Raw genomic sequence first — 208,947 nt, 5'->3', positions numbered from 1 at the left:
AGGAGCCTACAGCCGGCTGCAGGCAGAGAAATGGAGATTGAAGAGAAGGGACAGTGAACCCTGAACTCATCTTTGCAGAAGAGTTTAATGACCATTTCTGAAGCCCCTATGCACAGTCAGGAGGGCCTAAGGTCACACCTAGTCCACACTCAAGCTCAGGTCCACCGACATCTAGGAAGGAAGGGAGAGAGGGAAGAAGCTGGGTTAAGGTCTGGTGTGACAGCCAGGGCTCCGGGATCATGCTCAGCTGCCAAGGCCCGAAGTACCCCCAAGGAAAGATGGCCTGGATCTAGAGAGAAAGTAGTGACCAGGTTTTGGCAAAGGGGTGAGATCCAGTTGGGCCCGAGTTTGGGGCATCGGGTTGGATGGCTGAGGTCTCTTGGCTGGGTTTGGAGAAGGAGGAGGAGGAGGACGTGAGGAGGGCTTGACTTGGAGAGCCGGAGTTCATAGGGCTGAGTCTTGATCTACAGACTAGGTACCCGGTGTGGGATCAGAACCGGAATTTGTGGGCCTGGGTGTAAATGGCCAGAAAGATGGGCTCCGTAGGTAGGTTCCGCTGGGGGAATGCACCAGGGGGTTAACAAGGACCAGCGCGGCGCCTGGGTTTGGAAGCTGGTAGGATGGAGGCAATAGACGTGCCCACGGTCTGTGAGCTGGGGCCTTCTTGGAGTGGGCCCAAAAGAGTTTTAGAGAAGCGGAACTTCGAGTTGGCAGGCTCGCTTTGTTTGTGGGTGCTTTGGGTGCGGCAGAGTAAAGTGGATCTTGAGGTTGAGGTTAGCCGCGTTTGTTAACTGGCTGTGGAGGCGGAGGCGGGATGGGAGGCGGGGTGGGGTGGTGCCCCGGTAACCGAGCCGCACTCACCGAGCTAAGGGCACTGCCGTCTATTCCCAGGGGGTCCAGGCTGGGCCCTGGGTCGAGCAGACGCAGCGCAAAGTGCACGCAGTTGCTGCGCTTGGGGTGGTAGGGGGGCGGGTCGGCGTCCATGGCCTCGCGCACACGGCGCTCCAGGGCCGCGCGGCCAACGCCGCCACGTCTACGCAGCACACGCCACAGCGAGCCGGAGCGCTGCAGCGGGCGCTGGCCCTGTTTGGATACAACGCCTTCGCAGGAGCCCAGAAACGCGTGAGGCCCTTGGCCGGCGACATTCCTCCCTACAGGGATGACCCAATGGCTGTAGATCAGAGCCGGGGCCCTAGCCCCGTGATCCTGCTCCCAAATATCCCAGGACTTGGGGGTCCTGAGCCTCATAGCCTGCGGGCCCAAGTACCCTTCTCCAGAGACCCGCGCCTCCAGCCTGGGACCTGCAGTTTTCATTCCCGCGGGCTCCGCCCACGGGTGGCGCAGGGCTGCGACCCGCAACCTCTCTTCCCAGACTGCGGCCGACGTCTCAGCCGGAGATGCTCACCTTCGAAGTGGATGATCTCCCCGCGGCCACAGTACACTCCTACGTGGGCCCCGCACCAGCGTCCCGTCGGGGACAAGAGCCTGAACAGGAAGAGGTCTCCCGGCTCGGGCTCCTTGCCTTCCAACTCCACCGCCTCGAAGTGCTGCCCCGGGAAGGCCTCAGACAGGAAGAACTTAATGGTGCTCACTGCCCCTGTCAGGGCCTGAGAGGAAACAGGGCCCCGACCACTGGGCGTTTGCACAGGCCGGGGTGCAGGGGGAGCCGGTTCCTTCCCCTGGGCGTCAGGTCCGCTGGGCCTCCCGGGGCTCAAGGAGACCGGGCCCAGGGCCAGGCCTCACTAACCCACCTGTGCCTCCATGTACTGAACTCCAGAGGCCTGGCCATCACGGGTAAATCCTGCCTGGAGCCACCACTAAGAACCCCTCAGTTCCCAGCAATGGCGACCGCCTCCTCATCCAACGTTTTCTTCTCATCCTAAATTGCAGCCTTTCCACTCCCCTCCCCCACCCCTAGCTCTCCCTTCCTCAACGACTCCCATCTTGCCATTCCCTGGAGGCAACGGGCGTGGACCCGAGTTGAGCAGAAGGCCTGAAGAAACAGAAACCTGAGTGACACGTGGACCTGAGACAGACATCTCCTCTGGGGACTAAGTGGACTAAGTCCCCTCCAACAGCCTTGGCCGCAGACGTCTATTGAGATGACCTCTATTGAGGTCATGTGATGCTTAATACCATTTTACAAGAGAGGTACAGTACCCCTGTTTGCAAGTTGAGGAAACTGAGGCTGAGGTTCTCCATTGCCTGAGCGCGCACAGCTCCCGTCGCCTTTACCTCCCTTTCCTCTCTAAGGAGGTAAGAAGGCCATTGAGCTCCGGTCTGTCCTATCTCCTGGGAACAGAGCACTCTGGGGACTTGGAAGGATGGCCCCCTGGCCGTGCCAGAGATGGGGTCTGAGACAGCGCCGGGGAAAGAAGGTGAAAAGAGGGCCCGTTGAGCACTGACGAATCCCAGGCTGGCAGACCTGGGGGAAGGTCCCAGGGCTCTGGGCATCTTTGTTGGAATGGAGGGGCTTGACTCCAGCAGATTCAACTGGGATGGGCGGGACCCACGAGAAAATGAGGGGTGGGGCGGCCCGGGCCCGAGCCGCAGAGTGCCAGCCACTGTGTGTCCAGGTTTCTCCCGTCCCTGACGCTCTCATTTCCTTCCTGGCCCTGTCTCCAGTCTCCTCTACTTATTCCTGGGCGAGTCTCATTTTCCCAGACTGGAAGCTGTGGGACACTCAGGTGAGCAACACATCCCCGTTTGCCTGGAACTTTCGAGGTTTTAAAATTGAAAGTTGTGGGGTCCCTGGGTGGCTCAGTGGTTAAGCGTCTGCCTTCAGCTCAGGTCATAATCCCAGGGTCCTGGGATCGAGCCCTGCACTGGGCTCCCTGCTCAGCAGGAGGCCTGTTTCTCCCTCTCCCACTCTCCTGCTTGTGTTCCCTCTCTCGCTGTCTCTCTGTCAAATAAATAAATAAAATCTTTAAAAAAATAAAAATAAAAAAGTAAAATTTAAAGTTGCACATCCCGAACCCAGGAAAACCTGGATGGTCACCCTAGATTCCGGTCTCTCCACATCCTTTGACTTCAGACCACAGTCACGGGCACAGCCCTTTGGCCTTTGGTCATGCTTTCTGGCAACACACCACGTAGGACGGGCACCTGGGTCTTGCTTCCCTCCCTCCGGCTTTATCATTAGGCCAAGTCGTGGTTACAGCTGTTCCCTGGGCCTTTTGAGGGAGCAGGCATCCCACCTGGGGAGAAAAGACAAGTTGAGGACTTCTTCTCTGGTTACCTGGGACGTGAAGCTCATCTAGAGAGAAAACAAAACAAAACAAAACAGCTACCACCACCTGACTGCTGAGGAGGGAGGGTTCCAGCCGCCGCCCCTCGCCCTGTATCCCCTAGGCTGTGCACGCTGCGTGTGGGGCTGTCCACGCACGGCTGTGCATTTCTTGTGCCCCTAAGTCCGCAGGCCTGGATGCAGGACGGGGAGACCGAATCCTGGCTGAGCCACTTCCCTCTATGGGACACCACATACACGACTTCCTCCCTGTGGGCCTCAACTTCTCCTTTGTGAACAGGGTCCGATAAGCTCGGAAGGCTGGGCATCACAGGCCCATTGTGAGACACTGAGAGCCCTTTGTGAGCTGGGCAAGGAGAGGCGGGCGGTGTTTGTTGATCTTTGGTCCGCTCCCGAGCAGAGTTAGAGAGGTGGGGGGGGGGGGGAGGCATCTTTCCCAGCTCAGAGAAGAACAATGGACCCTTAGAGGCTGGCTGCCTCCGTGACCCCTACCCCAGAGCTCTCGGAGAATTGCCCAGCTGGAAAGGCCCTGGCGGCCAGGGCCCCACCCGACTCTCCCTCTGAAAGTTCCCAGTGGTGGTGGGGTCATGGGGCACTTTGGCCACTGTCAGCCAGGCCCTGGAATTTGAGTCAGGGTCTGGACGAGGTGTCCCTTCAGATAGCGGATCTAGGGCTACATGCGGCGCTCCATCCATAACATCTATTGCCAAAAACTGAGTCCGAATGACAACTGTCATAAAGGAGACGCGGTTATTCTTCCCATCTTACAGACACGGGAACCACGGCTTGGAGAGATTACCAAGGTTACAAGCTCGTAGGTGGAGAAACCAGGATTCAACCCCAGACGGTCTGGTTCTAGTGCCCTTGACCTTAACCACTGCACAGTATTGCCTCTTTCATTTGCCAGCGCACGTGTCCCCCCTCCCCTAGACCTCACCACCAGGCACTAGTTAATGCCAAGTACTGACCCCTTGTATCCTTCCTGACCTGGAGAAACAGCCGCCCTTCCCTCTGACTTTCATTGAACCAAGCCTCCACTCTTTGGTGAGAAAGGAAAAGGACCAGGGCCCTGGAGCTGGGAGCGAGAGCCCAGCCCCGTCCTGACGATGCTGCCTACTCTACTCCACTGGGGCTTTGCTGGGGGCCCGAGCTCTTCCTCCCTTCACCCTGAGGGTTTCGGGGGCGAGAATGATGAGGGCAGCCCTGCACCAGGTGTCAGGCCCTCTCTCTGAGGCCCCTGCAGGACCTCAACCCAAACGGGGTCCTGTCACTGCCGTTGTGGGCCATTGTGGTGGCCCTTGGTTCTGTGACTATAGTCTGACCTGAACTTCCAGACCCTCCCATCCCCCTTCAGTCTAGTCCCAGACACTGTTCTTCTGTGGGAGGCAAGAGTTTGGGGTCACTGCCCTTGGCTGTCACCTTCAATCAGAACCAGGGTTGGGGCTCCCTATTGGGGCACAGCGGGTCCTTCCCTTGAGCCCCAACACCACCCTGCTCTGGCCCTTCCTGCTCTTACAAAGGGTTTGGTCACCTCCTCCCTCTTGGCACAGAGGAACCCCACTAGAATCCCAGCCCCTCCCCCAAGCAGCTTACCTTGCAGTGGCCGCACTCCACACCTTGCTGGGTGCTCTCCTTCTGTGGCCAGAGCAGGGAGGACAAGCCGCCTGTCCCTCAGGTCGACAAGGAAGCCAAGCAGGAAGCCCTGGGGCCCTGTCCTGAGCATTAAGGCCCCAGCCAGTTTGATAGCTGCACTCCAAGTGCCCTGTCCCCAACATATTGAGGTCTGAGAAACTCTGTATTCCCTTTAAATGTGTTGAGACTTGCTTTACTAACGTATGGTCTATTTTGGTGAATATACCAAGTGCATTTAAAAATATTTGCTTTGCTCATTTATAGTATTCTAGAAATATCAATTGGGTCAACATGGTTGATAATGTTCAGATCATCTATGTCTTTATCGATTTTTCGGTAGTTTTTCTATCAGTTGTTAAGAGAGGAACGTTAAAACTTCCAACAGTTGCAAGATGGTCTATTATTTCTCCCTTTAATTCTATGGAGCTCTGCTCTGTGGATTTTGAAACTTATTAGATACATAAACATTTTATGAGTGTGATGTCTTTCTGATGAGTTGACCTGGTATCGTTATGAAAATGTTCCTTATCTCTGCTACTACACTTTGCATTTAAGTCTATTTCATCTGATGTTATTATGCTCCCTGTTTGTGGAATTTCTTTTACCGTCCTATTACTTTCAATTTGTTCTCTTTAGATTTAAACTGCAGCTCTTGTAGACAGTTTTATTCATTTTGGCAATCTCTGCTTTTGAGTTAAACTGTTTAGCCCATATATACTTAATAAATGATATGGCTGGACTTAGGTCTACCATTTTTTTAGTTCTTTTCGATTTTTGTTCTTTTGTTCTCCCTTTCCTGTTTTGTTTCAACATATTCAAGTTTATCTTCATTTTATCTACTGTTAGCTCAACCTCTGGCTTAATTTTGAGTGTCTCTAAGTATTGCAATATACCTACTAAACTTTTTACAGTCTACTTAGAGATATTGTACTTCAGGTAAAATGTAGACTTGTAAACATGAGTCCATTTACCACTATCCCCTACTCTATTCTTTATGCTGTATTTATTATGTGTGTTTTAACTATATACTATAAAAACCAGAAGCTAATGTTATAATTTTTGCTTTAAAGAGTCCTATCTTGGGACATCTGGGTGGCTCAGTGGGTTAAAGCCTCTGCCTTCAGCTCAGGTCATGATCCCAGGGTCCTGGGACCGAGCCCCACATCGGGCTCTCTGCTCAGCAGGGAGCCTGCTTCCCCCTCTCTCTGCCTACTTGTGATCTCTGTCTGTCAAATAAATAAATAAAATCTTTTTTTTTTTTTTAAAGTGTCCTCTTAGAGGGAGTTGAGGGAAACTGGAAGGGGAGATGAACCATGAGAGACTATGGACTCTGAAAAACAACCAGAGGGTTATGAAGGGGTGGTGGGGGGGTGGGGGGGTGGGAGGTTGAGGAACCAGGTAGTGGGTAATAGGGAGGGCACGTACTGCATGGAGCACTGGGTGTGATGCCAAAACAATGAACACTGTTATGCTGTAAATAAACAAATAAAAATAAATAAATTTTTTAAAAAAAGTGTCCTCTTAGAGAAAGAAGACAAAAATAGTCTTTTGCATTTACCACTTCTGATCCTCTTCTGTTCTTTTTTTTTTTTTAATTGAAGTCTACTTAATATACAGTGCTCCGTAAGTTTCAGGTGTACAATAAAATGATTCAACAACTCTGTGCATTTCTCAGTGCTCATCAAGGTAAGTGTACTCTTGATCCCCTTTATCTACTTCACCGGTCCCTCCATCCCCCTCTTCTCTGGCAATACCGGTTTGTTGTATTTTTTTGTTTGGCCTCTTCATTCATTCGTGAAGGTCTAAGATTTTCTGGTGTAATTTCCCTTTAGTCTGAAGAATTTCATTCAGCATTCCTTGTGCAGGTCTGCTGGCAATAAATTCTCTTAGATGACTTCTTTATCTGAAAAATATCTATATATCATCTTCGTTCATCCTATTGGATGTAGAATTATTAATGATTTTTTTTTCAGCACTTTAAATAAAGACTCCCCTCTCCCCCACTATCTGACCTTCATGGTTTCAGGTGATAAGTCAATGAGAACTCCAACCGTTGTTCTCCAGGATGTCACGTGTTTATCATCTTTGGCCACTTTCAATATTTTCTCTGTATCACTCTTTTCAGAAGTCTGATTGTGATGTGTCTAAGAGTGGTTTTGTTCATATTTAATCTTCTTGTGGTTCCCTGAGATTTTGAATCTGAAAATTTTGTCTTTACAAAACGTAGGGATTTTTGTTGTTGTCATTAATTAATCACATTTTCCTACCCTGTTTTCTCTGAAAACTGGAACCCCAGTTAATGCCGTCACCTGAATATTGTTTGATAAGTCTTTTTTTTTTTTTTTTTCAGTATTTTTTTTCTCAGTCCCTTGACTGAGAGGTCTCTTGATACTTGATTTCACTGACCCTTTGTTTGGATTCTGTCAGTTTGCTATTAAGCTCACTCATTGAATTTTTTATTTTATTTTCAGCTCTAGGTCTTTTTTTTTTTATTTGTTTATTTTCAGCATAACAGTGTTCATTGTTTTTGCACCACACCCAGTGCTCCATGCAGTACGTGCCCTCCCTATTACCCACCACCTGGTTCCCCAACCTCCTACCCCCTGCCCCCGCCCCTTCAAAACCCTCTGGTTGTTTTTCAGAGTCCACAGTCTCTCATGGTTCATCTACCCCTCCAGTTTCCCTCAACTCCCTCTCCTCTCCATCTCCCCATGTCCTCCGTGTTCTTTGTTATGCTCCACAAATAAGTGAGACCATATGATACTTGACTCTCTCTGCTTGACTTATTTCGCTCAGCATAATCTCTTCCAGTCCCGTCCATGTTGCTACAAAAGTTGGGTATTTGTCCTTTCTGATGGAGGCATAATACTCCATTGTGTATATGGACCACATCTTCCTTATCCATTCATCCGTTGAAGGGCATCTTGGCTCTTTCCACAGTTTGGCGACCGTGGCCATTGCTGCAATAAACATTGGGGTACAGATGGCCCTTCTTTTCACTACAGCTGTACCTTTGGGGTAAATACCCAGCAGTGCAATTGCACGGTCATAGGGAAGCTCTATTCTTAATTTCTTGAGGAATCTCCACACTGTTCTCCAAAGTGGCTGCACTAACTTGCATTCCCACTAACAGTGTAAGAGGGTTCCCCTTTCTCCACATCCTCTCCAACACACGTTTTTTCCTGTCTTGCTAATTTTGGCCATTCTAACTGGTGTCAGGTGGTATCTCAATGTGGTTTTAATTTTAATCTCCCTGATGGCTAGTGATGATGAGCATTTTTTCATGTGTCTGATAGCCATTTGTATGTCTTCGTTGGAGAAGTGTCTGTTCATATCTTCTGCCCATTTTTTGATATGATTATCTGTTTTATGTGTGTTGAGTTTGAGAAGTTCTTTATAGATCCTGGATATCAACCTTTTGTCTGTACTGTCATTTGCAAATATCTTCTCCCATTCCGTGGGTTGCCTCTTTGTTTTGTTGCCTGTTTCCTTTGCTGTGCAGAAGCTTTTGATCTTGATGAAGTCCCAAAAGTTCATTTTTGCTTTTGTTTCCTTGGCCTTTGGAGACATATCTTGAAAGAAGTTGCTGTGGCTGATATCGAAGAGGTTACTGCCTATGTGCTCCTCTAGGATTCTGATGGATTCCTGTCTCACGTTGAGGTCTTTTATCCATTTCGAGTTTATCTTTGTGTACGGTGTAAGAGAATGGTCGAGTTTCATTCTTCTACATATCGCTGTCCAGTTTTCCCAGCACCATTTATTGAAGAGACTGTCTTTTTTCCATTGAATATTTTTTCCTGTTTTGTCGAAGATTATTTGACCATAGAGTTGAGGGTCCATATCTGGGCTCTCCACTCTGTTCCACTGGTCTATGTGTCTGTTTTTATGCCAGTTCTAGGTTTGTTTTTAAAAATAATTTTCTTGGGGCGCCTGGGTGGCTCAGTGGGTTAAAGCCTCTGCCTTTGGCTCAGGTCATGATCTCAGGGTCCTGGGATCGAGCCCCACATCAGGCTCTCTGCTCAGCAGGAAGCCTGCTTCCTCCTCTCTCTCTGCCTGCCTCTCTGCCTACTTGTGATCTCTGTCAAATAAATATCTAAAAAAATTTTTTTCTTTTCTCTTAAGATTTTTCATTCATATATCCATTATAACTCTTTCCCTTACACTCTCTTATAGATATTTATAATAGCTGCTTCAAATTCTGCTCACAACATTTGGGCGGTGTTGGTGTTTACTGCCATTCTATTAATTCTATTAATATTGAGTTACATTTGGAGGTGGGGCATCTCTAGGATTTTAAAAATTCGATAATGGACATTGGGTGGGGATGACACCTTATACAGATTCTGGATTTTTTTTATCTTCTGAAGAATGTTGATTTTTGTATTAGCAGGCAGTCAAGTTAATAGCTGGAAACTGACCTTGTATTTGTGTAGTTTGGGTTCAACATTTGTTATGGTGAGTTTAAGGTTCCTCATTATTATTAGAGTGAATGCCTTTGTCCTGGCAGAGTCTTCCAAGATGTGGCCCCTGTGGGATTTCAGTGGACAATCTAAGACATTTACACAAGCCCCTCTGAATTTGTGAAAATCAAACTATAAATCTTGTCTCTCTTGGAGCCGGCAGCAGCTGAAATACCTGCCCTTCTCTTCCTGCCTTCGAGCTGTTGCTTTCCGCTGGACTCCTTGGAGTTTCACCCAGTAGTTCTGCAGTATGGGGGTCACCCAAAGATTTGAGGGGATTTCATAAGCAGGCTTAGGGGATACCTCCTTTCTGGTTATTCTCCCTCAATATCCAGCTGCTCTGGCAGCTGGTCTGAACTTCATCCACTGATATCTTTTTTTTTTTTTTTTAAACTATAGTTACCATGATGTACATGACATTCCTGGGACCATCTATAACTGGGAATCTGTGCCTTTTGACCACCTTTACCCATTTTTCCCACTTCTCCACTGAAATCCACTGCTCTCTTAAGCCAAGAAGTCTGTGGCTTTCTGCAAGAGTTCTAGCCACCCACACTGCACAGACTGGGGAGTGTCCTAAGGAGAAAGCTTTGTAAGGACAGATCTCACCCAGTGCAGCTCGCTTCCTTCAAGGATCAAATCTCCAGGTTCTGTGGATTCTTGGTTACTCTCCAGTTCTTCCAAATCATTTAAGAATTTTATTTTAAATGAACATTTAAAGTAAACTATTTTTGTTGTACATTGCTATGAACTTTTTAACACATGTATAGATTAATCATGATCTAGATCAAGAACAGGTTCACCATCCCAAAGAACTAACTCTTTTAAACATATTTGTATGGTCCACCTGGGACAATTAATGAACCAAAATTGACACCTTTTTTTTTTTAAGATTTTACTTATTTGAGAGAGCAAGCAAGCACAAGTGGGGGACAGAAAGAGGCCGAGCAGACCCCCTGAGAAAGAGAGCCCAACATGGGGCTTGATCCCAGGACCCTGAGATCATGACCTGAGCTGAAGGCAGAGGCTTAACTGACTGAGCCACCCAGGTGCCCTGACACATTATTAACAACTAAGGTCTATTATTTCATTCAGATTTCCTTACTTTTTTAAAAAAAATATTTATTTATTTGACAGAGAGAGAGAGGTCACAAGTAGGCAGAGAGGCAGGCAGAGAGAGAGGGAGAAACAGGCTCCCCACTGAGCAGAGAGCCCGACGCGGGGCTCAATCCCAGGACCCTGAGATCATGACCTGAACCGAAGGCAGAGACTTAAACCACTGAGCCACCCAGGCACCCCTTCCTTACCTTTTTGCTAAGATCCTTTTCCTGTTTCAGGATTCCAACCCAGACACCATATAACATTTAGTCATCATATCTCTCTGGGCTCCTCTTCTCACAATGGTTTTAATTTGCATTTCATTCAGAGGTTGAACATACTGTCATGTGCACACTTCTCATCTGTAAAATCTCGTTGAAGTTCAACATTTTATAATATCCAATTTAGTGGATTTTAGATTGTTCATAAACATGCACAACAATCACCACTAATTGCAGAACATTTTCATCACCCTCAAAAAACACCCTGTATCCATGAAGCAGTCACTCCTGAATCCCCTTATCCCCCAGGCACTAGGAACCACTAATCTTTCTGTCTCAACAGATTAGCATATTCTGGACATTTCATATGAATGGAATTATATAATCCACAACCTTTTGTGCCTGACTTCTTTCACTTGGCACAATGTTTTCAAGATTCACCCATGTGTAGCCTTTGTTTTTATGGTCAAATAATATTGTGTTGTATGAATATACCATATTTTGTTTATTCATCCATCAGTTGATGGGCACTTGGGTTGTTCCCACTGAGTATTATGAGTAACTGTTATGAATATTCATGTACCAGTTTTCGTTGGAACTTATATTTTCAGTTCTCTTGGATAGATATCTAGGAGTGGAATTGCTGGGTCATATGGTAATTCTATGTTTAACTTGGTGAGGAACCAACCCAAATGCTTTCCAAAGCAAACAGCAAATTTGCAAATATCCAAAGCAAATTACATTCTTACCAGCAATTTTCCAAGTTTTCCACTTTCTTACTTATACTTGTTTTTTTTTTTACTATAGCAATCCTAGTAGGTGTGAAGTTGTATCTCATTGTGGTTTTGATTTGCATTTCCTTAATGACTAATGATGTTGAGTATCTTTGCATGTGGTTATTGGCCATTTGTATATTTTCACTGGAGAAATGCCTATTTAATACTTTTGTTGATTTTTAATAGGGTTGTTTTTATTTTTAGGTTATTAAGAATGCTTTATATATCCTGGCTACTAGACTTTATCAAATTATAGTCCATAAATAATTTCTCCCACTCTGTGGAGTGTGTCTTTTCACTCTTTTGATATATATAAAAGTTTGACACCTGAAAGTTTTCCACTTTGGTATAGTTCAAATTATTATTATTTTTTATTTTGTTGCTTGTACTTTTGGTGAAGAAAGTATTGCATAATACAGAGCCACAAATTAACAGCTGTGTTTTCAGACTCTTCTAATTTAAACTCTTGGGCCTTTTATCCACTTTGAGTTAATTCTTGCATATGGTGTAAGGCAAGGGTCCAACCTCATTCTTTCACATATGGATTTAGTTTTCCTAGCACAATTTGTGGAAATAGTCTTTTCCCCACTGAATAATCTTGGGACTTTTGTTGAAGATCAATTGGCCACAGTTGTATGAATTTATTTCTGGACTCTCAATTCGATTCCACTGATCTATATGGTTATCCTTATACTGGCACCACACCGTGTTTATTATACATTTGCAGTAGGCTTGACATAGGGAAATGGGAGTCCTCCACCTTTGTCCTTTTTTTTAAAAGACCGTTTTGGGTATTTAAAGTCTCTTGCAATCCTGTATGAATTTTAGAATCAGCTTGTCCATTCCTTTAAAAAAGAAAAAGGCAGTTGGGATTTTGATTGGGATTGTGCTGAACTTGTAGGTCCGTTTGGGAGAGTACTGCCATCTTGTCTTCCAATCTATGAAAATGGGATGTCTTTCTCTTTATTTAAGTCTTCCTTAGTTTCTTTCAACACTGTTTTGTGGTTTTCAGTGCACAAGTCATGCACTTCTCTGTAAAAAATAATTCCTAAGTATTCCTCTTGATACTATTGTAAATGAAACGGTTTTCTAAATTTCATTTTCTGTTCATTGTCAGTGTACAGAAATGCAACTGAGGGGCACCTGGGTGGCTCAGTGGGTTAAGCCTCTGCCTTCGGCTCAGGTTATGATCCCAGGGTCCTGGGATTGAGCCCCACATTGGGCTCTCTGCTCAGCAGGGAGCCTGCTTCCCCCTTTCTCTCTGCCTGCCTCTCTGCCTACTTGTGATCTCTGTCAAATAAGTAAATAAAATCTTTAAAAAAAAGAAATGCAACTGATTTTTATGCATTGATCTTATCTTCTGAAACCATCCTGCATTTATTAGCTCTATTAAGTTTGTGTGTATGTGTGTGTGTGTGTATTCTTTAGGATTTCCTATATATAAGATGTCATCTTTAAATAGAGGCAAATTTACTTTTTCTTTCTAATCTGGATACTTTTTATTCATTTTTTTTTCATAACTGCCCTGCCTAGAACCTCCTGTATAATACTGAATAGGGATGGCAAGAACAAACATCCTTGTTTTATTCCTAATCTTAGGAGGAAAGCTTTCAGTGTTTCATCATTAAGCATGATGTTACCTGTGGGTTTGGTTTCTGTGTGTGTGTGTGTGAGTTAAAACACACAAAACATAAAATTTACCATTTTAACCATCTTTAAGTGTATAGTTCAGTGGCAGTAAGTACAGTCATACTGTCATACAACCATCATCACTAACCACCTCCAAACATTTCCATCATCCTAAACTGAAAAACCCAGAATCTCTGTCACAGTTCCCACCTTCCTTTATGAGGCGATTGTAACAATATCAAAAGCAAAGATGGTCCAATAACAATAACAAACCATACAGGCCAATCTTTTTTATGAACAAAGATGCAGAAACTATCTTCTAAAATATTAGCAGACTGAATATAGGAATGTATTTAAAACTCACCATCAATTTGGGTTTATTCTGCGAATTCAGGCATGGACTAAAATGGAAAAGCTATTAGAATAAATCACCCACTATCAGATTAAAGAAGAAAAGCCATATATTATAATCTCATTAAGTACATAAAAACATTGAGTAAAGGTTAACATCAAAGATAACAGCTTTTAAGCAAGGTGGAAATGGGAAACAACTTACTTAATTAAGATTATCACGGCAAACACATTTAATACCAAAGTGTCAGAGCTGCTCATGAGTTGAATTGTGTCCCACAAATATTAGTATGTTGAAGTCCTCACCAGTATCTCAGAATGTGACCTTATTTGGAAATGGGGTCATTGCAGATGTACTTAGTTAATATGAGGCCATTAGGTGAGTCCCAATGCAACGTAACTGGTATCCTTACCGAAAGAGGAAATGTGGACACAGAAGCAGACACACAGAGAGAGAAAGTCATATGAACACGAAGGCAGAAGTCAGGGTGATGTCTTTACAGCCTAATAGACATTAAAGGTTGCCAGGAAACCACCAGAAGGTACAGGAGAGGCAGGGAGCAGTTTCCCCTACAACCTTCAAAGGAACCAATCCTGCTGACATGATGATCTTGGACTTTTAGCCTACAGAACTGTGAGACACTGACTTGCTACTATTTAAGCCGCCCAATTTGTAGTACTTTGTTACGGCAGCCGAGTGGATTAAGAGTTTCCTTTCAAAATTAGAACAAGACCAGGATGTCTGCTATCACTGCTTCTACTCAACACTGTACTGAAGATGTTAGTGTAAGGGAGGAAAAAAGCTCGTCCTCTACCCTCTCAGGGTCTCTGGCTGGACCGAAGAATGACGCTGATACAAGATTAGCAGGAGAAAAGCATAAAGATGTTACTAAATCTCTACGCGCTCATGGTGGGGGGAGGGGAGGATAGGGTTCACAAAAAAATGAAGACCTGAAAAAACGATCAGAGACGGAAGCTTTTATAACTTTTAGACAAATAATGTTTGCCAAGAATTAACAACACAGCGACTAGAGCTAAGTGTAGTAAATGGTGAATGTGAGGATAGGAAAGATATATATTGGTCTGGCCCCGGTTCCTGACTAGGCGCTCCTAAAATCCTTTTAAATTCCTAAATGATAAGAGCACTAGAAGCATCTTTAACATTTGGCCTTTGGCCCTGGTTTGAAACAGAGTTTCTAAATCCCTTGGATCTGATCATAGGTGATAGCAATATTTTCTGTTCTAACGAGGTGACTCTTGGTGGACTTTAGGGAGGCTGGTCACCAGAAAGACCAAGCCATGGTTAGAAGGTTAGAATTTTCGGTTCCATCTCTCATTCTCACGAAGAGGAAAGGGGCTAGAAATGGAGATAATTTTACATATATAAAAAAAGTTATATATAAAATTTATTTTATTTAAAATATTTATATTTAATATAATTTATATACGATCTCCATATTTATACTTATAATAACATTAATAATAATATACAAATCACTACACTAGATATATTGAATCCTATGTGTCAGGCATTATACAAACTTAGTGCTTATGACTACCTGAGAGGTAGAATGGAAGAAGCCTGATATACCATCGATCCATCTTGTAATCCCCTAAGGAGCCACTGGAATATGAATTTTGTAGTTAAATAAATTCTAGAGAGTAACTGGTGGCCAGTGTGAAGGATAATGGAAAATGGGAAAGCAGGTTTTCAGGGGTGGCTGAATGAGGACAAATGAATTAAGAGATGAATGTGTTAACTAAGGCCATGGCAGGACAATAAAAAGACAGGGACATAAAGGAGAGATTGAGGTGACTGACACTTGAGAATCCTTTCAACTGGGGTGTGCCCAAACCCCAAATCTCCCTTCCCAACCAAAATAGGTTAAGGGTTAAGGTTTCTTCCAGTTTTTGATTCATGTCCACTGGGAATTAATAGCACTTTCTACTCTTTCAAACCTAATCCTTTCAAAGTACAGACAAGCATGTTAGAGAAAATGATTTTAAAGGGTTTTTTTCAAGGTTCAAAGGACACAACCAGGACCAAAGAAAGCCCAGGTGTTCTGGCGGCTGAACCCCATGGGTAACAACGCAGAGCAACTATGGTCTATTCGGCTAATAGTGTTGTTGAGAGAGCAGAACCTACATCTTCGTGAGGTTTCAGTCCTGGCTTGTTATAGATAAAGCTTCATGTCCGTCTCTATTCAGAATCATTCCAAGAGAATACATTTAGAGGTTTTCAAATCAGGAAGATCACCAATATCTTTCTTGCTTTTCATAATTATGTCAATTTTGCTCAACAGAAGTCAGAGACTTAGAGCATCCAAACAAAACTGTAGGGTTTTTGTTTTTACCAACTGACCCTTCTCAGAGCCTAGCAGAAGCACCGAGGATCTGTCTCTCCCATGATCTTTGTTACACTCTCCTCACCCCACAGTTGGTTCCTGCCTCCAGTGCAATGCCAGGAACACCCCACTGGCCAGCTGAGGAACAGCCTAATGCAAGTAAGAACCATCGTTATCACAGGTAATTGCCATCATCTGGCCTCTTCAAAAGAGAATGAGTTTTTATATGTAACCATGAAAGTATGTTTATCTGAATAGACTGATTAATCTGTGTTGAACTTGGGAAAACCTTTGGGGTGCTTCTGTGGAATTCCTGCATTTGCTTGTACTTGCGGTTCTCAGGTCCCTGGAGGGTAGAGAACTCACCATCCTGGATCTTGCCTGCACATGTAGGAGAGCATCTGAAGGCTCCAATTTTGAATATTCAGGATTTGACTGAAAGGAGTATGGATCCTGGAGTCTGACAGGTACGTTTCTTATCTGTTTAGTAAGTTGGGTCTCATCTACTGAGAGCTCATTGACCATTTATTATCCACCAGGCTTTACTGGTCAGTCCACTGGAGGGAGAAACAACGGGAGGGGAGTGACCCACGGCAATCCCCAGAGGACAGAGTCAGCACGACTCGCTGATAAAGCAGACTCTGGCCATGTTTCACTGGAGACAGTTTCCACAGGGAACAGCCGGGTCTTACCTGAGCAAGTGCAGGTCACACCTGGGTGGTTCAATGCCTTACACAACCGTGCCACGCCGTCGCGCTCCAAGGTATTTTGGGCCACGTTTATATTTGTCAGATTGTTCTTTGGGATTAAGAACAGAGGCAAAACTGTCGCAACAACCAGAAGTGAAAAACATCCCTCAAACATACAGTGAAGACACAGGTGACAAGTGACCCAAACTAAAATTTCTGGGAGGAAAAAACAAAATAAAACCAAACCATGTGAACCTGAAATTGAGAACCCTGTGAAAATTTTGAAAGAGACAAGCTTAAGATAAAGCTTATAGAACACATATACTAATAATTTGCACTTAAGTAGTTTAAGCAGAAAAGTTTGCCCCCAATCTTATTTGAGGATTATACAACTCGTGAATCATATATTCATCTCTATTTTGCAGAAACTGTTAAGACTCTAAAATGCGGGGGCGCCTGGGTGGCTCAGTGGGTTAAAGCCTCTGCCTTTGGCTCGGGTCATGATCCCAGGATCCTGGGATCGAGCCCCACATCGGGCTCTCTGCTCAGCGGGGAGCCTGTTCCCTCCTCTCTCTCTCTCTCTCTGCCTGCCTCTCTGCCTGCCTGTGATCTCTGTCTGTCAAGTAAATAGGTGGAATCTTTAAAAAAAAAAAAAAAAGACTCTAAAATGTGTACAAGGGAGCAAAGGGCAGAGAAGACTAAGACAGCCTTGAAGAACAAGGTGGGAGGATGGGTCTTACCAGGTACCGAGTCTGACTGTAGAGCTGTAATAATTAAGACCATGTAGTCCGGTACAAGATGAGACAAAATGACTAACAGAACAGATTGGTGGTCCTGGAAACATTGGTGAACCAATACTTTAAAATTTGTATCTTGGAGTGAGGAGATGTGTCCATTTCATCAACACAGAAACAAGTTAGCTAAAACAACAAAAGAAGATTAAGAAGATAAATGTGCCTCCCACCACTATTTATCCTCCAGGTCCATGGAGGGGTGCATGTCACTAACAAACTGGTGGTGAAAGTCAAAGAAATGACTTTCTAGATGGTTCTGCTCTGTTAAGGAGGGGATGATACCACAAGAGGCAATGATCCTTATCTTATTCCAAGCAGAAACCAGGAAAAATCATATCTTAACTCTACTGGTTTTGTAGTGTCATAAGAATAGCCTGGCTCTTCTAAAAAATGACAGTTTCTGTTTGAGAAAAAAAGCACGTGTGGTTGTTGCTGCTGGTGCTCTTCATTTCTCTGGTACATTGAGGTTTCCATCTGGTGTCATCTTCCTTGTGCCTGAATGACTTCGTTTCATATTTCTTGTAAGGAGGGGATGCTGCTAATTAATTTTCAGCTTTAATATGTCTGAAAAAGTCTTTATTTCACCTTTAAAAAATTTTTTTTAAGATTTTTTAAGATTTTAAGACAGAGATCACAAGTAGGCAGAGAGGCAGGCAGATAGAGAGGAGGAAGCAGGCTCCCCGCTGAGCAGAGCGCCCGATGTGGGGCTCGATCCCAGGACCCTGGGATCATGACCTGAGCCGAAGGCAGAGGCTTAACGCACTGAACCACCCAGGCACCCCTCACCGTTGTTTTTGAAATCAGAGAATTGATATAGCATTCTAGCTCGACAGTTTGTTTTCGTTTTCTTTTTAGTGTTAAAGATGTTGCTGAGATACATACTTGCAACGTTTCCACCAAGTTACCCACCGTCATCTTTACTTTTGTTCTTCTGTAGGATCTAGTTCCTCATACTGCAATGCCCCCTGGTCCCACCACTGCTTTTAGACTTTTTTCACTAGCTTAAAAAATTTGGATTATGATGTGCTTGGTGTATTTTTTCCCATTTCCTGATCTTGGATGTTCGTTGAGCTTCAGGCTGTAGATTTATAGGATTCAGCTGTTTAGGAAAATCTTGGTCATTAGTTCTTCAAATGTATCCTCCCCTCTTATCTCTTTCAGGGATTCAAATTACAAGTATATTAGGCCACTTGAAGTTATTTAACAGGTCACTGATACTTTGTGTGCATCAAAATCTCAAAACAAAATTTCCTGTTTCGTGTTGGATAGTTTCTATTACTATGTTTCAAATTCAGTAAGCTTCTGCAATGTCCAATCTGCTATGAATCCGACCCAGTTTCTCATTTCAGATGCTGTATTTTTCATCTCAAAAAGTTAAATTGGGATTTTAGATCTTCCGTTATTCTACTTACCTTTTTGAATCTATGGCATACAGTTCTAATAACTTTTAATGTCCTTCTCTGCTAATTCTAGTATCTTTGTTCTGGGTTGGTTTCAATAATTATTCACCCCATTTGGATTGCATTTTTTTTTTCTCTTTTTTGCATGCCTGGTAATCATTGATTAGATGTTAGACATTGTGAATTTTACATTGTTAACTGCTGGATATTTTTGTATTCCTACAATATTTTTGGAGCATTGATATAGCTCTAAGATGTAATTATTGAATGTAGTCCTTTCTGGTCTTTAAGATCTGTCTGCTGGGACCAGAACTGTATGTAGGTTAAGGATAATTAGTCCCCACTAATGAAGCAAGACTTTTTCAGTACTCTCTCCAATGCCTAATGACTTATATATGAGCTTTTCCAGTCTTGGTGGTGGGAATAGGCACTACTTTTTCTGCATAATTCTTTCAGGTGGTTCTTTTTCTGGCATCACGTTTCCTCATGTAGGAGCTGATCAGTACTCTGGTAAATAGCCCATGTGAACCCACTTTTTATATCGACCTATCCAGGTCTCTCCTCAACCTACACTGTCCTGTAAACTCTAGCTGCCTTGGTCTCCCTGGACTCTCACCTCCATTATCTTCAACTGAGTGAGTCCACTGTAGTAAATATTTTACACTGCTTTCACTTCTCCTATCAATACTTTAGTTTGATGCAATAGTAGAGAGATCTATTGACTTTTTTTTTTTAAGATTTTATTTATTTATTTGACACAGAGACACAGAGATCACAAGCGGGCAGGTGGGGGTGGGGGGGAAGCAGGCTCCCTACCAAGCAGAGACCCTGATGAGAGGCTGGATCCCAGGACTCTGAGATCATAACCTGAGCCAAAGGCAGAGGCTTAACCCACTGAGCCACCTAGGCGCCCCTAGGTCTATTGCCTTTTAGATGAGGAAATTATCTCCCAACTTTTGTGCACCTCTTTTATCCTAATTGGTTACATTACTTTGAACTTTACACAGGTTAGTCATTTTTTCTGTATTTTAGAGACAGATTCTAAAATTTCACAATGAGTGTGTAGCACTTATGAAATCAGATTTCCATATCATTCACTGCCAAGACTAAGGAATAAGATTATATTCAAAGAGGAAGAAATGTTCTTAGCACCAGACTTGTGCCACTTCAAGGGTCAAGGTCAAATAAAATCTTTTTACACTCTAGTAGTCGCTTACAACCATACTACATTTTAGTTTCCGTATTTGGACTACCATGTTCTCATAAAACTTTGCTTTCCCTGGTGTTTCTAATAACTGCTTTTATTTGACAAAATGAAGCATACACCATTACCTCTTTTGGTGATGATCATCCAGCCTCTTAATCCTGTTTAAAAGGAAACTACCTTTTCTTTCAAAGAATTCTGATCCTTTGGCATCCTGTTCTAATGTCTAATGCAGACCCATTACTTTTCAGGCTTGCTGCATAGCTAACATCCTAGGATTTTTTTCTCATTGCATTCCTAGATTGCAATCCCCCCCCCCCCCACCTTTTAAAAAAGATTTTATTTATTCATTTGACAGACAGAGATCACAAGTAGACAGAGAGGCAGGCAGAGAGAGAGGAGGAAGCAGGCTCCCAGCCGAGCACAGAGCCCGATGCGGGGCTCGATCCCAGGACATGACCTGAGTCAAAAGCAGAGGTCTTAACCCACTGGGCCACCCAGACGCCCCCGATTGTAATCCTTTTTACTAGATGTTTTATTCTCTCCAAAGAATACTAAGTAATTTCATAAAAATGTAGATGTGAAGTACAAGTAAGTTCTTCCATAAGTGAAATATCTATTTCCATTTTCTATTTAATAGTTTGGATACAGAATTCTGTATTCAAAAACGTTTCTAGTCAGACCTCTGAAGGTCTGCTTCAGTATCTTCTAACATACATTTTTGCTGATGACGAAACAGATGCCAATCTAATTCTCATTCCTTCTTAGGTAACTTCTGTTATCCTCCTCTGGAAGCTTTTAGGCTCTTAGTATTCAAAAATCTTTCAAGAGTTTGTAGTGTGTGTGCGAGAAGAGAAACAGTTTAAATTCACTATGCTTAGTATTCTTTCAATAAAAAGACATGTACCTTTGAGATACCTAAACTACCATTCTTCTATTATTTCTTTTCCTCCATTTTTCCTGGTTTTCTTCCTTCTTAAAAAAATTTTTTTTAAGATTTTATTTATTTATTTGACAGAGAGATCACAAGGAGGCAGAGAGGCAGGCAGAGAGAGAGAGAGGTGGGGGAAGCAGGCTCCCTGCTGAGCAGAGAGCCTGATGTGGAGCTCGATCCCAGGACCCCGGGATCATGACCTGAGCTGAAGGCAGAGGCTTAACCCACTGAGCCACCCAGGCGCCCCTCCTTCTTAAATTCTTTCAGGTATTTAGATTTTTCTGGACTAACATTGTTGCTAATGATCTTTTTAGGGAAAATATATTTTTTATTCCAGTAGTATTGTATTTTTATTTTAACAATCACTTTAAGAACTTTCTCATTTTCTCATTCTTTTTCCATGGTAGCCAATTCTTTACTTATGATGCAGGATCTTCAAATCTTTCCATAGACACTAATTAAAGTTTTTAGTTACCCTCTCAGGCCACCTGTTTGCTCCTAAGGTCTTTTTCTTACCTGCTGTTGGTTTTCTTCACAAGGAATAAAACTTGAACATTTAAGAAAATTTACAATAAAACAAAGGAAAGGGTTTTGTTTCCTCTGCTTCTGGGAGTTTAAATTCTCCAGCTGGCTTCTTTGTGGAATGGAGGGACCATGTGAACTTTGCATACGCGAGGGCGTGTCAAGTGGGAGACTTCAGTTTAGGGTCCTGGTGCAGCGGGCAGGAAGGAGGACCCTTCCTAATGCCCAAGTGACAAGGGCTTTCCTACACTGCAAGTGGGAGCCCTCCCCAAGCAGAAACAGTGTCTCCAGCTTCTGCTTCCAGTTTAGGACATGTTCAGTGGTGGCAGCAGCTAAGCTGGTCACTTGCACGCGGGGTTGAGGAGAGCCACAGCATGAACCTGCACGGTCCTCGGTCCTGGCCTTCAGTTAATTCCTTTGATGTTAGTCTCATTTCCACTCTCTCCGCTTTCTGCTCTCAGTCTGCAGTCTCTTGGAGATCCTCTTGGGGAGAAAGACTCCAGGCCTGCTAAGTCCTCACTTGTTAAAATTCCAGGCCATTGTTTTCTTTACTCTGGTTTATCTGCCAGTAAGTTCCCGGCTCATTGCCACTGTGGGATTAAACAATCAGTCCAGGAGGTCGCTGAGAGTCCTGGTGAACATCTCGGGCAGCACGGGGAACACCTCCAGAGTCTCCGATCAACAGCTTTCATAATGCGTGTGTTTGGTTACTGCAGTTTTATGGCCTATGTTTAAAATCATCCAATTCCCTCCCTGTTATAAGTAAATGATCATCTAGTTACCCAAAGTCCCAGGTAGATTTTCCTTCCAGAAGAAAATGACTTATCAGAATATTCAAATATTTCTTCCAGAGGAAAATGACTTTAATAAAAAATCCCTACATACCAAATGCCAATTCCAAATCTCCTCTCCCTTCTATTTACATTCTAAAATTTTCATTCCTCTTTTGCCAGATTAATTCCTATCAATTTCCCAAATACCCTCTAAAGATTGTAAACCTTGAGCTCACTACCCTAAAAATGGAAGTCTGGACCTTACACTTTGGTGGACAAACCATACCCTCTTTTGGGCCCTGGTCTGAGTGGTCAGACTGGCATCCACTGGCCATACACACTGCATATTACCAACCCCCTATCAGAGATAATGTGGTTCTAAAGAATATTATATGGATATTTTAAACAAATAGCAATATTGAAATGAGTCACTGAAATAATATTAAGTGAATACACAAGTGTACAAAATTGCTCACATACAGAATAAACAAATAAACCTTAAAGTAGTTGGTATTAATTTAATGAAGTTGTGGACTGAAATCTTTTAACTCCTTTCACGATACCCTAATACCGATTTAGTAATGACAACAACAACAAAAAGCATTTTTTACACAAAAAGAAAACTCTAAAAATCAGTGGGTCTTTGGGGAAGAAAAGCTTGTATTATGATGATTATAACGATTATATGATTATTACATATATAAAATAACATATTATATTATTATATAATGACTTAATATATGATTACATATTATGATTATAAAGACTTATTCAGAACTCCACTAGAAAAAAAATATAAGTCATTTAGGACTCAACATTTTAACTGCTGGCTGCTCATGGTTCTGGAGTTTGTAAGTCTTAAGATCAGAGTGCCAACATAGTTGAATTTTACCGAAGGCTCTCTTCCTGGCTTGCAGACAGCTGTCCTCTGGCCAGAGGCAAGAAGGTGGGGAGGAGAGCGTTCTAGTGGCTCTTCTTATAAAGGCACTATCCCATCAACAGATCTCTGCTCTCCTAACCTCATTTAAACCTAAATAGCTCCCAAAGGTCCCATCTCCAAATACCAGCACATTGAGGGTTGGGGCTTAAAAATACAAGTTTTTAGACAACATACGTATTTTTTACAGAGGAAGTGAATCACTACGTCGTACACCCGAGGCCAATGTAGAACTGTCAACTATACTAAAAAAAAAAATGTTTTTTAAACATACGTATTTCCAGGGGAGAAGGCACATTTCACTCCACAGCATTGCAGAAGGGAGTGTCCCTTCTTATGATAGTAACGACTGAACTCATGAATAATTCGGGAGTGTATATGCCAGCCCCGTGTCACATGCTTATATGGGTAGCTTTGCTTATTATACATGTGAGGGAACCGGGTCGAGCTCATTAACTAGACTAGGGTTACAGCTGGTAAGCCGTTGCAGAGCTAAGATTTTTAGCTCAGGCAGCTTAACTGTAAAGTTCAAACTCCTAATTCTCTTCTTAAACTGCCTTAACTAGAGGAAAAGTCATTTTGAGATCTGAGGAACTGAGTTCAGGGATTCACTATTTTAGTTGTTACACTTTTGGAACTGGGTAGAGAAGAGCTTCAAATATAAAGCGTCTCTTTTGATAACTACTTATAAGAAAATAAACTAGACACAGGACACAGCATTTAAGTGACTTGCCAGAGCACTCTTGGCGCACTGGCAGCAAGCACCTGCTGTCAAACTGGGTCTCCTTTCTCTCATTCCCTAATGCCCCTATGTTTACACAAGTGTCTTGAATTCATTTAAAAACCATCTCCTCACACCGAGCATCCAGGCTCTGTCCCCAGTATTCCTCACACAGGAGCCCTGTTTGTACCTTTAATCATCCAGGTGTCACTCTTGTTCTGATTCAACTCAGCATTGAGAGAAATCAGAATCTGATTTCCTTCCGAGTTTAGTGGAATGTTTCTACTGTTTTATCATTAAGTATGAAATTTAGTATCAGTTTCTTTCAAGTGCCTTTTATCAAGCTATTTGTCTATTCCCATTTTGCTAAGTGTTTTCAATCAAAGGAGGTATTAATATTTTCAAAAAACACTTTATCAACTGAGATGATCATACAGATTTAAACCTCACACAGATTTAAACTACTAATACAGTGATTTATAGAAACAGGCTTTCCAATGTTGTATCATTTCCGGGATAAAACCTTTTTTGTTCCAGATGGAGGGAACAACGGAATCTGCTAATATTTTATTTTAGGGGTTTGTATTTACAGGAGTTTGGCAGTTTTTTCTTCCTGTGCTATGTTGGTCAGGTTTTGGCATTACTGGGTTGCAAACATAAAATGAGCTGAACAACTCTCCTTGATGGCAGCACTCCAGGAATAAGAGACAGCAGGAGCAGAGACACCAGGATGAAAAACAACAGGATATGCTCAGAGAATAAGATTTAAGACTTCTTAAATGGACTAAGTAACACAAAGCAGGTTTGACTAGGTTACTAATCTTCCAAACACAACTTCTCTGCCAAAACATTTTTACTCTCATTTTACAGAGAGAAGAGCGTCCCAACTCTTCAGCTTGTATTCAAGATCCTTCCTGCTTTAACCCAACTTACTTCACGTTCAACCTTGTCTGTGATGCTGGTTTGCCCAGAACGCTGGGTGTGAGCTATGACGGCACATCCAAGTCCTACCCACCTATCAAGGCAATAGCTCAAATGTCCACGAGAACTTCCTGGATCCAACTGAACTATGTTTGAATTCCTGCGCACTACAGCAAATTCTCAGCTTCTGGCTTGCCAACTTCTCAAGCTCTTTGGCAGCTACAGGGGGTTAGCCAGTGTTACCCCACCCCCCGCCCCCAATCATGTCCTTCCCAGAAACTTAGAATGTGACTTGACCTGCAAACTGTCACTGCAAATATAATTAGTTAAGATCAGGTTACACTAGGGGCGCCTGGGTGGCTCAGGAGTGTAAAGCCTCTGCCTTTGGCTCGGCTCGGGTCATGATCTCCGGGTTCGTGGGATCGAGCCCTGCATCCGGCTCTCTGCTCAGCGGGGAGCCTGCTCCTCCCCCCTCCCCCGGCCTGCCTCTCTGCCTGCTTGTGATCTCTCTGTCAAATAAATACATAAAATCTTAAAAAAAAAAAAAAAAAAGATTAGGTTACACTGGAGTAGATGGTCCTTTGTCCCAGAGGACTCTGTCCTTTTAGAGAAACAGACACAGAGAAAACATCTGTTGGAACAGTTGAGATACGAATGATGCAGCTACATCATTCCTAGGATGGCTGGACACCACCAGAAACTAGGAAGAGGCAAAAAAGCCTTTTTACCCACAGCTTCGGACGGAAGCATGATCCTGCTGACATCTTCATGCTGGGCTTCTTGGTTCCAGAACTGTAAGAGGATAAACGCGTTGTTTTAAGCCACCCAGTTCGTGATGCTTCGTTACGACAGCCCTCGGAAACTAAAACAAGGGCGATTTTAATCTGCAATTTGTCTTCCTAACCGCAACAGCGCTATGTCCCTAGTCCAGTTGAGAGCTACGGAGGTACTCAAGCCCTCCCATGAGTGGGCAACAGTCGTCGGCAGGAATTACCGACGCTTAGGAGCGCCTGCTCCGAGACGACGGACAGCTAATGCTCAGTAAGCGTAACCATCATGACTGCAGGCTACGCGGCTACGCAGACAAACGGAACGCAGAAACTGAGTCAAATACGGGGCAGCCGGCGAGGGAAGGGCCTCGATCCCCCGAAGGACGCTCAGGGAGGAAGGAGGGAGTTCTTGGGGAAACGGGAGTCTCCAAGCCGCTTTACCAGGCTCCGCTTAACTGCTTGCTCTGCCCTCTCCCCTCTCCCCACCGGTGACCCAGCAACTGCGACCTCAGTCCAGGAGTGCCTCAGCCCACCTACCCCGCCACTGACTCGCATCTGCGGGCGCATCTCTGTCGCGTCAGCGCGTCCCGCTCTGTTACGCTATTGCGCGCGGCGGGACTTCCTCCCCACGACCGGAAACAGGAAAGGGCTCCTTTCCACCGGAAGGAGAGAGGAGGCGTTGCCGCGATTAGCGCGGGAGTGGCGGTTTCGTCCGTGGCGTACGGTGAGGCTGCTCTCTGGCCACCCGCGCGGCGGGCGGTAACAGCGTCTTAGTAGGCAGGCTGGCTGGTGTGTCGGGCTTCAGGGGATACGGCGGGGAACCGGCGTAGAGGTGAGAGGTCGGCGTATCTGTCGCGAGGTCCGCGTCTCCAGTGAGCTGGGTCTCGTTCCGACCTCGCGCTCAGCTTTCTCGACCTCGTCTAAAAAAACCCAGCAGGGTGGTTCGCGGAGCTGCGGTGGGGATGTGTGTAGGAGGGAGAAAGACACGCCCGGAGGAAGGTTTAAGGAAAGATCATGCAGTGGGTGAGTTCCACATCAGTGGTGGCCTGTGTCGCTTAAGGGATGTGACGCGAGGGCCTGTACGGAAGCAGACGGTTTGAATCGGTGACTCCTGCTTGAGGCAGCGGCACCTGTTGCATGAATTTGAAGTAAACGCACGGCAGGTCGTTTTTAAGCTTCCTAAATCCGCCGGGAACGTCGTTTGGTGTCGGAGGAGGAACAGCCGTCTGGGTCGTCGCCCTTGGTTCACTTTAAATTGAAGCATAGTGAGAGGAGGCAGGCTGAAGGTCACCTAGCTCGTTAGTGGCAGAGCCAGGACCGGGGGCAAGATTTCTTCATCTCCAGGCCATCATTTTGTCCTCCACATCTTAACTGTTTTGTTTTTTTTTTTAACATTTTATTTATTTATTTGACAGACAGAGATCACAACTAGGCAGAGAGGCAGGCAGAGAGAGAGGAGGAAGCAGGCTCCCCGCTGAGCAGAGAGCCCGATGCGGGGCTCGATCCCAGGACCCTGAGATCACGACCTGAGCCGAAGGCAGCGGCTTAATCCACTGAGCCACTCAGGCGCCCCTTAACTGTTTTTTTGATTGCTAAGCTGTCTTTGTAAGGGAGTGAAGACGGGGATATACCTTTCCGTGCGGAATGAATCCAAGAAAGGCAAAGTCGGTATGTTTCAGGAGTTAGAACTGTGTCATTTATTTACTTTTTTTGGGGGGGGGGGTCTAGATTTATTTATTTATTTTAGAGGGTGTAGAGGGGGAGAGAGAAAAATCTCAAGCAGACTCCCTGCGGAGCCCCATGAGGGGCTCGATCTCATGACCCTGAGACCATGACCTGAGCTGAAATCAAGAGGAGGCTCAGCCGACTCAGCCACCCAGGCGCAGCCGTTTATTTACATTACAGATGCTGTGTAGATAGAGAGGAGTCTGTCGGGTCCCTTCTGTCATTTCCTAGAGGCCTGAGTTTCACGGATACGTGCCCACCCTGCAAGACTTCCAGCTAACTACTTATTGTCAGACTATCACTGTGAGAACTTGCTGTCTCGGCCCGTGGAAATGTTTACCTCGGAAGCTGTCTGAATCAAACCAGCCACAGTGAGTTCACCCCAAGTCCAGGTGAGACGCTGTAGGGTGCCCTGCAGTCAGGCCTCAGTCTTAGGTGACACTGCATTTGGTACTCGTGCTCTTTAAATGTACTGAGCATTGTCCGTCGTCTCGCTCATATTTTGAAATGGAAATGAAGAAAGTGTGTAAGCCTCAGAGTTCTGCAGAACAGCTTGTCCATTAGCAAGTACTGAAACACATGGGTGTACTCTTACTGCCGAGGAACTCACTCAACTAGACTTTCATTGTGGGGAAGCCATGAATGCTCTGTTTGAAGAACTTTTAAACGTTTTGGCCTCAGGACGCTCCTTTAAAATTACTGAAGAGGGACGCCTGGGTGGCTCAGTTGGTTGGACAACTGCCTTCGGCTCAGGTCATGATCCCCGAGTCCCAGGATTGAGTCCCGCATCGGGCTCCCAGCTCCACGGGGAGTCTGCTTCTCCCTCTGACCTTCTCCTTGCTCATGCTCTCTCTCTCTCTCAAATAAATAAATAAAATCTTTTAAAAAAAAATTACTGAAGATTCCAAAGAGATTTTGTTTATGTGGGACATACATACACACACACACATCTATATACACAAACACGCACGCATGCACACACACACACACACGTATATATATATAAAATTATTTTTAGTATTAGAGGTTAAAACTGAGAAACGTTTAATCACAAGAACATCCAAGCATATACTGTTGTGTGATGAATGTCCTCACATGGTGTAGCCTCTGGTAAAACTCTGCTCTGTGTGTTCATGGAATAAGAGTGAAAAGGGCAAATAATGTCTCAGTGTTAATGATGAAAGTAGTTTTGAGCTGACTGACCCTCTGAAAGGGTCTCGGGCCTCCACGAGAGCCAGGCCCTGAGAACAAGTGCTCTGCCTCAATGTTCCTAAGAAACTTGAGATGATGTAGACATGGTTGCTGTTGCACGTGATGGTGACATGGGCAGAAATACTACCTTAAAAATGCAGTAAGGAGCAGTCTTTTATTTCCAGGGCACATATAATTCCAGGCACAAGGAACACATCTTCCATTTCGTTTTCCTTTCCTCCTGTTGGTTTGCATAGCGCTTCAGACAGCGCTTCAGACTACTAGAGAGGACTGAGGAGAGAAGACCACCCCTTGAGTGGGTTTGGACGTGGACAGGCTGTTGGTGGTTTCTGTTCCACTCAGTCCCCCGGCCGTTCAACTCTTACCTTCCCCACCAGTGACCACAGCACATTACAGTCTGCACACTTCTCCCTTCTCTCACTTCCGGAACTTGAGACTTTTCAGTGGATTAGTAACTGCACAGAAATGTACCCACTGCTGAGTTCATAATGATTACCTAAGTAGGTAATTGGTGTTTAAAATGCCTTTGACTTTACAGAAATCCTTGGTAGAGTTATATGCAGTTATTTTGGGGAGATTGGCTTGAGATTCTTTGAAGGACTGGGAATTTAGTTTTCTGATTTAAAGATTTTTACTTATTTATTTCTGGAAAGAGTGAGAGAGAGCATAGAGGGAGAGGGAGCAGCAGATTCCCCACTGAGCAGGGAGTCTGACATGGGGCTTGATCCCACAACCCAGAAATCATGACCCGAGCCTAAGGCAGACCCTTAACCGACTGAGCCACCCACGCGTCCCCAGAGTTTTCCAGTTTAAAATAATGAAAGCTAGGGTCTGAAAATACCACCAACTTTTTAGGAAAGGATGAGATTACAAGAATAAGAGGCGCCTCCATATATTTGGATTTTCACCCTATGTCTCATAAATAAGTTTGGCCACAATTTTGGGGGAGGGGTGAGGAACTCTCTCCCATAAAATGATTTTTAAAAGACACTTGACATTTGAGAAGTTACCACCTGCGGTCTTTACACATCCCTGGGGTTGTCGTTAACCTTACAGCATGTCATTCCTCCGAGAAAGTCTTAGATTCTAGGCCCGGCAGAGAGTCGTGGTGTGGTGTGCCGTGCAATCGATCAGCCTCTGTCAGGCCTTCACTTCTCATCAGCCTCCAGGCATAAACACCGAATTGATGTTTCAGAGCATTTAAAATACGGGCTAAGAATAGTCAAAACCGCAGTAAATACTAAATGTGAGCGTTAGCAATGTCTTGTGGTGATGGGAAGGAAGCATTCTAAACCTCTTCCTCACGTGTCAGATCTTGTCAGCCCCTTCCCTCTCCTCCCAGGTCAGAAGTTGCTGTTACCAGTGGGATTCTGTGGTGGATCCTTAGGTATTTGGGGACTGCAGAAAGGCCGAGAATATTTTTTATCTCCCTCTCCTCACCCAGCACACATAATTTAAAAGTGCTTCGCTTTCTGATGAAGAGATTTAATTTGGGAGAGAGTTTGATGTCTCTTACCTCTTCCCAGGTACATGAGCTCTGCAGACATCATCGCGTCCGTGTTGATGGTTCGGAGGTGAGGAGCTACAGCTCCTGTCTCTGGTTTGCGTGAGCCGTGTGGAGCCGGCCCAGGTCACGGGTTGCAGTGTGCCACTCGAGAAGAGGTGAGTGTGTGGCACTGAACTCAGCCTGGGAGAGGGAGGACTCAGGAGGAAGTGCTTCGGGGAAGTGACCTTTGAGCCCCGTGGGGATTAGATGGGCAAGAACACGTCGGGCCATTCCAGGTGCCTAGGGATCTGTGGCTTATCAAGTATCTTCTACCTTTCTTCAGAGGTCTGGCCTTGCTTTTGGGTAGTTCTTCTCTTATTTTCCTTCTCTCTCCCTGTTTCCCCCTTCATCAGGTGGGGGTTTGGGATGTAAAAGAAAGCAGAGGGTAGGAAGCTTTCTGAGTGGCAGAATGAGATGACAGGTTTACCATGAAGCAGTGTAGGTACTCAGGAAATCCATCTCTTAAAAACAAAGTTCCTTAAAATGGGTAGCTAGGAGACCTAGGTTTTGTTGACTGAGTGCTTTCCTGGCAAATGGATTATATTCCTGTCTCCAGACCCGTCATTTTGAATGTAAGGGCCTCTCTTAAGCCCACATCTAGGCCTAGGAATGAGCATGACGGAGACCGCAAAAGGAGAATCCAAGGTCATGATACAAAAGCCTTTTTATGGGCTCCGTGTGCGTGACTGCATGTTGTCGGAGCTGCGTGCTGTTAGCTGAATTGTCACAATTCAGATCAATGACAGTTTAATTCCACCAGGATTTGAGTAGACAGAGCAGAGAACCTGATAGTGTCAAAGTCTGGGAAAATGAAGAAAAAGCAATCCATCGGTGACTGGGGCTCGATTGTTTCCTGGGGTTGGGAGTAGCAGAAAACAAGCAGGGCAGCCGTGGGACAGGATCGGTGTGACGAGCAGCGGCACCTGAGCCATAGCTACTGTGACGTCATTTCTGCCCCGGGGCGGAACTCATGGGCGGGGTTCCATGAGTTGGAACCCAACTCATCGTCACGTGCCTTCTAGGAGACTTGCTCACTGGCTGGAGTCTTCTTCCCAAGCCACCGGTTCTCATCTTGAATTTAGATTCCTTAACTGTGGATTGCAGTGAAGAAAAATCTCTGAAAACTTGAGAAGTCATCAGTTACCTGAAAGTGATCGATGACCATTCCTGTCGTGTCTTGACACGCTAGAGGACCGTGCTTTAAAAGCTGGACTTGGTCTTCTGGAGACTAAGAAAACAGAGTCCTTGAAGTCAAGCCGACTCTGCTGTTAGCCTCCTAAAGGAAAAGGTAGATAGAACAGGTCTTGTTTGCAAAATAAATTCAAGACCTACTTATCTACCAACAGCAACTACACACTTCGAGTCGTCTTACTGTAAAATAGGAACAGTAAATGATTAGATTAGAAAGGGTGGGAGAAGGTGGTGGATCCACGAAAACTCTTACTGTGCTGATAGGAAGGGGCTGGAAATTGGAGAAGTTGCTCAGGAAAGTGGAAGGAGGACCTCTCCCGTGGTGCAGCCTTCAGGGAGTCCACCAAGTTTTGTGGGAGCTGAGCCTCCTCGTATGGAGACCAGCAGAGTCTGAGACAGAGTGCTGTGTCACAGTGACTCGTGCTGCGGGCAGCTGCCAGCGTGCCAGCCACGGGAGCTTCTGCTTCTGACAAGTACTGGAGGGTGGGAAGTGGTGCAGAAAAGGCCTCGTTGTCCATGTAATCGCTCTGCTTGATACCGATCACCAAGCACATGCTTCTGAAATATTTTATTGAATGTGTATGTGATTGCATATCATTGTCTGAACCAGCAGGAAGTCGGTTATTAAATATACACATTTCCAAATAAAAGGCAAGTTAATTTTACCAGCAACCTGTGTCATTTTATATCCCAGGTCTCTCACCAACCTTCTAGTCCTATCTCAGGTGCCTTCAAAGCAGACTATCCTGAATTACTAAACCCATGTTAGTTACACTGAGATTCTGTGGTTGTTTTACATATTCTCACTCCCCTTTGTTGAGGGAAGCCAAAGCTTATGTTACTAACTTGCTTAAGGGTTATACAGTGAGGCAGGTGCACCTAGGGAAAGAACAGACCGACACGTTTTGTTTTAACTGCAGTCAGGGATCGTGGCCTCGGTGGTCTGACGTTCTAAAATCCTTTTTGTTTTGTTTTTTAACAGATTTATCAGCAGGTTGCAGGTGAACGTGGCCTTGAGGTAAATCCTGCCCCTTATTAAAGTTTAGTTTCAGCTGATTATTCGTGATATTTTAGGAACTAGGTTATTTTACAGAAAAAAAAATGTTTTGTTTGGTTCTGTTCTAGACTTACTCTTTCTTCTTGTAGAAGAAACATGTTTAAACACAAGTCCTTTATGCTGAGTAATTATGATGCTTTAAGTTGTTCATCGCCTTGAGTAGATTAAGTGGATTTTAAATGTCAATGCTCAGTGCCAATTCCAGTTGTGTTTTTCTTGATCAAATAAAAATTTCACTCAGACCTTATAGGTGTCGAGTTTTTATCATTTTATCCATGTTCGTATTACATGTGAAACATTCCATAAAGCCTGTTAGAATGCTGAGTTCAGACTTGCCTTATCTGTGATGTCCTACTTCCTACCGCAGTTTCTGTCTCTGGAGCTGAGAACAGGGTTGGATACACGCGTGTGTCTGTAACCGGAACCGTCTGCTTACACGGGCCGTACCTTCCTGATTTCAGGCCAGCGATGCAGCGCAGCAGGGCAGGTGTGTGTGTGTGTGTGTGTGTAAGGAGCTGGGATATCGACAAGGTGGGTTGTGAAGTCAGGAATCTGAGCTGCTGCTTACATCACAGACCGAGTTGGAGACAGGAGAGGTGTTCACTGTCGGACTTTGAGTGTGCCAGAAAACACGAAGATTCTAGAGCCATGGTGTTTTCAGTTCACAGAAAACCCGAAGTGATGAGGTGATGTCTGCTTAGGCCTCCACAGGGCAGGACACGGAACGGTCTCTGCGAATTGCCTCACAGACGGAGTCATGCTCTGCGTCTCGCATCTTAGCTCGCGACCTGGGAGGTGCTGTGCGCAGAGCTCTGAGAGACGGCCAGACTCCTGGGCTGGAGAACCGGGGATGCAGCCAGCGGGGCCGGGTCCCGTGGTCGCAGGATGGCATGAGAGCAGCCAGACCGGAAGTCCCAGACCTGCCGGCGGGGAGACCACCCACCAGAGCTCATCCTGGGTCTCGTTGGGCTGGTGTCTTCAGAAGCTGCTGTGCATTCGCTGTGCGCCCTGTACTGTCGTGCCCTCTCACGGTCGCTGTGAAATCTTCCAGTCCTATGAAACAAGTACTGTTTTTCCTTTGTTTAAAGGGAAACAGGAGCGCTTGAAGATAGTGGGACTTTTCTGGGGTTGAAGGCAAAGCAGCTACAGACGGGCGATCCAGCGTAAGTCTTCTGATTTCAAACCTGGTTCTCTTTATGGGCTGATCTCTTTATGGGACGGTTCCTAGGATCAGCGGCCACTCATGTCTGTGTGTTCCTGGTTCATTCCCCGGCCCCTCGTCGATGCAGTGAAAGTGCCGCATCTATGCGGTAGTATGGAGTGGTCCGTGTCCCCGTCTTGCCATCAAGCTGCAGGGGCCCTTCTGTGCCTTCCTACCGCCTCCCCTCCATGTGTCTTCCGGCCGTGCGTCCTGTGCTGGAGTTTTGAGGGGGCCCCACCGTCCCTCAGCCGAAGAGCAGGGAGAGCGCGCCCATGGGCCGTGGCTGGATGGAGAGGACACGGATTCATCCCACAGGCGGTGGGTACCTGTTCGTTACGGGCTAGCCCTGGGACTGGATGATGAACAAGACAGACCCCGACCCGCCTTCACGGAATCGAGCGTGGCAGAGGGCCCTGCAAAGCCTGAGCGGGTGGGTTCTGTGAAGGACAGGGATGGCGTCACATGGTGCTCGGGGAGACCCTCATCACAGCGCCGACAGTGCTGGGGAAACAGGAGAGGGGAAGGCGCGTGGCTTCCCTGCTTCTCTTTGTGGACGGCCCCCCGCCTTCGCAGGTCTGTTCCCAACCGCTGGCGACACAACACGGGTGTCGCTTCCCTCCCTCCCCTTCCCTTGCCCCTCAGCCCGAGCTCTGTAGGCCTGGGAGATTCAGATACTTTGCCTACTAACAAATAGACCGGTACGGCCTGACCACTTGAAGGACCTCTGGGTTCACACTGGCCGAGCCCTCACGTGACAGCCGGGCCTGGTGGGGACGCACCGAACATCACACGGGCGGCAGCGCAGGCCTAGAACGCAGGTCCGCCGAGACGAGCGTCAGCACACCCGTCTGCCAGAGGACAGCGGGAGCCGGACTGGGGCCGGGTGCGTGGTGCTTCAGTGCCCAGGCCCACGGGCTGAGGGCTGAGCGGCTGGCAGGGGAGGGACCACAAGAGCGACAGGAAGCCGGGCATCAGAACGGTCTAATAGAAAGTGACATGCGTGGGCATTGCGATGCCATTACGTATCCTCAGACGGCCAGGCTTTTCCAGGGAAAAACAGGGATGCACGAATCCGTAGAGCCGACAGCAGAACGTGTAAAGGTGCTGAGAAATGTCCACATTGAAAAAGGACAATTTTGAGTTTTCGTAGTCCAACAGAATGCCGATCTTCCTCGGGGACACCGTTATTCTTATATCTGGAGTCGCCTTGTTGTGCAGGAACTCGTACTCATGCCTGAAAATTAAGTGTTGATGTAACAAAGCTTCAGAAATTCTGTAGCGGAATTATTTACACAGCATTTCATATTAATTTTACTCGCATATTCCTGTGATCGTTTTATTTTTTATTAACTGACTACCCAAACAGGCCATTTCCAAACTCATATTACATCTTTCTAAAATTCGTCCTGAGACATATTTTAAAATTTCATTTGTTTTTGAACAATTTCTTGACCTAAAAACCTTACATATAGTAGCATACACTCCTATTGCATCAAAATTTGTGTAGAAATAGGTATTTTAAAAATGTGTGCGTTTTAAGGACCGGATGTATAAAGCCTTCCTAGTGAAGACGTTTGAACCGGGCAGCCTCCTGCTGGTTCATGTAATAAAATGGGCCTTTCGGGAGAGTCTGTGCACAAGTACTCAGGAACAGTTCTCAAACCTTCAGCCTTAGCACGGCCTCCCGGGGGCCTGTCACCCTTAGCTGCGACAACAGCCATGCTCTGTGGCCCGTGTGCTGTGAAAATGGCTGGCACCGAGACCAGACGCGGGGACTTCCTCTCCCTGCTACCCATAGACGCCTGCAGAGCTCAGGGCCAGCATGCTGGTCCACAGACCCGGGGTGGCACTCAGAATAGTCTCCGAGCGTGAGAGCAAGCCAGGCCGCCTCGCCTCATCTTCCCCTCGACTCCTTTTCTTAGCTGAGCAGCCACCAGAAGCTTTCCTTCCCTCTAGCTTCCTTCCAGCACAGCAGAGGCAAGACTAAAGCAGGAAATACGGGTCAGCTAGGACACCCAACCCTCATCCTCCACTGGTAACTCCGTCTCTCTCTCACACGTCCTTCCGGGGTGGGACCGCGTGCGACTCCTCTAGCTCAGGGCTTGGCTTCTGGCCTGCCTTTCCATGCTGTCTCATGCTCCATCCTCTTCTGTGTTCTGTCCTGCCCCCCCCCCCCCCAACTATACACAGACCCCTACACTTCCTTTATCCTCCCAGTGTCTTTCTCTGCCCTTCGTTCTTACCTTTTTAGGAGAGGACACTTTGATTTTTAGTCTTACTTGAGGCAGAATCCAAAGAAACCCTGTGGCCCGGTGCCTCGTACGTCTCGTATTCCCTGAACGGGGCCTGAGGTTTAGTGGGGTCTGTTCTAGTCCAGCCATCTTAGAGGGGGAAGCTGGTCTTCCCACCAATGGGTGGGCATGACAGACAGTGTCTGACCGTGACGGAGGCTCACAGGCAGAGAACACCGGATCAGATGTTAATAGGCTCAGCAAGCCAGTGAGGGTCAGAGGCCCCACAAAAAGGTGCTGGGAAAATGGTGGGAAGTTTTACAGTTTTTGAGGCGAAGGGAGGTTGCAAGAGTGGCTTTCCAAGTCTGACAATGTCCACTGGCCGGGGGGCCTCCTGGGATTTCCCCAGCTTTCTAGAACTAGTCCATGCCTACAGGACAGAGTGCTTAGCAGGAGAAGCAAACCAGAATGAGTCCTATTAAGCCTCTGCCCACTTACAAAGACAGACTTGGGGCTTCAAATCAAATGTGTATGCATTTAATAACACGAGTTGAACAGGGAAAACCAATCGCTTAGTGGTGAAGAATGCTGTCTTTGGAGCCGGATTGCCGGGATTTGACTCCAAGCTCTGAAAACCCATGTTAGATGGATTATTGAACCGCTGGGAGGCCTAGCTTTCTTGTTTTTAAAATGGGATAACAGATTTGAGAAGGAAATAGGATAAAACATCTCAGAGTGTGGAACAGTACTTGGCACAGAACAAGCTCTCCGTGAATTTTAGCTATTTTTATCTCAAAGAAAAGCACCCAAAGCTGCTCCTTCTCATCTGGACTTTAGGGAAAAGGACTAGAAAAGACCCCTGAGATACCCTAAAACATCCTCTGAAACACACTGTACGCCTTCATTATTACGACTAAGACCTTGGATCTGTTCTTGCAAAGCGAATGTTAACACTGGCTGTCCAGATGTTACTTTACCTCGATGATGCAAATCTGTGCCTCATGCACCAAGACAGGCAGTTTGCTCCCAGGTCCTCCTCTTTAGGGACGTCGTCAAAGGCCACGCCCACCGTGTAGTCGGCCCGCTCGTCCACCTCCACCTCCCAGTAGTGGCGCCCTCGGACTGGAATTAGATTCCCCATGACGGCAACACACCTGGGTTTAGAAAGGAGCACGTGTGATTTGGGGCGGTCCCGGCCTGGCCGTGCTGGGCAGTGGCGCCAGCTGTTGGGGCCGGTCGGCAGGTGGTCCGCACACGTGGAGGGCCGCGTTCTGAACGCCTCCGTGAAGCGGCAGCCACAGGCAGAAGACGGGGACTCGCGTCACAGAGGCAGGCCCCAGAAGAGCAGAGAGCAGATTCCTCACAGATGATCAGAATCTACCTCCAAGACGCCCCCAGGAACAATTACACTTAAAAAGGTCAGAGTTACGTTTTGTTTTACAACAAGGCAGCATTCTCCAGAGAAAGGTTCTTGTTGGAGATCCGGCCACATGAGTATCTCCAAAACGAAACTCTAGGTGGCTCCCCAAATCCCTAGCAGATTCGTTTAGCTGTCGTTAACGCATGATGTCTACTCTCGAACCTCAAGTTCTTAATTAATTAATTAATTAACCTATGAAAAGGCAGACGGCCACCTGCAGGGGCTCATTGGCTGTGTCTAGAGTCGTGGAAGCTTGACGGCCCTAAATTCTCCCGCAAACGGACCCTGAGAGCCTGTTCGGAGGTTCTGGCAGGGGAGCACAGCTACTCCTATACCCTTGACCGAAGAACGGTCCTCCTCTACCCGGGAAGGCCGTCCTCTTGGACCCCGCATGCAGCTTTGGGAGGGAGACGCATGGAGCAGCAAGTGTGGGAGGGGACCCCCGACCAGCCAGCCGGATCAGCCGCATCATCCCTGGTGATACAGCCAGATCGCCCTCACATCCCCCCGTTCTGAAGGCCACGGGAAGCTCTGGGAAGGTCATTCCTTCTCTGTAACATGAAGCCATCTCTACTCCAGGCTCCAGACCCACATCTCCAGCCACCTGCGGTCTCATTCAGAACGTCCCAGACAGAACTCAACCTTCCTACCCCTCCCGCCGGCCAGGCTGTGGGTTTTGCTTGTGGTGGGGTAGTTACCCCTCATGTCTTCTCCCTTCCGGGAAATAGACTCACCGTCTACCTAGTAACCTAAGGCAGCAAACTAAGACAGAAAAATAATGCAGTGGTTACAAGCTCGGCTTCTAGCTGAACTCTGACACCGACCCTTCCTTACCAGCAGTGTGCAGTGGGCAAATTCCCTTACTTCTCTGTGCCTCGATTTTCTCATCTGTCAAACTGGACTGATAACAGTTTGGACCTCACAGGCTGTTGTGATGATTCAGTGAGATCATCCACGTAAAGCACTTGGAACGTGTCCAGTACCTGATCAGCGCTCTGTAGATTACAGCCCCTGACCCAGCCCTCCCCTGCCCGCCCCTCAGCCAGCCGGCCACTCTCCTTGCCGGTGGTGTTATGGGCTAAGGATCTGCTGAGTCCATCTCCTCTCATTTGCCCTCCGACTGCTGATTATGTCAGGGCCTCCACGGCCTCCTCTCTGGTCTCCTTGTCCCCCTCACCCCCAGGCCTCTCCCCCACTTCCCCAGCTCACACTGTGATCCTTCTGAAATACGAATCTGATCCTGTCACTTCCCCTACTTTAATTCTCCGTGACCAGAAGGGTACGATCCAAACCTGTTTTGCACTAGAACGCGTCCATCTTTCCCGCCTCATCTCATCCTCCCGTTACGGACTCTGCACCCCTGACATGCTCAACGGCTCCTACTTCTCCAAACAGACGGCCTCTCTGCTTCTGCTGTGTAAGGTTCTGAACCTCCCTTGTTGGCCTGCAGGACTCCTGTTCATCCTTCCAGCCCTTCCCCCTGCACGAAACCTTCCTCCTTGGGGCTCCCACAATGCCTTGCCCAGACTCCCACCTTATCTCTCATAGGTGCGCCCCTGACACCTGCGTCTTCCCCACTTGCCTGTGAGTCAGGTGGGCAGGGACAGTACCTTCATCTCTACCCCAAGAACCCAGCATGGTGTTTCAGAAGGCACCAGAAAGACTGGTAACAGGTTACTGTGCTGGGACTAACTCGGCTTGGCTGAACCCCAAAAGGCCGCGAACAGAACCCCAGATGGGGAGCTCTCCCATATTTCCAGGGAAGGTGCTAGACCACCGGTGCAGGCCCCAGTGGCCAAAACCCATTTTGCATCTTTCAGTGCAACATCCAAGGGCTGGAGCCGGGGATGCTTGAGGCTCTGTCCCTCTGGGGAGCTTTCCTGGGGTGCACAAGTCAGGGGAGGGAGCAGAGGCGTGGTCAGAGGCGGGTGTTTTCAGGGGACCGGGTGCGGATGGAACCTACTACGGGAAAGTTGTCCCCGCATTGTTCTTGAGAGCACCTGTCCCAGAGAGGGGCCACCACGGGGAGGCCACGACCCGGGAGCTGTCCGAGAGAGGCACACGCATCACCCTGGTACCAGCCAGGTACCGAAAGGGTGGAAAACAGGACAACAGGCCCAAAATGGCTAAGCCCCCGTCCTGCTGAGCCCCACGTCCCCAAACCGGGACAACTCATCAGGTCAGTGCTCTCAGATCTGGAATCTTACACCAGTCAACCAGTCATCGTCTGATGAGCACCAGTGAGGTGACGTGCCTGAGGCCTTGCTGTCCCCCGAGAGAATTTAACCCGCCACAACCACCGGCTGCTCTGCCCACTGCAACGTCCTTGCGCCTCTCACTCGGCCCAAGTCTTTCATCTCGCACAGCTCCTCGGCGCTCCTTTCTGCCCGCGGGGCTGGACGCTGCCCAGTTCCGACAGCAGGGAATAAAGCCAATAAGATCTTCAAAATCTGCTTCGTTGAATTTTTTTTTTTTTTTAGACACAGGTAAGACGTTTATCTCTTCCTACCCTGCATGCCCCCTGACCTTGGGCTGAACGGGCAGAGGCGGGCAGGTAAAGTCGCTTTCCGCCGTACCTTGTGCACACCACCACGTGCACACGCACTAGCGCACTAGCGCACACAGCAGACAGGCCAGCAGGAGCCGGCGTCAGAGGAAGAGCCAGCCCCGGCAGAGTCGGGGCCCCGGGCACGGAGCCTGCATACCGTGTGCGGCGGTGGCCCTTGGGGACCCCGTAGGAGAGCCCCTTTTCCTTCTTTGAAGATCGCCCTGACTCTAAATCCAACCCACCATGACCTCGTCTCTTCCTGACGGCCGGGAAGCTGAGAGCCACGTTTCACGTGAATTCCTGGAAATGGAGTTTGCTCTTGAACATGACCTGTGTTCTTTCTCTCCCACTGCTTTGACTTTTCTGTTTCAGTAGTGTGTATTTGCCGAGTTCAAGTGTCCTCTAAGTATTCGGAAAGAAGTAAGGCATAAAGAAATGGTTTCAACAGGTCTGGGAACAGCTACAGAGCTAGACAGACGGCGCCCATCTTTGAGGGACCGGCCCCCGCCCACAGGTTAGCCACTCCCGAAATCCCCGTCTTCCCCATCGACCCTGGTTCAGGCTCCATCATGCGTTTCCACCAGGAGTTTTAAAACAAGGTTTCACGATGTAGGAGAGGGACCTCGGGGCCCAGCCCTGGGACCTACGTCCTCGTTTCTGCTCTCCCGTCGCCTGCTAGTGTGACCCTCGGCTGGCTTTGTGGTCGGACTCCTCCCGCCCAGGACCCGACCTCTGTGGCCACGTGTCTTCCGCCCACACCAGCTGGACCCTTTCCCTCCCCCTCCAGGCTCCCCTCCCCACCAGACCCCTCTGCCCTCATCTATCTCAGGGACTGCTTCCCCTCAAGATGGCACCTGTCATCACCCACTTGCACCTGAACAATAGCAAGTATGAGGGAGGTTCACAGAACGTTCCAGTGAGCGGCTGATGAGAAGTACCTGCTAAACCGGGTGTTGCTAGGCAGCGGCTCCTTCGGGGGGGGTTTCCTTTCGCTTCGCACGACCGTAAACCCGTCGTCAGCCACGGTCAGCCAGGGATGGCAGGTGTGCTGGTTCAGGGGAAAGCGGCTGCCTGCAAAGGTACCAAGAGCCCGTCACCGCTGACGCCGCCTCTTGCAGCCCGAGCTTTGTGGGGTCCCCCTGCCACCATTACCCCACACTAGGCTCCCTGTGCCCAGCTCCCAGCAGCGGTTTGCAAGTCTTCACTGCTTCAGTCTCACCAATCACCCTTAGAAACTGGTGCTTTTATTCTCCCTTGTAGAGGAGAACGCTGAGGCACGGGTGGTTAAAAAAGATCAATTGGCAATTGACAGATCTCCAGTTAGAACCCCCAAGCCCCTCCGATTCCAGAGGCTTGGCTCTGAGCCAGGAGGCGTGCAGGTAGGAACAGAACTGGGGAGATTGTTACTGACATGTCTGACACAGGGAAGTGAAATTCAACATTCCCACTAGGGCTGTTGGGGAGAGGGAGAGCCCTCCCCAAACCATGGTTAAAACAAAAATCTCATCACAAAGTGGTACGAATAGATTTAAGAACAAATTCGTAAAAAAAAAATGCATCGTTTGAGAGCACTGTAACTCATTGTCCACTCCTGTGTCTTAGCCAAGTTCTGTTCTTCTCCCCGAGTTCCTGTCCTGTCACTTCTCTTCATCTCAAACCTGGGTTCAGGCATTACCATCTCAGCTCAGGACCGTGAGATCGAGATCTGAGCTGAGATCGAGAGTCGGAGCTTAACTGACTGAGCCGCCCAGAGGCCCCATTCATAAATACACCCGTAAAAACTGTACAAACAAACTAATTCAGAGATGACTGAATAATCGGGGGCTGGCTGTCCCCTTCGCTCTGTTCCCTTCCACTGAAATAGCCAGACTTTGACATTTCAAAAGCACCGGGTCGGCCCAGCAAAGGAGGGGGACCAGCCAGGTTCAGGCAGGCTCAGGGCCAACCGAAGACAAAAACCTGAGTCCTAATCCAAGAACAAGCCCGAACCAGCTCTGGGGCCTTCGGTGGCCCCTCGGCTGGTTTTTCTCCATCTGTGTGGAAGCAACACGGGGAATCAATCACACAGCTCTCCTGGCGCTGGAAAGGAGGATGGAATGATACAACGTCCCTCAGGGAACGGCCCCAGTCAGAGCCCGGGCTCAGGCGCCCTGCTTCTCCTGGGAAGACAGTTAGGGAGGGCTGTGAGTGATGTCCCTGCTCGCTGGAGATCTGGCCTTGTAGGACGGGAGGATGGCAAGTGCGTAGGGCAGGGGGCTGGACTTGGGGGCGTGGCACCCCCTGCGCCCAGACGGCCTAGGGAGAGGCTGAGCGGCCATGGCCAAGCTGGGCCTGGGGGTGGCTGGGAGACTCTTGGGCAGACAGCAAAACAGGAGAGCGGCCACGGCCTACAGCTCCTGCTGGGAATAACGATGCCCTTCCAAGGGTGGTGCATGGCCTGTGTGAGCAATGAGGTGTCTGGCCACCGCGGTCCAGGGCGACAAGCCTCTAGCCTACTGGAGGGCATGGAGAAAACCCCTGAGCCGTCCCGTCTGCCTGCCACCAGACTGCTCTGTGACTCGGGCCTCCAGTCTCCTGTCTATAAAATGGGACCCCAGGGCCTTGATGTCCCCGGCCCCTTCCTGGCCTGGCTTGCCGTATTTTTCAGGGAAGTCACACAGCTCTGCTTCGCCACAGGGTGGCCCCCTTGGGTCCCCGAGGGCATGTGGCCCGGGAGCGTACCTGTGGTGTGGACTGTCACCGGGTCACTCCTGGCACTGGGGCCCCCCACGTTGAGGGCTCGCACGGACATCGTGTAGCTCTGCCTGGGCTGCAGCTGCACCAGGGACTCGCAGGCTGGGATGCCCACCACCGACCTGGGCAGAAAGGCAGAGCCGCAGTTACTGCACAGTGCGGCTGGCCAGCCAGCGCCAGGCCTCCGCTTTGAAGCTGGGAATTTAAACCCAGCCTCGCACCCCCGTCCTCCGACCACCAGCAGCACAGCCAAGAGCGTGTCCTCCCCACAGTCCACTTTCCTCGCTCCCTTGTGACTCCCGGTGTGTGCGGCCCTCTTCCCTCCCGGTTCCCCACCGTGGGGGCCTGGGCACCTAGCCCCACGCCTGGCGTCTAATGTCAGTGGAGGCAGGTGTGAGGTGGGATGCCATGGGCCCCCTGCTGTCTGCCGGGGGCTGAGGACCACCGACCCGAGCCCAGCCCCGGGCCCCCAGCAGGCCTCCGTCTGTGTTGGTGACAAACAGAAGCCCCCAGCCAATTTATTTAAATCCTACCAGACACGAATATGAGCCCATAACGGCCGCTGTCTAGTCCTGTAACTGCGAACCCTGCTTCAGTCCAGGGGAAAAGAGAAACCTCCGGGGTGATGCCCGTTTCCCGATACGACGCCCTCACCCGACGGGGTCTTGCTGTCCGGTCATGAAAGGCTGCGGCCCTGGGCCAGAGGGGCACCTTCCTACTTTGTTCAATAAACATGAACCAATTGGGGCGCCTGGGTGGCTCAGTGGGTTAAAGCCTCTGCCTTTGGCTCAGGTCATAGTCTCAGGGACCTGGGATCGAGCCCCACATCGGACTCTCTGCTCGGCAGGGAGCTTGCTTCCCCCTCTCTATCTGCCTGCCTCTCTCCCTACTTGTGATCTCTATCTGTCAAATAAATAAATAAAATCTTAAACAAACAAACAAACAAACATGAACCAAGCACCTCAGGTTCTGGGCGCCATAGACGGAGGCTCTGGGGAAAACTCACGTAGTCCCTGGCCTCACAGAGCTCACAGTCAGGCTGGGCAGAGGCACTCCTCAGGCCACCCCCGGGGGCAGTGGAAAGCGGTAACCATGACATGGTGACGGCGTACGACGGAGTGCCCGATGCCGCAGAGGGGACGCCCGAGCTGAGCTCCAAAGAATGACTTGGAAGTCACCGGATGAAACGGGGACGGGAGTCTCCACAGAAGAGCCACGTGGCAGGACGGAGCCCGGAAGCAGGAGAGCTAGAATACGACCCGGGGGCTGGAGCCACCCAGGGAAGAGAAGCTGGTGTGGGATGAGCTCGCAAGAAAGGGCTCGTCTGTGAGGGAATGCTGTCTTTTCTTCAAGATGACTCGTCTGTGCTGGGAGCGCGGGGACTACCCCACACCCCCCAGATCACCGACCCCCGCCTCGTCTGGGCTGGTGCGAGGTGTCAGGGGCTTCTAATGTATCAGCACAAACTGCAAAGGAAATCGGGATCATTCTGGTGGCCAGAGCCACAGGCTGCGCACTTTTGGGATCTACAGGACCCTGGGGCAGCTGACCCCAGCCTTCGCCCACCTGTGAGCACCTTCAGCTCTGGGGACCTGGGTTGGACGTGAGCCTCCCACAGCCTCCCAGGACGGGCACAGAGGTCTCTGTGCGCGCAACTCTAACCTCTATTGTTTTGGCTCAAGATGTCTTCCCTCCCCTTAAATTCCAGGTGGGGGAGGCTTTACGTTCCTCTAGCATCTTATGCATTTGTTAGTTTTCTTGTTTTCTATTTGCTCCCCCGATGGTCAGCGCCGCAGGGCAGGGGTTTGTCTGTCTAGTCTCCCAGAGCCCAGGCACCGGACCTGGCACCACTGAGGCCCACAGCATGTGCTGAGTGAATGAGAGGTAAAACGTCACTGGGTCGAGAAAGCCAACCCAAGGTTTAAAGCATTTATTCATGCATCAAGCACCTTCAAAGTACCATCTCAGCAACTTCTTTTTATTTTTGTTTTGTTTTTATGGTTTTATTTATTTGAGAGAGAAAGAGCATGAGCAGGGGTGGGAGGGGCAAGGCAGAAGCAGGCTCCCTACGGAGCAGAGAGCCGGACGTGGGGCTCGATCCCAGGACCCGGGGATCATGACCTGAGCCGAAGCAGACGCTTAACCAACTGAGCCAACCAGGTGCCCCTATGTTCCAGCAACTTCTCATGAAAACGAAACAGCCCCAGATTAAGGTTCCCCTGTGTCCCAAACTGACCTTCCCTCTGACCCCATGCACTTCCTGGGCTGTGTCACCGTGTCAGGCGTCAAGGCCTCTTGTGCCCAGCAAAGGCCCCCCGGGACTCACTCGGTCACGCCCGAGGCTTCGGGTGTTTCCACCTGGGTCAGCTCCACCGTGTACGAGTCCACGGGATTCAGGTTTCCAGACTCCCAGCAGATGAGTGCGGCCTCTTCGCAGCTCCGTATCTCTTTGCTTTTTATGATGGGAGGGGAAGGCGCTGGGTGCGGGACAAAGGGACAGAGGAGCAGCCGTGCTGCTCACACGCAGCCAGTGGGCCCAGAGCCCGGCCAGACAGCACGAGCACGGTCCTGGCACAAAAGAGATTTCCCCGCCTCCCCGCCTCCCGAACCCCCCTACCTCCTGACCCCCACCTCCCCGGATTCATGTATTGAAACCTATTCCCCAAAGTGATGGTCTATGGGGTCCCTGGGAGACGAGGAGGAGGAGGACATCTCTTATAAAAGAGAACCCGAAGAGCTCTGTGGCCCCTTTCTGCTGTGTGAGGACACAGTCGGGACTGAGCCCGCCGTCTCTGAACCCGCCGTCTCTGAACCAGGAAGGCTTCTCGGCAGACACTGAATATGCTGGCTCTGTGATCCCGGACCCTCCAGCCTCCGCAGCCCTGAGCAGTAATGTCTGTCGTGTATGAGCCCCTTGGTCCGTGCTGCTCTGTTGTGGCCACCCAGACGGACCGAGACGCAGGGCATCCCTTTCCCACATTCCAGGAGCAGACGGAGATTAGAAGGTTCTATGCCACTGTGGTTGCTTTTTGATATTTTGAGACCAACTCTGAGCAAATGTCCCTTCCACACTAGGAATACAGATTTGGTGCGTTCAGTGAAAGAAAAACACAGGTATTCCTGCCCTGCCAAACGAAGTCGAGGGCCCTGCCACAGCTAGAGAGCTGGGACTCCCGCGTCCCCTGGGGTCAAGGTCCTGCTGAAGGCACAAGTGGGCCCCGTTACCTGTCGTGTACACTGCGTGCTCACTGGCGGGGCTGGGGCCGGCGCTGTTCCGAGCTGTGACCCAAAATTCATACTGGGCGTTTGGTACAAGATTTGTCACCGAGCAGTACGTTTCCTTGACAGTCATTGTAAACGCTGAAAAGGAAAAAAAAGACAAGAATTCAACTCTAAAATCGGCCAGGTTAGTTGTGCTGAATCTCCCTACAGTAGATTACAGAATTGGCCGCAAACTCCCGCCATCCCTGCATGCGCACTCTTCCGCCGGGTGTTCGGTTTCCCCTGCCAGCCCTTGACAGGCTCAGCCATGGGACTTGCTGTGGCCAATGGGACAGCAGCAAGCAGGATGCTGGGAGAGGCTCGGGAAATGCCAGAGCACAGGGGCTTGTCTTCTTGCTGCTGGGAACACGTCCGTTTCCACGTGAACAAGCCCGAGCCAGCTTCCTGCACGATGAGACCGGGTGCCGTCCAAGTCACCCCATCCATCCCAGCCGCGTCCCCTGATCTGTAAGGGAGGCCATCCCAGACCATCTGGCCCTACCCAAGCTGGCCCAGACCAGAAGAATATCCAGTCAACTCACAGAACTACAAGAAATAATAAATGTTTGTCATTTTAAGCAACAGGTTGCGTGTATATGCATGGAGTAGGGTGGGATAGGGTATTGTTACACGGCGAAAGCTAACTGATACACCTCTGATCCTCCCCGGACTGGGAAGGCAGTGATAACGCATGACACCACCCGCTGATATCAGTTCATTACACGGCAGTCTGTCTACGAGATCTTCAGAGATTGTCGCGAACGCCCGGCACACTGGCTTCCTCCATGCTTCTGCCGTGAGTACCATTACGGAGGATTCACCACGAGAGCTGGGCTTAAACCAGGTCTGGCTTCTTGGTCCCTGATCTCCCTCCTAAAGTCTTCCTCTTTCCCTGCTCGCCCTCTCTGCTCAGACCACCCTCACCGTCTGCTCCCCTTAGTCTCACCTCCCTCAGCATCACTTAAACTCTCTTTTCTTAAGAATTCCCCTTCCTGGGATGATGCTAAGTGAGGTCGGTCAGAGAAAGACAATTATCATATGATCTCACTCATACGTGGAATTTAAGAAACAGAGGATCATTGGGGAAGAGAGGGAAAAATAAAACACCGTGAAATCAGGGAGGCAGACAGACTACAGGAGATTCTGTAGGAAACACACTGAGGATTGCAGGAGGGGACGGGGGTGGGGGGATAGGGTAGCCGGGTGATGGGCATTCAGGGCACATGATCAAACACTGAACTCTGCCTCTGGAACTAATGCACTCTACGTTAATTTATATTAACATATAATACATATAATATACTCTATGAATTTAAATTTTTAAAAAATTTCCCCTTCCTTCCTGGTCCCTGGGCAGAAAAACCATCCTTGCTTTCAGCACCTAGAACCCTCTACCAGCCTGGCCTGTACAGAACTCTGTGCGGGGAGCCTGCACTCTTGATTCTTATCCTGGTTCTGCCATCACCCAATGTGTCCCCACAGACGGCTCGTTTCTCCCGGGGTCTCAGTCTCCACGCCATAAACTGGAAATCCCCAAGGCCCTCTCCCCCAACCTTGCTCCAGCTCCATGCACACAGGATAGGCCCTTCCAGGCTAGCCGTGGTCCCCCGATTCCCCCAGGGGCTCAGCTGGGGCGGCTCTGATGTCTGACCGTCTCTTCTCAACAGGTAAACGGTTTATCTGTTACGTGGGGCGGGGGGCAGTGGCTACCCCAGGCTTAGCCCCACACCAGCCAGCTGCATTTCCCCGGGAAGAGGGTGGGCTGCCCACAGCGGAGGCGAGGGTCTGTTCCCAGGAGCCTGCTCGGTCTGAGAACACAGGTCTGAGCACCAGTGGCCCCCCTCACCTCTGTCACGGGTCTGGGGCTACCCTCTGGTCTCTACCAACTCAGGGCTGCTCTGAGAAGAGCCAGCCTACCCTAGCCTCGCACACTAAGCCCGTCCAGAACCCCGACAGCCCAGCTGGGCTCCTCCGGGAAGGGTGTCCCCACCCCTCATGCACACAGTGCAGCCCGGCCGTCATCCCGGGACAGCTGTGGCCCGACAGCTCTACCCACACTCCAGACGCCCTAGCCTGGCCTTGTGACTCGCCCCAGCCAACCTGCCTTTCTGGCCCTTTCTGCCATGCTCCCCCGCCTGCATCCCATTCTCTAGGTAGCCCCTAGATCACGACAGCCCCCATGAGCTGGATGCGTAGACTGCTCCCACCTCCGTCCTTCTGACTGCTCGGAGGGCAGGGCCTGGCCTCTGAGCGCCCTCAGCCGTTGCAGAGCACGGGCCTCACCTGCTTGGTCCTTCCCAGGCACGCTGTCCCTCACTGGCCGGTAGGACAGCTGATAGCTCTCCACGGTGTCGTCTGAGTATAAGCTCCAGCACACCCGGACGGAGGACCCCGTGGCGGAGTTGGGGGCCTGTGGGTTTATCACTGGAGCAGAAGGAGCTAGACAAGGACAAGGGAGGGAAACACACAAGTGAGAAGCCTTACGCAGAGGTGGGAGGGGAACGGCCCCCGTCAAGGGACAACTGGTCCCCCGGACTGATCTTTAGGCTTTAGAAGCGGAAGAAGCAGCCCAGACTGGACAAGGTCGGGAAGGTTGAACGTCCCAACCTTGAACTTGCGAGCAACGACCAGCATGTCCATTTCTGCTGACAAAGCCACACAAGCGTAGGGCAGAGGGGCCTGTGACAGGGACTCGGGCTGGAGTGCAGTTTGCCAGACTAGCCCTAGGCATGGGTCCTTTGACCCCTTCCACGCCATCCAACGAAGCAAGACAGCCAGGACCACAGTGGTGTGGCCGGAGCCCTGAAGTGAGCCACGGAGGGAGAGAATCCCTTCAACGGGGAAGCTCTGCTTTCTTTGGGGACGTGTCCAGCAGCCACGTATTTGTTACAGCCAGAGAGGACAGGGTTGGGTGCCGCTGTGCTTTGGAGCACCATCGTCTTTAGTCTACTGAGTCAATTTGTTCATTCTCTGTAGATTAGTACTTCTGCCTCCCTACTCCCCAGACTCACACACCACTAGGAAACGCTCCTGGTTTTTCCTCCATCATTCTGTCCCATGGCAGCACCTCCCTCCGACCCAGGCTTGGTACAACAATCTTCACTTCCGATGGTGACATTGCTCCGTCCAGGTAAGAGCACAACCAAACTCCAAGGAATTTACCTAGCCACAGCTCAGCCTTTCCTCTCTGCTCAGAGCCTGGAAGGTCCTAACATGGCAAAGGAGGGAGGAAGAGACAGAACCCGTATCCCCAACGGACAAAGTCCAGGATGGACAGCAGGGTCCTTCTACAGCCTGCCAGGAGCAGCCCCAGAGCAAGCACAGCAGGAGCTGCAGTGAGAAGAGGGACGGCCCAGGGGTTGGGAACCGCTCAGGAGACTGCAGATGTGGGCAGGAGGGGGACGGTCTGCACGGGACCTGGACTTAGGGGGGTGAGGTGTCCATGTGTCTCAAGCACTGACTGGGGTCAGTGACTGGGGTGATTGTGCCTCTCCTTCCACAGGGGCCCGATGATTTGAGCAGAACCATCCCTAGAAGGGATCATCCAATGGACATCACAGCTTGGTGAAATCACCCTTTGAGCCATGAGTCTAAAGATGGCCTCCAAGATTTATAATTAAGGATGTCCACTACAGTGTGGATTCTAATGGGGAAAAACCTAGAAACATCCCAGCATCCAATCTAGTTGAGGACTCAGTAAACAAAAGAAGGTTTATACCCATTAAAACAATGTTATAGGGGAACTTATCGGTACAAGAAAATGTTAGTCATAATTGTTTTGATAAAAAAAGCAGGTTACAAAAGAGAATAATTACCTTCTTATTTCAAAAAAATCTATGTAAAGGAAAAACCTAAAATGATACATATAACATTTTTATAGCATAGTTGAGTGTTGGGGAGAAATAGAAGGCAAGCAGTCAAAACAAAAAAGCTAAATTACAATATTATTCTTAGAAATAAGTAATTACAACAACATTCTTAACAGCAATCTGGTACCATGTGACGTGCCCTACACGTATTACCTCATGCAACCGTCACCAAAGGAAGCGGATACCATAACACCATACCATAATACCCAGGAGGTATTATGACGTCCATTTCCCAGACAAGGAAACCAAGACTCAGAGAAGGAAGGCAAGTTGCCCAGAGACACACAGCAAGGAAGTGGCAGGCCTGGGATTCTCACCGGCTCCATGGGATCCAAAAACTCATCTCCCAGTCACTGTGCTAGTTAAGTAAATAAAATTTGGGCTACTTACTTGGACTGACTCAGGCCGGCAAAGAGTCTGGGCAGACTACAGAGTAACAGTATGCCAGCGGTGCCTGGGGCCTGATGGTAGCTCCTTGGAAAGTGAGGCAGGCGCTTACCCTAGGGGAGGTCAGCCTCTGCTCCCCCCTTACACGCCATGAAGACGTGAAATGAGAATGGAAGAATACTTGTTTCTAAGTCTTGATTGTTTTTAGCCGTCAAAGGTCTAACTCAAAGCTCAGGGAGCGGAGCCCGCGGGAAGCGCGCACAGGGAGCGCGCACGGGGAGCGCGCACGGGGAGCACGCACGGGGAGCACGCATGGGGAGCGCGCACCCGGGAGGGCGTGAAGGGAGCACATGAGCTGCTCCACGTCGGAGAAGTCCAGAGTCTGGTCTTCAAAGTCGGGCTGTGCAGCGATCTCCACGTCTGTGTCCGTATTCAAGAACTTTCCAAGTCTGTGGGAACGAACGAGAACCAAGGGGCACCCCTCTTAGGGAGTGTCCACCGCACTGGGTCACCAGTGACACACAAGAAGGGCCTCTTTGCTGAATTCTTAAGTCTTTGTTTTAACATGCTGCCGGCTGCCTTCTGCCATCTGCTTTGGCGACTGACCCCGGGGGTCCCCAAAGGGGCCTCCAGGAGGGATAGGTTGGACTGATGTGTGCATCTGAGGGGAGGCGGGGGGCGCTCAGCTGAGGGCACGTGCAGGTGCCGACCTGGAAGCTTCCAGCCCCACACGCCACCCCAGGGCCCGCGGTGTGCAGACTCTGGGCTTTCTCCTCCATGGGGCCAAGCCTACTCAACCTGCTGTTGGTGGACGAAGGCCCCAAGCGTTCCTGCCTCCTAGCGGTCATGGGGTTTGTGAGGGGCCAGGGCAGAATCTGAAACCAGGTCTGTCCTTTGCTAGAACCTCTTCTCTTAACCCTTATGTGATCAAGCTTCACCATCCATGTTGCTTTACAGACAGTGTCTCATTTAATTCCCACAAAACTGTTCCTGCCTGCAGATAAGGACGGTGGGTCCTAGGCTGGCTGGACTCGCCCAGGGCCCTGGGGGGAGCAAGACGGGAACGCCTGTCTGACTCCACGCTGTGCACACTTCCTGCGGCGTGCAGCCTGGGTCCTGGCACAGTCGGGGATGCTGGGGACACTGGCCCCTGGTTCCTCCTGGTGAAAGGAGGGGCTCAGGGAGGAGACCCAACCACGGGCTTGCTGGCCGGGACTGGCCATCCACTCTCTTCCAGCCCTGGGGTCCTGAGATTCACAGCTAGTGAATCTTCCCTCCAAAGCCACTGCTATTTGACCTTGGGGCAGGAACTGGGCCCATACACCAAAGAGGAACTGAGTCTATCTGGGTAAGTAGAGGAGACAGGAACAGAACAAGAAAATACGTTTCAGAACAGAAGTATTACCTGTCAGCCATGGCCACAGCATCCTAAAAAGGAGGAGGAAAAGGAGAAAATGTCAAACTGATTTAGGAAAGAAATTTCTTTTTCGACTATATAATGATATAAACACATTTTAAAACTTGGAAATGAGGAGGGGCGCCTGGGTGGCTCAGGGGGTTAAAGCCTCTGCCTTTGGCTCAGGTCATGATCTCAGGGTCCTGGGATCGAGCCCCGCATCGGGCTCTCTGCTCAATGGGGAACCTGCTTCTCTTCCTCTCTCTCTGCCTGCCTCTCTGTCTACTTATAATCTCTGTCTGTCAAATAAATAAATAAAATCTTAAAAAAAAAAAAAACTTGGAAATGAGGAAAAAGAAAGGCAGCAGTCATACCCCCACTCCAAAGAGGCCACCCCGCCGAGGCCGTACTCTGACTCCGATGACTGGTGCTCCCGGTGCTCCCGGGGAGGCTGCGCACCCCCACCCCGGCCCCCCAGTCCCCTTAGAGATGCTCCTTTCTGCTCCGCCAAGACGGACCCACAGTCCGCGGAAGGGGAGCTCCATTGCCTGCTAATGGACGTCTCGGCTGCTTCTGAGGTTTCAGCGTCCCAGAGAGCAGCGAGAATGCTGTCGCGCGTGCCACGGCCTGCACGTTGGGGATTGTGTCTCTGAGATGCAGCGACGTTGTGGGACGAGTGGTTCGTGAGGTCTGCGTATCGGGGGCTCTCACGGAGCCTGCCAACGTGCTTTCCAGCTTCTGTCACGGGTCCCTTGTCCTGAGCAGGAGCACCAGCACCAGCACCAGCAGGAAGGAAGTACTTCTGGGCTTGGAGGGACTCCCACGGGGTCAGTGTGGAGGCCGCATTTGGCATTTGGGAAGCTTGGGTGGCTGAAGGCCCCCCTCCCCTGCCCCTCATCCCAGACACCACAACTGTCCCAGATTCCTGTGGGACCATGTGAAGAAAGGGGACCCCACCTCTGACCAAGATTGAAATTTCCACAGCCCAGCGGCATGGGGCCTTGAGGTCAGATTTAACTGGTTTCAAGGAAATAGAAAAGTTGATTGTGTGTGTGTGTGTGTGTGTGTGTGTGTGTGTGTTTGCGTTTATAAAGATTTAAAATTGGTGCCCTTGTAACTGGAGAGCTGGAGGTGCCTTTTTAGCCTGGACAACCTCCTCCCTGGGCCTCCAAGAGGCCACCTGAGCTGACGAGAAAACTCTCCGAGGCTGACGTCACCCAGCTCCCGGGCGAGGGGACTGGGCTCCAGGAGGGAGGAACTGAGGCTGGCGGAGGCCATAGTCACGGTGGCGGGAAGGGCTCGGCCGTGTTCGAGTCTGCTCAGCCTCTCACGGCAAAGCTGTGCAGAGACGTGGGCGACCGCCCGCCGTCATGAACATCCGGGAACCGAACGGAGGCTGGCCACGGTGGTCAACACCAACGCCTCCAGGCAGAGAGGAGACCCTCTAACCGGCCCCAGCCATGCCGTCCCTCGGGTTTGTGACCTCATGTCACCTCATGACTGACCTTGATGAAGTCAACCTTCTCCTCGTGGCACATCTCCTCAATGGTTTCCATGAGCTCCTTACAGGTGTCGAGGTTTTCCCCACAGCTGACCAGCTGTCCATACAAGGCTTCCAACTTGGCTTTCTTTTTCTCCCCCAGAGCTTGTATTTTTTCTTCGTATTTTTGAGCGAGTGTTTCCAAGATCTCATTGTAATGTGACTCAAAGTTTTGTTCTTGTCTCCCGAAGTTCTCCTGCAAGAGGGGAACGTCAGCCATCATCTCAGTGGCCGTGCCGCGTCCCTACAGAGCCACCGGGGCATGGAAACGTACCCACCCAGAGCAGTGGCAGTCACCCCCTCCCTGCCCCTGTCTGGTCGTGTCTGGCCGGGCTGCTGGGCAGGGGGCTTGGCAGGAACTAGGACCAGGAGCCGGCAGCTAGAGCCCCGGGGATAACCTCGGTGAGGAGCAGGGCGACCTCTCCTGGAAGCATCTCGCACCCCTCCCGCTGCGCCCTCACTCCAAGCCCCCCCCCCCCCCCACTGTGGCCACTGTGACCTTGGAAGGGGCGTCAGTGAGGTGTCAGCCTGCCGCTGCATCCTTGGACCTTAACACGGAGATGTTCACCCCGGGATATGCCCACCTAGCTTTCCCTCCTGAGCCCCCAGCGTCTCACGACAGTCACCTCCTTTCCCTGACGCTCTCATCACACAAATGCCAGGATCCCGCGGACCCTCACGTCAACTGAGAGAGGGCTGACAGGGAAGGGGAGGGAGGGCCGCGGCGGGACGGCGCTGTCCGGTAGGCGGGGGAGCCCAGGAGGGCAGTGCTGAGTCCGGGGGCACCGCAGAGGAGTCCCGTTCACACGTGCCCGTCAACGACCAGCCCTCCCGCTCGGGCTGGAAGGCCGAGAGTCCCGCGGCTTCTGATGGACGCCGGCCTCACCAGACAACAGAGACGTTTCCCAAGACGAGGCTCTCAGGACCGGCTCGGGGAGCACTTGCCGAGCGTCCTCCAGGAGCACAGCACTTGCTTACGATGGCCCCAGTGCTGGTGTGAGAAACTGTAGGACTCAGAGTCCCCGCTGGGGCGGACCGGCTTTGGTCTGACTGCGAGCGGCCGGCGCGAGTGTGAGGAGTCCGTCTAGGGGGTCGCACACGTCTCCCCCCACCACGACCTTACGCTCGAGCCTTGCTGTGCCCTGCGTGGGGGAGGAGTGCAAGGCCTCTTCCCTCTCACGAGCGAGCGAGCGAGCGAGCGAGCGGGGGAAGAAGTTCCAGCTTCACGGGAGAGGGGCCTGGGCTTGGCTAATCCACCCGAGGCGTGGGGGCTGCAGCCTGAGGCCGTGTTGTGAGCAGAAGCAGAGCTCAGCAGGAGGAGAGGGGGTGGAGAGTCTCCTCTCGGTCGTGGCGCGCCTTCCTTGGCTGGTGAGGCCGGGCGCTGGCGTCCCCGCAGTGTGGTAGATACCTAACGGGCTCACGCAGGGGACTGTGACACGTTTGGTGGCAGGCACGGAGGTGTATTCATCTTCCGAGACACAGATAAGAGTTGGGGACGCAAACGAGGAGGGAGGGGTGTCTTGCAACGCCCGGTCAAGGCTGGGCCACGGAAGAGCCCAACTGCCGAGCACGGCTGAGGCCAGACAGACAGAGGGGAGCGTGGGGTTCAGGAGGGGAGGTGGACAGGTAAGGGGTTCCATGAGGCACATCCCCAAGGTGCCCTGGGAGGGCAGGGCAGGAAGTTGGGGCAGATTCCCGGACTCGCAGGGGTCACAGCCGCTGACCCAGCCGCCTGCGGCACATGTGTCCGGGAGACCCGTTCCCCACACCCGCTCTTACCTCCACCGTGATGAAAACCTCCTCCAAGTGATTTGCAAAATTCTCCATCTCCAGAATCTGCTTTTCCAATTTGAACATGTTCTTGTGAATTTCATCCTGGCAAACAGAGGATGGCAAGGAGCCCTTCGCGCTCATCTCTCTCTTCCAGAGAAGGCCTTTTCCGTTCATACCCTGCCTGCCCGCTGGGGGTACGGGGTACAGAGGCCCGAGCCACGGAGCCACCGAGGCCACCCGCTTACCTTGGCGCTCTCCAGGGCCTTGTCGAGGGCGGTCACCTCGTGCTCCCCGTGCTCCTCGGAAACCTCCAGCGCCCTTACCGGAGCCTTGCAGGTGACGCAGAAGACCAGGGCGGCTTCGTCCTCGTCCTCCTCCTCGGGGATGACGTAGCACTCGTACTCCTCGCTGGCCCGGCCGTGCGCGTACCTGTAGGCCTCTCGCAGGTCCCGGCCTGGGCCAGCGGCGCCCCAGCCCGCGCAGCCGCGCTCGCCGGCCTCGGGCCCCCGTCGCCAGTCCCTCTGCGCCCCGTGCGGCCGCTGCTCGGCCATCTCCGTGCAGGGCGCGCTTCCGTCCGCCAGCTCGGCGCCCCACTCGGCCGCACCCCCGAGGCCGTACAGATGCACCAGCTCGTCCACCTCCTCCTCCAGGGCTCTCGGGGCCTTTCCCGGGGCCTCGCCGCCCGGCTCGCCAGCCCCCTCGGCCGTCTCGTAGACTTCCCTTCCTGTCCGCGTGGCCCCTTCTGGGAAGGGCTGCAGCCGGTCCTCGGGGTCATACAGATCCATGGGGTAGAAGTGGAAGTCCGGGGGAGCCCCCGCAGCCTTCCGGTCCATGGCGCTTCTGCACCTGTGGGCGCCTCCCGCGCGGCTCCTAGGACACGGGGAGAGGGAGGGAACCCGCTTACGAGAAGGCCATCCCAGTGAACGGCAGTTGGGTTGGGCTCCAATGTTTAAAACATCGCCGGAGCAGCTCAGCTGCAGTTTTACTTTGAATCATCCAGGAAGAGCGGTTGACCTTCTCCAGGAAGGAGAGGCTTTCTGAGCTTAAAGGGGCCAGAAATTACCAGAGAAAAGTCAATAGGTCCCTCTTGACTCACACAAACAGAGGCCAAATAATGGGCAGCGTCTCCGGCAAGAATTACTAAACATACGGTATAAATTGTGGGAAAAAATTAAGATCGCAATAAATTAGTGTGCAAGGACAATCCACGAAGTAATCACTTGGGCAAAACCATTTGGGAAATGGTCCGCCCTTATAAGTGACAGAGAAAGACTAAGTAAGATGCCATTTTGCCTTCCTAGTAAGCAAATATTTTAAAATACACGATTCCCCAAGGCTGAGTGGGGCCCAGCCGTGGTCCTGTGGGTAGGACTCACAGTAGCCCCGCCTTTCCGGAGGGCCAGCCGGGTAGCATGGACCAGGAGCCTTAACAATGTCCCCAGTCTTTGAGCTAGTAAGTCTCATCAGGATCCCGAAGGGAAATATCCAATACAAGGGGAAAATGTTTCTATAAAAAATACCCACCACAAATATTTTTAGAGGGAGGGGCAGAGGGAGAGGCCGAGAAAGCATCTTGTGCCGGCTCCACGCCCAGCGCCAAGCCCAACACGGGGCTCAATCTCCCAACCCTGAGATCGTGACCTGAGCCAAAATCAACAGTTGGACACTCACCTCACCGAGCCACCCGGGGGGCCATAAAAATTTTTATGACAGAAAAAAAAAGAAGTAAAACCCTAGTGATTAGGAGACCAGTTAACTCAACTAGGATATGCTTACTCTATAGAACACAACGCAGACTTTAAAATATTAGGGAGAGCAAACTTGGGAAAGACTTACGGTATGAATAAGTGAAATAAACAGAATACTCATTGTATTATACAGAGACTGTGATGTTTACCCTTTAATGGCGGCACGTAAAATCTAGAAAGAAATAATAAATGGTAGAAGTAGTAAATACAACATAGGGAGCGGCTACTGCTTACTGAGCGCTTACTGCGTGCTTTCTCCCAGCTCGGCCGGTTAAATACCCCCATGTGGTAGGCACTGCAATTACCCCCATTTCACGGATGACAAAACTGTGGCTCAGACAGGCTATCTGGAGCAAGGTCCTGTGCTGAGGAAGTTGTTAGGCTGGGATCTGAACCTTAGTCTGTGTGGTGGCCCTGAGACTGTGCCTGACGGAGGTCCGGCTACAGGGAGCTGAGGTGACTGGGTGTCCAGCTGCGCTCTGAAAACGTCATCTCACCGCACGAAGGACACACTTCGCATGGGCGTCTCCATCCAGTGACAGAGTGCAGCAGGGGCACTAAGGCAGATCGGTTTGACACGAAAACTCCTCTGAGGGCAGATTTTGGCCGGAGGACTCCTTGACAGCCTTGCTAAGCCTTTTTTAGGGTGCGCGGCAGACTGGGGTGACTGCTCCAAACCATCCTTCCCTCCCTCACACGGGGCCGGGCTGCATCACGGGCTGACGGCTCTTTCAGCCTCTCCCACCGCCCTCCCCATTTCCTCTTGGACACGGGCTTGCCCTACTCAAATCCTGGTGTATTAAGTCCCATCTGGTACCTGCCTCCTGGAGGACGTGGCTCACTCAGTCTGCTGGACTCCACAGTCCCTGCTTTCTTCTGGGCACACAACTGCCTTTATATCAGACTGTCCTTCATGACAGTTTTACGGACACAGGAGTCACACACCATACAATGCTCCTGGCAGAAATGCATACTTCAAGGGCTTTTGGTATATTCGCGAAAACGAGCACCAATGACCACAGTCCATTCTAGGCCATTTTCATCCCCTCACAAAGAAACACTGTTCTTCAGCTCTCACCAACCACATCCCCTCATTTCCACCAGCCCTAAGCAACTGCTAATCTACTTTGTCTCTATTGACTTATAAATGGAATCATACACTGGATTCGAAAAATGGAATCACATCAGTGGGATCATATAATATACTGTCCTTTGGGACTGGCTCTGTTCATAACAATGTTTTCAAGACTCACCCATGTTATAGCGTGTGTCAGTACTCACTGCTTTTTAGAGCTAGATAACGTTCTATTGTGTGGGTACATTGTGTTTTATTAACCCTTCATCAGCTCATTTGCACATTTCCCTGTTTTTTTTAAGATTTATTTATTTGAGAGAGAGAGGGAGAAGGGAGGGAGCACACAAGTGAGGGGAGGGGCAGAGGGAGAGAATCTTCAAGGAGACTCCCCGCTGATCATGGTGCCCAGTGTGGGGCTTGATCTCACGACACTGAGATTATGACCTGAGCCAAAAGCAAGAGAGAGTGTGTGGCAGGAAGGGGCAGAGGGAGAGAGAAATTTAAGCATACTCCCCACTGAGTGTGGAGCCCAATGCCGTGGATCTCATGACCCTGAGATCACTGTCTGAGCCAAAACCAAGAGTTGGATACTCAACCCACAGCACCGCCCAGGCACCCCTGTATGTTTCCCTTTTCATTTGGGTTGTTTTTACCCTTTCACTATCACAAGTAATGCTGCTAAAATGTTTGTGTACAGTTTTCGTGTGGCTATATGTTTTCATCTCTCTTGGGTAAATACTTAGAAGTGGGGTTGTTTGATCATAGGGTCACCCTACGTTTAACTGTCTGAGGAACTACCTGACCATTTTCCAAAGTGGCCGGGCCATTTTACATTCCTACGAGAGGTGTATGAAAGCTTGGATTCTACCACAGCCCTGTCAACACTTGCTATTATCTGACTTTTTGATTATAGCCATCCTGGAGGGTATGAAATAGTATGTCATCATGGTTTTGATTTGCATCTCCCTGATGAAGACTGATATCAGGTATTTTTTCATGTGTTTACTGGCCATTTGTATGTCTTCTTTGAAGAACTGTCTATTGAAATAGTCTGCCCATTTTTAACTGGGTTATTTGTAAGATTTCTTTATGTATTCTCGAGGTAGTCCATTATCAGACACATAATTTGCAAATATTTTCTCCCATCTTTTAGGTTGTCTTTCCACTTTATTATTATTATTTTTTAAAGATTTTATTTATTTGGGGCACCTGGGTGGCTCAGTCATTAAGTGTCTGCCTTCAGCTCAGGTCATGATCCCAGGATCTTTGGATCCAGCCCTTCACTGGGCTCCCTGCTCAGCGGGAAGCCTGCTTCTCCTTTTCCCACTCCCCTGCTTGTGTTTCCTCTCTCACTGTGTCTCTCTCTGTCAACTAAATAAACAAAATCTTAAAAAAAATGAAAATATTTTGGGGCGCCTGGGTGGCTCAGTGGGTTAAAGCCTGTGCCTTCGGCTCAGGTCATGATCTCAGGGTCCTGGGATTGAGCCCCGCATCGGGCTCTCTGCTTAGCAGGGAGCCTGCTTCCCTTCCTCTCTCTCTGCCTGCCTCTCTGCCTACTTGTGATCTCTGTCAAATAAATAAAATCTAAAAAAAAAAAAAAAAAAAAAATTATTTATTTGACACAGAGAGAGAGAGAGCAAAAACAGGTGGAACAGCAGGCTGAGGGAAAGGGAGAAGCAGACTCCCCACTGAGCAGGGAGCTTGATGTGGGGCTCAATCCCAGGACCCCGGGATCATGACCCAAGCTGAAGGCAAATGCTTAACCAACTCAGTGACCCACATGCCCCCATTTTTTTAATTTTTTAAAAAATACTTAGGCTCCACATTCAATCTGGGGCTCAAACTCATGATCCCAAGATCAAGAATCACATACTCTACCAAATGAGCCAGCCAGGCACTTCCCTCTTTATAGATGGTGTCCTCTGAAGCACAAAAATTTTTAAATTTGATGAAGTCTAATTAACTGTTTCTTTGGTTACTTGTGCTTTTGGTATCGTATCTAAGAACTTGCTGCCAACTCTGGGGTTAAGCCAACCTTGCATTCCTGGGATAAATCCCACTTGGTCATGATGTTTAATTTTTATACACACACACACACACACACACACACACACACACACACATATATTACTGGATTCAGTTTGCCAGTATTTTTGAGGAATTCTGCATTCATATTCCTAAGAAATATTAACCTGTAGTTTTCTCTACTTGTAATGTCTTTGCTTGGCTTTGATGTAAGGGAGATAATGGCCTCACAGAGTAAGCTGGGAAATATTCCTTCTCTTCTACTTTTTTTGGAAGAACTTCTGAAGACTTGGCATTAATTCTTCTTTAAATGTTTGGTAACTCACTAGTGAAGCTATCTGGGCTTTTCTTTGTGATTTTTTCCCCTTATTATTGATTCAGTCTATTTTACATAAGCCTATTCACATTGTCAATTTCTTCTTGAGTCTTTTGGTAGTTTGTGTCTTTCCAAGAATTTGTCCATTTATCTAATTTATTGGAAAACAACTGCTCATGGTATTCTATTTAATTACTTTTATTTCTGAAAGTTTGGTAATAATGTCCCCTCTTTCATTTCTGATTCTAGTGATGTGAGTCTTCTCTCTTTTTCTCTTGATCAGTCTAAGTAAAAGCTTGTCAGCTTTGCTGATCTCTTTAAGGAAGCAGCTTTTGGTTTTCTTGGATTTTTCTCATTTGTTTTTCTATTCCCCTCTTCATTAATTTTCACTATAATGTTTAATACTTCTTTCTACTTGCTTTGTTCAGTTTGCTGTTCTTTTCTCAGTGTTTTAAAGTGGCAAGTTAGGTTGTTGATTTAAGATCTTCTTTTTATTTATTTATTTTTAAATGTTTGTTTATTTATTTGACAGAGAGAGAGATCACAAGTAGGCAGAGAGGCAGGCAGAGAGAGAGGAGAAAGCAGGCTCCCTGCTGAGCAGAGAGCCCGAAGCGGGGCTCGATCCCAGGAACCTGGGACCATGACCTGAGCCGAAGGCAGAGGCTTTAACCCACTGAGCCACCCAGGCGCCCCAAGATCTTCTTTTTAAATACAGGTATTAATAACTATAAATTTCCCTCTAAGCACCACTTTTGCCACATCCCAATCATGTGGCAAAACTTTCGGTATGTTTTATTTTTACTTTTATTCATCTGGAATTATTTTCTAATTTCCCTTTTGCTTTTGTCTTTGATATGTTGGTTATTTAGGAGTGTATTTTTAATTTCCACATATTTGTGACTTCCCAAATTTCTCTGTTATTGACTTCTAATAGCATCTCCTTGTGGTCAGATAACATATTTTTGCATTATTTCTATCCTGTTAAACTTATGGATGTTTGTTTCAGCATTTGGTTTATCCTGGAGGATGTTCGATATGCCTAGAGAAGCATGGGCATTCCGCTGTTGTTGGGCGGAGTGTTCTCTAGACGTTTGTGACATCTGGCTGGTTTATAGTGTGATGTCCAGTTGGTTTATAGTGTTATTTGAGTCCCTGTTTCCTTATTTATTTTCTTCTTAGTCATCCTGTTATCAAAAGTGGAGTACTGAGGTCTCCAACTGATATTGCTGAGTTGTCTCTTTCTCCATTTATGTCACTTTTTGCTTCATGTATTTTGGTGCCCTGTTGTTAGGTGCATATACATTTATTTTTAAGACTCATTTATTTATTTTAGAGAGAGAGAGAGGTGGGGGAGAGGAGCAGACTCTGTGCTGAGCATGAAGCCTGACAAGGGGCTTGATCTCACGACCCAAGATCATGACCCGAGCTGAAACCAAGAGTCAGATGCTCAACCACCTGTGGCACCCAGGCTCCCTGCATGTACCTTTATAACTGCCGTATATTCTTGATGGATTGACCCCTTTTATTGTTGTAAAATGCTCCTCTTTATCTCTAGTAATACTGATATCAATACTTCAAATTGCCCTTCCACTCAGCCTGGAGGCTATTACTTATTTTATGTTTTTAAAGATTTATCTATTTATGAGAGAGAGAGAGAGAGAGAGAGAGAGAGAACCCATGAGTTGGGGGAGGAGCAGAAGGAGAGAGAGAATCCAAGCAGGCTCATGGGGGCTCGACCCCAGGACCCTGAGATCAGGACCTAAGCCAAAACCAAAAGTTGAACACTAGACCAACTGAGTCACCCAGATGCCCATGCCCCCCACTAGAGGTTTTTAAATTCCAAGGCCATGAAATCTTACAGGGCAATGTAATATTCAAAAGTGAGAGGGTGCAGTTTTACTTTTGTAACAAAGAGAGGAAGGGGTATTGTGAACACAGAACCTGCATGAAGCCTCAATGCCGGCTCATTTCAGGAGAGAGCAGCTCTGGGGAAGATTAAGTATTATGTGAAGCATCTGGAATCTAATACTGTTAAAATTATCCCCATCCACATATACCTTGGAAAGTCTTTATGCACAGATGTTGTGGTCTGAAGATCGATGGTGTAAATGCCACCCCTTGTAGGAACCGAAATGTGACAAAAGGAGTGGGAGGGAATGGCAGCAGGAGGGGATGGCCAGGTGGAGGGAAGGAACAGTGTATTATTTGCTCCACAACAAATAAAAACCATTTATCATCCTGCACAGTTTGTGTGAGTCAGGAGAGCAGCCAAGGGGAGGAAAAGAAACATTCTTTTGTAAGCTAAGTGGTTTCCAATTCTTTGCTTTCAACAGAACTGAAGGAGGATCTAATCAAGCGTCAGCTGACATACGACTAAAAATGATTTTTCACAATAGGTGACTATGTAATTTTTGGCACACATTTTGGAAAGAGTTCAAAGAGTTGAATGATAGTGCTATAATAATATAATTTGTAATTGCATATAATAATTCATACATGAAAATGTGAATTAACTTTTTTAAAAAAAGAAAAGCCCTACCCTGCTCACCAAGAGATGCATTTCCATTTCACGTTTGTTTTGTTTAATATTCGTCAAAATTAGTAATGTATGTTGTTTTGCTCATATGTGCCTACAAATTGTATTGATAAATTAATACAGAAAAGAGGTTACCATTTAGAGCCTTATTATTTCAGGAAAATAAAAAAAAATTTAAATCCCATGCATGTATTTTTTTTGTAGAGAAGTCTCATAGATGATCAATAAAAGACTTTCTAAATATAGAAAAACAACACATTAGGATAAAACTCTAAAACTTCTCTTCTGAAAAGTTAAATGTAAACACAAGCTCAAGAAGAAAAAAGAACAAGGTAAAATTTCTAATATTATAAAAGGTTATTTATTTATTTATTTATTTGAGAGAGAGATAGAGTGAGAGCAAGATCACAAGTAGGCAGAACAGCAGGCAGAGGGAGAGGGAGAAGCAGGCTCTCTGCTGTGCAGGAAGCCCGATGCAGGGTTTGATCCCAGGACCCGGGGATCACAACCTGAGCTGAAGGCAGCCACTTAACTGACTGAGCCACTCAGGCGCCCCTAAAAGAGGGTTTTGTTTTGTTTTTTTTTTTAAGATTTATACATTTGAGAGAGAGAGAGTGGAATGAGTGGGAGGGGAAGGGGGAGAGGGAAAGAGAATCCTAAGCAGACTCCATGCTGAGCGTAGAGCCCGACACGAGACTCAATCTCTTGACCCTGAGATCACGACCTGGGCTGAACCAAGAGTTGGATGCTCAACCAACGGAGCCACCCAGGTGCCCCATAAGAGCTTTTGTTGCATTTTTTTAGCACACTTGATGAAGGGCAGCAAACTGCAGTAGTATTTAAGAGTCCATTAAATAAATTTAAGAGTTATAAAATAGTTTTATTTGGAAATGTAAACATTTATAGCATGTCAGAAAGTGTATCTTTTAAAACTATTCATACCTTTAAAAATAATGGCTTAAGATATAATTTACACACCATAAGGTTCGACTTTTAAAGTGTACAATTTAGAGAAACCTGGATGGCTCAGTTGGTTAAGTCAGACTCTTGCTTTTGGCTCAGGCTTTGATCTCGGGGTCATGAGATCGAGGCCCCACACTGGGCTCCATGCTCAGTAGGGAGTCTGCTTGAAGATTCTCTCCCTCTGCCCCTCCCCCAACTTGCATGCTCCCTCCCCCAAATAAATAAATCTTTTTTTAAAAAAGTGTACAATTTAATATTTTAATAAACGTAGAGGTATGGCTCATCGCTGATATCCAATTCCAGAACACTCATCACCTCCCCAAACCACACACTCATTGGCAGTCACTCCCCAGCCCCTGATAATGACCATCTAATTTTTGTCTCTATTTGCCCATTCTGGACATTTCATATACATGGAATCATACAACGTGTGGTCTTAGGTGTTTAGCTTTTTGCCATTGAACATAGTATTTTCAAGGTTCATCCATGTGGTACGACACATCCTTTTTACAGCTGAATAATATTGCAGTGTAGGAATATAACATCCATTTATGTCACAGATAACGTATCCAACTGGTGGATACCCGGGTTGTTTCCATTTTTTGACTGTTATGAACAATGCTGCTGTGAATGTTCATGTTCAAGTTTCTGTGTGGACATATGTCCTCATTTGGGTGTACCTGATGAGTGAAATCGCTGGGCCATGTGGTAATTACATTTAACCTTGTGAGCAACGGGCAAACTCTCTTCTAAAGTGGCTGCGCCATTTTGCTTTCCCACTAGTTGAGTAGGAGGGCTCCAATTTCTCCATGTCCCACACAATACTGTTACTGTCCAGCTTTCTGATTGGAGCCACCCCAGTCGATGTGAAGTGACAGCTCACTGTGGTTTTGATTTGCATTTTGCATGTGCATAATGATGCAGGGCATCTTTTGGTGTGCTTATTGGTATTTGTATGTTAACTTTGAAGAAACGTTTATGCAAATCCTTTGTCCATTGTGATGGTTAATTTTATGGGTCCACTTGGCTGGGCCACAGTTTTCAAATATTTAGTCAAATATTATTTCGAATGTTTCTGTGAGGGGGTCATTTGGATGAGATTGACTTTTAAGTTGGTGGACTTGGGGTAGATCGGATTGCCCTCCGTAACGTCACTGGGTCCTTCCAATCAGTCGTAGAGCAGAAGAGAACACAGGTGGCTCTGCCTTAAGCAAGAAGGAATTCTACCAGCACGTGGCCTTCAGACTTGAACTGCAGTACTGGCTCTCGCCTAGGTCTCCGGAAGGCTGACCCACCCTGCAGGTTTTGCACTTGCCAGCGTCCATAACTGCATGAGCTCATTCCTTAAAATACATGTCTCCCTCATATTCTTTATACACATACATGTACCCCACTCCCCCTTACTGGATTCAGTTTCTCTGGAGAACTTTAATACATCCATTTTCAAATTGGGTTATCTGTCCATTTATTGTTGTTGTTTTTTTTTTTTTTTTTTTTTTTAATTTACTTGAAAGAGAGCACGAGCACACGCAGGGGAATGGCCAGACAGAGAGGGAGAAGCAGGCTCCCTGTTGAGCAGGGAGCCTGACTCAGGTCTTGATCCCAGGGCCCTGGACCACGATCTCAGCTGCAGGCAGATGTTTAACTGATGAGCCACCCAGGCGCCCCTATTTATTGTTGAATTGTCAGAGTTCTTTACATATTCTGGATACAAGTCCTTTATCAGATGTTTGATTTGCAAATATTTTCTCCCACTCTGTAAATTATCTTTTCACTTTCTTAAAGGTGTCCTTTAGAAGCACTGAAGTTTTTAATTTGGATGTAGTCCAATTTATCTATATTTTTTCTTTTAGCTTGTATTTCTGGTATCATGTCTGAGAAACTATCACTTAATACAATGTTATTTAAACTCGGTAAAATTTTTAGATAATATAAAGGTTCTAAGGGAGGTCATGAGCCAAAAAAATTGAAGACCACTAATCCATACACAAAAAAGGATGACCTTTTTTTTTGTTTTAAAGACTTATTTATTTATTAGAAAGAGAGCACGCTCAAGCAGGGGGAGGGGCAGACGGAGAAGGGGAGGGAGAGAATCTCAAGCAGACTCCCCACTGCGTGCAGAGCCCAATGCAGGCCTTGATTCCAGAACCGAGATCATGACCTAAGCTGAGATCAAGAATCAGTCATCCAATTGACTGATCCACCTAGGCGCCCCTTAGAATGACGTTTTTGGTTTAGAGAACCAGTTATTATTATTATTTTTTCATTTAACTGTACAAGTCAAAACAGGCGCAGTTGATGTCCAAATACTGACTGAAATTTCTACCCACTGAACTGTCATACTGTTCTAATTAATTAGCCTGCATAAGTACTTTATCAAAAACGCATTCCTACATAAAACCAGGAATTCTGTGAACTGCTTAGCTTACTCACTAATCTATTTTGAAAATAATTTTGAAATATAATTTACATACCATAAAATTCACCTGTTTTAAGTGCATGATTCGACAGTTTCTAGTAAATTTCTCAAGTTGTGTAAGCAACCCCACAATCCAGTTCCTAAGGCCCCCTTTAATAATAAATTGTGGTAAACCTTATGCTTTTTTAAAAAAACCACCATTACCGAGGCACCTGGAAAGCTTAGTCATTTAAAGCAACTGCCTTCGGTTCCGGTCATGATCCTGGGGTCCTGGGATCGAGCTGTGTATCATCAGCCTCCCTGCTCAGTGGGGAGTCTGCTTGTCCTTCTCCCTCTGCCTCTCCCCCTACCTGTATTCTCTTCTCTCTCAAATAAATAAATAAAATATTTTAAAAAGTAAAAATTGAAAACTACTATTACTAAACCATTCCAACATGGTACATATGTAATACATTTTGGAGGAAAATAACAACAAAAAAAAAAAATTGAAAGACCGAGTTTAGCACTCCCCCACCCCCCATCATAACGATCAGTAGGATCCAAACAGCCCCCCGCCTTAGTTTCCACTGTGGGATCGGAGCCAGCAGGCAGCTGTCTGTCTAAACCCTTGCAGTCAGGGGCAGCGCCTCCCTGACCCACAGTGCTGGTCCTTCTGCAGTGAGGGACTCCTCGTTGCGATAGACTAACCTTTCAATAACTACCCCAAAGCTATGTAAAAAATGCCATTCACGTTTCTTTCCATTTTCTCTGGTTTTGATTGCCTTTTAAAAAATATAGCGTTTTCTGCTGGCCTCATTGTGAAATCCACAGACACTGGCCCATGCTCTGCTGGCTGTTCTGTGACTTTTGATCCTGCTGCAGGGTCCCCACTAGGCTGCTCCTCACACCGGCCTTCCCCAGGCTTCCATTCCTGCCCCCTCCTCCCTCTCCACCTGCCCCAGGTGATCCCATCCACTCTCGTGGCTCCAGGGTCCCCTCTCTACCAGCGGCCCAAATCCTTGTCTCTGCCCTGACCTCTGCTCCAAGCACAGGCAGAAATTTAGAGAAGCCGCAGCCTTCCTGAACGTTCTCCTTCTCCCACATCTGACACCGCGGGATGGAGCTCAGTGCCTCTCACTTTCTCCACTCTGATGTGGGACGTGACGACACACACGCTATCTCCTGAGCCACGAGCCTGTGATCACCCCCACAGGCCACACCGGCAGAAGCCTGAAGTCCCAGGGACTTGGCACCCTTTTGGAGAACCCGCTTTCTCTGCGCTCTGCCTCTAACACCACTGATTGGGTCCTAAGCCCGTCCCTGCACATTTCTGCTATAGGCCTGCGGTTTCATATCTTCTCCTCTGCTCTATCTGCAGAGCCCAAGGATCACTCAGCTGTCCCACCTACGCTGTCAGGGAAAAGAACTCGGCCCATGTTCAGGGCTGGTCAGAGAGGGCCCTTTGCCCTTGTGGCCCAGCCCTCCCTTCTCACTCTCGGAGCTCAATGCCAGGCTCCTCTTGCTGCCTGACCCCCGCCCCCCAGTTCTGTCTTATGAGCACGGGGAGGGGGCAGTGAGGAGCACAGAGGACTGATCCCATCCCCCTTCTGGCCTTACTTCGGGAAGACTCATAGTAGATTCTGGGATTCCAGGGATGGAGACCCGCTCCACCTTTAACCTGGGGAAGCCCCCAGCCACCTCTCTTCACCTGGGCTCTGTCCCAAATGTCATCTTCCAACTTAATCGGGGCAATAACTCTCCTCGGGGGTCCCTCACACACCCCCCATGGGCTCACCTCAGCTCGTGCTGACGGCAAGACAAAACACAGCCACTGACTGGCCTTCTCTGCGCATGGGGGGGGCAATGGGAATGGACGACTCGGGATCTGCCCGGGGGAGTCCCTGGGACTCTTGCCTTTTCCCTGCGCCACTCTGAAGTCCGCACAGGATGCTCGTTTCACTTCCTCCGGCAGCACCAGCCAGAGCCGCAGACTCCCAGCAGCCAGGAGCGACAGAGACGACGCCCCCTCGCCCCATACCATGCATGCAGCCGGCTTCTGGGGTCTGGATCCATAAGGAAACTTTACTCCCCAGGCTCCAAGACAGGGCACATCACATCAGGGTTCAGGAACACTTCGGTCCCATTCTTGAAGGCTCCGAAACTTTCATAGACGACAGTGGTGCGAATCAGTAATGTGTGGCGAGGCTGAGTGCCATGGCCATGACCACGCAGGCTGAGGCTCAAGGTACTAGCTCCGTGTCCTGGTCCACCAGCAGGTCCATGGGGACCTGGTCTGTGCCCGGGGTGGGGGAGGGGATGAATAAAAGTTGCTCCCAGAGGCAGCATCACAAAGCAAGCAGCTTTGGGGTCTCCCTAGCACCTGTGATTTATGAAGATCCTAGAACTTGGATGTTCTTTTGTTCTTTGGGGTTACTTGCAAGAGCCCTGCCCACCGTTAGACTCTGGCTGGGGCAGTCCTGGCACCTCGTCACAGTGTAGCTTGTTTTAGGGATGCGGAAGCGTAGCTTCAGGTGAAGTAGCACACAGCTCCCTATGATGGGTCTGCATCCCAGCAAAACCAGCATTGAGATGGACCAAGAAGCCCTCCCTCTACAGCCCCACGCACGCACCAGACCCAAAGGATTGCAAAACACTCCTGAGTACATGTGCAACACCCCCGCCTCAGCTCATGTCTCTCTTCTGTGGTTCCCGAGGCCAAAGGGCCCACCCAGCCGGGAAATGCCACTTCGCCTTCTCCCCTGTCCTGATCCAGCCTATGACCCCCACATCCCTTACTGGTCGACAAAACGGTCAAAACCTTCCGTCCTCAGGGGCTCTGAGTACGGCCTTCGCTCTCCTGCAAGTGTGATCAGAACGACCTAATCAGAACGACCCTGTTGTGGGAAAGGACAGTCTCTTCATGACATAGTGCTGGGAAAACTGGATAATCACATGCAAAAAAGTAAAACCAGACCCCTATCTTATACCACTTCCCCAAATTAAGTCAAGATGTAAATTAAAGGCTTAAATGTAAGATATGAAACCATAAAACTCCTAGAAGAAAAGAAGGGAAAAGGTCCTCGACATCGGTCTTGGCAACAGCGCTCTGGATGTGACGCCAAGAACACAAGCCACAAGAGCAAAAATAAACGCGCGGGAGACCATCGGACTAAAAATAACTCCACTGCAGAAGAAACAATCAACAAATGAAAAGGCAACCGGGAGAAAATATTTGCAAACTATTTACATGATAGTTGATATCCAAAATATGTAAGGAACTTGGACAACTCAATAGCAAAAAACCCCCAATGATCTGATTAAAAATGGACAGAGGACATAACTAAACACTTTTCTGACATCCACACGGCCAACAGACACATGAAAAGACACTCAACATCACTCATGGTCAGGGAAATGCAAGTCAACACCACAGTGAGGGGATGGCTGGGTCACTCAGTCAGTTAAGCATTTGACTCTTGATCTCAGCTCAGGTTTTTGTGTTTTGTTTGTTTGTTTTTTTTAATTTGACAGGCAGAGTTCACAACTAGGCAGAGAGGCAGGCAGAGAGAGAGAGGAGGAAGCAGGCTCCCTGCGGAGCAGAGAGCCCAATGCGGGGCTCGATCCCGGGACCCTGGGATCATGACCTGAGCCGAAGGCAGAGGCTTTAACCCACTGAGCCACCCAGGCGCCCCTCAGCTCAGGTTTTGATCTCAGGGTCGTGAGTTCAAGCCCCAGGTTGGGCTCCATGCTGGGCATGGAGCTTACCTAAAAACAAACAACAAAACAAAACAAAACAAAAACCCTCAAAACGCACAATGACATAGCACTTCACACCTGTTAGAATGGCAGTCCCAGGGGCGCCTGTCTCAGCGAAGCGGCAGAAACATGGGGAACGTCTGCTGCTGCTGCAGGACACCGAGGTCTGGGGTGGGGGTGTGACCCGCAGCCTCACCAACGCAGACACGGAACCAGCGAAGGCCCAGCCCAGCTCCCAGCAGGGTTAGTGCTTAAAGGCAGGGACGGCTTTGCAGGCGCAAAGAAGAGGCTGGCTTCCGGGGTCAGTGACAGTCTCACTGCATGACCTTGACCACTATATGACCTTGACCACCTGTCTCAGTGACCCCGAGCCAGCTTCTTCATCTGAAAGTGACTTGTTACCAGGATTAAATAAGCTAATACGGCCCCAGCGCCCAGGGCCACACCTGTCTGACACCTTGCAGGCAGAGGTTTCTTAAAACCATCTTGTTTCTACCAGACGTCTGCTGGCCACAGACCCTGCATTCTGAGGCCTCCATGACTGGCAAGTCTCCACCAACTCTCGTGGACACCGCGGACACCCTTCTGCCCTAGCGCCACCCCCCCAAAGAGTCTCACCTTCTCCAGCGAACACCACTGTTCCTTCTGACTGAGCCCAGGGCTCTGTCCCATGCCAAGTCTCGCCTGAGGTCTTGGCCGGAGCTGCTTTTCCTGCTGAGAGCCGCCCACCGTTCCCCACCTCACCGCCCCTCCACCACGGCCGACGTCTGTCACATCCTCAAGAGGGCCACCGCGCTCCTAACATCCACTGATACATAGCACAACACCCCCTGCCCTCGGCACCCAAACCAGAGCCGGGAGCTCATCCTTGCCATCACCCATGTGACTGATGCCCGATTAGTGCTGATTCCGCGGTCAACTCAATCTCCAGATAACACCCCCCACGCCACCCTTCACCGTGGAGGCCACTGCCCTCTGGATGAGAAAGCTCTGTTTGCCTTTGGTTTCGGCTACTTCTTAGTGCTGTAGCCTTGGGAAAAACCACCTCTCTGGGCCTTGCTTTCATGAGCCCACGTGATGGGCTTTTTGCTCGTTCTTGCCTCACGAAGTTAGCATTTAGATGAAATAACACGATGTATGTGAAATTCTTTTGGGTGCAAGAATAGAACATTGTGTAAAATGCTTAGCACAGCACGTGGCTCAACGTGAGTCCTCAGGCCGCGTCCGGTGCTGTCATGAGTGTGGGGGTGGCTGCTAGAGTCACTGCCTGGACCTCAGCCTCTCCCTCTGCGGCGCTCATGAAGGGTGAGGACCAGGGTCGGAACGTGAAGACTCACAGTGGCCATCGCGAGGAGAAGCCACCCTTGGCCGCTGTGGGGTCACTTTCTCCCCTGAAAACAACTGAAGTCGGGAGAAGGCACCAGAGCAGAAGAGCCTCACAATCAAGCCCAGACGTCGGCTGGGAGGTCACTGGTCCTCAGGGGGGCCCCGAGGGGCCCGGGAAGAACTCTAGGGACAGAGGGGCCCTCGGAGAGCAGGCGAAGAGCTGGCCCTGGACACAGCTCTCCACGAAACCATATAACCTCTAGACCCCAGAGCAGCCTGCTAAAAAGAACACTTCTGTGTACTACCAAAAGGGAGAAATCCAGAATTCTGTATTACCAAGAAACCATGCTGACAAATTTTTCAACCGGAAGCTGGAGAGTGAAACACCAAATTGAACTGTTACACAATCAAGAAGGCTGGAAAACATCAAGAACAAATCTAACGAGCACAGATTCTTCCAGGCCTGCGTTTCCCCTTTGGACAGACAAACAAACTGGTCTGGGTACTCAGCACCGGGATGGGAGGTTTGCAACACCCCCGCATAGCGGCCGTGCCCGTTCCTCCTCAGTGTCTGGACTCCTTCAACGCCTTACCAAAACATTCAGAATTGGGGGAGAAAGGACGATTAACAAGAATTTGTCATTTTAGGGGCGCCTGGGTGGCTCAGCGGGTTAAACCTCTGCATTCGGCTCAGGTCATGATCTCAGGGTCCTGGGATCGAGCCCTACTTCGGGCTCTCTGCTCAGCGGGGAGCCTGCTTCCTCCTCTCTCTCTGCCTGCCTCTCTGCCTACTTGTGATCTCTCTGTCAAATAATACATAAAATCTTTAAAAAAAAAAGAATTTGTCATTTCATAAGTGATGAAACGGAGTCTTAGAGAAATACATAGGTCACAGCCTACAAAAAGTGTAGTAGCTAGACAGCTTCTACTCTAGGCCATAGGGCTGCAGTAAAAAAACAACAAAAAAGGCTTTTGCTGAAGTCTTATATGGGAGGTGCTTCCCAGGGCATTAATTAGAAAAGCACCCCCATAAAAATGATTTTTCACCTTCTGTGGGGCACGAGCGCCTCTGGGAATCTATTGAAAGCTGTGAATTCTCTCCCTAAAAGTGAACCCCTAAGGGCACCAACAGAATTTTGCCTGTAATTTCAGAAGCTCACCCAGGTAGCCCTTTGCAATTCTCGAGACACAGAAGGAAACTTGTTATCAAGCGTTGGCTGTACACGAATAGTTCAAATCAGCTCTCACAGGCAGAGTCCGAACCTGAAAACTTTCTGTGGGGAGAGGGGTATGTGTAACAGGTGAAAAATGATTGTCATTCGGTTTCTCCGTATTTCCATCAAAATACGGAATTACGATTTGTCAGGACGCACATGCCGATTAAAATGAGTCTATCAGCCTGCCACCGCAGCCAGAGGAGAACACTACACAAGGTTCCAAACTGTTCTAGCAAATGGGCCCCTGCACTAAAAATACCTTAAGGGCACACTGCAGGAATCAGCAGCCACAGAGGCTTTCACACCCCATACCCACACCACATTCAGTCAAGGAGAGCCCGTGCTCCAGGAGGGCACAGAAAGCATTCCCACTGTTGACTGCCATTCACACATCCGCAATTTAAGATGATATCTCTTTCCCAAAAGGAACGATATTGCGTTAACATTGCACCATTAAGTAACTGACTTCCTAGTAATACCCTTTGCATTAGAAGAATAGGATCAGGGGCGCCTGGGTGGCTCAGTGGGTTAAAGCCTCTGCCTTCGGCTCGGGTCATGATCCCAGGGTCCTGGGATGGAGCCCCACATCAGGCTCTCTGCTCCGCAGGGAGCCTGCTTCCTCCTCTCTCTCTGCCTGCCTCTCTGCCTAGTTGTGATTTCTCTCTGTCAAATAAATAAAATATTTTTAAAAAAAAGAAGAAGAATAGGATCACCCAGAAACTTGCCTGCTGATTTCAGGGTCCACGGGTTCTTCTTTGACCTCCGAGGCCTCTGGAGAAGGATTTCCCTCCAGGTCACCTGTTCGAGCCCCGCAGCCTGCCCCTGCCTGGCTTACAGCAAGGGCTGCAACTGGGGCATGGAAGGTGACAGGTGACGGTAACATGAGCCAGCTCGCGCTGCAAATAGCAACAGCCGTGTGTGAGAGCCCTAATATAGACCCGCCGCGGCTGTCTTGCACTTAGCGCTCAAGTGTCACCAGGAGGGGTCACATGCTGTCCCCGGAGTTCCTCCATTTACTGGGAGGATATGAGGTCTGTAGCTCCCCTGAGCTGCTCGGACGGTCGGTCGTGTGCAGAGGGCAGGGGGGCACCTGCGGGCCATGCAGAGAGGGAGGGAGGGCCTCTGAGAGTCCTCGAGCCGGTTGGCTTCCACTTGGCCTGATGGACTTTTCCCGAAGTGTTTTGAACTAGCACAGCTCTCCAGGGAATCAAATGCAACTTCATTTTATTTTCTTCCACCATTCCTTCCACATGTACTCACAATGGAAAGCATTCCCCTCTCTGGATTAACAAACAAACAAACAAAACAACACAGCAGACCGGTGACTTTCTGCTCCCTTAGGTGACATTCAGTCGTAGGGTCGTTTGAAGGCATAGTCTCCATTCAGTAACTGAGCGTACCGTCCAGGATACTAATGCAAAAGTCAAACTTCGCTTAGCCAGTACCAAAAATCTTCTCCCCTACCCAGCCTGGGCCTCTTTAGCTGGAAGTCTGCCCTGGGAAAGGAGGAATGATGTTGGCCTCTTCTCCCCACCCCTCCTCCCTGAGCTGCTGCTGGAACACCAGGGCAGGAGGCGCCAAGATGGTAAGATAGCCCCTCACGGAGCTGATGCCGCAGTGGGCGCTGGCTCCAGGCTCTCTAGGCTGGCAGGCACTTAGAGCTCTCCATTGCGCGCGCTCCTTTCCTCTTTGTCTCCCGCCTCTCTCCTGGGGAGCTTTTTATATCTCTGGAGTTTCCCATCATGGAGACCTCTCCCTCGAGCTCCCACAACCAGGCTGAGAACCCCTCTATCCAGGGGGTCCCTCGCATTCCCTGGTACACCATTTCCAAGATCTCTCAAATGAGGTTTCCTTACCTGTGCAGTTGGCTCTCTTAGGCAGGATCTGATGATTCCTTGCTGACTCTGTCTTCCCGCTGGCTCACATCTGGATCTTAGGAGGGAGGCCCATCCTTGGTCCCTGCAAACTCTGGGAGGCAGTCGGACCCAATCGGCCACTTCCTCGGACTCTGCCATCAAAGCAGCCAATGTGCTCACCTCAGGCCACCTGCAGGAGATACAGCAAGCTCCCTAAAGTGTCACTTTGAAGATCCCTCACTGGCCGTGGGGATAGAGGACAGGACTTCCAGCCCTCCCCGTAGCCCACCAACAGTGTTCTCCAGAGAAACCGCTCCACCAGTTTCCCTCCTGAGAGCATGAACGGAGTTCTGGACTGCTTCCTTGAAAAGTCTGCTTATGGTGATTGGATCTCAGAATTTTACATCTGTTGCTTTTTAAAATCTCAATCAAAATGTCATTTGAAAGATATCATTACTGCCAGGTATCTATAATGTAAAAATACTAGAAGCACACTAAAATATCAAAAGTAAAAAAAATTAAAGAGAAAAGTTATGCAAAGATGTATGCACAAGAATGTTCACCACCACTTTATGTATGTTCGCAGAAAATTGAGATTCACCTATGTCTGTCAATATAGAATTTGTTAAATCACTATGCAGTCAACTCAATATTGGCAAGTATTAATAATCATGTAGGTGCCTATATTGTAGGTGCAAAATACCCACAATATATCTGTAAGTAGAAAAAGGTTGTAAATAAAATATCATGACAGCATAATCATAGATATATTAGATGATATGTAGATATATGATAGATATGTAAGCATGCTGCAAATAACAAATATATACTACGTAGTATAATATGTACTATAGATATATAATAATATGATATTGTATATAATAGTACACTCAAAATGAAAGCAAGGTTTAACTCTTTTGATTTAGTTTACTTTTTTCTTTATATCTTTATACCTATTTTAATAACAATTATATATACACCTTTTATTAATTTTAAAAAATATTTTTACTGAAAAATAAGATATGATATTTGGCTTAGAAAAAGGTAAATATTACAGAAGGACTGTAAAGTGAACATAAAGCAGGCATGTATACTGGCAACAACAATTATTAGGTTTTGGCCTTATTTTTTTCTAGGAATGTACAAACATCCTTCCCTCACACAGAAATAGAAATGACTTTTATAATTTGAAAGCCTACTAGTGTCATTTTTGTAAAAAGATTTTATGCATTTATTTGTCAGAGAGAGAGAGCACAAGCAGGGGGAGTGGCAAGCAGGAGAATCAGGCTCCCCGCTGAGCAAGAAATCCCACTCAGGACTCCGTCCCAGGACCTTGATATCATGACCTGAGCTGAAGGCAGAGGCTTAACTGACTGAGCCACCCAGGTAGCCCTGCTAGTGTTATTTTGATAAAGTAAATAAATTAGAAAGTCTACTAGAAAGGATAAAATAGCATAAAACAAATACAGTAAAAAGACATACTGTAAAGAATATACAAAAAGATACTAAAACAGACTTAAAGAATTATCAGTAAATCATATTAGCTAAGATAATATATTAAAAAAATGGTTTGAGGAAAAAGAAATCCCTTTAACTAACAGGTTCTCTCGAAGAGGTCTGCCCAGCGCAGCAGTTCTGAGTCCAAGGCTCCATAGGGGTGGGGTGGGGTGGGGGGCTCAGACAAGCAACTTCAGACTTCAAGCTACATTCCACAGAAGTTTCTAGATACCTTGGGATCATCTTCCGCGGGGAGAGATGCCTTAACCATGGCCCTGGTTTCTGGTTGCTTCCTTTGGGTATGACAGCAAGAGCAAATCCGATGTCCGGATTTCCCAGCTCCAAAGCTTCAAAAGCTCTTCCCCGGGTTCCAGAATCTAAACCCTCAGGAGCCCAGCCTCAGAGAAGGGCTCCTCCTCGCGGCTTCCAGGGCCTCTGCCCCCACCTGCCTTCCCCGGACCCCACCCCCCGAGCCCTCCCAGGAGGAAGCCCACCTGCACGGTTTACCGGTGCGCACCGGCGCGCACTGTGCCTTTCCCGGACGCAGACCGGGCTGTCTTATTCCCTCCAAGTCACATCCCATCGCCACGTGCAAATGAGATTTCCCCATCTCCTCCAACAGGTCTTGGGGGGCCAGGTGGTCTTATTAGCCTTCGTGGGTCTGTTAGGACACGGTTCTTTGCCGGGTCTCCGTCTCGTTGGCTGTAAAAAGAAGGGGAGGAACGCACTGCACGCACACATGCGGTCTGGGAGCTGGGATGCTTTGAAGACCGAGAGGCATCTGTGTGCGCGCCGGAACCTGCACACAGTTGACACCCCACGAAAGCCTGCTGACTCGGTAACGGCAAATGTGTGGCTTTTACCCACTGGCTGGTGCTTCGAGGCCCTCAGCCAGTAACTCCTACGTTTGATTTAACGTTTGGTGTCCAAGTCTGCACCGTCCTCGGGCGCAGGAACCCTCGGGGACTCACAGCGCCCAGGCCGGTCCCCGTTCCCAAGAGGCTCGCAGTTCAGCGCAGGCGGCTAAGACGGTAGCTCGCTCAGGTGAGGAACACCCTTCCTACGTGAGCAGGTACAAAGGTGGAAAAGGTGAGGCAAGAGTGGAAGTTCCCGGCTCCGGGGCGGGATTGCGACGGGGACCTCTGCCCGAGACAACTTCTGAGTTTCTCATTGGCTGCCGAGAACCCGCCCTCGCGCTGGCAGCCAATCAGAAGCGCCGGGGGGCTGGGCCCGACGGGCGCTGACGCGAGCACGGACCAGCGAGAATGCCGCCCGGCCCCCGGGGGTGCAGGGAGGCCAGGCGCGCGCGAGCCCGGTCCTCCGGCCGCTGAGCCGCCGGCCATGGACGACGAGCAGCCCGACAGCTTGGAGGGTTGGGTGCCGGTGCGCGACGACCTCTTCGCCGAGCCCGAGCGGCACCAGCTGCGCTTCCTCGTGGCCTGGAACGACGCGGAGGGCAAGTTCGCGGTGACCTGTCACGACCGCACGGCGCAGCGGCGGCGGCGCGAGGGGAGCCGGCCCGAGCCCGAGCCGGCCGCTTCCGCCCCGAGCTGGGCGGGCCTGCTCTCGGCCGCCGGGCTCCGCGGCGCGCACCGGCAGCTGGCGGCGCTGTGGCCGCCGCTGGAGCGCTGCTTCCCGTCGCTGCCGCCGGAGCTGGACGCGCGCGCCGGCGGGGCCTGGGGCCTGGGGTTCGGGCTGTGGGCGCTGGTGTGGCCGGCGCGCGCGGGCCCCGGGGACGCGGCGCTGCAGGAGCTGTGCGGGCGCCTGGAGCGCTACCTGGGCGAGGCGGCGAGCGGCTGCGGCGGCGCGGCGGTGCGTGACGCGCTCTTCCCGGCCGACCGCGGCGCGCCCGACTGCGAGAGCCTGCGCGACTTCCGGGACAGGGCCCTGCGCGCGCGGTGGACGGCGGCGGGCGCGCGCCTGCGCCAGGTACGCCCGACCCCCTCCCGCCGGCTCGGTGGGGCCGCTGGGCTGCGCGCGCTGTGGGTGGGCGTGGGTGGGCGCGGGTGGGCGGGTAGCGTTCCCGAGAGCCCCGCGGCCGGCCGGCCAGGTGACGGTGGGCGGGGACGGGGCGGGGCGCGCGCAGGTGCACAGGTGCCTGACACCTGTTGCGGGGCGGGGGACGGCGTGCTCCGGCGGGTCACCGTGCCTCTGGCGGAGCCGGCTGTGCTCACAGGATTTGCCAGAGAATAGCGGAAACAGAACCGGAAACAGCCGTAGTGCGCGTGGGAACAACAACACGCACTAGATGTAAACACTTCCCGGTTCTGCGGGTGGGGGCACGGGAGCAAGGGAGACCGCGGCTCTAGACGCCGAAGGGGCCTCGGGGAGACGGTTCGGAGAGTAACGCAGACTGGGTCAGATGGAAAGCCGAAGGGGAGTGAGCTTTATTTACCGATTTGGACTAGCAACAGGAGTGCAATTTTAAGCTTAAAAGAGGTCGTTTGGGAAGCCGAACAATTCATTCTTAGAGTTACAAACTTATAGAATTTAAGGGGAGGAGGAACGCAAGTTCCCAAAAGGGTTTGGGCGTGCATATCCACAGTTTACTACGGCGACCAAGATTTAGTGATCTGACCCCCTGGACAGGTCCTCTTGCTTGCCCGTTCTCATCATACGTCGTTCTTAATCTGGATGATTTTTCTGTGCATCCTTTTGAGGAAGAAGGGTGTGGGAGAGGAATTCAGCCTCGTTGCAACCTCTTAATTACATCTCCTTCAGCTGCCTATGGAATGAGCTTTTTAAATTAAAATGGCTTTATAAAAGGAGCTTGTTAAGGGTGTCACGCCATTGAATGATTACAGCAATAACCTTCTACCATGGATACTGCATGATTTCATTAACCATTCTTGTTTTATGGGGCCTTTTGGTCGGAGGACAACAGCATCTTCATATTTAATCAGTATTTCAAATTTTAAAGTTCAGGGCATCGAAGTTTCTTTAGTTTTGTTTGTTTGGCTTGATCTTATAGACAACTGTCCTTCCTTGAGCTCTATTTACTTTGTCTTCTAGGTTCTTCAGGGGCACGAGAAAGCCCAGACCATGGTAGCACTGATGAAGGTCTACGGAGAGGAAGACGAAGCATACCAGGAATTTGTTACGGGGGCAACTATGTTCTTCCAGTATTTACTGAAGCCATTTAGGGATATGAGAGAAGTTGCAACTTTATGTAAGCTTAGTATTTTGGTACGTTTTCTTTATATTTTTTATTTTATCAAATTACTCTTTGTACATATTATTTCTTTAGTCCCATTTGACATTCAGTCTGTTTTTGTGCCTTGGGTTCACCGTTCTGTTTAGATGGTATGATATATACACTGAATTTATTTTGTAAAACTAAAATGAAGGCATTTTACATTGGTCCTCTGAATACATTAAGATTTCTGCAGCTCTTAAGGGTTAAACGCATTCTTTGCTGATGACTTGTTTTTGATGTGATGCATATTTACTTGAGCCTATTTTCAGACTCTAAGGACATATGCAGATTTCTAAGAAACAGGATGAAAATATAAATAGCAAGGCCCTGGGTCATGATTCAGTAATTTAAGCTTTAGTAAATGTCGCCATTGCTCTTATTTCCTGGACCTCTGGAACAATTCAGCGACCTTAGTTAGAACAGGCGTTCTCCTGTCCGTATTACAAAGGAACCTAGAGCCCAGAGGGGTTAATTAGCTTCCCCCTGGGTCTCAACCAGCTGGAGTCAGAAGACATCAGAGAGATCTCTTGATCTCTGCCCCCTGCACTGGGCCAGCCACACATGTTCTCATGGCCCCAGTCAAGCTTCGGGACTGTAGAAATGGTATCCTATTTAGAGAAAACTCATGCCCCTCAGATTTCCAGAGAAAGTTGTTCTGCTCATGACTCTTAAAGTTTATTATTGGGGTAGTCTTTTCTTCCTGTATATATTTTTTCTTTAATTAACAGCTTCCCTGAGATATAATTCACAGACCATACCATTCACCTGTTTAAGGTGTACAATTCAGTGGTTTTTAGTATATTCATTGAAGCGACTCTCACCACTGTCTAGCTCCAGAACATTTTCATCACCCCCCAAAGACACCCCATGCCCAGTAGCATCACTCCCCATTCCCTTCCCCCACCCCTGACCCTAGGCGGCCACCAGTCTACTTTCTACTTCTGGGCATTTCATCTTGTACGAGATCATGTAAGATGTGGTCCTTTGTGTCTAGCTCTTTTCATGTCACATAATGGTTTCAAGGTCCATCCACACTGGCGCACGTACCAGAACTTTCTCTCTCTGTCCCGTGGTATCACTACATGGATATCGCACATTTTACTTATCCACTTAGAAGCTGGTAGAGCTTTGGCTTGTTTGATGGACATTTGAACTTCCATTCAAAAAGTTAGTTTCCACTTTTTGAATATTGGGAATAAAGCTGTTGTGAACATCTGGTACAAGTGCCTATGCGGACATATGTGTTCGTTTCTCGGGTGTTTACCTAGCAGCAGAATTGCTGGGTCATATGGTAACTATATTTAGCCTTTCCAAAGAACTGTCAGACTTTTCCAATGCAAACGTACCATTTTACATTCCTGCCAGCGGTAAGTGAGGGCTCCAGTTTGTCCACATTATTGTCAACACTTGTCACTTTTGGTTTTAGCCATCCTGGTGGACGTGGAGTGGTGTCCTAGAGTTTTGATTTACATTTCCCTGATGGCCAGCCTGTATGTATTTCTTAGAGTAATAGTTTTGTGGAAGAATTGGCTGCCGAAAGACTGCTAGTATATGTTGTAATTATGAATGTTTAGATTTTATTATCTTTTAGGTTCTGTATTATCTTTGCACTTCAGAGAAGAATTATCATATTGAAAAAGCTTCCTGCCATATCCCTAAAAGAAACCATAGCGACAGCTAACACTTGCATGCTGTGTATCAGGCCCTGTGCGTAACAGCGCAGGTATCATTTAAACAATTGCGGGTTTTTCTAAATTTTTTAAATTTTTAACTTAATCTCTGCACCCAATGTGGGGCTCACGCTCAGAACCCCAAAATCAAGAGTCATATACTCCACCAACTGAGCCAGCCAGGAGCCCCGAAAGAATTGTGTATTAACAGAGAAACGTAACTTGAGAGCATTCCTGTCTGGAAAATGTTACTCTAGTAATGCAAAGTGAAAGTAGGTTTTTCTTTTTCTTCATACCCCAGAGGATCCCTTTGTCTTCCAGGTGGTGTCTAGTTTAGAGCCTCATTCATACTCAGTAAGGAGTTGCCGAATGAAGGAAATTAAATTAATTTAATTAAATTTTAAAAATTTAATTTATAAAAGTAGTTGGCATAATCTATGCAGCCAATTTCCTTTCAGTTTCCTCTGGCTCTGCATTACTCTTCTCTCTAATACGATTTTCCCGTCTTCTGTAGAAATCCTTGGATGAGGATAATTTGGGTCCTAAGCGGATAGTTGCCTTGGAGAAGGAAGCCAAAGAATGGACCAGACAGGCTGAAGAAGCCATAGTCTCTATTCAGGACATTACAGTGAATTATTTTAAAGAAACAGTCAAAGCGTTAGCAGGTAACAGTGTAAAATTCTATAGCAGGGTGTGTGTGTCATTTTCATTTGATTCAACAAACACTTGAGTGCCTCTTGAATACAAGGCCTGTGTTTCCTAGGAGCTGGGGATTCGGCGTAAGGATGAGTATAAACAGACACTGTACAGTCTGGTGAGGGGAGAGAGATCCTACTTACGTATTCCTTCCAGCACACGGAAGATGGCGGTAGCAGCCATCTTCTTCTGTGAAGAGAAGCATGGGGCTCTGAGAGCTGCCAGGAGGCACGAGCCTCCTTCACTAGGTCAGGGAAGGCCTCTGGGAAGTGGCGCCTGCCCCGATCTCTGAAGAGTCAGTGGGAGTTGAGAGAGCATCAAAGTGAGGGAAGAGTGTTCCAGAAGAAATGACAGTCACCAGGTTCTCTGGCTGAAGGGAGGCTGGCAAGTGTGAGGAACTTAAGGAAAGCCTGGGGGCTGGAGCAGAAACGGAAGGGAAAGGGCCGAGAGAATGCCGCAGATGGGTGGCTGGGGCAGACGAAGGACTTCTGATGGGGTAAGTCGTGGTAGCTGATGGCCCCAGACAGGAAACTAACGTGCCATTTCATTAAGTTCCATTCAACAAGGGAAATGTCATGTGGTCACGAAGTAGGATTCTCTGTATCTGTTTTTCTGAACGGTGAGAGTTCCACAGTATGTTAAATGAAATAATAAGCTTCAAAGAAGAATGGTGATCCTGTGGGTTTTTTTTTTTTTAATATTTTATTCATCTATTTGAGAGAGAGCACAAGCAGGGAGAGGGAGGGAGGGAGACGGAGAAGCAGAATCCCTGCTGAGCAGGGAGCCCGAAGCAGGGGTCCATCCCAGGACCCTGGGATCATAACTTGAGCCCAAAGCAGATTCTCAACCGACTGAGCCACCCAGGTGCCCCTTGTGGGGTTTTTATTTTTTGTTTTTGGTTCAAACTGTCTGTCTAGTTTGACGTAGAAACAGTATGGACATATATGCACCAAAATGTAAGAAAGATCGCCTCAGGTAGATGAGATTCATGATTTATAATTATTATTTTTAAATGAAGTATCTGAAATTCTTTGTAAAGATTTTAAGTAATCTCGACACCCAACATGGGGCTTGAACTCACAACCCTGAGATTAAGAGTCCCATGCTCAGGGCACCTGGGTAGCTCAGTGTGTTAAGCTTCTGCCTTCGGCTCAGGTCATGATCCCAGGGTCCTGGGATCAAGCCCCACATCGGGCTCTCTGCTCAGCGAGGAGCCTGCTTCCTCCTCCTCTCTCTCTCTCTGCCTGCCTCTCTGCCTACTTGTGATCTTGCTCTGTCAAATAAATAAATAAAATCTTAAAAAAAAAAAGAGTCCCATGCTCCACCAACTGAGCCAGCCAGTGCCCCAAAGTACCTAAAGATTTTATACTGATGTCCATGTATTATTTTTGGAACAATAAAAAAAAAATCACTAAAATAAAACAATTTTTCTCTTAGGATGTTTTGCAAGTAACATGGAAGGCAGTAAACAATTAGCTCAGGATACATTTTTCCCTTTCCAATGAGTTGTAATTATGTTTTATTTTGTTAATTATAATCCAACAGGAATGCAGAAACAAATGGAACAGGACAAGAAGAGATTTGGCCAGGCTGCCTGGGCCACGGCAACTCCCAGATTAGAAAAACTCAAGCTGATGTTAGCCCGAGAGACTCTGCAGCTCATGAGAGCGAGAGAGTTGTGTTTAAATCACAAAAGAGCTGAAATTCAGAGAAAGGTAAGACAAAGATAAATGAAACCTGGTTGGAAAAAAAACCCCACACTTTTGGGGCACCTGAGTGGTTCTGCTGGTTCAGTGTCTTGATTTTGGCTCAGGTTATGATCTTAGGGTCATGGGATCGAGCCCCTCGACAGTCTCCACACTGGTTGTGGACACTGCTTAAGATTCCCTCTCCCCACTGCCCCAGCTACCGCCTGACGCACATGCATTGTGCACACTCTATAGAAAGGAAGGAAGGAAGGAAAGGCAGAGAAAGGAAAGGAAGAAAAAAGAAAGGGAAAGAAAAGGAAAAGAAAGAAAGAGAAAAGAAAAAAAAGAAAAAAAAAAGAAAGCCCACACTTCTAGGTAGCACCTTTCTTTCCAAGCACTATTAACAGACCTTCCTTGCTTCACTCATTCCAATATCCTCTACTAGCAAAATTTAGACTGTGGAAGGTTGGCCGTACAGCTTCCTTTCGGTCAAGATGCTTTTGAAATACTCTAAGATGCTCCTGGTGATAACACTGAGCTCAGTACTGAAGTGGGTAACACACTTCCATCAGTGAAGCAGTGTTTCAGCACAACTTGAGAGTAATACAAAGGTCCTTCCTCCTAGGATCACAGCCACTTACACTTCTTCCAGTAACGATAAAAGTTTGAAGCAGGAAACAGTGCAGATGCCTCACTGCCATTGATTTTTCTCTAAACCTAAATGTTTTCGTATATTTCAAGGGTAAGTTAAAGTGTTTGTAATAAACATTGACTAAGGCATTTTTGTTTTGTTACTTGAAAGGGGAGAATGTTTCTTCTGTCTGTTTTCTGTTTGGTCTTAAGCGGAGAAGAGGAAACTGATCAAATGCATCTAACATTAGCTTTCTGTGAACTAATTATTTTAACCTGCTCTTACTTTGTCCATGAAAACAAGATGGAAGATCTTCCAGAACAAGAAAAAAATACAGACGTTGTAGATGAATTAGAAATACAGTATTATGAAGTCCAGTTAGAGCTGTATGAGGTCAAATTCGAGATATTAAAATATGAAGAAATACTGCTTGTAACACAGTTGGACTCAATTAAAAGGCTTATAAAAGGTAAGATTTAGACAAACCATAAATGACTTAATCTCACAAAACAAACTGGGGGTTGCTGGGGGGAGGTGGGGTTGGGAGAAGGGGAGGGGGTTATGGACATTGGGGAGGGTATGTGCTATGGTGAGTGCTGTGAAGTGTGTAAACCTGGCGATTCACAGACCTGTACCCCTGGGGATAAAAATACATTATATGTTTATAAAAAAAAAAAATTTGGAAGGGGAGGCGAACCATAAGAGACTATGGACTCTGAAAAACAACCTGAGGGTTTTGAAGGGTCAGGGGTGGGAGGTTGGGGGAACAGGTGGTGGGTTATAGGGAGGGCACGTTTTGCATGGAGCACTGGGTGTTGTGCAAAAACAATGAATACTGTTACGCTGAAAAAATAAATTAAAAAAAATGTCTATGTTAAAATGTTTATATCACACATCCAAGGAAATAGAGGCCACATTATTACTTCTTATAAGTTGGCTAAGACATCTACTGGAATTCCCTAAAGTTTCCTTTTAGCGTTTTTGTTATTCCAGTGATGCAGTCATAGTTAAACACACAGCAAAACAGAGAAAGGACTGGTTATCCCACAGGCCCATGACCTAGAGATACAGAGGGAGGACAGTGCTGGAGAGCCCTGTTTGTATACTGATGTACACAAGGAAATACCAATTTTTAAACCCAAACTGCATATCCTGTTTAGTAAGCTCTTCTCATTTAATACATAATAACCATCTTTCCGTTGCAGTAAGTAAGAAAAACATCAGACATTTTAATGGCTTCACAGTGTTTGATTATACGGATATACCAGTATTTCCAGCCTTTCACTACTGCAAACGGCAGTGTGGCAAAGAACCCTCCTTTACACATCCTTGCCTTTAAGAGAGATATATTTTTTTTTTTTTTGAGAGAGAGAGCATGAGAGAGACCACAAGCAAGGGGAGCAGCAGGCAGAGGGAGAAGGAGAAGACAACTCCGGCTGAGCAGGTAGACTGATCCCAGGTCCCCAAGATCATGACCTGAGCCGAAGGCAAGACACTTAACCGACTGAGCCACCCAGGCGCCCAAGATTATTTCCTGGAATAAATTTCCAAAGGTGGAATCGTTGGGTCAAGGACAGTGCAGACTTTGCACACAGACACACACTTGCTAACACTACAGTAATTGTCTGATTCACATTTTGTCCTCACTTCTGTTATCTTCTGATTTCCAGATTCCGTACTATATAATGGCCTTCTAGGTTGAGGTTGTGCAAAAAGACACTCCCAGTAGATTATGAAAATAGCGTTTCCCCACACTTACCATTCTTTTAAGTTTTGGCCTACTTGATCGAAGATGATGGCATCTTGTGCTTATCATGTGTTAATCACAAGCATGGCAGGCACGATTCTGCATGTTTACTGGCCATCTGTATTTCTTTTATTAACTGTCTATCCTTGGTCTTTGCCCATTTTTCTTTGGATCCACACTAAGGCTATGACTCTATTATCTGTCCTGTGTTGCAGACATTTGCTTTTTCGTACCTTGCAGAGCTAGTTCATTTGGGGCCGCTCTGTCTGCTCTTGGAGAAGTCTTCCTGCGCTTGTTGTTAGCCTGGCACAGTGCTCCTTATCCCCAAACTGTATCAATATTTTACCGACGTTTTCTTCTAGTGTGTTTGTGATTTAAAAAAAATTAGCTCTTTAATCCAGGTTAAATTAATTTTGATTTAATAAATTGCTTAATGAATTGCTAGGTCATCCCAGTTCCTGGTTTTTGAAAACATTTTCCCCAGGTGCTTTGACTGACTTTCGATCTCATGTCCAGAATTATTACATTTATTTTTAGCTAATTATGCATTATTATTTCCCTCTCACTGGTTTGTGAGCGGCTTCCGGTGCTGGTCCCGTATGTTCTCATCACTGTACTTGGATCTACATTTTAGTGTCTGGTACAGAAGCACCTCCCTCAGGACTCTGCTTTTCCCCGGGTTTTCTGACTCTGCTCATTCCTTTTTCTTCCAGACGAACTTTAGAATCATTTTGGCAAGTACCAAACTAACATGAACAAAAAGCCCCCCAAAACCAAAAAACCCATACTCTTTAGACTTTTTATTAGGACTGTGCTTAAAATTAGAGATTAATTTGGGAAGAATTATCATTCTTGTAATTTTGAATCTTCCCATCCAAGAACATGGTATATCTCTCCTTTTACTTACAAGTCTTTTTTCCCCTCAGTTTACCTCCAAGCATAATTATTTTCTTTGTACTGAATCTAAACATTTAATTTAATCCTAGTTTTCAAAAGACTTTATAGTAGTTTCAGGTTATAAGCATTTTACATATTTAGGGGAAAATCCTATTTAAAAAGTTATCCGGAAAAATGTATGCCAAATTGTTCATCATGTTTTCCTCTGGGAATGGGATTCCAAGGGAAGGAAGGAAGGAGAAAGGAAGAAGAAAATTTCACTTTCTATTTTATTCAGTTCTGTAGGGCTGGGATTTGTTATAAGTGGCACGCATTTTTAAAAAATACATATGTAATAATCAAATATCTTTAAGGCGCCTTAATGCCACACTGCTGGTCGAAGGTAGTTGCCTTCGTGGAGGGCGACTGAGTGCTGATTATCAAGGGCCCTGACTTCATCTTCTAAAGAAGTAATAAGGGGCGCCTTCAGCTCAGGTTGTGATCTCGGGGTCCTGGGATTGAGCCCCGCATCGGGCTCTTTGCTCGGCAGGGAGCCTGCTCCCCCCCCCCACCTGCTGCTCTGCCTACTTGTGCTCTCTGTCAAATAAATAAAATCTTTAAAATACATAAAGAAGTAACAAAAATGTACACAGATTTTATGTTCAGATATGCATCACTGTGAAATTGATAGTAAAGGGACCTGGAATATTCTAGTACAGAATGCTCAAATGAGCGCGCACTGCGTTGCCATTAAAATTCTATTTCCATCACATGGAAAACAGCCTCTTAGCCCTGTGTTGTTGATACGTGTGGCTGTGTGTGTGTGTTTACACACGTTAATAGTGGCTCTCCCTAGGTGGTGGGGTCACAAGTCATCTTTATCTTCTAACATGTAAAGTATTTTTGTGTGTTATTTTTTATACCCAACCATGTTTTAAAGATGTCATCAATATGTTTCTAGATAAAGAGGAGGAGGTTGTCTATTACGACCCGTGTGAAAGCCCAGAGGAGCTGGGAGCGCTCGCTGGCGTGGCAGGGCTGCCGGGGGACCCGAGCGCGGAGGTGAAGGAGCTGAGCCGGCAGTGCGGGCGCCTGGAATCGCAGCGGGGCAGGATCTGCGCCCGGAGAGCCCGTCTCAGGAACAGACAGGTAAGCGCGCGGGCGGCCGCTCTCTGCCCTCCCCTTCCGGGGCCTCCTTCTATGGAAAATAAAGAGGTGTTGCTTTCTGCCAACACGGTGATTAATTTCATGTGTTTACATAGCTATCAGTGGCTTCAAATAAAATATATTTACTTTTTTATTTTTTTAAAGATTCTGTTTCTTTTGGGGCCTAAGCATTTACTGTAATGTCTAGATTTTTGGTTAATCTGTTCAGCAACTGTGTTGAATGCCTGTTGCATAAACAGTTATTTTTAAAATAATGGTAGGAAGAAACTTCTAATAATCAGCTATAGTACATTCTAAAATTTATTTTAAATTACCGATTATAGAATATCAGAAATAACGGGGCACCTGGCTGGCTCAGTCAGTGCGGATCAAGTGTTGATCTTGGGGTTGTGAGTTTAAGGCCCACGTTGGGTGTAGACATGACTTAAATAATTTTTTTTTAATCTAAAAAAAGAAAATGCAGCTCATATCACTCCTTGTATTTGGTGAGTGATTTTTTTTCTTAATTTTTAAAAACTCCATGATTACATAAAAGTGATATATTAAGAATGGTTAAGCACAGTTAAAATAGTTTTTAATATAATTTTCCAGGTATTTGTGGATTGGCTATGGTTGTGTAGGTATGTCTGGAAATGTAGTTACTATTGTAACATTATGGGAAGATGTGTTTAAAACCGTAGCATGGAAACAGATTCTTAGGACACATGCTATTTCAGGACAGGGGACTGCCTGTGTGTCCCCTCATTTCCACTTGGGGGGTTTGCTTTTCCATCTTTCCCGGCACTAAATCAGCCATGGTCCTTACCACTGGGGGCCGCCAGTCCCCGTCGGAAGCCTGTCCACACGTGTCCCATGACCCAGGGGAGGCAGGACCACGGAGCCATGCCAGAAACCCCTGAGAACGATTGCCTCACAAACGTGGCGCCTCCTTCTGCCAGGCTTCTCTGCTAGCGGCCACGGTAACAATGCACACGTGCCGGTGACTTGTATCGTTTTCCCAGGATCAGTGCAAAGAGAACCACCGGCTCCGACTGCAGCTGGCGGAAGAGAGTGTGAAACATTTCCATCAGCATCATTGTATCCAGGTGGTGAGTGGCTGAAGCGAACACGTCTCCTGTTCGCATCGCGTGACACACTGGCTTAAATCTACGGAGAGGGGAACTCCCCTGGAGTGGGGTGTAGGCTTGATCCTGGGGAGCCCGCAGTCCAGCCCTGCAGCCTGGGGAGGGGGCCCGGGACTCGGGCTGGGTGAGGCACCTGCATTTGGTCACTGGTCCTTTCTTTCTCAAGACTTCTACTTGGAGAAATGTACAAACATATGTTTCTTTAAATATAGAAAAGAGACAAGATGAAAGAAGAAGAGCAAAAGAAAAAAGAATGGATAAACCAGGAACGCAAAAAAACACTCCAGCGGCTGAGAGCATTTAAAGAGGTAAGTTCTAGAAATAGTCCCCTCACCTGCATTTTCTGGAGAAATAAACGAAGATCACCCGTGCTGGGAGAAAAGTGTCAAGTATTATGAACAGATCACTGGGAACACAAAATGTTCCCCAAACACCATTATTTTTAGTGTAGAAGTAAAAAACAAAAATATTAGAATTTTTTTTTTTTAAGATTTTATTTATCCACTTGACAGACAGAGATCACAAGTAGGCAGAGAGGCAGGCAGAGAGAGAGGAGGAAGCAGGCTCCCCGCCGAGCAGAGAGCCTGATGCGGGGCTCGATCCCAGGAACCTGGGATCATGACCTGAGCCGAAGGCAGAGGCTTTAACCCACTGAGCCACCCAGGCGCCCCTAGAATATTTTTTAAAAAGATTTTATTTAGGGCACCTGGGTGGCTCAGTGGGTTAAGCCGCTGCCTTCGGCTCAGGTTATGATCTCGGGGTCCTGGGATCGAGTCCCACATCGGGCTCTCTGCTCAGCAGGGAGCCTGCTTCTGTCTCTCTCTCTCTCTGCCTCTCTGTCTACTTGTGATCTCTCTGTCAAATAAATAAATAAAATGTCAAAAAAAAAAAGATTTTATTTATGTATTTGAGAGAGCGCGAGCAAGCACACATGCATGATTGGGGGGAGAGGGAGAAGCAGGCTCCCTGCTGAGCAGGGAGCCCAACACGGGGCTCGATCCCAGGACCCTGAGATCATGACCTGAGCAGAAGGCAGATGCTTAACTGATTGAGCCAGCCGGGTGCCTGAAAATATTAGGAATATTAAATTTTTGACATTGCTGTACAGCAGGGTGCTTGCTCTCCCCTCCCGGCGCGCGGGGTGGACTCTGCCTGTTGTAGCGTTGCCCAGCCAGGAAAATGGAGGGCGGCTACACTGGCCTCAACCTTAGCTCGCATTTCCTCAGTTGTAATAAAGAATTCTCTAAAATGCAGGCAAGGGAGCAGAGTGACAGTGTATAGTGAAGTGCTCTGTGAAAAGTGAATAGGTTTAAAAAGAAGGTAAACAGCTACTTATTTAAAAACAATGTTAAACTAGTGCAGTATAAAACATCTGTTCTCATCACACACCTACAACACACACCTTCACAAAGACCCAAGTCCGTAGCCGCCCCGGCAAGGAGAGACCGCCGGCAGCCAGACAAAATTCTGGAATAAGGTATTGAGGTGTGCTGTGATGCCAACAAGAAAAGGGGCCACTGGACTGAGAAATCAGGACATCCTGACTTCACCTTGCTTTCTGATGTGCTCATTGCTCTGATCATAAATGAGCACCTACTGTATACTGGCCCGGTGCTAGACACGTACGTTCATTCTCATTTACCTCTTAACCCTGCGGCCCTGAGCAGCCACACTTAGTCCAGGCTTATATGCAGCCGCCTGTCTCGAACTCCAGAGCCACAACAGGCCCTCTCCTGCCCGGCAGCACAGCAGAATCACCTGGGGAGCTTGAGTCATGAATGGGGCACCTGGGTTAAGCCTCTGGTTTTGGTTCAGGTCATGATCTCAGGGTCCTGGGATCAAGACCTGCATCGGTCTCTCTGGTCAGCGGGGAGCCTGCTTCCCCCCTTCTCTCTGCCTGCCTCTCTGCCTATTTGTGACCTCTCTGTCAAATAAATAAAATCTTAAAAAAAAAATGAATATTGAAAGTCACAAATGCCCAGACCCACCGCTGGAATTGTTGGAGTTGGAGCACGAGGGAATCCCATGTTAGCCAAGAAGTGCCACCCTTGAAGGGGACAAAGCCAATTTGACCACATTTGAAAGGAAGGAAAGAAGCAGGAGAAGACAGGAAGTGAACCCTGATACGTGATAACTTGTTGAGCCGCGACAGGTTGTTTTTAAATTTCTGAGGGGCTGCTTGGAGGTCAAGGGCTTAATTTGTCTTGGGTGAGCCCTGGGGAGACAGACCTCCCAGCAACGTAAGGCAGAACTCAGCAGGCCAGGGTCACTGTGACTTGCAGCTGCGGGGATACTGAGGAGAAGGTTCTGGGGGGTTGGGCATCCCTGCTATCAGGATGGTTAGACGACCCCGGAGTCTGGCCCGGAGCTCCTGAGTCCAGTTCTGTGTCTGTGTGTCACACAGTCACTCCATGACTAGCAACTGCTGGTCATCGGTGAGGTCTGGGGCTTGCTGCCACCGCTCTGCTGTTTACTGTGGGAAGACTTGGAAAAGCATGGGAGGGAGACCGTGCAGGGGTCAGACCGCCCCAGTAAAGAGAGGCAGGTGAATTTTATGTTTATGCTATACTGTCGTCTGTTAATAGCACGAGCTCTCCAAAATGTACATACCTTCACTTAAAAATACTTTCTTGCTCAAAATGTGATCATCCGGGCCTCAGCCGGTTGCGGTCTTTCTGCTGGTGGAGGGTTTTGCCTCCATGTCACCGGCTGCTGGCGGGTCACGGTGGCCAGAGGTGGGCTGGCTGTGCAGTTTCCTGGAATAAGACAACGGTGACGTTGACGGTCTTACACGGTCACAGTTTGGGCACCCCAAAACACCTGTTTTTAAAGATTTTATTTATTTGGGGGAGAGAGAGCACGAGAACACAAGCACGGAGAGGGAGAAGCAGACTCCTCGCGGAGCAGAGAGCCCGACTCGGGCCTTGATCCCGGGACCCTGAGATCAGGACCTGAGCTGAAGGCAGACGCTTCACCGGCTGAGCCACCCAGGCGCCCCTCCCAAAACAACTGTCACAGTAGCATTAACGATCCCTGATCACAGATCACCGTAGCAACGCTAATGATGAAAACATGTGCAATGTTGCAAAAATGGTCAAAATGTGATGGAGAGACAGGAAGCGAGCAAAGGCTGGTGCAGCACAGCCCCAAGAGACCTGCCTGAGGCAGGGCTGCCACGGGCCTTCCGTTCATTCAAACAAAGATTTGCAGGGCAAGATAAAGCCAAGTGCAGTGAGGCGGGGTGTGCCTGTACTCTCTGTTTTGCGCTTTCGCTTTCGCTATCTTACTGCTAAGTCTACATTAGTATTATCACGTTACATACAGCCTCTGCCAGGTTTTTTTCCCACTTAAATTACATTTTTGAGACGTGTTCGTGTTTATATAGAGAGATCTAGTCGACTCTATTGGCCCCATATTTACGTGTTCTGTTGCACTGGCTAGTCAGTGCCTTCATTGGGGACCATGCTCCCACCACTCAAGTTTCATTTTTTTTTATAAGGTTATGTTTTCCTTTGTCAAAGTAGTACTCGAGAGATCAGAATGTTTTAAATTTACATTGTTAGGGGCGCCTGGGTGGCTCAGTGGGTTAAGCCTCTACCTTCAGCTCAGGTCATGATCTCAGGGTCCTGGAATCGAGCCCCGCATCAGGCTCTCTGCTCGGCAGGGCGCCTGCTCCCTTTGTCCTTCCCCCTTCTGTGCTCTCTCAATCTCTCAAATTAAAGTAAAATAATAAATTTACATTTTTAAGTTACAAAATTTACTCTAAACCTAAAAACGGGAGACGAGACATGATCCAGCTGTCACGTGGAGGTCCACTCTGGCGGAAGTTTCATGCTGCGGTGTTCGACACGGTGATTGTAACTGTAACCCTGCATCATCTCTGTGTTGGACCGTTTCGCCGACTTCGTGTCCCGTCGGATCTTCACTGCCACTTCATACGGATTCACCATCATTTTCTCAGCCCACAGTCTCTCGTTATTTCGAGTCTTATTTTTTATACTAAAACGGAATGTTTTCATCGACGTGTGTGCGTTCACGTATTTATTGCAGAGAAGGTGTTACACATCCAGGGAATCGATGCTTATTCCTTAGCAACAGATTTGGTAGCAAGGGCGGCTGTCCGGAGTGAGAGGGAGCCGCCGCGCACACGACACCATCCCTGCAGAGGCCGGTCCGCGTTGGTGCACTGAGCGCAGCTCCGCACTCCGACGGTTTGCACCGTGGCAAGCGCCTCACAGCCGTGTTTCCTTTCCAGAGATGTCCAGGTGGCTCTGTCCTAAAGACCCCTTGCTCAGAACCTGCAGCTCCACCCCTGCCAGCTGGGCCTTCCCCGCAGACCCCGCCGATGGCCTCCGGGAGCCACCTGTCCTCCGGGGAGGCTGGAGGCGCGCCTGTCTCTGAAGTTAGCAACACGCAAACCCCCGGGGATCCGCCCGGCTCTGGAAAGACCATCCAGAGCTCTGTTCCCGTTGGCGACCAAACACACTGCCCGTCCAGCGAGGACCTGTCACCGCCCCCCCCACCGCCCCCGCCTCCCCCACCACCACCCCCGCCGCCCCTCCCTGCTGGGCCCTTTCCGTATTCTCAGTCCACCAATCGCCAGAACTCACACGGGAGGACGTCAGTGACAGCGGATCAGCCGCTTCCCCTGGTGTGCGACTCGTCGGACTCATGGGAGCCGGGGGCTGCAGGAGCGCGTCACTCAGCCGGTTTTGGAGGCCCAGGTAACCCAGCCGTCTGTCCCTGCTCAGTCCCCCCGCGGCTGGCTGCAGCGTTCTCGCTGTGGGGGCGATCACCCTCAAATCAGACTCTTTTGGAGGAGTCTCTACAGTCTGAAAACTCTCCAGCATTGGCTGCCTTAAGGCACCACTCCCTTAATGTAAAGTTAGCACAGCCTGAACCGGAGTTCGCTAGACACATGCCAGCTCACCGCGAGGAAACCGTCTCCAGACATTCAATGGTCTCGTGACTTGGGGTTGCTCTTAAAGATTCCCGTTTCAGGTGCTTTAGACTTGAGTGTGCGTTTGATTTCTGCCCCTGGAATTTTTCTGTGTTGCATTGAGTTAAGCCTGCTGTTGAGTCTGCTCTGAGTCATTTCCAGGATTTAATTTTTATGACTTAAGCTGAATATGGGTTGGGAATTATGGTAGAGGGACATGAGAATGCAGAAGGCTGTTCTTACAGACTGGAGGGCTGAGAAGCCGTATTTTTTGGAGATCTTTCTAAAGTGAAGTGGTCAAAAAAACCAGTAGACCCCGTTTTGCCTTTGCAAGTACAATACAGTGAACACACGTGAATATTTTGTTGAACGAGGGCTGCCGCTCTGACTGGTAGTTCTCATTCCGGCTGATACATTGGCTGTTGAGGAGACGGGCTTAAATCCGTCTGCCAGACTCAGAGCTGCTGCTTTGCGGGGGGAGGCGGTTAGATAAATCCCAGCAGAATTCTGTGTGCATTTGGTGCAAAGACTCTGCCAGAGCCCCTCCACCTGGGACGGGCGAGGGTTCTGCAGGAGGTGACATGAACCGTATCAACAGAATCGTTCCACACTGCAGTTCCGCCGTACCCTGAAGCAGGTACAAACGAAAATGTCCACACTCTTAGATGGTGACCACCCGGCCCGTGAACAGGGGGTTCGCAGCGGCGTAGTGTGAACGCGGAGCAGGGGCGCGCCCGCCTGGGCCCGCAGTTCAGGTGTGGGCAGGCCTCTGGGCGTGGGGGGGGGGGGGCACTCATCCCAGCCGTCATGAGGACACGTGTGCGTGACCGTGTCTCTGAGCTGCTGCGGCTCCGAGGACGGGGTGGACAGGGAGTGGTGGGGGGAAACGAGTGACTCCCCTGCGCTCAGCGCACCTGGGGAGGACCTTTCCAGCAGGTAATGAGAGCGTCTGTGTAACAGAACGACGATGCGCTGAAATCATGTCACTAACCATCCTGGGCCCGGAGAGTATGGCCTGATCGTACCTGCTCTGTCTGCTTCATTTCAGGGTCTATGGATGAAGTCCTGGCCTCCCTAAGAAAGGGCAGAAGCCCTCTGCAGAGGCCAGACGTGCCTGCTCTGTCCCGTCCCCATGCCTCCTTCAACGAGCAGCTTTTGGCTGCCATAAGGCAGGGGGTCAAGCTGAAGAAGGTTCACTCCGGCTTCAGCCCAAGCCCCAGCAACAAGCCGGCCAGCGACCTGGAGAGAAGCATCAAGGCAGCGCTCCAGAGGATCCAGAGGGTGTCCGCTGACTCAGAGGAGGAGGACAGTGAGGAGCAGGGCCGCGGCGGCGAATGGGACCACTGAGCGCTCCCCGCTGCCGTCCCGGCCACCTGCATTCGCACGTGGTGACGCAGACCTGGCGCCTGGGCTGGAAACGCCCGTGACAGCCCGAGAGCCGAGGGGGCTTTGCGGGATGTCGGCAGCTCTTCTGAATGCTGCGGCTCTGAAAATCAGGGTGGGAAGTCGAGGGTGGTGACTTCCACACTGGAGCTGGGATCTTAGATCCCACCGTGTTACGGCGCAGGAGAATAGTATCTATTTTTTCACGAAGGATTATCGAGCATCATTCCCTTACTCGGGAAAGGAGCTGCTGCCCCTGGGGTAAAGCCGTGGCTCCTGCCGGGTCTTCCCGGTCGCAGACAGCAGTGGTCTCCTCGCCTCAAGGGTCTGGAACATGAACGCGATTTTAGCAAGAATCAGAGTAAGCGGCTTACAGCCAGGAACTATTTTAACTATTTTAAATGAAATCTATTTTGTGTATCAAGCACTATATAAACTCATAATAAAGAACTATTTATAATGCATCACTGTTACTCATGAGGACATGAAACGGCACGTCTGAACACAACTGTCCCAGCCTGGTGGGGGGCAGGGGGTGTTTAAAGCTCTAACGCGATGATTTCAGATGGACACCCACTTAAGCAGATTCTGAGGGCGAGGGGGTGATGTTCCCCGCAGGGACGAAAGTCTCCTGTTGGGATCTTCCCTCCTTACTTTGTGTGGAATTCAGGAAGGGGACAGGGGCCACACAGGCAGTCTGCTCACTTCTCAGACTGCCCAGAGTATCCCCACGGACCTCAGAAGCGTCCGCCTTGCCATGGCCACCCTGGGTTTCCACAGAACGAGACGCATCAACCTTCGTTTCCAGAGAAAAGTTATTTACCAAAACCCGCTCCCACTTCCAGAGCCTTCTTAACGAACTCCACCTCAGAGTCAGGACTGAGGGGCCCCGCTGGGAGGCATCGGGCCCTTCTTCCGCAGCTGCAGCCTGGACCCCCGTGTGTGGCCACTGGCAGGTCGCCCACGGGTCTGTCCCGCGTCCTGCCTTCCCCGACCTCGGGAGGTGCCAACCCGATGCCGGCTCCTGTGCGTGCACGTGGCCGCTCTGTCCTCCCAGCCCAGGCTCTGCTGCCCCCGCCCCGGCCCCACCTAGGTCCCTGGGGGCGCCACGTGGGGGGGACACTCGCCGCCAGCCACCTGCAGGCCCTCAGTCCCAAACCCCAGGCACGCTGAGGGCCGGTGCCTCAGGCCCCCTGGCCCAGCACACACAGGCCAAGCTTAGCACGTTTTTCTGGGAAGAATCTGGTGTTTAAAAAAAAAAAAACGGCAAAGTCAGAGGTTTGCTGGGCTTCCCTATGCCTACTTCGCGGTGTGGTATTGTTTTGAATTATTGTCATTTCAGTATCTTGAGACGTCCTCGAGCATGGCTAGGTCTCAGAATTTGTTTTGTAAGGGCTGCCAAAGTCAAGTGGCCTCCAGGGACAGGATCCTTTTCCAAAGAGAGTTCCCGCCATGAAAGCTCCTCACCCGACTGTGCTCTGTGCAGCAGAAAGTCCGCCTCTCCCTTGGTTCCCCCTTCGCCCCTTCTTCCAGCCAAGCCTTGAATTCAGCCCAGACTCTGGCCTCAGAGCTGAGGAGAGGGATAAGGGTTCCCTCCCACTGTCTGACTTCCAACCTCCCAACGTGCTCTCCTGAGGGCCCCGGTCCCTCTCGCACCCGCCTTCCCAGCTCCCCAGCCCCTCCGCAGCCCATCGGGGACGGGGGACAGAGTCCTCAACCCTTGGAGACCTCGCAGAAGTTCCCTGGGCGGTCCCGCCCCTCCTGCTGTGTGTCCTCGGGACCAAGCTGCCCCCGCTGAAACCTAAGTGCCTGGGATGTCCCCTGCCCCCACGTCCTGGCAAACCCACACGCATCCTTCAGGGTCCGCCCCGTGGCCTCCTGCCCCACCCCCTCCCCTCTGAGCACGGCGCCCACTGCCTCCCCACCTGCAGCCCTAGCCACAGGCGCAGCCCCCCGAGGCCACAGTTCCCACCGGGACCAGCCGTCCGGCCAAAGCTGGTCCAGGACAGCCGTCCGCAGGGGCAGCATTCCGGGGGTGCCCTGCAGTGGAGAAGGAGGAGCTGAGCCCATCGGACTTGCCTGCTCACGCGTTCTTTCGCCCTTCTCGGAACCTGAGCAGGCGGTCAACATGGGGCAGAAGCTGCTGGCATCATGCGGTTTCCCACTCGCGACCGCCCGCCAGGTGAGCCCGCGTAGGCGAATGAGTTTACACAGCAGAGCTTCGCGATGCTGAGGTCCGAAAGCTCACGGAAGGGGCGTGTGGTTTTCTGCTGCCGCCATAGCAACCCCCAGGTACCCGGACACTTCACACAGACCATCAGCTACGGTTCTGAAGGTGCGAAGTCCGCCGGACCTCAAGGTGTCAGCGGGGTCGTGTGCCTTTCCGAGGGCTCGAGAGGAGAGGCTGCTTCCCTGACTCTTCCCGTTCCTCGAGGCACCTGCGTTCCCCGGCGGTGGCGTTCCCCGGCGGTGGCCTCTGGTCCGCTCTGAAGCCATCAGCCGCTCACTCTCGGACTGTCCTGCCATCAGCCGGGAAAGTGCTCTGCGTTGAAGAACCCATGTGATTAGACGCCGCGCCCTCGACAATCCAGGATCGTCTCCCCACCTGGAGTTTCGTAACCTGAGTCACAGCTGCGAGGTTCCTGCTGCCACGAAAGGTCACAGCGTCCCAGGTTCCAGGGACTGGGCTGTGGACCCCTCTGGGCTGCTAATCCAGGAAGTTTCTCTGGGAGGGCCTGGAAACTCCAGGTAGCCCCGAAGCCTCTGGTCTGCAGACCACCCCCCAAAGACCGCCGGCACACACAGGCCACAAACTCGGGGCTGTGGCGAGGGAAGCGTGAGGCAGGCACAGAGTCACAGCTGGCTCCCTCCCAGGGCGGGGGCCCAGAAGCCCGAAGTCTCACAGGTCTGAGGCCCTTCGGAGTGGCCTGGGCTCCCCCGGTTCTGGAGAAGCCGGCTGTGCTCCGGCCCCCGTTCTGGGCTCCACAGACCCCTCTCCCAAATCAGCTGCGTTCCATGAGCACCAGAACATACCGTCTCACCTCACCCCTGCAGGTACCTACCTGGGGAAACTCGGGGACTCTCACCTCTGCGTTCCCAGGCTGGCAGAGCTTCCGGAAGGGTTCCAGGCAAGCGGAGGAAAAGCAGGAGGAGCACAGCGAGGCCGGCCAGGTGGGGAGCATGTCCCCTTGCAGGGGTGCGGCGTGGGCTGGAACCGGACGTCTCCAGCCTTGAGAAGAGGCCTCTGGGCAGCTTCACTTAAGAGGAACGAGAGGGTGGAGTAGCTCCGGGATGACGGAGGCCGGGAGCAGGCAGGTGTCCGTCTGCAGAGTGGGGCAGGGGTGAAGAGACGAGACAGCCCGAGGGAGGACCCCAACATCACGAGTCGCTGCACAGGCAGCAAAGGGGCCAGTGCAGAGGGGAGGGCGGCGGCACTGGAGGATGGGAGCTGATGGGGTGGGGGCGGGAGTGGCTGATGGAATCACCACGGAGGTGCTGAAGTGGCCGAGGAGAGAGTGTCAAGGGAAGGTGGCCCCGGGCCGGATGCTTGGAGACCCCAGCACTCCAAAGCAGGAGGAGGAGCGGAGGAAGGATGGTCGGAAGTGAGACAGGCCTGGGAAGGAAAACTTCAGCGTCATGGGAGGGTTATTTCAGAAGCCAGGTCAGCTTGGCCAGATGCCCCGAGAGGTAAAAGGCAGGGCCCGATGTGGTGTGGGGAGGCCCCCGAGGGAGGTGGCGCTCGCGGCAGGCAGGGCCACAGGCTAACCCAAAAGGTAGCTGAGGGCCTGCGGACGGGAGCTGTCAGCAAAGAGCCTGTGTCCGTGGCCACAGAAACACTTCCACTCGGCGCTGAGCTCCTACGCCAACGCATCTGGCCTATCCGGCAGTCCCTTCAGGTTAAATCACCCTCCACCTGAAACCTTTGCTGTCAAACTGGACAGCCGCCGAGAGATCTCCAGAGCACCGCAACATCTGAGAAATTCTCGTACTCCCAAGCACACGAGCAGGACCCAGAGGGAGTGTAGTGGGAGACAGAGTGGGCAGGGACAGAGGACACCTTGGCAGGCACTAGAATCCCTCCTCCCCAAACCTCGAAAGATATGTAAGCCCCCCCAGGACCTCTGAAGACTCACACTGAAGAAAAGGGGGTCCCAGAACTGACCAAGAGCAAATTGCATGGGCCTGGTAGAACGGGGACTCAAACCAGAAACGCTTGAATGAAGGGGGAAGAGAGATCTTATTTCTTCCACTCCTGAGCTGTGGGTTGAGAGCCACACCACCTACACGTGTTTGGGAAGAGTTGGTTCTCTGCCTGATGCAGACTTTGTCACGTGAATATCTGCTCAAACAGCTCTGGAAAAATCTTTTCTGGTAGAATGAGTCTTTGAGATTAACTTTCCCTGCATAGCCAGGAACACAAACATACAATACACTCGGCTGCCTTCCGCTCAGATCGCTAGACCTGCAGAAGAAACATGTCTGTTGGGTTGGGAAGAGCTCTGGTATTGGCCCCATCAAGGCAAAATGTCACCACCCGAAGGGCAGGTGTCCCCTAAGCATACTCAAGCATGGGGCTGTCCCAAGCAGGAACTGGAAATGTTGGCATACTCAAAAACTCTCAATCTGTTCCGCCAAAAGCGTATGGACCTCACCCCCACTGCCATCCTTGCTTTGGCTCAGGAACCGACCCCGCAGAATATCAAACTACCCTTGGGGAGACCAAGAGCTTCCAAAATACCTTTTTTTTTTTTTTTAAATTTTATTTATTTATTTGACGGACAGAGATCACAAGCAGGCAGAGAGGCAGGCAGAGAGAGAGGAAGGGAAGCAGGCTCCCTGCTGAGCAGAGAGACCGATTTGGGGCTCGATCCCAGGACCCTGGGATCATGACCTGAGCCAAAGGTGGAGGCTTTAACCCACTGAGCCACCCAGGCGCCCCATACCTTCTTAAGATACAAAGGATATTTGAAATCCTGAAAGATTTTTGTTGACTTAAAAACAGACACAAACATTTTACTGAACTATGTATTTCTACATAAACAACTCTGTTACAGTAAAATCAAATGAAATTCACAAAGGTATACAAGTCTTCAAAGGAACATATTTTGGCCTTAAATATAAAAAGAGAATTTGCCAAATACCGTCATACTGAAACACATTAAGCAAAAACCATTAGAAATAGAAGAGAAATAGAAATTCCACAGTAGTGGGAGGTGCACACACTTTTCTTAGTCTTTAATGGATCAAGTAAGTAAAAATTAACGGTCCATAATATGAAAATTCATAACGTCAAATTAATACAGAGAGACTGAATTATGTTCCCTTCAGAGAATATATCTTCTTTTCCAGTTTCCTGGGAATATTTACTAAAATTGACAAGTTGTTAGGTCCCAAGAAGATAGCAGTAGACTCCAATGCAGAAACTGTACAGGCCATACCCTCTTTGACAGCAAAGCAGTTAAACTCGAAATGTGTAACAAATGTTAAAAACAACAGCAAATATCAAAACACCTGGAAATTTGAAAGCATAATTTCAAATAGCTCTCCAGTGAAAAATGAAGTTAAATCTGAAATTACAAATTGTTTATAACTTAGAACATCCTACTTAAAAATTTGAGGGATATGGATGAAAAAGTATTCAGAAGAGAAGTCACAGCCTTACAATTGCTAGGAACCGCATCCATCATTAAATTAGACAAAGTTAAAATGGCATTCAACTAGAGAAAGTGAAAAAAATGAAGGAGATAACAAAAACTAACAAAAAAATCATAAAACGGTAAAAGAGTAAATTAGGATTTAAGTGCCTTGGAAAGACTGATAAAGTAAACTAATTCTGGAAAAACCACTCAGAATAAAGGGAAAGCACAGACACACAATGTTATGGATGAGAAAGGATAATACTCCACATGGGAAAATCTGAAAATCTTAATGTAATCTTTATTAACAAACTTAAATGGCCCAAAACTCACAGAATAGGAAGAAAGTCTGCAGAGACCAATGAGCCTGGAAAATATTTTAAAAAGGTGTCAAAGAATTATTTCCTAAAAAGGCACTAGATTTGGACAGTTTTACACAGATTATAAAAACATGAAGGAGCAAAAAATTATCAGTATTATTTAAACTGTTTCCAGGGCATAGAAAAAAGAGAGCAAGAGCTCCCCAAGTTCTTGTTTTGTTTTGTTTTTAAAGAAATTAACATAAATCCAACACCAGAACCTGACAAAGCAGGACCAAAAAAAATCACACAACTATCCATCTTAGCAACGAAAAATCTGAAGATACGAGCAAGCCAAATTCAGAATATTCTTCATACTTTAAAGCTCTTTTTATTATACAAGTAAGACATGAGATTTGTAGAAAAATCAGAAAATACAGACAAGAACACAAAATAAAAATCTACCATAAACTAACCCACCATAAATAACCACTGTTAACATTGGGTGGAGATCTATATTAAAAGAACACTATACTATGCCTATACCAGGTTTTTCTAGAAATGCAAAGAGAGCTTAGACATTAACAAGTCTATGAAAAAGATTTGTCTTAGGTCATGATAAAAACCATTTGATCATCTTGACAGATGTGAAAAAGAGGAATTTAATAAAATTCTAACATCCATTACTCATAAAGCTTTCAGCAAACTAGAAAGACATCATTTTAATATATAAATTCAAATGTTAAGAATATCTTACACTCAGAGTCAAATTTCTACTTCTAGAGAAACACTAGAAGTATTCTTGCTAAGTAAAAAATCCATTTATGAAGAAAGTGCAAGACCAGCACAATTATATACATGTTACTTAATGTTCTTTCAAAAGTGATCAATGTGATAAGGAAGGGAAATAAGATAATTAAAAATATGGAGGTAAAATTATCATCACCACAGAACCATTATCTACCTGAGAGAGGCAAAAGTATAACAACAAAACCATTAAAAGAAAAGAAGACTCAGTAATTGGCTGGTTACAAGATGAACCACCAACTGCCACATTAAATAAACCGGAACACACACTCACTGCTCTCTGTGCAGAGCTAAGAATGAGGTAGATTGACGTGTACTGACCCAGGAAGATACCCGAGATCTATTGCCAAGTAAGAAATGCAAGTAGCGGAAGAGTTGTAGCGTAGCATATGCTCAGAAGGATAAAGGAGAAAAACATTTTTAGAAAAAAAATCGGGGGACGATGCACCAACTGTTGACTATCTTAGGGCAGAGGGATTTTCGTTATGGGGCAATTTGAGTCTCTGTGTCTTCCCCTAATGTGGACATTTATACAGCTCTTATGCTTTAAATAAAAGTCAGTGAGTCTAATTTTCATTTTAAAAAAAAGTAGTGCTTTATATAAACAGTAAGCGGTTGGAAAATACAGTGAACAAGAGAGCTCGTTTACAATAGGAGCACAGCTTCAAAAATCACCCATGCTAGAAAAAATATACCGAGGTTACATAATACTTTATAAAGTTACTGAAATCAAAGTTGAAACATTATAAAGATGTTACTTCTCTCTGAAGAATTATAGGAGTAAGCTATAAATTTTTACATGATCCAACGTCCAATTCTTCTAAACATTACAAAATGATCCCAAATTTTTTAGAAATACTCACATACAAAAAGTACTAAAATTTTTTTGAAAAAATTTAATTCGTGGAGACATTTAGTCTAAACATGTGACGGCAAGCGGTGGGGGGTACCGGTGCCAGACGTGTCGCACACAAAGCTCGGAAGGACACTTAATGACATGGAAGGATTGGGGACACAGTAAAAAATGGAATTTCACATCTGTGGAGAAAGGACACATTTCCTAATTTGGAAAAAAAATTCCTGATGGATCATAGATTTAATTTTTTTTCATTTTATTTTTATTATTTATTGGCCTATTTTTTTTTTTAATTCCAGTATAGTGCATACACTAATATTAGTTTCGGGCATGCGATATAGTGATCAAACAAGCCTATCTCTCACTGCTCATCATTGTGCGTGTGCTCTTCATCTCCTTCCCTTTGTTCACCCATCCCCCCACCCACCATAGATTTAACTGCTTAAAAACAAAGAGAGTGGAAGAATAAAATCCTGGTGACTATTTATACAGTCTTGGAATTAGGATCCGAAAGATCTTCATAAGTCTAACAGCAAAGGTAGCAGGCATGAAGGAAAAGATGGGTTTGAATAAAAAGAAAGAGGTGCTTAAATGTCTAAACATTTTAAAAAGCCATACGTACTTTTTTTTTTTTAAAGAGATATTTATGGGGAAAGGAAGAACGTCTTAGAAATCACGAAGACAGCTACACATCTTATGAGAAAAGGGGCCGGAGGAGATGGATAAGTGAAGTACAAAAGAATGCTTTCCAATCGATAGTTTTGCGAGTGAGGGTCACACTTGAAGCAAACAATGCATACCGAAAGTAGTGCCCCCGCCCCACGGGAACACCAGTGTTAAAGGGGGAGCAGGACATTCTCACACATTGCTGGTGGGAGTATAATTTGGAATCATCTGTCAGGAAGGCAATTAGAGGCAATATATATTAAAGTCCTAAAAACATGTGTAGCCTTTTCTGTTAGTCTGGATAGGACATGTTACACTGCAGTGACAAATTAGCCCTGAAACCCCAGTGGCGTGACGCCCGAGGCTTACCGTTTACCCCACGCTCCATGTCCGTGCAGGCACGTGGGTGGGTGGCGTGAGGGGAGAAGGAGGTTCTTCTGCAGTCCCTCAAGGACCCCGGTTGACAGAGGCCCCAGGGCCAGGACATCACCCCGTGTGTAGGCAAGAGTGCACAGCCTGGAGAACGGGTCATGGGCATCTCACAGTCTCGGCCTGGGAGCTTCCCAGGTCTCTTCTGCTCGGGTCTCACTGACCAGAAGATCACAGGACCCTGCATGACTTCAGATGAGGGGGCTGGAGTGCAGTCTCCCGTGTGCCCAGCAAGGACAGGAGGAGACATGGAGCAGTGTGGGTGCTGCTCCCCACACTTCGGAACTACTGAGTCTGATTTTAGAAATGATCCTCAGTAAATCTGACAAGTTTACGAAGCTGTTAGACCAATGGATTTCATCATATCCTTGACCGTGACCATAAAAATTCAGGAACCACCCAAGTATCAGCGGGAAAACCCATATAGACATTAAAAATGGTGAAATTTACCTCTTGAGTGACATATAGTCATGATATAATGTCACAATTGAAAAAAGTTACCAAACAGTTATGTATAACATAATTGTATTTCATGAAAAAGAAATGAAATGAATACAGGCACATAAAAAAAAAGTCTGAAAAGAGATAGACTAAAATGTTAACAGTGGTTATAATCAGATGGTCTAACAGCAGGTGATTTTTTTTCTTTTCACTCCTCTGCAGTTTCTTTTGAAAAATGTATATATTATTTAGGTACCAAAATGCATTTAAGAAGGGAAAAAAACACGCCCCCATACTTCTGGGAGAGTCCACGTGACCACCTCATACTAATCATTAAATTCTTATATTTGATATAAGATATGCCCAATGGGCTGCTGTATCACAAAACATTGCTACAATTTATTTAAAGTCAGGACTTTACATTGAAAGCAGTACAACAGGGTAAAAATAGTAACACGTTCCCCACAGCTGCCCCTCATCAGACCTGTCAATCATCTGCCAAAATGTCCCGCAGTCTGGCCTTCTGCCAGGTGCGCCAGGGGTCTGTGTGGCCTGGGGGACCACTTTTCACAAGGCTCTGCATCACCAAAGAGAGTAGGGCTCTGTACAATTCGACCCGAAACAAAAGACCCACAAACTCTTCTCAGAAACAGATTCCAGAACATTCAGCATCACTACCAAGATTATCAAAGACCATTCTTAGGTGTATATATATATATTCTTATTTAAAACAGTTCCTTATAGTTTCTCCCACTTTTTCCAAACACACACACACGCGCGCACACGCATACGCACACACTCCTAAGTTCACTAGAACATTCCATCCAGCTGCCAAATTATTACCAAAGTCACCTTCTTGCCTGGCTGGTTTTTAAAGGGGAAAACCCCATACCCTTGAGACAGGTGTATGGAAAAGACATGTGAAGAACATACATTTCTGCACAGGATTCCCTCTCTGTGATGCCACCGCCCCCCCCCCAAATAGATGATGTTCCTTTTGAAGAAATCATGTACTCAGAATTAGGCTCCTTTTAAACCATGCACATCATTTAAAAATATACACGGACAATGATTTGCAAGCTTCTAGTTTAAATTGTCAGCACTTCAAAAATCCAGTGACATTTCAAGGAAATAAAAGAGTCATGACTTTTAGAAGGATCAATGGCACAAAAACCCACTTTCAGTGACGAGCAAAGGGCATGGCGGTCTCCATCTCAAAGGGCAGACTCTTTTGCACGCCTATTCTAAAATCCCATCACAGCTGCCCCCTTGTAAGGTACACCCCAGTACAACCCTGGCATGCCCTGTGGCTGGCTCTCATCCAACATTGGCTCGATTTCTAGACAAAAGCACTCCCTTAGAGTGGGCAGATGGCAGCGCTTCCAGGAAGCACATGAGCTCTGCTCTGTACTACCCCAGACTCGATGCTTCACGCCAAATACAGTATCTACCCACAGGGCACCCCCAATCCTCAAGGCGGAGCTCACGGGCTGCCTGAGTCTGGAGCAGTCCACGGGGAGCCTGCGGGCTGGAGACCACTGCCCACCTGGACAGTCCTCCTGGGGGTCAAGTCAGGTCCCGCTCACTCTGTTGTAACCATTGCCTGCTCCTTGCCCAGAGCTGGCTCCCGTCCGGGAAGGGGTGGGCAGCGGCTGGACAATCTCCCAGCCGGAACCCGGCTTACCACTCTGCCCTCTCAGGGCTCCCCACCTGTTCTGGACAATCCGCTCTACTACCACCAAAGCAAGCCAAAAACGAAGAACTTGCAATGTTTGTGTTCTGCAGATCTGGCCTCTCAGAGCACGGACATTGTTTGGACCAACACACTCTCAGAAAGATCCCTGCAGAGCCAGAGACATTCAAACATGGAACTTACGGTCTATAATGACTATAAATATAATTCTAGTTCACTCATTCGTAAATCATCACTTGCTGTGGACATATATTAAAATAACTTAACTGCAACGTGCCCTCATCAGGGTCCCAGAGAACTTTTTTCTTGGCATGAAAAGGTCACAGAAGGAGAGCAGTGGCCCAGAAAGACATCGGACCAAGGTCCGGAAGAGCTGGATGCGGAGCCTATGAGGCTGCTGGGTGACAGGCATGTCGCTGTCTGTCTCTGTTCCCCACCTGCAAAATGGGGAATGACACTGCCCAAAGCTCTCACCCACCTGCGGTCTAACAGCACGCAGGACAGCATGGGACAGATGGGCCACCCAAGCTCCAGGTCTCTGTGGATGCTGGCTCACTCTACCTTCGAGGCGTGACCGCACTGTCCCAACCTGTCATTTGGGGGTTACACTCCCTGGACACTAGTAAGACACTCCCCAGCCCCCTCCCTGTCCTTCTCGATTTTGATGCAACCAGTTGGGTCTTTACTTAGAAGGAAAATTATTATTAAAGATTTATATAATTGAGAGAGAGAGAGAGAGAGCATGAGCAGGGGAGGGGCAGAGGCAGAGGGAGAAGCAGACCCCCTGCTGAGTGGGGAGCCCCACACGGGGCTCAATCCCAGGACCCTGAGATCATGACCTGAGCCAAAATCGAGTCGGCCGCCTAACTGACTGAGCCACCCGGGCGCCTCAGGAGGAAAATTATTTTTAAGGCCCACGATGATGAAGGGCTTCCACGGTTCACCTCGTCTCCTTCAGGCCCCAGGTTTCAGAGATGCAGGAAAAAAACTAATCCCTGCTCAGGCGACCAGCCCCGGACACGTCAGCCTCAGGAGACGTGACCTGGCAAGGAAGCGGGGTCCTGGCTCGAGATAGCCGAGCAGCATGGCCTGGCCGGCGGGTGCACGAGTGGGAGGAGGGTGTGAGGCCCATGCTCGGCCTCGATGAGGACAACCGAAGGACATCTGTGTTGCTGGATGTCCCCGTAAGTGCAGGCATGGAACTGGCTCGGGCAGGAGGTGGGATACACGCAGCACCCATGGAATCCACCCTCGTGGTGCCAGGGCCTGTCTCTCCACAGACCCTCTGTGTTGCCCCCAGGGCCATCTTTTCTTAAATAAAGTCAGCGAAGAAGCACTAAGATCTTTAGAGAAAAGCAGAAGGGAGTGAACGGCCAGCACTCTCCTGTAGCTGGGGTGCCTTCCCCGCTGAACCTGACACACACCCCCCACCCGGGAGCCCCTCCTGCTCTTGGCTCCTGGGCTGCCACACACGAGGCCACAGTGCAGATCCTACCACCCGGAAGGCGCTGGCCACACTGCCCAGGGACTGGAGAGCAGGGACCACGGGTCCTGACCATGGAGGGTCACAGCAGCCCACCGCCACGGTGCTGTCCCCGCAGAGCTTCCCACTTGCCATCCTTGCCACCGCGGCAGGATGCACAGAGAGCTCTGGCAACCCTGTCTTCCCGTGACTGTGCCGCTCCCACACCCCCAGCAGGCTCCAGTCAGCTAAGATGGTCCAGCACTTCCAGATCTGTAAGTCACCGAGTAGATGGGGTGGCGGGCATTGTAGCCCCCAGCTGAGGTTTTGGGATCCCGGCATGCACTGCTCCCAGGCAGCTAGCTCCAGGCCCCGTCTGCTGACAGGTGGGCTGCCCTGTCCTGAGAAGAAGCCCCTGGAGCCAGTGCTGGGCCACGGGGCCGAATCATGGCCAGCCCAGCTCTCTGGGCTCCTGACCAGCAGGGAGCTGCTTGCTGCTCCCCTGAGAGCCATCTGGGACTCTGGGGAAAACGCAGGCCAGCACCAGCGTACGTCAGGTCACTAAGAGGTACCACCGGAGACGGTAATTTCCCCTTTGTCTGCCATGAGCCCAGTGTGTCCAAGCGGAGCTGCTCCCCAGCCTGCAGCTGCCCCCCATCCCTACTCCAGGGTGCGCCAGCCAGCTGGCCTGCCCTCCCTCATCTGGACAGGAGCTCTCTGCTCAGAGACATGGTCTCAACAGAGGGTTCATCCCAGGGCCCAGGTCACATCTGCGTGTGCCCACCTGCCTCCTCGGGCTGTTTCGTTGTTCATCCAGATCTACTAGGGGGACATTCTAGAAACTCTTTCTAGAAGGAGATGTTCTCTTGGTGGTTCCCAAAGCAGGCAAGGGGGTTAAGAAGGCATCAAAGACTCCATCACACAGAAAGGCATTTAGAAATGCCTGTGGCCAGGGATTCAAACCATCTCGCCACATGAAGGGAGCCCAGACATCCCTGGCCCCACTGAGAAACTCAGTAAGAGAGGAGGGCTTTATGGCTCTGGTCCTTTCCTCAGCAGGAACAGAGAGAAGACAGGGGCAGAGGCTCCTGTTGCTAAGGCCAAGGCTCAGCCAGTTTGAGCAGACTCTCTCTTGAGGACTCCTGTGATTTATTTCTTCGTTGTCCAGTCCTAACATGGGGTCCCAGCCTACATCCCCACCCTAGAGAAACAGGGTGGTCCCAGTTCAAAGGCACTGGGGGCAGAGCAGCATGGATGGGCTAGTGAGAGCCTGGGACCAGCTCCTGCTGCCTCCTCTGCCACCCCCCTGGTGGCTGGCCCACTCCAGGGGCACCCGGAGGCAATCCAGAAGCTTGACTGCACACCATCAGTTGAACTCCTGTCCAGCGCAGCAAGATGATGGATTGTCCAACAGGGTCCAACGGACTCCGCTGGGGGGTTGATTAAAACACTAAGTGCTGTTTAAATGTTTAGTGGAACAAATATTTATTAAGCACCTACTCTATGCCAGGCACCGTCACCGCGTGGGGCTCCCACCGCACAGCGATCTGCTCCGAAATTAAAACCCGGGAAAGGAACGTTGTGGCAACCCTACACCGGGAGGTGGGAGGAAGGGGGCGGGGTGGAGGCAGGCGGTCCCGCGCGCCCCCGACGCCTGCTCTTTCTCGACCAGCGCCTGCTAAGTGGCTGCTGGAAAGCATCTTGGTTCTGGCCCGGAGGACAGCGGCTCCCCGTGGCCCCCGCCCCGGCACCCAGCCGACGCTCAAACGCTCCAGTGAAGGGTGTGCGTATTTGGACTAGAAAACACCCTGCTCAGTTGGTGCGGTTGCAACAGCCCTTGAGAAAGATACAACCGCCCCCGCCCTGACCGCGTGACCGCGGACGGGGACCGGCGCGGGGTTCCTGAGTCAGCGGCTTCCCGGGGTCCGCAGCCTGGCCAGGCCGGAGAGGCTAGAGCGACGGCACCACCCACCACCCAAGCGCAAACGCGACCCCGCCCCCGCCGACACCCGCCCCGCGGGGCCAGAGGCACCGCCCATGGGAGGACGCCCCGCCTCCAGCCCCGCGGACGCTCCGCCCCGCGCTGGACAGAAGCACCGCCCATGGGAGGACGCCCCGCCTCCAGCCAGCGGACGCCCCGCCCCGCGCCGGAGAGAAGCACCGCCCATGGGGGGGACGCCCCGCCCACCCCGCCCCCGGCCCCGCCCCTAGTTGTCGGCCCCCAGCTTGGAGAGGCCGCGGCGGAAGTCGTGCAGGTCGTCGATCTTCCCGTCCAGCACCTCCAGGAAGCTCTTGAGCTCGACCTTGAGGTGGCGCTGGCGGTACTTACTCTCCTCGATGTCCGTCTTGAGGGACCGCACCTTGTCCTCTAGGTTCTGATTGTCTCTCTCTGCCGCCTGGAGCGAGACGAACGCGAGAAGGGCCTGGAGCGGAGCCAAGGGCGCCGGTCCGCCGAGGCCCCGCCCCAGCCCAGCTGTCCCCTCTCCCGGGCCTGTGACTGGGAACATCAGCGCAGAATGTGGGGCGTCCGGTGCGCCCCGCTCTCCTGCCTGTTCCCGGGCGGAGGTGCAGACAGCAGAGCGCAGGACCCACTCTGGCCTGGCAAAGGACGGCCCTACACGGTGCAGAGCTCGGGTCCTGCCTGGAGGAGCCGGCCGCAAGTGGGCCCTTTCACAAAGGCCGGCAGACGAAATCTGCAGGCCCTCCTCCCGGAAGGGTCCGCAGAGGCCACACGTGAGCTCCACTGCGGGAGAGAGAAACGGGACAAACCGGGCAGCGACTTGTTTCCTTGGTTCCACGGAGAGGCCAAGGCCTCCCTGTCCTCAGTGAGGCAGGACGGGCCATGCCAGACTCAGGGCCAGCAGTCTGGGCTCTGGGATCAGGTAGTGTGACCGGGGAGCCAGTTGGGCTCCTCCAAAGGGCAGGGTGGCTTTGAGGCCCTAAACGAGGCATAGGCCGGTGCCCCCCACACCCAGTGAGGGGCTGACTTTCTGGGTTTGCAGGAACCAGTGACTGATACTGGGGTTGTACACCGGAATAACGTGCTCCTGAAGTAGGGGGAGGTGAAAGAGGACGTGATCAGGAATCTGCGGTCAGTGAGAGGCACCGCTCAAGGTCATGTTCAAGGTCACTGGCTGGGGAGTAGAGAGGTGGCCCTGCTCTGGGTCTTACACTCTCTGCCCTGCACTCACCCCGCTCCTCACGGCCCTAAGGCTCCATGGAGACTTCTGGGGGTGGGACCCGGTCCCTGCACTATGGCTCTGCACAGGCGACCTTGACAGAAGCACAAAAAGGACAAGCCAGTCTGGTGGGGGGCGGGGGGGCAGGGACGGCAGGCTTCTCCTGACTAGAAAGTCACTCTTCTTTACCAGGGGAGCTGTGAGAGGGGAGGCCGCAGAGAAACGAGTAACACCATGGACGCCTTCTGGTCTGGGCTAAGGTGAAGGGAGGCGCCCCTCCTACCTCTAACTTCTCGGAGACGTATTCACACTCCGACATGAGCTGAGGTATGATTTCACTTTGTTTGCGGAGGTCTTTCAGTTCCTGCAGGGGACGAAATTTGAAAAAGGATGTGAAAGCAAGTCAGATAAAACGTCTTCTTGGAAACCTTAAAAACCCACGATCTGTGTGTACACTAGTGGAAGCAGCTCTTGGAGTCTCCACCGTCCTCGATAATAACCGAGGTGGTGGAGTCAGAACTCAGCACGCGGGTAACCCCGAGGGCTGAGTGTATCACGTGCATTACCGCGGGAAGCTTGTACACTGCCCCGAAGAGACAGGGATTCTCAGCATCCCCATCTTCCAGGCAAACTGAGGCTGGGAGGCTTGGTGCCTGGTCCACGGTCTCCAGCGTCTGTGCACTTAGCGGTCCTGCGCCCCCCTCCCCCAGAAAATAAACGCCCGCACAGTGGGGGCTCTCTCTGTCTGGACAGCACAACGCCACTTCTGAGGACACATCACGACAAACGTTTCCGACTGTTTTGTCACCATCTGGCTCCCCCTTGCGTCCCAGCCTTGGCGCAGGCCTTGGCTGGCCCCCGTGCTGCACACTGCCCCCCCCTCCCCTCGGGCTGATCACACACACCCCTAAGACACCTGCTGTGTCCAGGGAGCACAGGGCCGGCGGGCGCCTCCACTCACCGTCTCCTTCTCCCGCAGCTCCGACTCCAGCTCCTCGATTCTCCGCTTGAGCTGCGTGTTCCTCTCCTTCTCCCGGTTTATCTCGCTGCACTGCTCCTCCAGCTCGTCAATCTAGAACAGACCCACAGGCTGAGGCCGGGAGGCTCCCCTACTTCGGTCGTTGAGCTGTTCACTACGGCTGAAGTTCACCACGGCTGTTTACGCTCTCACAACGAACCGTGAACTAACCCACTTATGCGTTGTTCCCGGTGGCTACGAGCAGACCCCGTGTGGCTCCCCCGTGGGGCTGCCCGCTCTGCCCTGCGTGCACAAGACGCCCTGTCTAACGCCAGCAGAGCCACCGCAGTCATGAAACCTGGCCATGGGATGCTCCTGGCTTCCGGCTCCCACTCACCGCCACAGGGAGGAATGGCAGTTTGCTGTAAAGGATTTGTCTCAAGTAGGGACCAGGTGTCCAATGAATCTATCTGCTTCTCCCCATAATGACTTTTTACATCACTTGATCATGTCCTGAATTATTCTATTTCATCTGAAAGGTTTAAGACTGCAGGGACGAGAACTGATCAACGCTGTGGGCCACTGGCCACCAAATGAGATGCAATGACATTTCAAACATTTTAAACCCGGGTGACCTTTCCTTACTGACACACGTGGGAGGGGCCTGGCCTGGGGCGAGCCTCCTCCGGGAGAGCTGAGAGGTAGAGGCTGGACGGGCGAATCCCCAGAGGGTCTTCTCCTCCCAGGCCTGACTGCTCAGAAGGGGTTCAAAGGCCTCACAGCCTTGGCCTTGCGTTCCGATGCTGAGTGCTTCCCAGCGGCCAGAGCGTGGGTGCAGAGTACAAGGCAGAAGGGAACCAGCAATAACACAAAAGCCCCGCACTGGTGGGGTCCCACAAGCAGGCGGGAGTCTTCAAGGCCAAGGGCGCTGGGTGGTCACGATGACAACACTTTCAGAGGCAGCTGCACGCCAGCCCCCAGGGTCTGAACCCCCAGCCCCAGGAACCACTGGGGACTCCACCACCTTCTACCTGGTGCCCTGGAAATCAAGTTCCCAGTGCTTCCCGGTCAGGGAGCAAACTCTAAGGAGTGTACTTTCTCTCCTTCCCCGTCACACTCATGCAAAGGGACAGAGCCAGCTCCCTGCTTGGAAAGAAGACAGAGCACTCGATCCTGCTGGCAGCCAGATCGGCCGGGCCCCAGCAGGGAACGCACAGAGTCAGCACTTGGCCTGGTTCCCTCACGGTCAGCACTCGCAGCATGGAAGTGAAACAATGACACGAGGCAGTTTTATGTGCCATCTGCAGCAAAGATGCGCGAGCAGGGGAGTGGCCTCTGGTGGCTCCATTCAGGCTACACTCAGGGCAGCTTACAGACGGGGGGGGGGGGGGGGGGGGGGGGACGGCAGGGAGAGTGAAGACCTGTCTCAGGGTGATGTGTCCCCCTGCCACTTACACAGGAGCCGCTGCCCACGGCCTGCCAGACCAACGTGCTGAGTATCAAAGCACGGCCACACAGGGACCCCGGGTCTCCATGGGGGACTTTCTGGCCGCCGCGCAACCACCTCGTCGACTCAGCCCTACCACAGACGTGGTGAGTGACTAATTATAGGGAGGGCTGCCGGCGACGGGCTCGGATCAGCTCGTGCTCCAGGTGCCACGTTCCTTTGCCCGCGACCCAGTCCAGACTCACAGGCGCAGCGGTGGCGTGGCAGTTGGGCGGTGGAGGGAACGCTCCTCGTGGTTCCCTAAATCTCCTGTCCTCGCTCACCCTCTGGATCCCTGTCCTCTACCCAAGATGAACGCGCACCACGGAGCGAGCCACGGGAGGGCCACCCCAGACCAGCATCGGAGGGGCGAGGCCGGACGAAACCTGCTCCCTCCTTTGTGTTCCTGCTCGGGAAAGCGGGGAGACGCTTTGTCCCGCCGCGGGGAGGGGCGAGTGAGGGAGGCGGGGCGAGCGAGGCGGACAGGACCCCCGGCACCCGGGCACCCACCTTGTTCCGGAGCCGGTCGTTCTCATCGCGGCAGACGGAGAACTGCCTCTTCCACTGCTCCAGGCTGGCGGCCGACTCCTGCAGTGCCGAGGTCAGCCGGGCGTTGCTCTCCCGCAGGGTCTGCAGCTCCATCTCCCATTTCTTCACGTTGGCGGCACTGCGGGCGGGCCAGGCGGTGACCCGGACGCCGGGGGCCACCCGCCCCGCCTGACCCCAGGCCATACCCTGGCCCCCCGGCCGGCCACGGGGATCGGGTGCCACGAAGGGCTGGCGCCGTTCTAGTGCCAACAGGTCACCTTGCCGGGCTGCCTTCTTAAAGAACCGCTTCAGGAAAGCACAAAACTCTTGGAGAAGGAGCAGCTCGGAAGGAAGCCCTCACTCCCTGCTGAGCTCCTGACCCAGACGCCACTGTCCCGTCCCTTCCTGAAGCGAGCCCCAAGGTCACAGGCTCTGAAGCGGGCCCCCAAGGGTCGCAGGAATCCCTGACACCCAGGACCCTGGGGGTGACAGGCAGCCCAGCTCCGGGTGACAACCTGTGCCTCCTCCCAGCCTGCAGGGAATCCAGAGCCGACGCCCAGAGGGCAGAGGGGACAGTGACTGTGTGTCCCCCTGGCCGACCTCATGTCACCTCAGGGGTGGGGAAGTCCACAGGTCTGTGGGACGCCTCCATGTGACCAAAACCACCTCGCATTTGTCTTGATCCTATGGGCTCCACAGAGGAGTGGTTTCAAGAAACAAGCTGCAGTCGGGCTCCCCTCAGGGGCTGCTGACTTTCATGGTCCTTCTGCCTCCTGGCTTTGCAGCCACACCTGTGTGGCGCTGCAGGTGCCCCGAGGCCAGAGCTGCATAGGACACGCAGGACACGTGGGCATGTAGGACACACAGACACGCAGGACACGTGGGCACACAACATGCAGGACACATAAGACACACGGACAAGCAGGACCCGTAGGACCCACAAGACATGCAGGACACGCAGGACACACGGACACAGAGGACATGTAAGACACAAGGACACATAGGACCCGCAAGACACACAGGGCATACAGGACACATGGACACACAGATGTCCAGGACACGCAGGACACGCAGGATCCACAGGACACACAAGACACGTAGGACATGCAAGACACGTAAGACACAAGGACATGCGTGACCTGCAAGACATGCAGGCACACAGGACGTGGGCACACATATGGACACACAAGATCCACAGGACACACATGATACATGGACACGTAGGACATGTGGGCACGCAGGACACACAGGACCCACAGGACACACAGGACACGTGGGCACACAGGACACGCAGGACACACCCCGCTCAAAGTGTCCGGCTTCTAATCAGTCCAGCCTGGCTGACGTCACTTCTGTCTCTAAAGGCCTTTTTTTGGGGGGGGGGGGTAAGTAAATAGGAATGTTTCTCAATAACCTGTGTTCTCCTCCATCCCACAGCCTCAAGGACGGAGGAACGTGACTAGAAATACAAGCTTTCAGTTTCAAACACCACAGGCAAAAAATAGCAAGATGGAATCTGGTTAATCTCAGAATTCATGATTGAGAATTTAAGCTGCTTTAGGGAAATGGCTTCACACCCATTCCTAGAATGCCCGTGTTCATTAAGTTGGGATTTTAAAAACCTTTATTTTTAGGGGTGAAACTTTTTCATCCAACAGCATCTTGTGTCTTAAACGACAAAGAGTGAAAAGCAGACAGGACGGTGGGGAAATCGCCTTGACATGTGACCTTAGGCAAGGACTCATTTTACCACCAGGACTCAGTTTCCTCAGTTTACTCCTGTAAAATGGAGTTAATATGATCCAGCTTTTTAATGGGGCAAGTCTAGGGAGAGCAGCTTCTCAGCCCAGAAAGGCTGGAGGGAGCTGGCGCAAGCCCTGCCCGGGGTGAGGACAGGGTGATTCCCAAGGACAGCTGCTCTGAGCAGGCTCACGGGGCCAGCCCAGCCATCGGGAAATGGGCCACCCTCTCAAGACAGGAAAATGTAAGCACAGCCTGCGTAGTCATTAAAAATTAAAATCATGTTGATCTTATTATGGGGACTGTGTTAAATTTATGCATCCATTTATAGAAAATGGATTCTGTTTAAAATATGAAGACATTTCTACCACCTCCCAATAGAGTATATCTTTCTATTTGTTAAATTATTCATTCATGGCCCTCAAAATCATTTTAAAACTTTCTTCACAGAGATTCTGCGCCCTTAAGTTTTCTGTATTTATGTTTCTAGCTCATGGAATTGATGGTTTTAGTTCGTATCATAAAGGAATTTCTCATCTTCCAATACATATTTTATGTGATGCTTGTTTGTATCTAGAAAAACTTGATTTTTGTGAGAGGTTGTATCCTTAATAGTTAGTTTTTCATAGATTTTTCTTGGATGTTCAAGATTCCGTCTTATTCTGTACAAATCAATGATATATTTGTTTCCTCAAAAAAAAAAAAAAAAAACCAGAACAAAACAGAAGCACAGGGATCAGTCTCTCCCACACTTGTGTACACACACCCCTCTTTCACATGCTCGGAAATCTCACACACACACAGGCGGGCACACGCGCTCCTGGTCTGGGCGGGCAGACAGAGAACAGCCATGAAGCCAGCTGGCCTTCCTTTGGCCCGGAGACAAGAGCAGACACTCTGAGCGGGACCTGGTCTCCTCGTGAAACCCTGCCTGGCGGGAAAGGCCGCGGGAGGCACTGACCTTGGGAAAAGGCCGTGTGGATTGTAAACAGCCATACCTCTGTGTCAAGGCTATTTTCAGCTTGTCGTTCTCAGACTTGAGCTGTGCATCAGCAGGACCCACATGAGAGGCCTTTTCATCGTCTGTCCCGTTGACGCTGGACACCTGAGTAGAAGACGCGGTTTCACACCCAGGTTCCGGGCCACAGTGAGTCAGTCACCTTCACCCCGGATTTGCTCATAGTAGCAGCAGGTCAGGCATAATGAGAAAGTGTGTTCGTGAGCGGGGAACGACCAACTCATCCGACCAGAACGCGGCAAAGACTAGCACGAGAGGCTATTAATCATTAAATTCTACCTCGGAAACTTAATTTAAAAAGTCGGGGGGGGGGGCACCTGGGTGGGTCAGTCTGCTTTCAGCTCAGGTCACGATCTCAGGGTCCTGGGATCGAGCCCCGCATCAGGCTCCCTGCTCTGCGGGAAGCCTGCTTCTCCCTGTGCAGCTCCCTGCGCTCCTGTTCTCTCTCTCTGTATCTCTCTGTCTCAAATAAATAAAATCCTTAAAAAAAGTTGTTAAAAAAAAAAAAGAAAGACCCAAGGAAAAGGCCCGGAGGAGTCCAGGGAAGCTGAGAACGTGTGTGAACCATAGTGACCAGCACACTTCCGTCGCGGCTCCCCGCTCCACAGAGCCACCAGACTAGCCTGCCTGCCTGGTCTCCCTATTCAACACCGAAGCCACGGACGAGAGGGGGTGGGGTTGACAACAGGGAACAAGAAAGAGTGAGTGAGGAAAAGAGAGAAAAAGTATCAGAAATGGGGACGACCTAGAGCCCCTGGGGCCAGAGAGAGAGCAAGACGCGCGAAACCAGCAGGGATGAGCCGCGCGTGTGTGTGGCCTCCACGGCTCGTGAGCGTTATTATAAATATTCTGAAACATTTTCTGTAAGAAGTCTGCCACAGGGAGGGGAACTCTCATCTGCTCTTGGAGAAGATCTTAGATCTTGGCCTCCAGTGAGCATAAAGGCAAAGGAAAGAACCATGGAGGGAATGATGCCTACATTTGACTAACGCTGAATTTCTGCACTGGAAAAAAAAAAAAATGCCGTAAACAAAATTAAAAATGCACAAAAACCTGGGGAAAACATCAGCTGCCGAACATTTGCATATATGAAAAACAAGATGCTAATACCTTTCTTATCTGAAAAACGTTTAGAGCCACGTGCTGACGTAGTTATGGGTGAAATGATAAGATCTTTAAGATTTGCTTAAAACTCGGGGGGAGGGGGAAGAGGGGCACCAAGCAAACAATTGATCATAAATTCCTAATTGTTTAAAGCTGATCTGTGTGTCTCATGGAGGTTCATTATACAATTCTGCCTAGCTTTGAGTATGTTCAAAAAGAACCATGTTAAAAAATAAAACTCTTAGAAAGCAACACAAAAAGGGGGCTCCTGGGTGGCTCAGTCGGTTAAGCCTCTGCCTTTGGCTCAGGTCATGATCCCAGGGTCCTGGGATGGAGCCCCCACATCAGGCTCCCTGCTCAGCAGGGAGTCTGATTCTCCCTTTCTCTCTGCCTGCCTCTTCCCCACTCCTATCCCCTCTTGTGTTCATGCTCTCTCACTCTCTCTCAAATAAATAAAATCTCAAAAAGAAAGTCAACACAAAAAGATGAATACTTCGTTTTTTTTTTTAAAAGGAAAAATATACATAATTGACATTTACAGAAGAAGAAATGGATAGAATCAATCGACACAAAAAATATTTAATCTCACTGGTAAAGAAACGTGAAGTGAAAAAAGCCAACAGAATACATTTTCCTGCTGTGAAGTCAACAAAGCTTTGTTGGTGAGAGTGTGGGAGGAAAAAATTGTTCTTAGTCCCTGCTGGTGGGAGTCAGAATCATACATTTCTATAGGCTAAGTCTGCAGTATTTGTCAAAAGCTTTTAAAATGTCCCTACCTTTTAACCTAATACTTGCATTTCAAGAATTTATCCTGCAGAAATTACCAAATGCAGAGATGTACAAAGATGTTGATCACAGGTTCATTTATATTCCTGAAAATTAGAAATCACATCGATGTCCCAAAGTGTGGGTTAATGGAATATGTTGCTATACAGACAAATGCTAGCCATTAAGGTAGTTTTGAAAAGAGACATTTGAAAACACAGGGGAACGATCATGAAATATAAAGTAAAAAGGTTAGGGGCGCCTTGGGGGCTCCGTCAGTTAAGCGTCTGCTTTCGGCTCAGGTCATGATCCCAGCGTCCTAGGATCAAGCCCCGCATCGGGCTCCCTGCTCAGCAGGAAGCCTGCTTCTCCCTCTCCAGCTCCCCCTGCTTGTGCTCCCTTTCTCGCTATCTCCCTCGGTCAAATAAATACATAAAATCTTAAAAAAATAATAATAATAAAAAGGTTAAAAAGAAGATATAAAAATATATTACAAAAGTGTATCAGGAACACACCTAAACATGAACAGTGTCTTTGTGTGGTAAGAAAGCAGGTCGTTCCCGTTCTCCTGTTTAGACTACCCCAGGGTTTTGATTTCTATGGTAAATAGTATCGCTTTCACCTTCAGGATAAGACCCATGTAAGATGTTTTAAGATCTTTAAATATTTGGAAAACTTGCCCAAAGTGTTCATTCCCTAGGAGATTCAGGAAAGCAAGCAAATGTATGATTTCTAATAAAAATGCAAAGAAAAATGTACAATGATCTCCACATTTGGGGAAACATCAGGAAGATAAATGAAAACCAAAGCTTGGAGACAAAAAAAAAATGACATATAATTAATACATATATATAAAATAGCACCTTAGGGATATAGTTTTTTTTTAAGGTTTAAATGCTTTTGCGGGGGGGGTGGGGGGGGAACGCCTGGGTGGCTTAGTCGGTTAAGCAGCTGCCTTCAGCTCAGGTCCTGATCCTAGGATCCTGGGATTGAGCCCCGGATTGGGCTCCCCGCTCAGCCGGGAGCCTGCTTCTCCCTCTGCCTCTGTTTGCTGCTCCCTCTGCTGTGTACTCTGTGCCACGTAAATAACTGAAATCTTAAAAAAAAAAACAACCTTTTTTGGGGGGTGAACCTGGGTGGCTCCGTCAGTTAAACATCTCTCTTTTTTTTTAAGATTTTATTTATTTATTTGACAGACAGAGATCACAATCAGGCAGAGAGAGAGGAGGAAGCAGGCTCCCGGCTGAGCGGAGAGCCCGATGCGGGGCTTGATGCAGGGCTCGATCCCAGGACCCTGGGATCATGACCTGAGCCGAAGGCAGAGGCTTTAACCCACTGAGCCACCCAGGCGCCCCTAAGCATCTGATCTTGATTTCGCCTCAGGTCATGATCTCAGGGTCATGAGACAGAGCCACACAGCGGGCCCCACACAGCAGGGAGCGTGCTTAAGATTCTCCCTCTCCTTCTGTCCCTCCCTCCATGCCCAGGCTTTCTCTCAAATGGCTAAATAAAGCTTTAAAAATTTTTTTAAAAAAATACTTTTTTGGTAAAAACAAACATTAAAACAGAAACCTTACACAAAGAACTTCTGATTATGAAGTTCAAGGACACTTCTATAATACGTGGTATTCAGAAAAAGATCATGTATTAGAAACTCCTTAGGTTATGGACCATTGCCAGTATCCAATTTTATAGGTCCTCAGCGATTGACTCAGTACGGTAATTAGTCTATGAAATTAAGAGCATCATTCAGATCATATTAAAGATTCTTTAGAAAGATTCGGGAAAGTTCCTGTCCATCTGAAGCCTAATACACATTCCATAAATTCACACAGGGCATCTTTCACATGACGAGCCAGGACAGGCACTGGGAAATCCCAGGTCCTCAGGGCCAGCCCCGGCAGCAGACAGATGCAGAGGCCTGCCTGCGGAGCGTGCTCCTGCCTCGGGTTCGATGACCGGGAGAGGTCTCCTTCTCTGTGGTCTGTGGGGCACTCTTCCCACAGCTGGGTGCATTTCCCAAGGCTCTAGCTTTGCCCTCCTTTCCCCGCTGCTACTTCCTTTCTTTAGTGTTTTAGATTTTATTTATCTATTCGCCAGAGAGAAAGCACAAGCAGGGGGAGCAGCAGGCAGAGGGAGAAGCAGGCGCCCCGCAGAGCAGGAAGCCGGATATAGGACTGGATCCCAGGACCCAGGCATCATGACCTGAGCTGAAGGCAGATGCTTAACCGACTGAGCCCCCCAGGCACCAGCCCCCCACACTGCTTCTTGGTATACCCAAAGTTTCAGCTATTATTTCTTCAAAGCGGACGGTCAACTCGAAAATGTCCAACTTGACAGCCCAGTTCCCTGGCTGTCCCCAACCTCCACCCCCTCCTCTTTACCCCCGGGGCTGTGTCCTTGCCAGTCTGCCCGCTATCTGTCGCTCCAACTTCCTTCCCACCTGCAAGCAAGCCTCGTACCGATTCCAGAGAAACCATCACGCAACACCTCCAATGTCTGCCCAAACGACCCAATAACCATTAAGTAAATAATAATTAATAAACTAGAAACGAAGAATCTCCAAGCACAGCTCTAATTCCTCCCACAGCGCATCCCACTCCCGCCAGGCAGACTCCCAGCCGTCTTGCTGCTGCCCCATGCTTAGTCCTAACCCCGAACCTTCCCCCCAATGTCTCCTGTTCCCTTGGCTCTCTGCACAGAACCTTACCTCTCAGTCAGGCCTTCCGCCCAACACTACATACGCCAAACCAGACATCAAGAATGCAGGGATTTTTACTTTGGGGTAAAAGAGATTCCTTTTGGTCAATCATCACATTTTCAAGTAGACAGAACACTCAATTTCTGGCAAAGCCACATCTCCTTTGCTAAATCCAGAGCTACTGGAACACCATCTCCCATCCGACTTTATTAAAACATAAAGACAGACAGGCGCCTGGGTGGCTCAGTGCGTTAAGCCTCTGCCTTCGGCTCAGGTCATGATACCAGGATCCTGGGATTGAGCCCCGCATAGGGCTCTCTGCTCAGCGGAGAGCCTGCTTCCTCCTCTCTCTGCCTGCCTCTGTTTACTTGTGGTCTCTGTCTGTCAAATAAAAAAATAAAAATCTAAAAAAAAAAAAAAATTTACTTCTGCTTCCTCTGTTTACAAAAAAAACAAAACAGAGACCGGGGTTCTCTAGCATCAACCAAGTTCTCAGTGTCGGGGGCACAAGGCCCCCATATTTTTGATGCACACCTCCCGGCACAGGAGGGAAACACCCTGCTTCTCTCTGGTGAGGAAACACAGCAACAGAGAATGCCTCTGAGCAGCCAGGGGCGAGCAACGATTCTAACCGCATTAGCTGCTTTCTGCCAAAAATACACCAGCACAGCTGGAAAATCAGAGTCTCGTGCAAACACGTCTTATCCACCTCAGCGGGAGCGCGCGAGCTGCCAGAAGAGCCTGCAAAACGCCCGCCTGCCACAAGTCCCTACTTCTTGTCAAAAGTGACAAGTAACAAAGAGTCCCGCTGACCGATCCCACGCCAGATTTATTTTGTGCACAAATTACATACCTGGGAATGGTTGCTCGAGGTGTCGATTTTCTCCTGGGACTTGTCTCTGGCCAGCCTGGCAGCTTCTTTCACCTCCTGGAACTTCTCTGCAAACTGAGCGCGAACAGGAGTTACTGGGGTTGTTCTCGGCCCCGCGCGTGCCGGTTTTCAGAAAGCCCCCTTCGGTGCTTTGCACTCATTTTAAGTCAATAAACCGTGTAAATCCAGAAGATGATTTTATTTGAGATGAAAAGAAATGAACATAAGGAACGCTTCTTTCAGCAAACTACCAGCCGAGGTCAGATCCAAATCACTTTTTTAAAGATTTATTTATTTTAAAGAGAGAGCGCACATGGGCATGGGGGAGGGGCAGAAGCAGGGAGGGACATCAAGCTGATTCGCCGACTCCCTGAGGAGCACAGAGACTGACATGGGGCTCGATCGCAGGACCTTAGATCATGACCCGAGCTGAAACCAAGAGTGGGCTGTGTAACTGAGCGCCTGGGGCGCCCCTGATCTGATCACTTGCAGGCTGCTGAAGCTAGTTCAATCATGAAGTAGTCAAAATAAGCGCCTCCAATGGCAGGAACATAAGTGCAGCTGTATCACAGAAGGGATCCACGGTAAACTTCACCATCGCTATGGAAAGATCCAAGAACTCCTACAGTATGACGGAAACCAACAAGATCAAGAGTTGGGGAGAAGGCACCGTTCTAGATTTTAAAAGCGTAAGATATAAAATAGCAAAAGGCAAAACAGCAAAAGGCAACATGTAGCCTATGACTGTATCCTGTGCTGAACAGACCATCTGTAACTGGGGGGAAACTGGGGTGCTTGGGTGGCTCGGTCAGCTGAGTGTCAGGCTCTTGGTTCCGGCTCAGGTCAAGATCTCAGGGTCATGGGATCGAGTCCTGAATCAGGCTCTGTGTTCAGTGTGGAGTCGGCTTCAGATTCTCTCTCCCTCTGCCCCTCCCTACACATGCGCTCTCTTTCTCTCAAATGAATAAAAAAAAAAAAAATGCCAATGATGTCATGGTCCTTAGGGAAAAGGTCATTATTTTTTTAGAGACAGACACTGAAATCTCTTGCTGTCTGCAATGCCCTTGAAAGTACTTCAACAGGGGCACCTGGGTGGCTCAGTGGGTTAAGCCTCTGCCTTCGGCTCAGGTCATGATCTCAGGGTTCTGGGATCGAGCCCCGCATCGGGCTCTCTGCTCAGCGGGGAGCCTGCTTCCCCTTCACTTTTTCCCTGCCTCTCTGCCTACTTGTGATCTCTCTCTGTGTCAAATAAATAACTAAAATCTTAAAAAAAAAGAAAAGACTTCAAAAACAATAAAAGAGAGGACGAAATGTGGCAAATGTTAATAAGCACTGAGCCTAGTGATATGTATATGGGGGTTGATTATATGATGCTCTCTACCTTTAAAAAAATGTTTCTAATATTTCCATGCTAAAAAACATCCTGCAGATGCCAGGGCAATCAAATCAATCACGGGCTTATAGATACGGACAAGGCAACTGATTTTAATTAGCAAATACACAGTTGGAGCAGAGCACATCCTGGGAGGGAGGTGTCGGCATTACAAAGCAAGAGAGAGCGGCGTGCGGTTGCCGGGCACAGGGAGTTGGCAGGGAGCAAGGCTGCCGACAGTTCTAGGGTTTCTGCTGAGAACACATTAATTCCGGAGCGCGGGCTGCCCTCTGACTATCTGCACGGCGCAGGCGGCAGCGGTCTGCTTTGGGTAGCCTCGTCGGATGACAGACCCTGGGGAACGATGCGCCCTGGCTGGCGCGGGAGAGGTCAGCCCTTCTGTTCTGACCCGTGTTGCTCCTGCAGGACCAGAAATAAAGCTAGAGCCACAGGGTTTTGTATGTAGCCACCCACAGCTGTTGGAGGAAAACCACATGACTCGTGTAACACATGTGAGGTTCAGCAGGGATGGACAGAGCCCCTCCCTGGTCTGCTTCCTTTTGGAGGGCCCTTAAAGCGAACACGTCATGTAGAAACTCCTTGATGGTGGGCTCCAGGCCTTTCCCCTTGGCCTCCTCGCCAGCACCTGCAGGAACAGGTGCAAGTCGGTTTGTGGGATGAATGAAGGACTCTGGGTTCTGACCCACACCCCCTCCCCTGGCCACTTGAGAACAAATCATGTCAAAGGCACGGGTCTAGCCTAAGAAGGGCACAGCTCCTCCTTCGCTGGACAGATGAGAAAGCGCCAGTGAGGAACCGTGGTTCGGTGTCTGGGAGCACCCACCCCCTCCTCCTGCTTCCTCGGCGGACTGGATCCCCCCAAGAGCGAGGCCGGGCTTCCCTCGGAACATGAACACGAGCCCAGGAAAGGTTTATTGCAGGCACCATAAAGGCCTTTCAATTTTATTAAGACATTAAAAGACTGGATTTTGAAAGGTCTTATTTTCAGTGTTTTTGTGTCCAGTATCAATTAAAAGTCAAATGTGACTTGAAGGAAGCTGTAAGAGACCCCCTTGCTGACTGAGTCTTACCCACACTGTACGCGGTAAGGGGAGGGACGCCTCTCCCCGCACAAGCCTCTCCAACCAGAAGTGCTCTCTTTCTCTCAGATCCTTCTTGTCCCCGTCAGGGTCCCCTTCTCTCATGGGTCTTATTTGAAGTTACTTCTAGACTACATTGGAAACGTCACTAACCAGCATCATGCTCATTCAGTCATCAAACACGGTCCCAGCAGCACTCGCTCCTTCAGTGAACAAGTGTTTTCCACGGTCCCTGAGCCAGGCCGTGCACAAAGCCGGGTGCCGGGGCGAATACGCTGCGCAGCCAGATGCGGCTTGGCCTCCCCGGAAGCCAAGAGCTGAGAAGAAGACACTGGCAACCAAGTCCAGGTGTAAAATTCTGCCAGGCTTTGACAGAGCCAGTCACTTCTGGACAGAGCTTGGGGCCTCCATTCCCTCTCTCTCCTACTTCACCCTCACCATCCCTACCTGGTGAAGACCTGAAGACCCTGGTTCTCTTCTTGGAGACTCTAAGCCTAGGGTATCAACCTTCAGCTCCAATGGCTTCTTCCTTCTCCATCCCCGGCCACCCCTTTGTGGCCCCACCCTCCTCCCAGGCCCACAGGACAACCACATCTGTATGTTAACAAGTTTAATGGCTTCTTAACACACGTTCTCTTTTTTTTTTTTTAAGATTTTTATTTATTTATTTGACAGAGAGAGATCACAAGTAGACAGAGAGGCAGGCAGAGAGAGAGAGGGAAGCAGGCTCCCCGCTGAGCAGAGAGCCCGACGCGGGACTCGATCCCAGGACCCTGAGATCATGACCTGAGCCGAAGGCAGCGGCTTAACCCACTGAGCCACCCGGGCGCCCCAACACACGTTCTCTCTTGGGCTCCTCACCACTACTCTGTAGGACGAGAATTCTCATCTATCATTTCCGGATGAGAAAGGGCAGCCTTAGAGAGGTTGGTCAAGCCCACGGTCACACAGCTAATAAATGGTGAACCTGAACTTGGGCCAGATCTGTCTTCCACGCCTCCAGTTACCGTCTTGTGCCAACAAGGACACCGAGAGTCTTGCCCACAGCAGTTGCTAAGTATTTACAGATTAGATTTTCCATTTGCAAAGAGAAGCCCCGTTACCTTAAAATGTAAGATAGAATCGTACTTGCTCCCTCTTTCAAAGAAAATTACTTGTCAAAGCTTCCACTTGAAATAGGCCATGGGGACCTTGAAGGCCAAGACAGGCCTGAGGCAAAGAATAGCAGCATGGAGTGGGGGCCAACCAGCTCCATTCCTCTCCTCCGCTCCATCGAGCCACCATCCTTCTCAGTTGCAGAAGGGAGACTGCGAACAGCTGTCACACATACGTCTGTAACACACGTCCCCGCAGTACTGCGAAGTGATGGTGTCATTCCCAGTAATAACCGCCTCGAACATCGCAGCAGAGGGAAAAGGACACACTCTTGGCTCACAGGGATGAGCAGAGAAGAGCGGCCCGAGTGGCCGGTCACCGCCACGCGCGGGTGCTCGGGACACCGAGAAGGACGGCGTGGAGGGGGTCTCATAACCGCCAGCGTCACACAGGCCATCGGACACGGACACCGGACACTACGTGGGCTGAGATCTACCTGCTTCCTGGCTCACTCAGGCAAGCTGCTCAGCTCCGACCCTCACTGGCCTTTCAAACGCAGGCCACTGAGCCACGCCGAGCCCCCGCCTCCTCCTCTGTGCAACCGCCCAAGGACGCACCTCGGCACCAGCCGAGAGGGGATGTGGCTTGGCTGGGTGCGCAGCAGGGGCGCAGCAAAGGGAACTCAGGCGTCTCTGGCCTTCATTCGGTTCGTTTCTTCAAGTGAAAAATACAAGTGAAAAAGCCTGGAAACCACGACCTTTTAGTAAGAGAGCGCCATAAAATCCATTCATTCAAAAACAGGAACTCATATGGCTTCGTGCCAGGGGCTGTGCTGGGGACACCGAGACACGCAAGAAACTTCAGTTTCTGTCCCCAGAGAAACTCTGACTTTGTAGAGGGTTTGGTTTTACACTCAAATGGGCGAGATTCAGAAAGAACATTCCAGAAAATAAGTTTAAAATGCAATGAAGTCGGATAAACCCTCTCAGATAAATTTTAAATAAATCCTCGTTCTAAAAGATGGGCTATCAGCGGGCGCACGATGGAAACGGGCCCGACCATTTATATCAGCGTGAGCTGGTGACAAAGCAGGGCTCTTCCGCGGACGGGGAGAAATGACGCGATGCACGACGCGTGACACCACTTTAGTCAACAGAGGCAAGTGAGTTTAAATCCTTACTACAAACGCGTAGCAGGATACATTTTCAGTGAGGGAAAGGGGTAAGCAAGTTTTTTTAAAAATCTGGATGCGTGGGGCGCCTGGGTGGCTCAGTTGGCTAAGTGTTTGCCTTCCGCTCGGGTCATGATCCCAGGGTCCTGGGATCGAGCCCCGCATCAGGTTCCCTGCTCAGAGGGGGGCCTGCTTCTCCCTCTGCTTCTGCCGGCTGCTCCCCCCACATTCTCTTTCTCTCTGTGTCACATAAATAAATAAAATCGACTAAAAAAATAATAATAAAATAAAAATCTGAATGCAAACAGAATAGAACATTTATCAAACTCCTGCTTGAAGGGTGAGCGGGTAATTATCTAAACTTGGAAGAAATAAAGGAAAAATCACGGCAGTGACGCACTCGACTATACAACCATTTAAAGCTTTTGAACAGGAAAGGGGAAAAACATGAAATCAGAAGGGAAACAGCCACCCGAGGGGGGAATATCCGAAGCTAGGCCGGCACCCCGTTCTCTAGCAGAGAAACAGCTTGTGCACACGGAAAAAATGAAAAAACCCAACAGATAAACGGCAAAATTCACCAATTAAAAAAAAAACACAGTAAGTAAGCAACTGATAAAAAAGACTGTTCAGTCCCGCCGGAAATGCAAATCGAAATAATGAGGTACTATTCTTGCAAATCGAAATAATGAGGTACTATTCTTTGCTCGCTAAATTAGCAAACATTAAATACAATTAGAACACCCAGTGTGGACAAGATATTTCCAGGCCATTGTGTGGGCGGCACGGCCCCACCGAGAAGCAATTTAGAAATGGGGATCATCAGTGAAAAAAGCATTCATACCCACTGACCTAGTGATACCTCTTCTGGGAAACAATTCTATGGAAAAATTGAGAACATTAAAAAAAAAAAAAAAGCTTCAATACAAAGATGCTAATCCTAGCATTATGGATAATAATGGAAACCCGGCAGCAACCAAGGGCCCCCAGAGGATTGTCCTTCAGTGAAAAAATCCCGACTCCAAATCTACAGTTTTCTAATTTTCCCTCTTATTCTAAAATATCACATATGCTTGTGAATTTAGAAAGGGTGGCTTAGAAAAAAATATTTTTCAAAAGGTTTTTTTTTTTTTTAAAGATTTTATTTATTTATTTGGCAGAGAGAGATCACAAGTTGGCAGAGAGGCAGGCAGAGAGAGAGAGAGAGAGAGGGAAGCAAGCTCCCTGCTGAGCAGAGAGCCCGATGTGGGACTCGATCCCAGGACCCTGAGATCATGACCTGAGCCGAAGGCAGCGGCTTAACCCACTGAGCCACCCAGGCACCTGAAAAAAATATTTTTAAACCTATAGTCCTATCACTCAGCGATACACACTGACTACATATTGTCCTATAGCTTCCTATCTGTGTATATGCATCCATCACATATATATGTATATATATATATATATATATATATATATATATATAAAGATTTTATTTATTTATTTGACAGAGAGATCACAAGTAGGCAGAGAGGCAGGCAGAGTGGGGCGGGGAAGTAGGCTCCCTGCTGAGCAGAGAGCCCAATGTGGAGCTCCATCCCATGACCCAGAGATCACGACCTGAGCCAAAATCAAGAGTCAGACAGTCAACGGACTGAGCCCTTCAGGTCCCCATTACACGTATCTCTTTTCAAAACCAGAACGATGTCGTCCACCTCATTTTATAGCCGCTTTTGCAATTAATGGTGCAACATTAATATTTCCAAGTAATCATACAAAATTCTGTTACAGCTTCTGAACTGCCATATAGCACAGTACCCTGAAGGATATCCTGGAGTTCATTTAGCCTGGATTCTCACCGCTGGACATGTGGATGGTGTTTTTGCTTTCTTTGCTTTTGCTGTTACAAATGATGCTGCAAGGAAAATTCTTACAGCGAAATCTCTGCTCAGGTATAATTATTTCCTTAGAATAGATGCCAATAAATGAAACCAACAGATCAAAGGATATTCAAAGCATCCAGGTTTCTGAAATGTATTCCAAATTCTCACATCTTTACTTATTAGGATCATTTTCTGTAGTGTTTAAACTTGTACTAATAGTCTGTTAAAAAAAATTAAAATCATCATTTTTTTTTTCATCATTATCATGCCAGAAATGAAAGACCGTTGTTTCATTTGTGGCTTTTTTTTTTTTTTTTTTTTTGGCCTTGGCCATCGAAGACCCTGCGGCAGACACTACTTGCTTATTCAGAATCCATTTCTTGTTTTCTCTTGGCTTAATAACAACTCAAACTGGACCAGAGCAGCAAATTTCCCAGGTGGGAAAGAATGAGAACCAGTCTAAGCTGGTCTTAACAACCTAATTCTCTCCGCAGCCCCCAACCCCTGCTGTGGGAAGGTGGCCCAGGGACTGAAGACTGACTTTGGACCCAAGGAGCTGCCAAGGGAGCTCAAAAAGAATGCTTCTGCCTTCTCCCTCTTGCCATGAATGCAGATGTGATGGACAGAGCTTGAGAAGCCATCTTAGCACCATGAGGAAAAGGCCAATAAAAGAAACAGTCACGCACAGTCTTCACAGCCAACGTCATGGGGCCAAGGTATGGATGTTGGCAATGGCTTGCCTCAGGGCTTCTGTTTTGTATGAAAAGAATAACGCTATTTGCTTCAGCACTGTGACTCATTCCCTGTTACATGTAGCCCAAAGCATTCTCCCTACAACCTATCAAAAGAATGATTAATCTCCCCCACTCTAAAACAACGGCCCTTAAATCGGAAAGGTAGAAGACAGAGCAACATTCCTACAACTGCACGGACTTGATGAACCTAACAATACACATGTGAGTGACAGACGAAATCATTAAAATGGCTCAACAGCAAACGCCGCGCTGCGTGTGTATGTGTGTGTGTGTGACTTTAGACAAATCAGTCACAGAGCACTAGCAGCCCCATCCTGGATCAGCCCCTCTGTGGCAGGACGGGCTTCCTTCTATCTGTGATAAGTGACATGGAGCCAAACTTGGGACAGAGGCCCCTTGAGGTCGGCTGCCGGAGAGAACATTCCCCGCGACCACTGGTTCACTCTCAAGTTTGCATCGCCCTCCTTGGGCTTCTGTTCAACAGCTCGTCCTTTTATCAGCACGTGCGAGCCCCTTCCCAGGGTCTTCAGGAGGGCTGAGGTGGACCGACGAGCCCCCGTTTACCTCTGGGAACACGCAGCTGCTGTCGTTTCTGGAAAGCCTGTCTCCAGGGCAGACGGTGTCGCTGCAGTGCTCTGGGGACTGAGGTGTGAAGGGTCCTTACCACAGGAGCAGCGAAGACCAAGGAACCAATTTTCCTCCCGGGGGGTAGAGAGAGACGGAGTGTAAATTGTTCTTAAGCGAAAATAGCCACAGTTCCTTTTCCTCGCCTAGTCACAGGGTGTGATTACCGAGCCCTCTCTTCAGACCGCGGGGCGCTGCTCGGAGGCGTCAGGAACGTGCGGCCACAGCTGTCCCCTCAGGCCTGAGCTCCTCTCTGCCGGCTAATTGCCACTTGGCGAGACTGCCAGCCTCACTGGACGGTGATTTATCAGCGTGTGGCTAATCGTTCCCTTCACGGAGACGGGGACAAGGTTGACTTGAAACATTCTGAACAAAGGAGACACCCGAGAAGCCTTCGTGACAATGGCAGGTCCGACTGGTGTCGCCCGAGGCGGCGGAGGGACCCAGGGAGACGGGGCCCTCCTCCGTGATGACAGGACATTTCCCTCGGCCTGGGAAGTGAGGGGTGGCCGTGCGGGGACGCAGGCATGGCCTGAGGCCTCCCCAGGTCTCAGAGGCCCAGGGAGTGAACTTGAACAATTTGTTCTCATTTCTCTCTTGGGTTCTCGCTGCTTTCGATTCTTTTCATTAGAAACGTTCCCCGTTTATGCTTCCCAGCTCCTCTGATTCCTCCGAAGAGGGAAGAAATTCCTCCAGGCCCCTGAGAGCGATTCTGTCAGCCGTTGGCGCTTCTGGAAGGCCCGGAGCGTCGGGCGGGGTCAGGGGCGCGGGGGCCCTGCCTCCCACGGGAGCCTCTGCTTCTCCGCGGGCTTCCCCAGAGCCGTGAGGACACCAGCCGGTGAGGGGAGGGGACATGGGGGGCGGGGGGGCTGCTCCCAAGTGTCCCCCTCGCCCCTCGCCCCCACACCACGGCCACCTCCAGGTGCTCCTTCAGAGGGGACAGGCACCCAATCTGCTGGCCACTTCGGACGGGTGCTGGTATCATTTGTTCAACAAATCACCATCATACCTGCTCCCACGTCACATAAATTCTCGGATTCTCAAGCCCTGTTCTTCGTTTCAGAAAACGGCAGTTCCCTCTGTCAGTCCGGCCTCATCCCAGAGCCCCGGCTTCCCACGTCCACCCACCAGGTCCCACGGGTTCAGCAACTCCGTAGTCCCCAAGTCTCTCCGGCTCCTACTCAGGCCCTCGTCATCCCTGATCGGGACCAGAACAGCCCAGTCTGCCGGGAAAACCTGCCTACGACTCTAAGCCGCTTGTTTTCCTTCTCGGCTTGAAATCTCTCACAGGCCACGGTCTCGAGTCCCGGGCTGGGCTCTGGCCACAGCCTTGCCCACCCTTATACCCCCACATCCGGGTCACAGCCTCTCTCCCGGGGTGTCATGGGTTGGCTCATGCTGCTGCTGTTGTGCAGAGGATGATGGGAAAGGGAAGTCCTCCCCCGGGGACATGACTTGGAACGTCTCATTGTCCAGTGTGCACAGGGCAGGACAGGTGGCCTGGGGTCACGATCGGCACTGAACCCTGGGGCATTGGTCAGGGGCCTCACTGCCTGGGCAGGGACCGGGAAGAAACAAAGCAGGAAGGTTAGTGACAAAGAGATTTGGGAAGAGCGACATCAGTGGAACCCAAGGGGTCCCGTGGAACCGGAGTCTGGAAACATCACATCCCACAGGAGCGCCTGCAATTGGCTGGAAGTCTGTGACCCCCTCAAGTTCCTATGTTGAGAAACGAGGCTCCAGCGTGAGGGATCAGGAGGCAGGGCCACTGAGGGGTGATGCGGTCACCTCTCACCTCAGGAGGGTGAAGCCCGCGTAAATGGGACGGGTGCCCTCGTAAGAGACCCCACAGAGCCCCCCACTCTCTTTCCAGCACGGGAGAGCACCGTGAGAAGGTACCGGCAAGCCACCGGGCAGCAGGCCTTCCCCTGAAGAGGACGGTGCTGGCGCCCTGGTCTCAGCCTTCCGGCCCCCGAGCTCCGAGAGCGCAGCTCTGCTGTGCATGAGCTCCCCGGTGTGTGGCCCGGGGTCCTGACAGCCCGAATGGACTAGGACCATCTCCCCAGCTCCCTGCCTCCGCGCCAAAGGGAATCCTTAGGGCCGATCTGGGGACACCCAGACCTTCTGCTCCTGGCAGCCCAGGGCCTGCCCACAAGGCTCACAGACACACTGGCCTGGGCGCCAGGGAGACAGGCACCACGTGACCTTGACAACTCACTCCTGCTCTCCAGGCCGCCCCGACCTCTGGAGGGCTGCGCGCCCTCCGCCAACCACACTGATCCCGCCGCAGCCCCCGGTCCTGCCTCGTTCCCTGACGTGAGCGGCCGGCCGCCTGGTGAAGAGCTGCCTGCCTCATTCCCTCGTCCACAGCACACGGTGACTCGTCCTCACCTGACAGACACCGTCGGCTTCGCCGGCCCGGCGGCTCAGAGACCTGCCTGAGCTCGTCTACACCACACAGCACTGGCTCAAACCAGCAAACGCACTTCTCCACAGACAAAATGAAGCGAAGGATTCTCAGTCCACCCACCCTGCCGAACTCCGCGGGGCTGCCTGCCGCAACACACGCTTTCCAGACGCGTGGGACACGCTGCTTCCCCTCTGAGGCACAGCACACGAGTCCGGGGACCAAAGGACATCGTTTCCACAGTGACACCCGAAAACCTAGACTCAAGAATTTTGCTTCCTTCCCTGTGTCAGGGCCCTGATGAACTGGAAGGGAGGTTTATGATGATTTTTTTAAAGATTTTATGTATTTACCAGAGAGACAGTGAGAAAGCACGGACAGGGGGAGGGGCAGAGAGAGGGAGAAGCAGGATCCTCGCTGAGCAGGGAGCCCCACGCAGGACTTGATCCCAGGACTCTGGGCTCATGATCTGAGCTGAAGGCAGATGCTTAATGGACTGAGCTCCTCGGGCACCCCTGGAGGGGAGGTTTTGTTACCCAGGAAAGAATGCTTCTACAAACACACAGGCACAAGAGGGATGCTCAGAGGGCCACCAGGCCATTTCCGGTCTCCGGGGCTCCTAGGGAGTGGCATCCCCATGGAAGTACGTGGAGATGCCAGAGAGGACCGTCCGTGGGGCGTCCTCCATCAGGGGCTCCTTTCTGCTGGAGGTAGGATGGCTGCCTTGCGGGCCGCAGGCCTCCTTAGAAATATGCATGTGTGCATAAGTGTGTAGGTGCGTGTGTGCCCACAGCCCATGCTCGTGTGCTAGACAGACGCGAGGTACAAATCTGTGGGCCCCTGCATGGTGGCATCCCGACTTGTCTCTGCCGCCCTCCCCCGAAAGCTGTCTTCAGTATACACAGGGAGCCCAAGCAGCCAGGTCCACACCCAGCGACCCAGTCAAGTCCCCTGGAATCTGGGATTCTGTGAACGCCTCTGGGACGGACCACAGCTCTGTCTTCTCAGCACCCGGCACCGCGTGGGCCCGGCCACAGCTCAGGGAGTACGTTCACAGCAACGGTCTGGAGATAAGTCCTAAAGCCAAGCTTCCTGCAGCCAGCCCAGCTCTGGCCCTTCCCTTTCCACACTCCCTCAGATTCTCCGAGACCCTCTGACGGCCTTCCCGTAAGTTCTGTGTCCTGTAAACTGGCCAGGCTTGCTCTCAGGCGAGGCCTTCCCCGCACCCCGCATGGCTCTTCCAGCAGCCGACGAGGAGACCCCCTCACCCAGAGAAGCTCCGTCCCGCCATCCGAGGCGCTCAGCCTGTTCCCGCAGACCGTGGGGTTCTCCAGCTGGGGTCGGTCACCATCGGCTCCTCGACACCTTTCTGATTGTCTACAGAGTGTGTCCCAAGCCCCATCAGAGAATCAAATCAAAGCTATGAATCCTGTGCCCAGGGGGAAAAAAGTGACCTGCACCCCAAACACTGTGACCTTTTAAGGGGTATGGGGACCCCAGGGCAGGAGCTGCGTGCTGTCGGTATTCAGCAGCACCGCCCTCTGCTAACGGGTCACTGACGCGGACGGGACCCAGGGATTGGGGTGACCCCACGTGGGAAAAGAACCACAGGAAGAGCGGTTTGCTGGGGCCGCGACCTCAGGCTCTGCAGGGGCCGGTGGCACGTGAGCTTTCCTTCCCAACAACGGCTCCACTTCGGGGCACCTGGGGTCTCTAAAAGGTCACCGGGCTGGGCAGCCCTGCGGCGCCAGAGGGGCTATAATCAAAGCCTGGAGAGGAATCCTGTCCAGTGGCGGCATCCGGGGACCAAGGGACGGACCGTGCGACGGGACGACCGCCTTACCTTCGTCAGCTGCTGCTCCGAGGAGAAGCCCAGGCCAAACACGGTGTTGGCTCTGCTGTCCGCCCACTGCCCGAACTTCTGCGACGTCTTGGTGAAGGTCATGTTGGGCGTGATGGTGCTGTTTATGATCACCTGCAGGAAAGAGCCGGAAGAAAAGGGGCTGAGCGCCAGGTCTGACCCGGACGGAGCCCCCGGCGCGTGCACCCTTGCCCCATGGCACATGCCCCCGGGGCCGCCCAGCGCAGCCTCTGCCGAATCAGACACACACCCACGATCAGGGGTCCTTGCAGAGACCTAAAAATAGACCGTCGCTCTAAAATAAGATATTACAGTTGGCGGGAGAAAGTCTGTCCTAAGGAGAGACCAGTTTCCCAAACTACTGTTTATTTCCCCAAAGCTCCGGGGCACCAACAGCTCTCAGGGGCGAGCCAGCCACGCCCACACTCTCGGAGGAGCCCACGCTATGTCCCTTTTCAAGCACCCGGAGTCCCCGTGTGCAGCCTGAACAACTTTGAATCTCCATCGGCAACTGGGGCTCGCCGTTCCCCGACAAGAAGGAACAGCCATGCTCCGATCGGGATGATCGTGGACGGTTAATGCACAAAGAAAGCAATGGTAGCGGTACGAGCGGGGTGTAGAGAAGCTGTCGGCAGGGGTGCAGGGACTGGGCGCTCCGTGGTGTCCCCTCCGTGGCCTGAAAGGATGAGGGGAGGAAGAGGCCACAGGCTGCGGAAGGCCAGGGTCGTGGTTGGCAGCCACAGGCTCTCTTGACATACGGGTCCACACCCGGCATCTCCCTGGAAGGGAAGCCCACAGAACGGATGCCCTCGCTTCTGCCCTGTGGTCCCTGCCAGCGGCCGGCCCCAGCCAGAAGCCAGAGGCCCCTCGGACCCAGGGCTAGAGCCCGCAGATCAGCCTCTCGGAGACCCCGGCAGGGGAGCAAGGGCACCGAGTGAAGCGGGGGTAAAAGGAGGCTCTCCAGCCCGGGCGGGGTCCGGCCTTAGGCGTCTACCGAGCATCTACTCGCCCAGCGCCTGCTCACCGAGGACAAGGGGCAGAGGAGTCGGAGCGGCAGGAAGTAGGAAGAGGGGAGAGACGTGTAAACAATCACGGAACAACCCAGAAGTGTCAGTGAGTAATCAGCGGAGGCTCACCCCGGCAGAAGCCTTTCGAAGCCCTAAGCCTCCCAGGGACACTGGTGGGGAAAGCGGATGTCTGTGCCAGGCTGGAGGGCAGAACCCGCGGCTCACGCCACCCCACCCCGCGAAAGAGTCTGTGACCATCTGAGCAGAAACAGCGTTCTGAGTGCGGGCACACCTGGCTCCGCCGCTTCGCTTTGTCCCGCGCCCCATCACCGCACTTTCTACCAACTGAAGGTTCGCGGCAACAAGTCTGCGTCAAGCAAGTCTGCGGGCGCCGCCGTCCCAACAGCTCTCGCTCCGTTCGCGTCTCCGCGTCACATCTGGATTATTCTTGCAGCGTTTCAAACACTGTCAATTCCTGTCCTTGCGATGATGACCCGTGATCACTGACGGCAGCTCACCGAACGCTCAGGGGATCGTTAGCATTTTTTGCAACAAAACTGCATTTTTAAACTAAGGCATGGATTTTTCCCGAAGTCCTGCTGTGGCACGCTGAGCGGACGCAGCACACGTATGACGAGTCTGCGACCTCGGGAAACCACAAGGCTCGCGTGACGTGCTTTATCGTGACACTTGCTTTACTGCCCCGGTCTGGAACCGACCCCACGTATCTCTGCGGTGCGCCTGTAAGTACGCTAAAGGATGAATCTACTCGCAGTTTTCCTTATTAAGGAAATGTGCGTTCTCGACCGTCGACCCCACTTGTAACTGATAAAACAGGGAAGAGAAAACGCTGACGAGCACGGCCTCCCTTTCCATGGTGGGAACGTCAGCCGATTATTTCGCTGAAGGATGGACCTTCTGGACACAGATTCTTGCTTTAACTAATAAAGAGACCAAAACAGGGAGTCAGAGTCGCCTCTGGAAACAGAGGCATCATCGCTGTGTGTGTATGAAAATGCCTACTGAGCTTTCTTTTTTTAAGATTTTATTTATTTGAGAGAGAGAGCGAGCGTGGCAGAGTGAACATGAGCAGGGGGAGAGGCGGAGGGAGACGGAGAAGCAGGCTCCCTGCTGAGCAGGGAGTTGGGTACAGGATTCGATCCCAGGACCCCAAGATCATGACCTGAGCTGAAGGCAGACGCTGAACGACTGAGCTCCCTAGGAGCCCCCCGCTACTGAGTTTTCTAAGGAGGCATCAGCTCAAGTATAAACCTTGTTTATTTGCCAAAATAGCTTCTGGAAGTTAATACTAAGAACAACAATTACTATGTATTGAGCATGTCTTGAATGGTTTACTTCCATCAGCCCGTGTGAGCGTGAGCGGTGGACTATCCCCTCCACATCACAGGGGAAAATGACCTGGTAAGGAGCAGAGCCTAGAGAAGAGACTCAGAACCTGCATTTGGAATTTCTACACAACATGGTTCTCGTTTTGTACCATGGAGGCCTCCACTGCACTCCCGTCCTTTCCCTTTGACCGTGATAACTCCTAGAACACCACAGTCCATGTGAGCGAAGACACGTGATCAAGCATTTTTCAGATAACTGGATGCGAGCAGAGCAGATCCAGGGCTCTGCCTGCTGTCACCCGACACTATCAGAGATGGGGGCAGGGGAGTGGGGCATGGAAAACGCAGACCTACACCAGGGCCGAGCATAAAGGAATGCTTCTGGGACCTCAGAGGTTGACTGGGGTCTGGCTCAGCCCCAGGCGGGACTGATATGGTGGAATTAGAGCAGGCTGAGGGCAGGCGTGTGGCCGGCGCTGGATCAGAGTGACTGATCCCAGAAAGCCAACCCCAGTCACCTCCCAATTAGCAGAATTCTGGGAGGGCAAAGCAATCACCAGACCCATTCAGAAACCTGATTCTTTCTAGATCTTTGTGCTCCTATGCCTCAAAGTCAGCCTCCAGAACCCCTCCCCAAAGCCCGCCTGAAAGGCAGAGGACAGAGGCTGAGCAGAATACAGAACACACCTCTGGAGCTCACCCCAAACACGCGTCCCAGGGTCAGTCAGGCTGGAATAACAAAGGCGAGGATCCCTGGTATTTCTTCACAGTGTAATAATTCCCAAGGCACTTTTTCACAGTCTTCTATCTCATCCCCATTTTTGCAGATGGGAAAACTGAGGCTCAACAAAGTCAAATGACACGTTCAAGGTCACACAACCAGTAAGTGGTTAAAAGGAATATAAAGTATGTACTACTTACAGAGCAAGGACAAACAGGTTTCAAGAGCTGAATCTGTATTCTGCTGGGGGCTCATTCAGCTTCTCGAACCTGTAGACTCAATTTTCTTTCTTTCTTTTGGAAAATTCTCAATCATTCTATGAACACCGCTTCTGCTCCGTCTTCTCTGCTCTCCTCCGGGGCTCCAAGTACACATACGCTAGCCCTCCTGAGTGTGACCGATACAGTTCATGTTCCTACCGGTTCTTGTCACCCTGATTCTTGGTTCTCTCTGTTTCAGTCTGGGTATGTTCTCTCGGTCTGTCCTCTGGTTCACTAATCCTGGCTCCTGATAGAACCCATCTGCTGCTAAACTGAGTCACTGAACTCAATTTTAGACTCTGCATTTTTTTTAGTTCTAGAATGTTCATTCGATTCTTTAAAAAAATGTCTAAGTCTTTGGGGGATATCCTCCTTCCTGTCATCTACTCTGTCCATCGTCCCCTCTATTTCCTCGGAGATAATAATCCTAGTTCTTCAGAAACGCTCGATGCCGACTCTAACGTCTGGATTGTGCTGGAACCTGCTTCTACTATCTGGGTTTTGCTTCTCTTGATTCTCGCCTCTCTGGGTGTCCAGCCTTTTTCACTGTATGGTGGGAAATGGGTATGAACGGACTTGTTAGGGTTCCACGTGACATTATCATCTACAAAGAACACTTCCCCCCTTGTCTGCTGGGCAGGTAGGAATACAGGAAATCCCTATTTCGCTCTGGGATGGAGCTGGGTCAGGGCCCGGTTTCCGGTCTGGTGAGGCTCCCTCTGCCTCTGCCTCAGGGCAGGCCCTCTAGGGCTTTCCCCTGGGAGCCTGGCAGGTCTCTAACTCTACTTCCCCGAGATACTTCAGGAGATTCGGTTCTGTTTGTCAGACGTCCCCAGCTTTGCTCTGAGGCCTTCCAAATTTTAACTTCCAAATCTGGCAAACCTCTGCAGGAGGAACTGGCCATGTGTCTGGGCCGCTCACCCCCCAGTCTCTCATTCTAGCTCCCAACTCCCTGCTGCTCTGCCTTTTCCTAGCGGCCGAGTGTGGATTTTCAGCCTCTACCTCCTGCCGCACCGGCGAGTGCCCTCCCCAGGGGAGGAGGGTACAGAGATGCCCCTCGGCGATTCCCCTCCTCACCCCCCCCCACCCCCGCTCTCTCTGGGGCTCTTGTGCCATCCATCGCTGTTCCCTTCTAGACCCCTGGGGCAGGTCTTGGCTTTCTACGCACCGTAAACATGAGGGGGATTTCACTCGACCCGCAGAAACATTCAGCCCGTCCCTGCAGACACAGGTACCTGCCGTTCAGCCCATCTAGTGGGGAAGCCAGCCGTGGCCTGAAGCCCCTCCAGCCCCTACTGCGCCCTGCTCCGGGGGCTTCTCTCCTCCCCCAGCAGCGTCCACCTGCAGCCTGGCCTGGCGAAAGCGCACAGCAGCAAAGAGCTGCCAGCTGCCATCGCCAACTCTGCGAGGTCCTCGCCTCTCTGGAATTTTCGCCCCTTGTGTTCATGGTGTTTCTATGGTTTCCTTCCTTCCCCCCTTCCTGCAGTTTCCTGATGCCTTCCTTCCTTCCGTCCTTTTTTTTTTAAGATTTTGTTTATATGAGAGAGAGAGAGAGAGAGAGCACAAGCAGGGGGAGCAGCAGACAGAGCGAGAGGGAGAAACAGACTCCCCGCTGAGCAGGGAGCCCAAGGTGGGGCTCGATCCCAGGACTCTGGGATCCTCACCTGAGCTGAAGGCAGAGGCTAAACTGACTGAGCCGCCCAGGCGCCCCTCTCCAATGCCTTTCAATTGCCATTATCTGGGTTCTGCTTTCAGCTGCCAGAAGGACCACCGCGTGCCAGAATGTATATAATTCACTCAAAAGCACAGGAGCAGACTCTGGGAAAGTTGAGAGATGCGACATTTTCTGCTGTGGGAAGCATGTAACCCGCACAGGGTGCTGTTTATCTCAGGAGGCAAACCCGTACTGCGAGGCACCCATCGGGCTCGTTAGCAGGACGTCCAGTGGGTGGGTCCGATCGGCGGCAGACGCTCCTCCGATCCCCCCGTGCCCGCTCCGAGCAAGGATCCCAGACCCCCAACCAACTGCCCAGCTCACTGCTCCCTTTCTGTCACCCCTGCGCAAATGAGTCCGTGAGAAGGTGTCACCCAGCCTGTGATTTAGTTCCTGACGTGCCCCCCCTTATTTTCTTGTCTCACAAGGGAAGGGTCCATTCATCTGGCCAGAAGTCAGCCACCCTGTGCCCTAGGTACCTTCCTCACCCGACCTCCAGCGGCTCCTCCTACCCACGCATCTGCACTGGGCACTCACCACCGCAAACCACCTCTGAACTCCAGTGGCGTCCCATGGCCGGGTTCCCACTCTGCAAGTGACTCCCTAAACAGACAGGTCCCCCACACCGCCCCTGAGCTGGCTCTGTTCCGCAGCTCCGGGGTCAGCCCCGGGGTCAGCCCCCCGCCCCTGCACACGCACACCCCCATCTGACTTCCCTTAGCTGCCTCGTCTGGCTCGCACCGCACCACACCGCCGCCGCCTTCGGAAACTGCAGAGCCGGAGGACGGAGCGGCTGACACTTTGACAAATCACTAAAAGCCCAGCTAAGAGGACTAAAAGCACATTCTCAAAGCAAGTCATTTTATCTATATTTAAGCCCGATATATCCTCGGATAACTCAGCCGACACCAGTGCGAACCCAGCTCGAGGACAGCAGGTGAAGGGACAGTGTCCACAGATAAAAGAAAGTGGGTCAGCCTGGTTCACCAGCCCAGCAGAACACCCCGGCACGAGGCGCGGCGACTCCAGCTCCGAAGCCCAGAGAAGGGAAGAGGTAATTCAACTGCAGTATTGCCATGTCTCGGAAGAAAACAGTAATGATGATGATGATGATGATGATGCTGATGATGATAGTAATAAAGGCACCTTGCAGATGCTCACTCATCAAACACAAGCTGCCTACCTACTGGGTGCCAGGCACTGCCACGCGTGCTCAGCACTCAGCAGAACCCTGCCCCGTCTCCTCCTGCTTGCTTAGAGGAGAGAACCAGCCCCTGCCTATCTTTAGGCATCTTTGCCACACCAGCTACGGCTGCCCAAACTCGGAAGAAGACACGCGGCTCGAGTGACATCGTGTCGGGACGTGCCGCTCTACCGGCCAGGGGCCAGCCTGCTGCGACCCAAGTACCGGGCAGCTGGTGTCCCGGGGTCTGGCCACAGGCGCCGGCCTGCCAAGCCTCACTGGCCGTGGGAAACTAGGCTGGGTGACTGCCTGTCCTCGACCTCAAGCGTGAAATGAGGACTCCTGGGCTCCCTTCCTCAGTAGGAGGAAGGGTTGTGACAACCGGAAGGAAAAGACGCAGGATCGAGGCGCCCGGCCAACTTCGTCCGCAGTTTTCGCTCTGCTGAGAGAGCGCGGCTGAAAGGGGGCTTCTGTCTTAGCACAAGGAGCCTCGTCAAGAGAGCAGGAGGAGCACGAGGCCCTCCCAACGTCCTCCAAGGACATTCCAATGGCGGTTTCTCTGCTTTGGGGGCTCCGAGGAGCAAGAAGCGTCCAGCTGGGCCCCATTCCACTGCTCGAACCCCCAGTCCCCTGCTTCTGGGGGCTGCTGGCCTACAGGCAGAAGGTGGGACAGGCTTCAGCCAGGAGAGGGGAGCCGGTCAGAAGGCTACTAAAATTCTGAGCAAACGAAAGGTGCACAACATCCCTCCTCCTTAGCGAAATGCAAATTCAAACCACAGTGAGACCGCACCTCACACCTGTCACAACAGCCAGTACTGAAAAGACAAGAGGGGTGTCTGGGTGGCACAGTCCGTTAAGCTTCTGACTCTTGATTTCGGCTCGGGTTGTGATCTCAGGTTCATGGGATGGAGCCCCCCATCAGGCTCTGTGCTCAGCAGGGAGTCTGCTTGGGGTTCTCCCCCTCTGCTCGGACTTCTCTCGCTCTCAAATAAATCTTTTTAAGATTTTATTTATTTATGACAGAGAGAGAGAGAGGGAACCCAGCAAGGAGGAGAGGAGGGAGAAGCAGGCTCCCCACTGAGCAGGGAGCCCGATGTGGGGCTCGATCCCACAACTCTCGGATCATGACTTGAGCTGAAGGCAGACAATTAACGACTGAGCCACCGAGGTGCCCCTCAAATAAATAAGTCTTAAAAAAAAAAAAAAAAAAAAGACAAGAAATAACAGGTGTTGGCGAGGATGTGGAGAAAAAGGAACCCTCATGCACTGTTGGTGGGAACGTAAACTGGTGCAGCCCTTGTGGAAAACAGTATGGAGGTTCCTCAAAAAATCAAAAATAAAATTACCATACGACCTAGGCATCCACTGTTGGGTATTTACCCAAAGAAAATGAAAACACTAATTTAAAAAGATACGCACCCCTGTGTTTCCCGGGCATTATCTGCAGTAGCCAAAGACCGTGCGGGAGCAGCCCAGTGTTCGTCCCTGATGAGGGCAAAGGGCGCGGGGCATATGCGCCCAACGGAGCATCCCCCAGGCGTGAGAGAACGAGCTCTCCCCACCTGTGGCAGCGTGGATGGACCTAGAAGGAATCAGGCTATAGGAAGCAAGTCAAAGGCAAACGCCATGTGACTTCACTCATTTATGGAATCCGAAAAACAAACGGACCAACAAAAACCAGAACGCATTGATGGTTGTCAGAGGGGAGGCAGGTGGGAGGGAAGGAGGACATCTGTAAGGGCCACTGAGAGGTGTAAACTTCCGGTTATAAGATAAATTAATGAGTCGCGGGGACGAGAAGTATAGCATAGGGAACACAGTCAATAATCCTGTAAAAATGTTTGCTGGTGACCAAAGGTGACTACCCTTCTCGCGAGGAGCACGGCGCAAGGGATGGAACTGTCCAACGCACGGTGCGCCTGAAACCCAGACAACACTGCGGGCTAATTATACTCCAAATTAAAAAAAGACTTGGGGGTGCCTGGGTGGTTCAGTGCGTTAAGCCTCTGCCTTTGGCTCAGGGTCCTGGGATTGAGCCCCGAGTCGGGCTCTCTGCTCCGCGGGGAGCCTGCTTCCCGCCTCTCTCTGCCTGCCTCTCTGCCTACTTGTGATCTCTGTCAAATAAAGAAATAAAAAAATCTTAAAAAAAAAAAAAAAGACTTTCAGGACAAGTTATGGTCTTAAAACACTAGGCATAAATGTGAGGCCCTTCAAAAGCAGACTCACTGACCAACTAAAAAGGGAATGAATTTGTGCTTTTCTTCCTTTTCTTTCCCAGCCTAAATTGATAGGGAATGAAAACGAGGAGGTGGTTGAGAGGGCAAATAGGGGAATTCTGCTTCAAATACAGTGAATCTCATTTTCTTCTTTTATAAGTGACTTTGTTGATTTATCTAATTATTCTAAGGAAACTACTTCCAAAATGGGGCTTGAACTCACGATCCCAAGATCCAGAGTCGCACACTCCACTGACTGAGCTGCCTGGGTGCCCCAGATACACTGAGTTTAGGGTGACAGCAGATAATGGAAATTGTAAAACTGTCCAGTGGGATGAACACTGACTAAAGACGGAAAAGAAATTATAAAGCCTCGAATCTACTTTTTTTTGTTGTTAACTTGGCGATACTTCTGTTGCTATCCCTTCTTTACTCTGCCACCATAGCAACGTGGCAAAAATATCAAGGAAGACAGCAGAATAATACAAATACCTGGGAAAAAAAGGTATTTCAAGAAATTCTCCAAAATCTTTTAATCAAATTTGATCGCTAGGGATAATAACATAAAAACCACACTAGATACGGGGCGCTTGGGTGGCTCAGTGGGTTAATGCCTCTGCCTTCGGTTCAGGTCAAGATCCTAGGGTCCTGGGCGCCTGGGTGGCTCAGTGGTTTAAGCCGCTGCCTTCGGCTCAGGTCATGATCTCAGGGTCCTGGGATCGAGTCCCACGTCGGGCTCTCTGCACTGAAGGGAGCCTGCTTCCCTCTCACTCTCTCTGCCTGCCTCTCTGCCTACTTGTGATCTCTCTCTGTCAAAATTAATAAATAAAATCTTAAAAAAAAAAAAAAAAGATCCTAGGGTCCTGGGATCGAGCCCCATATCGGGCTTTCTGCTCAGCGGGGAGCCTGCTTCCCTTCCTCTCTCTCTGCCTGCCTGTCTGCCTACTTATGATCTGTCTGTCAAATAAATAAATAAAATCTTAAAAAAAAAAACCACACTAGATATAACACCTATCTAGTTATAATTGCTGGGACGTGTGCAATATGCCAGCATTCTCATGCACACTAGAAGAACGGATGCTGCAGAAAGCAATTTGGTAACAGTGGTCACATGCCATGAATCAATGGTTACTATCTCAGCCTACCGTATTCCTTCCAGGAATCGAGCCTAAGGAAATACCCAAAAGAAAGCAACAGGTACGTGATGAATGAGTGGGAGAATTTGTTGTATAAAGATGCTCATTAAGTAGACCAGGAAAAAACTGGAAGCCACGAACAGAGGCAACCATAAGGGGAGAGATTAAGAAGAGTGCAGGCCCTTGGTGGAACTGTTGCACAGGCATTAAAATGCTAGTTACGGGGGCACCTGGGTGGCTCAGTGGGTTGAGCCTCTGCCTTCGGCTCAGGTCATGATCTCAGGGTCCTGGGATCGGGCCCCGCATCGGGCTCTCTGCTCAGCGGGGAGCCTGCTTCCTCCCCTCTCTCTGCCTGCCTCTCTGCCTACTTGTGCTCTCTCTCTGTCAAATAAATAAATAAAATCTTAAAAAAAAAATGCTAGTTACGAAGACAACGTGGTAACAGGGAAATCTTTTTTTTTCTTTTCCTCATTTGCCATAATTTTAAATGGAAAAAAAAAAAAAGGCAGGGTGTGGATTAGACCAACGTCATGATTATAACAGGGACACCTGTGTAACGTGGCAGGATTTGGGTGCATCCTTTCCCCTCCACTTTGAAACACAGCGTACTGACCTTTTCTTCTAAGATTTTACTTATTTATTTGAGGGGGGCAGGCAGGGAGAAAGACTCTGAAGCAGACTCTGCACTGAGCACAGAGCCCAATGCGGGGCTCGAGTCCAGAACCCTGAGATCATGACATGAGCCAAAACCAAGAGTCGGACGCTTAACGGACTAAGTCCCTGGGGCGCCCCTGTATCATACGGTTCTTAATGACAAGGCAGGGACTGAGAATGGTGACATCAGTCTCCGGGTGGTACCTTGGCTCCGTCCACGCTGATGATGCGATAGCTGTTCCTGGTGACATCGTAGAAGTAGGAAACGGTGACGGCCTGCTTGCTCGCCGGCACCCAGTTCTTCTTGGTGCTGGGGTCGATCTGGAAGACGTGCGCCCGCGTGGTGAAGATGGGCTGTTCTCTGCGGGAAGAGAGGAGGGCGCGTGAGGGTCAGAGCAGGACTTTGGGCGTCATTTAGGACTTCGCACCCCACCTCCTGCGGGTCCCCAAAGTTCTCAACGGCTTATTGGGGGAAATGCATATACAGGAGGACAAGTAAAATAAGACAAGGAGGAAGGAGAGAGGCTGGCACAGGAGCCATGGAAACCCACCCCCCCGAGGGCTGCGGGCAACTGGCAAGGAGCGACTCGCTCCACACGCGGGTCCGAGTCCTCACTTCCTGCCGAGCATCCCCGTCCTGTCTGACATCCCGCTGGCGTGCTCGGGATGCTGCGATACATTTCTTTTGGAGAATCCTGCCACAACTTTAGGGTTTACAATTTGCAACTTTGTATTATATTTCTAATAAATACTTCTCAAATTCGCAGCATTTTACCCAAGACGCGTTCGCTCACAGTGGACGGAGCCTTAAAGTTTTATGTTCCCAACTTAGAAATCTTTGGAGGTTCAGGAGCTTAATTCAGGAAATCCTTCCCTTTTGCTATTCTTGCCTCTGTAGGGTTGTTGCTCTTTGGCTCCTGTAAATTCTTAACACGACTGTCAACCAGATGGACACAGGATCCAGCTTTCTTTCTGGAAAGTGGGGAATTGTTTTGATCTTGACAATAAAGCATCAAGAAATAAAGCAGATGGATAAAAATCTGAAACCGATTGATTCCACAGCATTTCATTCTGTAAGGTATCGACCTCACAAAGTAACATAAAAGGAGACACAAACTCATTACAAAATAGACTTAATTTTAAAGAAAGGGTTTTTGGGCAAACTGGCTCAAAAATCCTTTAAGTGTTCCAAATACGATCACACGGGGGCGGGGGGGGGGAGCAGCTCCCAGCAGGTAAAAGTGCCCCCACTGTTCATGAGATGCCTCAAATCTACTTTTTGTTGTTGTTGTTTTTGTTAACTTGGTGATACTTCTATTGAAGTATCATGTTCATGAGATTTAATGAGCATTTATTAGAGATAAAAACAAAACCAAAAAGTATCTCAAAAGTAACTTTTAACATCCTTACAGTGTCCAAAGGGGTAGCATAAAATATAGGACACTCAGTGGATACAAAAAAAAAAAAAAAAAATCAGAGGGAGAAAGTGAATTTCAAGGCTCCTGGTCTCCAGATGGAGTGGTTTAAGGCAAAGCAGTCTTTGAACCTGTTCTGCCTAGACGAGGCTCATGACTGGAAAGAAAGCTCTTTTAGAAGAGAAATGTCTTCCTAGAAGCAATTTACTATTTGAGCCTCCTGCAAAGAATACTATCGCCATAAACATCAGCATCCACCATCGGCTGTGGCTGCAGACCCGTTTCCATGACCGCTCTTCCAGGAGAACAAAAGCCAAGGGCTTTTGCTACTTGTGCTAACTCAATGCAGTGGGTTCAAGAGGCCAGCTTTCCAGAAGAACCGATGGAAGCATCCCGTCCCCGAAATCTCCCTTCTAGATTCCAGAGCAGGACAGGCGCCTCTGGGGACGTGGATCACTCCACGTCTGTCTTCCCTTAACTGTGGTTAGGTTTACCCACCCTCCCGAGCCTAAACTGACACCCTTCCAGCCGCAGGGTGACAGGACATAGAGATAAAAGGAACATTCCTGCTGCAATTTCCCGAATCTGTCGTCACCAGGGGGGCGAGCCCATGGGGGAGCCTGTGTGCCCATGACTGCCGGAGCTCTTCGTCAAGTCCCCGTGGGGAAGTCTGGCATCTGGGCCCCCCAGCTGTGTTACCACCAGCCCAGGCACCGTATTTTGCTAATCATCGAAGTACAGCACCAGAAAGGAAAACGCTTGCTCACACGGAATTCTGCAGATGCGAGAGGAGGCGACGGTTGAAAGGACAGGAACCACAGAAAAAAGAGTTCTAGAGGAATTCTGCAATGTATACAAATACCGAATCATGCTGTGTACTTAAAACTAACGTGATGTTATATGCTAATTATACCTCAATTAAAAAAATAATTGCGTTGTGCCTAAGTCTCTCTGCCTCCCTCCCAGCGAGCACTAACGAGCGGGGGAGGGGCACCCGGGTCAGGCAGGAGCCCCAGCTGGGGCAGGGGCCCGGCTCTCTCACCTGCGCTCACGTCCTCTGCACTGAGCAAGAGGGACTGGGTCTGGGCTTTAGGGCCTCTAGACCAGTGTTTCCTAAACCTCTGATAGAAAGTAGCTGAGCACTTCATAAAAATGCAAGTTTCTGGGCCCCAACCTTCTCCCCTCCCACCCCCCCGCCAGAACTTGGCTCTCCAGGGACCAGCATGGGGAGCTCCATTTTTTTTTTTTAAAGATTTTATTTATTTATTTGACAGAGAGAGAGATCACAAGTAGGCAGAGAGGCAGGCAGAGAGAGAGGAGGAAGCAGGCTCCCCGCTGAGCAGAGAGCCTGATGCGGGACTCGATCCCAGGACCCTGAGATCATGACCTGAGCCGAAGGCAGCGGCTTAATCCACTGAGCCACCCAGGCGCCCCGGGAGCTCCGTTTTTAAGAAGAGCTCCAGGTGACTCTGATCCTCAGAGAAGCTGGGGAGAAACCCACAATGAGACATTAACAGGTGATCTAGACAGAAGGCGGAAGAAGTGAGCCTATGGCCAGCATCTCTCCTCCAGAAAGACACAACGAGCTTTGAATGATGCCATGTCTTCCTCCCACAGCCTGAAGGGGACGACGGTGAAACCGAGGACAGGATTTTGGGGGTGCAAAGAGTGGGGAGGCAGAAGTACTCTGGGTAGAGATGGGGGGGCGGGAAGCCCATGTGGCCAAGCTGTCACCGACTTCAAGCACTCTGTGTCCCCAAGCCCGGCAGGAGAGAAGAAGTGAGGGAAGTGGGGAGACCAGAGACCAGGCAGGAAGGACAGGGAGGCTTCCTGGCCGGGGATAAGCCAAAGCCAAGAGTCACCTGCGAGGCGTGATTCGGGTCAAGTTGAGCACAGGGATATGAAGATGCCCCCATCTCCAGACCTGCTGGCTCGGTTCTGGGGATGGACCAAAGCTATGGTGGGCCACCCTGGGCACCCCGGCCAGAAATGCGAGGATGTCAGAAGACCACCGTGGACCCAGCTGGCCACACCGTCCGAGGCCGCAGCCCAAGTCTCCCGTGGTCAGGCCTCTGCAGGGGGAGAGGCATAGGGAGAGGCCCTAGAAGGGGAGCTGCAGGGAGTCCCGCACCCCTGCTGAGGACGAGCACGGGGGAGACCAGAGACCTGCATTCCTCAGGCCTGGGCAAGCCGGGTGGCCAGTCTGATCGCAGCCTCACACCCAGGAAACTGCTCACAGGACTGAGATTTCCACAGGAATAACCGCGTCCGAGGCCAGTGGGGAGTTCTAATGAATCCTTCTAAAATTCACAAATCTAATGGCGTTTAAAGAAAAGGGGAAAGAAAGGATAAAAAAAAGTCAGTATTTACTGACTCCTTCCACCTGCCATGTTTCACACGTGACCTCTCCTTTAGGATCATAAAGGTCCTTTGCGGGAGGTGGGCAGGTGGGGACATGGGGGCTCGGAGAGGCCAAGGACCTGCATTGGGTTACACAGTAAGTGACCGATCTGAGACGGGAAAGCAGGTCCAAGGGACATGGTCACCTTCCTCTTAATCATTACGCTCCACTCTTTCAGAAAGAATAGCTTTCTGCAAGACGCAGCTTTTGATGCGGTTCTCAGTGATCCCCGCCTCCTGGTAATTATGCCCTTATGGAAGCCCCTCCCTCCCCGCCCCGAGCTTGATGATGGTGGTGGTGTAGGGACCTGTGACTTGTTTTAACCAAAAGAGCACAGCAAAGGTGATGGGATGTCACTGTGCAAGGAAGCTACACGGGATTGCAATGTCTGTCTCCTAGCAGATTCCCTCGACTCTCTTGATGGCTTTGGTGAGGCGTGTTGCCATGCTGGGGAGACCCGCAGCTGCAGGAACAGAGAGTGACCTCCAGCCAACAGCCAGAGGGAAACTGAGGCCCTCCGCCCAACACCGCCTGGGGAACTGGAATTCTCCCAACCACCACTTGGAAACTCAGGGTTCGGATTTCTCCTGAGACCCCACCCCTCAGTGACACCTTAAAGACACTTCCTGAGAGACCCAGAAGCAAAGGACGCAGCTCAGCCAGGCCCAGACCCTGGACCCAGAGAGTCTTTTGTTTTAAGCTGCTAAGTTGGTGGCAATTTATTACCCAGCAAAAGAGAACGAATACCTTGACCTTCATCGAAAGTCTACTACAGATCACAAATCCTTACATCGCGATGGGCAAAATCAGAGAAGTCTAGAAACCTCGCCCCCAAATTCAGAAACGCAGCTTCCCAGCTCTGAGAGATCATCTCGCCTCACCTGAAAAAGCGCTGCAACTAGGACACAGGAGTCAGGTCCGGTTAAGTGTGCAAATCGGTATAAATAGAAGAATTCAAGAGAAGCAGAACTTTCCAACCCAGGAGGCCGCCTTTCCCTCCCAGTAGGGAAAAGCTGAAGAGAGTGTGTATCAGAGAACAGAAACTACCTTCAGACCCAATTTTATTCTCTTTTCTTTGGTGTTCGATGCTTAGGGAGTGGATTTCAAAAATACTCCCATTCCCTCTCCAGTGCTTTAAATAGAAAGCAGATGTTTCCGGATGGCGAAACGTTGCTTTGGGCAGACAATATAACCCACTGTTCCCTCGCACAGTCTTTTTGGAGCTGAATAAACACCAATTGCTGCTCACTGAACACATTGTGGAACCTGACAGTAATTGTCCCCGAGAATAATCAGACACTCTGTGCAACGTATGTGTGTTTGGAACGTGAAACCCACTCAGCAGAGACACCACTCCTGCTCTAAACGGCTTCTGGCTCCATGTAAGAGAATTCTGCAAGGAACTGGCAGGACTAATTTTTGCAGGGGAGAAAAAATAAAAAGAAAAATGATGTTTTAATTTATCATCATCCTCCACTTGCAACAGCAACGCTCAGCTCCGCGCTTTCTCGGATACGGGTCTGTGAAACCTCACCATTCTGATTATTCCTACTTCTGCTTTACTTGAATGGAAACCAAACCATCCAGACATTATTTTGCAGCTATTTAAACAGTGTTTCATGGTCTCATAGGAAGCCCTGGCTAGTTTACCTACCTCGGGTCTCGAACCCCTCCAAACATCGATCACTCGGCACCAAGAGAAATGCTCACCGCCAAGCTCGACAGATTAAGGTAAGGCACGGTCCCCCCCATCACAAAGGCCTTCCCTAGCTCTTGCCCCCATCGGACACGCTTCAGGGGCGTTTAGAATATCCCCCCAGCCTGGACCGCCTGACCCTGCTCCTCACCTGTCAGCATTTCCAGGTGCCCCTGCACATGCCCTGTCTTGAGCCTAAACATCCCACCCTCTTCGCAGGTCGGAAGACCTCCTCTTCGTCCTTCACGTGCTGTCACGGCCTCCCGTGATGTCCCATCTGCGCCCCAGGACACGGACCCTGGACTGAGTGTCTGTCACAGGTACCAGCAGTGTGGGCTCTCCTGGCTCCGAGCCAGGGTGGTTACTAACCTGGTTATTAACCAGGATGGTTAATAAGGCCCTTCGCAGGGACGCCTGGGTGGCTCAGTGGGTTAAGCCTCTGTCTTCGGCTCGGGTCATGATCCCAAGATCCTGGGATCGAGTCCCGCATCGGGCTCCTTGCTCAGCAGGGAGCCTGCTTCTCTCTCCGCCACTGCCTGCCACTCTGCCTGCTTGTGCGTGCCCTCGCACTCTCTCTCTCTGACAAATAAATAAATAAAATCTTTAAACAAACAAACAAAAAATAAGGCCCTTGGCAGACAGGGTCAAGCCTGCAAAGACGAGGACACAGAGTGGGTGGCAAAGGAAATAATGGGCAGAAGGTCCGTCCAGCGCATTCTCCATGCGAGGACTCAAACTCATGACTGCATTACGGCTCTCCTTTCATACCAACCCCGTAATACAGATAACAGAGTGAAGTTACTGTTATTTGCAGCTAACGCGACTGCACACCTGCAGTGCCCAGGAAAATCAGCTGAAAAAGTGAACATGAATAATAAAGTTCAGTAAGATGGCTAGTTACAAGACTAACAAAAAAATAGACTCAACTGCCTTCTTCTAGATGCGAACAACCTCGCAGGTGATGTAACAGTTTTTTTTTTTTTTTAAGATTTCATTTATACATTTGACAGACAGAGATCACAAGTAGGCAGAGAGGCAGGCAGAGAGAGAGAGGAAGCAGGCTCCCTGCCAAGCAGAGAGCCCGATGCGGGGCTCGATCCCAGGACCCTGGGATCATGACCTGAGCAAAAGGCAGAGGCTTTAACCCACTGAGCCACCCAGGCACCCCGATGTAACAGATTTTTAAAGATCCCTTCGAGAGCAGCAAACAGAAAGATACCATTTCTAGAAATCTACAGAAGTGTGCAAGATCTGCCTCAAAAACATCAAGGCAAGAATTTCTGAAGAGAATTTCTAAAGGCACAGAAAAGTAGACTTTGATAAATAAGACACATTCTGTTCTTAAATAGGAAAGTCAATATAAAGATATCAAATACTCTTGGGGGCACCTGGGTGGCTCAGTGGGTTAAGCCTCTGCCTTCAGCTCAGGTCATGATCTCAGGGTCCTGGGATCGAGCCCCGCATGGGGCTCCCTGCTCAGCAGGGAGTCTGCTTCTCCCTCTCACTTTCCTCTGTGTGTGCTCTCTCTCTCTCTCTTTCAAATAAATAAATTCAGTCTTTAAACGAAAAAAATGTCAAGTACCCCTACACTAATCCATACATTTGTCACAATGTCAACAGGAGTATCTTGAGAACCAGACAGGGCTATTTGTGTGGGAAACTCGCCCCACGAAGACACCCAGGAAAATTCTGAAAATGAAGAACAGTGAGATTCAGCCCTGTCGGATAATGAAATACTTAATTGTAGAGTTCCAGCACGTGAAACAGGGAGGTATCAAGCAAAGAAGTAAATGAATGGAACAGAACAACCAACTTAGAAACAGAAGCCCGAGGAATTGAGTACACGATGTAGGTGGTACGTCTCATCCATGGGGGGCACGGGAGTCGCCCCACATACCCCGTTACAACAAGGGGTTAACTCTCCGGGGAAAGCCTGCACCTGCTGGACCCTAGCCAGAAGTCTGTCTCCACACCTGGTCTGAGCCCTGCCAAGTGAGTCATGGAGGACACAGTCTCTCAAAGTTATTTCTGCCTGCGCCCAAACTGCCCAGATTAACACAAAGGATCAAGGAGAGAGCTCACGTAAGTCATATCTGTCACCAGCCCTCCACGGACTGGGGATTCCCTTTTCGGGTCACATTTACATCAGAGAACGGAATGAGGCAAGTGACCCTGATGAATGCTGATGGGCTTTGTTAATGACACTGCCTTAGGTCCCAGAAGGTGTGACAGTTTCTCGGGAGCCCTCCGCACACGTTCTCTGTGGGTCCTCCTGTGATGTGGGGCTGACCAAGTTCCGGGACGGGGTCACAGGCTGCAGGGATGCCCCGGAACAGATCCACTCCCATGTGCTCTGGGAAAGGGTCAGGAGTCTCCAACAGTGGGTGGGGATCCCGACAGTGAGGAGGGGAAGAGGCAGAGTTTCAGAAAATCAAAGCTGACACGGAAGGCAAATACTTACATGGGATACCGCGGGGGGCTCTTCTGAGGACGAAGAATAAGGAAACGGACTATGGGAGGACAAGACCAAGGGCAGGATCAAGAGAGAACATAAAACAAAACTCACCAGGGTGACAGGTGAAAGGGACATGAGGGAAGCTTCTGGGGTATCTATCTTCATCTGGGCGAGGCTTACATCACCGTGCTCACTTTGTAGAAACTCTCGGAGCTGTACGCGTATAATTTATGTACGCACTTTTCTGTGTATATGTTATAACTAAAACAATTTTCCTTAAAAATACATCTTATGCCAAACTGGCAAAAAGGATGATACACCAGAAAAAAATCTGGTTAAAGAACTGTGTAAAACAACCCACCTCTCTGAAAACGACAAAACACTGACGAAAGAAACTGAAGATATCACATGCACATTCCATGCTCGTGGATTAGAAAAACAAATATTGTTGAAACGTCAGATTATCCAAAGCAACCCGTGCGTTTAAGGCGATCCCTGTCAAAATCCGTTTCTCAACAGAACTAGAACAAACTATCCGAAAAGCTGTGTGGAACCACAGAAGACCCTGCAAAGCCAAAGCCATCGTGAAAAAGCACAGCAAAGCCGGCGGCATCACAAGGCTGTCGTCATGAAAGCGGGACGGTGCCAGCACAAAAACAGACACACGGATCTATGGAACAGAACAGAAAACCCAGAAATGGACCCTCGACCCTACGGTCAACTCATCTTCAACAAAGCAGGAAAGAATATCTAATGGGAAAAAGACAGTCTCTTCTACAAATGGTTTGGGGAAACTGGACAGCCTCATGCAGAAGAATGAAACCAGACCGTCACTCTCTTTTACCACGCACAAAAGTAAACTGAAAATGGATTAAAGGCCCAAATGTGAGACCTGAAACCATAAACATCGTAGAGGAGAGCACATGCATTAATTTCTGACTTCACCCACAGAAGTATGTTTCTAGGTCTGTCTCCCGAGGCAAGGGAAATAAAAACAAAAATGAACTGTTGGGACGATATCAAAATAAAAATCTCGGGCACAGCAAAGGACACAATCAACAAAATGAAAAGGCGACCCACCGGATGGGAGAAGATATTTGCACACAAAGTATCCAATAAATGGTTAGTATCTAAAATCTATAAAGAACTTATTAACTCAACACCCCAAAAATGAATAATCCAATTAAAAAACGGGCAGAAGACATGAACAGGCATTTCTTCAGAGGCGGCATCCAGATGGCCAACAGACTCAGGGAAAGACGCTCAACCTCACTCTTCATCAGGAAAATGTAAATCAAACGACAACGAGAACCACCTCACACCTGTCAGAACGGCTAACGTCAACGACACCAGAGACTAAAGGTGCTGGCGAGGATGCGGAGAAAGGGGACCCTCTTGTGCTGTGGGTGGGAGCGCAAACGGGTGCGGCCACCGTGGAAAACAGCACGGAGGTTCCTCCAAAAGTTAAAAATAGAGCTACCCTACGACCCAGCAATCACACTGCTGGGTATTTTACTCAAAGACACAAAAACACTAATTCAAAGGGATACATGCACCCCGATGTTTATAGCAACACACACACACACACTGGAATATTATTCAGCTCTTAAAAAAAGAATGGAGTTGTGCCATTTGCAATGACGTGGCTGGAGCTAGACAGTATTCTGCTGAGTGAGATAAGTCGGTCTGAGAAAGACAAATACCATATGATTTCACTCATATGTGGAACTGAAAAAACAAAGAAAAAAAGAGATGAACAAAGAAACAAACTGCTGGTGACCAGGGGGAGGGGGGCGGGGGGATGGGCAAAACAGGTGACGGGGACGCAGGAGGGCGCCGGTCCTGAGGAGCGCTGGGCAGTGTATGGAAGTGTTTAATCAGCGGATGCGGGAGCGGAGAGAGGAGACAAGGCCGGAGGGGGCCCCAGCTGGATACCCATGGACGCTAACCGCCACACTACAGAAATGAGTCTCCACCTTGGGGCCACCCTCTCCCACCTGGGCTCCACGGAAGGTTTATGTCAAGGCTGTTTTCTCTTCGAATACGTTCCAAGAAATACACGTGTAGGAAAACGTGAAGTGCATCTGGCTAGTTGTTTTCTTCACCATGTGGTGTCACCTTTAAGAAACGGTATCCTCAGGGCGCCTGGATGGCTCCGTCAGTTAAACTTCTGACCTCGGCTCTGGTCAGGACCTTGGGGTCCTGGAATGGCGCCCCATGTCAGGCTCTGAGCTCCACGGGGAGTCTGCTTCTCCCCCTCCCTCTGCCCCCTCGCTCTGCTTGCGCTCACTCTCTCTCTCTCCAATAAATAAATAAAATCTTTAAAAAAAATAAAAAAGAAAGAAAAGAAAGAAATGGCATTCTCTATCCAAGACCGCTGGAAGTCATCTGGGAGCTGTGTGCTTGCCACACGCACACTGACCGTCACCTCGATGGGCACCTTCTGCCCGTGTCTATCCTGCGGAAGGTATCCTGTCTTGGGGTTTTAGCTCGTATTCGTGATTTCATGCTGTGTGTGGCATACTGAGCATTTATGCTATCAAAACTCATTCCAGCTGAATCTATGGTGGAAAAAAAAAGGGAGTTTTAAACAAAAAAGCAGAGTTTTATGATTCATGGACTGTGAACACCAAGCCAAGAATCAGATCACCCAAGTGATGATTTCTGAAAAGCCAGGTGGCGAGCTGCCCAAGTCGTAACGATTAATGAGTCCTGGGATGGCTAATTCAGGGGAGCCCCAAATGCGGCTGGAGAAGCGGTCCGTGCTCTTCCTCGTGCTCTAATATGTCTGGGCACAGAGTTCCTTATCACACTGCCACAACAACAAAATACAGAAGACTCAATGCCAAACGTGAGATGAGAATGCGACTTGGCGACAGTACGCCCCATCACAGCAGACGCGATGTTCTTAAAGGACCGGAAAACACGTGCTCCTAACCTTAAATGCTGGGGACTGGTGTACCCGTCTGTAGTAAAAGTGGGGAGAACGCGGCGTGACTGCTAACGGGCTCTGGGTTTCTTGGAGGAGGGATCAGAATGTTCTAAAATTAGATTGTGCTGATGGTTGCCCCAGTTCTGAATATAAAAAAAAAAAAAAATCAGTGAATTGTATATTTTATAAAACTGACTTGTACTGTACTTGAGTTACGTCGCAATAAAATGGCTTTGGTGTGTGTTTGTTTGTTTTGTTTGAAGATCAACTGTGCGTGAGAACGGGAAGAGAGAAGACCCAGTGACTGAGTTTTCAGGCTGGGGCGGCTGAGAGGGACCTGCACGGTGCCGAGCCCGCCTGGCGGGCGGCCCACCCAGCAGAAACGCCGGAAGGCGGACAGGGTCCCTTTCCAGGGCAAGCACCTGGAGGAGCCCCCTGGGACGATGACCCCACAGAGAGCCCACAGAGAAAGGAGGGGACAGACGACCGAAGCAGGGACCCAGCACGGCACCCAGCACAGGGCGGGAAGAGGAGCAAGGAGCGGGTCCTGAAACTCAGGAAAGTCCTCGGGGCCACCCAGGCAGAAGACCAGGGGCTTCATGTCCTCTAGAAGGCTACCAGGCTGCTCTACCTTTTCTGAGAAAGGAAAACAAAGGGACAGAAACCCAAACGAGGGACTAACAAGATTTAAGAGTCCTCCTTGGTCTCAGGGCCATTACAGGACACTTTGTCCCCGTCAGGGACAAGGCTGAAGAAGTGGAGGGACTTCTTGATGAGTCAGGAGGAGCTGCATCAGGGCCCTGGGGCAGGGGACCTCGCCCTGCCTGTGCGACCTGGGGCCAGTCACCTCACTCTGAATCCCACCAGCCCAAGGGAGTGTGTGCGAAATGCTTGTCATGAACAGCAGCCTGGTAAAGGAAGGTTGTAAGACGCTAGTTACGGCAGAGATCCCGCTGCACGAAAGACCATCCCTTTCCCACCTTGGACAGCTCAAGTCGCCCGGACGGAATCGAGCATCTCTCCTAAAAGCATCAAATTAAATTAAAAAATCTTTAGGAAGAGTAACTGTGTGTGTTCATAATTTAAAAATTTTTTTTCTAAGTTTAAAAGATTTGGTAGTCCGAGAATTGTTTTCTCCTCTACTGATGCATCAGTACTGGTTGTGGCTCACTGCTTTCGTGGTTCACCCTTTTAGGTTCCTGCGTGGCCGCCGGGGGAGTCTAGTCCCAGTTCGAGAAGCCAAACCCTCGTTAAGTGCATGGCTACCGCTCTGAATTCGGGTTTTGGGGGGAGAGAAGCTGTTTTTGTTTTCGTAGGACTTACTCTTGTTCAGAACGAAAAACGCACGGTGTAAAGAGGCTGGAAACTTGCCAGGTCAAGCGCAGAAGATGTAAAACACGGAACCGGAGGTGCAGACACACCTCCAAAGGACGCCCTGATGCCTTCGTTTACGCCATCAGCTGGCCTCTCGGGCTATTCGATTTTTTACGTATCACAGAAAACTTCATTTACACAACTAGGTGGTAACTATAGAGTTGCCAGAGTGGGTGTGCGCGTGCGTGCGCGCGCACACACACACACACTACAGGATTTCTGGCTAAATTTAAATTTCATTTAACCATGGACGGTTTTTACATTATTGAGTTATAATTCAGACACCACACAACTCCCCCTTGTGAAGTACGCGATTCTGAGAGTTTTGGTTTGCTCACGTAAGTGTCTAACCTCAGAGCATTTTCAGCACCCCCCCCCCAATCCCGTGCTCGCTCCCCCTTCCCCTCCGTCCGCTCCAGTAACCACCGATGCACGCTCGGTCTCCATCGATCTGCCTTCCCCGGACACGTCCCATAAATGCGGTCACACAGGTTGTGCGGGCCGCGTCTGGCCGTCCTCACGGAGCACAGCGTCTTCAAGGGTCACGCGTGTTGGGCGTGTCTCACTACCTCACCGGGTTCTGTGGGGGACACCAGTCGGCTGCACGGACACACTACACTTCGTCTATCCGTCCTTCAGGAGACGGACATCTGTGTGGTTCCCGTCTTTCGGCTCTTGTGAAGAAGGCTGCTGTGAATTATTTGTGTCCTACCTTCACGTAGATGTGTGTTTTCTTGGCTTTTGGGTACGTCTGAAGGAGTGGAATTGCGGGGTCACAGGGCAGCTCTGGGGAGGGGCTGGAGCCTGGTTTCCGAGAGGCCGCACCAACCCTGGGTCTGGTGACCACACCCCACGGTGACGGACGGCGCGCCTCCTCTGTGTTCCCACCACCTGCCTTGGTGGCTGCTGCCGAAGGAGGGAACCGGATCGCTTATTTCCAAGTCTTTTATGAACAGAAGAATTTTTCCTTGCTTTGAGAAATACAGAAAACACAGAAAATCCCTTTCTTGCCTTAGAGAGAGGCGAGAAAGGGATTCGGGAAATGGTGCAGGCAGTGGTTTTTACTGAGGCAAATTCGGAAGACGCAGGCAAACCTGTAGACTGGGGTTGGGCCACATTTCAAGGCCAGGAAGACGTCCTTCTGGGTTCTGCCCTTCTGTTTTTCTAGAGTGACCTGGACAGCTATGGCTCTGCATCCCTGTGCCCTGGGGTGGGGGGGTGGCTTATAGGAGCCCGCAGTCCCCCGGGAGCACTGCCACTCTTCTCACAACTGCAAGAACCTTCTAGAACCTCTTTTGTGCAGCTGGGAAAGCCCTGGCTGCTCCTGGCCACTCCTGGCCAGTGGTGTCTACCTGCAGGGGCCCAACAGTCTGACCTGGTACCCCCAGCCCAGAGTCTGTGGCCCTCTTGTCCCCAGATCTCAGCCACTGTCCTCGCTTCCGGCATCTCATCCCAGCAAGGAGCGTGCGGGGCCACCCTCCCTACAGCCCACGGAAGCCACGTGCAGCAGTCATCTGTGGACAGCCAGTCGGCCACACCGTCAAGCTCTGCAGCCTTGGGAAACCACTCTTGCCCCAGCCGCTGCCCGGACCCTTGGTCCAGACCCCCAGGCGCAGGGTCCCCACACAGCACGGGTCCCGGAGGCCGCAGGGGACCATCTCTGTGTTGTCGCTTATCCGGAAAGCACGCGGGGCTTACGGGGAAAACGTTTGCTGCTCCCCCCAAGAGGTCAACACAGAATCATCCTAGGACCCGGCAACTCTAGGCACACACCCAAGAGAACGGAAGGCAGGGACTCGCGCAGAGGCTCGGACACTCCCGCTCACGGCTCGGTTCACCACAACAGGCAGGAGGCCGAAACAGCCCACGTGTCCCCCAACAGACGAGCGGGTGGACATGCAACGGAGCAGGATTAGGCACCCAAGGGATGACATTTTGATACGCGCCACAACCTAGGTGAACCTGAAAGTAAAGCTGAACGAGACGAGCCACCACTGGAGGACAGAAACCGTATGGTTCCGCTTCCGGACCCGAACAGCCGAATGCACGGAGACAGAAAGTAGAAGGTGATTATCAGGGACCTGGGGGGGGGGGGGCGTGTTGCGGCTCCGTGAGGACAGAGTTTCTGTTTGGGAGGATGAAGAGGATCTGGAGGTAGATGGTGGGGACAGGTGCGCAGCGCTGTGAATGTTCTCGATGCCGTTGAATTGCAAATGCATTTAGAAATCATTAAAATGGAGAACTTGATGTTGCGAATGTTTTACCACGAAAGCAGAGTGGCTGGAGAACTTGAACGTCTCTCAGAATCTCTTGCTTTGGAGAAAAGAAAACAAACAACAAGAAAAGAAGGAGAGGGGGAGAAAACCTTATACGTTTCAGAATTCCCACAAAACCTAGCCAGTACTAGGGCTGCCGATGTCAAGGACATAGCATTAAGAGAAAAGATAAGGTTACAGTACAGCATCCTGCTACGTTCGCGTTCTTACAAATACGTATACTAATATCGATACACACTTACTTAACAAACATTTACCAGCAGCTACACGAGAAGGCTGAGCTGGGCACTAAAAACACCCCAGGAAATAAGCCTAAGGTATTGCCTCAGGATCCAGGGAGCTCCCTTCCTGTCTGTGTCAGGGCCCATGTGTGTGCAAGGGGACAGGTGTGGAAAGGTGACCGTGCAGCCGGGGTGTTCTCTGGCAGGAGAGGGACCAGGCTCATCGAATGCATGCAAAGTGGACTGGTATAGGGGCAAGGGAGAGGCCCCTGTCTCTTGCTTCCCAAGCTTAAGGTCAAAGGCACAACCACGTGCACCAAACGAGACAGGCGTGAGAGGACCCCGACCCCACCATGGGCAGAGGGAGAGAGGCAGGTACTCCCAAGAACTTTCTACAGCATGGTATGAAACTTGCAAAGAGGGGGAATCTTGTAAGTGTTCCTAGAGTGCCTGTATGCGGGAGCGTGCGCGCGCGCAGACACACACACACACAAATGATGATGATGACGGGGGCAGAAGAAAGCTTCAGGGACAATGGAAATGTTTACAGCATCCACTGTAGTGACTGCTTCCTGGGTATGTATGTATCCCCAGACTCACTGAGCCGTATCCATTAAATACGTACCATTTCTTGTAGGTCAATTATACCTCAATAAAGTGATTTTAAATAGTTTAGACAGCCAGGGGACAGAGATGACAGAAGCTGGATGGGGGTGTGTCACCGAGGGACCTGAGCCCACGAGGGGCCCTCTGAGCGCGCAGGTGCTTGGCTGGAGATCTCTAAACCGGGGCTGCTCTGGAAAAAGCCAGAGCCCCCATCTTGAGTTACCATCCGGGTTTGATCCTACCTCGTGGTCAACCCGCTGGTTTCCAACCTCGGGACCAGGAAGTCATTTATTATTTGTGTCTTCCCTGTGGACCCCATTTATTGAGAGACTTGGGCCTTCTGGGTGGTATTTATGAAAGAATAATTTGTTTTCTCTTTTCTTGATTGATCAAAGTCACAGCGAACTGCCAAACAGCTTTCCACCCGGCAGGACTTCACCGAGGCGGCCCCAAGAACAGATAGGATTCCAGCCAAAGACGCAGGAAAGCTCACTGCCAGCCTTAGCCGTCTGGGCGCCCGACAACTTGCCCTTTGTCTCGGGGCAAGAGCGGAACAGCGGAGACACCTGCCCCTGCTCTCCCAGGCCCCTGGGTGGGGACAGCTGGAGAGCCATTTCCCTTTGTGCCCAAGGACAGTGCACGTGATACGGATGGCTTCTGTGGGAGGTACGAGCTCTGGGGGTCTGCCTATGGGGGAGGCAACAAGGCACGCACAGAAGGGAGAAGCGACACATTCAGGATTTAACGTTCAGGATTTCCTGTTACAAGGCCGAGGCAGTGGGTGTTTCGAGGAAGGAGACCTAGTAAGTAAAAATAAGCCCACAGAACCAGAGCCGCCTGAGTTCACTCAGACACGTGGAAACAGGGCACCTCCTGAGCTCTGTGCACACAGTAGGTCCAAAATATTTGCTAAACTGAATTATTTGGCTTTGACGTAATGTGGAAACCCCATCACTTGCGCCCAGCAAGGCAAAACAGCCGTTGTTTCCCACCACTGTCAAGGGGCAGAAGTGTAGACTGGCTTGTCTGGTGCAAACACAGAGGCCTCCAGACAGGACTCCTGCAGTCCCTGGGGGGCCCCCACGGGACAGCTGCCGACACCTGAGCCCTGCAGGAGAACCAGTCTGGTCCTGGGTGGGCCACACGCTCTGTGGGGCAGCTCAGAGCAGGGATCCTGGGGAGCCCCTGCAGGAAACCTGGGGCCGGGAGCTGGCAGGGCGCTGGCGCCCTGTGTCGCCCACAGTCCAACTCTGGCCTTCCGTCTGCGGTCCCCGGCGCCCTTCAAAAGTTAGACACCAGCCCCGGGGGCAGACAGATGGATGCGGTACCCACATCCCATCCCCCTACACACTGCACTTGCCAGCACTAACAGCGGGCGGTGCCTGAGGGTGCAGGTCTGGGGCTCCGGGAAGGCAGTCAGAGACCTCTGCTGGGATGGCCCAGGGCAACGCGATCCTGCTGGGACAGGACCCCACCGTATGCAGAATCCCCTCCAATGGAGTACCAGGCTCCCCCTTGGCAAGGGCTTGTTCGCGGTTCTCCTCCAGGAACCCTTTCTCCGCCTCACTTCCACAGTGTTGAGAACCATCTCTCCCTGGGGAGCCCCGGTGTATACCAACAGCCCAGGTTTCTGCGCTGAGCTCGGCGGCTGCAGCTTCCCTCCCTGCCGGCTCTCTCCGAAGCCCCAGCTCAGTGAGTCCCGCCTCAGCTCCAGCCGCGAGCCCGAAGCCCAAGAGCTCGTGCCCCTGGCCACCCGGGCCCTCAACCTCCTTGCACACAGCGTCCTTGAGTGGGCCACCGGCGAGCCGAGCCAGCCTGTGGCCGGCGGCACGGCACACAGTCTGAGGATGGCCGTCTCCGCGCTCCCAAAGATCTGTACTCTTCTGGCCAGTATCGAGCACGTGGCAGAGAGCCGGCAGGCACCGAGAGGAAGGGGGGCCTTTTTCTCAATGGCGCAGGAGTCCTTGGGCTGGGAGCAGGAGACGCTCCTCGAGCTTCTGGGTGCAGAGCTCAGCCTGGGGCACAACGGGAGTGCCCGGCGCGTCGCACGAGTGGGCTCGTCCATTTACCCGTGCGCTGTACAAAAATGTGCTCTGTGTCCGGGACATTAAAAAAGACTGGGAAACGCCAACCTTGATTATAATAGTCTCTTTCTGTGTCTGAATCCTTTGTCAGGACGTACACGAGCTCGGGTTTCTCCCATTTCGACCCAACCTTTGGGTCGGCCTGCCCGCCCCACCCAGCACCCCCTCCTGCTGCCGGCACCTGCTCAGGGAAGCACCACCATGCTGCTCGGGGGTACAGGAGCAGGGAAGCCCACAGGCCGGTCAGCCCATAACGGGGTCGGTTTAGACCAGCCACCTCCCTTCGGAACTGGGTCATCACTCCTGCACCTGAGGCCCCTGCCCCTCCACACATAAACACACATGACCGGGGTGACAATTCAGTTCTCCAGCCCTTCCAAAAAGGAGGCTTCATGGATCAGACGGACGTCAGATTCCAGCATGACTTACAGAAAGGTCAACCAGAATTTAAATGTAATGCCCAGCCCCAGGAAGAGTTAGATCAATAAGTTAACACAAGAGTACTGTGTAACCACCCAAGAAAGAGAACATTAATAGAACTAGACAAATATTGTTCCCTGCAGAGCCAAGAAATGGGCCGGGATCCTATTTCTTTCTGGACCTTTCCAATGCCAGAGCCAAGTACTCCTCAAAGACAAAAGCTCCTGGCATGGAGGTCAGAAGGAAGCTTCTCTTTAGCACTCTCCCAGCTGTTCAAAAAGCAGGAAATACAGGGGCGCCGGCTAGCTCAACGGTACAGCAGGTGATGCTTGATCTTGGAGCTGTGAGTTCAAGCCCCATGTTCGACACAGAGTTCACTTTAAAAAATAAAAATAAGAAATAAAAGCAGGTGGGATCCTAGTGCCTCTCACATTTGGAATAGGATGTGCTTGGGAATGTTCTTCTTTTTTTGTGTTTTTCTTTTGCCTTCTTTCTCTGACGGAGAAAAAGAAACGCAGCCCATCCCTCCACCACGCTGGTGTCTCCCAGCTTCTTGTTTGTTCTGTCCATCGTCTGGAATCCGATCCAGTTTCTGTCCTGAAGACATTATTCTTGGAACCAGTGACTCTCAGTTCTAATTGGCGCCGGGGGGCCGGCTCATGGCCGTCTGTCTGGGGCTCGTCTTGGAGAGAGCAGGACAGGCAGGTTGGCAGGGCCCAGACTTACAGCCCACCTGGTCCCACCCCCAATGCCCGAGGACCCCCCTTGTCCAAGCACCGCTGCTCAGGGCCCAGACCCGCGCGCGCGCCTGCTCGGGAAATGGCAAACTAAATGTGGGTTTCCTCTTTCCAGGATTTTGTTTAAAAGAGCAAAGGACTTCTGTGGCCTTCCCCAAAACGCCGATCGCCTGTGCTGAGGCAGTAAATGAAAAGCACAGACAACTTTACATTGAGAACACCTTTCGCCGGTTCCATCAGTCCGAGAGAACCTTTTTACTCAAAAGCAAAGCCTGCGTGATACCTCCCGGCTGTACAGAGGCTCCGGTTTAAAAATAAACACAGGCGTTTGAAGGACCACGAAAATAGCCCTGCGCCCACAGCACCCCGGAGCTGTACAACCTGGGGCACACGCTGGCTCAGAACGAGCGAGAGGCCATGGTCCATGGAAAGTTAGCCCTTGTGGACCTCAAATGGGTGACACGAGTTGAAGGGAGCCTTTTCTGTGCCTGATCCCCTGTACAACGCGAGTCAGCCGCACTCCGTTGAAACCAACCTCAGATGTCCACCTTGTCCAGCTATCCACACCCGGGCTCTGCAGACAGCCCCCCGACCCCGGGCTGAAGTGTGAGACCCTCGCCCAGCCTCTGTCTCCACCTGGATTCATGGTCTCCTCCCCAGCAATCCCTGTGCACAGCCCCCGGGCTTCACCGAACAGAAGTCCCTGCTCGCCCCATGCCGGTGCTTTCAGGAAAGCTGTGCCCTCGTCCTAGAAGGCCTCTTGCTCAGGCCCACCCTCCACCGCTCAGAGTCCTGAGGCATTCAAGGTGAAGGGCAGCCAAGGCTGCTCTTCCGTCCCAGGCACCAGGTTCCACCACCAGTCGGCATTCTCTCCCCGGAGCCTGGCAGTCCGTACTGCCTTCTTGGCCCTCCTCCTCTGCCTTGTCCTTGCGTACCTGGGAGAGTGCTGCACCCCCAGACTGGGGTGAAAGCCTCTTGGGGGCAGGGGTGAGTCTTCATCTCCAGAGCTCTCACGGGGCCTTGAAGTAGGAAGTGCTCCAAGCTGACACCAGCAGCTTTGACTGGAGAAGCAGAGAGCCCGGGGGACAAGGGGCCCGCTGGTGGGCTCTGCGCAGCTCCGCCGGGCGAGCGAGCGAGCAGACCCGTGTGAGAGCGTGGGGGAGACTCCGCTGCCGAGCTGCCCGGTGATGCTCCTCCCAGGGTGTGCACACATATGTGGGCCACCCAGACGTCCTGACCCTCCCGGCACCAAGGCGGCACCGGGACAGGGGAAGGCTTGGCTTCTGGCGTCCCCACTAGCCTCCTCCTCCCACTACCCCGCTGGGCTGCACAAGTGACCTTTCCCCACGAGCCCAACCCGGCCTGAAGGCACAACCCTGCACGGGGAGCTTGAGGGGAGCTTGAGGGCCACGCACTGGCTCTTCTGGGCCGTGCCACAGCCGCGGCAAACACGCCTCGGCAAAGGACAGAGAGAGTAGGTGCACGGGGACGGAGCAGCAGGGCATGGGCGCCAACACCGTCCCCAGGTTTGGGAGGACAAGGGACAGAGTACCGGCGGGTCTGCGATGGAGAAATAGAAGCCTCCGGAAGAGTGACACGTGTTCCCGTCCCTCCGTGGAAGGCTCTGCAGGCTGTGTGGGCTGCAGGGTCTGACGCGGCAGGCACGGACTACAGCGCTGGGTCTCCTGCCGTTCCCTCCCTCTTTCGGAGAAGGTCTGACGCTGGGCTTTCTGCGGAGCGAGGCAGCCGGCAGGTGCCAGACAGCTGGGGCCTGTGTGTGGGGCCCAGAGTCCGGCCCCGGAACAGCCCCAGCATGCTCCCCTGCACCAAGGACACGTCACCGCTCTCCTCCAAAGGGCCAGATGGCCGGGTGTGGACGGCTCCCCGCTCCGTTTGTGTCTTCTCCGAGATCTGCGGGTTTCTGCGCACACTTCCATCGCGGGCGACATTCACGCTCCCTTCTGCATCTGTTTTCTCCACGGGAAAGGCCTTTCCGTGCCAGCCGCCCCACCTGTCCCAGCAGTCCCTCCGAGAAGGTCCTTCCTGGAGGTTTTCGCACGAGCGGGTGCCGCCATCCTGCTGGCCCCGACATCCGGCTCTCACCTGATTTTCCCACCAACGTCGAGAGATCAGCATCCAAGTCTCCGTGTCACGGAGGAAAACAGAAAGGGGGAAAAAGATGAAGTGATGTGCCCAAGGTCACGGCCGTTAAGTGACAGTCACGGAAACCGCCTGAGCCCAACACACACTGCTTCGGGCGCCCTTCACGCGGGTCCATGCCGCAGGCCCCCAGAGATGTCCCGCGCCTGCGCTCTACCGCCCCCCAACAGCCTGCCTCGGCCGCTCTCCCCTCCCCCATCCCCAAGGGCAGGCCAAGGCTCTCCTGAGGAGTTTGTGGATCTCAGAGTAAACCAGCTCACCCGTACCAATCTCTCACACAGGCTGTCTCCCTGTAGCATCCCCACAGCTCTTCCCAAAGTCCCAACGGTCAGCGGAGAGTCTGGAAAATTCTACCCGAGTTCCCCAAACCTTCAAGCTCCTGGCCAAGGACTCATGGCTCTGAATGGTGCCTCTCAGCCCTGTTTGGACCGTGTTGATCCACCAACCACTAGGTCAGTAAGACGGGGCTCCGCCGGTGTTTCAACAGCCCGCCTCCTGGGTGGCCACAGAAAACCTCCCTCGGGCCCCCAGGATCTCTCTGCAGCCTCCAACTACCAAAACAGGTCTCCTCCTCCCACACACTAAACAAATACCCTGGGAAACCTCTTCTCCCAACTCCATGCCCCCACTGGCCCCCACACATGTGAAACAGGCCTGCTCCTGAGTGAAGCCCTAGAAACTTCCCGTTCCCTCCTGACCGCTCTGGACCACACACCCCCCCCGACCTGTCAGCCTCTCAAATGGCAGCCCCTCAGGGAAGCTAAGACGCTGCACCCAATTCTAATGTGCGGTTCCCCCCTCACACCACTGAGCGATTCTCTAAGACAACAGCGGGGTGTCCTATGATTCAACTCGGTCCTCACACCGTCGGCCTGGAGCCAGCGTCGGGTACAGGGATTGGCCAGCTCAGGGCCCCGTCCCCCAAGACCGCCCCCTCGCTCCTGCTTCTGACACCTGCTGCCAATGGGGGTTGTTCCCAGCTGGACACCCGAGGTTCCCTCCTTGGGCTCGATTCATCGACCAGAGCAGCTCACAGAGCTCAGAGAAACGCAGTATTTATGAGCTCCCCGGTTTATTATGAAAGGACGGAACTCAGGAACAGCCGGGCGGGGTATGGGGACGGGGTGTGGAGCTTCCACGCCCTCTGAGCGCGCTGTCCTCCCGGAATCTCCACGAGTTCACCGACCCAGAAGCTCTACAGCCTGTCCTTTTGGAGTTGTACGGAAACTTCAGTATGGAGGCATAATTGATTAAAACACTGGCCACTGGCAACTGATCCAAACTCCAGCCCCTCTCCCCTCCACAGAGGAGGCCGGGACTGAATGTTCCATCCTCCAAGTACAGGGCTGGAGTCCCAGGCAACCAGCCCCCTTCCTCAGGTGCCTTCCAATAGCCACCTCATTAACATAACAAAAGACAACTTTCTGGCTCTTACTCCAGAGGTTGAGGGAGCTCTGTGCAGGGAATGGCACGAGGACCGAATATGTATTGATTTTAAAATCCGGCACCCGGCAGCCATCCCCAGCCCGTCCATCCCAGGCTAATACCCCCTACCGGCCCAGTAACTCCCCTTCCGAGCCCTTCCTATGGCTGGACTACATACAAGTTCCTCCCCCGCCCCTCCAGACAACTCTCTTCCCTCCCCCGGCCCCAAACTCCCTAGCTTTCAATCACCTGTCATCAGACCATCACCCACTACCCCTCGCTGCTGCTATCAACCAGCAACCCCCATATCACGCCCCCTTATTTCTCGATGATTTTAGCTCCCGGGCCACAGTCCCTCCCTCCTACACGACTCCCGTCTTGATTCTCAGTCATTTCAATACACAACACGGATGATCCTCCCTCCGCCCCCAGGTGCTCAGACTTTTCTTTCTCCCTGCAGCCCCCCACCCTCTGTTATAACCTGCCATTGATTTTTTAACTCCAACCCTGCCATAATTTTCATGTCATGCGTCCCCCTCTGCAACGGACCCCCCATACTTCCGATCACCTTTACCTGCCTGTTTCCCACAGTACTTACCCCTTCCAGCATGCCACGGAGGGGGAGTGCAATATGCCCCCCAAAATACACCACTGCGGCACACTGATCGTTTTGCATTAAAGCTAGTTTAGAAACAGTAGGTGCGGGGCGCCTGGGTGGCTCAGTGGGTTAAAGCCTCTGCCTTCAGCTCAGGTCATGATCCCAGAGTCCTGGGATCGAGCCCCACATCAGGCTCTCTGCTCTGCAGGGAGCCTGCTTCCTCCTCTCTCTCTGACTGCCTCTCTGCCTAGTTGTGATTTCTCTCTGTCAAATAAATAAAAAAAAAAAAAAAAAAAAAAGAAACAGCAGGTGCAAGAATGAGACTCTGACTCCCCTCTGTCCCCCTGAAAGCAGGAGGTAAATCATTCCATGAGAAGCAATCTTTCCTGGACCAGGAGGGCAGAGGGCATGCTTATCACCAGAGACACAGAATCCAAGGCTGAGAAGGTTGTATAACCAACCCATTACCCCCTCACTAACGGAGCCTGCCAAGCCCAAACCTGTCTCTCCAATTCTTCGCAAGTTTATAGTTTCCTTGTCTAAAGGTGAAAAAGCTGCCGGCTTTGGTCACTTCCTTGAGCCTCCTATCTTGGGGGCTCCCCTAGCAATTAAACTTTTCTCTCACTTATCTGTTCAGTGTACATTTAATTATCAGACTGGCCAAAGAACCGAAAAGGGAGGAGAGAGAAAGTTTTCCTCCCCTACACTCTGAGAGTTACTTATTTGTTACATTTTAATTTGTTGTGTGTGTCATTTGCATGTAAGCTTCATGAAAGCCGCGGTTCTGATATCCCCAATACACGAACAGCTCCCAGTGCAAATACAGACGCTAAACACATACTTGTTGAACGAATGAGTGAATTAGAATCAACATCCAATTTCCCCTAAGCTCCACACGGACAGGGCGAGATGTGTCTTAGTCATCCCGGGTGCGCAGTAAATATGGCTTAGCGGAGGGCGTGGAGGAGCAAGGTAGGGCGTGAGATGCGCCCAGCTGGGCTCACTCTGTTTCAGGCAAGGTGACCTCCACCCCGACTCCAGTTCTTCCCCCCACCCCACCCCACCGGCTGCCACCTTGACGCAGGTGTTGACTCTGCTAAGCCCAAGCACACAACACCGGAAGCCCTTGGACATGGGCACGGGAGCACATCCAGGGGTTTCTGCCGCTGCCGTGCAAACATGTGATCCGACGGACGAGGGGGACTGACGTTACCTGTTAGCAACCACTTGGAAATACTCATTCCAAAAACAGATGACCTAGAAGACCCTCAACCGTGAACGTCTTCCAGCCAAAAACATGCAACAAGGTCCCATCCAGGTTTCTGATCATTCCAGCCTGTGACTTCCTCTTCTAGCCGCGCCCATCATTCACCAGGTTAGTTTAGCCGTTGGTGGGTAAGAGACTTGCTCCAGGGAAGGGGACATATAAATAACCCAAATAATTTTTATTTTTTTTTTAAGATTTTATTTATTTATTTGACAGACAGAGATCACAAGTATGCAGAGAGGCAGGCAGAGAGAGAGGAGGAAGCAGGCTCCCCGCTGAGCAGGGAGCCCGATGTGGGGCTCGATCCCAGGACCCTGGGATCATGACCTGAGCCGAAGGCAGAGGCTTAACCCACTGAGCCACCCAGGTGCCCCTAAACCAAACAATTTTTATAAGAGGCATGGAGAGCACCAAATTTCACTGCTTCAGTCTCGTCTGACCCCTTACCTAGGATGAAGGGGTTTGAAACCCCCACCTTCTACAGAGATAAAGTGTGGTTTGATCGGCAAAGCCCTCCTGAAAACCGCATCACAAAGGCACCTTCCCACGTTTCCACTCAGGTTGCTAAGGGGCAAGTCCTTCCGGGAGATCCCCAGCTACAACCATGTAGCCAGAACACACAATGGGACGGGGTGGGACGGGATAGGATGGGAAAGAAAAGGAAAAGAGGAAGGGAAGGGAAAAGAAAAAGAGCTCTCCAGCGTCTTTGAGGCAAACAGCACAGGCAACCACCTCGAGTGTGAAACGCTGACAAGCATGACCGGTTCTGAGTCGTTGCCAAGAAGAGGGAGGGGAGCCGGGGCTTTGGAGAGCTCACAGCCCAGCTCCTGTCAAGACTAATGTCGCTGTCACTGATCAGATGCAGACCCAGACCACCGGGCCTACTTATCGGAGATTTAGATCCCCACTGCGTGATCTGAGTAACGTCCCCGTAGTCGTGATCACAACGTACCGCTCGAGACTGAAGAACGGTGTCACTCTGAGACCCTCCACCGGGATCTGACAGAAAGGATCCTGGGAGAACCTGGAGACAGGGATGAGGAAGGAAAGACAGCAGGAGGTTCTGGGCAGAAGACATCTGTGGACGGCTCAGACAGATGTGTGAACAGCTGTGCGCACATCAGAGCAAATCCCTGCTTCGAACCCCTCTCTTTTAAAGGGGGGCTGACAGGACTCCCCGGCGGTGCGTCTTTCTCAATGACAGCTTAGACCGCAAGCTGTACCCTTGAAACAGAGGTCGTTTTTCTCAGGGAATTGTAGAAGCCTTGCGGAGTGTGAACCCCAGAGCGGGACATCGGTTACGGCCGCCAGCCCGTGTCCTGGACGCGTTACCCTAACCGAGGAACTCACCCTCTCGGAACCCCGCCCGTTCCTCCTCGGGAAATCAGAACGGTTAAAGGAAAGGGTACATATGCATAATCGATACACGGCCGTTCCCTCCCCCCGCTCAGCTCACCCTTCTGCAGAAACAGAGCAAGACCGCGTAACGACCATCTGGCACGACCCTCTGCCTGTCCGGCACCTGCAGTGCTGGGGCCTCGGGGATGAGGATCCCGGGTCATCGCAGAATGCGCGGCTGGGCAGGGGGCCGGGAAATGGTGGGTCTGGTCGGAGAGACCACCAGGGCTCTGGGCGGGAGGGTTTCTTGCCAGAAGATAAAGTAGCCTTCTCTTCCCTATACACGTTCTCCAGAAATTTCTACCAAGCACATACAGAAATCAGTGCCAATACTATAGTGGTTGCGAGGATACGGACTTGGCCTCAGGCCACTGTCATCACTCATGGGCAGTCACGTGGCCACAAGGGGACAAACGAGGCCAACTGTGAGTTTGCAGGGCTAATGCAAACACTGATGGAGGCAGCCTCCCAGAGGAAAGCTTGCATTCTAGCACATTCCACCTTTCTCCTCTTTCGTGACATTTCCGGGGTTGCGCCAATTTCACCAAGTGCTTGAAAGGCAGCTGAGGCCTCATGGATTTTCCTGAGGATAACCTCCTTGGGCACCCACCCAAGCTCTCCCCTTGCAGAAGAGGCCTCCAGAGGCTATGGTGTAACCCTACCGGGGTGAAGCCCCACTCTTGGTATACTCTACTTAATTATTGAAGGAATGAGACATTGTTTCCTTTGTGGGCAACATTTTCAGAACATTTAAAATTCATGGGAGAAGCCAAGGAGTGGCTTTTTTTAGCTCCCTCCCTTAAAGCAAGTGATATGGCTTTCAATCAGACTGTGGGATTCCAATTCTAGTCTTCCAGAATATTCCAACCTTGGTGAGGCATGCCTACTTTTAGAAAAAAAGACTGAGAGAAAACAAAACATTAAATACAAAAAAAAAAAAAAGAGGAAGTTCCAACAGAGCCAAACTGGATTAATCATCACTTTTTTCTCATGGGAGTCACTTTTAAATTTAGCGGATCTGACTCTGTTGGTGCCAAAGTAAGGTAGGAGTCCAACCGTCCCTCGAGCACACTGGGTGCGGGGGCCTACGGGAGCCCCCCCCCGGAGAGAAGGCTGTGCTCAACCCCAGCCCACGAGCTCCCCCAGCTCCACAGGGTGAAAGGGAGCCCAGTGCCACACACCATGGAGGAGGGCGACAAAGGGCCCATGACGGGGCTCACGGGCCCCGAATGAGATGTAGGGAGGAGCGAAGGAACCTCCTTCCGCCATCGCTGGAGGAGTCGGCTGAGGCCCCCAGACAGGTGGAGGGCCCGCTCCCCAAGACGGTATTTAATTCTCCAGAAGGGCAGGCAGGTTTCCCAGGATGCCTAGAGCCCAGAGCCGCACACCTGAGCACCTGCGCGGGCCTCATCTTGGAGCCGCTCTCCCTGAGAGCGTGAGGTTTATGCCTTCAAACAAGAGCACCCGGACAGAGGTCCTGACGGCGTCACAGGCCCCCCTGGTTCTGTCAGCTGCCCTGCGCGTACCCCACCTGCGACAGGTGCTTGCAGGATCCCTCAGATGCCCACAAAGCCAAACCCGGGCTCCCTGTGCCTCCCTCTCCCTGACTCGGGTTGGCCCGGGGGAGTCCACACACCACGAGCCCCCCCACACCCAATGACAGCTGGTGGCCTGCGTGGAAACCACTGTCCCCTCCCCCACCGACTCCTCCGGACCTCAGCTCCCCCTCCCCAGCTAAATGCACCCCAAGTCTTTCTAACAGTGGTGCAAATCCCATCTGGGTCAGAGACCCCTTTGAAGATCTGATAAAAACGATGGGTGTCTCCCCAAAAAAGCATCTGCACGGGGTGCCCCATGCAGTTGGGGGGAGGGACGTTCACAGACCCCTGCACGGCAGAGAAACCACTCTTTGAGACCCCCTCCTCCAAACCATCCTGCCAGAGTTGGGGGGAGATGCTCGGCTGGCTCAGTCGGGGGAGCTGCGACTCTTGATCTCAGGGTACCGAGTTCGAGCCGCATGTTGGAGGTAGAGATTAGTTCAATATTAAAAAAACAAAAACAGGGGCGCCTGGGTGGCTCAGTGGATTAAAGCCTCTGCATTCAGCTCAGGTCATGATGCCAGGGTCCTGGGATAGAGCCCCGCATCGGGGGTCTCTGCTCAGCAGGGAGCCTGCTTCCTCCTCTCTCTCTGCCTGCCTCTCTGCCTACCTGTGATCTCTGTCTGTCAAATAAAAAAAAAAACAAACAAACAAACAAAAAAAACCAAGACTAAACAAAGAAAAACCACGCCGCCCTCACAGAACGTGTCCAGACCCTCCCGCTCTGCTGCCCTCCTCCGACCCATCGCCTCCTTTATCGTAGCTGCTACAGGTTTCGACCAAGGTCTTCGACGTCTCTGTGGCCGCTTGGGACGGACACATCACCAGGGCTGACTCACCCGGAGCTCACCTTCAACTAGAAGGCCCCGAGTCTCTCACACGCCCGGAAAGATCTGCCCGTCAGCACACCCCAAGACGTGAACCCTTCCCACCCCTTCCTGGGAGGGACCACACCTTCCTGGTCCCGGGCCTCTCTCGGGCTCCAGGCTCCTCCCTACACTGTCCACCCCTCCAGGGACTCGCTGACACCCGTCGGAGACCCGCAGACACCAGCAGCCCCGCCGGGGTGTTCCCTTCATGGTCACACCTCCCCTGAAACCAGATCGGTCCGTGAGGACCACACACAGCTCTGCTCCCTTCCCCTTGCCTGTAGGCAGAGCCCCAGCGGAGACAGAGGATGGTGTCTCTGTGGCCCTGGCAGGTGGCTCTTGCCATGCCCGTGGAGGCGAGGCCATCCCAGGCCCCTGCCTTCTGCCCGTGTTACCTCTAAGTCATTTCCTGCCACTGATCAGGGGCTTCAGCTCCGGGCCTGGCTTCGCTCTCCACCCACCTCCTGTCACGGTCACCATGCACCTGGACCCCCCAACGCCCTGAACTGAGTTCTTGTCCTCCGCTGCAATGCCTTCTTCCCTGTACCCCTCAGGGGCACTCTCCCACAGCCATGCGCAGGACCCCTTGTCTCCAGAAAGCAGCCCCCCGGAATGTGACCTTCGGGTCCCTGACTTCCTGCCCACACGGCCCATCCTTCCAGCCTCCACTAACCTACTTGCTCTCCACCAGCCACCTCCTGGCTTCCCTCTTCTCCTCCGCGGCCCCTGCCCAGCCCATGGGACCCTCACTGCCGCCAGCCCCGTGTGAATACCCCACCTCTCCGGCCTGGGGAAACCCCAGCCGGCTGCACCCTGCCATCCGCCTGCCCTCAGGCCCACACCCAAGCCACTGGGCGACACCGCAAAACTGGGTGGACAAGTTTCGCTCTAAATGCATGTTCTCTGACCTCTGTCATTGCGCAGTGGCCCACAAGCTTGGGGCTCCCTACCAGGCTGGCCACCGACTCCCAGACAGTTCGTGCCTTCTTCTGCTCCGACTACCCGCACCTGCCCTCCACCTGGCTCTCTCGTGACCCTGCCCCCTACATCTTGGAGAAAACTGGAGCCACATCCAGAGCTCACGCACCCTTCACCACACCCAAACCTGCCTGTATCTGCCCCTGCTGGGGCCTCCTCCCATGACAGGTGCTTCCCTCCCCGCTCCAAGGGACAGCCCTTCCCCTGGGACTGAACCCCAGCTCTGGCATCCCCTGTGGGCCTCCACTCCTCCGCCATCCACCTCCTCTTAGGCGGCATCCGCGTCCGCACCCATGGGTGCTGGGGTCTTCCCATCTTGGATACATCTTCCCTTCACCAGCGGCTTCTCCCATTTTTGTCCTACCCCAGTCTCCCTGCATTTGTCAACCACGTGGCCCCCCGTTCCACCGCACCACTGACCCAGCTCAGGTGAGGGCCACCAGCAGGTGCCATGGCCCCCCGGTCGGAGGCTACCTCCCAGAAGTGCAACACGGATCCCCAAGCCCTCCCCCAAGACACTTCTCCTTCGGCCACCCTGATGCCATCAGCCCAGTTCCTCTGCCCTCCCCGCCACTCCTCTTTCCCCTTCTGGGCTGGCTCCTTGTCCTGTACCACGGTGGAGACAGGTGTTCCAGGCTCGACCCCCAGCCCTCTCCTCCTCTGCCCACCCTCTCTCCATCACCTCCCTGCCCCATCTCCAGTCGGACTTCTGCTGAGCCCCACATACACAGAATTAACTGTCACTCCATTCACTGCCTCAAGCTTGACACGCGGATCCTTGACCTTGACTCCCCAGCCCTGCTCCTGACCTGCAGCTTCCCCACATCTACTAGGCGCTTATGCCAGAAACCAAAGGAGTCCTCCTCTTTCCTCCCTTACCCCACATCTAGTCCCTCTGAGAGCCCTGGTGAACCCATCTCCAAGCTCCGTGAAATCTGCCCATTCACCTCCCTCTCCTCTGCGACCTTCTTAGCCTCAGACAGCATCCTCCGTCACCCGGAGCCCAGGAACCTTGCCCCTGCCCCAGTTCTGTCCCCTTCCTCTCCAGTTGCCACAGAGCACAGGAGTAATCTTCCTAAAAACTTAAGGAGGAGTGCGTCACGTCCCTGGTGAAACCTTCAATTTTCCTGATTTCAATTTCTCCAACATTCTAGGCAGCTCCTTCCCACTCTGTCTGTGCGTCTGCTCCTCCGTCTCCCTGGAATGTTCTGTTCATCCTTTACATGAGGTAGTGGCTTAAAGGTCCCATCGTCTGAGAGGCATCTCTGAGCTTCACATCCTCAAGTCCGTCTTGGGCTCTGCTTTGTTCCCTCACAGCACTGAGCATGACTCGCAGGTCATCTCGTTTGTGAATCCATTCACGATCGGGTGTAGGGCAGAGACACGTGGAATCTGTCTCCTTCGCTAAAACGTAAATTCCACAGTAAGAGGGACCGTGAGTGATTTACTCGCTAGGGATTACATATCGAAAACCATGATATCTTGGATATGCTGGCTTTGGATACATTAAAACTTGTTTCACCTGTTGCTTTTTGCTTTTTGAATGTGGACGTTAGAGCACGAAAAATTCCATATGTGGTACTGGTATTTCCATAGGACTGGCGGGTCCGGTTGTCAAGGATCGGGGAGAGGCAGATGACGACAGGTCGACAGAACATTGTGTTAGAACGAAAGGCTTTAGGTGATAAGCAATACACAGGGGCGTGGGCCAAGTCCTTGGGGTCCGCCAGAGGACAGGCGGGTCAGGCTAGGCGACGGCAGGCTTGAAATGCCACACGAATGAGGCTGAAGCCACAGATGGTTGCCATGAGCTGGACGCCTCACCCGTAGCTTCCATCGGCTGTTCGACACGTGTGCACACGTGAGGACCAACACTGGGAGGACGTGTTTCAACATGGTCAGACAGCAAGTGTCCTAACGCCCATGCGAACTGTAGCGGCTTCCCAGGCCGCTGTGAATGAACACGCAGTCTGGATATTCTTGTGTGTGTGATGCTCAACGCTCTTCTCTCCTCCTCCCCCTTCTTAAAGAATTAGGCTCATGTAGAGAGACAAGGCTTTGTTGTGACTCAGTCTCACTGGCCAGCTCGACTTTGGGCCGTCTGAGACTCCCTGAGTAGGGCTGAGTGGGGGGGGGGCGAAGTACAGCAGCAACCTGCCACCTTCCAGGAGACACCTGCTCAGCCCGACAGGGGCGGGGCCCCAGGGAGCGGCCACCACCCCGCCCCTGCCCTCCGGCATCCGGCTCACCCTGCAGGTCAGCACAGCCATGTTCATCCCTCCCAGAGATTATCTGCTCCTGTGGAGCAAGGAGATCCACTTCTCACAGAGGTTCATAAACTCACATATCTCACTACTCAAAGAGGGCATGTGGCAAGAATGTTAATGCACGTTTGAGACAGGGTCTGGAAGGATTATTACGACAGAACAATGACTCGCCACTCGGAGGAGCAAGGGCAAAAAGGGGACCAATGGGGACAAAGCAGACTCACTCTCCTCCCACACGGTGTCCCCCAGCTGCAGAGCGCACAGCACTCGGGGTCCAGCCGGCCGTCAGAATCTGGAACCGCCTGCCTTCTCCTGCCCCAGCTCACTGGGCATGCTGGTGACCTCTGAGCTGAGGCGACGGGCCCCCTCACAGACTCCTGCTCTTGGGGCTCCAGCTGGGCCCTCAAGGTTACTCGCAGGGTGTATCTGCCCCCGGCTAACTCCCTGCCCCCACCTCCACACGCAGATGCACCATTTCTTTCTTCCTGACCCACCCCTGGTCCTCCCATCAGTTCTTTAGCTCATGCTGAGAAGGAAAAGCCCAGCCCACCCAGCTCCTCACGCCCCTTCCTGCCACAGCCTCAGAACGCCTCCCTCCCTACGTTGCCCAACCACGTGTCCGTCTCTGAGGACTGCCCTTCAGCCCCTCTGGAGGCTCTGGCCTCTCACTCTCTCTAGTATCGTCAGTCTCCTCCTTTCCTTTGCCCTCAGCTCCCGACGCGCTCAATTTATGAGGTGAAGTCAACCCTCCTTCCCCCCTCACTCGCCTTCCTCTTCAGCCAGACTGTCTCCTCCTCGCCACGTACCTGCTCCCTGACAGGCCTTAAATGGGTTGGAGCTTTACCCTGGACTAGAGCTCCCCTTAAAATCCACCCATGCCCCAACACCTGCCCCACACTATGGTATTTGGGGTGTACCTTGGGTCCCCACCTTTCTCCAAGCTTTCTGAGGCCGTGGCTCCAGGAGCAGCCGTGCTCTCTGCCTCCCCTCTCTGGCCTCTGTCTCATCCACTGGCTTCTTCTCAATCCCTTCAACTGTCACCCAGAACTACACTGTCATCTTCCGGACCTGTCCTCTCCTTGGGAGACAGAATACAGAGGAGATGGCCCCCAAATCCTTTCCTCTAGCTCTCTCCTGACTGCTGAGTGCCAGAGCCGAATTTCCACGTACAGAGGCCACCCCATGCAAGATCCACCCCAGAAATTCATCATATCCACCCAAAACTAAGGTCTCCCAACTGACCCCCCAAAAAAACCTGCACCTCCCCTTATGATCCCAATCTCAGTCAATGGCACCAGCCACACAATCAAGAAACATCTCAACAGCTGGCCCTGGGCTCTTCCCTTCCCTCATCCCAGCAAGCAACACCTGTGGGTCCACTGGCCCCATGACCGGCACAGGGGATGTGGCCCCAGGAAGTGCATCTGAAGAACGTGGGCTTTGCTCCCAAACAGACTCAAGCTGGAGTCCCAAGCTCTGTCCCTCCCTGTGGGGACCTGCGCAGATCACAGAGTCTCCCCAGGGCCAGCTTCCCCCAACCATGAGAGTGGGGGCTGGGAGATTAAGTGAGATACAGATACAGTAAGTCTCGTGAGGCGACGGCTCCAGTTGTTTCCCAAAATAGGGATGTTTGAGGAAAGACTCTCCTGCCCTCCCATCGGGTGGGAGGCCCCAGCAAGATGCCAGACATATACGGTCCATTTCCTGGTATTTCCAGTATTCCCGGAGGCTTCCTCGGATCCCTTACTGAACTGGGCGAGCTTCACACCATGTACACCCGGGCTGTGTCTTCTCTCCCCTCCCTGCCTCTCTGCTCCCGGCACGGTCCACGGAATAACATCCTCGCTCCCGGTATTATTCTCATCTTCAAGCCCCAAAATGTTCCCTCCTGGCCTGCAGACTGAAGTCCAAACCCCCGGGGGACAGCATGCCTCCGCCTCCTCACCTGGTCCTCTCCCACTCCCGGAGCTCACTGCCTGCCGCTGCCTCCCCCCAGAACTAAGTCCCAGCACCCCCAGGACTAAGTCCCAGCACCGTGACACAGAGGCCTATACCTTCCCGACCTTCTGCACTCCCGAGCTGACTGTGCACCTCACGCTCTCCCTGGCCTCCCTGCCCACTGCTCCCAGCTAAGGCAGGGAGGCCAGGTGTCTTTCCTCAGCTCTTCACGATGACCCCATGACGTCAGTACTCCTACTGCTCCCAGTTCACAGATGAAGACACGGAGGTTCAAAGGAGGTCAGTGTCTCCCTCCAGGTCACGCAGCAGGTGAACAGGAAGCCAGGACTGAGTCCAGGGTCTGGTGGCTCAAGCTCCGTGCTCCGCCATTTCCCATGGGTCCCCGCAGAGCTCTGTGTCTCAATGTCTCGCACCCACCCCACCCAAACTCCTCCTCATCTGCCTGGGAAACTCCTATGCATCCTTCAAGACCCAGTTTGAAGGTCACCTCCTTCAAGGAGCCCTCTCACAGCTCTTGCAGAAGAAAGCACTTCAGTCTTGTTCCAATTACAATAGGGCCAGGCCCCTCCTGACCTGCTCACCATCGGTCTCCCGCAGGAGGGCAGGGAGCCCGTTCTACAACCTCTGTGTCCCTGCTGCCTGGCCCAGCGGTGGCGCTCAACGGCCGGCTGGTGGTCCCTGGGCAGAGGCTCCAGAAAGGTACAGGAGCGGACGAAGAGATGAGGGGTGATGAGAAAGGAGTTGGGACCCCTGGGAGCGGGTGAGGGCCACGAAACGCAGGGCCCTGAACAACACTGGTTCATAGTCTACACAGCCCCTGGCCCCGTATTCCCCGGGGCTGATCCATGAGGTAAAGTCCGTCCAGTGACCACCATCCCCTCCGACTAGAAGCCTCAGGGAGCCACACACGGACGGTCTCCTGGATGAAGGAGGGATATATGACTAAGTAAGCCAAGGGTTCTCCAACCAGCAACGCAAATCCTTAGTCTGAGGCCCAGAATGGGGAGAAACCCCTCATCTTCTCCTCCCCACGAAAGCAACTGGCTGGCAGACTGGCTTTCTGGCTGGCGTACGTGGGCTGGCGTACGTGGGTGGGCTCTCCTGAGCTTCCCCGTCCCCGGGCCAGTGACCGTCCTGCGGCTGCGCCCCCGAGTGCTCTCGTGCTGTGAGCGGGGCTTCCGAGGGCAGGCTTCGAGTTGTCCCGCCTGGTGACGGGAGCCGCCTCTGGCACTGCTCGGGCCTGGGAGCAGCCACCTGGGGGGGGGGGGGGCGGTGCACGAGAGGATCAAGATGAGGGATGGCACATCCATGACCACATATTCCAGAAGGTTCCTCAGGGCTCACCCACCAAAGCCCACCCAGCGCAGGAACGGTGGCCAGGCTGATAAAGCTGGCCACCAGGTGTGGGGACTTGCGTGCCGGACACCGTGCTCAACGCCTCACACCCTCTCCCCACCCCCTCCCCCGCTCAGTCACCTCGCTGTGCAGGTACAGAGGAGGACAGCGACCTCTGAGAGTGACCCGTTCAAGCACACAGCCTGGGGCACTGGGTTTGTACTTTACTTCACTGTCCTCTTGGTCCCCCTGACAGGGGGCCCTGTGTGACCCGAGGGGAGCCACTGGGTGAGAGTTCTGTCCGCGGTCACCCGGCGGCGGCAGGGAGCTGTCCCTGGAAGCCAGCTCTCCAGAAGCTCCTCCTCCAGCTCTCTGGAGCCTTCCAAAACAGGCTCCATTCCTCTTTCCCATGAGGACCTCCCGGGCCCTCCTCCCCCAGGGCAACAGGAGACAAAGCAGGTCTCTTCCCCTCCCTCCGTGAATCCCAATTAAAGATCCCAGAAGGAATCCATTGGCCAGACAGCAGCGTCTGCGCTCTTCCCCCACTAATTGGGTCCCCGCGGATACGCCCGACCCAATAACCCACAGACGGGAGTACCCCCCGGAGCCAGGGGACAAACAGCCTCAGCCGCCCTGACTTGGGACCTCCCCAGGGCGAGGCCTGCCAGATCCCCTCCCTCAGCGGGACGGCTCCGAGTGGGCAGGAGACACCTGCGCCCCGAGGCTCCGAGGCTCCGTCTGACCGCCCGGCTGTGGGTGATGCCGCCGTCCCCGGCCCCCAGAGCAATAACCACAGGACCATCAGCCGGGCTTGTGAATAAAAATCCTTCCCCCCCCCCCATTAAATCTCTCTAGTCGTTGACAAATGTCTAAATGTGTTCCCCACAAGCATATTTTTATTCTAACAAGCTAATTTGAAATATAATTTAAATAAATTCTCCCCGAACGATACCATATGACGAACGGCGCCCGGCGGCAGCAATGCTGAAGCTTCGGGTGGTTTAGCGGAGGCTCCCAACCTGCCACGTCCCACGCAGGCGCACCCCACTCGGAAACCGGCCCTGCCATGCCGGGGCTCACCTTCGAACCCAGAACCACCGCACCCCATCAAGAAATGCAGCACCTGGCGGGGGTTGGGAGGGAGTCTCACTCAAGATCTAGGAGGTCAGGACTTGGCACCTGAGAGTCCAAATCTTCTGAAAAATGCTTTTTCTCCATTGTAAATCTGTTTCGGGACTGCTGTTTACTTTTTTTTTTAAACTGTTAAAAGAAATTTTCAAAGCCTAATTGACATACAGTATCATAGGGGTCTCGTGCTCACTGCTTTTTTAAGAAAGGTGAAGTAAAGATTTTCTTTTCAAGTGCTTCCCATCCCGTTCCTTTGACCGAAGGGAAGTCTTTTTCCAAAGGTTTTAAATGCCTGTGCTGGCTGAGGTGAGAGGTTACAGGATTTATCCAGGTTTTGTGTGTGTTTTAATTGCCTTACAACGAAAGCAGGGACTATAATGTCCTTTCAGTATGTATGTCCCTGACAACCCTCTTGCCAAGGGAATTCTCCAAAGGAGGGGTGGTGGTGCCCCCCAGGCAAAGGGCTCTGAAGCCAAAGAGGCCCTCAGGGGTGGGTACAGATGCTTCCTGCTCGCAGAGAACCTTCTAGTCCAGGTCTGAAAGGGGAATCACTCTGCCCTGATATTTCCAAACAAGCAGAAAGAATTTGAGCAGCTGGGTCCTAGTCCACCAACCACCCTTAGCAACAACGATGAATCCTTGATGTTCTTACCAAGATTCACTAAGGAGCAGTGACTCACCCAAAATTACACAGTCGCTGCAAATTACCCAATCTTAATTGTGATGCTGGTTTCTCTACCATTTCTTCCCCTTGGTAATTCATTTAGAGCAACCGATTGCTTTAAGGAATTGTCAAAATGTCTCCCCCCCCCAAAAAAAAAATGCTTCCTGTTTTAGAGGGCATTCAAACAAATTTACAAAGATGTATAAAATTTAGCAAAATGACAACTTAGAAGTAGGTGTGGATTTAAAGACTGCTGTATTATTTATAGTTCCTGGCATGAAAAGATGTCCACTCGAGGTATTTTAAGTTGCAAAACTTATGCTACAAAACAGATGTAGGCTATGATTCCACTTTGTTAAAAATACATTTGTTCCAGGTAGACCTGCCTCTAGACACGGAGACGCAGATACACAGTCTGCAGAAGTCTGCAGAGGCCGACGTCTGCCTGCTGGCGAGGGTCAGGCCTGAGACGTGGGATGACAGGTAAATTTCACTTCCTTCTTTATGCTGTTATGTTTTGGTATGAGCATGTAGCATTTTTATAATTAGAAAAAAGCAAAGCTATTTTCATTTTGTTAAAAAAAAAAAAAAAGAAGAAGAAGAGGAAGAAGTAGTCGTCGCAGATGAGCCAGGAGGAAGGCGAACAAGGGCAGGGCGTATGATGGAGCAAGGAATACAGGTAGAGGACGAGGGCTGGTAAACGGGCTGTGAGTGACCGTGCATTTAACCCTAAGTTCCCCAGGAGCCGCTACAGAAAAGAAAACCCATGATTTACAGAAATCACAATGTGCACTTGACAGAAACAAACCCCCCACTGGGCCCTGAGACCCCTTCAAGGGACCGTGTGGGAGCCGCCAATGTGCCCTTGACTCCATCGTCAAACTCTCAAGGGTAAGGGGTTTAGGGGCTGTTTTCAACAGGAATGATGGCATCTCCCCAGATTAAAGTCAACCCGGTGAGTAGTCACTCATTCCCACGCATGCATTCATTCCTTCATCCATTCATTCATTCATGCCATATGTATCCATTTGGCGACTACCTCATTCCAAACACGCTGGTTTTTTCCCAGCTCCGGCACAGAAGGGAGCACTAAGGGCTGCCGACATCATGAGGGCGGTCCTAGGTGCTAACAGCCCCCTGCGCCCCCTCCAGCGAGCCGGCGCATCTGTCCTAAGTGCCCAAATAGGCTGGCATTGCCTCCGACACCCTTTGCAGGACAACATTTTGTTTCAACTCACACATAAAGCTGCTACTTCTTTCTGTGGCTTATCTCCGAGGCTAAAATACAAACTCCATAAGGACAGGAATGACCTAGCAGGTCTGCTCGTCCTGCACCCTCCAAATGCCTTCCATATGAACAGACTGAATGAGCCTTAGGGAGTGAAGTTTCGAAAGCCCAAGGCAGGACCAAGAAAGACAAGTTCCCTCAATGTATCGGAGAGACGATATCTGTTCTAGTCAACACGAACCCCAGAACAAAGCCTGTACTTTGCAGGAGGAATGGAAAGTCAGAGGGGAAGGAAGGAACAGCAACAGAAGGCTAACCAGTATAGATTACCGAACAGAGGCCCAAGGTGTCCGATGACCACGGCTGCGCCCGCCGCACATCGCAACGTAACCTTGGCTGGACAAAAGAAATGAGTGTGTAAACTGAAGCCAAACAGAACGCCAGTCGATCCTGCTTGTAAACACCAGCAGAATCAGCTAAAAGTCACAACAGCAGGCAAGCCGGTTTCTCTGTTACCTTTGCAGGCGGGTAAAAAGATAATTTACAGCCCCAATACTCGGGTGACAGCTGACAGCCCGAGAATTAACCCAAGTCATAATAAAAGCTAAATGGCTTGCTTTAGCATTAAAAGAAAATTGCACCCAAATGTGATTTCTTTCTCTCTTGGCCCTTGCAACCCTCAATTAAGCAAGCTATATAAAAGGTAATCCAGAAATTATCACACCTTCCAGGCCGGCATCCAAGCAAGGGCACCCGCCACAGTCAAGCATTAACTCAGTCAAGAAATCCTGGGGGCCTCCTAGGTGCCCATCACCGCACTAGGTTTTGAGAGACACTGGGGAAAAAGCGAAGACTCGATCCTTGTAGGATGCTATTGGGGAAGACAGGTTATAAACACGTAAACAAAGCCCAAGTGATCGCAGGTGTGCCGTGGTGAGCTCGTGCAGACAAAAAGGTGTGGCCACGTTAGCAAGCAATGGCCATGCTCAGGAGAGACTCTGCAGGTGCCCCTGATGTTGGAACTGGAAGCATGAGAAGGAGGAGGGTATCAGCAGAGGCGAGAGCAAGTTCAAAGGTCCCCAGGCAGAGCAAGGACAGAAATGAGGCTCACAGTAGCAGAAGGCAGTGAGGGACGGCCAGAGGGACCAGGAAGCTGGGGATGAGGCACAGGCCAGCCCCTTGTGGCCGAAGGGTGTTCAAGGAGGAGGGTGACGTGATCTGATCGGCAGTTTTAAAAGCCAGTCACTCGGGGTCCTGTGTGGAGAACGGACTGGAGATACCCAGGGTGGAAGCTGGGGGACCTGTTAGGATGCTGGTCCAGGAAGGAGGCAACAGTGGCCAGGACCAGAGTGGGAGCTCTGATCATGAGGACAGGGGGACACCAGATAACATCCTGGTGGCTGAACCATGGAACTCACAGATAGTGAAGATGTGGAGGGTGAGGGAGAGGAGAAGCAAGGACTGCTTTTAGCAAGTGGGTGGATGGTGGGGCCCCTGACTGAGACAGAGCAGGCGAAGGGAAGGAGAGAGCTGGACGGGGTATCAACAAGAGCTGGAAGCGCCCAGAAGGGCTGTGCGGGAAATAAAAACAGGGGAGCCACCAGCAGGGGTGGGGTGGCTAACACTGTCGGAAGAGAGAGTCAAGGGCACAAAGGACCCCGGTCCGGTCCCTAAGCAGCCCCATCACTCAGAGGTCAGAGAAGCCACAGCAGGGAGACTGAAGAGGAACCATCAGAAAGCTGAGCAGAAAACCAGGGGCGGTGGGAGGCTGGGGTGGGGGGAGCTGTTCGGGGAAGGAGGGAGTGGCCACTGGTGAGGAACAGGGCCAAGGGGCCAACACGAGGACAGAGATCTGGCAGGTCCCCAGGGATCCCGCAGCTGGGTGCGTCTGCAGAGTGTGAAGGGTAACGCACGGTAGGAGAAAGCCGATGGAGAGACTGGGGCTGGGACATATCTTCTGAGATGTATTCAAGTGAAGGGGAGCAAAGAAGCGAGAGAGAGAAGACAGAAGCTATAGCCAGGCTCTCCAAGACGGCAGCCGTTACCCACATGGGGCCATTTCAACTTCAATTAAAAATCCAGGTCCTCGGTCACACTAGACACATTTCGAGTGCCCAACGGCCACATGCGGCTGGGGCAGCCGTCTCGGGCCCTGCGGACAGAGCACATCCCCATCGGTGTGGAAAGGTCTACTGGACAGCACTGAATCAAAGCCCGTGTGTATACGGATGAGACAGACCTTGGGGGGAGGCAGGGAGGTGGCCTGACAAGGCAGAGAGGGGACGGGATGGACGGTCCTGGGTGGGGGACAACAGGAGGGCCTGGCCAGCTGCTGAGACAGGGGGCAAGAAAGCCACCAGGGGCAGCCACCCGCAGGACTGCAGGGGGCAGGGACACGAGGCTTTCCTCGGTCTGTGGCTCTTGTTTTGTCTGTGAAGGTGTGTGGGGGGAGAGGAGACAGGTCTCAGGAGAGAAGGTAGGAAACAGCGGCCTCGGGGAGAAAAAGCACAAAGTTACTGGGGAAATCACAGGCTCAATGCAAAACACTTCACAGAAGAGAAGCGGAAACAGTTACTGTCTGACAGAGGAAAAGCATCTTAAGTGGGGAAGAAGTAAACTCAGAATTTTTTATTTACTTAAGTCCCGGCCACGTCTGCACAGTCTGAGCCATATCAGGGCCGGAGGACAGTGAGATTCTCCACTGGCTGCCCTTTTGTTCTTTGCCCTGTCCGACTCAAGTCTCAGAAAGCACGACATTGGTTCTATTTCCAGTGAAAACGGCTCCCTCCACCCTCCTCTGTCTGAACTGCTTCTCCAGCCTTAGCTCCAACCCCATTTTCGGCCGTGCTTTGCATCACAGAAACTGCAGAAGAAAGGATATACGGAAACTGACAGAAGCGGTCAGGAGTCACGAACCAGCCCTCACCTCTGCGAAGTGAGGGACAGACACGCACTGAGTGATGAAAAAAGTACAGGAAAACCACCTCCCACTTAAACCAGATCCCCAAGCCAGTCCTCCCGGAGGCTCCACAAACAAGTTGCCTTCTGCTGTTTTCTTCAAGCTTCTGTGAGTAAACATTTTCATCTCCACAGAACTATTTGATCTCAACCACAGAGTTTCAATATTTTTGATCACGCAAGTGTGCTCAGTTGGTTCTGTGGCTGTCTGTGGGGAAGGACACGGAGTTAAAATGACCAGATCCCTTTTACCTTCCATCTTGAGACCTACATTTGCCAACTCCTTCTTCCCCCCGTACATATTTTTTTTTTAAGAATGAAATCTGAGAACCTCAAAGTTTCCCACTGCACAAAGAGCAGCCCTTTCATAGTCTACCAAGAGGTCACTGAAAATGTTACAGAGAACCTGCTTCCCCACCAGTGTGCCTCTGGTATACTCACCCACAGCTTCTCTACGTGTGACATCTCCTGGACTGGCATCTCTCCGTCCCTTTCTCTCCCCACTGTCCTGTTCAAGGGGGTCTGGAGCCCTCACACTGCCTTTCATCAAAATTCCTCTCCGCCTGCCTCTGGTTCCTTCCAACACCCTGCCGAACCCACAGATAAGGGTCACTGGAGTGAGGTGCCACAGAGCCACTGACCGGTGGGAGCTAGGCCACCAGGGCAATCTTGCCCCTTTCCACTCCTCCCCAACCCCATACAGAACAGCACGCTCTCTAAACCCACCCAGCAAAAGTGATAAGGGCCGTCCGAAGGGCGCTAAGCACAGCCGCAGGCGACACAGAGATTCAGGAACTCGCCACACGCCCACCACCCCCGTGGCCGCTGTCGGGCTGCGGCTTCCCCTCTGCAGATGCACGAAATGTCCTTCTACCAACAACTCATCAGCTGTCCAACCTGGGGACAGTCACCGAACCACTTAAGGCATCAGTTTCCTCATCTGTAAAATGGGCAGAACAGCTGTGCCCGGAACAAGGCGGGCGCACCTCGCCGCTGCTCTGGGTGCGCAGGTGTAAGGAGTCAGTGGTGTGAGCGCAGCGGCTCCCTGACTCACGGCGCCTGCTGCTCGCGGAGACACCCCGGGAGAAGTCAGTCCTGCCTCCTGAATTACTTTACGTGCGCACGAGCATTAGTCACTCGGACTGAGTATTCAACTTCTCCCCTGAGCATCTTACTCCGCTGTGTCGGGGACTGGAGCCTCCCTCCGGCTCCTTCCAGACTTCCTCACCCTCATCGCCTCCAAGCAAAGTCCACTGTTCTACGCTCGGGCAGGGGGGGTCGGGGTGATTTCGCCCGTTCCCTCCGCAGGAAAACTTCCATTGCCATTCCGCCCGAAACGAACCCAGTCCAGGACGACTAACTGCTGCTCGCACTCCCCAACACAGGCCCGGAGTTGGTCGCGCCCGGGACCGCCGTCCCCGCCGCTGCCGCGCGCCCGGGGCCGGCTCGGAGGCGGAGGGCCACGCGCCGAAAGTCCGCGCCCAGGCCCGGCTGCCCCGGCGGGGAGGGGCGGAGGGCGCGGGTCGGCGGCCCCCCCGGTGGCAGGAGCCGGTCCCCGGACCCCGGTGCGGGGAGAAGGCGCGCGCGGGCAGGGGGCGCCGGCCCCCCGGGGGCTCCGAGCCGGGGACGCGTGGCGGCTCCGGCTCACTCACCCCATCTCCGGCGCTGCTCCGGCGGCCGCTCCGACGGGCCCTCTGGCGCTCGCTCCCCGCGCGCTCCGCAGCCGCTCCCCGCGCGGCACATGCGGCGGCCCGTGCGCGCCCGGCTCAGCCCCGGCGCCGCTCCATTCCGCGGGGCTGCGCGGCTGCAGCTGGAGCTGCCGACGCGGCCAGGCGCGGGCGGGAGGGGGCTGGGTCGGCGGGGGTGGGCGGGGGCTGGGGGGGGCTGGGCGGCCGCGCTCGGGCCCCGCCCCGCCCCGCCCCGCTCCCCACGCCGGCTCCTTACGTAACCTCGGGGCCGGGGCCGCGGCGCCCGGCCAGGGCGGGGGGCGCGGCCGCGCGGGGACCGTTCACCCGCGCCGTAGCGCGCTCCCCGCCCGCCTTCCGCGCAGCCTCCTTCCCCCGCGGGTAGCGTGGGCGCACCCCAGTCCCTGGCCCGTCCCGGGGGGCTTGGCGCTGTACCTCCGGGCGGGCACCCCGCCTGCGGGACCGAGAGTCGCCCTCGCAGCTGGAGGGACTTTGGGGCCACCCGAGATTGCAGGGGAGGGAGCTCGAGGCTCCGGCGGGAGGCAGTGAGTTGCCCCCAGGTCACATTTTCAGACCCGAGCTTGGGTCTCCAGAATCTGAGATGGGCACGGTCACACACCTCCTCCGAGCCCTTCATTTTGCTGTCCATTGCCTGGCTCCGTGGCTCCCGGTGCCCGCCGCCATGAAATCCGGGAAGCCAACGTGGCAGGCGGTCCTGCACCTGCAGCGGGTGCTCTGGGCTCTTCCCGCGTGAAGATGGGGCTGGGCTCCCGGTGAGAGCCTAATAGCTTTTAAGGAGGCTTAATTAAGCTTGGTTTTATTCTTAGAGCAAGGGAAACTGAGATGGCAACAAGAACTTGAAGAGCAGTCCCTGAATCCCTTGTCCACACATCATGTTCCGATTCCCTACCAAAGGCTGGCACCGGGACTAAGCTAACCTTCTGCCCCTGAGGGCCTCCCACCAGATCATCTGCTGAGAACACACTGCCCACATGAACCTGCCATTTCAGGACAGTTAAAAAAAAAAAAAAAGTAAAGGAAGAAGCATAAGAAGTAGGGCCACCACCTCAAACCTCCCGACATCTCTTCTGGGACCGCAAGTGTACCTGCTAACCACCAAGGTCTCCTGGGCGAGGGTGGGGGGGCACCCACCCTGTACTTCACACTGTGGTCAGTAATTTTCTCAACTACAAATCTGACCATGTCACTCTTCTTAAAATCCTCCAGGGGTTTCCTTCCCACTGTCCTTAGGATAAAGACCAAGATACTAAACATGCCTCCAGACCCTGCCCCGTGGTGCCTCCACTGCCCTCTCCAGCCTTTTCTCTCTCCGTCTCCTCTTCTTGCCCTTAGCCAACTGACCATCCCCCTTCCAGCCCCAGGACCTTTGCACATGCTATTCTCACCCCTTGGGAAGATTTTCTCCTCTCCTGTCTGTGTCACTCCTAGTCAATTCCTACTCAGTCTTCAGATCCCAGTTAAACTGTCCCTTCCTGTGGAACCTTTACCTAATGCCCTAGACAAACTGTGAACGCCCATATTGCACTTGTTATTTGCAATATGTATGTGTGAAACTAACCAGTGTAATATCTATCTCCCGGGCACATCTGCAAACTCTGTGGCGCCTCTCTTTTTGTTCATCATTGTCTCTCCGGTGCATAAAGCTATGCCTGCACGTCCTCCACAAACACCTGTTGAATGAATGGATTGGCATAAGCCAGGCCCCTGACAGACAGAACTGGCCGGGGTCCGTAAGCACGGGTGAGTCTGTTCGGAGTCCGTTCAGTACTTGGTCCTGGACGAGATGCATCTATCAGCAGCTGAATTCCGAAGACCAGGGATGGGGTGGGGGTGAGGGCTGTCCTTGGCGGTGCAGAAGGCAGAAGTCAGCAGAGGAGAACAGAGAGGCCAGCTCAGCTGGCGGGGGGTATCAGCACGCAGATTCGCCGTGCGGCAGGGCTGAGCAGTCTCCCGAATCCTGAACAGGAATAGCTTTTTGTTCCACTGACGGGAAGGGCACACCCACTCACCTTGGGGGGGTGCAGCCAGGCACAACAGGTGGAGTTGGTGAATCACTTGGGCTGCTTCCCCACAGCCAGCGCGAAGCAGGGCGATGCCGGAGGTAGGAGCCCAGGGAAGGCTTCACTCCATGAGTTAAGTGCCGGTCCCTCTGGACAAAGGCCTCCCTACAGGGTGAGGATAAAAAGGAAAAGCATGGAACAGACAAGCTTTGGAAACAGACACCCCTGGTCCACACCAGCTCTGGAGGACCGGTGGGGAGAGGCTTCCCTTCTCTCCCTCAACCCCAACTCCTGGCCCAGAGTGGGGGCTGCCTCCCGGGAGGCTCCCAGACAAGCCAGAGCCTCGGGTGGGCCCTCCCAGCAGCACTTGGTCACCGTGGGCTCTCCCTGAGGGGGGCCACTCGGAGTTCCTATCCGGGCCTGCTGCTCCAGCCCAACCAACCGTCACCCCTTTTGTGGGAAACATCTCCCAGCGACATGCTCTGTGTGGCCGAGTTGTCAAGGAAAAGAATGGGCCGAGTCTCCTCTTGCAAGAGGCCCGAGGTGAAGAGGAGAGAGGCTGTGCTGGCTGGAGGCTGAGGCAGGGCCAGGAGGCCTGGGTATCCTTTTAGGCTGGGCAAGAGGAGCCAGTGGGGGCACAGACTGAAGATGCGGGTGGGGAGAGGGAGGTCCCGCCCAGAGGAGAGCGGGAGAGCACGGGGTCCAGGCCTAGGCAGAGGCGTGAGCCTTGGAGAGGAGGAGAGGGTCTGGAGGAGAAAGCTGACAGCGAGGGTGAGCTCACAGTCTTCTCCAGGGAGCCAGGGCGCCTACTGAGCCTGCACAAGCAAGAGCAGGGCTGGGGAAAGCCGACTCTGAAACATCGGCCTCCGGAAGGTCAAAGGGGATGTTTGCCTAGATCCAGAGCTGGGAGTGGGGGGGGGGGGGCAGAGATGCCCCCAGAAGTCTGGGAAGCCAGACCTCGACCAGCACAAACTCAGGCACTTGGCATTCCTGCCATTCTGTGTGGGTAGCAGAGGCTTCCAGAGCTGGAGTGCCAGGAATGGACAATCGGCCTGAGGAACGTCTCTAACCAGGGCACATCTGACCACCATTGGAGGGGGGCGTGAGAGCTACAGGTGCAGAGAGCTGAGGAAGCGAGGAAACAGGGAGCAGCTTCCCATGCGCCCCTCCTGTATGTCCTGCGATCCCCCTCAACCCCCAGCTGCCTTGGCGGAAAAGCACTGTGTGCTCTCTGTGCCGGAGACGGCAGCATTCCACGACTCTCACTTCCTGCCTCTCAACACCAGCTCGCGGAGAAATGGCCGGTTTCAGTCTGGGCAGGGTAAGTACGAGGCGAGCTAAAGCGTGCTGGTGTACCAGGAAGTAAGGACCTGCTCGAGCAGACACGGGGATGGGGACGAGGAGCCCCTGAAAGAGTGGCCCAGTGGCCAAAGCTGGAACACTCGGACCATTCCGGTAAATGACACTGATTAGCATTACAATGCAAAATAAGAAACAAGTAGACATCGGTCCATGCGTAAGTAAATTATTAAGGGGACGCCTGGGTGACTCAGTCAGTTAAGCACCTGCCTTCAGCTCAGGTCATGATCTCTGGGTCCTGGGATGGAGTCCCACATCGGGCTCTCTGCTCACAGGGAGTCTGCTTCTCCCTCTCCTTCTCCTTCTGTGTGCATGTGCTCTCTCAAATGAATAAAATCTTTAAAAAATATTAAATTATTAAGTAAGAGGAGAAGAGGCAAATCTTCCCTACAGACACCCCCCATTCTGGGAGGTAGCGTGTGACGCACCCCAGCCTTCCACCCTCCTCTCCCTTGAGAGTAGGTCTTAGTGTCTTAGTGATTTGCCTCGAAAGCACAGAGTACAGAGAGGGAAACGTGGTCACATCACAGTGGAGAAACCCATCAGACCTCCCTTGACCAAGCGATCAAGGTTAACATCACCAGTGATGAGCCATGTTGGCATCTCGCGCCCCTGATAGGGTGTGACGAGACGTGTACTTCACCTGCGTGACGCTTTTTCCCCCTAAACCCATAACCCCCGGTTGACTCACGAGAAACACACCCGACGAATCCACGTTCAGGAGCATTCTACAAAATACCTGACCAGGACTCCTCCGTCAAGCTCACGAAGAAGAAAGAAAGACCGAGAAACCGTCCCAGGCCAGGGGAGACCCAGGAGACATGAGGCCTGAATGCATCCGAGATCCTGCACTTGGTCCTGGAGAGGAAAAAGGCAAATGGGTGAGATCCGAAGAAAGTCGGGAGTTCAGTGACTAGCGACGCGCTAGGGCGGGCTCCTCGCGCTGCCGTCTGGTGGCACCGTAAGACGTTGACGGCGGGGGGTGCCCGGTGAGGGGTGTGCAGGAGCTCTGGGCCTTAACGTCCCCACTTCTCTGTACATCGAAAACTGGTCCGAAATAACAAGTTTATTGAAAAAGAAAGTAGCCCTGGGGATGTCCTGTATGCCAAGTCCCACATGCCCAACGCCCCGGCCACGGCGGGAAGGTGAGCCTGCGGAGCTCGGGGCCGGCACCCCACCTGGTGAGGCCTGGGGCTTGACACGGTGCGCAAGACCCCTAAAGCCAGCCACCCGTATCCGTGCTTTGCAGGCAACTGGCGGTGAGAGACGCGTCTGACACCGTAGCCCAGGCCTGGTTCCACGTTCTCGGCAGATACCTGTCTGTACAAAATGGAAACAAAAGTTACATGTATGTGTATATATATATATAGGAAAGTCACACTGAACAATGCTTACCCTCTCACCCGCAAAGCATTCAGCGTCGTCCCTTCTGTTCTATTTTTAAAAGCGGTGCTGCCCACAACCCACTCCATTGATTTTGAAACCTGTAATCTATATACGTTTTTTTTTTTTCTCTCAACAGCAAGATGAGGCTCACCGTGTCCATGAATGATATTATTAGTGTGTTCAGATTTCTGATGCTGCTGATCCGGGGACTTTAAACACTTTTTATCTTCTGACCCTACAAGGTCAGTTCTTGACATAGGACACAAACGTCGCATGAAAGCCCTTAATTCAATGGAGGACCATGAGGGGCTACGCGGCTACTAGATGAGATCTGGGAAGACCTTAGAGTAACACGGAAAAATATTTATTCTTTCAGCAAATATTCATCACCTACTGGGTGTCTGATGTTGTGCGGGCACCAGGGACAAAGCTGTCAGCAAAAGAGACCTGATCCTTCCATCACGGAATTATAAAATCGCGTGAAATATCGGAGTCAGATCATCACACAACATATAAACTGTGATCTGTGTGAAGAGAAGAGTTCTAATTTAGGTTGAGGACGGAGGCAGGAACGGCCCCTGAAGGGGGACGGGCCGGGGATGGTGTGGAGCCAGAGGTCCTGGGCAGAGGACAGGACAGAAGCCCTGGGCCGGGGGAGAAGCGGGAAGTTCGGAGGAAGTGGAAAGTCAGGCTGGTTTGAATGTGGTGAGTTTCATGAGGCACAAGAAGAGAAGGGAAGGGGACCCAGGGGCCCGGGGCCTGGCTCAGGATCTGGGCTCGCTGGCAGCGGTGGGGCGGACGCGGGGCGGGGTACGCTAGGATCTCGTTCCGCCTCTGCAAAGCCCAGTCTGGTTACGGGGAGGAGAGGTAAGAAGGGGGCAGGAATAAAGACATGGAGACAAAAGATAAGGGAGGGGCAGCAGGAAGGTGGGTTACGGATCAGACGTGCATCTGGGGGTAGAGTCCGCAGGACCGGGTGAGGGACCGGGTACGTGTTCTGATAGGAAGGTTAGTTCGGACGGCAATCTAGCTTTCCATTCTCGCTGTGTCAGGACTCGGGTTAGGCAAAAACTCTCAGTGTGTGGGACCAAGGGCCGGACGTACAGAACGTGAAAATCTGGCTCACAGGGCAGCAGAAGGAATACGGGGGAAAAGCACCAACAGCAGAGTCAGACAGAGCTGGGCCTTACGCTGGCGGTGCCATGAACCATCGGTGAAGGGGGCCAGCTTTCCAGCCTCTCTGTCGGCTCGCCTGCCAGGCAAGGGGGCCTCACTGGAACGTGCTTGCCCTGTGGTCCTCCCGATCAAGACTTCTGTGCTGAGCTCAGTCCCTGGAGCAGTACCTTCCTGACGCACTGTAAGTACCGTTATTATTACTGGCTTTCGTGGTGGAACCAGGGGGAAATTCGAGTGAATACTGATCCAATACTATTCATATAGCAACGTACTACAATTTAGTGGAGTCAGCTTAAGGATTCTGAGAATGTATGAAACGGCTCACGTACTTCCCGCCTGGGGACACTCTGCGAATCTGTGTCCCAAACTCTCCATAGTGTCAAGATTCCTCTGCAGGGCACCCAAGGGTCGGAGAAGATGTCATCTTAAGATGACACCAGAGGGATATGGGACCGCCAGCGCCAGTCCCTTCTATTTCCAATCTGGCCCAGGACCTGCCCTTAGGAAGGCGAGCCATCACCGGTTTCCAGCAGTCCCTGTGGCCCTCTACTCTCCCATCCAGGGCTCTCCTAAGTCTGTCTGTCCTGCCGCAATTCTGAAAGCATTCATTAACTCATTTAACCCTACCTGAGCACCTATTCCAAACAACCTAATACACAAAGTGTAACTGAGGTACAAGTAAATTCCACGAGACACTGACTTCCCCTGGCTTAGAGAGCAAAAGGGGGACATCCCAGCTGGGTCGTGAAGGAGGTGTGGGGGAGAAACGCGCTTCCTGCAAACAGACCAGGGCCAGGGTGTGACTCACACAGGGGAACGGTAGCAATGTCCCCGTGGCTGGCTCAGTAGTGGCTAATAGGAAGTGGCCAGGCATGAGAGGTCAGGGGAGACCCCACCGAACGGTCTCGGGGACACGTGAAGATGTTGGACTTGATTCTGAGGGCCACGGGGAGTAAGTACAAACCCTGAACATGATCAGATTCAATCTTAGACCCTCTGGCAGCTGGAGGGAGAATGGCCTAGAGGGGCGGGGACGGCGGGCACAATGGTGTTAGGGCAGCCTTCAGCCAAGGCGGGGAAGGGAGAGGAGGTGTCTTGACCAGCCTCCAGGAAGGGACAGGAGCCTGGACTAAGAGTGGGGAGCAGGGAGTTCTTGTGACGCCAGAAAGCTTCAGCTTCTGGGCGGAGGGGTCAGTCATCCAACAGCCCAACAAACTTGAGGCGAGGCCGAAACTCCCTGGCCACCTCCACCCAGAGTTCAGCTACGACGGGCAGCACGGAAATGACCAGAGGAGCAGCCCAGCCAACTGCAGGCACCCCAGGGAGGTCTGGGTTTTGCCGCGACGCAGCCCCGAGCTAGCACCCGATCACCCCCACTGGGCCTTTGGGACGATTCAGCAGGCGAGTCTCCCTGTAGGACAGCGGTCTCCGAGGGCAGGGTCCCTCGCTTGGTCTTCCTTGCCGGGCTGTGTTCGTGGACAGGCTCTCTTCCCAGCGCTGGGGCCACATTCAGATGTAGCAAGAAATGAGTAAATTCCCCAGCGATTCAAACCACGGTCCCAGGATGGAGGCGCCCGGTCTGACTGGCCTGCCTGGGGAATTGACGTGCCCTGATGGGCTTAGTGGGGGTCACACGCAGCCCCGAGTGAGGTGCAGCTGCTCGCAGAGGACTGTGGGCCAGGCTCAGGACGAGAGCAGATGCCCCCACAGGAAAATCAAGGGTTGGGACAATCAAAGTAAACAGATGTGGGCCGGGGCGCGGGGTTATGAGAACAGATGCCCACCGCGAACACACGGTTCTGTTGGTTTCCTGGGGCCGGGCACAGAGGAGATGGGTGAATTCTTAGATGAAAGTCAAAGATATGACAGAATCATTGCAAGTTAAGCTATTCCTGGAGGAGAACTTGAAAGACCCAGTCTGGGGAGCTGGAGAACACTTCATTCTGAGATCCCCCCAAAAAAGAAAGAGTGGAAAGACATGCTACAAACCAGTGGCTCTCGACCTTGGCTAGAGAGTGAAGTCAGCTAGGGAGCCTTGACAAAATGCCAGCACCGGCGCCCCACCTGCAGACAGCGGGGTTTAATTGGTCTGGGTGGTGCCCAGACAGCCGTCAGCCCGTAAACTCCCCACGCCATCCCAACGCGTAGCCAGGGTTGCAAACCGCCGCTCCAAGCCTCAGGATGCCCAGAGAGTGGCATGGGTGAGGCAAGAGCCCCAGGAGTTCGGGACCTGGAAGGGAGAGAAAGACATATCCTAGCTCAGGATTAGGCTTGGTTGAGACTTAGGGCTCCAGAGGGGAATTAAGAAACCCCAGGAAATTGTGGGGCCAAGGACATGCGAGGCCCCCTCTCAGCACAGGACAGAAGGAGGTAATCCTAAAGCCTGCTCACGCTTTCTGAGGGGGCTGGGTTCAGGGGAGAGCTGCCCCTGACTGGCATCAGCCCTGGAACAGAGAGGCGCCTGCTCGCACGTCTAGACCAGCTTGGAGGCTCCGGAGCCCCATCTGAGGTGACTCAACAGGACTGAGGATGAGTTAAGCAGGCTTCGAGCTGGAGACACGGTGTAGATGGTGATGCCTCTCCGGGGTACAGGGAAGCCCAGGGCGGGCGGCGGGGGGCAGCCGCAGAGCAGAGAGAAGAAATGGTGGGTGCCATTTTGGATGTGCTGAGATGCAGGATACCGAGGGATAAGCAAGAGGAGACGATCAGTGGGCAGTCGGAGACAGCAGGTATGGCGTGTGGAAGGGGACTGGGCCATCCCCCAGACAGGACTCTAGGAGGAGCAACCCTGTGCTGATGGGGCGGAGGTGGGGTGGAAGGCATAGGGCCAACCACCAGGAGAGGGAGGGGAGCCTGGGGGGTGGAAAAGTGGCCAACATCTTTGTAGATGTGGACCAACCCCCTTCAGCTGGATTTAGTTGAATCAAATATCTTAAATTAAAAAAAAAAAAATAGAAGTAACTCTTTACTAGAAAACAAAAACAAACAAACAAAAAGCAAATCCTACAAAACAGAAACGAGTGGGTTTTCGATTCATTTCAATGTAGCACATAGTCACCGAACGCCTACCACGTGTCAGACCGGCCACAGATGGCTGGGCTGGCCTGGGGAGCCGGTCAGACCCACAGCCCCGCCCCTCGTCCCTTCCCCAGCCCCATCTGGGAGGCCACAGTGGCTCCGGCTCCTGGCATCCCCGCCTCCAATGAAGCTTAGCCCGTCCGCCAGCTGTCCTCAGTGAGCCCCCCCCCCCACCCCGCAAATCTGGGTCCTTGTGCCAAGTAACACCTTTCCTGAAAGCCTCCTGTTTCCCATCACTGTGTAGGGGGTTTTGGCTCTGTGAGCTCCACAAAGCCCTTGCCTGTGCAGAGCTCCCGGTCAGAGCCCGGTCCTGCTCCGACACCCACCTCCGGCTCTCGCCATGCTGTGCAGGGCAGAGATGCGCCATCCGGCATCAGTCCACAGAGGAGCACGTCCACATTTTCTGGCCATTTCTTTCTTTCTTTCTTTTTAAAAAAGATTTTATTTATTTATTTATTTGACATCACAAATAGGCAGAGAGGCAGGCAGAGAGAGAGAGGAGGAAGCAGGCTCCCCGCTGAGCAGAGAGCCCGATGCGGGGCTCGATCCCAGGACCCTGAGATCATGACCTGAGCCGAAGGCAGAGGCCTAAACCACTGAGCCACCCAGGTGCCCCTTTTCTGGCCATTTCTAACCATCCGTCCAACGGCTCGCCCCTAGAGGTGGTGCTATGGAGGGGGGTTCTCCAGAGTTTCCTTTCTCTAACAGTGCTATAATACCAGACAGCAGAAAATCCCCTGGAATCAAGACAATACCTCTCTACCCCGTGGAAACAAGAGCCCACCCTTGCTTCCCCCAGGGAGATCTCCCCATCATCATTCCCTTTCCTTTCCGACAAACACTTCCCGGACTCCAGGCTGCTGGGAAGTGTGCAGGCCTGCCTTCTCCATGGAGCCTCCCCTGTAGAACTTTGTTTTCTCTTCTGTGTGAACTCTTTCCCTTGCAACATCCCACGAGCTCAGGTTTCCTAACCTCCTTCAGAAACAACACAAAACCTGCCTGAGCGTTTGCTTTTCTTCACTCAAGTGGCCCTTCAAGGTCCCACTTTTGCTGGTTTATCGCTCGGGAAACATCTTCAGTTGTTTCTCGGGTATATCGTCTCCTGAGCAAGTTGGGTTTTGTTCTTTCTTTCTAATTGCGGCAAAATACATGTCACATAAAATTTACCATTTTAATCATTTGTAAGTGTACGGTTTCGGTGAAATTACACATTCGCAGTGTTACGAAACCATCACCACTCTTTCTCTCCAGAACTTTTTCGTTATTCGAAATCCAAACAAAGTTGTCAATGCCCAGGGGATAGGAACATGTTTAATTTAGTTTTTATTCCTTGTTCTACACATAATCCTTGCTCTATAAATATTCTGGGCCAACTAGTGCAGACAAGAGGCTTAATATAAAAGACACCAAACAGGAACCAAGAGTACATCAAACCACATCTTCCAAAATTACTTCTTACTAAAGCAAGAAGGGGAAGACTGACACTCCCCCCTCCCGAGAGGGAGAAAACCTAGGAAACTTTTTCTAGATGGGCCCGACACCAGGCTACGCGCTGTCCCTGGCCAGAGGGGCTAGGTGTCCAAGACCCTCAAAGAAGATGAGAATGAGGAGGACGAGGCCCTTGTCCTCTCTGCTGAGAGAATGTGAGACCCTTGTGGGGTTCCATCTCAGACCAAAAGGTGAACCCACGGCACATAAAATCACTTGGAGGTGTGGACTGAGCCCATTACTCTGGAGTAACATCCCTTGAACAACCAGAGGAAGATTTCCCCCAACTTGCCTCATCACACAGACCTCTCAGGGCCTTCATTAAGCAGAGCCAATCAGTACTTCCTGGGCGTGGGATCTGGGAATCTGCATATTTAATAAACATGTGGAGTGATTCTTATGAAAGACAAATTTGGGAAAGAATGAACTAGAATGAACTAGAATGTTCCATCAATAAGGTGGGGCCAACCTAGAGGCCTGGGACTGGGAAGATGAAGGCTCCCAGCCAGATTTTTCGTTATACTCTAGAGATATTCAGACCAGTGGGCTGCTTTCCCAAGCCCTCCCTGGCCTCCTGGCCCCTAGGACTCCCTTGCACCTGCTGCCTCTGCATGCTTGGCCCCTCCTCTTCCAACATCCTGAATGCAGGGCCCGTGTACTGCCTCTCGTTCCTTGCTCTGTGCCGAGGGCCTTGGTTGATCCAGAGCTCTGGCAGCTCATCCCCTGGCTTGGTTCCCCATAGTTGAGGGATGACAAGGAGCTAGAGTCCTAATTTAGAACAAGAGAGCCAGGTAGTCATGGCTAGGTATTAATTAGGGAATGACTACAGCTAGCCGGTGACATCAGACTCTACCTTTAGCTCCATCTGGGTCATTACATGGAAATAAGTCTGGAAGCTTATATCTACCACACCGGAGGTCAGTGTTTACCGAGGCAGACACTGGACACCAACCATATCATCACAGCTGAAATTCCACCTCGGGGCCCTTCTGATGCAAGCCAGCCAAAGGAAGCCCGAAGCCCGGGAGGCTGACTCATGTTCAGGTTGCTCTAGCCGGGGGGCCCTATGGGCCTCTGAGTGCCACAGAAACACGACCCCCGTCTCCCACAACCACTCCAGGGTACGAAGGGTCGGAGCAGGTTATGGCCAAATAGGCTAGAAATTCAGAAATGTCTTCCTTTTAATAAAGCCAGGAAGGGCTTTGTTGTTGTTGTTAAAACAAATTAGAAAAGGACAAGAAATTTCTGAAAAAGCTCCGTGTTGACCTTCCCTCCAGAGTTTACATACAGCAGTGTTTCCGTGGGATGTCAGCAGGTGTTACGCAGCAGGAAAAGTTTCTGTCCTCCGTAGGTTTGGATCAAACTAAGATAGGTTTCTTTCCTTGTCTGTCTGTCTCTCTCTCGCTTTTTAGAACCTGTACTGTGTCGGTATAGACAGGAAAATCCAAGAAGTAAATGCAATATACTATCTTTTCTAAATTAAGTGAATTTACTAGCAACGAAACCTTACATTTTCCAGAGGGGACACATTTTGGGAAATGGTGAAAGGGATGCCATAACCCAGTGCCAACTTGACTTATAAGAAACGAACTAGGGTTGCTGGAGGGATGGGGTGGCTGGGTGATGGACACTGGGGAGGGTGTGTGCTATGATGAGTGCCGTGAATTGTGTAAGACTGATGATTCACAGACCTACCCCTGAAACAAATAATACATTGTATGTTACTGAAAAAAAAATTTTTAATTAAAAAAAAAAAAGAAAGAAGTGATTGCTACTGTGTTTGCTCTCGGGTGAATACCAACTCCTCTGTCTGTAACCACAAAAATCACTTCCGAGGCTTAAGCAACACAGCACGGTAGTTAGGTGAGTAGACGGTTTCGATTCTTACCCGGGCTTCCCCCCCTTTTAGGCTCAGCCATGTTAACTAAACTCCTTAGGCCTCAAGTTTGTCATCTGTAAAATGGGCAGTATTGGCACCTTTGCACTAAGGTGCTGCCGAGGAGACCGAGCCACGCCCTGAGTGAGCCCTGTCCAGCCACAGAGGCATGGTCTCCTGCAGGAGGGGGTCCTCTCGCTCACCTCCGGGCGTGACGGTCCTGCACAAAAGCTAGTGGTCACTTCGGAAAGCACAGCACGTCAGGAGGAGAGTAGAACTGAGGGGTGAAGGGAGGGGATAAGAATTCACCGAAGACGAGCATCGTACTAAAACTCCGAGCGTCTGGGCGGCGATGCAGAGGTGCGGGATGAAGGAGAACGGTCACTAAAATGTGCAGAAAGACAAACAGAAGAGAATCAAGGCCGCCTTGAGATGGGCCATGTAGAAATACGTACTTATGCGGGTCCACCAAGGCGTTATGAACACAAAATAGAGGGGGAAAAAGTAGAGGAGAAGAAAGCAGAGAGTCAAACCTCAGAATTTCTTGGGACAGCTTCCGCTGCGACTTGCAATGCCTCGAGTGCCATCGGCCCCGTCTTCAGGCGGCTGACGACCGACGAGGGCAGTCGGGGCAATGTGGGGAGCTGAGAACCACCGAGGAGTCCCCAGGGGGAGAAGGACGGTCATCCGGAACTGCATTAAGCCAGGAAGGGGAGAAGTGAAGATCCAGTAGCTTCCCGCCGCACACCAACTATTCCCTCTCGGGGGTTTCGGTTACCTGCAGTCAACACGAGGTCTGGTAGCAGATGATCCCGACACATCCCAGGTCACTAGCCGCCCAACACTCTGTCGCAGACACGCGCCCGCATCACCCACCTCATGTCATCTCCTCCCCTAGGCGCTTTCTCATCTCACATCCTCAAGGGAAGAATAAGAAATGTCCCAGTAAGTTCTTTGGACAGAGAGGCCACATTGACATAACATTTGTTACACTGTATTGTTGCAATTGTTCTATTTTAGAACCAGTTACTGGGGCTCCTGGGTGGCTCAGTGGGTTAAGCCTCTGCCTTTGGCTCAGGTCATGATCTCAGGGTCCTGGGATCGAGCCCTGCATCGGGCTCTCTGGTTGGCGGACAGCCTGCTCCCCGCCACCCCGCCCCGCCTGTCTCAATGCCTGCTTGTGATCTCTCTCTGTGTCAAATAAAGAAATAAAATCTTAAAAAAAAAATGAGTTACTGTTTTCATCTCCTGCTGTGTCTAACTGGTACGTAGGTATGCATGATCCCAGGTATCTCTGTGCAGGAAAACAGGCCATCTGTATGGGGTGGGTGCTCTCTGTGGATCCAGGCATCTGCTGGGGGGCTTGGAACATCCCCCTCGAACAAGGAAGGGGGGCTACCATACTAATAACCAAGAGGGAGAACGGAGATGCTCTTGCTGGTGAGTTCCAGCACTAAACTGCGGCCTCTTAAACGAAGATTTCGGTCATCTTACTGGCCTTTCAGGACTGGTCTCCATCGCCACACAGCGATGTGGGTCACGGCAGGCAAAGGGGTTCCTCCAAGAAAATGCCTAGACAGGACTGGAACTTTAAGAGCATGCTGCCTGACTTCAGTCGTCCTCATGAAGAAACTTGAATTTCTTTAAAATCGCATTGTGGCTGGGAATGAACTTACCAGTCGGTTCTGGGAAAAGCAGTTTGGTCTCTTTAAGCCACAGAGCAATGAATTGAATCTAAAAAGCATATCTGTGAGGCAGTCTGGGAAATTTGATGATATTAAGGAATAACCTAATTTCTTAGAGATGGTAATGCACTGTAAGTAAGTTTTTTTTAAAAAAAGAGTCCTTAGCTATTAGAGGTCTACACAGCAGTAGCTGAAATTTGCTTCAAAATAATCCGGGAGGTATGGAGGAGAAGCGGCCCAGTGTATCAGCGCAGTTGGGCTGGCCACGAGTTGCTAATTGTCAGAGCTGCGGGTTAGGTAAGGGGGCCACTATACGGTTCTACTTTTGTGTATGTTTGGAATTTTCCATTGAAACCTCCGCAAAGCAGGGGTGCCTGGCTGGCTCAGCTGGTACAACTTGAGACTCCTGGCCTTGGGGTCATGAGTTTGACCCCTACACTGGGTGCAGAGGTTACTTACAAAAACTTTTTTTAATCCAAAAAAAATTCCACAAAGCAGGGACATCTCATTACAGAGAGAGGCCATCTAATGTAGGCCTGTAAATACAATAGGCATTATATCCTTTCATTCATTTGCTCATTCAAAAATATAATTACAGGGGTGCCTGGGTGGCTCAGTGGGTTGAAGCTTCTGCCTTCGGCTCAGGTCATGATCCCAGGGTCCTGGGATCGAGCCCTGAGTCAGGCTCTCTGCTCCGCAGGTACCCTGCTTCGGCCTCTCTCTCTGCCTGCCCTCTGCCTACTTGCGATCTGTCAAATAAATAAATAAATAAAATCTTTAAAAATATATATATATATAATTACATAGAATATGTAAAATTATCTGTGTATAATTATGGCAAAATTCACGTAACATAAAATTCACCATTTTAACCACTTTCAAGTGTGCATGATGCCAATTATACCTCCATAAAAAACGAAGTTTACAATTCGGTGGAATTTTTACATTCAAAAGGTTGCGAGACCATCACACCATCCAGCTTCAGATAGTTCTCCCACCCCAGGAGGACACCCGTTCCCAATTAATCCGTCACTCCCTGCTCCCACCTCCTCTTAGCCCTTGGCTACCACTTATCTGCTTTCTGTTTGCACAGATTTACTATTTTGCATATTTGAAATAAATTCAACATCTATTTTTTAAATTAAAAAATTTTTTTTATCACTAAAACATTCAACAGGGTTTAAAACTGAAAAAGTTCAAAAGGGTTTGTGGTGAAAATCTTCGCTCCGACCTCTCTGGCCCCACCACGCAGTTCCCTCTCCAGAGGTACCCGTTTCTTACTCATCCTTCCAGAAATTAAAACTTTCCTTCCTCCTCATTTACACAGACGGTACCAACTTATGTATGTTGCTTTGCGGCTGGCCTTTTACCCCTTAAGTACCTTGCGGCTCGTTCTAGGACAGAACGAAAAGAACCCCTCTTTTTCCCAGCTGCGTAGTATTCCACGGTGCCAGGCTAGAATCCGCATCCTACAGTGCATGCTTTGGGGTTACGGAAATAAAATAAGGTCCTTTCCCGGGGAAGCTCTGGGTCTAAAAAGTACTTTCTTTTGAGAAGAGGGAACTAGAGACAAACTAGAGGCTTCTGCTTCGAGGCTAATCATCGCATCTGTCTTCACAGTCGGGCACCCGGAAAGGGAAAAGACGGCTGGCTAATCTGGAGGGTTCTGGGGAGTCTCCAGGGATCTGCCAGGTGTGGCTGGTGAAGGAGTCAGCGAATTACTGCCTCTTCTCCACCTTCTCCTCTTCGACACAACTGATCATGTCACCTGTGTCCTCCCTTAGGAAAGAAAGGAATTCTCCTTGGGGAAATTTAGAAGTGCACAGAGAGACAGGATTTACCCACAATCATTTGCAAGCATTCTTAATAGCTGCTCAAAACTACATTGTTTTGAGGGGCGATTGGGCCGTGCAGTCAATTACGCGGTCGACTCTTGATTTCGGCTCGGGTCATGATCTCAGGGTCGTGGGATCCAGCCCCGTGCCAGACATGGAGCCTGCTTGAGATTCTCTGTCTCCATCCCCTGCCCTCCTCCCCCCGCCTGCTCTCATGTGTGTGTGTGCTCTTTCTCTCTCTCAAATAATAAACGAATAAGTGTTTTTTTTTTTAACTGCATTGCTCTGATACACCGTAACTTACTAAATTATCTCTGTATTCACTTCTGCATTTTAGAGATCCAGGAACCGAAGCCACAACAGATGTTTATTTTAAGGAGATAGAGAAACATCCAAGTTCATATACCGAATGAGACAGGTAACAGTTGGAACCAGACATGTGTATTGGAAAATGATGTCAGGGACACAGCAACTGTATTAATGAGTGATCTCGGGGAGGATGCAGGGCTAGGAAGGGGAGAAGAGTAGCGGATAGCTAAGACTTCAGGGATTCCAACAGTTGCTGGATAGTAAACTAAAACGGAAAATCCTGCAAATTGAACAGAGGAGCATTTATTTCGACAGACTAGAACCCTGCGGCTGGACCGAGCAGGCAGTGGGACAGAGGGAAGAGCATTGGCGGACAGCAGACGCGTCGGCTGAACCCCATGGGTAAGCAGCAGGGGCACCCACACCTGGGGGCGGTGGAAGCCACGGGATCGGACATGGTTCCCGTGAAGAGCGCGGAGGATGAGAAGAGGTCAGGGGCCGAGCCCCGGGCACACGATCGGACACGGTTCCCGTGAAGAGCGTGGAGGATGCGAAGAGGTCAGGGGCCGAGCCTCGGGCACACAGGCCACAGACAGAGTAATTGTCACAGCAGCCGAGAGCTCAGAGCAAGACGTCCTCACCAACCCTACCCCAGAAACTCTTCCTGCCTGACCCGGGGGGAGGCCAGAGCTTGTCACTGGGGCAGGGGACCTTTATGGGTGTCCAGCTCAGCAGGGGATCAGAGAGGGGAGAGGAGGGCGGAAGGGGAGGACTGTTTGAGGGCCTGAAAAAGAGCTCCGTACGGCCAGGGACTTCATCACCAGGGCTCTGACAAAGGGACGGGATGCTTCCTTCCCTAACAATACAATTTTCCCTGAAAATGGACCTAATAATAGGCCTCACACTACTACCAAGGCTAAATTAGACCGCACTGACTCATAAGTCTTTTTATGTCTGCAGTTCCGATCTCTGCTTCCCATACCACCGGGTAAATGACAACACTGTTCTTCTACTGACGGCCTATTTCGGGGATGGGCAGTGGACCGTCCGTAGCTCTGTGGGCTATTATTACTGTGTCTTTTACAGCATTCGTTTCAAACAGAGAGGAAAAGGGAGAAGGCACAGGGAGGCAGACTGCTTTCTTGCGAGGTAAATCCTCGGAGAAGAATTTGCTTTAGAACGAAGTCAGCCGCGTTGGGAGTAGAAAATCAGACAAATGGCCTCTCGGTAAATCTTGCCATACGGTGTTTGTGTGGCTCCTTGTGGGTTAGAAACAGCGTTTGACTCAGAAAATACGCTGAGTAAAACATCTCTAGCTCCTGTTCAAGCAAAAAATGGCGAAAGATAAACAACGCTGATCCCCGGCAAAACTTTAGCTCGGTCTGGCAAACATTTACTGAGCGCCGGCTGTGTTCCAAGGAGGCCGAGGTGGAAAGGCACGGTCGGCGGCCCAGAGGCTCAGACGCCAGGAAAGAGGCACTCGGGGTTGTCGATGGCCTGGTGGGGGTGGGGGAGTAGCCCATTGGAAGGAAGGTGTATTTCTCACCGTAATTTAATAAACTGACATCTGGTTTCCCGAGACACTGGTATGCTAGCGCGGTTACACAAGCTTTGGTCGGTATAAGCCAACAGCAAGCAACTCAGAGTTCTGGATGTTTCCAGCGGGGGGGTCTGGGCTCTGGGTCACGCCACAGGTGCGGGTAATTCAAATCACCTGGTGGGGAGGGGGTAGAGGAGGCTCGCGTGCCCCTCCCTGCTGCGCCGGTTCCCTAGCGTGGCGAGGGCACGAGGCTTCTTCCTAACCCTGGTGACGCCGGTTCTCTCAGATCCGCACCGGGTAGGGGAGCAGGTGGTGGTCCCAGGCAGGGGACGGAGGGGTGGGTGGGCGTGGAGACAGACACACACACAGAGGGAGACGGACAGATGCTGCTGGGGAGCAGAGCCACTAAGGGTATCTTTTTTTTCTCTTTGACACCCTTTTCAAATTTTAGTGACTGTGGCACTGAGAATTCTCACGGTGACATTTCTCTTCAGAGCCAACAACTTCTACCACGGAGAACTGATGTGAAAACTCAAATGGATTTTGAAAGATTCCTGGAAGCGAGAAAGGACGGCTCTGGCTGTTAACCCCAGACTCCGCCGGGGTCCGTCCTCCTCTAGACCAGGGCCTCAGAGCCCTCCCTCTCTGCGGAAGGGGAGGGTGGAGATCGGGGAGAGGGGACGAGGGGACGAGACATTTCTGTCACGACTGTCGGGCGCCTGGGCACATGGGTCCGTTGAGCCTCCGACTCCTGATCTTGGCTCAGGTCATGATCTCCGGGTCGTGGGACTGAGCCCCGAGTTGGGCTCTGCGCTCGGCTGGGAGTCTGCTTGAGACTCCCTTTCCTCTCCCTCCCCGACTCACACACTCTCCCACGCTCTCTCTAAAATAAATACATTTTTTAAAGGTTTTGTTTGTTTGACAGAGAGAGAGCACACGAGTCGGGGAGCAGTAGATAGAGGGAGAGGGAGAAGCACACTCCGGGAGCCCGATGCGGGGCTCGATCCCAGGACCCTGAGATCAGGACCTGAGCCAAAGGCAGAGGCTTAACTGACTGAGCCGCCCAGATGTTCCTAAAATAAGTACATCTTTTAAAAAATATATATTGCAATCGCCCTCTTTCCGAGGAGGCCCATCAGGAGGCAGCCTACTCGAGGCTGATGTGTGACTCTGGGTTCTACTGATTTGTTCTGCTCTCAACACTTTCTAGGCCAGAATCTCCTCTTCTACGGTGCATGGTCTGCCACGCCGGGGTCCCAACAAAGCGCGTGCCATCTGTTCACGCAGATCCAGAGCTGCTCTCCTCTCTCTGTCTTTTTAGCAAAGTTTCCGAGTCGTGCCGCCATCACCACCACTGTCTGGCGTCAGGATATTTCCGTGGTCCCTGGCCCCCAAAAGCTCCTTCGCTGTCATTTGTAGTCTGTCCCTCTCTCCTACCCAAACCCCGGCAATCACTGATGAGTTCTCCGTCTCCGGCAGAGCCTCTTTTCTGAGCGCAGTTTTGGGTGTCGCCGTCTGTCAATGCTCGCACCTGTGCCCAAGGAAGGGCTGGCCCTCTGGGTAAGGACACAAACCGCCTTCCTCAATTTCTAGAGCAGAACGTGACTCTGTCCTTGTGCGTCTGCCACGGACCGTGGCCAGGCCTGCCCACGGAAAGCACCCCAGTGGACACGAGTGGACACAGATGGAAAACTGTTAGGCCTTGCCGTGTGCGAGCAGGGACAGGGAGGCTGCTGCACATTCTAGCACACCGGGCAGGAAGTTCAAGGGCAGAGACGTGGCTCTCAGGCCCAGGCGATGTGGCCTTGTGAGCAGCAGACTGACGGCATTCCGTGGCGGCCCACGTCGTTACTGGGTCATATGCTTCGGACCTGGCGGACATCTCACCCTGCGTGGCTCGCTGGACACACCAGAGTGTGCACACACCTCCCTGAGGCGCAGGAAGGCAGGCCTCAGGGAGCCCCCGCGGACTCCTCGCCTCATTCCCGTCCCTGCTTCGGACTAAACCAAAGTCAGAGTGAACTGAGTCTCGGCTGCTACGTGGAAGTCCACGGCCGGCTCGAGCAGTGTCTTACGAGAGCCAACGGCGCCTTCTTGACCGATGCCGCGAACATCCGAGTTCTCGTTTCTTAGCCACGGGTGGGGGGGGCAGTCGTGACTGATCTGTCTCACGTCACCTATTCCACAAACCTCCAGCCCCGACGCGGTGTTCTTGAGGTTGTCTGGTGTCCCTTCTCTGGGGAGGAGGGCGTGGATTCGAATCTCCCTTCTGCGTGCCTGTGTAACCTTGGGCAAGTTGCCTGGCGTCAGGAGGCCTGAAGGAGATGACGTAGTTCCGAGGCAGTGCCCGGGGCCTGGAGTCGCGCTCAGCAGGCGGCGCTGGTGGGAGGGTTGTGACAGGCGTGTTTTCACGGGGCCATTGCAAAAGGGTCGCCTCAGAGCCTCTCCCTGCTCAAACCAGCCAAGTCAGAGTGTTTCGCTTCGGTCTGGAGAACGGTGAGGAAGGAGACGGGGACTCACGAACATTTAAGTCCTACAGTCATAATCTCGGCAGTGGAAGATAATACTTGTTATCATCTCATTCTAGAAATAAGGAGAAATAACCTCATTCTTGGTTAAGGTCACTCAGGCTGGCCTGCACGGAAAGCCGATGTTCTTTCCACCTAAAAATGCTCCAGGTCCCCATGGAGCAAAAGCTCTCCCCCCCACACACGCCTGTGGGAGGGGGCAGGGTCACACCCGCCAGGAGGGAGCAGAGTCAGCCCTCAGCGATGTCCCACTGGAACAGACCAACGTCAAGGAGAGACACACGTTGCCCCATGTCAGCTGAGGTCACAACCCACATTCCAAGTAGGAGGGGGGCAACGTTACGCAGCGGATCTCTGGGGGTCTCGGGAGAGAGAGGAGTAGAGAGGGACTAAGTCGGCCTAAAGGGAAGTGGGGAGCCTTGTCCATCCGCCAGACCCCAAGCCCAGATCCCTCCCAGGGGCTCACTTCTGGTGTCTGTGCTTGGCTGCGGGCACGCGCGTGTGTGCGTGTGTGCCCGCATCTGCCCTAACTTCACCTTGCTCTGAGTTTTCCCTCAGCCTCGAGTCTGTCTACACCGGGTACCTCGCTGGGATTACCCTTCCCTGCACTCGCTGGGGTCACCTCGTCCTGCTCAGACGATGCCTACGCGACAGCGGGACGATCCTCTACTGGACTCTTCGCTTAGATCCCACGATTTGTGTTCCACGTCTCCGCACTTCTGTCCCTTCCCCCCTGCATTTACCTAGAAGCATGCTGGATGTGGGTAGTGCTCCTGGAGGGGAGAAGATAAGCAAGGTCGCCCCTAAAACGTCTTTGGGGGTGGTTTCTCTAGCATTTAGGCGGGGTTTTCTCTAGCGTTCTATCTGAACAGAAATAGAGTAGTCAATAAATGATCAAACTTGGTGTTAGAGTTTACAAAAATGAGCAAACTAAAGTGAAACGCTGAAGGGAAAGAAAAAGTAATGTTTGCTGCACAGCAAGAAATAATGTGCTCTCAGCTCACTCCTAGCCAGTGGGGTTTGGTCAGAGGCAAGTTGTCAAACACCTCTCTGAGACGCCCTCGAGGCCCACGGATCACGGGAGCGCACATACGGAACCCACCGCTGGGTGCAGGCCCGCGGGCGGCCGCGGGAGGCTGTGGGCCAGTGCTCCCCTTCCCGCCGGAGGATTCACCTTCCTTCTGACTCACTGTCTTCACTGTTTACCTTCGTAGCTGCCAACTGTCTGAATCGGTGTTTCAACTGTTCTGACCATCTGCTGGGAGAAAACTTCCAGATTATGTCACAGTTTTCAGAACCTCGAATCACACAGTTTGGGAGCCGGAGGACGTAGAAATCAGCAAGCCTGACTCCTTCCTTTGCAGGCTCGCAAACGCTTCTCCCCTGCCTTGAGCCTTGGCCCCGGCACTCAGGTGCCCGGGAGGCAGAGACCACGCATGGTGGTCCAAGGGGGGCTCGCAGCACCTACACTCCAGCAGGGACCACGGAGAGGTTCCACAAGGTGACCTGGGTGCCCAGGGAAGGGGTGTCCGGGGGACACATACGCTGTGCACAGGAGGGGGGCAGGGTCTTTAGGGAGAAAGTAAGTGGGAGAAGATTTCTCACATCCAAGATGGGACAGGAAGGGAGGGGCCGGAGCAGTGAGCATTTCCCGAGCACCTACTATGTATCCGGTCACTAGACTCTACGCTAATCGCCAAAGATGTGAAAGATACCGCCTTGCCCTCTAGGAGTTTGTAATTTAGGGAATGGGGCTATACAGGTGCGAGATATTCAGAGAGGAATCATCGGTTCTCCTCGGAGGTGGGGACAGAGAAGGGGTGTATGACTGAGGCCGCCCGAAGGTGACATAACAGGCTAGGGTTTACCGAGTAGACCAGAGTGGGGAGGGCACCGCAAACAGAAGGAACAGCACGCAGACAACACAACATAAAAAGTCTTCCAGGAACCTGGAATGGTTTGCGGCGGCTGCGCATTTAGTCCGCATGGGGAGAGTGGCGGGAAAGGCTGCATAGGACAGAATTCTGAGTCTTCCCGGGCCAGAATTCCACACTCAGCAGCTCGAGTGTATGCTGGAGCAATGAGGAACCCCGGAAAGGTGGGGCCGTCAAGGGACAGAAGTCACCAGCTTTGTGGTTTAGAAAGACCCCCCCGCCCCAAGCTGGCTGGCACACCGGGGTTGGTTATGTTATTCTCAGTTCTTTTCTGCGTGTTTCATAAGAATTAAAGAACACCTGTTACGGGGTAGAGAAGTGTCTGGAGGGGAGGAGAGCCAGCTTACAGGGACAGTTAGAGGCTGTCGCCTGGTCTGCATGAGAAGGGGTGAGGGTCAGAACTGTGGCAGCAGGGAAGAGGAGGCTCTCTCCCCAGGGCACGGGGAGGGGGGGGTGTGCGAGAGAGGGGGAGAGGTCCGGGACGAGCGCCAGCTTCTGGTGTGGGTAACTGGGAGGACGCAGTCCCTGAAAACGAAGACAGAGCGGATGAACGGGTCCAGAAAGGAGGAAGAACTCGCCCGTGGATATGTGCTGGAGACGTCGGCCAGACCTGCAGAGAGAAATTGCTAGCGGGCAGTACTTACGAGTCTAGAGCTCAGACTTCGGAGTCTAGAGCTGGCTGGGGCACCACGCTGAGTCATCCATCAGCACAGGGCTGGAGGCTGGAGCCACAGAAACTGAGCTCGCAGAGGGGACACCGGGAGAGTACAGACGGGGTCATGGGACACCAGCACTTAGGGATGAGCAGGGGACTGAGGAGTCGGCCAAGGAGATGGAGGTAGAGACGTGACAGTGACCTGGGGCCGAGGAGGATGCTGGGAAACCTGGAAACAAGGGGGTGGCAAGGTGTAAGGCAGCAAGGAGAGGACGGCGTCAGATGCCCCACGGGTACGAAATAAACCAAAGCCTTAGACAGCCAGTCATTGCGTTCGGCCCCAGGTCAACTTTGTCCTGGCGAGGTTGCCACACTGGTCTCGGAGGCCTGCCTGGGGGCAGAAAGGGGCCGGTGTAGGTGTGCAGGGCTCTTGGTGAGGGGCTCACGGTGTGGAGAAAACAGATCCGAGG

General features: G+C 51.2%; 3 protein-coding genes, 2 long non-coding RNA genes and 1 other non-coding gene across 9 annotated transcripts; 2 read left to right on the top strand and 4 right to left on the bottom strand.

Annotated features, from left to right (window-relative positions):
• Nucleotides 1-28,130: 28,130 nt before the first annotated feature.
• Nucleotides 28,131-75,856, bottom strand: FSD2 (fibronectin type III and SPRY domain containing 2). Of its 2 annotated transcripts, XM_046008413.1 has the most exons (15): nucleotides 75,722-75,856; nucleotides 73,731-73,920; nucleotides 72,600-73,154; nucleotides 54,760-55,384; nucleotides 54,521-54,616; nucleotides 52,707-52,937; nucleotides 51,211-51,233; nucleotides 50,133-50,254; nucleotides 47,833-47,988; nucleotides 45,514-45,648; nucleotides 44,615-44,765; nucleotides 42,277-42,410; nucleotides 40,494-40,626; nucleotides 36,565-36,741; nucleotides 28,131-34,590 (listed from the first exon to the last, which is right to left on the bottom strand). In XM_046008413.1, exons 3-15 carry the CDS (start codon nucleotides 72,755-72,757, stop codon nucleotides 34,338-34,340), a joined length of 2,394 nt encoding a protein of 797 aa, XP_045864369.1. In that variant the 5' UTR covers nucleotides 72,758-73,154; nucleotides 73,731-73,920; nucleotides 75,722-75,856; the 3' UTR covers nucleotides 28,131-34,337. The 2 variants fall into 2 exon arrangements, with proteins under 2 accessions (XP_045864369.1, XP_045864370.1); XM_046008414.1 differs by lacking the exon at nucleotides 72,600-73,154.
• On the top strand, nucleotides 31,129-31,255 carry LOC123945207. The gene has a single exon (XR_006819111.1). It is a non-coding gene; the product is annotated as a small Cajal body-specific RNA 15 (non-coding RNA).
• A 705-nt stretch (nucleotides 75,857-76,561) lies between the features above and the next one.
• On the top strand, nucleotides 76,562-94,894 carry WHAMM (WASP homolog associated with actin, golgi membranes and microtubules). Its single transcript, XM_046008415.1, has 10 exons — nucleotides 76,562-77,156; nucleotides 78,240-78,413; nucleotides 80,608-80,758; nucleotides 82,335-82,504; nucleotides 83,412-83,577; nucleotides 86,693-86,880; nucleotides 87,900-87,986; nucleotides 88,235-88,330; nucleotides 92,278-92,746; nucleotides 94,010-94,894. Exons 1-10 carry the CDS (start codon nucleotides 76,569-76,571, stop codon nucleotides 94,306-94,308), a joined length of 2,388 nt encoding a protein of 795 aa, XP_045864371.1. The 5' UTR covers nucleotides 76,562-76,568; the 3' UTR covers nucleotides 94,309-94,894.
• Nucleotides 94,895-99,170: 4,276 nt separating this feature from the next.
• HOMER2 (homer scaffold protein 2) lies at nucleotides 99,171-185,758 on the bottom strand. Of its 3 annotated transcripts, none has more exons than XR_006818687.1 (10): nucleotides 185,575-185,758; nucleotides 143,678-143,834; nucleotides 133,216-133,347; nucleotides 120,966-121,058; nucleotides 115,523-115,629; nucleotides 112,767-112,923; nucleotides 110,774-110,884; nucleotides 110,096-110,176; nucleotides 108,775-109,029; nucleotides 99,171-108,687 (listed from the first exon to the last, which is right to left on the bottom strand). XR_006818687.1 is itself a non-coding variant. In XM_046008185.1 (10 exons), the coding sequence occupies exons 1-9, from the start codon at nucleotides 185,577-185,579 to the stop codon at nucleotides 108,841-108,843; spliced, it is 1,032 nt and encodes a 343-aa protein (XP_045864141.1). In that variant the 5' UTR covers nucleotides 185,580-185,758; the 3' UTR covers nucleotides 99,172-108,752; nucleotides 108,818-108,840. The 3 variants fall into 3 exon arrangements, 2 of the variants coding, with proteins under 2 accessions (XP_045864141.1, XP_045864140.1); XM_046008185.1 differs by having other exon boundaries at nucleotides 99,172-108,752; nucleotides 108,818-109,029; XM_046008184.1 differs by having other exon boundaries at nucleotides 99,174-109,029.
• A 740-nt stretch (nucleotides 185,759-186,498) lies between these two features.
• LOC123943832 lies at nucleotides 186,499-190,289 on the bottom strand. The gene is made up of 3 exons (XR_006818689.1): nucleotides 190,166-190,289; nucleotides 189,727-189,845; nucleotides 186,499-187,793 (listed from the first exon to the last, which is right to left on the bottom strand). It is a non-coding gene; the product is annotated as an uncharacterized LOC123943832 (long non-coding RNA).
• Nucleotides 190,290-197,902: 7,613 nt separating this feature from the next.
• On the bottom strand, nucleotides 197,903-198,903 carry LOC123943831. The gene is made up of 3 exons (XR_006818688.1): nucleotides 198,770-198,903; nucleotides 198,525-198,684; nucleotides 197,903-198,375 (listed from the first exon to the last, which is right to left on the bottom strand). It is a non-coding gene; the product is annotated as an uncharacterized LOC123943831 (long non-coding RNA).
• Nucleotides 198,904-208,947: the final 10,044 nt, after the last annotated feature.

The sequence above is a fragment of the Meles meles genome, chromosome 6 (genome assembly GCF_922984935.1).
Source record: "Meles meles chromosome 6, mMelMel3.1 paternal haplotype, whole genome shotgun sequence".
Classification (NCBI taxonomy): Eukaryota; Metazoa; Chordata; class Mammalia; order Carnivora; family Mustelidae; genus Meles; species Meles meles.
This window is presented reverse-complemented; position numbering and strand designations above follow the sequence as displayed.

Excerpts from the sequence above, each read along its gene's own strand:
- HOMER2 (XM_046008185.1), bottom strand. Across the intron at positions 115,630-120,965 it reads CCTCGAGCAACCATTCCCAG|GTGTCCAGCGTCAACGGGAC; the intron begins GTATGTAATTTG and ends TCTTCTACTCAG. Across the intron at positions 110,177-110,773 it reads AGCTGCGGGAGAAGGAGACG|GAACTGAAAGACCTCCGCAA; the intron begins GTGAGTGGAGGC and ends CGTCCCCTGCAG.
- WHAMM (XM_046008415.1), top strand. The coding sequence starts at position 76,569 with ATGGACGACGAGCAGCCCGACAGCTTGGAGGGTTGGGTGCCGGTGCGC. Across the intron at positions 87,987-88,234 it reads AGCATCATTGTATCCAGGTG|AAAAGAGACAAGATGAAAGA; the intron begins GTGAGTGGCTGA and ends CTTTAAATATAG. Across the intron at positions 92,747-94,009 it reads AGCCGGTTTTGGAGGCCCAG|GGTCTATGGATGAAGTCCTG; the intron begins GTAACCCAGCCG and ends GCTTCATTTCAG.
- FSD2 (XM_046008413.1), bottom strand. The coding sequence starts at position 72,757 with ATGTTACCGTCACCTGTCACCTTCCATGCCCCAGTTGCAGCCCTTGCT. Across the intron at positions 54,617-54,759 it reads AGGCCCTGGAGAGCGCCAAG|GATGAAATTCACAAGAACAT; the intron begins GTAAGCGGGTGG and ends TCTGTTTGCCAG. Across the intron at positions 51,234-52,706 it reads AGAAGGTTGACTTCATCAAG|GATGCTGTGGCCATGGCTGA; the intron begins GTCAGTCATGAG and ends CCTCCTTTTTAG.